This window comes from Lagenorhynchus albirostris, chromosome 4, assembly GCF_949774975.1.
Source record: "Lagenorhynchus albirostris chromosome 4, mLagAlb1.1, whole genome shotgun sequence".
Lineage (NCBI taxonomy): Eukaryota > Metazoa > Chordata > Mammalia > Artiodactyla > Delphinidae > Lagenorhynchus > Lagenorhynchus albirostris.
The window spans coordinates 87,333,498-87,621,855 of NC_083098.1; the positions used below are offsets into that span (position 1 = coordinate 87,333,498).

Below are 288,358 nucleotides of genomic sequence, written 5' to 3' on the forward strand. Positions count from 1 at the left end.
GAAATCTTATTTTTCAGTGACCTCTGTTCCTTTAGTGCCTGAAATATATGTGTAATTCGCATTATAATGCATACGTGGCTTTAATTTGATGCCGATTCTGAAAACTTTCTGTAGCATGTGCTGTGGGCCAGGCACTCTCTACATGCTGGGAACTTCAGAGAGACTTCGGAGAGAAGCAGGCACCTGAAAAGATGACTAAAATCAGCTCAGACTGTGTTGAGAGCTAGAACAGAAGTATGAATTAAGAGTATCACCAAAGCTTTGAGGAGTAAAAATTTCATTCGGATTGGAGGCCTGGGAGATGTTTAAATTAGGAGCTAAATGATGAGCAGGATTTGAGCAGGCTTGACAACAGAGGGAAGGAACATTCCAGATAGGAAATAATATCATCAAAGGCAGGGAGACAGGAAATGGCACCGTGTGAACAAAAAGGGAAAAGGATGGCTCTAGAAGAGGGTTTATAAGTCTGGGAAGTGGCAAGAGAAATAATTATGGAGAGTCAGGAGGAGAAGCTGGAATTTTGTTTTGCAGACAAAAGAGAGAAATTACATATTTTTGAACCAAGCAAATATATAGCCAAATCTATGCTGTAGGAATGCAGATGGTTTAAATGGTAGAGACACAAGAATTAAGTGACTTGAGGGCCCATATTAGAGCAACAATAGTGCAGGCAGGGGAAGGGGATGCTTTGAGAGGGGATTCAAAGTAGAGTAACCAGAACTTGCTAAATCATCAGTTAGAGGAAAAGGAATAGAAAGCACTGAAAATCCATTCATTTATTTATTTGAGAAATATTTATTGGCTGCTGGTATAGAACTGTGCTTGTTCTATATGGAGTATAACTAAAAATTTTGGTTTAGGTGACTGAACAGATGGTAAACCAACTGAGTTGAGGAATTTAGAAAAAAAAACCATTCAGCTTGATTGATAGGTAATTTGACTAATTTTGGATTTGTTGTGTTTGAGATACACAGGACAATTCTTTGGAATATGTTAGAAATTTAGAAGTCAGAATAATATTGGCACATTTGAATGTCATCAGTCAATAGGTAGTGAATGTATCCCTATCTGGAAATAGAAGGGATTGATGGGGAATTTACACCATGTACATTTTAAGTATTGAATGAAACTGATAATGAAATGCTAAATCACTGGACCAATATACATTTATTCCCTTCTATTCTACAGATGTGGGAAAATTCTTTCTCAGGTCAGGGGGAAAAAAAACCCAAACATTTTTCCTCAGCCTCACTGACATTTGCTATCCTCAAGTCTAAACTTGTTCTCTGTCTGGCTTCCCCAAAATATGTAATATTTGCAAAGTGAGACCTACCACAGGTCACGCTGTGTTTACTCATTAAAACAAGCATCTGCATGTTCCTGCATCTTGTTTTCAATTAATTGATGTCACTAACCATGGAAAGAACTGACATTTGCAATCAAGATTTGTGACACCCAGAAAAGTGTAACCCACAGAAGCTAACTACAAAAAAATTCATCCCGATGGGTTTAACATTGGATTAGCATCGTCATTGTGGCTACTCGTTATTATGACTACTAATACTTTCTTTTACTTTCTTTACTGAGAATTCTCTGCTTCCACTGACATTAAAGGAATTAGTATGCAGTCTTGAATTCACACAAAACATTATGTGGTTGAAAAGACAGCAGTTCTTCATAGTAAAGCATCAAAGTGAGTAGAAAGAAAATTCCAGTAAGTAGGATAATCACTCATTTACCAGCTGAAGAAATAAAACTTTGCCATAGACTGAACAACCTATTGATGCGAGTCAGGAGGGAAGGACAATAAAGTTTTTAAGTGTAAGGAACTGGGCTACTTTTCATGGAGTTTATGGTGGGGAACAGTGGATAAGTCAGATGTTAGCAACATTATTAGTTCTGTTACCTGATCTTGTTATTTTCTTCGAGTTCCTGTGTAGTGTCCAACACCAGACTTCGGTGCAGTTAGCCCAGATTAATTTTTCTCCGTTTGGTAACTCTATTATTGAATGTCTTTTATCTGTTTAGAGTAAGCTCACACAACTGGATGATGAGTAGACAGAGAATACAAAATAGTTGTTTTGTTTTTGTTTTCCCCAATAACTTATCGCACTGGGAAAATACAAATTAAATATCAGAATTCTCAATATGCATATCAATTTAAAAATGTTTTTACATTTAACTAGACAGTATAAATAAAAGTTTGTAACAGATGAATAAAAAATTAAAATGTTTTTAAAAAGCAGGTGGTCAAAATCAAAGTTAAGACTTTTGGTTAAACAATGTAGATTAAATACATATTCTATTTCTGCTTCCTCCTAAAACACCACTGAAGAAGATAAAACAATATATAAACCACAAAGGACAAAGAAAATGGGTGATAATATGATGGAGAAAAGATGTCAACAAACTTTTAGTAGATCAAAAGCAGATGGACAAGTTGTAAATGACCTAACTGAGTAAAGAGGGTCCCTCTATGGTGGAAAATAGGCTGGTTCTTGCCATGGAATTTCAGGAGGGCCTAGGAATTAGAGACAACCAGTAGCTCTGGAAGTGAGAATGAAGTTGGCGCTGTAAACAAGTTTTGTTCCAATTCAGTTTTGGGAGCAGATAGATACCGAAATCCCTCTCCTCTGCCCCAAATAGCCAGGCAACAGTCTCTTTCCCACCCATTGGAAGCTAGAGATGTTCTCTATGAAAAATCTGCAGCAGAGGCAGGAGGTCTGGGCTGAGCAGAAAACCAGAAGGAAGTGCCACTGTACACATAAGGGTTAAGTGAAATTCTACAATTTTAAAAAGTGAGGTCCCACTCTATTCTTCTGCTCAGCCCCAAGAACAGGGGTAAGCAAGTGTAACCTCTCAGGCAGAAGATTAGAAGTTTGTTCTCTAGAGTAACTGAATACCACAAGAAAAAAAAAAATTCATAGTGAAACTTTTAGGGTCCCTCCCCCTTCTCCCCACCCTCAATAGATTACCCTGCTCTTGTCAGATCATCAATAATGAAGCACCCAATCAGAAGCCCTATCTATGTATGTGAAGCTTCCAAAAAATGCCCCTAATGCTTCATTTTTCAGTATCAAATAATAGTCAAGGGGGTTAGGCATTTGAAATAAGCCTCATATAATGCTGAAGACTAAAGCAAACGTAAATAAAGAACTTGAAAAACATAGAGCCAATACAGGAAAGAGAAGAAAATATCAAATAAGTCTATAATTAGCACTCTTAAAGTCTAGGATATGAGAAGATAATGAGCCCACACAATAAGAAAAGATTTTCCTAAAAAAAGGAGCATTCAGAAAATGAGAAAGACCTCATAGAAAATAAAATATAACAGGAAATTTTTAAGCTTGTGTATGGGTAGAATGAAGCAGTTGAGGAAGTATCCCAGAGTTAAACAAAAAACAAAGAGACAACAGGGGGAAGAAAAAAGGAGGTTAAGAAATTCAATAGTTCAATCTAGGTGGTTCAATTAATATGAGTTCTAGAAAAAGAAAACAGAAAGAAATTATCAAAGAAATAATATAAGAATATTTCCTAAATGAAGGACTTCATATTCCAGACTGAAAAAGATCAAAACTATAGATTAAAAAAAGAAGAAATCATAACTGGTCATATTATCATGAACAGTCAAAACATCAAGGACAAAGATCCTAATAGCCTCCAAAGAAGGAAAAAAGTTCACATTTAAATCAGAAGGCATTGGAATTTTTTTTTTAAACATCTTTATTGGAGTATAATTGCTTTACATTGTTGTGTTAGTTGCTGCTATATAACAAAGTGAATCAACTATACTTATACATATATCCCCATATCCCCTCCCTCTTGTGTCACCCACCCTCCCTATCCCATCCCTCTAGGTGGTCACAAAGCACCAAACTGATCTCCCTGTGCTATGCAGCTGCTTCCCACTAGCTATCTATTTTACATTTGGTGCTGTATATATGTCAGTTCCACTCTCTCACTTCATCTCAGCTTACCCTTCTCCCTCCCCGTGTCCTCAACTCCATTCTCTATGTCTGTGTCTTTATTCCTGTCCTGCCCCTAGGTTCATCAGAAACTTTTTTTTTTTTTTTAGATTCCATATATATGTGTTACCATACGGTATTTGTTTTTCTCTTTCTGACTTACGTCACTCTGTATGACAGACTCTAGGTCTATCCAGCTCGCTACAAATAATGCATTTTTTTTCTTTTTATGGCTGAGTAATATACCATTGTATATATGTGCCACACCTTCTTTATCCATTCATCTGTCAGTGGAAACTTAGGTTGCTTCCAAGTCCTGACTATTGAAAATAGTGCTGCAATGAACCTTGTGGTACATGACTCTTTTTGAATTATGGTTTTCTCATAGTTTACGCCCAGTAATGGGATTGCTGGGTCATATGGTAGCTGTATTTTTAGCTTTTTAAGGAACCTCCATACTGTTCTCCATAGTGGCTGTATCAATGTACATTCCCACCAACAGTGCAAGAGGGTTCCCTTTTCTCCACACCCTCTCCAGCATTTATTGTTTGTAGATTTTATTATTATTATTTTGCAGTATGCGGGCCTCTCACTGTTGTGGCCTCTCCTGTTGCGGAGCACAGGCTCCGGACGCGCAGGCTCAGCGGCCATGGCTCACGGGCCCAGCCGCTCCGCGGCATGCGGGATCCTCCCGGACCGGGGCACGAACCCGCGTCCCCTGCATCGGCAGGCAGACTCTCAACCACTGCGCCACCAGGGAAGCCCTGCAACCCTTCTCTATTGAGTCACTGTTGTGTTTATGAAAACTATGACTCTTTATACAGTCATGGGCCTATGACATGAAACCAGTGAAGTAAATTTTCGTGTGAAATGAAAACTAGACAGTTGTCTTTTCTGCCAAAATTTTCAGAGACAGATTTTCAAATGAGGGTGTGCCAGATGCATTGCTACTGTGTACTGCATGGTATCCCAGCATTGAGAATGTGTTTCTCTACCTTCCTCATGGCTTGACCTCTACCAGGGTGTGATTAGAAATTTGAAGCATAGTTCTGGCAAAGAGAAAGAAGAAATATAGGTGAAAGAAGAAAAATATTTTTTTAAAAAAAAAAAAGGAGAAAGAAAAAAGTAAAAGGGTCTGATAATGTTTTGACACTACATGTACCTTTAAGTTCACCTCCAGTTTCCCTCCTTTCCTCTGGACAGTCACAAGGAAATCCACCAAAGGAATAGGACTGTGCTATTCTAGACCTCACCTCCACAGAATGTCCTTCTACCCACATTCTGATATCTCTTAGAGACCTTATTCCCGGACATATCATACCAAGACTCATCTCTTTGAAAGTTGAATTATGATCAGAAGTCTTATTCCTCACGCTGCAAAAATAAATCTGCAAGAAAAAAAATTCTTCAGCATGAACTGTACCCTGAGCATGATGGACGCTCTTTTATAAAGTGGGGAAAGGATGCTGAGTGGTGCCCAATTTGCTGCTTTTCAGAAGTAACTGAACTCTTCTAACTAAATATGGATGAGCTGAGACCACCTCAGGATCTCCCCCCACCAGTGTCCATCATTACTCAGAGAAAGATATTGTACACATTGAATCCTCATGTGTCTTTGTTGCTCAGAAGTAAAATTCATTACAAATGGAAAGTATCGAGTTCCTTAGAACCACAACTTTCTCTCCTCTTAGACCATTGTTATCTTGACACATTTGATCTTACGCTATCAGCTGCTGTGTTAAATTATTTGTATCCACTACAGATATTAACCAGGTCTGATATCTGAAAACTGTTATCAACCTTTCTTTTTTGCTTCACTTCCCCTCCTCATTGCTCTCATCAGCAGGTTCAGGGCACCCTAGCATCTCAGTGAGTGGCAGATGGTGGGAGGAACAACCATAGCTGGCCCTAGGCAAGCATTTCTATTATGAAATAATCACTGGCATCTCCTTTCAGGCCCTGCTTCCCACCCACCCCTCCCTTTAAGCATATCTTCCATGTTGTTTTTCATTTGCTGCCTTGAATCGTCTGCCAAAAATCACTTGGATAAACCCATTTATGCTAGAGTCTTGGCAGGTGTGTATTTCCTCACCAGGACTACTTGAATTTTTAAAGAATGAATCTGTGATGGTAAAGTGGAAGCTTCTATGGAATGCCTTTCCAGGTACCTCTCAGCCTATGCATTAGGTCTACACAGTGAAGTGCTATCATCGGGAACAGTTTTATCTGTTTTTCTGAGCTGTCAGAAATGCATCATTTTGCTTTTTATTGGTTCATTTCTTAATTTATAACTAGCTTTAAAATGTTAAGGATACTTCATTTGATTTAAAAAAAAATGAGAACAAAAATGAATTCATTTCTATTCCCAAGAAGGGCTCAGTCTTTGTTAGGGCACAGACGATCCAGGATTGTGTCACCTTTTAAAGATGCTGTTACAGTTGCTGGTAGACCCAGATAATGGCCCCAATGTAATTAATCCCAGGCTCCCATACTGAATTAAATCTGCTTTGGGTTATTTAGGTCACATACTGCATAAATGCCCTCTCTGTGTCATTTCTCTGTAAAGAGTGAGTGTGTTTCAGTTTTCTCTATAATATACATTTATTTTTGGAGCTCATTAAACAGGTTAGGAAATTTAAATAGGTCTAACCAGTAGAAAGAAGCTAAAGCTGATGTTAGAAATACTCTCTGTGGTATTATCTAACACAAGATGAGGGTCGTTTTTTAACTCTTGGCTGCTACATATGAAGACACTAAAAGTGCTGTTTGAAAAGCAGGTCTTAAAATCAGGTCTATACTTTTTAATATATTTAGATATTGCTTCAGAATATTAGTTTTGGTTTAAAAGCAAAACTCGTAATAGGTAGTGAATGCTATATACCATTTTGTCCAGGTGGAGATGGGGGTAAGAAAACTCTAATTTATATAATATAGTCCAATTTGTCCTCCCCAGCACCTCTCTCAAACTCCCTTTTGCTGCAAATACATGGTTGTGATCTCTCCTTAGTCTTAAATTGGTTTGCACTTTTCGAAAGTCTAAGTTTGCTCCTAGAAAATAAACCAGGTGCTTGGGGGTTAATGATTTAATTGTGTTTCAGTAAAGATGCTATATGAATTCATTTGATTATACAGAATGATGCAGTAAATCAGTGCCTCTGTATGGGAAGTGGCTTCCTTGTGTTTTGAAGAAGTTAATCCCTCAGTGCCTTATTCATGTCCTAAGAGGGACTGGTGGTACTAGGAGAAATATGCCAGAATGATCAAGACCAGAGGACTTCTTTTATTTCATTGTACAAGAGAAGTAATGTATTCATCCATTGAAGAACTGAGTCCTCTGTATGGGTGCTTTTAAAAACCACAATTTCATCTGTTAAAACTTCAAAATGTTAATGATAGCTTAAAATAGTAAAAATGGAGCAATTTCTAAAGAATTGAAAATTACTAATCCAGTAACTGGAAGTACAGGGGCCCTCAGAGTTTAGCTTGTTGAGATAAGCTGGAAGATTTTAAATATGCATTTTCTACATATTCAAAATATTCTCATTAAGAAATTCTAGTTTTGTTTTTTTTTAAAGTACTAGACTCCTAAATATTTTATTGTACTTCACTTACTCTCATTTCAGCAACAAGCTGTAATCTTAAAACCTGGAAAACAACCTTATTCTTAAGAACCCAGAAAGTGGAGCGCTTCAAGGAGAGATAGCAGGGGACATGCTAGGAATTAAAAAAAAAAGATAGAAACTATCTTTAATATACTTTTTTGAGAGGAAGAGGTGATCCATGGTAGGGCTATTTTTGAGTATACAGGGGATTTTTGCAGAAGTTGAAAACTTTATCCTTGTCCAAAGGAAGAAACAGTAGTGTATTTGCATGACCTTGAAGACTGATGTTTTGAGTCATTACTTATTCCAGCAGCTGTGGCAATGCCCTTTTGTATGATACAAAATAAAGAAGCAGAATATACTAGGGAAAGTGAATTCTTGAGAAAGTTTGCTATGTGGATACAGCTTCAGCTTCCCTATAATGTTAACTATTTCAGTGTGGTAGTGGTGATACCCTCACTACAATTTGGCTGTGAAATTTGGGCCAATAATAGATATTGTGGCCCATTTGGGGACAACCTTAATCAACATCACTTGTGAACCATGACTAGCACAGGCAGCAAGACAAGATCAGTGATAATCTACTGGATAGAAACCAGGTATTTATGACCAAATCTCTGTTGAATAAATATAAGGACAATTGACCTGTACATCTACATATTACAGAGAAAGGAACACTGATGTGAGACATTTGCCCACCCATCAATTAATATTATGGGTTTATGATATGCTAAGCATTGTCCTAATCCTCTGGGTGGCTTAAAAGACAGCTCTTCTTCCTGTGGATCTTAAAAATCTAGGAGGAGTGACTAAACATTGCATTTGATAAGGATCAAAGGAAACCACAAATTTAAAGAGCAAACTAGCCATGTATTAAACAGGATTTTAAAAGAGTGTGTGCTATGGATTAGACAAGGAAAGCAAAGGGAAGACACAGCAAATAGCACAGGCAGGCAAGTGGAATGGTGGATGTTAAATATAAATAACTTGAGACATCCTCAGATGCAACGTCAAAACTGTTGCAAAGTCCCCAACTTGTAGAAAGAACAGTGGAACCACAGGTGAACCAAGAGTGCAGAAGTCAGGAGAACTTCCTGGTAAAACCATCCCCAGGGATGCAGCTGCAGCAACAGGGAGGTTGTTGTTTCACTCACCATCTAGTGAGACCAAGCACATCCTGTTTCCGTGGGGATAAGAAATGTGAAGCAGCCGTCTTGAACTTAAAAAAAAAAATCCTCTAAGTTATATATCAACTTATTTTTAGCAATGACGTTTTTCTGCTCAATTCTTGAAACTTTCAGGCTGGTGGATAATTGAATTTGGTTGGCCCAGAGAAAATTTTGTGGATGTGAGTTTGAATGAAAACTTAAGCATTCTGACCTACAACATGCAAGGCACTGAAAGAAATAGTTTTTCTCACACGGGCTTCTTCTCTTAGGGATCCTGGGATTTCTACTACTCTATGTTAATGGCCAACATGACAGTTTTCCCCTGTTTACTCTCAAATGATTTTCTTGGACACAGAAATGGTATACAATATCAGGTAATTACTTCTAGCCCCTTTCAGCTGAATTTTCAGATGCAAAGCCTTTGGAGCTCTCATAAATCTTCAGAGAAACGCTGCTTTTGTGCTGTGACTGATTGTGTCTGCTATGTAAAATATTGTTTCCTTTTGAGGTTTTGAGAGGTATGTTCTTTGGAGAGCCTCAATATCAAGATTAAGTAGAGCTTATAGCACTTTGTAAGCTCACACCCAAGGGATTTCTGAGAGTTCATTTTTAGTATTTTAGAAGAAAACAACAGCAACCACCCTGACTGTGTACTAGACCAGAAATATCACTGACATCTAAATATACATATATAATAACACACACGTTCTAAAATGTGTTCCATGCATTGTGGATAAATAAAATCCATCCATTTTTGTGAGTGCTAATTACTTCAATTCTAAACCTTAAATTGAGCAAGATAACTTACAAAGATATTCATTCATTTAACAAATGTTTACTAAGCATCTATTGTGTGTCGGGTCTTCTTTTTAGGCACTGGGAGACACAAGTCCCATCCCTCATGTAGCTGATGTTAAAGTGTGTGACTTGTATCCTGTTCATGTAGCTTAGATTACTAGGAGAGGCTAGCTGGCAAACTTTTTAAGATAAACTTAAATAAATAATTTCTAATACTATATAATCTGCCTTTATTATGTATTTTTGTTTGGAGTTTATCTTCATGCTACAGGTAAAAGACCAGTTCCCCACCTGTTGCAGCATGTAAAGACTATCTGATATTTCACAATAAAGTTAATACCAAATTCTTTCAGATCTGATAGCTTTGGTTATCTTGACTGCTAGAATAAAATAATTGCTAACAGTTATGCTTGAAACAAAACAGATTCCTCTAGTTCCAAATAATAACTAAGAGTATTCTCCATTGTTGATAGTATCTGTTTTATATAATGTATTAAAAAAGTGTTTTTTAAACTGGTTATAGTTTCACAAAACTACTATAATGACTAAGACATTTGTAGGTCTTTTTAGCATCATTTTTTTTCCCCCATAATGAATTAGCTCTTTTTGACTGGTGAAGGATTCATTTTCATGATGTCAGACCACAGGATGGAATTTTGAGTTCTGGAAACTTTAAAAGGCTCATTATGTGATATATAACATTCAAATCTAATTTGAGAGAAAATGCTTGACTAGGGTCCATTTCCTGAGCGTGTTTTTGTAAATAGATGCACATATGGAATATATACGGTATTTAAAATTTTATAGCCTATGTATTTCCCTCCCCACCAAAATCCAAATATTTTAGGGTACTTAAAATAAACTCATGAATATATGATCATTACAAATAAAACCAGAAAAATTAGAAATCATTCAAGGAAAAAAAGAAAATAAATTACTATCAAAGAGATAAGATCATTCCTAAGCATTGAACTTAACTTTGAGCTTCCTGGCCACCAAGGCCATGGCAGGATGAAGTCTACTGTTCTCATTTTTAGATGAAAGAAGGTAAAAAATACTTCTAATACTGAATCCTAGATGATTTTAGCATATAGATATTTATGTAAAGAGGAATAAAATAATGAACAAGTTCTCCAAAAGAGGCTTTGAAAAGTATCAAAATTTCTTCATGGTTCTTGTATCAAATTTAGTGGAAGTATTGGAACATTATATTATGGGAAAAGAATTGACTTTAGGACAATTAAGTACTTACTTAGATATGCATATTACTGATAACCTCTGTTGAAGCAGGAATACAGGTTAAAGCAGTTGAAGAAATGAGGATTAGCTTATCTCTGTTAAATTAAAGGAGGCCAATAGATTGAGGGACCTCTAATGCCATGGCGGCTACATAAGCCAACCCAAATCTAAGCCTGTAAATGCATCAAGTTTATGAAATCAAAAATCTAAGGACAACCAATCACAAATAGCCAACTAAGTTTTAAACTATAGCCAATCGAATAATTTCCTTTCTTTGCTTCTGCACTTTCTTTACATAGGTCTTTCCCTGGCTCTTGTTTATGCAGTGCTCCTAACCACTTGTGATTTGACACCCCCTGACTTGAGTCAACTTTTGCCCACATAAACTCTTAAAATTTTTAATATGCCTCAGTTTATCTTTTAACATCCCCTACAGTTTTATTCAAATATTATATCAGCTGTGCTTTGGACTAGAATAGATGCCTGTCCATTCAACGCTACATTGTAAACAGCAGGAGCAAATGTCTCACTACCTACTTGGATTCCTGGGACCTGGGAAAGGCTGATACCCTTCACAGGATACTCTCCAAGCAATAGCTTCATTCCAGCCAAAAGCCCAGTGAATGTGAACAAGAAGGTAGGGAGATATGAAATGGGAGTGGCTTCTCTGGGTCTTCATCCGTGTGGTCTCAGGAAAAGAGAATTTTCCCCTTCTAATTAGAGGACTCCCCATCACAGCCTGGCTTCTGTGAGGAAGGGCATGGTATATGAACTACATAAACTCTGTGTAAAAAAAAAACAAAACAACTTTTATCTTGAAACTCTGTAAACAAGGAAGTCTAGAATTAATACACAGGCAGCTTTTTTTTTTTGGTGGTGTAATAAAATTATGAAGGTCAGCTTTTCTAAATTAATCATCTGTTTATTAATTTTTCCTTTTTTTCACTTTTTGGTGCTAGATCTTATTTTCTTAGGGTACTGACCTTTTTCTTTTGCACTCATGTTACTCCATGTCCTCCAAGAAGCAAATACCAGTACCAGATTAAACATGCTAGAAATGTATTCAGGGGAACTTCCAATGAGACAAAAGGGGAGGGAGCTGGGAGAGGCTTGGTCTGACCTTGGGTGAAGAAGAAAGGAAGGAAGGAAGGAAGGATGGGAGCGAGGGAGGGAGGGAGAGAAGAGAGGAGTATTGATTCTAGATGGGCCTTGCAGTTCTAAAGAAAGTTCATCATCATCATCTGGTAGGTCTTGAGCCAAAGTCTCTACTGCGAAAGGAATTTCTGGTCTCCCAGGAGCAGACCTGCCTTAGTATTGCTGCCACACCCAGTCACTGGCTAGAGGCCAGTGGGAAGGCATGGCCCTAAGAGAATTCAGCAAAGCTTAGCATCTGGGTCTATTAGTTAGTTATACTCTAAGTAGTCAGAGATCCAAGGGACTTTGGAGATCTCATGGCCACCAAAACGATGTACATATAATGGCCTTAATTTACCTTGAGCAGAGTTAATCATCCTACTTTCTATATTTGTTTATCTATTTAATATATAATAATAACAGTCACTTTTTGAATGTTCATCATGTGGCAGATACTATTAGAATCTTTACATGCATTATGTTATTTCACCGTCACAAACACCCTGTTATTATTCCCATTTTACAAAAGATTGCCTAATGAGTTTCTTGCATGGACCAGCTGTGATGGATTATTACATCATCTTCATTAAACTGAGAACGATGTTTCTCAGAATCCCCTCACCTATCTGATCCCCCTTCCTATAGAGTTAGCCAAAAGAATAACCTGCAAGAGGTTTGAAACTTGGAAGTGATGCAGCAGACATTACTTTGAAAGTTATTCTGCAGCCAGATGAGATGATGGACAGATGAAGCTGTGATCAGTGGGTTCCAACGTGTCTTAGTTCTCTGCTCTGCCAGCTGTTCTCCTTGCAGCTTACTGGCCCTGAAGATCAACAGTGACCTCATGTATACCCCAAAACACTTGGCTGTGGACCCACAGAGTTGGTTGTCCTCCACAGAAAGAACAACTCTCCATAAAGCTCCCCATGGAATCCCCTTTTATGGTTCTAATTTAGGAATGGGATGTACTTGGCTTCTCAGACTGACTGCTTGCTAACTCCTCTGATCTTCTAAACCCTCCCTTCCAGACTTTTACTTCCCCAGCCCCTCCCACAATTGTAAAGTCTATTTCTCATAATAAATTCCTTTTCCCAGAACACATAGCGACTCTCCTCCCCTGCCTAAACAATGACTGGTAGAGTAATGGTGCAATAAACATCTATTGAAAGAATGGGCAAGTTAGGCCTAGCCTAGGGATTGAGGTCTACACAGACAGCCTTCAGAGTCCAATGTCCTGTGTTTTGGATTAAAGCAAGCATGCTCCATCTGTTTCAAATATGCAAGAAGAAAATTTGACCAGAAGTTATTGAGATTAAAGTAACTCACTTATAGTTTTCCAAGTGTTTTAACAGTATCTGCCACATGGTGAATATTCAAAAAGTTATTATTATTATTATATTTTAAGTAGATAAACATCCTACAGTGTGTGATATGTGGGGCAAAAATTTTGTCCAAAAAATTAAATAAATATGGACACCTACAAATGTACCTCGTTGGGATCGCAGATTTTTGTGTCCTAAAAAGCAGAGGATAACACTTTAGTCAAGAAAATTTAACAGCAGGCATTATCTACCAGTTAAGCCCCTAATATTAAATAATTTCTAATGTGTCTAAAATTCCCTGCAAAATACATCTTCAAGATACTGAATGGTGCTAATTTAATATTACTTTCTCAATATATAAAATTGAATGTTGAAAAATATCTTCCAAAAATTATGGCTTTGTCATAATTTATAACTTTTTTCTGAGAGTAATTTTATGAGACACTTTATCTCTTTTATGCTTTTCAGCTTTAATTTTGAACAACAGAGAATCAAATATGGAAAAAATATGTCACCAATGGTGCTGTCACACTAACCTGGGGAAAAAAATATAGGTCCATAATTATAGTCGTACACAGTTCTTTTCTGTGCTTGCTCTGTTTGTCCATTTTGGTTTTGCCACAAATGTATCCTTCCATATGCTTCTGTATGGTAGTTGTGCCAGCTGATGTTCTATTTGGTTCAGGGGATGGGGGGTGGGGCAGGAAGAGCAGAGAGGACCTCCCTCCTCTTTCTTGCTTTTTCTCTCAGCACTGTCTGTCCGCAGTAATCTACCCGCAAAGTGACTCTCTATTCCCACCCTTTTGGCACTTCCAAAATAAGTTTCATCACATGCCTTAGAGAAACCAGCACCAAACAAGGGGGACTCCCGATCAGAGGTCTGAGCCTCCACTCTGTGAGGCCCCACCTCTAAGCTGCTACTCTGGTAACTTCTATCTTTTCCCTTCTGTTCCCAGAGCCCTTGGGGTAGTAGTTGCTTATCCTTATTAACTCTAGGTTCACCCCAGTGTTCCCTCTTTGCTCTGAAGGCCCCCAAAGCCTATGTCATCATTCCCTGCATTAAATCTTCCTTGTTGAAACTCTTGATGTGAACTCTGTTTTACTCATTGGACTCTGTTACCATCACTATTACATGACTTCTAGCAAGTAAAGGGGGGCTTATATTTTCTTCCTTGCCTTTTTCTTCCCCTCAAGTATTTATGAGTGTTTCTAAAGTATGTTGTAAATGTCCTCAAGAAACATCCTATCAGCCACTCTGGGGCATCTGCAGTGTTTTTCTTCTTCCCAGTTCCATATGATGTCTACTGCTAAGGACTTGAAAGCTATGAAACTTCGGTCCTGCTGATAGGCATTGAAGGTGAGGTTCTCCCTGCAGATCCAAATATGGCAAGCCATTCTACTCATTCTGCCCCTCAATCTACTGTGCCCACCCCTTGCTCCAAAAATATCCATCATAATATAACCTCCACTCTCTAGGGCTGCTTTCTTTGATGTACATTACAAGTTACTTTTGTGTTGGGCTCTCAGTATCTTTTAGACATTTAGGGAATAGCTTCCACTTTTACAGTCCATTTCATGGGGCTGAGCTGCAAGGTAATCTGTGTCACTGATAGAGGGAATTGCTTAGAATTACCCACGTCCCCGCAGAGGCAAAGAGGCCCCACCCCCATGCCTGCCCAACTTCAATCAGAGTATCATCTGTTTTATCTGTTTTATTTTCCTTTCCTCTGAAGATTTCATTTGTACAAAGGAGTCTTCTGCTACAAAAAACTTTTCAAAACTGCTAGCATAGAACCTCCTGGTATGTCCAGACTTACCTAAATCCAATGGTGAAAATACCTAAGTTTTAATCTAGGACCACCGCTACAAATGTAAAAAATATTTGCGTGGCCTGTGATTCTTAGGATTCAACATAAAAATTTCTCCCAAATTTTAGAACATGTAAAAAGAATGAATTTCTCCCTTATTTGTTGAAAAATATTGCTGTGTGTACATGACCTTCAAGAAAACTCAAGGCCTACATTCCTTGAAATTGTATTCGTGGATGCAAAGAACTTACTAGAAAAACTGTAGTAGTTACACTTACTGCTTTGTAGGCACTAAGTACAAGAACTTCCATCAATGAAAAAGATCATAAATCAGAACCCCTGGATTTCACTAAACAAGAGAAAATTAAGAAATGTGTTGAGCTTCAGAGATTTCTAATAAAACATTATACTTTGTATTAATATGCATTAGTTCCAAGGAGTAAATGAAAATTGCATATGAAAGAGATTTGAAAGTTAAAAAGTACTAACAAAAGTAAGGTATACCTATCAATAAAAGTGAATACCTGGGAAAATATTTGAAAAGGTAAAAAACAAAAGAAAGGTTAATGAAAATACAAAATTTAAAAGAAATCAGAACTCTATATAGGAGGAAGCCATATGAAAAGAGGATTTTTTAAGACTGGTTTATTTCTGTCAAAGTGATAAATTCACTATATGCTAGTGTTTATTAGTTAAAACAAGCAAAATGTGGGAAAATATTAGTCTTTAAAAACTGAGCCATTTACTTGCGATAGTTGCAGTAATTTCTCTGTGGTTCCGTAGATTTCTCAGATTTTTTTTCCAAAGGAAAATGGTTCTTAATAAGCATTTCTTTAGAATTTTTGGATGTGTTGTATCCTGATGTAGTTTGGAATGGATTGCTCTAATGTAGATTTTTCTCTCACATGGTGTCCAAGTTAATCTCAAAGGTAGCTTGATGGTTTTCACATATATATTCAGTTAGGCTAAATATTCTTTATTTCTTATGATATGACTTTTAATTGGTAAATAACACTTTACTCATACTCATATTTAGTTTTCTTATTTATGACCCATTTAATCCAGTAGGAATAAATGAGACTATTATTAGCCTTAGTGACTATTCCTTGACCCTTGTAGAAAGACATGTATTATTTGGGGATTTTCTGCATGAGTTCAATGTTGACCCTTTATGCTTTATCACAATCTATATCTTAACAGCACCATAGAGACATGATGAGTATTTTTGATCTCTTGATTGATAGGACAATAATTTCAATGACTTTATAATACTTTTGAAGAAGTTGGACATATCTTCCATCATGATAACAGAAAGATCAACTCTCTCCCATCCTTGTGAACAAAGAAGTTTTATTTGACTCAGACTCCACACCATTCCAGTCAACTGGCCCTGTTATTCAATTACTAGCAGAAAAGATTGCCTAATATTAACTATCCTAAAGCCAAAACAAAATTTTTGAAGGATCTCTAATTAACTATCTGTAGCTAATGACTCTGTGGCAAAAAGTGCTAGTTTTCCCCAAAATAGGCATTCTCCCCTATTCTTTTAATAATAGCAACTGGAATTTTAGGTGATCACATGGATGCCCAGAATAAAGATTTCATTTCTCATCCTCCCTTGGAGCTAAGTATAAATATTTAATTAAGCTCTAGTCCAGAGGATATGAGTAAAGTAATGGGCAACTTCTAGGTCTGGCCTATAAAACAGTACATTGTACATTTTCTTCTTCTTCCCTTCCCACTAGCTGGGATGTGGATCTGATGGTGAGTGCTACAGCAGCCATGTTCAGCCGTGAGATATATGCCACATGTTAATAAAGACGGAAAGTGCTTTATCCAGTTCTGAACTACTTTTATGTGAACTAAGAGAGGAATAAGCTTCAATCTCATTTAGGTAACTGTTATTTTGGCCTTTGTTACCATATTCAAACAATTATCCTAACTCACAAAACCCCAAGTACATAAAAATCTTATACTAGGCTATTGAATAGAGTGTCCAGTTCTAGCTCAACTACCTATTACCAATATGAATTTGAGCAAATGACTGAAAGTCTCTTATCCTCAGGTTCCCTTCACTTCTATAAAATGTAGGTTGCTATGAGGATTAATATAGTTAATCCATGTAAGCCTTCAAAAATATTAGCTAGTATATTAGAGCAGTACGTCAACCCATTAAGTTATATATATGTATTTTTGGCAAATAACTATTTCAAGAGTTTCTTTGGAAGTTACATCACTAGTTAAACTAAATTAGTTATATGTCATAAGGGCATGCCAGTGAGATCTTTCAAAGTTCGTATGGGTATTTGTTACCATCCACAAGTTTCCTAGGTTAAATTTTTCTATGGTATAGTACTTAGTGATCTTTATTACTTTTTGGTTGTCAGTTGGATAGGATTCTAGAATTGATTTTTAAGTAAAAACCCTAACTTTATCCATAGAGACATCTTATTTCATTTCCATTAAAAGGTAGGTAGACCTTATATTGAAGCCTGTGTCCTGGAGGCTCTATAATTTTCATTCAAGTTTGTCAACCCTCTTTCCAGCTTGAATTCTATGGACCTGGAACAGATGTCTAGAATGTATGCATGCTAGTGACATTTTAAAGATTATTTCTTTAAACCATGCCCACCAAAAAATTCTCAATAGTTTTGCTACAAGAAGTAATAGTCAGTAATCTTTGAGCATACCTATCAGATACAGGGCTCTCGGTGTTCCCTAATTACACTGGATTAGCTTTTCTAAAAGTTCTGAATGTGGGTCCAAAAGCTAAAGGTGTTACACAAAAGGATGTTTTCCTGATCAAATAAATTTAGGAAATGCTAAGTTAAACATGGTTAAGCAGGTTTCTTTTCTGCAGGAGTCCCGTGAAGACTTTAATATGATAACGTGTGTCATAAGTCTCTAGAAGAGAGCATCGATTGAAGCATTTTCCAAACTTACTTGGTAAAGTAGCTCTTGTTTTCATAAAGCATTATATAGACCTTGTATGAAACCCTAGTCTGGAAATGTTAATTCTGTGATTGACTTAAGCAGGGCCTTGGAGAGCTAAATGGGTTCTCTGTTGGCATAACCATCCCATCAGATTAAATCATTAGTCAAATGCTTTCTTGCCCCTATACCTTCCTCCTTTAACCGCTTTAGACACTATGCATTAAAATAATGACTATTTCTAGGGCCTGTCCTCAGGCCCGACTTAAGCTTTCTCTTTCTCTGCTGAATCTTGCCACTGAGGTCCCTCTAGGCCTAATAGCCAAGAACCTTAATTTTTTTCAGGGCTTATCCACTTGCTCTGAATTCATCATGTTACTAATGTGGCTTGTGGAGGACCTGCCTGGTAATTTTATTGACTGAACCCATTTTTTTTTTTTTTTTTTTTTTTTTTTTAGCGGTACGCAGGCCTCTCACTGTTGTGGCCTCTCCCGTTGCGGAGCACAGGCTCCGGACACGTAGGCTCAGCGGCCATGGCTCACGGGCCCAGCCGCTCCGCGGCATGTGGGATCTTCCCAGACCAGGGCACGAACCCGTGTCCCCTGCATTGGCAGGCGGACTCTCAACCACTGCACCACCAGGGAAGCCCTGAACCCATTTTTTTCCTCACAAGTTATCATGAGTATTCAGATTCTCTTCAATGTTCAAAGTTGCCACAAGGAACCTGAAAACTAGGATTTGAAATGCATGCATCCTAGATATTATAACTAAATAAACTACAAATTTCATTAACAGAAGAAATTTGAATCAGGACATTGATGGCTGTATTATTGATACAATATGCAAGAAGATGTGTGAGGGAGTGGGTGGACTACTTTGAAGACTTGGGTTGTTATTGTTTTGTATTGTTTCATGGGATGATTACAGTCTTGTGCAGGCCTGTACCCAAGACACACCTCGCTCAGTGAAAGATTTCCATCAATAACGCAGAGATGAAAGCTGCTGTTAAGGTCTGTTATCTGCGCAAACCTTTGTCTAAAGATGCATGAATCCATTTTAATAGTCTAGTTCCAGTCACTACTTAATAATCTAGGCCCAAGGGGAGGTGGCCCGATGTAGTAATTACAGTGAGCTAGGCCTATACATCTGACAGTGATACTAAGCTTGCACTTCAGCTGTAACTTTTTCAAAGTGTGTGACTTTGAGTAAGTTACTTAAACTCTTAAACCCCTAAGTACCTCATCTATAAAATGAGGCTAATAGTGGAATCTGATTCATAGAGTTGGTGTGAGGATTGAGAGGGTTTTTATACTGAGCTTGCCTGTGGGTTCATAAATATGACTCCAATATTAATACATATAGGTAATATTTAATAAATATGACCACCCACACATGCTCACATGCATGCACTCCTGCAAAAATGCAAGACCCCAGCCTTGTTGATGTAGTAGCATGTTCCTTTTGTCATTGTTCTACCAAATGATATAATTGGCCATAGGCTCTTATCCACTATTCTCGTCATGTTAATTGTAGTACATAATGTAGTTTCAGTTTCAGCTTTGAAGAAGGTAGAACAACAGTCCACACATCTGCAGTAAATGTCAGCTATCTATGAACCTTGCTGAAGGCTGTGGAATGTCTGAGAGAAGTTTGAGGTGGATACTCAGTCCCCAAAAGGGACTGAGGAGAGGGTGTCAAAAGCCGTTGGCTGAGAGGAAGAACTTCCAACATCTCAGGAGCAGCAGGTGGAGTCCAGACTCCAGCAGTGGTTGAGGGGCAAGGAGTGAAGTGGGGACAGAGTTGGCAAGAGCTAGGAGAGAGAGAGAGAGAGCCAGAAAATTACAGCTGCACCTATCATTTAAGAGATAACCTTTCCTCTCCATCTCCTTTTCCCATTGATGTGAACCTTGAGGGGTCTGATGCAGCAGCTAGTGAAGTAAGGGAAAAAAGTCTACCCTTCCGATCCTATCCACCACCCCAAGGAAGGCTTCCAAACCTGAAGCAAACTTGTGGGAAAGGGAGTGTTGACCGAGGACAGTACTTTTTTTTTTTTTTTTTCTTGCAGTACGCGGGCCTCTCACTGTTGTGGAGCACAGGCTCCGGACGCGCAGGCTCAGCGGCCATGGCTCACGGGCCCAGCCGCTCCGCGGCATGTGGGATCTTCCCGGACCGGGGCACGAACCCGTGTCCCCTACATTGGCAGGCGGACTCTCAACCACTGCGCCACCAGGGAAGCCCGACAGTACGTTTTATATTGAATGAATAATACTGGAATTAGTCTGTTATGTTAGATGAGACTGGACTCTTTTATTACATACACTAGACTGTTCTTGTCATAGACACAGTTAATAAAATCTAAGCATTTTCATATTTCATTCAGGGGCAGTAGAAGAGTAAGTCCAAAAGCACAGTTTGAAAGGGACAATGGAAGAAAGACTAAAGTTTTTGTATTTAGTGTTCCCTGTTGAATTCAGCTGGTTCGATAAAATATTTACCTATCTGAGGATTGTATAAATGTTTTGTTTTTTTAATTTAAAAGTGCACTCTGCACTTATGAAGCTAATCTAATGAATTAACTTGGTGTCTTTTCTTTTTATATTACTTTAGTAAAAAATTGTCCCTACCCAGGGCAAAAAATTGTCCCTACCCAAGGCAAGTGTCTGCATCCAGTGCTATTTTATTTTCTTGTTTTTCTGAAGATGAATAAAAAACCAAGAAACCTTCCTTTTATAGTGTCCTAGTAACTGTAATGAAAAAGCCAAGCATTCGTAGCTGAATGAATGCATGAGCAGTAGTTCCTTTACAAGTGAAAGAAAGCAAAGTTTATTCAAGCATGACTGCCACAGTCTCCTTTATATGCTTGCAAAATGTACTGGGTAGACACAATGTATTCTGATTGCTAAACCAGGCTGAAGTTGCAGTGGTGTGCGTATGAGTGTTTCCACAGGAAAAAATATAAAACCATTACACAGGATGCTACAGAAACCATGTGGAGTGAAGGAAATGCAAACCTGAGAGTTGTGTCTTTGAAGGTCTGTGCACCTGCTGTGGCGCATAAGTGAGATGGTATGTCATATTTCACACATAGAAAATGATCAAATGGCAGATAGATATCTTTTCTAAAAATGTGTTTTAAAGAAACTGAGAACACTACCTTTTCAGACAGATAAACAGGATATATGGATCTTTGTTTTCTAAAGTAAGAACAACAGACGTGGATGGCACGGAAGTTTTAGTAAGCAATGTACAAACTGCACATGAGGTCAATGGCGAAAGAACTTTTAACTCATGAGTCCATGTCTGGCACTGTTAGAGACAGAGAGAGTAAAGTGGTTAGCAGCTTCGTTCTCAAATCTACCAAAACTTTTTTTATGAAGGGCTGGGACATTTTTAACTTCTGTTCCCCTTTAGCCAATCTATTTTTAATTACCTGGTTTGTGGGAAATTATTAAATTTGTTTATATAACACAAAAGAGGCACCTCATAGTTAAAAACTTAATTTTTCCCTAACATTGGGATTCTACTGTAGAAACAAGAAGGATGAATCGACTTGATTGTCCATTTTATTGTCCCTAAACACAGAGATATCAAATAACAAGTATCAAATAATTTTTGTAAATCCCTCAGAAAGCTGTGACTCAGTCATATCTATTATTTGTAAGTTGCAGTCTACAAATAGACATATACCCTTGAAATATCTACAGATTAGACTGTGTACTTCTTTTGGATAGGTGGAATAGAAGAGTGATTAAAAGGATGGTCCCTGTTAGAAGTCTGTTTTACTGAAAAGACTCTTTTTTCACTTTGGCTTTTCTTACGAAGCATTGTTTTCACCTCTTCAGGAGACTTGGCTCTTCACGTCATCCCTCTACCATGGTTCTGAACAAGGCAGTTCTCTAAACATGGGGAGGCTGCATTAGGAAAAAAAAAAAAAGCATGGTCCCTGGAATCATGCGAATGTGCTAGCTATCATATAATACATTTGCAACTTAAGCTCTCTGCATCTCAGTTTATACAGCTGATGTAAGAGCATAATAATAATATATTCCATCAAGGGGTTATTTTGAAGATTACGTAAGATAAGGAAATGATTACATTCTCTCCTGCTTCAATCCCTTTGATGACTTCCAATCAACCTTCTGATAAAATCCCCCAATCTAGACGTGGCCTATACCGTTGTACATAATGTACCTGCCTGTTCCTTCAACTTCATCTTGTCCTTTCTTCACTGTCTAGTTGAAAGACCCTCTTTCAGTTCCTCAAAAATTCCTGATTTTGGCTAACTCTGAGGTTTTACAAATGTTCTTCTTTGCCTAGAACACACCTCTGTCCTCCCACTCACACGCACAGCACACAAGCTCACTCCCACTCAGCCTGTACTTCTCAGTTTAAACATCACTTGTAAAGAAGAATCTTCTGATTTACCATACAAAACCATTCCTTCTCCTTATTATTCTCTTGCATAGAATCTCATTCGTTCCTAAAACAACAAATGTTGGGGTACTTTGTTTGAAATGAATGGAAAGATAGACAGAAATCAGGCAGAGAAGGAATCAAACATTACTCTTCTTAGCTTTTGACAACATGCCAGGCTCTGGAAGCTATGGATACATTCAAACCTCCCACAGGTTTTACAGCTTGGAAGAGCAACACAGAATTCTGGCTCCCTGTGAGAAAGAGGGAATGAAAGAGCAGGGCTCATGTGGCCATTTCCCCCTTCCAAAAACACCAAATAAATAAGTCACTACACGATCGCAGGGCAGGGTGTGTATGTGGGCGGAGGTAGGGAACTAAGAGGGTTAGAAACTCACTACACAAGAAGGAAAGCCTGGTAATAGGGGAAAAGCAGTGCCTGCCTTCTCAGTTAAAATGTATTAATTTGAACCATAGGCAATGACCGTTTCTGAAGTTAAATACAGACAAATATCAGCAAATTCATATGGTTTAAAGAAAATCATACACGTATAGATTGTATACACATGTAAATATATAAATACAGTATATAAATTCATAGATATACTAGTAAGATATGTAATATATATACCTATGTATATGTATACTACACATGTAGTGTACTGTACTATAAGTTATATATATATGTATACATACATTATACTATATATATTTGTATGATCTTTGGGTAATATCTGCCTCTGTTATCATACTGTAACCTCCAAAAAGATAGTGAAGTAGGTCTACTTTATCTCTGCATCTCTGTGACTCATCACACCTTATAATAAATACAAAAATTTGTTGAATGAATAATAGTTGCAAAGTGTTTAACATGTTATTTGACTTATTTTAAGAACTCAGTAGATGCTAGCTATTCTGATGATCACACCGGTTACTGCTTCTGCTGATAAAACATTATTGATGTGTGGGTTATTGACTTTTGATCTGGGCTCTGTATTTCTAAGACTTCCACTTCAGAAATCCATAAGTTTGCCTCCGAGGGTCGCTCATATAGCTGGTCTTTCACTGGTCAGGATTTCAGGCAATATCCCATAGTCGCATCTTCTACAGCGCCTAAGTTTTAAGCAAGCAGAACTAGGGTGAGGAGAGACTATAATAAATTAGAGAGTGTATTCGTGTCCAAAAACGGCAGTCAGTTTTCCAATCTGTTCACACTTGCTTTGTGGGAATGTGAATTCAGTGTTATCAGACATTCTGATTTTTCAAAAGAAGCTGAAAATCCATATTTTAATGTAAAATCTTCTAAATCTGAGAAACTAATTAAAAATTGCTAAACTCTATGTAGTCAGAAAGATACTCAGACTTCATGCTGCCCGTGGGCAGCTAGTTTGTGACCTCTGTTTTTATGGTAGTTGTCCTTGTGGTGAGGTTTTATCAATCCTTTTCTTGTTCTTCATTTACCTTTTACATGAATATTAGTCCGTGCTTTTCAAATTGGTCTTGTAACAGTTTAATTTCATTATTTTATAAGGGATCTATTTCTAGCTGTTGCTTGTGTACTTCTACCTCTCTACTTTGCTTCTCTGAATCCCTCCCCACTTCTTTTTTCCTTGATGTCAGAAGAACTCTCAAGGTTTATTATCTTATTTATATTATTTATTTATTTTAAGGGCAGCATTTTTAGCCAAAGGAAAAAAATGAAACGATATAGTATTTTCAAGCTATAGCAGAAAGAAATGGAATTTTGTGATGTATTTAGTAACTCAATTTTAGAAATACTTGAGAAAGATTGACACAACAAAGTGAAAGCAATGATGTTACACTCAGCTGATGTATTTCATGTGCAAATCCACTGAGTGATAGTTAGGATTTCTGGACATCTCTTTTTTTTTTTTTTTTTTTGCAGTACGCGGGCCTCTCACTGTTGCGGCCTCTCCCGTTGCAGAGCACAGGCTCCGGACACGCAGACTCAGCGACCATAGCTCACGGACCCAGCCACTCCGCGGCATGTGGGATCTTCCCGGACCGGGGCACAAACCCGTGTCCCCTGCATCGGCAGGCGGACTCTCAACCACCACGCCACCAGGGAAGCCCTGAACTTCTCTTAACACTGATTTTTCCTTAAGAAGCTTTTTTCCGTATAAAAATAAAATTAGATTTTTATGTTAGCAGAGGTAGAAACTACTGGGTGTTCACAACTCTGAAATGCAATCTACTTTTGGATACATGATTATTTTCTATACTATGAGAAAAAAAATTCACTATTAAACTATGATATAACACTATTCGTTTAGAATTTTTATTATGTATACATATGAAAATGCTCTGAGAATAATTTAGACATAGATTTTTATCAAATCTTACACAGCCCTGTTTCTTTGACTTTCTGCAAAGAAATCTAGTATAATCTTTTTGAAGACATTTCAAATGACAGACTCAACATGTGTAGCACTGTCAGTGCGAGTAACTTCAATGAAGTGTCGACAACATAAACATCTATGACCAAGTTCATGAACATGTAGGCAATGACAACTATGCTATGACTGCTGCCTGGTCAACAGCAGTTCATTTTAAGATGAATTTCCATTTCAGAAGTAGTAAAGTGTTAAAATATGTGTATCTGTATCAATGAAATACTCTAATCCCTAGAGCCTAAATGAGTTCCTGAAATATTAGTTTCATAGGAAAATTTGTGTTCACTTTTTTCTTGATAGTATTAGTGGTTTCTGAAAAACTTATATTTTAAAATAAATCATTTCTACAATACCATCAACTTTTAGTCAATAATTGAATTGATTGAATATTTTACACTGCTCTTTTGTCTACCTTACAATAAGCTATTCCCTTGTGGTGAGAAAGAGTTAAGAAAAAACTTTCAAAGCAACTCTTAAAACTTGCAACAAAGTACTGAAAAGAGTCAACCTAATGAATATATAGCATTTCAGTTTAATAAAGCAAACATTTATCTAAGGCCTTATGGTAAGTACTTCAGAGAATTCAAATATAAGATTCCAGGTATCCATAATGCAAGGCAGACTGACAAGAATACTATATTAGAGGTAATAGTACTTCAGTTACACAAATATTTAGTAATAAGAAAAATGTCTCAATATCCATAATGCAAAGCCCACTGACAAAGTGCTCCAATAGCAGTAAAAAGAAAGGGTAATGGGAAAATCCAAGAGAGAGTGTTGTATGTGCCTGAATATACTGTACATCATTTTCCCCCCAAAATTAGGCATCAGAAAAAAGGTCCTTATGGTCAAAACTTTAAAAGTCTTCTCTGAGGCAACATAGCAGAATGCTTAAGGCATAGGCTTTGAATCTACATTAGCTGAGTTCAAATCCTTTCTTCCTTATTTACTACTTGTGAGTTCTTAGATGGAATAATCTTTCTGTGTCTTGGTTTCCTCACTGGCTAAAAAAAGAGATAATGATAGTATCTACCTGTTAGCCCTGTTGAGAGAATTGAGTTCATAAAGTTTAACAGTGCCCGGAACATAGAACCTGTGTATCATAGGATCTCTACCTGCCTGTAATTATTGTACATCAATCTGAACTGCAAACTACAGAACCGTGGGAGTGGGGAGTGTAGCCTAAAACATCATCAATCAATCCTAGTTTAGGATACATACAGAAGCCATCTGATGAAATTGGTTAAAAGGAGGTGAAGATATTTAAAACTGATTAAGCAATTATTTATGGGGTATGACCTCACAATTTTAAGTGTACCATGTTACTGCAAGCATCCTTTTAAAAACCAGTAAAAAAATTGGTGAATCGTTACTGTACATATTTGGGATGAATGAGAAAAAAAACAACTTCTTAATATAAAGCAAGCAGGAACTTGTGGTTTGTAATAAAATTCCTAATGACAGAATCATAAAAGGTTTCAGCAAATTAGGTACCTTCAAAAATTTAGACAAGTGAAAATAATATACTCTGAAAACAAAACAAAACACCTGTGATTCAAAGTGAGGCTCCAATGATGAAGTCATTGATGTCAAAGTTGTAAGTTAAAATTTGAATAAAATTATTTTATAAAATATGCATGGAAAAGGCAGTATTTACACATTGATATATAATTTTACTTTTATGAATAGTTTATCTAAAATGATGAATTAAATATTATAAGTAGACATATGCCTATTTTATCTACATTCCTAAAATTTTATGTTTGGCAAAAGTAATATTGTATTTTCCTTTATAGAAAAATAGAGGGATTACTTTAAATTCTGTTCTGTAATAATTCTGGGTGTCAGAGATTTGGAAAGGCTTGAGAGGGAGGTGGGATTTGAACCTAGTTTTGAAGAATAATTGGACAAAAGAGAATAGAATTAGATGTATTGAGAGACTACTATTTTCTAGGTGCCTTAGATATGTAATCACATTAAATTCTCACAGGTATTATTATTCCCAGTTTACAGATGGGGAACTTGAGGCTCAGATAAGTTGAATTTTCTCAAAATGTCACAACCTACTGATCAGGCTTCGTTTTGAGCACAGACCTTTGCAATTCCAGCACTGTGTGCTTTCCCTAATAGGCAATTCAGTGCAGAGGATGGTTCCTGGAGAAGACTGGGTTGGAATTTTCTCTGTTTTATGGAATATTTGGAGTAAATCATGCAACATCTTTTTCCTAAGTTTCTCCTGGTGGGGATAATAACTCTGTCTTTTCAAGGAGCTGCTGAGATTATTAAATGAGCTTTTACAAGTAAATTGCTGGGAATAGCAACTGGCACATAAATGCTCTATGGGTGTTCACCTTGATGATGTAAGGAGAAAGGGAAGGAGAAAAAAGACGGAGAGGGGGAGGAGAGGATGGTTTTCACTCTCCCAAATTGCCTCTTTCAGAAGCAGAGTGCATTCTAAGTAGGAGAGATATCTGGGCAGAGCAAAGACATAATTTGACAAGGACAGAGGTATCCGTGCTCTCTCACTAAAAATGGAGGAAATAAGGGTTGGAGTGGGTCATTTTGGAATAAATCCAGAAATAAAAATATATGTTCCAAATACATATTTGGAATAAATAAATAGGTGGAAATTAACTGGGACTATATACTCCAGTGGCCTTGGCAGTAAACAGATTTCCACACATCAATTCTTATAAAGATATTTTTCCTGCCTCCTTTTCTCCCTGAATGCCTCACTCTGAGGGCTGCTAAATAAATAATGTATAGCCTATGAATACAGCCTAGATGTGTTCAATTTATCCACTATTTACTACTTAATCTCTTTAAGTCTCAATTAAGCCTATGTTTATAAAACTGGAAAAAGAATTCCAACTCATGGAGTTGTTGTACAACATATACAACATATATCTTAGGTGTTTGGCTAGAACCTGGTATGATTAGTGCCTCAGACGTCTTTTATTTTCCTTCATATATTAAAGTTCTTAAGATCAGCATACTTCTTATAACCAATGTATAGTTTCAATGAGGGAGCATTGTTTTTCTTTCACTTCCCAGAGCTATTATTAAATCATTGGTGTGCCTTACAGTGCTTAACTTTATTTCCCTTCAGAGAAGACTGTAAATCTAGGGGTCGTATTGGATTTGCTAACCACTGTATTTTCAAACTATTAAAAAGTAAATGTTCAATAGAATTTTCAAACAATAAATGACAGAATAATAATCAAGGAACTAAGATATTGCTGCAAAGAGGCACAAATTCTCAGTTATTTTATAAAATCTACCAAGAGAAGTAACTTGAGGACTCAGTATTCAAGTAACGATGCTTGACGTTCTGAGACATACCATAACTGATGTAAGAATTTTCGTTTATTTATAACCCACCTTGTTCAGAAAAGGATTTAAGATGGCTTACAAAGATAAAAATAAATGACAAGTATGTAAGAACTCTGAGGGAGAGGAAAAAAATAAAAAAAACCACAACGAGTATGGACTTAACATAAAGTCAAGAAAGAGCCACAAAAATAAAATTCTACAGGAATTTAAAAAAAAAGACAATTCTCAAGGTTTGGAAAATGTCAAGAAAACTTTCCCGGTGGAACTAGGGCTTGCTATAAAGTATGTAGTTTAAAAGAAACTGGAGATTTGGTGTCTCTGGAGCATGCTTGCCACAGCTGTCTCAGAGTCTCCCCAGGGGCAGGAGGGTGCTTTTTGATGGGCAGGTGTTTTGGTGAAGATGAGGCCTCCCTAGGGCCTGGGCTCCTGGGAAGCCTCCCACACTTCAGACTTCACCAGTTATTTCATTTTCATAATAAGCTCAGAGCTTTCCCTAATTGCTTTACTTCCATCAACAGGTCTAGGGGAAAGATAAGGACATTTCATCTTTTAAGGGAGACAGTTTCAGGCACAGCCTGTAAAAAGATGTTAACTAAAAAATAAGGAGCTGGCCCTTGAACTCACCAGCAGACAAGTGGATTTTATGGACACTTAGGTATTCTGGGGCGCACAAGGGTTTTTCTTTTTGGATTCCTGTATTTTCTTGCTGTCTTATTTTTACTTCCAAGGGCAGAGTGTCAAGGTCCAAGTCCAAGGGGAAATGTCTTTCCCGGATCTAACAATCTCAGGTGCCAGAAGGACTAGGGCAGGGTTATCCCTTCCCTCGGAGGTGGGGGCGGGGGGGGGAGCGTGGAGACAAGAAAAGGGAATTTAAAAAATCAATGAGGAGGCTGTGTTAGTTCAGATCTAAATGGAAAATCACCTCCACCGCTTAAAGCTGTGTCTGCTTGGGCAAGTTGTTCTGCCCCGCAGACTCCTCAATTAGAAAACGGGAATATTAATCCCCTCCTCACAGAGACGTGAAGGAGGATCCGATATAATGCATTCAGCCTAATCAGCACGGGCCTTGGTAAATAGATTCCCGGGCCCATCGAATGTAACTTTACGCAGAAGCAGCCTGGGAAAATTAGCGCCCTAGATGAGTCTTAAATTTGGGAAACGCTGAGGCAACCTGGAAAGTACTTAGTAGAGTAATACGAATAACCTGTGGTGGTGAGGTTCCGCCCACTTGACAACCCACCCATCAGTGCGTACCGACCAACCAACTGGCCGGCTGTCCGGAGCCAGGGTAGGGTCACGGGCATCTCCGTCCCAGGAGGGTCATGACCTCGCCGCTTTGGGCTTCGGGACGCGTCCTCGCAGCTTGTCCAACCCCGCCGGGAGCCTCGGGGCCGAGGTGCGCCAGGTGGCGAGGGTGCCAGGCGCGGCCAAGTCGCGGAGGACTGAGTCAGCCACCCAACTATGCTGTGGAACCCGGGAGGCCGGCTCGGCTGCCCGGATCGCTGAGCCCCGCTGCCCCCACGCCAGGCGCCTCTCCCCGCCCCCGCTGGCCGGGAGGAAGCGGCCGAGGCGCGGCGCCGAAGCACCTGGGCAGGGCGCGGGCGGCGGGCGCGGCGCTTCCGGAGCTGCGCGCAGGTCCGCGCTCCCCGCCTCCAGGTGCGGCGGTCGCGGCGTGCCGGCCGGAGTGACAGCGCCGCCCGCGCGGCCGCCTCCTGGAAGCAGACGCCGTGCGGGCAGCTGGCGGGGACAGGGAAGGAGGAGGCCCCACGCCTGGGGCAGACGGGTGAGGACCTATCGAACCGGCCGGGAGAGACGCCGGCGCTTCGTCGCGCCTCCCAGGTCCGCTGCCCGCGCCCAGGGCGAGTCCCGAGGGCCGCAGTGAGCTGGTCGGCGGGGCCGCGAGCGGCGCGGGAGGACCGTCTCGGGCTGAGCCGGGGCTTTCCGGCACCTTTCCGGGTAAATTTCCAGAGCGCCAAGTGTTCGGCTCCGGTTTCTGCCCCTTGGATTTCGCTCCCGCATGTGGGCGTCTAAAAGGAAACCAGAAGTGGGTAAGTGACACAAAAACTCCGCTTACTAATGGGAGTTGACTCGGGAGGGTGACAATCCGGTTAGACAACTAGACCCCTTCCTCGAAAAGGAGCTGCCCTTTCTTGAGTTTCAGGTACCAGGTTATTTTCTCGGTAGAGATAATGAGTTTGCTCGGATCTCCGTGCTCCCCCGCACCCTGCTTGTTCTACATTTTGAGACGGCAGGCCTGTTAATTAACTTTAATTACAATAATTTGTCCTCCACTTGCCTGAACCCAACCTTATACTCGAGAGCTGTCGACAGTGAGTTTACCAGATTGATCTCGTTTACTTTTGGAGACAGAGTCTCCTGGGAGAATGGTTGCCTATCTCATTAAGTAAAGTAAATTCATCCTCGCTTGTTTTCTTAAACGTTTCCTTCACCTCCTTGCGGCGATCTGGAGCAATTTTGATTTGGGGGAAGGCTTTGTGAAATTATATTGTGAACTATAATCTTTGATAATTACAGGCAAGTTAGAAGCTAGTTTGTGTGGAATAGTGACATTTTAGGCTGTCGCAGGTTTGTATGGTGACAGCAACTTTTTTTTTTTTTTTTTTTTGCAAGCTTGTCCTTGAAGTAGGCTGCTCAGTGGAATATACCCTTTTGGTTAAAAAAAAAAGAAGCGTACTGAAAAGTAAGCTATTTTTAAAAGTACATTTAATCGGATGTCACTGTGATTACCAATAACAATATCGTACTTATAAGCTCAGTATTGATTTCCCCCCGCACTTAAGCACTCTACACCCAGACGAGTTTATGGAACATTGCCCATAAATAATTGGAAGATGAAGTTATGGCTGTTTTAAAAAGGAAGCTAACTTTTTTAAGGGGGGAAAAAAAAGAAAAATATTTTTGAACTCTTAGTTGTGACTTTTATGCCCATACAAGAGAAATATTGAGGGGAAAATCCTAATGACATTCCACTGTTCAACTATGTTTAAAAAAGAAAGAAAAAAGTAAAATGGGTCATGGAACTAGGCTAGAGGCTAAAGTGGAAATATCTCCCTGGTTCCTTTTCAAACAGATATTTAACACATACGCACTTAAGGTGGGCCTTAACACCAAGAGTGTTTTACATAGACTTGATTTGTCAGTACTAAAAGATTTATTTAAATTAAAATGTACCTAGAGGGGAAGTCAAATGACTTGTTAAAACTTATTTATCTGGTCATGTGTGTGTTTGTATTTTTTCCTTCCTCTGTAAGCCTGTCAGATTTTATATGGATTGCCCCTGAAAGGAGAAACGGATGGTACATTTAAACACACACACACACACACACACACACACACACATATATATATACATATATGAATTTTTCCTATGTCTCTTGTGTATTAAATTTTTTTTGAATGAAAGATTCTTTGAATTCTATAGTGCTTCACAGTTTTCAGAAGATTCGCACACATGATTTCATATAATCCCATAACAGCCCTTTTTTTCCCCCACCTACTCCTGTATTACCCCTTCCCCTGTTCCTCTCCCCACTGGTAACCACTAGTTTGTTCTCTATATTATCTGTGAATCTGCTTCTAAAAACAAATTCTTAATCATCTAGCATCACTACAACTTTCTAGCAGTGTTTGGCTCATAGATATTCAGTGAGTACTTTTCAATTCAACTACTTACTGTGATCAAGTATAGGAGTAAGATTATAATGAATTGCAGTTTTCTTGGAAACTCTTACATTAGCACCATAAGACTATGAAGTTTTAAAAACTCGCTTAGGACTCTGGGTTGTAAACTTCATGATATTTGAGAAGTTATTTCTTTTTGCTTTGTTTCTTTCTATCCCACCTCCTTGCAACTTTGAGAAAGTTTGGTGCAAGATGCTATAAAAATGCTACTTATAAATGACAACCATTGCTTTTAACAAGTGGTTATTTTAATGTTTTCTTTTAACAAGTGTTTTGGTTTTTTTCCCCCTTGTTTGTTGGCTCATTCATTGAATCCAGTTTTTGGACTTTCTAAACTGAGGGATTTGGGGAATTTTCTGTAAAATATTAGTTAGGTAAAGAACATCTTATTAATGTTGGGAATAGTTCTTATCTTTGACCAAAGGTGATTGATGAGAGACTAGAGGCTATGAGATGTCTTCTCAATCTTTTCTGTGAAGTCCTGGCCCACTGTAGTTTATCATTTTAGGTTTTTTAAAGTATTGGCCAGATTAAATACATATTTTTTTTTAACATCTTTATTGGAGTATAATTGCTTTACAATGGTATGTTAGTTTCAGCTTCACAACAAAATGAATCAGTTATACACATACATATATTCCCATATCTCTTCCCGCCTGCGTCTCCCTCCCTCCCACCCTATCCCACCCTCCAGGCGGTCACAAAGCACTGAGCTGATCTCCCTGTGCTATGCGGCTGCTTCCCACTAGCTAACTACCTTACTTTTGGTAGTGTATATATGTCCATGCCTCTTTATCGCTTTGTCACCGTTTACCCTTCCCCCTCCCCATAGCCTCAAGTCCATTCTCTAGTAAGTCTGTGTCTTTATTCCTGTTTCACCCCTAGGTTTTTCATGACATTTTTTTTTTTAAATTCCATATATATGTGTTAGCATACGGTATTTGTCTCTCTCTTTCTGACTTACTTCGCTCTGTATGACAGACTCTAGGTCTATCCACCTCATTACAAATAGCTCAATTTCGTCTCTTTTTATGGCTGAGTAATATTCCATTGTATATATGTGCCACATCTTCTTTATCCATTCATCCGATGATGGACATTTAGGTTGTTTCCAGCTCTGGGCTATTGTAAATAGAGCTGCAATGAACATTTTGGTACATGACTCTTTTTGAATTATGGTTTTCTCAGGGTATATGCTCAGTAGTGGGATTGCTGGGTCATATGGTAGTTCTATTTGTAGCTTTTTAAGGAACCTCCATACTGTTCTCCACAGTGGCTGTATCAATTTACATTCCCACCAACAGTGTAAGAGGGTTCCCTTTTCTCCACACCCTCTCCAGCATTTATTGTTTCTAGATTTTTTGATGATGGCCATTCTGACTGGTGTGAGATGATATCTCATTGTAGTTTTGATTTGCATTTCTCTAATGATTAGTGATGTTGAGCATTCTTTCATGTGTTTGTTGGCACTCTGTATATCTTCTTTGGAGAAATGTCTATTTAGGTCTTCTGCCCATTTTTGGATTGGGTTGTTTGTTTTTTTGTTATTAAGCTGCATGAGCTGCTTATAAATTTTGGAGATTAATCCTTTGTCAGTTGCTTCATTTGCAAATATTTTCTCCCATTCTGAGGGTTGTCTTTTGGTCTTCTTTATGGTTTCCTTTGCTGCGCAAAAGCTTTTAAGTTTCATTAGGTCCCATTTGTTTACTTTTGTTTTTATTTCCATTTCTGTAGGAGGTGGGTCAAAAAGGACCTTGCTGTGATTTATGTCATAGAGTGTTCTGCCTATGTTTTCCTCTAAGAGTTTGATAGTTTCTGGCCTTACATTTAGGTCTTTAATCCATTTTGAGCTTATTTTTGTGTATGGTGTTAGGGAGTGATCTAATCTCATACTTTTACATGTAGCTGTCCAGTTTTCCCAGCACCACTTATTGAATAGGCTGTCCTTTCTCCACTGTACATTTCTGCCTCCTTTGTCAAAGATAAGGTGACCATATGTGCGTGGGTTTATCTCTGGGATTTCTATCCTGTTCCATTGATCTATCTTTCTGTTTTTGTGCCAGTACTATACCGTCTTGATAACTGTAGCTTTGTAGTATAGTCTGAAGTCTGGGAGCCTGATTCCTCCAGTTCCTTCTTTCGTTCTCAAGATTGCTTTGGCTATTCTGGGTCTTTTGTGTTTCCATACAAATTGCAAAATTTTTTGTTCTAGTTCTGTGAAAAATGCCAGTGGTAGTTTGATAGGGATTGCATTGAATCTATAGATTGCTTTGGGTAGTAGAGTCATTTTCAAAATGTTGATTCTTCCAATCCAAGAACATGGTATATCTCTCCATCTATTTGTATCATCTTTAATTTCTTTCATCAGTGTCTTATAATTTTCTGCATACAGATCTTTTGTCTCCTTAGGTAGGTTTATTCCTAGATATTTTATTCTTTTTGTTGCAATGGTAAATGGGAGTGTTTTCTTGATTTCACTTTCAGATTTTTCATCATTAGTATATAGGAATGCCAGAGATTTCTGTGCATTAATTTTGTATCCTGCCACTTTACCAAATTCATTGATTAGCTCTAGTAGTTTTCTGGTAGCATCTTTAGGGTTCTCTATGTATAGGATCATGTCATCTGCAAACAGTGACAGCTTTACTTCTTCTTTTCCGATTTGGATTTCTTTTATTTCCTTTTCTTCTCTGATTGCTGTGGCTAAAACTTCCAAAACTATGTTGAATAAGAGTGGTGAGAGTGGACATCCTTGTCTTGTTCTTGATCTTAGTGGAAATGCTTTCAGTTTTTCACCATTGAGGATGATGTTTGCTGTGGGCTTGTCATATATGGCCTTTATTATGTTGAGGAAAGTTCCCTTTATGCCTACTTTCTGCAGGGTTTTTATCATAAATGGGTGTTGAATTTTGTCAAAAGCTTTCTCTGCATCTATTGAGATGATCATATGGTTTTTCTCCTTCAGTTTGTTAATATGGTTTATCACATTGATAGATTTGCGTATATTGAAGAATCCTTGCATTCCTGGAATAAACCCCACTTGATCATGGTGTATGGTGTATGGTGTATTATAGCTAAACCTTTTGCTCACTATTTCCTTAATTGAAATAGTGGTCAATGGTATTCTCTTTGCATGATCCTTTCTAATTAGAAATTTGACCTGTGAAATTTTTACAGTTTTGACTCAGAACAAACTTACCTCCTTACCCATGTTATAGAGGGAACAAAGGAGCTCGGACATGGATTGGAGTAATCATTTTGAGCAGCTTCAGGGGTAAAAACTACTAGTGAAGAGGTGGGGAGAATTATTTTTCTGTGTTATACTACTTCTGTACCTGGTGGATGAGTAGGTGAGGGAATACTCAGGAAGGAACAAAGAAGATAAAAGTAGGATGCAAAAAAAGTAGGATGCAAAAAAAAGGACTTTTGGTTACATTACATAGCTTTAGGTAGAGGAGAGAATGGTTTAATCAGTTTGGAGTTGGAAAGATGATCAGGGAAAGGTAGAAGAGAAGTGTGGTCTCCATGCTGATTATCAGGTGATGGGCTCCTGGGGGTGGTTGTGGTGAAAGTAGTTGCCAAGACACTTGCACAGTATCTTGATGAAGTTCACAATATTTAAGCCCATCCATGGCCACTTCCAGCTTCCTTTTCTGCCATCACCTTTCATTACCTGTTGAACCCTAGGTCCTTCCCAGCTATTCTCATCTCCTTGATTGCCTGAAGACAGCTCCCTCACAGCCCCCTTTGTGTCATTCCTTCTACTTGAGATACTGCTGTCTTCACCTGCTACGTTTCTTCCCATACATCGTGAAATTCCCCTCCATAGCTCCTTCACTGATCACTCCATCCTCAGAGTTCTGAATTGCTGCATATTTCACTTATATTCATGGAGTTGATTTGAGATTTTTGGAGTTCCTTGGCATTCTTGAAAGATGGTGGTGCTACTTCTGTATGTAATTAAACATAAAACAATACTTAAAATATAAACCATGTGTAAGTCAAGGTCACAAAACTTGAGTTTGCTCATCATTATTCTTTAAGTGCTTTTATTCAGTACATTCGAGTCTTTCAATTTTGGTGTTCCTCCTTTACTGGCACTTACTGACTAGTAAAGAACTGATCATATGCATGCCATTTTCCCTTGCTTACAGCCATGTCTAATCTATCCCTTTAGATTTTAAACTCTTGGAGAGAATACATTGCATTTTCACTTTCTTTATAGGACTTAGCACTGTTCTCAAATGAGATAATAGGTATTATCTTGAACTGCAAATATTTCCCCCTGTTATCTTTGAGAGAGTAGTTAGTGTTCCTTAAATATTTATTGAATGAATAAATGTAAATAAATGAGTCAATAAGGTGAGAGACATTTGCTGAGATACCCTCTACCTAAGAAAAAGAGACTTTGATAATTACAGAACCAATAGGAATAAGCCCTCAAATTTAGTTGGAAAAGAGGTCAGGGTACTATTTATAAATGCTAAGAGAGGAAACCATGCACAGTAGGCTATTTTGAAACATCTGGTTGTTAGTCAAAAAAATGTGACTCAAATTCAGAGAAATAGTGGAGTGTACATTTGTACTAAAATTATAAAATTGATATATATAAAAGTGCATATATCATAAGTATACATTTTATAATCTTTTTATTGAAGTATAATATCATGCTAGTTTTTATCTCAGCCAATTAAATGTTAAAGCTGTGCTCAGTGTAGCATGAAATAGAACAGAATCCTGAAGAATATGTATGTACCATGCTCATATCAAGAATTCTAAAGGGTCCGATTTTCCTTTCAGCTGTCAGGAAACAGATGTGGCTAAACTGTAGAGGGGGTAGGAGGGGGCTGGCACCAGGCAGAGGCAGCTGCCCAGGTTTTAGGGTCACTCAGGTAGGAGTCCTCTACAGTGGTGCCGGTTTTGGCTTATTATGACTTTTCATTATCCCCACTCCTGCTCTTGTAGGAACTCAGGAAGATTCTTGACCAAGAATTAATGGGCCCACATTAAAGGTCTCTGAATTAGAATTGAAAGTAAGTCTCAAGCATTAGGCTATTAAAATCTGGAAGGACAGTTTGAAAGAGAAAAGACTTACTGAAGCTGAGAAGATTTTCAAGCCACGTAACTAGTAGGATGTTACTGAAAACACCTAAACCCAGGTACTACTTATGCTAGTAATAACTTCTCAGAATAAGGAAAGGAATGATCACTACTGGCCTTCACCGGATGTGGAAATGGATATTAAGTTCTAGATTTTGAAAGAGTTGTCTTTCAGATTGCCCAGAAAAAAGTAATCCGAAAGTGACTTAGTCTTTTCTCCCTGATCCAAAGTGCAGAATGATTCTGCCTGGAGCCTAGCTATTTTCAGCTCAAACCTCAGTTATTCTTCATCTAGCAGCCAATAATTACATGCTTATTGCTTGCCAGGCACTAAGACTTTTATGCATATTTACTCATTTCATCCTCAAAACAGTCCTGTGGGGTAGGCATTATTGCTTACAGATCACTGCTTCCAGATGACAACAGTGACAACAGTGCGACTCAGAAAAATAAAGGAACTCTCCAAAGTTTATGCAGGCGTCACATGGCAGAGCTGGGATCACTGGTCATCACTGTGCTTGTCCCAAGTCAAAAGTCTTCAGGTAAAATCATCATTCTCGCTACTATAACCACATCTATATTTTACTAAATTAATAAAACTATGTTTACTGCTGTGTGAAGTGCTTTGTAGGTTTATTAGGAGAATAATTTACAGTGCTAATTGAAAGGAATGCAGTTTTATTAGGCCGGCAGAAGAATGCCAGTCACACCATGTATGACCAAGTGCAATATTGTATACAGTGGATGAATTAATGATCAGCCAACATTTTTTGCACACTTACAATTCATGTCAGGTACTGTTCTATATACGTTATATATTTTGCTTTAATTCTAACAGAAATCCTATCAGACATGTCGTCTTCATTTTATAGACAAGGAAACTGAGCTTCAGGGAAGTTAAATAACTCCAGGGACACAGTAAACAACTGGGAAAGACAGGGTTGGAATTGCAGGCAGCCTGACTCTCACTCTTTGTGCTTTGTGTACTATGGCCTGAATATTGCAAAGAATTAACTGTAAGTGACTTGTAGGCTTCCATATTTACCCACTTACATGGACACATATACTCACAGCTGCAAAGGTATATACAACTTGAGTTTGCAAGGCATGGTATCTTTCAGCAGCATTTCCCTAGTGACTCTAAGTCCTTATGCATAACTAGACAGTCCAATGAGAGGGAAAATATGACCTCCTTGATACTCCTCTACTGTTAAATCAATTGCATAGCTTTTAGGAGGCATCACCGTTAACAGCACAGATTGTGGAGTCCGACTCTTAGAATTCTGGAATCTATCTGCTGTTTATCTTCTGTGTGGCTTTGGGCATGGGTCTTTCAAGGCAGCTGTGAGGATTGAATGAGATCCTATACAGATGGTTTGTAAACACTCCACAAATATTGACTATTACTATTAACAATGTAAGTCTGAGGGAGAATGAAAGCGATGGATGTGTTTCGATGAATGGGAAAGAGAATGCGTAAGGTAGAGAACATGGGGCAGTGAAGGTCAGAGCCTGTGGGTGACCACAGTTCAGAGAGAAGGCCAGGTTGAGGGAACTGGGTTTCCTGTAAGGGGTTAAATGGGGGTAGTGTTGCCACAGGCTAAGGTAGGTGACTGATGGTAGGGGAGAGGCATACTAAATGACCAAGTTTACAGCTTCTGAGGTGAAAGTACTCAGACTAGAACAATAGGATTCTTGACCTCTGACCTTTTGTAATCTGCTCCGTACTGTAGGATGGAGTAATACAACAAGTGTGCTTTCTCAAAACCACTTCCTCTTCTGCATGGTTGTAGGCAACAAGGTGGAACGATTTGTCTTTATGCATATGTGGAGTTAACATCTTGGTGTTAAACAGTGAGTTTGCTTGATATGCAAATACAGCGATCCCTATTTCTCGTGACTATATTCTGTACAGAAACAAAGGTGGAATTCTGTAAGACCTGTAGCCAGAACTAACTACTTCAGTGTATTATTTATATGCAGCGCCCTAAGTTTTTAAGAGATTAGCTATTTCTCCACGTTAGTAACATGAAGTCAGGGACACTTCTTTTAATCATCTATAGTGTTAGGTATCCTTTAGGGATAGCTGATTAGCTGTAAAGATTTGGACAAGTAAAAATTGTACCTGAGGTTTCTACCTTGGGTATCGTTGTAGGATGTCCTAAGTCATCTTTCTTATCTACTGGTGCCACTCAGTCCTTATGACCAGCAAAAGAAATTTCTTACACATTTCTTGATTTCTCCCTAGGAGATAGTTCCACTCAATTGGGGACCACCGTTCTGGAATACAATAAACTTCCCTTGTTTTTAGAATGTGTAAGACTTGTATTGATGACACTGAAAAGTTTTGCTACTCATGTGGCAGCCTAATTTCTTTTATTTGGTACACATCTTCTAAGGTTCCTTTCAGTCCTGGGATTCTATGATTGTTAAGCCATTATTTTGACATATTTGCAGGCTTCTAAATACTGTAAGGTTATGTTTATGATTTTAAAATGGTGTGCCATTTAAAAAAAATGGATTAAACTTATGAGTGAATTCAGTTGTACTATGCTACTTTTTACCTCCCATAAGATATTAAAATCAGGCAAAGGTGATTCCAAAAGTTGTCAGTACTGAATACTTAATGACTTTATGGTTTACTGGAGTGACCCAGGGTTTTCAGTTATTTTCTTTCCTAGTTCAACTAGGGAGTATGACAAAGTTATACTGGTAATGGGTGGGGGGATGGGTGGTGGGGAGTGGTTTACTGTGGCGGTTTTTCATACTTGAGGCATTTGGAGGGGGAGGGCTATCCCAACCCATACATTTTTTTTTTATTGAAGTATAATGGATTTACAATATTAGTTTCAGTTGTACAATATAGTGATTCAATATTTTATAGCTTATACTCCATTTAAAGTTATTGCAATCTACTGGCTATGCTGTTCAATATATCCTTGTTGCTTATTTTATACATATATATTTGTTTGTATTTCTTAATCTCTAACCCCTGTCTTGCCCCTCCTCACTTCTCTCTCCTCACCTCTAGTTTGTTCTCTATATCTGTGAATCTGTTTCCGTTTTGTTACATTCATTTTTTAGATTCCAAATGTAAGTGATAACATAGAGTATTTGTCTTTCCCTGTCTTATTTCACTAAGCATAATATCTCTAGGTCCATCCACATTGTGGCAAATAACAGAATTTCATTCTTTTTTATGGTCAAACAACATTCCATTGTATTCTGTGTGTATACGTATCACATCTTCTTTGTTCATCATCTGTTGATGGACACTTAGGTTGCTTCCTTATCTTGGCTATTATAAATAATGCTGCTGTGAACATTGGGGTGCATGTATCTTTTCAAATTAGTGTTTTAGTTTTTTTCTGATATATACCCAGGAGTGGAATTGCTGGATCATATGCTAGTTCTAGTTTTAGTTTTTTGAGAAACCTCCATTCTATTTTCCACAGTGACTGCACCAATTTACATTCCCACCAAAAGTGTATGAGAGTTCCCTTTTCTCCACATCCTCACCAACATTTATTATTTGGGTTCTTTTTGATGATAGTCATTCTGATAGGTGTGAAGTGATAGCTCATTGCGGTTTTGATTTTCATTTCTCTGATGATTAGCAATGTTGAGCATCTTTTCATGTTCCTGTTGGCCATCTGCATGTCTTCTTTGGTAAAATGTCTATTCAGGTCTTCTTGCCACTTTTTAACTGAGTTGTTTGTTTTTTTAATATTAAGTTTGATACTGAATATGTGAGCTGTGACCTTATTGGTCATATCATTTGCAAATATTTTCTCCCATTCAGTAGGTTGTGTTTTTGTTTTGTGGATGGTTTCCTTTGATGTGCAATAGCTTAAGTTGGATGTAGTCCCTTTTGTTTGTTTTTGCTTTTGCTTCATTTGCCTTGAAACAGATCCAAAAAAAATATTGCTACGATTTATGTCAAAGAGTATTCTGCCTGTGTTCTTTTCAAGAGTTACATGGTTTCTGGTCTTACATTTAGTTCTTTAATCTATTTTGAGTTTATTTTTGTATATGGTGTGAAAAAATGTTGTAATTTCATTGATTTACATGAGACTGTCCAGTTTTCCCAGCACCACTTATTGAAGAAGAGACTGTCTTTCCTCCATTGTAAATTTTTGCCTCCTTTGTCATAGATTAATTGGCCATAAGTGTGTTGGTTTATTTCTGGGCTCTCTATTCTATTCCATTGGCCTATGTCCGTTTTTGTGTCAGTCTCATGCTGTTTTGGTTACTGTAACTTTGTAGTATAGTCTGAAGTCAAAAAGTGTGATACCTCCAGCTTTGTTCATTTCTCTGAAGATTGCTTTGGGAATTTGAGTTTGCTTTTGTGGTTCCATGTGAACTTTAGGATTATTTGTTCTAGTCCTGTGAAAGATGACATGGGTATTTTGATAGGGGTTGCATTAAATCTGTATATTGCTTTGGGTAGTATGGCCACTTTAACAATATTAATTCTTCCAATCCATGTGCACAGGATTTTTTGATATCATCTTCATTTTCCTGCATCAGTGTTTTATAGTTCTCAGAGTATAGGTCTTTCACCTTCTTGGTTAAGTTTATTCTTAGGTATTTTTTTCTTTTTGATGAATTTTTAAAAGTCCCATAGGTGGTTTGGAATGCTTCCAGTTGTCCTACTGCCAACCTTCTCCTCTCCCCAATTTTTGATTTGAAGATCTCTTGTAGTGGTTAGATGGATTGGAGAAATCTGTATTTGAGTCCTGTTTCTGCTCCTTAGAAGCCTGGTGACCTAAATAGACAAAACTTTAAAACTTTGTTTACTTTCCACTTGTTATCTTAAATCATCTCAAAGGTGGGAAGGGGTCATTCAGAAAACATTTATTGAGCACCTTTTATGTGCCTGACAGTGTTCAAACTTAAGGCCTAGAGCAGTGAACAATAGACAAATCCCTACCCTCTTGTAAAAGTCCACAGATGTCAGGTAGTGACAAATGCCATGAAGACAGAGAAAGCAAGGGTAAGGAATACTGAGGCACGAGGCATGCTTGTATGCATAGGGGCATTAGGGAGGGCCTCTCTGAAGAGGACACATTTCAGCAGAGACCTACTCAAGTGATGGAGTGAGCCATGAACCATGGGTATATGTTGGGAAAGTAGATTTGAAAGAGATGGAAGGGTGAGAGGTAGGGTCATGAAGTGGGAATAGGACTGAACCCAGCTTAGTGGTGATTGAGTGATGGGGGTCAGGGGGCAGTCGGGAAGCCAGGGAAGATGAAGTTGGGAAGTTGCAGAGAGTGACTTTCGTTATAAAGTGAATCATTCTGGCTGCTGTACTGAGAACATGCTGCTTGTGGGGGCAGGGGGCTAGGACAGAATCTGGGATATCAGTCAGGAGGCTGTTGCAGTGGTCTAAGATAGACAGGATAGTGGCTTGGGCTAGGATGTGAGTAGGAGAGGTGGTGAGAAGCAGTTGTACCTTTAAGGTAGAGCTCAAGAAGATAATAAGATTATGGTTATTAAGTGATACTGAAAGCCAGGCATATAGCAGGTGCTCCTAAACGTTACTTCCCTTTTACTTATACTTTCTCTTGGAAATGGGTCAGTATAGCACAGGCAAATGTACATTCACATCTGTAATGCTAACTGTACGTTCTCTAAACATGTACAGCATATACATCATATACTATGTATAAACAAATAATTTGACTGGCATTTACTGGGCAGCCTATATGGGCTGGTCATCATCTTGGCAGATTTATTCGTTTATTATGGGATAATAAAAATAATTATAATGACAAATGCTGGTTTAACATTTGTTGTGTGCCATTGGTGTTCTTGATGCTCTACAAAAGCTTTATGAAATAGGAACTATTATCACTCCTACTTTCCTGATGAGGAAACTGAGGCACAGAGAGGTTAAATGCTGGGATTTGACCAAGATTGTCCAGCTCCAAAATCCTGGCTTTTGCACTGCACTACCCCACTTCTATAGGTTACTATGGAATGAATAGAATGTGATTAAATGCTAAGAAGTAAATGTGGTAGGAACACAGAGAAGAGAGTATTTCTTGTTCACTAGAGACTTGTGAAGGAAATAGCATTTGAGTTAGACTTCAAAGAATGGGAAAGGTTTCAACTGTGGGAAGATAATGGCTTAGTGATGAAAATAATTATAATGAGGGAAGTGAATATGTACAAAACACTCACCGGGGACTAAGCACCATTTTAACACTTAAGGTGGATTATCTCATTTAATCTTCACCAGCACTGAGGTACCTTTGAGCATTTCCATTTTATGGGTAAGGAAACAGACACATACACACGTGCCTATGAAAGTGGAGGAGGGTGGGAATTGAGTATGACTCAGACTCCTGGGCTGTTTGGAAGGGCGTCCATCCTAAGGCGGGAGAGTGATGGGCTTAGGCTCAGGTATGAGGAATTGAAAACTGAACCAAATTTTTGTTGTGCATCCCAGTCATCTTTGGAATGTGTTATAAATATAGATTCTTGGGCGTGTTATCATCAGTTGTTGCTGTACAGCAGATCCACTGGCCGGTACCTGGAGAGCCACAAACTTAAGAGCATGGCATGTGTGCCCAGTGCCCAAGTGGAGGTCAAAACATGGAGGGCTTTGATTTCATGTTAAGGAGTTTGCACCTGGTAGACTTTTATGGTTAGGTGTGCCCATCTATTTGCATCTGGTGAAGTGCCTGGGGGTTTGAAGCCTCTGAAGTGGACCCTTGGGTGGTCAGACTGTTGAAGAGTCAGATGACTGGAGGATGCAGCCGACACAAAAGTGCAGAGAGGATTTTAAGGCCTGTGGCAGGGAGCTTCTCTGGGTCACGAAGGGGAATCCGGTTCATGAGCCCTATTCAGCATGTCCACTGATAGCAGAGAGAGGTGGTTTTGCTTAGAACATTTGGTATATCCATCCCTGAGTCAGCCACTCAGGAAGTTTATGTGTAAGAGACAAAAAGGACTTGTGTATGAAAACACGAAGGCTCCCCACATGTGCACACCCCCCCCAAAAAAATTCACAAAATGGGCTTCCGAACCACTGCTACCATCCTTCCCGGCCAGTCTCCCATCTCTTAAACGTGTCCCAAGCACTTTGCAAATTTCTAGAAACCTAGTTAGAGATGTATATGGAGAAGGGAGTGATTCATTCTATTTCAAGGGGTTGATAGGAAGCCTTCAGAGAGGAAGTAATACCTGCCTACTCAGAATTTTAAATAGTGCCGAGGATTTTGCAAAATGTGTAGGTTTGCAAGCAGTTGCAGCATACGCAAAAGGTATGGGGCCATCTAACAGTTTGCTGCCTGGGGGAAATGATAATTAACAATAATGTGCTAAAGTCAGTGATGTGGCACAGGTTAAACTTGAGCCTGAAGTTGGTACATGGGAACACCCACCTTGCAGGAAATGTATATGAGGTACGGTGTCTGGAGCATCCTTGCCGTTTACATCAATAGTAGCTGCTGCTGTTTTTATTGTTAGACTGAGACCAGACTGTCGTACGGCACCCCAAGGAGCTTAGACTGTCTTGTTCAGATGTGGAGTGACAGGCCAAATGTGGATTTTCAGTAGTTCAGTGGTACGTGGAGACCAGGCTGAGGGGTTTGTTGGGATGGTTGCAGTGATTCAGGCAGGAGATGTAACGAGGGTCTGAACTGTGTTGAGGAGGGTTGGAGGAGTGTATCAGTTCACGTTTTTTTTTCACAGTTCTGGAGGCTGGGGAGTCCAAGATCAAAGTTTCAGCCGATTTGGCTATAACTATTTCCCTTTTGTGATGGGCAAACAAAATTAGCTAATGCGTTTTTTTTAAACAAAATAACTTTGTGAACAAGAATAATATATCTGAGAATTAGGCTCGTATGTGGTGTTGAGGTTTAACTTTCTACTTTTTTTCCTGACATTTTGTCATTTTGAGTGTGACAGAGGGATACCTGTTTGACAAAGGCATTTCCTGCCTTTCATCTCTTGTTTGTACTTTTATTTCTCTGTTTCTGCAGTGCTGCCTGAATACGATATATGTTTTCCCTTTTTTCATATACTTACTTGTCAATGTTGGCTGATGTTTTTGAACAGTTAAAGCAAGAGCTTATGGGCATGTAACACATAGAGGCTCTGAGTTATGTCTTTTGAAGAGCTACTTTGAGATGTGATTTCCAGAAATACTGCATCCGTGCTTGCTCAGATAAATATACCTTGTTTGGCTGTGTCTCATTTTATTACTTCAGTGTATGGTTGTTATGCATATTCTGTATTTTTTTCTTTTTCCTGATGCATAATATACAGAAATTTTTGCATACCATACATTTTTACAAACTGAATGCAGCCATGTAAACAGCACCTGATAAATCAACTTTTTAAAAAATTAATGTTGTTTATGAGAAAAATGAACCTATGTGTATATGCTGTATATAAAGGAAAATGTGACCTTCAAACTTTTTCCTTTTACTTTCATACTAACTTCCTGTTATCTACTGTACAGTTGCTCAGCTAGTCTTATCCTATATAACAATATTTACATACAATGCTGCTGCAATTTTGAAGTGAAAATTATTAACCTGAGAAGTATGTTCTAACTGTGCTTTTGGAGAGAGTCTTTGAAGAAGGTGTACTAAAGGGGGAGTTGTTCATATCTAGTTAGGTACTATTAAGAAAAATTATCTAAAATTTGGAAATCAAAAGAATGTACAGCATGTTCCTTCCATGCCTTGTTGGGGGTATTGTTTAACAGGCTCACCTCAGGGATATTTAATTCTAATTCTTGTGCTCCACTTTCCATTTACTATTTGTTTAGAGCTCCGGACTGAGAAGTTACCTGTTAGCTTATAGATTTTTGTCTAGTAGAAAGATATCTCCAAAGGTTATGGTTTTATTGTCCTGTAGGGCACTAACCAGTTTTTTATCTAACCTACCCATTTTATTCTAGCACTGAGGGAAAAAAAAAAAAAAAAGCCTTTTCTGATGGACTGTGTAAATCTGTTCCACAAATGCTCTTGGAACTAGCCCTACCACCTTACTGGTTCCCTCATTAATTAGTGAATGAATTTTTTTGGATACATGTTCATTTTATATTTGAGAATCATTTTTTTTACCTTTTTGAAAATCGTTATTCGATACCACCATAGCATTTCTGTCCTGTCCCTTCACACTCTACCTAGGAATTGACTTTCTAGGGCATACAAAGTAATGCACAAAGATTCCAAACTCTCAGCGATCACAAGTAATGATCCTCATTTCTATTGTTTTTCTTCAGAGAACGTTTATAATGTGAAACTAGTTTTAATACCAAAAATGTCCTGATATATTGCTTTTCTTTTTTTCTAGGCTTAAGTACATAAAGCATTCACTGTGCAGAAAATAACATTTTGAGATAAGTGATAGAGGAAAATCCAATACAGAAGTGCACCCTCTTGTGTGCGTATTGCATTGTACTACTTCTATCATATTGCCTAGTAATGAAGCCACCATTATGTCCTCAGTCAGTGAAGTGAATGTTGATATCAAAGATTTCCTAATGAGCATTAATTTGGAGCAGTACCTCTTACGCTTCCGCGAATTTGGTTTTAATAATGTAAAGGACTGTGCAGAAATAAATGACAGCGTGCTCCTCAAAGTTGGAATATCACCTACAGGACACCGGAGGAGGATACTTAAACAGTTACAGATAATCCTGTCAAAAATGCAAGATATCTCAATATATGCAAATGTCCAAAAAACAAAGAAGAATCATGAGACTTCAGAGGATCACCACGCTCCATCTTCTGCTCAGAATACCTGCCTAGAACTTTCAGATTCACACAGTGTTCAGACACCCAGCCCAACGCAGTTGGAGACTGTTACAAAAAGTCTTGATCAAAATGAAGTTAGTGTGGAAAATAGCCAGTCTTTTAAATCAGATGATAAACAGACTCTTCCTACATACAACTTTCCCATTCCGGAAGAAGAACCACACCTGAATTCAGATTCTTTTCAAGATTCTTTATTGGGTAGTGAAATTACTGACGTAGAATCTTTGACTGCACAAAAGACTATCGACTGTACAACCGAAGAAGAACAAACAAAAAAAGTTGATTTGATCTCAGAAAATGTGAGCAAGCTTCCTAGTGCAGACCCTGAATTCCTTTCTTCCCCTGACTGTTCAGTATCAGAAGCAAATTCTGGAAATGGAACTAATGGTTTATTAGAAAGCTCACCACCATCCCCATTCTTTCAATTTCAAGGACAAATGGTTGTAAATGATTTGTATGTTCCGTCATCGCCAGTCCTAACACCTATGAGAAGTCGTAGCAAGTTGGTTTCAAGACCATCTCGATCTTTTCTGCTAAGACATCGGCCTGTACCAGAGATTCCAGGGTCAGCAAAAGGAATTTCAGGGAGGTAAGAATTTTTATGATGAGTTGTGTGTATTCAATTTGGGGGAATTTAGTTATTTTTTAACAATTTTATTTTCAGTGTTCATTTCTAAATTTGACCCATTCAACCAACCTTTTCCTTCTTCTGAAATTTTTTGTCATACCATCTCTCTTGTACACCACTGCCCAGAGTCGGTTTCCAACTGAAAACTTCCTGGGACTCTTCAGCTTTCTCCTATTTAATTGGGGGACTTCATTTCCCCTAATTCTGCCTGGACATTCTTTCCTGTACCTTCCTCCATGCCTGGTATTATATTCTTCCATGAGTGCACTTTATATTTGAATTGCTGACTCTATCTCCCCACTAGGTTATGCGTTTTTTGGCAGGGGCCATGTTCCTAATGACTGTATCTCTACTACCTGACATGATTGGCACGAATTAATCATTCACCACGCATCTAGCGAGCACTTGCTTGGTACTGGTCACGGCACTAGATGCGGAGGAGGTAGAGAGAAAAAAAGGGGCTTGAGTGTAGTGTAGAAGACATGTAAAAAGTAGTAGCAGTACAATATGAGACCACTTCAGCTGGAGACCAAGAACGCTGAAGAGGGGGCCTACCGGCCTGTTGGGTCATTGGTACCCTGAGGTAACTGTGGAGTCTAAGAGGAGCTGACTTATAGCAGGGAGAGCTTTCAACCATTTCTCAAAGTTACACCTAAGATGTGGTTTTCTTCAGGGTTGTGGTGGGATTTTTTTTTTTTTTTAATTCACTAAAAGCTAACACTTGTCTCTGTTGGGAGTCATGAGGTTGTTTAAGTTCAATCCTTACCGCTGTGGCACTAAGTGCAATTACAGATTCCTGTAAACAGGCTCTAGGCTGGCATTTCTGCAAGGTTCTCATTCCCCCTTTGTCTCCCTGTGTATCCAGTCTGTCCCTGGTGCTGGATCTTGGTTGTATTTACAAGAGAAAAATATGGAAATTTAGTACATGCAAGAGAAAACGGCAATTTACAAGACCATGTTAAGTACCTCCCATTAGAGTGTAAACTTTTTGAGGGCAGAGGCCCTAATTAATTTGTCTTTATCATGGCATCCCTGGTGCCAATGGCAATATTGAGTATTTACTGGGAAATCAATTGGCAGTATCATTTATTAAACACCTAGAAGCTGGTTTGGCTTATAATTTTCCATGGGTTATCTAATTCTCACATTGGCCCTCTGAAATAGGTATTATTCCTCCATTTTCTTATGAGGTAACTGAGCCTTAGGTTAATTTTTCTAGGATCACATGGGTAGTGAACTGGGATTTCACTCCAGTACATCTGACTCTATAACACACTTTCTTAACCACTCATTTAGTAAATATTCTTAAAAGTGTTGATTGCATATATAAGAAATGGAGTATTTCTTAGGAAAGTAGAAGATCACCAGTTTTTGTATGACACCATAGCTTTAGCATATTTTGCTAATTTTAAACAATTAAAAGAAAGTAAATGAGAAGGGTCTGCTATGTCTTTGCGGGAACAGAATCCTTTTGCGAGCCATAAGGATAACTTCAGATAAGAAACATTTGGCTCAAGTTTTAAATAAGTTGTGCTATTTTTCATAAATTTTTGAGAATCTTTTGATGTTCATTTACTTCTAAGTGTAAGCTTTGCACCATGTGAAAGACTTGTTATTCACATTGTGACTGAGTCTTTGAAAATGAGAATTAAAATAATGTTGAAATTAGTAGTAAAGAGCTTAGCGGGAGCCTCATCATAGCACTGCCAGAGAACCCATTGTCACCTCTCTTTTCTTCTTTGATTATGGCAGTAGATGGTAACTAGGTATTTCTGGTGATCAAATTATAAAATGAGAAAGTAAATTAAATTATTTTCAGACTTCACTGTTTTTCTTTGTGGTCCTTGCCTGAACTGCAAACAGTAATTGCGAACTAATTACAGTGTTATGACTTTTATAAAATGAAACCGTGGCTTATATAATCTGAGATCCTCTCTAATCAAATAACATCTAAACGATATTTAGTACATTTCTTGCTGTACCATATAAATATATTTCTTTGTGGTCAGTGATTTGGACATAATTTCTTTACTCCTTAAAGATTTCATATAAGTGTTGACAGGAACATGATGCTGGATGTGTATTCCTGATGTGTGAGGTGCTTTGTTTCTATCTCCCTGGACATGTACCCTCACCCCACCACCCCCTGCCAATTTATCTGATGCAATTAACTTGCCAGTCAAATGGGTTATGTTTGTCCTTGCCTTGGGCTTCTTCCCTGAACTCCTGTCTGCTCCTTTTGGGAAGGCTGGGCTGGGTGGGGCTATGCTGGACACTGGACCTCAGGATCTCTTTTTTTAAGTCCTATCTTTTGAGGCCCAGGTCAGATCTAGGCTTGAAGAGCCAGCTTCTTCCTTATCAGCTCATCTGGAGGTCTCCCACAGAGGTCTCCAAGCAGAAAGCAAGTCTCACCAGCTGCCCTTCCCTGGGAGTCATAGGTGTGTCTTGTGATCCTTCCAGGAGGATCCTCCTTAGTGCTCAAAGCAGGAAGGAACAAGTATCTTTAGCAACTGAAGAGATAACCTGTCTTATCTTCCTCCCCAGTTTAATGATTTTCATTCATCTTTCATGTAACTGTTTTATCCTTGGCACAGTCAAAGCCCTGTCTTTTAGGTGTCATGCCTTTGAATGTTTGGGGGGAAGGAAAAATAAGGAAACAGCGGTAAAGGGGAGGAGTGTGGTATGCAAGGCTGCACTGTGACTGGAGTATCTGTTATAACTTGTTATAAGACTGAGGTGCTATAGTGACTGTTTGAGGGCTTTTCAAAAATTTGAATTCTAAACCTGAAGTCTCCAGCCTCCTGTGAACTTTTTATTAAAAGTAAAAATCTTAGATATTTTTCTCTAGATGTATTAATACATAGATATTAAAAATGGGTGCAACTATTTTAGACTTTAATGTTGAAATACATATGAACCAAAAACGTACAGAAAAATGGTAAGCAATTGTTTGCTACATTGAATTAGAAAAATACAGAAACTCATCCTATCCTTTCCATGTTCAAGGAAAACTTTACATTTCATGTTATAGCAGAAAAATGCTTAGCATTCTAAAATTCAGACATTTTCCTTTAAAATGACTTTTTATAAAATGGGTTGATTATTTCAATATTTGCAAATTTTGACTTGAATATCTAAATAATGAATCAAAATTAATAGTTAACTGTTTGATTTATTGTTAGAGGATAAAGGTATCTGTGTGATCCTTTTTACAAGTGAAAAGACATTAACATTTGTACCCTTTATTCATAATTTGAAAAGCCCTTCTTTGTTTGAAAAAATATATTTTGAACTGAAGCTTCTGCTAGGTGATGAAAAAGTTTCACAATAATGATGTAGACTTTTGTGCTGTAATCCTTCTGTAATTATTTATTCTTATCCTAAGGACATTTTTTGTAACTTTGTAGATTGAGAATTATCTGTGCATTATACATTTCATATTCGTAGTCTGTGCTGTAATTAATGCACTCTTGTGTTTTCCGAATTCAGATTTGTGTGTTTTAGTTAGACATTATGTAACCTCAAGGCAGTTTCAACTGCTGCCTAATGATTGTGGTGTTTTTCTTTTGAATTCAATCCTACAGTGACCTGTAGTTTGTCTGTTATGAATTGTAAGAATTGCATTTTTTTTAAAACAAACATTCTGTGTAATGATAAGCACGGCTGCCTTGCTTAAGTAATAGGTAAGTGTAGAGCATAAAGAGAGATCTTTAACGTTAATTAAACTTTATGCCTCTGCTATTCTTGGCAATTTTAGTGATAAAAAATATGTGAACACATAACATCTGTAGGCATGTTGAAGATTCACTTTGATAATCAGAGTTATTTTTTTGCAACTTGGTGTTTCCTTTAATATTATTTTTGAGATTTGTTCACATCCATGCACGTATTTTAGCAATAATTGCTGTATAGTATTTTATTAAATGATGGAAAACACAGTTTATTCCCCTACTAGGTCATTGACTATTTTTTTTCACTGTTACAAATGAAGAGTTCTCATACTTTTAAGGACTTTAAGAAACTTTTGTGCATGTTCAGTGTACCAGGAAGACCAAACGTTCTTTTCACTAATAAAAAATATAACAGTTGGCTCATTCTACCTGAGTGTTTACATTGTGTAGGGCACACACCTTATGCTCTTTAAAAACATCATCTCATTAATCCTCATAATATTCATAGGCAGCAGACTCTTTTTTTATTCCCCTTCAATAAATGAGGAAAAATAGGCTCAGGGCTGTTGGGTAACTTGACCAAGATCACCAAAGCATAATAACAAAAAATGATAATAGCTACTGCTTTTCTAAATGGGTTTTAAATTTTTGCTAATCAACCATGCTTTATATTTCAAATTTAAAAGCAATCGCAGTTTTTAGGATAACTGATGGGGAAATAATAGGGCAGAAAGAGGGAGAAAGGAAAGAACGTGGGCTTTTGCACTCAAGACGGAATTGACCTCGAATGTTGGTTTTGTCTCCTATTAGCTGTGCGCCTTGGGCTGGGAGAACTTCCTTTCCTTATTGGTAGGATTAGGACACTAGGTCCTACCTCAGTGGGCTATCAGGAGGATGAAATATGAGATGTAGATATATAAACCCCTAACAAAATGCTTTGGGCATAATAGATATTAGAATATAAAATAGCTTGTGATAATTTATTCATAGATAAATGAGAATATAAATTGCTAATCACCAGTTTTCAAAACAGCTTGTTTCCTGTATTGACCTAATTTTCATCTACAGTAGATCAAATGAGCTTGGTTGATAGATTTGGTAATTGCTTGCAGGTGGATATTGAATAGAGCTATCAATAAAAATCATCGCAAACTTTTTTCTTTACATTTATCAGACTAAAAGTAAAACCAACAAAATATGCTTTAAAAATACCACTAATGGATGTACTTAAAATAATTCAAAAATCTTTTTTTTTTAATTTACATTTTTTTTTTTAGTAATTTAATGTTGAGTTTTTTATTAAGCATGGTGACTTAGAAAAGGGCTTATGGAGCTAGACTGCCTGAGTTTGAATCCCAGGTTAGTTACTTATGAGCTGTGTGACTGTGGAAAAGTAAGTTAACTGCTTTGTGTGACAATCTTCTTCTTAAAAAAATGCAGATAAATGATAGTTCTTACTTCTTCGGGTGTTTGTGACTACACACACACACACATTATGAGTGTGTGTGTATTTATAAAATTTTGAGACCTGTGTCTGACATATAGTAAATGCTTAATAAGAATTAGCAATATATATTATTAGCACAAGTTACCAAAGATGTAGAAAATTTGAGTGCTGCTCTACTTAGCGGTTCAGATTATTAATATGTATTTGTGTCAGTGACATACAAATTTGAGGAAATGATTATAGCCATATAACAGTGTCAAGAATCTGGAGATAATGCACAAATAAAGGGTGACTTATTTTGCAACCCTTTGGTAAACTTGTGTGCCCTCCCCAGCCAAAGACAACTTCTATCCTGACTTTAAATAATGATGATTACTCTCATTTTAAAAAAGTTTTACATCTTAAGTATGTCCCAAACAATATACTGTCATTATTTTTTTTAGCATCTTTATTGGAGTATAATTGCTTTACAATGGTATGTTAATTTCTGCTTTATAACAAAGTGAATCAGCTATACATATACATATGTTCCCATATCTCTTCCCTCTTGCATCTCCCTCCCTCCCACCCTCCCTATCACACCCCTCTAGGTGCTCGCAAAGCACCGAGCTGATCTCGGTATTGGTTTTTCTCCTTCTGACTTACCTCACTCTGTATGACAGACTCTAGATCCATCCACCTCACTACAAATAACTCAATTTCGTTTCTTTTTATGGCTGAGTAATATTCCATTGTATATATGTGCCACATCTTCTTTATCCATTCATCTGTCAATGGACACTTAGGTTGCTTCCATGTTTTGGCTATTGTAAATAGAGCTGCAATGAAGATTGTGGTACATGACTCTTTTAAATTATGGTTTTCTCAGGGTATATGCCCAGTAATGGGATTGCTGAGTCATATGGTAGTTCTGTTTGTAGTTTTTTAAGGAACCTCCATACTGTTCTCCATAGTGGCCATATCAATTTACATTCCCACGGACAGTGCAAGAGGTTTCCCTTTTCTCCACACCCTCTTCAGCATTTACTGTTTGTAGATTTTTTGATGATGGCCATTCTGACCGATGTGAGATGATATCTCATTGTAGTTTTGATTTGCATTTCTCTAATGATTAATGATGTTGAGCATGCTTTCATGTGTTTCTTGGCAATCTGTATATCTTCTTTGGAGAAATGTCTATTTAGGTCTTCTGCCTATTTTTGGATTGGGTTGTTTGTTTTTTTGTTATTGAGCTGCATGAGCTGCTTGTAAATTCTGGAGATTAATCCTTTGTCAGTTGCTTCATTTGCAAATATCTTCTCCCATTCTGAGGGTTGTCTTTTGGTCTTGTTTATGGTTTCCTTTGCTGTGCAAAAGCTTTTCAGTTTCATTAGGTCCCATTTGTTTATTTTTGTTTTTATTTCGATTTCTCTAGGAGGTGGGTCAAAAAGATCTTGCTGTGATTTATGTCATAGGGTGTTCTGCCTATGTTTTCCTCTAAGAGTTTGATAGTGTCTAGCCTTACATTTAGGTCTTTAATCCATTCTGAGTTTATTTTTCTGTATGGTGTTAGGGACTGTTCTAATTTCATTCTTTTACATGTAACTGTCCAGTTTTCCCAGCACCACTTATTGAAGAGGCTGTCCTTTCTCCACTGTACATTTCTGCCTCCTTTATCAAAGATAAGTTGATCATACGTGCGTGGGTTTATCTCTGGGCTTTCTATCCTGTTCCATTGATCTATATTTCTGTTTTTGTGCCAGTACTATACTGTCTTGATTACTGTAGTTTTGTAGTATAGTCTGAGGTCAGGTAGCTTGATTCCTCCAGCTCCGTTTCTCTTTCTGAAGACTGCTTTGACTGTTCGGGGTCTTTTGTGTTTCCATACAAACTGTGAATTTTTTTTGTTCTAGTTCTGTGAAAAATGCCAGTGGTAGTTTGATAGGGATTGCATTGAATCTGTAGATTGCTTTGGGTAGTAGAGTCATTTTCAAAATGTTGATTCTTCCAATCTAAGAACATGGTCTATCTCTCCATCTATTTGTATCATTTTTAAATACTTTCATCAGTGTCTTATAATTTTCTGCATACAGGTCTTTTGTCTCCTTAGGTAGGTTCATTCCTAGATATTTTATTCTTTTTGTTGCAATGGCAAATGGGAGTGTTTTCTTAATTTCACTTTCAGATTTTTCATCATTAGTTTATAGGAATGCAAGAGATTTCTGTGCTTAATTTTGTATCCTGCTGCTTTACCAAATTCATTGATTAGCTCTAGTAGTTTTTTGGTAACATCTTTAGAATTCTCTATGTATAGTATCATGTCATCTGCAAATAGAGACAGCTTTACTTCTTCTTTGCCAATTTGGATTCCTTTTATTTCTTTTTCTTCTCTGATTGCTGCAGCTAAAACTTCCAAAACTGTGTTGAGTAATAGTGGTGAGAATGGGCAACCTTGTCTTTTTCCTGATCTTAGTGGAATTGGTTTCAGTTTTTCACCATTGAGGGCGATGTTGGCTCTGCGTTTGTCATATATGGCCTTTATTATGTTGAGGTAAGTTCCCTCTATGCCTACTTTCTGGAGGGTTTTTATCATAGATGGGTGTTGAATTTGTCGAAAGCTTTCTCTGCAACAATTGAAATGATCATGTGGGTTTTCTCCTTCAATTTGTTAATATGGTGTATCACATTGATTGATTTGAGTATATTGAAGAATCCTTGCGTTCCTGGGATAAATGCCAGTTGATCATAGTGTATGATCCTTTTAATGTGCTGTTGGATTCTGTTCGTTAGTATTTTGTTTAGGATTTTTGCATCTATGTTCATCAGTGATATTGGCCTGTAGTTTTCTTTTTTTGTGACATCTTTGTCTGGTTTTGGTATCAGGGTGATGGTGGCCTCGTAGAATGAGTTTGGGAGTGTTCCTCCCTCTGCTGTCTTTTGGAAGAATTTGAGAAGGATAGGTGTTAACTCTTCTCTAAATGTTTGATAGAATTCACCTCTGAAGCCATCTGGTCTTGGGCTTTTGTTTATTGGAAGTTTTTTTTTTTTCTTTTGGCAGTACATGGGCCTCTCACTGTTGTGGCCTCTCCCATTGCAGAGCACAGGCTCCGAACGTGCAGGCTCAGTGGCCATGGCTCACAGGCCCAGCCGCTCCGCGGCATGTGGGATCCTCCCAGACCAGGTCACGAACCTGTGTCCCCTGCATTGGCAGGAGGACTCTCAACCACTGCGCCACCAGGGAAGCCCTATTGGAAGATTTTTAATCACAGTTTCAATTTCAGTGCTTGTGATTGGTCTGTTCATATTTTCTATTTCTTCCTGGTTCAGTCTCGGAAGGTTTTGCATTTCTAAGATTTGTCCATTTCTTTAAGTTTGTCCACTTTATTGGCATATAGTAGCTTGTAGTAATCTCTCATGATCCTTTGTATTTCTGCAGTATCAGTTGTTACTTCTCCTTTTTCATTTCTAATTCTGTTGATTGGAGTCTTCCTTTTTTTCTTGATGAGTCTGGCTAATGGTTTATCAGTTTTATTTATCTTCTCAAAGAACCATCTTTTAGTTTTATTGATCTTTGCTATTGTTTCCTTCATTTCTTTTCCTTTTATTTCTGATCTGATCTTTATGATTACTTTCCTTCTGCTAACTTTGGGGTTTTTTTGTTCTTCTTTCTCTAATTGTGTTAGTTGTAAGTTTGGGCTGTTTATTTGAGATGTTTCTTGTTTCTTAAGGTAGGATTGTATTGCTATAAACTTCCCTCTTAGAACTGCTTTTGCTGCATCCCTTATGTTTTGGGTCGTCGTGTTTTCATCCTCATTTGTTTCTAGGTATTTTTTGATTTTCTCTTTGGTTTCTTCAGTGATCTCTTGGTTATTAAGTAGTGTATTGTTTAGCCTCCATGTGTTTGTATTTTATACAGATTTTTTCCATAATTGATATCTAGTCTCATAACGTTGTGGTTGGAAAAGATACTTGAAACAATTTCAATTTTCTTAAATTTACCAAGGCTTGATTTGTGACCCAAGATATGATCTATCCTGGAGAATGTTCCATGAGCATTTGAGAAGAATATGTATTCTGTTGTTTTTGGATGGAATGTCTTGTAAATAGCAATTAAGTCCATCTTGTTTAATGTATCATTTAAAGCTTGTGCTTCCTTATTTATTTTCATTTTGGATGATCTGTCCATTGGTGAAAGTGGGGTGTTAAAGTCCCCTACTATGATAGTGTTACTGTCGATTTCCTCTTTTATAGCTGTTAGCAGTTGCCTTATGTATTGAGGTGCTCCTCCGTTGGGTGCAAATATATTTATAATTGTTATATCTTCTTCTTGGATTGATCCCTTGATCATTATAGTGGCCTTCTTTGTCTCTTGTAAAAGTCTTTGTTTTATAGTCTGTTTTGTCTGATGTGAGAAGTGCTACTCCAGCTTTGTTTCCATTTTCATGGAATATCTTTTTCCATACCCTCACTTTCAGTCTGTATGTGTCCCTGGGTCTGAAGTGGGTTTCTTGTTGACAGCATATATATGGGTCTTGTTTTTGTCTCCATTCAACCAGTCTATGTCTTTTGGTTGGAGCATTTAATCCATTTACATTTAAGGTAATTATCGATATGTATGTTCCTATTACCATTTCCGTAATTGTTTTGGGTTTGTTATTTTAGGTCTTTTCCTTCTCTTGTGTTTCCTCCCTAGAGAAGTTCCTTTAGCATTTGTTGTAAAGCTAGTTGGTGGTGCTGAATTGTCTTAGCTTTGCTGGCTGTAAAGGTTTTAATTTCTCCATCAAATCTGAATGAGATCCTTGCTGGGTAGAGTAATCTTGGTTGTAGATTTTTCCCTTTCATCACGTTAAATATATCCTGCCACTCCCTTCTGTCTTGCAAAGTTTTTGCTGAAAGATCAGCTGTTAACCTTATGGGAATTCCCTTATGTGTTATTTGTTGGTTTTACCTTGCTGCTTTTAATATTTTTTCTTTGTATTTAATTTTTGATAGTTTGATCAATATGTGTCTTGGTGTACTTCTCATTGAATTTATCCTGTATGGGAGTCTCTGTGCTTCCTGGACTTGACTATTTCCTTTCCCATATTAGGGAAGTTTTCAACTATAATCTCTTCAAATATTTCTCAGTCCCTTTCTTTTTCTCTTCTTCTTCTGGGACCTCTATATTTTGAATGTTGGTGCATTTAATGTTGTCTCAGAAGTCTCTGAGACTGTCTTCAATTCTTTTCATTCTATTTTCTTTATTCTGCTCTACAGTACTTATTTCCACTATTTTATTTTCCAGGTCACTTATCCGTTCTTCTGCCTCAGTTAATCTGCTACTGATCCTTTGTAGAGAATTTTTAATTTCATTTATTGTGTTGTTCATCATTGTTTGTTTGCTCTTTAGTTCTTCTAGGTCAGTGTTAAACATTTCTTGTATTTTCTCCATTCTGTTTCCAAGATTGTGGATCATCTTTTCTATCATTATTCCGAATTCTTTTTCAGGTAGACTGCCTATTCCCTCTTCATTTGTTAGGTCTGGTGGGTTTTTACCTTGCTTCTTCATGTGCTGTGTGTTTCTGTGTCTTCTCATTGTGCTTAACTTACTGTATTTGAGGTCTCCTTTTCGCAGGCTGCCGGTTCGTAGTTCCCATTGCTTTTGGTGTCTGCCCCAAGTGGCTAAGGCTGGTTCAGTGGTTTGTGTAGGCTTCCTGCTGGAGGGGACTAGTGCCTGTGTTCTGATGGATGAGGCTGGATCTTTTCTTTCTGTTGGGTAGGTCCACATCTGGTAGTGTGTTTTGGGGTGTCTGTGACCTTATGATTTTTGGCAGCCTCTCTGCTAATGGGTGGGGTTTTGTTCCTGTCTTGCTAGTTGTTTGGCATAGGATGTCCAGCACTGTACCTTGCTGGTCATTGAGTGGAGCTGGGTCGTGGCGTTGAGATGGAGTTCTCTGGGAGATTTTTGCCATTTGATATTACATGGAACTGGGAGGTCTCTGGTGGACCAATGTCCTGAAATTGGCTCTCCCACCTCAGAGGCATAGCCCTGATGCCTGGCCGAAGCACCAACAGCCTGTTATCCACATGGCTCAGCACAATAGGGGGGAAAAAAGAAAGAAAGAAAGAAAGGAAAAGATAAAATGAAATGAAATGAAATTTAATGAAATAAAATAATGGTATTAAAATAAAAAATAATTATTAAAAAAATTTTAAAGTAATAAAGTAAGAAAGAAGGAAAGAATAGAGCAACCAAACCTAAAAACAAATCCACCAATGATAAGAAGCAGTAAAATCTATACTAAAAAAAAGAAAAAAAACGGACAGAAAGAACCCTAGGACAACTAATAAAAGCAAAGCTATACAGACAAAATCACATACAGAAGCATACACACTCAGAAAAAGATAAAAAGGGGAAAAAAAATATATTGTTGCTCCCAAAGTTCCACCTCCTTGATTTGGGATGATTCGTTGTCTATCTAGGTATTCCACAGATGCAGGGTACATCAAGTTGATTGTGGAGATTTACTCTGCTGCTTCTGAGGCTGCTGGGAGAGATTTCCCTTTCCCTTCTTTGTTCTCACAGCTCCTGGGGTTCAGCTTTGGATTTGGCCCTGCCTCTGCATGTAGGTCACCTGAGGCCATCTGTTCTTCACTCAGACAGGACGGGGTTAAAGGAGTAGCTATTCAGGGGCTCTGGCTCACTCAGGCCGTGGGGAGGCAGGGGTACGGAATGCTGGGCAAGCCTGTGGCGGCAGAGGCCAGTGTGACGTTGCAGCAGCCTGAGGCACACCGTGTGTTCTCCCGGGGAAGTTGTCCCTGGATCACGGGACCCTGGCAGTGGCAGGCTGCACAGCTCCCAGGAGGGGAGATGTGGAGAGTGACCTGTGCTTGCACACAGGCTTCTTGGTGGCTGCAACAGCAGCCTTAGCGTCTCATGCCCGTCTCTGGGGTCCGCGCTGATAGCCACGGCTCGCGCCCATCTCTGGAGCTCCTTTAAGCAGCACTCTTAATCCCCTCTCCCTGCGCACCCCTAAACAAAGTGGCAAGAAAAAGTGTCTTGCCTCCTCGGCAGCTTCAGACCTTTTCCCGGACTCCCTCCCGGCTAGCTGTGGCACACTAGCCCTCTTTAGGCTCTGTTCATGCAGCCAACTCCAGTCCTCATCCAACCGAAGCCCAAGCCTCAGCTCCCCGCCCCCGCCCGCCCCGGAGGGTGAGCAGAGAAGCTTCTCGTGCTGGTGAGTGCTGGTCAGCGCCAATCCTCTGTGCGGGAATCTCCCCGCTTTGCCCTCCACACCCCTGTTGCTGCGCTCTCCTCCGTGGCTCTGAAGCTCCCCCCTCCGCCACTCGCAGTCTCCACCCACGAAGGGTCTTCCTAGTGTGTGGAAACCTTTCCTCCTTCACAGCTCCCTCCCACTGGTGCAGGTCCCATCCCTATTCTTTTGTCTCTGTTTTTTCTTTTTTCTTTTGCCCTACCCAGGTACGTGGAGTTTCTTGCCTTTTGGGAGGTTTTAGGTCTTCTGCTGGCGTTCAGGAGATGCTCTGTAGGGGTTGTTCCACGTGTAGATGTATTTCTGATGTATCTGTGGGGAGGAAGGTGATCTCCACGTCTTACTCTTCCGCCATCTTGAATCCCTTTCTCTATGCTGTAGTTTTGACTGTCTTATGGTTTTAAAAATGCAGCCATATAGTAAATCTTTTAGTTAAGTTCATTTTGCTTAACTTTGAGACTTAATCTATGTTGGTACCTATGTTTGTAGACTGTTCATTTTCACTGCTGTATAATATTTCCCCATATGGATATATCATGATATCCATTCTACTGTTATAGTTCACATTCTCCACATCATCTAGTATTTTACATGTAAATGATATATGTGTACACACATGTGTAAACCAGCTTTATTTATATCAAACTTACATGTAAGAAAAAAGACTGATATTAAATAGACAGGTTGATGAGTTTTGACAAATATATACACCCATGTGACCACAATCAAGATATAGAACATTTCTATCATCCCTCAAAAATCGCCTTTGCACATTGGCAGTAAATTATCCTATCACCTACATTGGGGAACCACTGATCTCACTGAATTACTTTTGCCTATTCTAGAATTTCATATAAATTGAATCATACAGCAAGTAACATTTTGTGTCCGATATCTTTTATTCAACCTGATGTTTATGAGATGCATCCATGTGGCTGCATGTCAGTTTGTTGTTTTGTCTGTTGAATGTTATTCTTTTGTGTGATTCTCCCACAGCTTCTTTAACTTTTTTATGTTTACATACATTTGGGTGGTTTTTCTTTTCATCTACATGTATGTCTGTTGAATATATACTTAGGAGTAGCGTTGCTGTCATAGTATATGCTTATCTTGCACTTTGGTGGGTAATGCAAAGTGGTTCTCATCATTGAGTAGTTATGCTCACTTATGTTAACACTAGCAGTGTTAACTAGTGCATTTCTTTTGTCTCATAGCCTCAACAGAATTTCGTTATTTAAAAAATTTTAGCCATACAGGTGGGCGGGTAGTTATATTTCATTGTGATTTTAATTTGTATTTTCTGATGACTAATGAAATCGAGCACCTTTTAACGCATTTATTGGTCACTGACCATGTTTCTATCATCTTTTATGTGGTGCCTTTTGGAGTCATTTGCCCATTTTGAGGGAGGGGGGTTGTTGTTTTGAATTGCATTTTCTGTGTTTTATAATGATTTTTAAGAGTTATTGATTCACCATGAGTATGAGCCCTTTGTCGAATATATATTTTCCTCTTCTACATACTGCTTTTTTATTCTTTGATGGTGACTTTTAATGAATGAAAGTTCTTTAATTTAGTCAGATTTACCATTACTTTCCTTTAGAGTTAGAATTTTTCATATGTTAAGACACAGAAGATATTCTGTTTTATATTCTTCTAGCTTTATTGTTTGGCCTATCATGTTGGGATTTATAATCCACCTTTTTTTTTTTTTTTTTTGCGGTACGCGGGCCTCTCACTGTTGTGGCCTCTCCGGTTGCAGAGCACAGGCTCTGGACGCGCAGGCTTAGCAGCCATGGCTCACGGGCCTAGCCGCTCGCGGCATGTGGGATCTTCCCGGACCGGGGCACGAACCCGTGTCCCCTGCATCGGCAGGCGGACTCTCAACCACTGCGCCACCAGGGAAGCCCCTATAGTCCACCTTTAATTGATTTCTAGGTATAGTTTGAGGTAGGAGTACTTTTTTTTTAATACCAAGTGGATATCCAAGTCATCTTCTTATTAAAGACATGCTTTGCTCATTGCTCAAGATTGACATCTTTGTTTTAACTTAAATGAATATTGGGTGCCTTTATGCCCATTCTACTTCACTAATCTATATATCTGTCCTTTTATCAGTAATGTAGTTTCTTCATTACCATAGTTTTAAAAATAAATCCTGATACCTAGCAGAGCAAGTCTTCTCACTTTCTTCTTCAGGTGTCTTAGTTATTCTTGGTCTTTTGCTTTTTCTTATAAATTTAAAGATCAACTTCTTAAATTCCACCTAGATACCCTCCCCTGTAACTCTTTTGATTGGGATTACATTGATTCTACAAATGAACATAGGCAGTGTTGACATCTTTGCAGTATTCAGTCTTCCATATATTCCTCCATTGAATTAGATTTTCTTTAATTTTCTCAGGACTGAGTTCTTACAAATCTTTTGTTAGATTTAATCCAGGGTTTTTATATTTTTCTGATACTTTTGTATATGGTATCACTTTTAATATTTCATTTTGTTCGCTGATATTTGGGAATATAGTTTATATTTTATGTATCAACCCTATGAAGAGTAGGTTTGCTAAATTCATTTTTAAACAACTCTTTGAGGTATAATATTTGCATAATAAACTGTACCAATTCAAAGCATATAATTTGATGAGTTTTGAAAGATGTGTAAACCTATTAAATTATCACCACAATTAAGAAGTGGCAGTTCCATCAACCCTAAGCATTTCTTAGTGTCCTTCTACAGTCCATCCATCTTCCACGCTCCCTTATAGAATCATATAGGATATACGACTTTGTGCCAGGCTTCTTTTGCTGAGCATGATGATTTTGAGAGTTATTCATATTATTATGTTTAGTATTAATTTGTATCCTTTTATTAGTTCCCACCCCCAAGCTTGGTAGTAATCCCTTAGGTCCTTATACCACTATTTGTTTATCATTCATCTGTTGATGTACATTTAGTTTGCTTTAAGTTGTTGATTATTGAGGGTAAAACTGCTATGAAGAAAGACCAGAAAACTTTATTTCCCTGGAAATATGTTTTCAATTCTTTTGAGTTTCTAGGATTGGATAGCTGGGAACTTAAATTAACTTTATCAGAAAATGTCAAGCAGTATTCCAAAATGGATGTACCCTTTTGCGTTCCTGCTGGCAGTATTTAAACCTTTTATTTATTCAACATGCTGTCTAACACTTGGTATTTACAGCCTTAAGTTTATCCATTCTAATGAGTCCGTATTTATTATCACATCTGTGTATCCTCTTATAAAGTGTCTATTTAAATTTTTGTCCATTTTTAAATTGAATCATTCCTATTAATAGATTGTAAGTATTCTTTTTATATTTTAGAAACAAGTCATTTATCAGAAATATGTGACAGCATAAAGGTCCAACTTTTTTTTGGGGGGGTGTTGTATCTTATTTAAGAAATCTTTGCATACTTAAAGGTTGCAAAATTTTTCTTCTGTTGGTTTCCAGAAGGTTTAGAGTTTTAGTAGTAACATTTAGGCCTAAACTGCATTTCAAGTTAATTTTTGTATATGGTATGAAGTAATGGTTGATATTCATTTCTTTTTTTAAATTGAGCTATCCAGTTATTCCAGCAACACTTGTTGAAAAGACTATCCTTTCCCCATTGAATTGCCATGACATATTTTTTCAAAAATCACTGGACCATAGATGTGTGGGAGTATATGTGGACTTCTGTTTAATTCCATTGATTTATATGTCTGCCCTTTCACCAATACCACACAAATTTGATTGCTGTAGTTTTAGACTAAATATTGAAATCATGTACTATAAATCTTCCAATTTTGTCTTTCTTTTAAATGTTCTGACCATTCTAAATTGTTCTTATTTGCATGTAAATTTTAGCATCACCTTGTTAATTTCTATAAAAAAGATCACTGGAATTTTGTTTGGGATTATGTTGACGCTGTATATCAATATGTGGAGAATTCACATCTTAACGATATTGAGTCTTCCAATCCATGAACATGATATATCTACTTATTTAGGTCTTTAATTTTTCTCAGCAATGTTTTAGAGTTTTCAGTGTGCAGATCCTGCCCATATTTTGATAAATTTACCCCTTAGTATTTCATGTTTCTTTATGCTCTTGTAAAAGTTATATTTTCAAACTATTTTTCCAATTGTTAATTGCTAGTATTTAGAAATACTATTGATTTTTAAAAATATTTCCCCCTATCCTGGTACCTTGCTAGACTGACTGACTTAGCAGTTTGAGAAGCTTTTAGGTAGATTTTTAAGGATTTCCTGTTGATTAGATACAGACTTCTGCTTATAAGAGGCCTTCCTTTCCAATTTGAATGTTTTTTTATTTCTTTCGCTTGTTGCACTGACTGCAACATATGAACTAATGTGTATATAACTAGTGAGCGCCCACCTCCTTGCCTTATTTCCAGTCTTAGGGAAAATGATTCAGTCTTTAATCTTTGATTATGATGTTGGTTTTTCATAAATGCCCTTTATTAGGTTGAGGAAGTTTTTTTCTATTCCTAGTTTGCTGAGAGTTTTTGTCATGAATGGATTTTGAATTTTGTCAATTGGTTTTTCTGAATCTATTGCTGTGAGAATGTGATTTTTCTCCTTTATTTTCTTAATTTGGTGAATTATATTAATTTTTCCATGTTAAACCAACTTTGCTTTCTTGTGGTAAATCTCACCTGGTCATAATATATTATCCTTTTTATGTATTGTTGGATTTGATTTGCTAATATTTTGTTAACGATTTTTGCATGTTAAATTTATAAGGAATATTTGTCTAATATTTATCTGTTGTTTTGTTTTTGACTGGTTGTGTATTAGTAATACTGGCCTTACTGAATGAACTAGGAAGTAGTCCTTCCTTCCCAATTTTCTGAAAAGGTTTACATAGAATTGGTATTATTCCTTCCTTAAATGTTTGGTGGAGCTCACCATTGCAGTATTTGGGCCTGGAGCTTTTTGTGGGTAGGTGATTAATTACTGAATTCAATTTTTCTAATAGATACAGGGATATTAAGATTTTCTATTCTTGTGTCCTATTTGATCATTTGTATCTCAAGGAATTTTTCCATTTCATGTAAATTGTTGAATTTATTGGCATAAAGTTTTTCTTAATAGTCTGTAATTATCCCTTTAATGTTTGTAGGATTTGTAGTGATGTCCTCTCTTTCATTCCCGATATTGGTAATTTGTCTCTTCTGTCCCTCATTCTTATTTTCCTTCCCTGAGGGTTATAAATTTTATTGATCTTTTCAAAGAACCAGCTTTTGGTTACCATTATTTTTAAATTTTGTTTATATTCTATTTCATTGGTTTCTGTTCTTTTATATAGATATAAATAAATAGATAACTACAACTACATATATATATAGTCTTTCCTATAGTTACTTGGGCATATTTATATTTAAGAGAAGTTAAGGCCACTGTCCTTATCCTTATATTTAAATGGAAAAATAGAACTCTTTCATATGGTAGTAGGTATTCATTACCTTCTGTTTCCACAGTGTTTTCCTCTGGCATTGCTGTTACGTTGTATTCTAATTAATTACCTGTAGTATTTCTCTCTCAAGGTTGTGAGATCTTTGAGAAAAGGTCTTATGTCTTTTCAAATTATGCTCTTAGAGCCAGACAGATTTTTTATTCAATATTGTAAAGCTAAAGACAAAAGAAATCATAAATACTTGGGCAAATATGTTCATTTTACTTTTGTGAATTATAAATGTAAGAAGCAAACACTTGTAAAATCCAATAAAATCTCTTCCTTTAAGGCTATTTAAAAAAACACATTTATGGAATTTGGCCATTGTATTTGTTCATTAAAATCAAACTTATTTTTGAATATTGGTTTTTCTAACAAAAAGAATATATGTGCCTACAATTAATCCTTTACTCAAGATGGTAACATCTATTTTTACGTATTTTATCTATTTTTCCCTTTGCCTTAAGCTATTTCCGTGAGAGAAGAAATGTTCCCACCTCAACTGGAAAATCTATGACACAACAAAGTGAGTCTCAGCTTTTAAAGTCTGTAAATTAGTTAGTAGTCATTTGATACTCTTACAAGTGTTAAAATCATGATCAAGAAAGCAGCCCACCTGTGGAATAGGGAATAGTGGGAATAACTGTCTGCCAGGGTTCATAGTACTCCAGACACTTTTAAAGGTGAGTGAATGAAAGACAGTAATATATACGCAGACTCCTGGAAATTTGCACATGCTAATGTAAAAAGATTTTTTTACCCAGGCTTCATTTATCATTAACCACAGTCGAAAGCATTTAACTAAATTATGTGGTTTCTGACAGTCTGAACTACAGGGCGTAGATTTATGGAAAGTAATTTTGCCATGGTAACAGGAAAGGGCTGACATTGCTCTGGTCAACTGCTCATTGACAGAGGCTTTTCTTTCTTTTTGAAAATTCTGCGTGTACAAGTTCAGGAACATTCTTCTCAATGCTGTTAGCAAACACTTGACTACTGAACCTTTAAAAAAATTTGCCACAGCAGAAAATGCAAGTGTTGAGAATTCTTTCTTGTGGATCAATGTAATTCAGGGATTGTGGAAATTCTCTTGAAAGAATTTACTTACAGTTGCATTAATAGTTATGGTATTAGAGGGATTATATTAAGTGGATTCTGGCATTTTGAATGCTATAACATCTAGCTGTTATGTTAGTGAACTTTTAATGATCATTTGTTTAAAATTATAATAGAATTAAGATTAATTTTCTGCCATTAAAACTAATCTCTTATTTAGGAATTAACATTATAAACACACCATGACAATTTCCATTGTATGGGGAAATGTGCTTACTTATATTAACATGGATCCTATAGGTTAGCAAGGACAAATGTGACACATCACACTTTGAGAAACAGTGAGTAATGTGTTTTGGTTGTGAAGTGAGGGGTGTATACATTGAGAAAATCATGCTTAGAGTTGATTTGAGGGTAAGAATTATGAGCAGAATTTTGGACTCTCAGAGAATAAAGCTTAAGTTGTGATATTGCTATAAAATAATTAAACACATGCTTTTTTAAAACAATATTTCACATTATTCACATCTTTCTATTCTCATCCTATAATTCCCCCAAAAGATACGAATGAGGAGAATTCATCTTCCATTTTCCCTTATGGAGAGACCTTTCTCTTCCAGAGACTAGAAAATTCCAAGGTTAGTCCCGTACATTTTAATTTTTTTCCATATTCAATTCTTTGCTTTTCTGCCTATATATGCCTCTTCATTTTCCTTTAAGCTGTTTGAAGAATGTGTTATATTGAAGAAAGAAATTTCCATTCAGCGAAATTCTGCTCAGTAAAATCATGGCAGATTTATATCTTTAAAAATATATCACAGAAATACATTTCAATTTGATTTTAGGAATACAGATCAGTGGGTTTTCAAAATTTACCACAAGTTACTTAAAAAAAAAAAAGAATAAGACAAACCCCTGTAAAAAGGAAAGGCAAACTGACAGAAGCTACTAGATTTTACTTTGCCTTATACCCAAATATAGACAGACTTCTAACTATTTACAAATCTTAATTATTCAGTTTATCACTTAGTCTTTCCTCTCCACTACTTGTTCTCTTTTGGTATTTTATTTCTTGGTCATGATGAAAGAGAAGTTGGAAGACAAAAAGTAAGTGGGAAAGTAAAAGTAAATAAATTTTATTCTTAGCATCTTCTGTTCTTCTTAGTTGAAATGATGAGTTATTAATGATTTAAATAAAATATTGAAAAAGGGATCAAAAGGCTACCATTTAATATAGTCACCCTAATTAAATTGTTTTTATTGAAAATTGATCTAAACAATTGACGTTTGTTTAATAAAACTAAACCCAGATACTGTGAATCTTTGTAGAATATTGCTCCCCTAAAAAAATGTGTATTTTTTTTTTATAGAAGAGATCCATAAAGAATGAATTTTGGACCCAGGAAGATACACTCAAAGGGGAAACAACTACTGAAAGAAACTCATTTTTTGTCAAATCAAGGTATGAGGACATGATTGATGATGATTAATTCTTTTGAATAAAATGTTATATAATATACAATGTTGAATTCTTGCTCATATTATATTTCTAAGAAAATAGTTTACATTGGTAAGTTCAAATCCTTTCTTTTGACAACAGCACTCATTTCAGTAATTGAATTTAGAGCCTGTAAATCGATTCTATAGTCTGTAGCACATTATTTTTGTCTTTTCCTAATTGAAACCATTCTCCCTTTCCCAAAGTGGCAAATATGTGGTGACCATGTTTGCACTTTAAAGATAGGAAGTTACCTTACTATGAAGAAGAAAGGGGCAGTGCCAAAAATGTCGCTATGTGAGGTGCATAATTTTTACAAATGTAAAGTATCCTTTTATTAGAAGTTCAGCATTGACAAGCAGCTTGAAAATTATCCAGTTATTTGGATCACACATGAGATTGAATAGCGTTTGTAAGGTACCAACTTAAATTTTATTTTTCTCTCAGCTTTATTAGCACTTGATGTAGTGCATCATTACCTAACATTTGTCTATGTTAACCTTTATTCTCCAGGGCTAACACTGTTGAGAGTTTCCTTAAGATGAGACTAAATAATTGAGAATCTTCAGTAGGCATTTGATATGAACTTACTACAGTGCAGAATGTGGAAGGGGCCAAGTTAAGTCCTTTAAGGTGGCAATGATTTTTAGAATACCACGTCCAGAAGGATGTAATTTGACTCCTACGCATATTTGTTTCATTGATTAGCAAAAACTTCTTTGTAATGAGTTTTATTATGCATAAATGGCTGAGCCAATCTGTTTTGTCATTCCTTAAATCTATACGAATATACTTAGCAACTATGTGTTCCAGTAAATATTATATGTTATACAGCTTTTACCTTCTGAATGTACCCTGGCCCTTTCTTGTTTTCTAGTTAGCAATGTGGTGCAGGTTTTTTCTCATTAGTGATGCAAAATAATACTAAAGTTCTCACCAGTCAGATGTATTCTTTGTTTTATTACATTATGATGGAACATAGGGTCCTTGAAGTCAATTAGTGGAGAGTTAGAGAGGGGGCAACATGTGGAAATAAGATCTCTAGTACCTCTCTCCACGAGATAGTGGTTCATGATCTGGCCCATTAAGTGACTGGCCACTTACTGGTGCTGGTGAAGACGTTTAAATTGTGATGCAGAGAATATGGCAGTCTCCATCCTCACCACTCACACCCAACCCCCCAAATAAACAGGTCAGATTAAATGATACATAAGAAAAAATACACTACTTCTAGTAGTATTCAAATATGTGTTAGTATAATGAGAGATTTCTATTTTTCAGGAAGTTTTAAAAATTATCAGATGCGTTAATTGAACTCCACCATTTTTCCTGGCCTTAAATTTCTGTGATTGGTTGTTTATAAATAGAAAAAGTAACCAATGGCTTAAGTCACATAGAGCTGTGGGAAATATTAAAACCATTCTTTTTTCATTTAGCATATATGATAACAGGATGGAGAACGTAAGTGAAAACAAAGTAGAAGATATTTGGATACCTCGAGAGGACAAAAACAATCTTCCTATAGACTCTGCTTCGGAATCAGAATATTCAACAGTAGAAGAATGCTTTCACAGTTTAAGAAGAAAACATTCAAAGCCATATAAATCTAGGACTCAAAAAGCAGTGAATTTTGTCCCTGTTAATAGGCACAGTTATCCACTAAGCTCAACAAGTGGAAAGGCTGATTCATCAATCATTTCCTCAAATGTAATATCTCCCTATGCCTGTTTTTATGGATCATCTGCAAGAAAGGTTAAATCAGGATGGCTTGACAAACTCTGTCCCCAAGGGTATGTATTTATTCTTTTTTGTTTTTTTTCCCCTAAGTGGCATATTTTTAAAAATTCAAGCGTATCCATTTCTAAACCTGCTAGGTTGCTGTTGCTCCTCCCCACCCCCCATGCATACAGAGACAGTTTGTAGGGACTTTCAATACACTTTTGCAAATGCTCTTCTTTAGATATAATGTGGGGCATGGGCCATGTGCTGTGTGGAATTCCAGGTTAAGGTTCTGCATAGCAAATTAAAACTGGAAGTCTGATTTCACATCTAGATCCTTAATGTTAGTTTCTAACTTTGCACCAAAATGCACTATCCTGTATCTCAATTTGTAGCAAAGAAAAACAACAGCGATTGAGTTTGTATTACTCAGCCCACGCTGTTTGGCTTTCGCTCTTCGCTCCCATTATAACAGCGTTCTGTTTGGGAATACAAGGCTTATTGTAGTTAGGGGAAAGTATGTCACTGTTACATTTTAGGCTTCACTGCTATTGATATATTGTTTTGAGTTTTGAATGTTACACAAAAGGTCAGAGTCCCTTGAATATTATACTTTAAAAGCAGTTTTATCATTTCAGTTGTTGACAAAGAAACTTCTGTCCTTAAGCATTTTGCAGTACTGAGAAATCTTTGGGGAGGGATTATGTTTAATTAGAATTATTTTCTGACATCCTGAATTTTGAATGTCCTTTTGAAATATTTACTGGAAATGTTCCTCATGAATTATTAAATTATTTAGGGATTAAATCTCTTCTGTTTAAGTAGTTGTTGTGGTGAGTCCCTATGTTGTGCTGGTTTTCTCTACTCTTCCCCGAAAAGGTGTATCATTTCTAGAAAGCCTGTTTTCTCCTAAAATAAATTTTATTAGCAAAAAAATTGCTAGAAGAAGCATCAGTTGACTAGTGGGAGAAGGAATGATATTTCTTAAGGAATCGGAAAAAAAAAAGCTGAACCCTTTTGTGGTTAGTAATTACATGATTAATACTTTATAGGATTGCATCCCTTTAGCAAATTAGATGTTGACTAAACTGAAGCAGAGAACTTCTTAGCATCACATATTTTGTCTCACTCCTTTCTGGTTGCATTAGGATGACAAAGTAGTTAACTGTGTCTGCTTTTCATCAGTCATCGGTATTATTGGTAAATGCATAGTCAAATTGCACCGGTATGAGTCATTACTCAAATATACACACTGGTGGAATGAAACATTGAGCGGGAATAGTCTCAGGTCTTTCATTTCTGTAGAATTTAAATGATTAGGGAGATCCCAGTGCTCTCTCAAAGTATCACTGGAAGATTTAGCAGATTCTGCATACAGAGCCCCTAGCAGCTGTGGTTTCCTGAATGATCTCTGGTGGGTGGTACCTCGATCTTGATGGAGTTAGGTTAGTATGTTTATGTTGCAGGCACAGAGAAAGATTCACCATTACTGGCCACCTCTGGGATAGTTAGAACATTTTCTCTCTCTTTTTATCAGAACTCTGACTTTCCATCCTTTCTATTCTGAACCTGCCTAAGGTTAGAGGCTGTAATTTTTTGAGATTTTTATTTTTCCATTTTAGAGAAAATAATTGAGTTTTCTGACTTCAGAGTCTTTTTCCAGGTTACCAGGATGCAGCTAGGAAAGTAAACAAAGGAGCTTGTTATATCACCAAGAAATTAAAAAGCTCTTCTCCATGATTATATTGCTATGACTTAAAAGAAATATGTGTAACTGGCCAAGAAGCATGTATTTATTAGACCACAAGTGGAATCTCCATTTTTCCTTTTTCTAGTTAGACTCTGTAGGCTATGGTGAGGGTGTTTAAGATGCTCATTAATTAGACAAAATGATGCCTACCCATTCCTTATGCAGAGGTTACTGAGCTTTGTTTAACTCATGGTCGCATGTCTCTTTGGTGCAGGTAGCACTGATTTTGATGGCATTCTGAATTCCACAGAGAAAGTATTAGTACACATTTTCTGTAAAGGGTCAGATAATAAATACTTTAATCTTTACAGCCATATGGTGTCTGTGGGAGCTCAGCAACTCTGCAGTTGTAGCATGAAAGCAGCCACAGAGAATGTGTAAACTGATGAATGAGGCTGTGTTTCCATAAAACTTTATTTATAAACACATTTCATGGGCCAGGTTTGGCTTGTGGGCCATAGTAGCATAAAACAGATTTGAGGGTTAGCTGAAATCTTATACCAGCTTCCTCCATCTCCTTTGGGCCCCACATCGAAAATTATAACCTGATAGATTACGGAACAAGGAAACTACTTTATTATTCTATCAAATCTAGACATAATAAGAAGCAGGATCTCTCTTCGGGTACCTTTCTGCCCTGAATGCTCATACCCAGAGAGCAGCATGACTTGTACCTTACTTCCCTCAAGTTTTTGCTCCAAAGTCTCCTTTGCACGAATCCCTGAACACCAAAGTTAATATTATCACTGCCCCTCCCTCACCACCCCATTACTCCCTTAATTATTTTTCTCATAGCTTATACACTTGATGATTTATTTGTTGCATATATGCTCCGTGGGGACAGTCATCTATATTGGTTTTTGTTTACTGTGGTATCCTCAGCAACTAGAAGATTGCCTAGCAAGTGGTAGATATTCTTAGTGTTTGTTGTTGAATGAATTAGTAAAAACAAACTAGTATTAGGCATAGTTTTTTCTTTCAATCTTTCTAAAACAGCTATTTTTTAATTTATAGGGATCTTGTAGTAAAAACTAAACTCCAGACACTGTATTGGTTGGAAATCTGCTGGTGCTGGTGTACATTAACAGAGCAGTGAACTCTCAGTGCATTTATTTAAATTCTGTTTCCCCCTATAGACATATAGGAAACCCTTTTGACTTTTTAACGTGCTGTTTTCTGTATGTGAGGACATGTGTTGTCAAAACACAGTTTACAAACAAATAGTGGGAATTCCCTGCTCTGTCCAGTATTTAGGACTCTGTGCTCTCACTGCTGTGGGCTCGGGTTCAATCCCTGTTCAGGGAACTAAGATCCCACAAGATACGCCACAAAAAAAAAAAAAAAAAAAAAAAAAAGCCATACTTGGTTATCCTTCTCCAAATAGTGTTGGAAACTGTCCTCAGTCATGAGTGACATTAAACAAAGTAATAAAATTCATAATCTGGATTTATTTCATGTGACTGAGTGTCTGTTTGCTTTGAAATGGAAATGCCAGTTCTGAATCAATGCACAGTATGTGAAAACTGCCCAATATTTGTAAGAAAATAATTGGATAACACCATGCAACTAGAGAAATATGGAAACATTTCCAGCTGAGCTTAAAGTATGAACATTTATTTAACTATTAGAATGATCTAATTATAATATAGCCTTATACTGTTGGTTTAAAAAATTGTATGGAAAAAACTTGATAAAATGTTGAACTTGGGTTTGTTGTTAGTGTTTCAAACAGGTGAGGCAGATGAGAAACTTAACAAATGGTCTTGCGTTAAAAAAACCTCACTGGGTTTTGAAGATAAAAAAACAAGTCTCTTTCCTTCCCCTTTCCTATCTGCAACTAATATGCTCAAGCTTTTCAGCAAGTCTGAGTAGATGCAAATATGGAAGACTGGATAGAATTTATTCCAGAATTTCCTGAATGTGCAACTCAGAGGAAGAATCCTGTGAGTTTCTGTAAATCAAAGAGAACATGGTTGAATGTGCCACACCCCTTCTAGGAGAACCAGGTATTGAAATATCCAAGAATATCTGCAACTAGGAAACGCTTTTGACTTTTTAACCTGCTGTTTTCTAAAGATGTTTGTGTGTTTGGTATCACACACTGAGCATAGTTATAAAAACCGCAATATATCTTGAGGAATTCATATTTTTATTTGACAAGATGTTTTAGAACATTTTTTCTTACTCAGCTAAATTCCTCTTTTAAAAAATTAATGTTTTTAACCATAGGGAAGCATTGTGTGGTAATGTCAGTCCGGGACAGCAGGAGCTGAACACGCAAGGTTAACTCAGAAATTTGTGTATATAATATGCTCAAGAATTTCTGGACGAATACAAGGATAAGCAAGATGTGTTCCTGGCCTTTTTTGTATCTTCCACTTTGGGCAGAAAAAAATACAAATAAAAATAAATTTGAAAGATAACGTATAATAATTGGTACAGAAAGGTCCACAAAATACAGAATCATGAGGTTACAGAGGGGTTGAGAAAACGTTTCTTCAGAGATCTTCTAAGGAGGAGAAATAGCAGCTCGACTGACCTTTGGAAAATGGATACCGTTTCAACTGGCGTTTTTAGATGAAATACTTTTCAGGCTAGAGGGAGTGAAAAGGCACTGATGTCAGTGATATCTGGATGTCCTGAAGTCTATGAGATAAATAGAGGGGTTAGCTGAGGTTATTTTATGGAAGACACAAGTTAGGCTCTAGGACCAGGAGGGAGAAACTGCCAGAGAATTACATGTCCAGGTTGAACACAGAACTAGGGAAAATGAAAAAGCCAGTGATCAAATACCAAAACAGGGGTCAAATTCCAAACAGTGATTGAGAGATCACTTAGAAGCCACCCATGACTTGGAGGGAGATCAGAACTTATACTGTTGGTTCCTTTGTCAGTGGCTGACTTTCCAGCCTGTGCCCAGAATCTCCAAGGCTGCTTTAGTGGAGCAGTTTTCCACCTGCTCCATAAGTGTGTGAGGGCCTCAAGCCTCCTGGGAGTGCTGTCCTGCGGCCAGCCTTTCAGTGAAAAGCAGTTGTAGTGGCAAGTTGACAAGTCTCTCTATCTGACCAGGGTTTTCTATACCAATCAGTGTGTTGAACTTAAAGTTGAATCTTAAATCTCTAATAAAAAGTATCTTTTTATACTAGTGAACTAGTTGGCCTTTTCTCTCAAATCACACATAACTTGTGAAGACCATGCCAAGCAAATAAAAGGCTTCCATATTTTATTTGTAATTTGAGGAAAAAATTCTTAGTTTTAGTGTTTATTAAAATAACATGGCTAATTTCAGTCAGTCTAGCTGCAGAGAAGTGAATGAGGGTGTTGGAATCAGGCAGAAATTAGAATTGTCAAGCTATCGCTCATTTGCTGTGTGACTCAATGTCTCAGAACTGCTGTTTCCCACACATAAAAGTGTAAGGTCAAGGCTTCCTCTGTGGGATCAGTTGGAAAAGTAGGTTAACATTGGGTCTGACTACAGAGCCCCTTAAGCAGGGCTCAGTAAACCTCAGCTTGCTTTCTTTTCAGAAGAGCATCATTTCATTTCAGGTGACCTTTGATAATGTTACCAAAAGTAAGTTCTAGTCAGTTCTTACCTTGGTAACTATAAGGTAAAGAAATCATATGTTCACATTAAACCTTCAAAATTAAGTTTTTTAGTGGTTATAAAAGCACATGGTTTAAAGCATCTGAAAGTTCTGTATGGCTTATTAAGAAAAAATAGCTGGAGAGAGGGGAAGTTGGATAAAGACAGTCAAAAGGTCCAAACTTCCAGTTTATAAGATAAATAAGTACTTGTAATATATAACATGATAGATATAATGAACACTGCTGTATGTTCTATATGAAAGAGTAAAACCTAAGCGTTCCCATCACAAGGAGATTTTTTTAATATTTAATGTTGCATTTGTATGAGATGATGGATGTTCACTAAACTTACTGTGATAATCATTTCATGATGTATGTAAGTCAGATCATTATGCTGTGCACCTTAAACTTATATGGTGTGGTATGTCAATTATATCTCAATAAAACTGGAGGAAAAAAAGCAGTTTTCCTCTTCTCCCACTTTATCACAAGAGGCAGCCACTTTCTACTTTCTTCAGTAGTTTCTTTTGGTACTTACTTTATCTTTTTTTTTTTTTTAAATACATCTTTATTGGAGTATAATGGCTTCACAGTGCTGTGTTAGTTTCTGTTGTACACCAAAGTGAATCAGCCATATGCATACACATGTCCCCATATCCCCTCCCTCTTGAGCCTCCTTCCCATCCTCTCTATCCCACCCCTCTAGGTCATCACAAAGCACCAAGCTGATCTCCCTGTCCTATGCTGCTCCTTCCCACCAGCCAACTATTTTACATTTGGTAGTGTATATATGTTGATGCTACTTTCACTTTGCCCCAGCTTCCCCCTCCCACCTGTGTCCTCAAATCCATTCTCTATGTCTGCGTCTTTATTCCTACCCAGCCACTAGGTTCATCAGTACCATTTTTTTTTATTTTAGATTCCATATATATGCGTTAGCATACAGTATTTGTTTTTCTCTTTCTGACTTCACTGTGTGACAGACTGTAGGTCCATCCACCTCACTACAAATAACTCAATTTTGTTTCTTTTTATGGCTGAGTAATATTTCATTGTATATATGTGCCACATCTTCTTTATCCATTCATCTGTCGATGGGCATTTAAGTTGCTTCCATGTCCTGGCTATTGTAAATAGTGCTGCAGTGAACATTGTGGTACATGACTCTTTTTGAATTATGGTTTTCTCAGGGTATATGCCCAGTAGTGGGATTGCTGGGTCGAATGGTAATTCTATTTTTAGTTTTTTAAGGAACCTCCATACTGTCCTCCGTAGCGGTTGTATCAATTTACATTCCTACCAAGAGTGCAAGAGGGCTCCCTTTCCTCCGCACCCTCTTCAGCATTTGTTGTTTACAGATTTTCTGATGATGCCCATTCTAACTGGTGTGGGGTGATACGTCATTGTAGTTTTGATTTGCATTTCTCTAATAATTAGTGATGTTGAGCATCTTTTCATGTGCTTCTTGGCCATCTGTATGTCTTCCTTGGTAAAATGTCTATTTAGGACTTCTGCCCATTTTTTAATTGGGTTGTTTGTTTTTTTGATATTGAGCTCCATGAGCTGTTTGTATGTTTTGGAGATTAATCCTTTGTCTGTTGTTTCATTTGCAAATATTTTCTCCCATTCTGAGGGTTACTTTGTTTATCTTAATAATTTTTTCATACTGTTTCTTTCTGACTCTTCAGTGTTAGTAATTAGCTGTTGAGGCACTACCATGGAATATAATATTTATTCATTTTCACCCACTGTCCCCCCTGCATAGACACAGTTCCCATCTAATCATTCTTTTAAAGTAGCCATATAAAATGTCTATGTTATATCTGTATTTAGTTTTATACTCTTAATATCTATGTAAATGCTGCTCATATTTGAGCTTTGCAACATATTATGATTAATTTTTCTTTCATTTGCAACCTTTAGTTTTCCTTGGAGTTAATAATTATTGATTCTTTTTGGTTTACTTAGTTTTTTATGTACTTAAAATTCATTTCTCCACAGATTCTTCCTCAGGACTATGAATTTGTGAAGTAATCAAAATACATACACATATCAATTTCACCATCTTACAGCCCCCTAAGAAAGCTTATTTAGCTTGTATTTTCTAAGCCACTTTTGTTTTTTGTTGTCCTATATTTAATGTAGAAAGCACTTTCTTTCTTTTGACTGTTCATCTTATAATGTACTGTTATTGTTCCATGGACTTAATATATTCTCTTATCTTTCTATGGATATTAATAAGTGTTTTGAAGCTTTCTTTTCCTGTAGTGTCTGTTTCTTTCAATATTTTGGAGGAGGGTTTCTTCCCCATCTTTTAGCTTAGAGATGTTTTCCTCAAATGTTTTGTTAATCTTGGGCTTTTAATTTTTTTAAGTAAAAAAAAAATTATTGCCAAAAAATGCTAACCATCATCTGAGCCTTTGGCAAGTCATAACCTTTTTGCTAGTGGAGAGTCTTGCCTCAGTGTTGATGGCTCCTTGCTGATCAGGGTGGTAGTTGCTGAATGCTGGGGCTGTTGTGGCTGTTTCTTAGAAGAAAACAACAGTGAAGTTTGCCGTATCTATTGCCTCTTCCTTTCATGAATGATTCTCTGTTTGGGCTGTTCATTTAAAATGAGATCCTACAAAGCTGATTGGATCAGGCCCTGATGGGTCTTTCTATCTCTTGTAAGATCATCTTGCTAAACTTTCCTAATGTGTTTCCTTGGAGACTCCTCATGCCAGTATCTTTCAAATGAATCTCCTTATTGAGGGTGGTAAGAGTGGTTAACAGCTTTTTGGGAGCTCAGTAGGGGAATGTGGATGTTTAGGATAAATATTTATGATATAGGCATGATTCTACTGTTTTTAATGCTGTCCCCTACCTTTAGCCTTGTCTGAGTCTCCCAGTCCAGAGACCCCTGTTTGATCTTCTCCAGTGAATAAAACCCTATTATCCTGTTGAGAAAGAGGAGGGGCAGTTTTCCAGCTGAGAAGTAAGGGAGGGATTCTGGGATGGAGTGGTGAGGGGTGCAAGTTTATCTCTTTAATTGCCTTTCAACAACTCTTCTATTCTCAGCACCCCCTCTCCTTCATAGTCACTTCCAGAGTTACTTGTGCCTGTATCTCCTGAGACCTTCTGAAATTTTGTGAGTAAATTGGTTTTCCTCTCAGTTTGATCTCTTGCAGGCTTAGCAATCAGTTCTCTGAAACCTCCTGAGTTAGTTCCTATCCCTTCTTAGGCTTTCCTGATTTCTTGATACTGATGCTATCATTTACTTTTCCGGTCAGTGTTGGCTTGTAGTTATTTATTTTTATTTGTTTTTTAATCCTTTGAGGTTTTAGGAGGAGTAGAGATAAATGCAAACTTTTCACTGGTCGTCTTAACTAGAAGCTGGTTTCATGTTGGATTTTTTGCTTTTTTAACAGAGTATGACTCCATAAAATAAAGAGATCTGAGTCTTTTAACGTGGTTCTTCATATACCATATCATGTAAGCACAAAGCTCTTTGTGAATATTGTAAAAGTTGGAAGTCACACATTAAAATTTGTGCTTTATCATTGGCTTCTAAAACTCCTTTTAGCACTTGAGATTTTATCTTAAAATTTGTTTTTTCTCATTTAAAGCAGAAATGGAAGCTGGGATTTCAGAAAATTTTTGTTTTGTTTTTGTTTTTTGGCCCCAGCTCATTTTGGTTCATATAATCTTGGAAACAATCATTTTGTTTTACTTAAAAGTAAGGAAATACAGTCTAGAAAAAAGGGCTGATATTTTCTAGAAATATTATAATTCCTTGGATGTGCGTCTATAAAATACTTCATAACTAATACTGCAGCATTTACTATTTTTTTAATTTAATTAATTTTTTATACAGTAGGTTCTTATTATTTATCTATTTTATACATATAATATACATATAATATGCGTTTTTCTCTTTCTGACTTACTTCACTCTGTATGACAGTCTCTAGGTCCATCCACGTCTCTACAAATGACCCAATTTTGTTCTTTTTTATGGCTGAGTAATACTCCATTGTATATATTTACCACATTTTCTTTATCCATCTGTCTGTTGATGGACATTTAGGTTGCTTCCATGTCCTGGCTATTGTAAATAGTGCTGCAGTGAACATTGTGGTACATGACTCTTTTTGAATTATGGTTTTCTGTAAGTATATGCCCAGTAGCGGGATTGCTGGGTCATATAATACTGCAGCATTTAAAAGCCTCATACTTAAGAGTAATGAGATAAAATAACTAAATAGAAATGAGTAATTAGATAAACAAAAATCTATACGTTTGGAAATTGTAGTAGTTCTAAAAAATATTGAGTCTAGTTAGGGTTAGAGTAGAAAATAAGATAAAGTATGCATATCATTCTTCAGGATTATGTAAACAAGGCAGGTGAATCTGGAACAGCATGTCTATGATATCTTTTTTCTTAGATATTGTTTAGAATAATTGAGAAGTATTTTTTGATGATTAAAATACCATGATTAATAAAAGCCATAAATCTGACTTAGTTACTTTGAGGTTCATTTCGGTTATGTGATATTTAAAGATGACAGTTTGGTAGCCTCTGCCACTTTAAATTAATATCATTGGTTAGCATGCTTATCCAATTTTTTAGTTTTTTTAAAGCTAAAAGATGTAATCTTTAAAAAAAAAACAACCTTCTGGCACTTAGGATTGAAATTAAACAGGAGTGCCTTCATGTATATACTTCATAAATAGAGATGTAATTGTTTGTATATACACTGTTGTTAAAAAAGAATTTTTAAGACACACAGTTTTTGAGACAACAAAAACTGACACCAGGTGGCAAGGCTGTATTTATGATAGCAGTGGAAACTTCACACAACCTGCCCTACTAGAACTCAAGGGAAGTGCTTATAGAAATCCATTCAACAACACCACACATGCCTTATGAATTATTCTAAAAAGGCTTCTCAAAGAAATGTTTTCCTTTAGAAGCCTAAAAACAAAATAGGATAAAACCTAGGCTAATATTTTTCACGTCTACTTTACTTTTTTTCCCGAAGGAATTCTGAAGCACTTTGCAGAATTGAACTCACATATTAAATGGGTAGAGGTCAAATGTTATTGCTACCTAAAGGGATATTGAGGGTGCTTTGCCATAAAATGTCCCAGAGTCTGTTTTGTGTAGTTGTTAAGAGCATAGACTTTGGGACCAGACTGCCTGGATTTGACTTACAGAAATGATCTTTATCAGTTGTGTGACTTGGGCAAATTATTTAACCTGCCAGCTCCTCTGTGGCTTCATCTGTGAAATGGGAATAATAATATTACTTGCCTCATATGATTGTTTGGAGGACTGAATGAATTAATGTTTGTATATGGCTTGCAACAGTGCCTAGAACAAAGCACTATATAAGTGTTGTTTTTATTATCAAGATTAATAAATTCTGTATTGACAGGCTTTAAAATCTCTTCTTTGTATAATAATCCATTAGTTCTAATTTGTGTCATGTGATAGTAGGAACACAGACTAGAGTGACACTCTATTTTATACTTTGTCTTTTTTTTTAACATTTACTAAATAAATTGTTAATCAAAATTTAAGGGAAAGACATAACTTATGTCAGAGAAAGCGTTTAAAGTACTTTAGAAACCTCTAATTGTGTGTAATAGATTAATTTTACATAATTACACTGGATTTAGTTGCCTGGTATCAAGTAGATTTTTATAAATACATGAGAAAAATATTTAACTCTGGTAAGGAAAGATAATTCTTAAAAATTTACTGTTCACCGATTTTTTTAATTCGAAATTTTACTGAAGTTTAGAAATAGTGCTTCTTAAGCTTTCCCTTTTATGTATCAATAGTTGAAATTTTGATTAATTTATTGAGTTTAACAATTTAAACTCAAGTTTCCATTTGCTAGAAAGAGGAATTGTGAGAAAGGATCTAAGTATAAGTTCTTATCTTTAATTAGCCAGTTATTAGAATTCAGTATTGAAGTTCACATGCAGAAAATAATTGAATGTTGACATATTTAATGAGAAAAATAGATTAAACATGTTTATATAAATTTAGTTTTAGAAACATTTAATTTACTAATTAGAATTTTTAAATAGGAAGGTACAAAATGCACATGTTAAAGAATACATTTTAAAATATTTAACTATAAAATGTATTTTAAAATTACATGGAAACTAATGATGAATTACAAAGCTTTTGTCATATAAAAATTCTGATCTTTGTACTTGAAAAAAGCAAAAAATGAAATTAAGGGTGAAGTGGTTTTGTTAGTAGTATTTTGTTTTCTCTATACGTAACATGAAAATTTGAGGAAGCATCTTGCAATGAGAAATATACGTATTTGTTAGTTTATTCACTAGATATTCAGCATATTTTATATGCTAGAAACTGTGGTAGTTGCCGGTTTTACATTGATTAAAAAAACAAATGGTTTCTGCACTTAAGGATCTCAATATCTAGTATGGGAGGTGGAGGACACAAATCAAATATATAATTGCAAATTCTGCTAAGTGTCATTAAGTAAAGAAATGGAGCAAGAGACCAAAGGAATCTGAAGGATCTGTGTGTTACTCAATGGTGGCCACTTGGGGGAATGACTTTTGAGCTGAGATCTCAAGGATCTCAAGGATCCAAGCCAGGTCAGGAACAGGCAGGGAGCATTCCAATGAGGAAAATGGCATATGGGAAGGCCACGAGGCAAGAAAGCATCTAGACAGAGGAGGCAGTATGGCTGGAGGACAGTATCCACAGAATAGTTACCCACAGATTTGATGGCTGACTGGATGAATGAATGGTAGCGAAAGTAATGTTTTAACAGCAGGATAGCAAAATGGCTCTCTCCAACTACAGAACATTTGATTTTTCAGCGTCCACACTCTCATTCCATTTCAACGTGGGCTGGGATTTGTCTTATTTACCTGTCCTTCCATAGATTATTAAACAGATTTAACCTTTCAAAATATTCGGTTAAAATGGCTGAACACATCTAATAGTCACCTGGTAGCCGAGAAAATTAAAAAATAGTTGGGGGAATATCTTAGGCGTTGAGTCTCTCAGAGGCTGACATTTTGGTTGGCTTTCTTTAGAAAGCCAAGCATCCAGTGTGTGGTTTGTAGTCAGTGCCTGAGAAGAGAAATGTAGCTTGTCACCTGGTAGCATCTCTGACTGATCTCTGAGCTGTCTGCCCTCCCTGCTCTCCTTCTCATTTTCCTGTGGACATGAATGTTAAGTTCCTGGATGATGCCTCAGACCTCAAACTGTCTATCCAGATGGTGATGGAATTCTAAGAAAACTTTGAGTCCAAGTGGCCGCAACTAAACCATCTTAAGTAAGACATGTTAAAGTAGGTTCTAGGGACTTCCCAGGTGGTACAGTGGTTAGAATCCGCCTGCCAATGCAAGGGACACGAGTTCCCAGCCCTGGTCCAGGAAGATTCCGCATGCCGCGGAGCAACTAAGCCCGTGCGCCACAACTACTGAGCCTGCGAGCCCCAACTACTGAAGCCCGTGCGCCTAGAGCCCTTGCTCTGCAACAAGAGAAGCCACTGCAATGAGAAGCCCGCATACCACAACAAGGAGCAGCCCCCGCTCGCCACAACTAGAGAAAGCCCACAATGAAGACCAAACACAGCCAAAAAAAAAAAAAAAAAAAAAAAAAATGTAGGTTCTAAACTTTTTTTCACTTCCAGCTTTGGCACATTTTGAAACTTTTAATCTAACTCTGAGGTTTCGGAAGTTTTCTCGCCTTCTGGCAGGCTTTCTTTTAAAATATGCTGGTTATTTGAGTGGTGGTCATTTGAGGTTTTATCTGTCTGTCATCTGGCTGTTTTTTGCTAAGGGGATATGTGCTTAATCGTGTCACTCTTTCATTGAACAGATCCTTTTTTAGTGCCATATGTGTCTCTGTGTTAGTTGCTGATCATAGAGTAGAGAGTGAAACATCCTTGGTGTGGGAGACATCAAGCAACTAAACGAACATGTAATTAGAGATTGTGTTAAGTGCTATGAGGAAAAGGAGAGGGTGCTTTGAGAGGACAGCTTTGTGAGTTGCTTTGGATTGGCTCATCAGGGAAGGAGTGTCTGTATAGGTGGTTTAGGTGGAACTCTGAAAGGTAAGGAGTAGTTAGCAAAGGAGTTAGAGGGCTAATGGAAGGTCCTAAGGCCGTTATCTCCCACAGACGTAGATTATTTTTATTCTAAAATGGAAGATTATATGTACTACTGAGTTCTAGCTTACTACTATTCACCATGTAAGGTGGGCCTAAAACAAAATCTTGATTTATAGAATTACTGTTGAGATTGTGTGGGAAGATGTCTGCTCACCTGCCTTTAAGTGTGACAGAGATCAGTATGAAATGAGTGCTAAGTGATTTCATTCAATGTATAATGACTGTGTGTTTGCTTAGTATTTCTTTACCTTGTAACTCAATGCTGGCAACTTGAAGAACCTTTGAGTCAGTGAAGGAAATGAAAACCGACACTGTTGGATGTTGCAAGGTTAAGAGAACACATGACAGGCCAAGGGAAGTTAAAAAGAAGCAGAAGGGGGCTTCCCTGGTGGCACAGTGGTTGAGAGTCCGTCTGCCGATGCAGGGGACACGGGTTCGTGCCCCGGTCCAGGAAGATCCCACATGCCGTGGAGCGGCTGGGGTCGTGTGCCATGGCCGCTGAGCCTGCACGTCCGGAGCCTGTGCTCCGCAACGGGAGAGGCCACAACAGTGAGAGGCCCGCGTACAGCAAAAAAAAAACAAAAAAAAAGCAGAAGGAAGAGGGAGTAAGATGGAAAGAGGGCTGGGTCGTTAGTTGTAGTTATATAATTGTAAGGTCTTATGTTCTTATTACTTCATGATTGATTCAGTTCTTATATGTGAAAGTGTTGTCCATACCAGTGAATTTTGAAGCTTTTCTCAGTTTGATCAGATTTGCTCTAATTTTATCTTAAGCAGAATAATTTGACTAATGATCAATGTGGGCAGCTCACTGTATTTCACTAGAGTAATAGGTGTGTGTGGCCCAGGAAAGAGCCCAGAAGACAAGTTCTCCACTCTTTCTGAGGTGCTTTTTCTACCTTTAAGTCTTCTAAAAACCACAGAGAGCTATACCATTTCCTCATCTTAAACATGTTAGAGAACTGCAAAAGGAAAAGGTAGACGTGGTTATCTACCTATTTGTTTAGAGATGACTCGTTTTTTAAACAGGAAGTTAGTTTTCAAATATTATCTGTGATAAAGGCTAAAAGTATCTAGATTGTATCAGTTCACACTGAGAGTCGCATAGAGAATAAGACATTCAAAACCTTTAGGATTGTCTGACTTCGGGGAAGGGGACTGAAACAAAAAACAAAAACAAGCCCAACTAGAAATGGGTCTTCACTTTTCCCTTATATAGTCAGAAAATCTTTTTCTCCTTTTATGCCTAAATAGGGAACATATGATGACATTATTTTGCTTTGTTTCTCGTGTCAGTAACCATTTTAAACTGCATTTGCCTTTCATATGATTCTTTTTCTCAAAATGTTAATGTTTCAATGAATTTTGGATGATTGCAAATGATTCTCCATGTTTAGTCAGGGCCTTTACAGCTTATTTGATCAGAATTAAATAATATATCTATGTAAATCCAATTGACAAAGCTTTGTTATTTTAGCAAAATATTATGCATGCCCCAAAGCAAAAATTAAAAAAAATAAGATAAAATGTTATAAGCTTAATGAAGGATAAAAATTTATGTTATCTTCATTGAGGAATTATCTCCTTTAAGGGATATAGGTGCCATGATAGTATTTCTGACCACACTTTGTTTTCTACTCAACCTTACCGATGTGGATGATGACACTGCAAGTTACATTTTAAAAAATGATGACAGGGCTTCCCTGGTGGCGCAGTGGTTGAGAGTCCGCCTGCTGATGCAGGGGACGTGGGTTCGTGCCCCGGTCCGGGAGGATCCCACATGCCGCGGAGTGGCTGGGCCCGTGAGCCATGGCCGCTGGGCCTGCACGTCCGGAGCCTGTGCTCTGTAGCGGGAGAGGCCACAGCAGTGAGAGGCCCGCGTACCGCAAAAAAAAAAAAAAAAAAAATGATGACACTGTTAGCAGTATCCTTTTTTAAAAGCACCTAGGGCAATTGATTAGAAGGTGTCATTGTACATATTTCCTTTCCTTTGTACCATTGCCAAAACTGTACATTGTCATAGCCTACTGTTCTCTACACTGCTTACTATCAAATTGGGATGTACTCAACACAGTTCTATATTACAACTGTATTTAAAATCCAAGTGCATGGTTCTTAAATGTAAAATGACAATTTCATACGTTTTACAGAAAACGCATGTTTCAGAAGAGATGGGTGAAATTTGATGGCCTTAGCATTTCTTATTACAATAACGATAAGGTAAGTACGTTTTACAGTTTTCAAAGATTGTCCTATGCATGCTGAGTGTACGTCAATAAACTAAGCACGTGCTTTGGTCTTTAAGAATAGGAGTTGGATTATCAACATGAAAAGAATTTGCATAGGATAAAACACTTAACTCTTTCCATAGTTTAACTTTTCCCAGACATATAAAATTGGGATTTTTTAAAACTTAAGTATCTAACAATTATTTATGGAATATCTCCTACGAACTACGGGATTTGCTATACGTGATATGCAGATACATAAGAAATTGCCTTTATCCTAGAGGGTGCTCAAAAATGTTTACAAAATGACACCACAAGTAGAAAATGGCAAAGCAAGGAGAGGTTATTTTGTCCTCTGGAAGGGGTGTGGAAGAATCAAGGAACGCTTCTTGCATGAGATTTCTAATGGCCATGAATTTTGAAGAAAGAAGAATGTTTGTACGTAGAGAAACTAGAAAGAACAGGACTTGATAGCAGAGAGAACAATGAGATGCCCAGATTCTCTGATTGGAAAATAGAGTATGTTCGGGAGCCTAGTGAGAGATGAAGCTGAGAAGGTTGTGTTTGGAGTTAGAGCACACCGAATATCTTGATGTGCAAGTGGTTACAATATATTCTTTAGGCAGTTGAGTCTTAACAACATGATACTATTTTGATCATGTCCTTCTCCTTAGGGATGAGAATGTCTTTATTCTTAGGAGATGTAGGCTTAAATATTTAGGGGTGAAGTGTCATTATATATGCAAATGTCTTTCAAATGTTACCTATCTATATATACCCTCTCTATATGTATATTTATATATATATGTGTGTATATATATATATGCACACATGCATAGCTAGGTAAAACAAAAAATAGCAATGTTAACAACTGTCCACTTGAGGTTATGAGTGTTTCTTGTACTAATCTTTCCAATTCTATGTGTTTGAAAATTTCCTTAATTAAAAAGTTGCAACTAATAAATAGACCGTATTTTTTGTTAGTTAAAATCATATAATTTTACAATCTTAACTATATACATTCTTTTAATATATTGATTTAACACTTAACCACATCCTCTTATTTATAGTTTATAATCTAATATTATCTTCTCATTATTTAGTGATTTTTTCACTGCCTAATATTGGTGTTATTGGTGGCTCAAATAGAGATTTAGATTCCCTTTCATGTATTGATTGTTCAATGCTACAAGAAAGAAGAGCATATGCTTTTAGACAGAAAGTAATACACGCTGCATGCTACAACACTAAGAATAACAGAAAGTTTAGAGAAGTATTCACTGTTTTCTCTTTGCAGTGATCCCGCTAAAGCATCAGATAGGTTTAAACACACCTCTTTGACATTTGCGAGATATGAGATGAACATTTTTAAAAGCTAGTTTTCTGCCTTAGCTATTGTTTCTAGTGTGCTTGTTCATTTGAATCTTGAGACAATTTCTGTAACCAAGGGTGGGTAAAATGTAGTCTCTGTATCTGATGCAATCTGACCTCTGGTTTTCTTTAGCACCTGTGCCCTTCTCTGGTTTGCTTGAAATGAGGAAGAAAACTATTCTATGCCATCAGGCTCTGTTGTTGTTGATATCATTATCATTCAGGAGAGAGAATTTCTAGTGTCTCTGTCCAACCAGACTCACTCTCTTTGTCCTTTGAAAGCTCATCTCAACTGTAGTGAGGAGCTGAGCACCCATCCACCCTGATGCAATAAAAACGATGCAGCCTTGGTTTTAAATTGAGATAAAAAGTTTGTTAAGATGAATTATTACAAATTCTTTACCTTGACATTAAAATTTTTAAAAAAATTCAAATTGTTGTTTCCTATGGCATTTCGTTCCTTTAGTACTCAGATGAGTGGTTTCATGTTGGCCAAAAAACCCCAAAACACTAGGATGGGTGTTTCCTAAAAGGAGACGTGGTTTCTGTTGTGACCCTTCTGGCAAAAGGGATGGATTGGTGGACTGGGAAGAGGGGATTTCAAGGCCAGTGAACAGAGAGCATAAGTATGGCCATAGCTTCTATCTCAGCTGGGTGTGCAGTTTTTGTGGTCCTGTGCACCAAGGAGTTGTGTCTTCCAGTGTTTAAATGTGCACTTGAGAAGCCTGTGGTTGGGCTTTCAGGAGGTAGTTTGCAGAGTTGCCTGTTCCCCTAGTTTTCTTCTGCTTTCCTCAGTGCTGCTCAATCATGTCTCAGCAAGGCCTTTTCATTGTATTACTGAAAATGGCATCATCCCAACAGCCTTGATATCTGGTCACCTGCCAAGAGATCTCACTCACCCCTGTTCTCACTCAGCTGGGGGCAGAATTGCCCTGTGGTCATTTCATTGCCTGAAAGTGGTAGATAAATGGCAAACTTGACCTAGATATCTGTTTATTATAGGCTCAAGGGATGCTTTAGAATTGCTTTCCTTAAGGAAAATTTCACACGCTGAAAAATGCAGTCATTTTGAGCCTAGTGTCATTTAGTTAGTTTTTTTTTTCTTTTCCTGTTTTGTCTTCATTGTGTGTTAGAATGGAAATGTAAAATCAACTCTACAGTGTTAAAAATTTTGAGATTTATCTTAGAATCTCAGAAAAGCTTATAGGTGAGCCATTAGAGAAATTACAACTTCCTGAGGTTAAAGTAGCGTAGTATTTCGCTTCTTAAGTACATTTTTATCACTTCTGGGGAATTTATTTTTCTATTACTCTTCCATAAGTACTAACGTTAAACAGCATCATTATTGTAGGCATGTTGGTGAGTTGTTATGTTTTTAAGGAATTTTTTTTTTATCTCTTTGAAGAGATCTAGAAGGAAAATCTCCTTTTTAAAATTCCTGTGTCTTTCTCTACAATGCTGCTTCATTTTTTCCTCTACTGAAAAATGGTAACGTTTTATTCAACATATAGTTAATTATCTCACTAGAGATGTATTTTTGTAAGCTCCTCTAATTCTTAGGCAAACTACAGTTTGACAGTGGATCACCTGGGGGATAAAGTGTAAATAAATGTTTCTGGATATTCTGGATTTTTCACCGTCTGGACTCAGCCACTACAAACTTACAGCCAGAGGGACTGTATCACTGTCCCCAAAGGTGCTGTGCCCCTTTGAATCTCTCAGGTTGCCTGACAATGGGGAGACATTCTCTCCCTCCTGTCAATTCCTAGAGCACTTCCTGGTCTAATATTGCCATTATAACCCACTTGCATTTATTGGGTTTTCTTTGTTAAGCCAATCATGTCACGTGTTTCTTTGCAGTGACCTTTATCAACAGTGTCTTGGTACAACTGTGGAGAACTTGTGTGTCTTTTCCTGTATTTTCACCTCCGTGGTTTTGCTCTTCCCTCTGACTCTCATTAGCCATTACCATCCATGAAAATCCTGTGCAAACTTTAAGACCCATCCTGTTCTCCTCCTCCATGAATGTTTCCTTTATTCTCTCCAACTATGACATTTGAACAATAATATGCAGGAAAAGTGAGAGGGAAAACAAGCTGAAAGTAGGGAGGCAAATCAGGAGAGTGCGCAGTAAATCAGGCATTAATTTATCAGGGTGTAGGCTGTATAGGCCAGTGGAGGTGTTTAAAAAAATGAATTTCGAAAAATACTAAAAATGAGCTGTCGGAGTTTGTATAATTGTGATTGATTGGACATAGGATTCGTTCATTCAGAAAATAAGCAATACTGATTATGTGAAAGGTAATGGAGAAAATAGATGTAAGATGCACAGTCAGTTTGGAAAGACTGTACTGATCAGATGATCCCACAGTAAATATAAAGAATTATCATTTAAATTAGAATTAGTAATTGCTATAGAGGAAAGTACAGGTTACTGTTAAATTAGGGTTATCTGGCTGGGTGAGGATGAGGGGCCTGAGAGAAGAGACTGGTTAGAGGGCTTTCTTCAGAGCATATATTCATGCTGAAATAGGAAAGATGTAGAGGCAGTAAGTATGTGAAAATGAGTATGAAAAATGGTTCCTTGCAGAACAGAGTAGGTAGAGTCACTGGACTGAGCAGAACCACAATGTATTCATGGAACTTCAGTAAAGCTAATGTGACTAGAAAGAATCAGGAACTGGTAGGGAGCAAGTTGACCATGTAGATGCCAGAAGAGTCCCAGGTTATGTGGGTACAAAAGAGAAGTACAAGTCAAAGGCTACTCTATTGAAGACTGACCAGAAGAATGATATTTTTATGGACAGATATAGAGGAAGGGTATGTTTCCAGGAGGTAATTCAGTTTAAAAGTTTGAGGTGCTTATGGGACAGTTATACGTCCCATTGATGATTCAAAATACGGGAGTGCAGTTGATGAAAATGGACAAGGAAGGGAGGAAGGGACAGATTTTAGAATTCTCCACATAAATTTGGTAGCTGAAATAGTAAGAAGGTATTTTTTTTTTCCTTAGGGACAGAAGATAAAACCAAAAACACGGAAAATAAGGAGGAGAAAAAGTTATTTTGTTAGTACTTATTCTTTGACCTCCCTCCCCTTTTTCCAGGAAGTTGCCCCCTCATCTTCCTAAGTCACAGTTCAAGTATCTTACTTGATTTTGGCTGCTTGAGAGGATAAAGGAAAGCCTTCCTGGTGTTGTTATTGAAGATGGCATTAAAGAATGGATAGGATTTTGAGGGATACATAAAGGCAGGAATGGGAGTTAGAGTAGAAGAAACTGTCAAATAACTAAGAGGGAATACCATGAGAGTATAGTGTATCTCTTCAACTGGCAGAGGAGAAACTTCCCAGTAGACGGCCATGTTGCTCGCAGTAACTGTCTTTTACCATCTGCTATTGTATGGCTGGAGTTTGCCGCTGGGAGGAATGTGAACTTGACCCTTGTGATCTGCATGGAGTGGTTTAGTGCATTCTTCTCCTAACCAGTTGTTTCAGATACTTGGGACCCGGGTCAAAAGTGATGGTTCCATGGATGATGGAAAGGAATTGTAGAAGAAACCCCATGAAGTCGTGTCTAAACTCTTTTGACACTAAGACCTTTCATGATGTGGCCTTGATTTATGTTTTCAGCCTCATCTCTTTTGACTCGACACTGCAGCTCCTCTTACTTCTCTACTTTACACCTCTGTTATTCAGTCTTTCTGGCCAGGATACCCCCTGCCCCCTCACTTATCTATTTGGTTAACTTAAGGTTTCTTAAAGTCAGGTTCAAATGTCACTATTTCTGTGAAAATACCTCTGACCTTCTGTAAGCAGAATTGAGAACTCTCATCTTCGTACTCTTACTTCCCATGTCTTGTACTCTTTTTAAACTTTTTTCTCATTTGGTTAGTTGGTTTTTCATTTTGAGGCCACTTGAACATATAAATACTGTTGGAATTTTCTTTCCAACACAGGGCCCAGTAAATGTTACACTCTTAGTAAATAGTTGAAATTATGGGGGCGATGATTATGCCAATTGTTTTAGGAGGGTCCAGGAAAATGCAGACGGAGAAAATTGTCAAGAGTCTTAAGAATGACTTTCTTGAGCAAAATTGTAATAGGTATATGCCAGTTGCAAAGAGCCGAATCCGTGTTTTTTCACTCTTCAGTCACTGGAGAATAAAAAGTGATGCAGTGGAGATTAAGATCTTCATTACCAGAGCATTGAGTAATATGGATTAATTGATACAATCCAACAGTCTGGTTTCTTAGATAATATTCTTGTTCACAATATGTAGCAGTAGTTTTGAATTGGTGTAGTTACAGTACCTGTGATGGCCAGCAGATGCCTGCAAACACCATAAAATCATTTTGACCAGATTGTTTCAAAGAACATACCGCTGTTTTTGTAACTATGTATTGCTGGTCTGCTATGTTGTTTGTATGTGAGTCATTGTCTCTTAATTGCAGATGAAGAGAAAAGTGAAAAGACATCTCACTTGGAAGGGGCACTTAATATTTTCCTTTCTGGGGACTTAAGTGTATATAAGGATATATGCTATTTATATGTGATTTTAAAATTTTAGATTGAAATTATGAAAGAGAAGCACTTGTAAATATCTTGCCATTCTATTTTTGATAAAGGGAATTTTATTTTAATATTTCTTCTTTATGGATCTTTTTCTCTAACCAATACAGGAGAAGTATTCAAAAGGAATAATTCCCCTTTCTGCTATATCTACGGTACGAGTTCAAGGAGACAACAAATTTGAAGTTGTTACAACACAAAGAACTTTTGTTTTTAGAGTAGAAAAAGAAGGTAAGATTCTTTCTTTATCCCTATAAAAAGAGAGACATTAATTTCTGACCAATCATAAGATTTAATAAATCAGTTAAGCTAGAAATGTCAGACGATCTTTAAATATGTTACTTTTAAATGATTTACATTTTATATTAATTTTTTGAATGCCATTATATTAAAACATAAACACATTGACAAGTCATTGTTGTTTGTTCACTGTTCTTTCATGCAACAAATATTTAGTGCGAATCTACTAAGTGCCAAGCCCTCTTCTAAATTTGGGGTATATAGCAGTGAAGAAAAGTAGATAAAAATCTCTGCTTTTATGGAGCTCACTTTTAGTTGTTGATAATGCAAAATAGTTATTCAATGTGGAAAAATAATTTTTCTAACAATTAAAACATTGGTTTTATGAAGTTTATGTATGGCCTATTTTTACGATCAAACAGGCATGACAATCATTTTAAGATAGATTTTGGAGTATCTTTTATATTTCTTGAGTTTTTTTCACCTGTATCATCTGCTGTGGGTCACTTGATGGTGAAAATTGATCTAAAGATGGCACATGGTTTGTGGATGGAGTCTAAACCTGTAAATCTTCTCTGACTGTTTTTTCTGGGGTTGGGGAGATGGGGAAGGGAGAGACAGGCAAATTAAAATTCTCTGTTGTAACTTCGATTGACTCTCAATGTATCAGTACTACTTTTAAATAATGTAAATAAGGCCATCTTCATTAACTAAAGAATTAGAATTTTCACTTAAAGCATCTTTTATTTTAGTAGAGATGATAACTTGATTTTAAAAAGTACTTCTTGGTACTTAATTATTTGAATAATAGTGGTATGGAAAAATTACTGAATATGTGATATTTGCTAAACGCTTCATTTTCCCAATAGTCTCATGAGGTTTGTAGGTAGTACAGTTATTATCCTATTTTACACGTGTAAGTATTTACCTTTTATAAACTACAACAGTATTAGAAATTATGGGGCAATTTTTTTTTTTAATTGCTGGATTCCTAGAACATATGCCAATGCTTGGCACATGGAAAGCACTCAATAAATACTGTATGTCACTGAAAAGTTTCCATTATTACTTGGGATAGTCAGTAAATGGATAAGTCCCAACTGCTGCTCACACTGCAGCAAATTTTTTCAAACTGTGAGTCACTCATTGTCAATTTGTGAGATCAGCGTAGTGGTTTCTGATGGTTCCCCCAAAGTCCCACAAAACAAAAACCAAACAAATATAAAATACAGCAGAATAAGGAATATCAAAGTGCACTGCCTACAGTAAGTGTAAGTCTCATAGTGTGAAACGTACCTATGTATATACTGCCCAGGTGTAACGTCAGCAGTGTTTCTCACTTGACTTGCTATTTAAAAACAAATGTCAAGAACTGTAGCCTAGAGCTGGGGTTGGTAAACTGGCCTGTAACCTGAATCTGGCCCACTGCTTGTTTTCATAAGTACAATCTTATTAGACCCCAGCCACTCTCATTCATTTATGTTGCCTTATGGCTGCTTCTGTGCCTTAGTGGCAGTGCTGAGTAGTTGCTGCAGACTGTATGGCCAGGAAAGCCTGGGATATTTGCTCTCTGACCCTTTATAGAAAAGTTTGCCAGCCCCTGTCCTAGAGTATTTGATATTGACATATGTATTATGACTCAAATGCCTGAAATTCAGAAAATTATCCACAGTTGTGATACTCGATATGAGACTCTTTTTTGAAATCACAGTTTCTCTTTTTCTGTATTTTCTTAAAACACATGGCATTGCTCCTCTCGACTGGCTATCAGAATGGTCAGTCCTTATGCTCTGGTCTCCACTGCCCGAGCTGACTGCCTGTTTTTTGAGGTGCTTATCCTCTTCCCGTTGGCTTCTCATAGGGAAATTCACATATGCCACAGAGTCTGCATTTTAGGCTAGACATAATAAAGCTTCGACTTGTGTGAAAATCTGTTTAGCCATATTTACTTGTGGCGGTTACAAATTAAACAGACACATTTTATTTAAAGAAAATGTATCAACCCACACATGTTTAAAAGTTACATGTTTACAATGGACCAGTAAGTCCCTCCCCGGTATATAGTTCATCTTTATGATGTAAACTTAGTATATGGAGGGGGTGGAATCAAGATAGCAGTGTGGGAAGACATGGAGTTAGCATCTCCCCACAACTAGGGCGCCTGCCAGCCGCTGGTAGGGGACCCTGATGCCCAAGGAGATGGGAGGAACCGCCAAGTGAACTGGTAGGATGTGGGGTGAGTGAGGGGGGAGGAGAAGTGGAGGCCAGACAGGATCGGCACCCCTGAGGCTGGGGAGAGCAGGAGAGGCAGGCAGGAGGGGCCTTCCGGGAGGAGCGAGAGAGGAGCCAAGGGCGATCGCCTGGTCCACTCGATCCCGGGGAGACCCACTTCAGACCTAGGGACACATACACACTAAAAGTGAAGGGATGGGAAAAGATATTCAATGCAAATGGAAATCAAAAGAAAGCTGGAGTAGCAATACTTGTGTCCTATAAAATAGACTTTAAAATAAAGACTGTTAGAAGGGATAAGGAAGGACACTACATAATGATCAAAGGATCAATCCAAGAAGAAGATATAACAATTATAAATGTTTGTGCACCCAACATAGGAGCACCTCAATACATAAGGCAAATGCTAACAACCATGAAAGGAGAAATCGACAGTAACACAATAATAGTAGGGGACTTTAACACGCCACTTATACCAATGGACAGATCATCAAAACAGAAAATAAATAAGGAAACACAAGCTTTAAATGATACAATACACCACATAGATTTAATTGATATTTATAGAAAATTCCACCCAAAAGCAGCAGAATACACTTTCTTCTCAAGTGCACATGGAACAGTCTCCAGGATAGATCACATCTTGTGTCACAAATAAAGCCTTGGAAAATTTAAGATAATTGAAATTGTATCAAGCATCTTTTCTGACCACGCTATGAGACTGGAGATCAATTACAGGAAAAAAACTAAAAAACATAAATATGTGGAGGCTAAACAGTGCACTACTAAATAATGAAGAGATCACTGAAGAAATCAAAGAAGAAGTTAAAAAATACATAGGGGGCTTCCCTGGTGGCGCAGTGGTTGAGAGTCTGCCTGCCGATGCAGGGGACATGGGTTCGTGCCCCGGTCCGGGAAGATCCCACATTCCGCGGAGCGGCTGGGTCTGTGAGCCATGGCCACTGAACCTGTGCATCCAGAGCCTGTGCTCCGCAGCGGGAGAGGTCACAACAGTGAGAGGCCCACATACCGCAAAAAAACAAACAAAAAAGAACATAGGAACAAATGACAATGAAAATACAACAACCCAAAACCTATGGTATGCAGCAAAAGCAGTTCTAAGAGGGAAGTTTATAGCAATTCAATCTCACCTGAAGAAAGAAGAAAAATCTCAAATAAACAATCTAACCCTTAAAACAGCTAGAGAAAAAAGAACAAAGAAAACCCAAAGTCAGTAGAAGGAAAGAAATCATGAAGATCAGAGCAGAAATAAATGAAATAGAAATGAAGAAAACAAGAGCAAAGATCAATAAAACTAAAAGCTGGTTCTTTGAGAAGATAAATGAAATTAATAAACCCTTGCACAGACTCATCAAGAAAAAATAGGAGAGGACACAAATCAATAAAATTAGAAATGAAAAAGGAGAAATCACAACTGACACTGCAGAAATACAAAGGATTATAAGAGAATACTGCAAACAACTACATGGCAATAAAATGGACAACCGTGAAGAAACGGACAAATTCTTAGAAAGGTACAATTTTCCAAGACCGAACCAGAAAGAATTAGAAAATATAAACAGACCTATCACAATGAAAGTGAAACCGTAATTAAAAATCTTCCAACAAACAAAAGTCCAGGACCAGAGGGCTTCACAGGCGAATTCTATGAAACATTTAGAGAACAACTAACACCAGTCCTTCTCAAACTCTTCCAAAAAATTGCAGAGGGAGAAACAATCCCAAATTCATTCTACGAAGCCACCATCACCCTGATACAAAACCAGAAAAAGGTCTCACAAAAAAAGAAAATTATAGACCAATATCACTGATGAACATAGATGCAAAAATTCTGAACAAAATACTAGCAAACAGAATCCAACAGTACATTAAAAGGATCATACACCATGATCAAGTGGGATTTATCCCAGGGATGCAAGCATTCTTCAATATATGCAAATCAAACATTGTGATACACCACATTAACAAATTAAGGAGTAAATACCATATGATCATCCCAATAGATGCAGAAAAAGCTTCTGACAAAATTCAATACCCATTTATGATGGATGAAAACTCTTCAGAAAGGGGGCATAGAGGGAACCTACCTCCACATAATAAAGACCATATATGACAAACCCATAGCAAGCAACATACACAGTGGTGAAAAACTGAAAACATTTCCACTAAGGTCAGGAAAAGGACAAGGATGTCCACTCTCGCCACTGTTATTCAACATAGTTTTGGAAGTCCTAGCCACGACAATCAGAGAAGAAAAAGAAATAAAAGGAATACAAATTGGAAAAGAAAACTATCACTGTTTGCAGATGACATGATACTATGCATAGAAAATCCTAAAGATGCCACCAGAAAACTACTCTAACTAATCAATGAATTTGGTAAGGTTGCAGGATATAAAATTAATGCACAGAAATCTCTGTCATTCCTCTACACCAACAATGAAAAATCAGAAAGAGAAATCAAGGACACACTCCTGTTTACCACTACAACAAAAAGAAAAAAATACCTAGGAATAAACCTCCCTAAGGAGACAAAAGTCTTGTACTCAGAAAATTATAAAATACTGATGAAAGAAATCAAAGATGACATAAACAGATGAAGAAATATACCATGTTCTTGGATTGGAAGAATCAATATTGTGAAATGACTATACTACCCAAAGCGATCTACAGATTCAATACAATCCCTGTCAAACTACCAATGGCATTCTTCACAGAATTAGAACAAAAAATTTTGCAATTCATATGGAAACACAAAAGACCCCGAATAACCAAAGCAATCCTGAAAAAGAAAAATGGAGTTGGAGGAATCAGGCTCCCCAACTTCAAACTGCACCTCAAAGCTACAGTAATCCAGACAGTATGGTACTGGCACAAAAACAGAAATATAGATCAATGGTACAGGATAGACTGCCCAGAGATAAATCCACGCACATATTGTCACCAAATTTACAACAAAGGAGGATAGAACATACAGTGGAGAAAAGACAGCCTCTTCAATAAATGGTGCTGGGAAAACTGGACAGCTACATGTAAAAGAATGAAATTAGAACACTACCTAACACCATACACAAAAATAAACTCCAAGTGTATTAAAGACCTAAATATAAGACCAGACACTATAAAAGTCTTAGAGGAAAACATAGGAAAAACACTCTTTGACATAAACCACAGCAAGATCTTTTTTTACCCACCTCCTAGAGAAATGGAAATAAAAACAAAAATAAACAAATGGGACCTAATTAAACTTAAAAGCTTTTGCACAGCAAAGAAACCATAAACAAGACAAAAAGGCACCCCTCAGAATTCGAGAAACTATTTGCAAACAAATCAACAGACAAAGGATTAATCTCCAAAATATACAAATAGCTCATGGAGCTCAATAGCAAAAGAACAAACAATCCAGTTAAAAAATGGGCAGAAGACCTAAAGACATTTCACCAAGGAAGACATACAGATGGCCAAGAGGCACATGAAAAGATGCTCAACATCACTAATTATTCGAGAAATGCAAATCAAAACTACAATGAGGTATCACCTCATGATGGTGAGAATGGCCATCATCAGAAAATCTAGAAACAATAAATACTAGAAAGGGTGTGTTGGAAAGGAAACCCCCCTGCACTGTTGGTGGAAATGTAAATTGATGCAACCACCATGGAAAACAGTATGGAGTTTCCTTAAAAAACTAAAAATAGAACTACCATATGACCCAGTAATCCCACTACTAGGCATATGCCCTGAGAAAACCATAATTCAAAAAGAGACACATACCACAGTGTTCATTGCAGCACTATTTACAATAGCCAGGATGTGGAAGCAACCTAAGTGTCCACTGACAGATGAATGGATAAGGAAGATGTGGCACATATATACAATGGAATATTACTCAGCCATAAAAAGAAATGAAATTGAGTTATTTGTAGTGAGGTGGAAGTACCTACAGTCTGTCATACAGAGTGAAGTAAGTCAGAAAGAGAACAACAAATACCATATGCTAACACATATATATGGAATCTATGAAAAAAAATGGTACTGATGAACCTAGTTGCAGGGAAGGAATAAAGAGGTAGACATAGAGAATGGACTTGATGACATGGGGTGGGAGGGTGAAGCTGGGGCGAAGTGAGAGTAGCATCAACATATATACACTACTGAATGTAAAATAGTTGGCTGGTGGGAAGCAGAAGCATAGCGCAGGAAGGTCGGGTCAGTGCTTTGTGGTGACCTAGAGGGGTGGGATAGGGAGGATAAGAGGGAGGCTCAAGTGGGAGGAGATACGGGGACATATGTATGCATATGGCTGATTCACTTTGGTGTACAACAGAAACTAACACAGTATTGTGAAGCAATTATACTCCAATAAAGATCTATTAAACAAAAAAAAACTTTATGAACCTTAGTATGAATTATTGTTTGTTAAATAAGTATTAGGTGTTTAATTTTTGAAACCATGAAAATACTGCTTCAGTGAAAACTGAGACTGTCAACATAGAATTAATGAATATGCTGTTTTCATTGAAAGTCATTTTTACATAGTAACAACTCACATTTTTAAAGATAAGTGTATAAGGGTGTGTGTGTGTGTATGTATGTGTATATGTGTATATATGTAAATGGCACGTGTCTATATATTTGGTATGGAACCTTCAACAAGATACTATATGTATTTTATTAAGGTTTTTTTTATTCCTCCTTCTATGTATACAAATGGTTGATTATTTTTTATTTGGTGGACACTGAGAAATCAACCATAGTGGCTTATGAAAAACTTGACTTAATGAACTTTAAGCCTAATTAAACTTTGCTTCAATCTAATCAAGAAGCAAAATCAAAGTTTAGAGCAGAAGGGGGCAGTAGTTTGACATCGTAACAGAGATGAATTCTTCATTTTTGGTGAAAAGTATCTGAGTGACCTAAATACACAGCTCCCTTTGTCTCCCTTAAAACCAGTGTCAAGATTTCAAAAATGCTGCATTGCCCACTGGTGTTGCTAAGAGAGGATTACAATTTGGCATCTTTTCCCCACAAATTTTCTAAGGCTTCAACTCCCCTGGATTTCCTTGTGAAAATATTGTCATTTTCTTACTTGAAAGTTAATTTTATTGAAATAATAACATCTTTAAAATTCTCTTCCTCAACTAGAAAATTTAATCTGATTCCTTTTGTCCCCAAGCAGAATTGCTAGAATTGCTCAGAGGGTTGTAACAGCTAATCCTTCAGTTAGTCTGTATGCCCTTGGCACCTGTAGTCACACAGGTGTTGTGTTACTTTAAAAAACAGGTGATATCACATTTTCAGTGGGCAGTTCTCATAGTTAGAAGGCTTACGAATTCTGAGTGGTCCAAAAATAAACTCGAAATGGCTTAAAGACTTAAACATAAGGCATGACACCATAAAACTCCTAGAAGAGAACATAAGCAAAACATTCTCTGACATAAATTGTACCAATGTTTTCTTAGGTCAGTCTCCCAAGGCAATAGAAATAAAAACAAAAATAAGCAAATGGCACCTAATCAAACCTGCAAGCATGGCAAAGGAAACCATAAAACAAACAAAGAAACAAACCAAACCAAACCAAAAAAAACCCCTACAGAACGGGAGAAAATATTTGCAAATGATGCGACCAACAAAGGCTTAATCTCCAAAATACACAAACAGCCGATACAACTCAACAACAAAAAACAAACAACCCGTTCAAAAAATGGGCAGAAGACCTTAATAGACATTTTTCCAAAGAAGACATACAGATGGCCAGTAGGCACATGAAAAGATGTTCAACGTCACTAATTATTAGAGAAATGCAAGTCAAAACTATAATGAGGTACACCTCACATTGGTCAGAATGGCCATCATTAAAAAGTCTATAGATAACAAGTGCTGGAGAGGGTGTGGAGAAAAGGGCACCCTTCTACACTGTTGGTGGGAATGTAAGTTGGTGTAGACAGTATGTAAAACAGTATGGAGGTTCCTCAGAAAAGTAAAAATAGAATTACCACATGATCCAACAATCCCACTCCTGGGCATATACCTGGACAAAACTATAACTCAAAAAGATACATGCACCCCAATGTTCATAGCAGCACTATTCACAATGGCCAAAACATGGAAACAACCTAAATGTCTATCAACCAATGAATGCATAAAAAGATGTGGTACAGATATACAATGGAATACTACTCAGCCATAAAAAAGAACAAAATAATGCCATTTGCAGCAACATGAATGCAACTAGAGATTATCATACTAAGTGAAGTAAGTCAGAAAGAGAAAGACAAATACCATATATCACTTATATGTGGAATTTAAAGTATGGCACAAGTGAACCTATCTACAAAACAGAAGAGTAGCTCCCGCTCACCCCAACTAGAGAAAGCCCGCGCACAGCAAGGAAGACCCAACGCAGCCGAAGATAAATAAATAAAATAAATAAACTTATTTTTAAAAAAAAAGGAGCAAGGCATGGAACATTTGCTATCTGGAGGAAGAGCCAGGGGAGTTGAAAGTTCTCTGTTGTGTACTTTGATTGCCTATCATAATTTAATAGGCCACAAACTTTGGCGTCATCATCGAATCTTTTTTCCTACCTCGGTCCCATCCAGACCATCAGCAAATCTTACCAGTTTGATTTTGGAAATATGTTGGGGTTCTGACCAATTGTCAGCACCTCCACCACCGTCACTCTCCTACAAGCCACCATGTCTATCTTGATGATTGTCACAACCTCCCTTGATTGACTGCAGGCATATTTTCAGTATGGTTGTCAGAGTGATCCTTCAACAAGAAAGTCAGGTCCTGTCAGTTTATTTCAGATGCTCTGTCATGTTTCCAGCTCACTGAGAGTAAAGTACTGTGATTTCCAGAGTCCATGCATGATCTGACCCTGGTCTCTCTGTCCTTGTTTCCTTCTGTGCTCTACCTCATTCACTGCCTTGCAGCTACAGGGGTCTCTTGTCCCGCGAGCATGCCAAATCTGCTGTTGCCTTGGCCTTGGCACTTTCTGCTTTCTGTATCCTGGAAGGCTCTTCCTCCAGTCCTCCTCCTAACTTGCTCCATCACTTCCACTTCCTTTAGGCTTTTGCTTAGCCACCACCTTCTTTCTGAGCCTTTTTCTATTACCCTATATAAAATAGCACTTTCTGTACCCCTCATCCTGTGCTTTATTTTATCCCATTGCACTTGTCGCCGTGTAATATATGTCTACATTTTATTGCCTTCCTCCTTTCACAAGAGTGTAAGTTTCTGGAGAGTAAGGCTGGTATTCAGGATAGGGCTTAGAGCATAGTAGGCACTCAGTAGACATTTGTATGAATGAATCATCAATTTCAAGAACAACACTGGTGTGTAATAATTCCTTCTCTAATATTGATCATGGGTTACACTGAGGAATCTTTAGTTAGATTATATTATATCAAAAGTTAAGAGTACATCCAAACTTTGTTAGATTCTTTTATTAATGTTTTACATGGCACTTGTGTAGCAACCCCTCATATAATCAGTTCTTTTTTACTAATGAATATGCCTAGTGCTAAACCAGTAGTCCAGAGGATGTTAAGTCTCTCCTGTTCATTTTTTTAACCTCTTTTTTTTTTGATTTGTACACTCTGAGTTGGCATTCCTGAAAACCTTAAGAAATAATTTGAGGTTTGAGGGGATTGCTAACTCCTTTTTTTCTTTTTCCAACCTGGAATACTCTACTCTGAGCAAAGATATATCAACATCAGAGTATATTCTCAGAGGGAGTAGTGCTTAGCACAGTGCTAAGATCAAAATAGATGCTCAATAAACACTTGTTATTGGAAAGAATAAAAGTATCTTGGTGTGAAGAGCAGGCAAAAGCCAGCTTAGTATCCAGCTTTGCCTTTGCCCAAGGGGAAATCATTATTTGTTTTGGAATATTGTGACTTGTCAGAGCATGTTCCCCATGTTCAAGTATGCACACTTTGCAAAGCCAAATACCAATGACACTTGTAATCTCTTTCATTGTGTTTGAATTGTCTGTATCACTGTTTATCTCCATTGGTATGGGTAATTAAATATAAACTGAATGTTACTATTCAATTCTGTTCTTCTTCATGACTGTGTACTTCCTATTAGTAAATGAGGCCCTCAGGAGCTAGAGAATTCTTCTAGGCTATAAGGGCACCATTTGTTGAGATACAGCCATAATATACTTAAGTCCAACAGTTAATGCAATAGCCAGTTTCAAATTATTTCCTGACAAAGAAACCACAATCACTTTGGCCCCATTCATTAAATTATGACCTACATTTCAAAGTCAGTGATTTATATGGATTAACATAAACAAACAGAAAACATTATATACCATTTACTTGGCAGGAATATCTTGTGTGGACTTAATGATCACAAGTAATCACCAAGTAGAGTGGAAGGTCTTTTGCTGTTACTGAAAATGTAATAAATTATTACAGTGCAGTCTGTGTAGATGTAAAATGTAGAGTAGCTACTGTGTATTGACATAGGCTTAGTTACCTGAATATTTTCATGTCTTTTACTTTATAATAAAGCTGGGGAAACTTGGTATATAGGAACAAACACTGTTATTGAGGATTACGTAATACCTGCAATAAAATATTGTTGAATGAGTTTTTAATAAATACTTTGGCCTTGGTCATTAAAGACACAACTAGCTGGTTTTAGTAGTTTTGAAGGTGAGAAAGAATGAAGATACTTTAAAAATTAAGACTTGTATTGTAAAATAACTCTGGATCCATGCTGGAATGTAAGCAAGTCTAATATGGAGACTTATTTCAATCCACAATGACATCACCTCTAACCAGACCTGTCTTAGAAGGATCTGAGATACTAGGCAATTTCCCAAGCTTGGGTCCTACTTACTCTTTCCTTCTCAAAAAAGTTTCCTACCTGGAATTTAGCCTGTTTTGTTTTTTTCCTTTTTACCTTAATAATCACTTTTCCATTTGTTTTTTGCTGGCCCATTTTCTAGCCTCCTAGAATCAGTTATACCTCAGGTGTATACCATTTCTTCTCCTTTTACAGTAAACATTTATCCACTGTCATGAGTCTTCCCTTGTATAGGTTACCTTCATTCACATATTGCTATCAGTCTGCCTGGATGCTCATGCCAGGGAGCTAAAAACCTCAGGTGGTTCTGTTAATACAACCTTCTACCTTCTTTGGTTGACTCATGATACCCAGCTACCTTTTATTCTGAGTAATTAATTCAGTTTTTGGTGAACACGTGTCAAACATATTCAAAACCACAGCTATTTTTTACTCTCCTTAATATCTTGACTCTCCGTATGTTTCCCTTTTCATTGTATACTTTAAGACTCTATTGCCTTATTCCTGACCTCCAAGCTTCCAGTTTGGTCTGTCATCTTAATCATGTCCCTTTCTTGCCAAGAATTTTGAAATGGTTTTCTTTTGCCTCCATAATAAAGACCAAATTCCTCTCCTAGGCACTGTAGGATCTCCAGCCCTATTTCCCATTATTTCTTTGTGAGTTCAGAATTATAAATATGCTCATTCATAAATTAGTCCCTGAGCAGATGTTTGTTGTTTCTGCCTTTGGTCTTGTGCTTAGAATTCTGTTTTGCACATCCTCCTCCCAAAACTCCAGTTTTGTCTTTTAAATTGCTCCACATCCTCAAGAGCTCGCACAAATATCCTTTTTTTTTTTCTCATAGTGCCGAGGACAGTTGTCTGAGAATTAAAACATTTGATTCTCCTAATTTTAATACTCACGTGCTATATGACCTTCAGCAAATCACTTACCTCCATTGAATTGACTCATACATTATTTGATACCTCTTGCATGACATTTGTAGTATTCTGTGTTCCATTATGTGTTCATATCAAACTTGACTTATAGCTTTGATTGCTCTTTGGGGACTGGATTGAATTCCTATGCCTGTAACACAATGTGTTGTACATAGTTGAAGATCACTTTGTGGAAAGAGTGAGAGAACTAAGTTTTAATTCAACAGATGAAGATGCTATTGTTAGTGAATGGAATGGGTGAGTGAATATCAAGGCAGGCACACTCTTGAGTAGATTCCAAGTGCCTGTTAGAAAGTAAGCTTTTCTGGATATTTTAGTAACTGCATTGCTGGGTACAATCTGTTACCTGTTCAGTAGCCATATTACTTTCTTATATTAAAAGAATCAATCCAATCTCATGAATAATCTAACAGAATGCTACTTAGACGTTAACATGGATACACATCATCTGGAGGTCTTCTTAAATTGAAGATTCTGATTCATCAAGTCTGGAGGGGGGTCTAGGATCTTGCATTTCTATTTAGCTGCCAGTTGAAGCCAGTGATATTGGTTACAGGACATCTGAGTACAGTCGGCCCTCCATATCCTTGATTTCCACATCTGAGGACATTTTTGATCCCTGGTTGGTGGAACCCTCATTGATGAACCTGAGGATGCAGAGGGCTGACTGACTGTAAGGGGCTTCAGCATCTACAGAGTTTGGTACCCGCTGTGGGTCCTGGGACCAATCTCCTGTGGATACCAAGGAATGACTAATAAGTGTTATTTATTTTCCCTAACAAAATTGGGCCATTTGCCCTGCCAACAGTAGCATTTAGATTGTGGTTCTGGGAAAGAATCTGTAAATGATCTGTTCCAGAGAAAGTCAATCTCTTTCCACATTTGTATGTGTTTATAACTTACTAAACATATGTATTTTCTCCTGTCTATTTTCAGAGGAGAGAAATGACTGGATCAGCATCCTGTTAAATGCACTGAAGTTACAGGCCCTTTCCTCACAGTCTCAAGGAGCTGTTGCACCTGAGAAATGTGGATATCTTGAACTGAGAGGCTATAAAGCTAAAATTTTTACTGTGTTAAGTGGAAACAGTGTGTGGCTTTGCAAAAATGAACAGGTGAGCTATGTTACAGTGATTGCAAATTGTGGTTCCTTACATTACAAACGTGACAAAGCTACATTAACAACAGTACTTTGTTTGTTAGACTTATTCATGTTTTACTGATAGAGTTTTGCTTTTGCCTTCTGTACTCCACTAAATATAACGAAGAGTTGCTCTGTTGAATTTTCTCAGTTCCACCAGAATCAGGAAGGTAATCTACATCAAATTTGAGACTGGACATCACCCTTTGAAGGAACTGAGGAAATAGAATCATGAAAATTAATTTTTGAAAAGTATTCTTAGCTGAAGTAACATTACAAAACTACGTGAGAGAATAATTAAGAACCAATTAACCATTACAGCCGTTGTTGAATAGACCTTGTTCTGCGCCTGTTGTTATTTCTTTTGTTTTGTGACAGAAAATTATAGAGTAGGCACAGGTAGCATATTTTCTTCAGTTTACAGGATTTGGGTTTTTTTTTTTGGTTTTGTTTTTGTCGGTTTTTTTGGAGTAGATACGTTGCTTGCCGAGGAGATAATTGACAAGAGACAAGTGATTGATATACACACATTCACACGCATGCATACACACACATATCACATATATAAATAAGATAGATTGTTGGGATATTAAATTTGTTAACATCAAAGGACTCAGTAGAGAATTTAAATGTTTTGAGGAGACTGATGTTAGTTTTAACAAATTCTGTTAATTTCGTTTGATTCTGTAGACTTCTTTTTCTCTAACATACCTGGTTTTTAATATGTATAAGAAAATTATTTTCTTACCCCTTTTTAGGAATGAATTTTTAATCTTTCAGCCTAGAATGTATTAGATACTTAGTCATTATTTGTGGAATTAAGCAGTGTGTTTTGGATATCCAATCTAACATGAACTTATTTTGTGATAAATTATCATGGGTTACGATAAAGTGAAATATCAATGCTGACATTTTTCATAACAGAAGATAGAGATAGCAACTCAAAACAAACAGTAGTTTCAAAAAAATTAACTATAGATCTTTATCCAAGGCATCCTCTGAACTTCAGTGTGGATTTATTAATTACATTTTTAAGGATAAGATTTCATAGCCAATTAACTGTGGAAGGCATCATTGAGCACTGTTGGCATATTAATAACATGGAGAGTTAGCATGTTCCTCAAGAAGGGTGGTGATGTACAGCTTAATAATGTGTATGAATTGAATATGAACATTTTCAGTCTGTGAAGATGCTTAAAACTTAAAAAAAAATTGGAATAAGGTTAAAAATGCAAAATTTGCATGCATCAGAATGGAAGTTACTCTGCCAAATTAATTGAGGTATTCATTTTTTACTTGCACAGACCTGGTGGACTTCCAATTACTAGTTTCATTATTGACGTTAGCTAGATTATCTGGGTTTATGTTATCCTCTAAAAGTATATATTTTTAAAGTTTTGTTAATACTTTCTGGTTAGCAAAAAATTATAAGAAACTCTTGCTTTAATAATAATTGAGCTTGAAGAGCATAATAATGACCACCATATGTTGGGTACCAGGTACTGTGCTAATTAATTTATAAACATTCCCTTTTAATCTTCCCCACAAATGTAGGAGGAAGATATTCTTATCCATGTTTTATAGATGAGGAGAATGACAATTAAGTAACTTGTTTAAGGATTACAGTTCATCATGCAGAGTTTAATTTAAAACAAGAACTTTATAACTCTAAGCCTAGCTTCTTAGCCACTGTATCAAAGTGTCTTTTTAAAGTGTATGTTGAAAAGAAAATTTCTGGCTTGTGACCTTTTAGAAATAGACTAAGAATTCTTTCCTTGAATAACTTAGCTGCCTAGGAGGTTCAGAGTGTGCATTCAGTAAACATTGTATACCATGTCAGACACTCTAAAAATGATGTGTTTACTGAGGAGAACACGTCTTACCTTCCAGGAGGAAAAGTCAGACAAGTCAGCATTTATGGTGGATGGTGAGCTCAGTACTTTATTAGACTTGTGCAGAAGTTACAGAGAAGGGCAAAAAGGGCATCTAGTGAAGTCTGGGAATTAGAAACACTTCCATATACAACTAATCAATATTATCTCCTTAAAAATTAAAGCATTTATGCTGGACCCCTCCTCATCTTTTGAGAAGTAAACCTATTTTTGATGAATGTATATTTCAAGTCTGTTTTCAATGCTTTAACATGCCCATATGTGCGCCTTTAAAAAGTGCACACCATTGTTTGTATATGCGGTCTTAAAAAAAAATTGCATCGTATTATATAGAGCCAGGTCAAGTCTTACAGAATTAATTAGTTGGCTCGAGACCAGATGGATAAATTAAGGAAGGCCCTTCATGTTTAGGCCCTGACATACCATTCCAGTTTCATCTATTTTTACATCCTGGTATATGTCTTTCTCTCCAGAGGAAAGTTGCTCGTGGGTTTTCTTACGTGGTTGAGCAGACTGTGGAAAGAACTTGGGTGACAGGCTAAATAAGGAGTCCTTCTGAATGCAGAGGGCTTTAATCTAGTGTTTTAGGAAAAGCACTAAAAGATAATAAAATAGTTAGATGTCCCTTCTAAAAGCTTTATACACACAACACTGAAGTAATCTTATGTTTTTTTTAAATGATAGAAAAAAAACTAATCATAAAAATGTAAGAGATGTTAGATTTGAATCTCTGTATCTTAATTTGTATTACATCTAATTTAAGTCCAAGAATCAAAGCTTAGTTTAAAAAAAATTAAAATAGTGATTTTTATCACCCACATAACTTACAGTATAAATAAAATAAAAAATAAAACTGACCTACATCCCCCTCACATATGAACTATTTTCATTTTTCTTCTATTTATACATAGTTTTACTAGTTTACTTTGGAACTTTCTCCAGAGGAAGTAAACAAACAGTGGATAGAGGTGGAAGGGTAGCTGCTACAGAATGTGTTGAAGAGTTATTAAAATGGAAGATTGGAAGCTTATTTAGAGCAAAGAAGATTGGACTGGGCTATAGCCGTTCTGGGTTTTCATTCTTGCTCTGCTACTGATTGGCTCAGATAATTAAGCTAATCTCTTCCAGTTTGAATGGCATCATGTGAAGAAGAGAGTTGGATTACTATCTCTAAGGCCATTATTTAAGTTGCATGTTAAAATTCCAGATATCTGGGCTCATTCCAGACCCATTGACTTATTTCTGGGGACAGGGGTTTGAATCTGTAATCCTATAAAGCATCCCAGTTGACTCAGTGACTGCTGATGCAAAAACCACACACAGTAAATCACTGCTTTACGGGTTTTTCTTCTTGAAAAATGATAAGCATCCAGCCAAAGAAACGAGATATTTCTGGAGATGGAAAATGTGTAAAGATCTCCTGTGACAGCACTGAGTGCTGCTTTTAGTTCATCATCCCTAATCTTGGGGTTGCTATACCTCTTTTGGAGGTTAACTTTCACTTGGAAGTATGTCTTTTTCCTGATCAAACACTTTGAAATGTGCAAATGTTTAAGTGGAAATTTAAGAAAATCATTTTTTAGTGGTAATAAGTTTTTAAATAGTTTTGAAGAACTACTACTAATAACTTGTGTATGGTTCTAAACTATAGCTACCGTTTTGGGGTTTTTTCCTACAATCTCAATTTTTATATAAAATTTAAATTTTTCAGCTTATAAATTATATGATAACTGCTTAATTCCTTTTTCTGCATACAAACTTTTGTTACCAGAGTGTGATCTATTGGAAAAATTAAAACTCCATTTGCAAAATCAGCATATAGGAAAGTATTTGAAAAACAATTTGAAAATGTTATTTCCCATAAGTTCCTTTAACTCTGTGTGTATGTCTGGAAATTTACTCTAACTTTGTGGATTATCGTTTATCTTTTCTAGTGCTTTTCCTTTACTTCCAATAGGTGTCCTTAATATTCCATGTCAAGGCATCCGTACAGATATATTTGCAGTACTACTTTCATTTTTTTCTGGATCTATCCCTTCTACTGAATGAAGAACTTACATTTTCTAAGTTAAAATAGCTATTAGAATAGACTATCATAATTATGGTCTTATTTTTGAAATTCTTTTTTTTAAGAAAAGTGGCATGATAACAGAAAGGAAGATGCCAATCTGCACGTTCTCAACAGTACACTGCCGGGTCTAAACTCTATGCAATTAACATGGACTTCTCACTTTCTCAGTTGCTCAGTTCAAAGATTTACTTTTTTAAAATCTCTTTCTTTCCCTTTCATTTATTAGCAGATTGTTGAAACTAACTTGAAGTAGCTTCTGAGTAGGAGAAATGCCTTAGGGAATGTTAGGGTTTTTTGTTTTTTTGTTTTTCCAGATGGGCTATAAGAGGCAGAAAAGAACTATGAAGAGATATGTAGAAACATTTGTTAGAGAGGAAGATGGCAAAGTAAAAATAGATACTAAAATTCTTTACCTAATTACTCAGTTGAAAAACACTGTGGTGCTATTATATAAATTAAATGTTATCCCTTTAAATGCTTACACCATCTCTCAGCCCACACCCCATGTGTTTAATTTTTGCATAGTTTCTTCTATTCCTTGTTTCTGCTTATGTTTATATGCCTGCAATATATTATAATTATGATATTTTTTCCACATTGTTACTTCAACTTTGTATAAAATGAGTTGTGTAATAGAGTTTGATTACAGTTCACTGTGTTTATTTATTCATCTGTTTTACAAAAGTTTATTGGGTACCTCTTCATTCCTGGGTGCTGCTCCAAGCACTAGGGCCTCACTGGTAACCCACAAGGTCCCTGCTCTTTAGGATCTTACCTTCTGATGGGGGTAACACATCGTGATAAATAAATGAGATTTCTGAGATCCTTCTGTTGGTAGCCTTTTCTTTCTTTTAGATTTGCTTTTTGGACAAGAATTCCTATGACCCTTTTCTAAAGAATTGTTTATATTTAAAATGCTGTTAGGTACCTGAATAGGTACCTAACAGAGAATAGGTACCAGTTTCATTTTAACTTTAAAAGTGTTATTATTTTTATATTCCCAAATTAAGGCTGTGACAGTTTACTTTATTCATTCACTGTTGTGCCCTTAGGAGTTCCGGGCAAGTAGCTGACACTCAGTGAACATTTGTAGAATGAAATGGTTGAATTAATAGTCATTTACAGCTGTCTTCATGACTAGAGAGTTTATATTTGAAAAAAAATTTTCTTTTAATATTATTTTCTTCTTTATGTATTCTCTTTTCATTGTTTCCTATTTATTTACTGGAATTATATTGTCACTCCTGACAATTTCTTTAAGCTCTTCATATAATATAGATATTTATCTTCGTGTCATGTTTTCTGCAACTGTTTTTCTACGCTGTTGCTTATTTTTCACTTTTCAGTTAATTTTTATTTACTTATTTATTTATTTTTGGCTGTGTTGGGTCTTCGTTGCTGTGTGCGGGCTTCTCATTGCGGTGGCTTCTCTTGTTGCAGAGCATGGGTTCTAGGTGCGCAGGCTTCAGTAGTTGTGGCGTGTGGGCTCAGTAGTTGTGGCTTGCTGGCTCTAGAGCTCAGGCTCAGTAGTTGTGGCGCACGGGCTTACTTGCTCTGCGGCATGTGGGATCTTCCCAGGCCAGGGCTCGAACCCGTGTCCCTTACATTGGCAGGCAGATTCTTAACCACTGCACCACCAGGGAAGCCTTTTCAGTTAAGTTTTGTTACATAGAAATTTTGTTTATAGAGATAAATTGTGTGTTTTTTTCAGTTCAAAGCTAATAGACTTTCTGTATTCTGAAAAATAATTATCTTATACATTTATGTATCTTGAAATGATGTAGGTGTAGTATATAAGCCAGTATTTTTAAAATTTTAGATAGGTAACGAAATATGAACATACGCTCAGGTATATATATGTAGTGTTATATATATGGTACTGCTACTTGAACGGAATTTCTGCTAATAGATATGAGGTGAATTTAAGATAACTGACTTTGGTTTCCATTTGTTATGTTGTCCTGAAAGCCAGTCTCCCATCTTTTCCTGATGAGTTTTTGAATATCATGTTAATATTAGGGAATTCATTACAACCAGATGTCTTGCTTGGTGGGTTTGTGTATCCATTTAATGATAATTGTGGCATTGAGGTTTTAACTACATTCACTTGATTAAACATTCTCAAGTCGGGGTATAGCAAGAGACTCATTCCCCCAACATAACGTTCCCTCGTGTCTGGCATGGGAATGAAACTCTAACAGAATTTAAATAGACCTCATAGGGCTCTGGCTTGTGTGGTGCAGAAAGAAGCAGCAGGATGGAGGTGGTGGCCTGCTGTTTCTCTGGTTCTGTATCTGGCCAAACTCTGCATCTGGTGTTTCCCTGGAAATCTGGTGCCAATGTCATACAATGCCACATCTGTTTTCCACAAATGTCTAAGCACCGAGTTCTTACATTCCTGGCCTGGAAACCTGGCATCTGGTGTTTCCAAAAATAAGTTTGAGATTTCAGCGAATTTGGGGTTAACAAACCCTTCTTTAATTTTGCTGTTTAGGAATCAAACGGTTGTTTTGCTCTTTCACTTTGTAGTTTTAAAAGGTAGTTTGAGCCAGGTTCTGTTGCTACGCATTTGTACAAATAACCCATTTCAGTGTCGTGGTAAATATTTGCCATTAATTCTAATCTGAATGTTGAATATGGAATCATTGGTGTGAATACTTTCAGTCACTGTAAATAAAATGGATATATTCTCATTGAAGACAAATTCTGTATTTAGAACCCTCAAATCAGGGGACTGTCTGGATGTATCAGACCCCCAACGTGTATTTCTTTATTCAGTTTTTATAGCAATGCTATATAAGGTAGATAGTACTATCTTTTCATAAATGAGGAAATGGAGGTCTAGGTGAATTAAAGACCTTGCCAGTAGTCATACAGCCAGTAAATGGATCAGCAAAGATTCTCCCCCGGTTCTGACTCTTGGTGCCCACATCATCATCATCACCTTTGCAACATCAGACCTGCTCTGCCAAGTGTGGCCATTCATGCTCTTTGAGATCCTACATTGTATGACAGCAAATTAACTGTAAAATACAGTTTACTCCAGAATCTGTTTTTAGCTTTACGTTTTCTGTAACAATATATTTCTACCTATTGAATTTCTACGCTATTGTTTTTTTTCAATGCAGTTTATAGGGCTTTAAAGGTTGAAGTTTGGCATGTTCCCGACTCGTGCTTATTTTTCAAAATGAGAATAGTACTCACAATCAGATTGTAGTTAATGGGTAATTTAATTTTCTTGAAAGTTTAACACTCACATTCCATGCCATTTTACAAAATTTATACATGCCTGCTAGTTATTCTTAAGCATGCATTTTCTTGTAATTAACTTTTTAATAGGTAATATGTTCGGTTGCCTTCAAATTCAAGAGGTATAAAATAACAATAGTAATAACAATTAGTTAACTGGGAGTATGTATCTGCTCTGCCTTCTTCGCAGAATTGTTAAGAAAATCAAATAAGAGTTCATAGCTGTTTGTAAGCTTCAGAGCACTACACTAACAGATATTAAATCAGTTATGGAGTGTATATGCTTAATGAAGACCAATGCTTTTAAAGCTTTGGACATTAGCAGAAGGGTTGGAATACAGGACAAATAGGTTCTTGACAATCCAGTGTGTCACTGTGTTCTGACCAGCCTATTTTTAACCACTAGCCTTAATAATTTCAAATGGTTTTTGTATAATCTGACTGCATGCTTTTTTTTTGCTCTGCAGAAGGCAGAGAGAAATGTTTGTATCCTGATATTTAAGTGCTGTAGACTCATACTGTCTAGATTCTACAGCTGGTTCTGCTGTCTAATTCAGTGTTTCTCAGTATTGGCTAGGTATGAGAATCATATGGTCGTAGTTTTGTTTTGCTTTTTTTTTTTTAACTGAAAATCCTTAGGCAAGCCCTCTGATTCATGGGATCAGGAAGCTCAGGGTGGGAGGAAGAGATCAACACAGGTAATTTTGATGAGCATCTAGGAGCGAGATATGTTCTAAACACGTTCTAAAGACTGTGTGAAAAGATGGCTTAATGTCACCACAAATATTTTTAGTAAGAAATGCAGTTGTTTCCTATTTAATAGCTTTCAAGAGCACTGACATTTATTTTGTTACTCTGCTGTACATTTTACAGTCCATTTGTGCCGGTGAGTTCAGGGGATACTCTAATTACTCAAAACCATATGGCCATGGCAAGCAGCTGATAAATGGGTTACAGTTTCTTTCCAGGCTACAAAATCATCTTTGCCTTGCTTGGGAGAAATCTGGGGCCTTGAGCCAACCCTCACTTGTTTTATTTTTAACAGAAGTCGCAGCTTTATATGTAGATACTTCACGACTTGCTTGTCGAGATGAGGTACCATCTCTTCAGGCTGGAGCCTTGATAAGGCTCATCAGTTTCCATCCAAGGTTGTCAGTCTTACCATCTGCTAGTCTGATGGTCTGAGTCTGTATCTCCGCCCTGAGTAACACGCGGTACCTGCAGGCCAGGCCCCCATCAGAGAATAATAAGCGGGAGTAGTCTGATAGCCAGGTCTTGTCAAAAGCTGCATCACAGAGAATTGTTTGAAGAAGAAGCAGCCTGACTGTTTTATTCTAGAGGTACCCCCATATCAAGCTGAGCCATCAGAAAGCTGTTTCTAAAATATCTTACCTGGCTACCTCTACTTTATTTTCTGATTTATAAAAGAGAGTTTGAATTTCTAATCACATGCCCTGGGAGTTTCTCCAATAGTTACATTATCCAGCAGGAGCATTGGTATAGATAACTGAGAATCTGTTTTCTTTAATTTGATAATTATAAGTTTAACTCGATACCAATATGCTAAAACTTATTAAAATGGGACAGGTTGGAAAAGTTTGATTCTCCTCCTCCATATAGTACTGTTTTTTGTTAGGTGGGCTTATGATACAAAGTGGAAGTATATCACCTTCCAAGTATTTCACAACACCTAGCATGTCTCTGCATCTTTTATATTCCTGACTCAATTTCTGGCTTGTTTCTCCCAACAAAATTAACCATTGTTCTTTCATCAGAAAAAATCATACTCAATTTACAAATGGGTCATTTCTTCATTCTAGCTAAAAACTTGAACATTTTTAAAAATATGAAGTGAAACTTTTCTGCAGTTTGTGAATGGAAACCCTCTACGAATGGGGGAAATTTGTTATAATGTTGTTTTATTCCACTTATTTTATCAACCAGGAATGTATTAGTATCAGATGACAAAAACCTGAAGGATAGTTTAAATAGACAGGGATTTGTTTTAACAAATCTCTTGCTAATGCCATCAGAGAACAAGATTCTTCCTATTTATTTTCTCCTCACTCTGGCATCCTTACAGTACAAGAATTTGTCCTCAGGCTTTTCATCTCAAGGATGCTTATTACATTCTAAAATGGGTTTGTGCTTCTAGATGTTGTTTCCCGAGAAGATGGAAAGGCAAGGAATGAAAGTCTTTTCTTTGAAGATGTGTCTCTCCGCCCCCCTTCTCTTGCCCCCCAGGCCAGGAATTATTTATATTTTATTGACCATAAGTATGACATATGTTCACTCCTAGCTGCAAGGGAGATAGGAAAATAGTACTTTTGCTTTTAGCTTGTACAACAGGAGAGACAAAGAGAAGACCTGTGAATTGTTTCTTTCACAGTCTCTGCCAGAAGTGTCCTTCCTGAAAGTGGACCAATATTTTTTGCAGTCGTCTTTAGTATGGCTACTTTTTCCTAGTCATAATTTAATTTAGGAATTCAGAACACATTTAATCTGAACCTGTTCACATAGATAATTCATTTTTCGAGGTACAGATTAATTATATTTTTAAGGTGTGAGATGGTTTGATAAATCAAATTCCAGAACGCTTATGGCTAGATAATATATTGCAAACTTTAATGCTTTTAGAAGGCAGACTTTGTAGCCTTTTGAACAGTTTCTAATTTTGGTAGATCAAGCTGAACATAGTGGCTGTAGGTGCTGAACCAATGGCAGCTTTCATACGAAAATAGCATTAGAGGAGCTTTTAAAGAATCTAATTGAAGGAAGAAGAAAGTAATAAAATATTGGAAATGAGATAAAATTGTAATATAAGTAGTGCTTTTGGTTGAGACCAAATGAGGAAAATAATGTGACAGAGCAGAGGTAACGACATACAGCAGAACAAAGAGTGAGCAGTCAGACGGCTTGGGTTTCAGTCCCTTTCTACCATGTACAGCCAGCCGCACTTTCCGCCTCACTTTACCTTTTTGAGCCTCGGTTTTCCCTTCTTTTCATCTAAATAGTAATTATACCAGCCTCACAGTGTCATCTGGCTCCCCCAACTGGAAAACGGCTGGGCACATGGTAAGGGTTAGTTCACTGTTAGTTCCCTTTTTTAAATGGCTAAAGGTGAAAAAGTGCCTAACTGTTAACAGGCATATGTAGTTCAAGATCTATGTCCTAGTCAACTTATGTTTCATGTGAAAAGACCCTTGCTTTATTAATAGCCTGTCAAGCTTCAAATGCTATCGTGTTACCATGTATTGAAAGTGACTACCTTTTATAAAACCACTCTCAATCCATTTTTAATGAAATAATTCCATCTTTATATGTTGTAGTAAAATTTGATGAGATTTATTAAATTTTAGAGAATATAAATGTACTTTCAAAAATCCATATTTTTGTTTATAATTTTTTTGTTTTTCTCCAAACTAGGATTTTAAGAGTGGACTTGGTATTACCATAATTCCTATGAATGTAGCAAATGTAAAACAAGTGGACCGAACTGTGAAACAGTCTTTTGAAATAATCACTCCCTATAGGAGTTTTAGGTAAGTTATATTTAAACGTTTTTTGTTTGTACTACTACAGGAAATCTTGAGTGACCCCCTTGTACGTTGCCAGTGGTGATTTTACTTCTTATAGGATACTTAATAAAATTATGTTCTTACTTTTTCATATTGTATAATTTATTAGCCAGTATATAAAAATGTGCCAATAGGCACATGAAAAGATGCTCAATATCACTGATTATTAGAGGTACACAAATCAAAACTACAGTGAGGTATCACCTCACACAGTCAGAATGGTCATCATTAAAAAGTCTACAAATAATAAATGCTGGAGAGGGTGTGGAGAAAACGGAACCCTCCTGCACTGTTGTGGGAATATAAATTGGGGCAGCCACTATGGAAAAGAGCATGGAGGTTCCTTAAAAAACTAAAAATAGAGTTACCACATGATCCTACAATCTCACTCCTGGGCATATATCTGGAGAAAACTCTAATTTGAAAAGATACATGCACCCCAGTGTTCACTGCAGCACTATTTACAATAGCCAAGACATGGAAGCAACCTAAATGTCCATGGAGAGATGAATGGGTAAAGAAGATGTGGTATATATATATAATGGAATATTACTCAGCCATAAAAATAATGAAATCTTGCCATTTGCAGCAACACAGATGGACCTAGAGATTATCATACTAAGTGAAGACAAAGACAAATATCATATGATATTGCTTATATGTGGAATCTTAAAAAAAATGATACAAATTAACTTATTTACAAAACAGAAACAGACTCACAGACATAGAAAACAGACTTATGGTTACCAAGGGGGATGGTGGGAAGGTAAATTAGGAATTTGGGATTAACATATACACACTACTATATATAGAATGGATAAACAACAAGTACCTACTGTATAGCACAGGAAACTATATTCAAGTACCTACTGTATAGCACAGGAAACTATAGTTAATATTTTGTAATAACTTATAATGGAAAAGAATATGAAAAAATATATGTATATATATAAAACTGAACCACTCTGCTGTACACCTGAAACAGAGAAAAAGTTTATGTTTTTACTTTTTCATATCGTGTAATTTATTATCCAGTGTATAATAACACCTTGAAAAAGTGATTTGAATAATCATACAACCTGAAAGATACTAATTTCATGAGATTTGTGTAGTTTCTTTTCATAATACCTCTTTTTCTTAGAAGGCTTGGTGATTTTTGATCCAGAAATATGTGAAAAATTACTTTATTTTGAAGGTATATAAAATAAAAAGAGATATTACATTGTCTTTAAGCTGTATTGTTATTTTGCCCTCTTTTAGCCTAACCAAATACAGTCTGTCCTTTAAGAGCAATCCCTAATTACAACTGCTCCATGATTTCGTAAAAGTAACCTCAGCTCAAAATGTTGCTGAATTTAATGGATCTCATAGCACGTATGATCAAATACCTTAGCATTCTGATACATGTCTTGTATTATGGCACTCTGGTAATTGCTTTATTATGACAATGAAACAGAAAACTTAATGTGTGTTCTCAATATGTGTTAATAATCTGTAATGACTCTCTGGGTGCACCACTCTCCCAGCACCTCAATGTGTTCATCACCCTGAAAGCTCTTCGAACCCTGTTGTTTGGGGGATTTTTTTTTTTTTTTTCCCTCGGCATGTGGGATCTTCCTGGACCGGGGCACGGACCCGTGTCCCCTGCATCGGCAGGCGGACTCTCAACCACAGCGCCACCAGGGAAGCCCCGTGTTTGGGGGATTTTATGGAGGTTTCATTTCATAGGTAAGATTGATGAAATCCTGGGCCATTGGTGATTAACTCCACCAGCCTCTCTCTCCTTCCCAGAGGTCACGGGGTAGGGCTGGTTGAAAGTTCCAAGTCTGTAGTCACATCTTGGTCTTCTGCTGACCAGATCCCATCCTGAAGCTGTCTAGCCTTCAGCCACAAGCTATCTCATTAGCGTATAAAGGACTTTTATCATTCAGGGTATTCCAAGGGTTTGGGGAACTATATACCAGGAACCAGGGACTAAGACCAAATGTCTATTTTCCATTGTACCATATGGGCTCTGACCAATCTCTATAGAGAAGCAGAAACCACTAAGGAATTTATCAATATTATAGTGATGATGGGACCATGAAGTGATTCAAAAAATATAATCCATGTAGGCCACTCAATTTCTTTATAGATTACATAGAAAATGTTAATCCTCTGTTGTTTTCATTGTCTCTCAAAGCATTTTCATCTTCAGAACAGAAAATTTCAGTATTAAGCATCATTTTGTGGGTCACTGACTGAGCTTGGAGCACTTGTATGTAGCATCATTTTGTGGGTCACTGACTGAGCTTGGAGCACTTGTATGTAGCATCATTTTGTGGGTCACTGACTGAGCTTGGAGCACTTGTATGTAGCATCATTTTGTGGGTCACTGACTGAGCTTGGAGCACTTGTATGTAGCATCATTTTGTGGGTCACTGACTGAGCTTGGAGCACTTGTATGTAGCATCATTTTGTGGGTCACTGACTGAGCTTGGAGCACTTGTATGTAGCATCATTTTGTGGGTCACTGACTGAGCTTGGAGCACTTGTATGTAGCATCATTTTGTGGGTCACTGACTGAGCTTGGAGCACTTGTATGTAGCACATTTTGTGGCACATTATAAGTACGCAGTAAATATTTCTTGAAAGAGTGAACTGATGTTTTAATGTTTTATTCCTTCACTCAGGCACCCAATAAACACTAAGAATTACATGGCTAAAAATGAGTTAGAATTCTGTTAGAATAGTAATCACTTAAAACTTTTTTGATTTCTCAGTTTCTTAAAGCCATCTGGACATTCTTCTATTTTAAAAACAAGAATCTATTTTTAAGACAAAAAATCGAAATTTCTCGTGGGTGTTTTTGATAACTTAGTTTCAGACTATGGCATATTTTCTTGGCAAAATAAGCCAATGGTCCTGAAACTCTGCCAGTCTCTTACTGATTATTATGTAACCACTGCTTAGGAAGCATGACTTCTCTTTTAAGCTTTTGACCTAACAAGGTGATTTTTATATTCTGGTCACAAAAGTGTGTATGTTAATTTTGGTTCAAGATAGGTAAACAAAGTCATAAGCAATGTGGAAAGTTAAAGGAAAAAAATAGATTTCTCAATGAGATGATTTTTAACAGAAAAGACTCCAACCGCCTGGAAGGCATATTTTTCAGCAGGTGTTTAATTTATGAGTGAAATGAATATGCAAACTGAACATACTGCTTAATTGGCTTTTACAAGGGAGATCGATAATGCAGAAACGTTCATTGTTTCAGCTTTACAGCCGAGTCTGAAAAAGAGAAACAAGAGTGGATTGAAGCTGTGCAGCAATCGATAGCAGAAACTCTCTCTGATTATGAAGTAGCTGAGAAGATTTGGTTCAATGAGTCCAACAGGAGCTGTGCAGATTGTAAAGCCCCAAATCCTGACTGGGCATCCATCAATCTCTGTGTTGTCATCTGTAAGAAGTGTGCAGGTAATTAGAGATAAGTTATGCTCATCACTGTTTGGTGACAGATTGGCACTGAATGCTCTTTAGTGTCGTATATACTGTGTCCCACCTAATGGCTATGAAAAATAAAGACAGAGAAAATTTATTACATTTAAATCAAATTTAGAAATATCATTCTAAACTTCTCTTATGCATGACTTAAATATAAAAATTGATTTTTAAGCATGTAATCATTTTTTTGTGCCTGCTGGCCCATGTATGGATTTTAAAAAGACAATGCTGAAATTTTTAGGTTTTGGATGAATGTGTTTCAGAATGCACCCTGAACACGCTTGCACTTCGTATGATTTGTCCCTTTTTCCTCAGTCATATTTTGTAAGATCTATTTTTCACATCAGTCTGCTCTGTGCTCTAATCTTGGTTCACCAGATCTGAATTTTTATATAGAAGCGTTTTCCAGGTGTATTGAAGTTTATGAAAGTAACCAGTACTGTGACTAATTTTCTTCTTGTGATCTTATACCTTACAAACTATTTGACAGCTCCTTGTATTTGGGAGGTAAGACAGCTGTCCAAGTGAGTAGAGGGAATGGACCCTAGCTTAGGTATGCGACCGTGGAGGTCTTGGAAAAAGTTAGCTACAACCTAAACTTTCCTTCAGCTTTTCAGCTCTACCAGGTACTGTGCTGTTCCTGGGAATTGAAATGCTCTGTAAGACAAGACATGACATTTCCTGCACAAATATATAAATAGTAATTGCAATAGAGTGTGATAAGGGCAGGAATAGTGTTGAGCACAGGTTTCACTGAGAGAATGCAGAGGAAGAGCACCTCAGAGCAAAGACAGGACAGCTGCTTCAAGCCCTTCAGACTTTTCTAGAGCTCTGTGCTACCACATTTCTCATCACACTGAGCTGATCACCTACATCAATAAAAAGCATCAGTTAATCCTCCTTGACTTCGTATTTTTTCCTAACCTCTTCTCCTCTCCAGTCTCACTGGAAGAGATAGCGTTTGTGTTGTTTAAGGCTGCTCTGTCTACATATGTTCCCTTCCTTTCCTCTCTTCTCAGGATCCTCACCCTGTCACTTATTCACTCTCTGTGTAAGTACAGTTGGTCCTCCATATTCACGGTTCTACATCAAACAACTGTGGATCAAAAATATTTGAAAAACAAAAATTTACAGGAAGTTCAAAAAAGCAAAATTTGAATTTGCATGTACCAGCAACTATTACATAACATTTTATCGTATTAGGTATTACAAGTAATCTAGGGGGGCTTTCCTGGTGGCGCAGTGGTTGAGAGTCTGCCTGCTGATGCAGGGGACACGGGTTCGTGCCCCGGTCCGGGAGGATCCCACATGCTGCGGAGCAGCTGGGCCCGTGAGCCATGGCCGCTGAGCCTGCGTGTCCGGAGCCTGTGCTCCACAACGGGAGAGGCCACAACAGTGAGAGGCCCGCATACCGCAAAAAAAAAAAAAGAAAAAAGAAAAAAAAAAGTAATCTAGACATGAATTAAAGTATACAAGGATGTGTGTGGGTTATATGCAGATACTATGGCCATTTTATACAAGGGACTTGAGCATCCTCGGATTTTGGTATCTGTGGGTGGTCCTAGTGCCAATCCGAGATACCGAGGGACAACTGTATTGAACTATGGTTTATTTGGTTCAGCATATAAACTTGCATAATTCTGTTAACACCAGCTTTCTGAAAACTTACTATTCTCTTACGTATCATTCTCTGTTCCTTTTTCCTTTCATAGACAAGACACTTTCAAGCGTAGTGGTCCGCACAGGTTTTCTTCATTTCTTTAACTTCCTAGTGTATCATCAGCATCCTGTACTCAGTCTTCGTTTCTCTTGCCTCCAGTAAAAATATTTTCACCACATTTACCAGTGTATTTTACCTCTCAGTTTCTGTGTGGTCAGTTCCTGTCTTCTCTGCCTTCTCTGCAGTATTTGACACTCTTGACCAATCTGTCGCTCAGTGACTTTCCATCCTCCCACAACTTCCGACACACCATTTTCTGTTAGTGTGCTCTTACTACTCTGGTCATCCTTTTCCAGGTTACTTTTCCTTTGCCTGCTCCTAAAATATGTGTGTTCCCTTGGATTATATCCTAAGCTTTCTTTCACTCTGATGTTCCTGAGTGAGGTTGTCATTTGAATTCAATACTCATTTTTAAGCAGGGGATTCTCACTCTGTTGGAAACTCTACTCTTATAGCTCCTGCTAGATTCTCAACTTGGATTTGCCCAAGATACCTCAAAATTAACATGATAAAATGGAGCTCTCATTGCTGCCCAGCTCATTACATTAAACTGTATATTCTCCTATATTCCAAATCTTGGTCAGAAGCAATACTATCTACCATACACTGAAGCCTAAACCTTGAGAGACCCTCTTGACCCTTCCTCTTTCCTTAAAGCCCACCAGGTCCCATCAGTTTTATCTTCTGAATATCTCTAAATCTGTTCTCCACATTATTTCTTTTCCTGCTGCCTCAAGTCAGATTCTTTCCTAGGCTACTCCAGCATCCCTTCTTCCTGCATGCTTTTGAGCTTGACTCCTTTTGGTGTTGCCTTTCTGTAGTCTTCGTAAGTGCAAACCTATGCAGGTTCTTGCCATGGTAATTCTAGGGCTTTGTGCTCTGAGTAGTTTCCTTCTCAAAGAATGGAGGAAAGGAACCTATGTAATGTAAAGAAAGTAATGAGAGGAATGAGCTTTCTCATGCACATTAGGCAAAAGGTCCTTAAGATCAAGGATGATGTCTTATATACCTTTTTTCTATCTCAGCTTAGGAAGAGTCTGACATATGCCTGAATGCCCAGTAATGGCTGAATGATGATTTATACAGCAGAATTAAATTGATTATGATAGAATGCTGGGCATTCTCTTCCAGGCATGATAGTAGAATAAAGAATCGACTTTAGATTTTTAAGTAGGCATTTATTACAGTTGTAGCTAGTTTTTTTTAAGAGTAAAGGGATGATATCTGTATTTGCTCACATAGGTATAATTTACACAGACCCATTATAAAATGTTTTCAGTGACCTACAATTTCTAGTTAATTACCAAACAATGAAAAAAATATATATATATGTATATACACATACATACACGCACACATACATGCATATGCATGCACACATATACACACATGTACATGTATACACATTTTTTAAAAGTGTAATTTTATACCAGTACAGGGTGGTGATGGTGATTTCTGTTATCTTCAGTGTGGTTGGTTATGATTCCTGTATGATTACTACCACTACTGTAGGGTGGAAAGTAGGTATTGGCTTGTTTTAAGTTCAAAAGATATATTAATCCTCACATACCTATACATGTACATATACACTTTTCTTTTTAAAGGTAAAAAGTTTACATACAAATTCAAATAGAAATCAATTGTTTTTTGACTTCAGGGCAACATAGATCTTTAGGACCAAAAGATTCCAAGGTTAGAAGTCTGAAAATGGATGCCAGCATTTGGAGCAATGAACTCATTGAGGTGAGTCCGACTTGACTGTGGTGGTGGTCAGCAGAGGTCCAGGAGGAGTTGTGCAGTGGGGTGGGGTGGTTACTTTAAGAGCTCTCTGATCAAGTTCTCACCACATTATAAAAATGGCTTATAGCCTGTTTGATAGTAGTAACTTTCTACTTTAACTTTCCGAATGCTTCCTAAATGAGAGAGTTATTTTAAAAATAAAAAATACAAGGAGCTTTAATAGTAAAAACTACTTGGGGCTTCCCTGGTGGCGCAGTGGTTGAGAGTCCGCCTGCCGATGCAGGGGACACAGGTTCGTGCCCCGGTGTGGGAAGATCCCACATGCCGTGGAGCGGCTGGGCCCGTGAGCCATGGCCACTGAGCCTGCGCGTCCGGAGCCTGTGCTCCGCAACGGGAGAGGCCACAAAAGTGAGAGGCCCGCGTACTGCAAAAAAAAAAAAAAAAAAAAAAAATAGTAATAACTACTCTTAAAGGCTTGACAGCTTTTTTTAAAGCCAGAATTGACTTTCTTTCTTTTTAACCCAGCATGGATAAAATATCAGAAAAGTGAATGAAAACATTTGGCAAAATCGACTATTCTTTATCTTGGCCATGCTCTGTCAGTAACTGAGATCATGTCTAACTTGCTGTCTCCTGTATCCATTCTCTGCTCAGGTGTCTGTACCACTCACTGTCAACCACATTAGCCCACCTACTCAGCCATTTTAAATGAATCTGTCTCAATGTGAGCTACCTTCAAAAAGTAATATATATACTACCAAACGTAAAATAGATAGCTAGTGGGAAGCAGCCGCATAGCACAGGGAGATCAGCTCAGTACTTTGTGACCACCTAGAGGGGTGGGATAGGGAGGGTGGGAGGGAGACGCAAGAGGGAGGAGATATGGGGATATATGTATATGTATAGCTGATTCACTTTGTTATACAGCAGAAACTAACACACCATTGAAAAGCAATTATACTCCAATAAAGATGTTAAAAAAAAAAAGTAATAATGCTTTTGCTGCAATTTGTGTTGCTTGCAGTTTCTTTTCTAGCTATTCTGTTACCACTATTACGAGCAGTTAGACTATTTAAAATAGAAATAGTATCTGCTTTCACACTCCATCTTCTGGAAAAAGTTGGGTCTTGTATTTTGCATATTTTGTACCAAGCTATGCTTTAATGTCATGTGAGTCAGTTTTCTGCAGATTCAAACACATTTTGTGAATTGATATGTTTTATTTTTTTTTTTGATAATTCAGCTTTTTATTGTCATTGGAAACAAAAGAGCTAATGACTTTTGGGCTGGTAGTCTTCAAAAAGATGAAGAATTACACATGGACTCTCCAGTAGAAAAGAGAAAAAACTTTATCACTCAGAAATACAAAGAAGGAAGATTCAGAAAAACCCTTTGGGCATCTCTTACCAAGGAAGAATTAAATAAGGTAACCAATGAAATGTAACAGAAAACATGGATATTAAGGTCTTTTTAAATATATGCCAAGGGTTTTGAAAAAAAGTTAAAAAAAATTTTTTGCTATTGCATAATATTATTGTTTAATTTTATTTCCTTTTGTGAGATTGTGCCATTGTTTTTTTTTTCCTTCATTTCACTTGAGGATTCGTTATCAATAGCGAATAAACTTCTGTCCCTAACTGAAGTTTCTATCTGACGTAGTTTCTATCTGACGTAGGCCATTAAAACATTTCTATCTACGTCTATCTGACGTAGTTTCTATCTGACGTAGGCCATTAAAACACACCATTTAAAACTTCGACAATTTTCCCCATTTTAGGGACAGGATACTGAACATAACTTCAGCCAGTACATTGTTGACTTGCTATCACCAAAATTAACTTCATTTACTCAATTAATTTATTTTTAAAAGCAGTAGTTTGTTTAGTGCCATTGATTTGAAGTGTCGTTTGCCTTTGGTTGAGTTATTCCAGGTCTTCTTGTGACCATTTTATGTTGCCCTTTTGGCAAAGAATTTGTTAAGCATCCTGCCCGCCTCTCCTTTATTGATTTTTGTGTTTGTTGCTTGTGCTTTTGGTGTCATATCCAAAAAATCATTGCCAATACTGATGTCAAAGAGCTTACCACTTATGTTTTCTTCTAGAAGTTTTATGGTATCAGGTCTTATGTTTAAGTCTTTAATACATTTCAAATTAATTTTTGTGAGTGGTGTAAGGTAGGGGTCCAATTTCATTTTTTTTTTTTTTGCACGTAGTTACTTAGTTTCCCAGCATCATTTGTTGAAGAGACTATCCTTTCTCCATTGAGTGTTTGTGGTGAATAGATATTTATTGCACACTCACTCATTGCTGAATTCATTTTTAGGTTCCGGGGGTACAGTTGTAGTAAACAGTAGATGTGATTCTTTTATTCATGAGAGTGATCTGCACGCAGGGGAGATTGACCATAAACAGCTGCATGCCAATAAATATACCACAGCAAATGCAGCACACTGTAAAGGAAAAGAATAGGGTAATGAGAGAGAGAATGAGAGGAAATACGCGGGATTAGATTGTGAGAGCAGTCAGAGGCTATATCCCAGTGGAGGGATGTTAGCTCTTTCACTTTCCAGTATCCTCGTTTCGCAGGTGCAGAAAAACTAAGACCCGGAGATGAGAAGGAATTGCCCCAAATCACCTAGCAAATTAGTACAGTCAGGTACAAGAATTTAGGCTTCTTGATTCTGATGTGAAGGAAATTGTAGAGGTTAGCTAGACCATGGTAGAAAAGATAAGTACTTTTTTAGTAGTAGACCCTCTAGGCTGGAGCTGTGAAATGTGTCCTGGGACTTCTTGGTTGTACGCTCTTCTCTGAGCTGCCCCTTGGGATAATCAGCAAGTGATTGTCCTGAAGTTGCATTACAGAGAGCAAATTAACCAGTCATCTGTCCAGGTGCACCATGTCAGGAAGGAGGAATATGGTGAACCCAAGGCTAAGAAGTCAGACGGAATCAGGGTGCCAAATCAGAGTTCAGAAGCAAATGGAAAGCCAGTAAAGTGTGGAAGCAAGAAGAGGGGATGGGAAAAGTTGTGAAGGCAGCTTATTATTTCAAAGGAAAAAACATCATGTTCCAGGAGTTTTACTGTTTGTACAATGATGATGTATATCATGTCAATCATGTCTTATTGTGTCTTGCTTGCTGTTCCTCCTCCCTACCTATACTCCCTTCCAAAAGGAAAGATCCTGAATTTGTACACATCTTTCAAATTCCCAAAGCATAACGGTAATTTAAAGATTCCTCACATCCCGATTGCTCTGGAAAATACAGACATACAGACATATATGCATACAACATTCATATGACATAACAAAACATTTAGTGGATCCTTCCTTACTACGTTTGAAGTATTGTGAATTTTCTGAGCATCAGCCATTGTCATAGTATGTAAACATACAAAATATCTTCCATGGCAAATATGACGGATTTGAAGATTTGGAACATCACAACATTTGAATTCAACAAAACAATGAATTGAGATTTGGACATCTTCGGTTGAAATTTAAATTCATGTAGAGCAGGCCTTTTTTTGTCTGTTGGTTAATTCAGGGCATAATGATTATTAGATTTATTTGTTAAAAAGGAATACAGGGGGCTTCCCTGGTGGCGCAGTGGTTAAGAATCCGCCTGCCAGTGCAGGGGACACGGGTTCGAGCCCTGCACCTGGAAGATCCCACATGCCACAGAGCAGCTTGAGCCCGCGTGCCGCAACTAATGAAGCCCACGCGCCTAGAGGCCGTGTTCCGCAACAAGAGAAGCCACCGCACTGAGAAGCCCGAGCACCACAATGAAGAGTAGCCCCCGCTCGCCGCAACTAAAGAAAGCTCGCATGCAACAACGAAGACCCAATGCAGCCAAAATAAATAAATAAATAAATAAATAAATAAATAAATAAAAATTTAAAAAAAAAAGAATACAGACTTCCTCTCATAAATGAATTGGCAGACTTTCACACATTTTAATAGCTAGAATCATACTTTCTTCACTTAAAAATTGTATTTTCTTTTATTGACCAGGCTCTGTGTGCTGCTGTGGTGAAACCAGATGTTCTGGAAACAATGGCTTTGCTGTTCAGTGGAGCAGATGTCATGTGTGCAACAGGTGACCCTGAGCATAGCACCCCTTATCTGCTGGCCAAGAAGGCGGGGCAGAGTCTGCAAATGGAATTTCTCTACCATAACAAATTCTCAGGTTAGTCCCTATCCCTTCACTAGCCTGATCTCTCCTTATATATCCCCAAGAGAACTAAAGCACGAATCTGTTTGTTTCTCAAATCAGAAAAACCATCAGAATGAAAAGAAAATGTAATTACCAAAAAGGTGGATGATGCTTATCAAGACCCATGTTTTATTTCATTTAAAGGGAAAGTTTAGGAAATAAATCTTTTATGTGTCTTTAATTTTATAAATGGGAGATTAAAATAATTCATCCCACATAATCATTTTCACCAAAATTAAATCTGATTTTCATGCATGATTAATAAATACAACTGAAGTGCTTACTTGCAAATTTTATGCCAAGTAAAATAAATATCTCTGTATATTTATTCTGCAGTATATTTGAAGTAGTTTTTCTTCTACCTCAAAACTCACCTACATATTTATAAGCAAAGGGAAAATTGTTTACATTTCAGATTTCAGATGTGTTATTTCTGTAACTTTTCTAGATTTCCCTCAACATGACATACATGCTGAAGGTGGATTAAGTCAAGAGTCCTCCCAGTCGACGTTCCTCTGTGACTTTTTGTATCAGGCTCCTGCTGCAGCTTCTAAACTCTCTTCAGAAAAAAAACTCCTTGAAGGTATCTTTTCTTGCTCCTTTTAGATTTGTTATCTGGTAAAACTTTATTTCATTATCAAAACAATTAGGTTTAAATTTTGATTGTTTTTTTCCCTTAATATGTTAGATTTGATCTTGTGGTAGAGAAATATTTTTTTTGTAGGTTTTATAAATGCTTCCAGGCACAGATATTATTTCATGCACTGCAGCAAAGATTTACCACTGGTTTGGAATGCTGAGTGAATTCTCAGCAAAATTCAGTGACATCTACCTCAGGGCCAACCAATTCTGTTTTCAGGATTTAAGGGTTATTCCAAAGAAATGTGAAACTTAGCCCCTTCCATTCGGGACAGAAACCCTAACTGGGGAGATAATATAGATAAATGTCAACATGTAGGAAGAACTGACAAGTTTTCAGTACATATTCTGTCAGTATTCTATCAGGATGTTCTATCAGTAGTTCAGTGTGTTCTGATGATAAGTGTGTGTGTGTGTCTGTGTAAGTAAAATAAAGCTCAAGCATGGTTTCCAAAAAATGATGTGAATTAATTTGATTTAACAACCCATTCTAGGTTTGTGGCATTAATCTTAGCAGAATCATAGTAGGTTTGTGGCATTAATCTTAGCAGAATCATCATTTATCCACCTATCCATTCAGCTCCTTGAATCAGGCATGTGCTGGGCATTCGGCATACGAAAATGAGTAAGACAGAGGCCTCATGCTCTTGCTATATACATTTGAACTAATTTTAGAAATGTAGGCATGAAACTATAATGATCTCTGTCTCACTGGAGCAAAGAGAATTTAAGAGAGATTAAGCTGTACAGGCCAGTTGATGATGGATATTCAGAGGCTTGGGAGCCTGGTTAGTAATTCCCTAGGTGGTAAAATCCAGCTATATTACTCGATCAAAGGAACAATAGGATGAAAAACTCACTGTAGAATGTTAATCTTGATCCTCATGCACTTGAAGTGATTATTTCAGTTAAAGACTTTATTTCCAAAAAAAAATTGTAACCCTAAGCAGAATTGTACTGAGATTAAGTATACTTTATTAGATTTTCCTGTAAACAGTACCTCTCCTTTAGTGAGCATGTACTATGTGTAAGGCATCGCTTTTTTATGTTCATTGTAATCCTCATAAAAGCTCTGCAAGATAGTTGATATTATGCTGATTTCACATGAACAGTGGAGGAACTTGACACGAAGCCGAGTTTTACATCTGATTTGTGTTATAATTGTTATTGTAAAACTTTGGCTTTGGTGAGTGTGATGGCTGGGTGACACTAGATGGCAGAGCATTTTTATTCTTTGAGCTTAGGTTTTTTTTGGTTCTTTCAGCAAGTGGTTTTTATTGTCTTCCTTTACTCAATCTAACCAATAATAAATAACGAATTTTACAGAGATTTTCTCATCTTCCATTGCTCCTTGTCTATATTTAACCCTTAAGTAGTCGAAAGTTGAGTGATCAGGAGGGAAAAAGTATCAGAACAATCTGTGAATTGGCGATAGTCATTATTAAAATAATTGAATAACAAGGCAATTAATGTACTTGTTAATAAGTGTACAAGCTTTCTAGAATGTTTCTTCTAAATTGTAGGATATCTTAGATCCACCCTTCAAACCACTTACACAAAGATGAAATAGGGAATTTGAGATATAAGCTTTTCTTCCTAAAGCTTCTCAATATATCATAAGTACTATGCAGGCTAAAAATAAGCTTTTATTTGTTTTTCGGCAATTCTGGTTGTAATATTTATAGACTTACCAGTTTGTTTTAATATTTCATTGAAATAGATTGTTTTTCTTAATCACTTGAGGACTGAATTGATGTTTTAAACCTGTAACTAAATCATTCTTTCCTTTTTATCTTTTATAAGTTAACTATGGATTTTTGTTGTTAAAATTTACTTCAAAAAACAGAAGCCAGTGCATTCTCCATATATGTAATTTAATTGGGGGTATTTTCTCATTTTGGAGCATTCGGTTTTAAGTAATGGGAAACTGAACTTTTGTACTTTGACCATGAAGCACGCAGAAATGATTTCATTGGAAAATAATCTAATGACAGGGTATTCTTTGATGGTCTTCATTTCTTCCATCCAATGTGTCTCTCATTTAAGATTCAGGATAGACCATGAATCAGTTGGCTACCCTCCATCTTCACTAACATGGTCCTAGCTCCAGCCACCATCCTGTCCTGCCTGGGCTGTAATACGCCCACCCCCATCCCATGCCCCAACCCCGCTTACTTGCCGATATCTGCCCTAGCTTCCCTCCAAACCATTCCCCAAAAAAGTCTTAGTGATTGTTGAAAATGTAAATCAGATCATGTATTTCCATCATTCAAATACATTTAATGGCTTCCCATGACAGAGTATAACTCTCTTCCTTATTAAGACCTTAAAGACCTTCTCGTACCTTCCCTCTTTCATCTCACATCCTTCCTTCCTATTCTGCATGCCTGGCCACACTCGTTTCCTGTCTGTTCCCGCAACATGCCATGTTCTTTTCTGCCTCCTCTGGACCTTTGTGATTGCCGTTCACTCTGCAAGGAGCGCACTTCCCCCAGCCTGACTGCTTCTCATCTCTCGGGGGATCAGTCCAGTGCTACCTGGTTGGAGAGACCTCTTTGGCAGCCCACTAAAGAGTGCACCCACTGTCAGCTCTTCTCTTTCACAGTGTGCTGCTTATTTCTATCATAGCACTCCTCGCATGAAAATGATCCTTCCTTCTTTGATTTGTTTCTCTCCCCCTCTGGAGTGAAAGCTCATTGAGGCGTCAGCATTTTCTGGTTTACTCAGGATTATCAAATCTCTGGTGCCTAAAACAGTGTCCACACATAGTAGTCATGTGATAAATATTTGTTGAATAAATAGGCATTTCTCTAATCACATTACTACCAGTGTAAAAGCACAGCTGACTTAATATAATTTTTATTGAAGTATAGTTTCTGTACAACATTGTATATGTTACAGGTGTACCATGTAGTGATTCACAGTTTTTAAAGGTTATATTCCATTTATAGTTATTAGTTAATATTCTGAACAAAACACTTAAAAATGAAGAAGAAAAAGCCGAACTACCAAGAAGCATAGAGTTCTGGTGGGTTTTTTTGTTTTTCTTTTCTGTCAAGATTCTGCAGTGGTGGTACTCCTGTTGAGCACCAGCTTTATGGGAAAACTGAATTATTTGGAAAGATTTAGAGATTAAAGGTGGTTGTCACCTTTGCCTCTGAAAGCATCTGGACTGCATAACTCCATCAGGGCTTGTCAGGATGGCCATAGAATAGACTGATTAAAAACAAACAAAAAAGTCAGGGAATAGAATGCATGCAAGTCCTTCAGAGAGTTACAGAGGCTTCAAATTGTCAGTTCAGGTTTTCAGAATTTGAAGTTCTTCTAGACTCTGGTTATGAAGACTGATCTGTATTTTTCTTTTTCTTCCCAATTTAGTGTTCATGAAAGGAAAGATTGATAGCTCTTGTTAAACCGAAGTGTAGAGCTGAATAATAGCATCCTGGTTTTGTTTTCTGTTTTCTCCCCTCAACTGTATTATTTTCCCTTGGTATCTTACCTTGATTTGTTGACACAGCATTTGATTTTTAAAAAGAAAGTGGTTGATACGGTTTACTAGAAATTCTCTATTAACTGTTCATATTTTCTTGTATAGATTAGCATTGAGGAATTTTGAAGGTCTTTTGTTCTATAAATACCTAACTCATATAGTTTAAAAATGTTTCTCCAAGGCTGTAATACATTTATTTTAAATCAAAAGGATTCCTAGTGTGTATTCCTGTCTTCTGTGAACACTGAATGCCATCAGTTGAGGAAATTCTTCATCAGGAAACAACGTCATGGTTTCAAAAAATAATAGTTTCGTCTTAACTATCATACATTTATTGTGCACATATCTATTTGAAGGTATGACCTCTGCTGTACCCTGATGCATTTTAAAAATGGACATACATGCTTCAAGCATGTAACAGACACAGAGAGGCAGTTTGTGAAGTAGATAGAAGGGTAGCTTCCCTAGTTGACTGCCTGGGTGTTACCCCCAGCTCTGATGTACTTGTGTGATGTTGGGAAGGTCAATCAACCAGCTTGTGCCTGTGGGCGGGGTATAAGGAAAGGGGTATGCAGTAATACAGCTGACCTAACTGGGTTGTTCTGAGGATTCAGTGAGTTAATGTGCGTAAGATGTGTAGAACAGTGCGTGCCACACGCATATGATGATAAGGGGAGGAGGAAGAGTAGCAGAGAGGCGATCCATGTACACAGCTGCTTCTGGTTTCCAGTGAGCCTTTGCATTTAGGTATATCCTACAGGTGGTAGCTGACAGCCAAGCTGCCCAGCTCTGTTATAGTATCTACATCACTTTGTAGGAGTATTTCAGTAGGTCACCTCTGGAGTTCTTTAGTTGTGTGTGAGTAAATTCCAGTAGTGTTTTTCTTCCCTGATCTAAATGTCAAGGTTGAATAGAAACAGAGAACAACCCCTCCAGCCAGTACAACCACCATACACACAACCTTGTGTCTAGTAAATACCTTGTGTCCTCAGAGTTGCCCATTCTGTGCACCATCTGGTGGACATCTTCTGGTAACTGATTAAAAAGTAAGACTTCTGTAGCAGAGAGGGTGTCCTGTCTGAATTAGCCCAGTCAGACGAATGCCATCCAACATAATTTTGTTGAAGCTTTTGGTTGCTTCCCAGATGAATAGAAATGTCAGGATTTACTATCACAGCTTTCTTATTGTAAATCCTCAAAGGTAATATCTGTGCCCACTTGGTTTGACCTCTGACCTGTTTTCACTTATAAAAATGAAGCTCATCAAGGGTTATGGTGATGATGCTACAGGATTAAATCTCCTCAAGCCCGTATTTCTAACTTACAGTGAGCCTGTACTCACCTTTTAAAAGAGATCTGTCATTTGTTTCCCACTAGAATTAACATAATTAGATTCCGCATTTACATTTATTTTATGCATCATGCATTTGGCACTTTTTGTTTAAGACCTTCCAATGGCTCCCACTTGTCTGCAGGTACAAACTCCTGAACACCTGTCATGTAAGACTCCTGGGGCCTGGCCTCTGCCATGAGCCTTCAGTCTCGTTTCCTAGGTCCTAACTTCACGTGTAATCTCTTTCTTTGGCCAGGTAGGTTTTTGGCAGTTTCCCCTTTCTATGACTTTCCTCCCACAGTTCTTTCTCAGAATTATGGAATGATTGTAGCTCAGAAAGCATTTTTTGCTGCTTTAGAAACATCCTTTTCAGTCATAAATGACTATTTCAGAAGCTGTATTTTTGTTTGAAGTTATTTTCTTACCACTCCAGTTTGAGGGTAGCTTCCCTCCGAGAATGGGTCTAACCTTTGTAGGGTCCACCTCAGGATGATGGTGAGAGAGACAGAACTCTCACTAAAGTAGAGGCAGTTACCTCCTTATTCTGAAGACCAACTGCTATTTTCTGCCCTTGTGTTATTGGATCTCTTTCTATATTTAATGTTGGTAATCATTCCTTTCATAAATGCTTACCGCTTTCCTGTTTTATACACCGTCTCTTCTCATTTACTTCATTGCTTTCATGGACCCTTCTATATCCATTGTTCCCTAAGTTCCCTAAGATTTTATCCTTGGTTACTGTGTATTTTCAACCACTAGCTGTATGCTAAAGACTTTCTGGTCATTGAGGCCTTTCCTTGCCCTGAAGATGCAAATTCATAGGGTGATATGCCTAATAGGTATTCCTACTTGGATTTCCAGGGGATAGCTCTCATTTAGTATATATCAAAGGAAACTCAGATTACATGCACTAAAACTGTTTCTATTTTATTTTCTTGTAGAAAAAAGTAAACATTTCTGCCCACCTTGTAATCAAAGCTAAAAATGATACAACTATTAATAAATTCTCCCTTACTCCCTTCATCCCATCAATACATGTTGTATCCCTTTAAAACACACAGGTGCATGTATGCATTTCTCTCTCCCTTTCCCCCCTCTGTCTCCTGTTTCTCTCTATTGTCCCCCATCCTTTCCCATCATTCCGTCTCCCCCCGCCACCCATTATCCTTAGTACCACTGTCCTGCTTTGGGTGATCTTCATCTTTCACTTAGACTTCTTTTGACAGTGTCCTAACTGGTTTCCTGCCTCCAGCCTCACCTTCTCACATCCATTTTCCACAGAAATGAAGTGTGTAAAATTTAAATATGGAATTTTCTTCTGTTGAAACCATTTCAGTGGCTCACCATCAACTGTAAAATCAAAGCTCAACAAACTTTTCTGAAAAGGGCCAGATAGTAAATATCTCAAGCTTTGCAGGCCAGATGGTCTCTGCCACAAGTCATCTCTGCCCTTGTAGCAGGAAAGCAGCCCCAGAAAATCCATAAATGAATAGGTGTGGCTCTTTTTCAATAAAACTTTATTTACAAAAACAGATGTTGATCTGGATTTTGCCTGCAGGCCATAGTGTGCTGAATTCTTAACAAGATGAATTTCAAATCCCCTAAACAGGGCATTAAGGGCATTGTAGGGTCTGACCCCTTCTTTCTTTGCTCACCTACTTCACATCATCCACAGTCTTACTCTTTAATCCTACATTTTTCCCTCCTAATACTCTGTACAGACATTAGTCTTTGCCATTTCAGAGTTGTTTTGCAGCGGTCTCTTTATGGATCTGCTTGTTTCTCTGGTCATCAGTGTCATAGTTGTTTTTGTCTTGTATGTCCCTGGCTACTAGATTGTAAATTTTTTTGAGAGCAGGGAGTGTGACAACTTTTTATCCCATGCAGCAATATCATGCTCTTTACACAAAATAGAAAATTAATACATTTATTTATTTGAATCCAGTCATTATTTAAAACCACATATTTTAAAATTTGATTTATGGTATAGCTCAATTTATTTTGTGTTTTGTTTTCAATTCCTAGAGACAAATAAAAAGTGGTGTGTTCTGGAAGGAGGCTTCTTGAGTTACTATGAAAATGATAAGTCTACCACGCCTAATGGCACCATTAATATCAATGAAGTTATATGCCTGGCTGTACACAAAGAAGACTTCTGTTTAAATACTGGGTAGGTCTATCATTAAATGGTTAGGAGTCGAAAGTATTTTCTGGTATGTATCATACCAGGTAATAAGGATTTTATTATCATTTCACTTCAGTTGCTTCTTTTAGAGGAGTTTAATGGTTTCTTGAAGCCTACTCATTTTTCAGCTTCTGAAAGTTCCTTAGGGAATTCACTAAAAAGTGGAAAAATTTAAATATTATATTAGGTAATATGAAAGGCTGACGTGTTTGGATCTAATTTTAAGTAAGTTTGTGTCATTCCATTCTTGAACATGTGGTCCCATAATTTTTATGACTTATTCATTATTTAAAATAGTGGACTAATGACAAAATTTATGCTTTCATTAAATGTATCATGGTTAAAAGAGATGACAAAAAATTCAGTGGTTTGTTCATAATAAAATAAACTATTAAGCATATTTAATAGCATATTGAAATACTAAATTCCTTAAAGATCTACTTTGGCATTTTTATGGTCTCAAAAAAGTTTTAATTCAAAGAGGAAGCATTTTTTATTTAATATGTTTGACTTACAAAATAGTTTAATAGGATTCTGTGAGGACTTTTGGAAATTGACCCTCTAAGATCTTTGGTGTGAAAGTTTCTTATCACATTTTGTCATGTAATTAATAAAAAAGTATGAATACTGAAATCTGCAAAAAACAGTTTTATAGGATCATAGTATTTTAATAAAAAGTTTATGTGAGAAAAGGAAGAGATTTGTAAAGCTATGTTATTTATATAAAATTGCATGAAACATATTACTGTTATCACATAATGACCAATATATACTAGTTGAAATGACTGTTGTTTTCTAGTAAATCTGATTTGATTCTTTTATGTGAACAAAACTGGTTATTAGTTGATTTGTTTTTTGTTTTAATCTTAATAGTGCTTTTACTCTAAATGAATGATCAGTTTAACATGGCTTACCATGGAATATTAAGTGCATCCTATTTATTAAGTTGCTTAAATAGTTTTACATTAGCATATAATCATATTCAAAAATAAAACATTCTTGATGGAATGTTACTGATACAAGTAGATATGCAGGAGAAAGCATCTATAATGAGATGTGGTTAAAAAAATAATTCTTAATTGCCTTCAATAGCATATTACAGAATTTTAAATCAGTAATGTAGCCACTGAAAAATCACACAGATTTGTATTTTAGGAAGAGAGCTGACTGAAGTGATAAAGAAGAGGTTGGAGGGAGAGAGACTGTAATTACTGAAAGTTTAGCTAGAGGAAGAAATAATGAAAAAGGAAAACAGTGGGTTGAGAGACTCTTAAGATTGAACTGATAACATTAAATGTCTGACTGAATGGATGAAGAGCTGATGTCAAGGGGAAGAATAAATTAGACTCCAAAGTTTTGATCTTGTTGCTGAGGTAGATGGTGATGCCTCTAAATTGGAATATGAAGGAGATACAGTAGGTTGGGTGTGAGAAAGAGGAAGAAGGAAGATGAGTTTGGTATAAGGTGTTTTGAGTAATGGCAGAATAAATACTTAGCATGTTCCAAGAAATACTTGGAGCTGTGGATGAGGAACAGAAGGAAAAATTCAGGGCTTGGGATGTTACCCTAATTTTATCTATGGTAAGGAGATGAAATTTTGGCATAAGACAAGATGATGGAAGGAAAATTTGTGAAGTAAGACAAGAAGAGAACTAATTAGAGAACTGTTTGGACAATGTTTGCGTTGAATAGGGGGTCAGAATAAATCAAGAAGGAGTGGTCTGAGAGGGAAGAGGAGACAGAAGACAGCCTTTGTCACATCAGGGCATCAACAAAGTCATGCTGTAGAGTGATTAGTCAGAATAATATTCCTTTTGTCTGATCCAGTGTGTTCCATTTAACTCATTTGAATAAAATATAAACCATCAACAGAAAAATATGGTAGGTAGGGGGTAGATAGATTTCACACCATTATTCCGTTTTCAAAAAGAATTTAATTAAAAACTGGACCTTTGTGTTATTTTTCTCATAAAAGCCAAACATAACCAGTGGTATCTTTTTATTCTTGTGTGCTGTAGGCCCATCTTTACCTTCGAGATCTATTTACCCTCAGAACGTGCATTTTTATTTGGAGCTGAAACATCTCAAGCTCAAAGAAAATGGACAGAAGCAATAGCCAAGGTATTTAAATATTGTTTTATTACCTAAATCCAGAGAAGATTCTTAACCTTCAGAGGTCCATGAAAATTTTATACAGGATTCTAGGAAGAATGTCCATACTTCATTAGGTTTTCATATGTTGTAGTCAAAAGAGGTTAAGAACTACCTTCCTAGAGCCTTAAGCAGAGACAAAATTAATGTAGGATCTTGGACAAGTCATTCTTCAAATTAAGGCTGTGCTTTGATTATGGAGATCTTTTCAATGTTGTAAAGTCATTTTTATGTATGTCTTTTTATAGGTAGATATCTTATTCATGGTATACACAAAGGGGAAAAGAACAGATTCAGTAAAAGATACAAATGAAGACAAACATTGAAGGTTGACATTTTGAAAAATGCCACAAATCAACAAAGAGAATGTCTTCCTATTTCAAATCTATATATAAGAAAAATGGCTTAAGATGCTGCCATTTGAAATTGCATTATAGCTCTTCAGTTTTAAGACTGATAGCAGGTTTAAATAATTGTTTTGCAATCTGGACTCCTTCTAAATCTTAAAAATAGAAAAACAAATTTTTCCACTTCCCTCGTATCTGTAGCTATGTAAGGGATTTCCTATTTCCACTGTCTTTATTACTTTTTTTGTATTTGTTTTAACAGCATTTTGTTCCCTTTGTTGCTGAAAACTTAACAGAAGCTGACTATGATTTGATTGGTCAACTCTACTACAAAGACTGCCATGCCCTGGATCAGTGGAGAAAAGGCTGGTTTGCTATGGACAAATCTAGTTTGCGTTTTTGCCTTCAAATGCAAGAAGGTCAGGAGGATAGAATGCACTTAAGAAGACTGCAAGAACTAAGTAAGTGGTTTTTTTTTTTCTCTCTCTCACTTTGTATTCTTCACACAATTCTTTATTGTACATGGAAGTAGTAGATTTCACATAAAATTATGATGGCTCACTCCCAAACATCATATGACTGACTCAGTAGTCTTTAAGGGTATTTTGTGTAACGTTTTTTTTTTTTCACATCTTTATTAGAGTATAATTGCTTTACAATGGTGTGTTAGTTTCTGCTTTATAACAAAGTGAATCAGTTATACATATACATATGTTCCCATATCTCTTTTTTTAAAAAATATGTTCATGCTTTTCTTCTTTCCCTTCAGCAATTAGCACAGTACTTCAAAATGGGGAAAAATTGGATGTCTTGCTCTTGGTAGAAAAAGGGAGGTAAGTGCATTTTTGCTTTTTACTCTTTATCTCTACAGCTCTAGGGAGTTGAGTATACTGGTTATCCTCTTGGAGGAGAACCTATTATTTTGTAGCCTGTTGGGAATTTTCTGAATTGTACGTGTGTGTGTGTGTGTGTGTGTGTGTGTGTGTGTGTGTGTGTATGTGTGTGTATGTTCTCTTTAGTAGAAAGAGTACACCAATGAAGCTTGCATATTTTTATACTCATTAGGAGAAACTCAGTGTGATCAGTTATTAGAGTTTTCTACAGACCTTGATCCCTTTTCAACATTCACATATAAGTATTTGGAAGCACTTTGCCAGTTGTAAATATGTTTTCAGTGTAGTTATATGATGGCTATAAATAATACCCTGAATCATGCATAGCTAAAACCTGATTTCTCGAATTTATTCAGTTTTTCAATAAATATTAAGCTTCTACTGTATATCAGGAACTGTTATAGGTATTGGGGATACAGTGATGAGTAAAACAGATATGGTCTCTGCCCTTATGAAGCACCTACACTAGTGAGGGAAACACAATAGAAGCAGACCCAAAAAAATGGCATAGTATTGTGTCCCTTAATTTTAAATGCTTGAAAAAAAATAAGGTGAAGAGAGTGCACCTGATGGAGCAGTATTCTGTTCTCAATAGGGTGGTAAGAGAAGGTATCTTTGATCAGAGATTTGTATAAAGTGAAGAAACAAACCATACAGCAGTCTGAATAGAATGTACCAGGCACAAAGTCAAGGGTATTTTGAAGACCCCAAGGCTGTATTGTGCTTGGAATGTTCAGGGTCTTCAAGGAAGCTGCTGTGGCTGGGGAAATTTGAATGAGTGACAGTGGGAGAAATGATTGCGGAAATATCCCTGGGCCAGAACATGTAGGGCCTTACAGGCCATGATATGTAAAAATGATTTGAATTTTATTCTAAGCATGATGGGAAGCTGCTTGATTTGAGAGCCAGGAAGTGGAATCATCTGACTTATGTTTTCAAATGGCTACTGTGATTCAGATGAATAGCTTTTGGAGGACAGGAGTGAAACTGAGCCTCCAGGTAGGATGACGCTGCAGAGGCCAGGCAAAACGTGACTTCCTAATGACATAGTGTTGAGTGGAGGATCTACCGTGAGGGTGGAGGTGAGCAGGTCTGTTGATGGATTCAATGACTCTGAGAGTCAAGGATGACCCCAAAGTTTTTGGCCTGAGCATTTACATAAATGATGAATGGGGCTGTGTTTTTGAGATAAAAAGTACATGGAGAGTAGAGGTAGGACACTAGCAAGTTTAGGGTAGTAGATCAAGAATTTTGTTTTGGAAATAATAATTTTGTGATGTCTGTTTGAAAGCAAAGTGGAGCTGGTGACTGGGCATTTGGATATACAAGCCTGGAATTAAGTGGAGAGGTTGCAGCTGGAGATCAAGATTCGCGTCATCAGCATTTTGACTTATTTATTTAGCCAAGGAACTGGACAGATTCACCTAGAGAAGGACTGTAGACAGAAAAGAGACAAGGATGTAGCCCCAGGGCCTCCAGTTGTAGAGGAGGAATGATCTAGCGAAAGAGCCTGAGAAGGAGCAGCTAGAGTCATATCACAACAATTAGGAAGAACAAATTGTTTTCTCTTGATGTTTCATTATTTGCTTTCAAATCCCTTAATTACATTAATTCAGAATGTTTAGTTCCACAAGAGTACAGGATCATTTGTAAAAATATATGTAATGACAATATAAAAATATAGCTAAATCAGCCTTCCCTCTGGTGAATTTCCATGCTGGTGACAAGGATAATGACTTTGAGTAGTTATCTGAACCTGTCTTTTCTTGAACTTCATAGGAGAATATCAACAGCTTTAGACAGCAAACATATTGCTGATTAGATACTTATGTCAGAGTGTGTTTTTTAACTTACAAACATAATTAGGATTTTATGTTTTTACTTATTTATTTCTGGACTTACAATGGTCAATGATGCTCTTTAGATGCTGATTTTCAGTACCAGATGATAGTTATACTGTTCTCTCAGAATCCTGTTACGTACATGTTCAGAAATGATAATGAGACAGTGGATAGTATTATGGCATTAAAGTACTAGCACAAATGTACTTTTTATAGTCATCTATTAAGGTTTATGGAATGCCTGCCGCCTGTTATCTACACGGCAGGAAAAAATGGTCAGCAATACACATTGCATGTCTGAGTTCACAGAGCTTATGTTCTTAAACAAATAAGCAAGCAGGAACTTGCTAGTGGAATTTATTGTATTTATTATATGTATACATAATTTTTTCTAAATCAGGTTACTATAGCCAAGGTATTTTTCTATCATTTTTAGTCTATAAGGGATTTGACCAGTTGTACCTAGATTTTAATTAAAATGTACCAAATGTGGGTTAGTGATATTCAATTTTAATTTTTCTTTAGTGCTTACTGCATGCAGCGCACTCCCTCATGAATGCTAGATAAGGAAGCCAGAAGACTAAATGTTTTGTTACTTTGTAACATCTTGACCTTTCCCCTGGGCAACAGGAATCAGGAGGTGAATTCAGATACACTCTGAATTCATGGAATAGTTAAAAACTAATAGAATATCAAAATAATGGTCAAAGCTGTGTAATTTTGTTTCTGATAATAATTTAACGTTTTTAATCTACATGTGTTATCAACTAGTTATGCTGAAAGCATTTTTATGAAAGGAACAGAGAATGTGTCAGGAGGAGAGTAGGAGAAATACAGGGACAAATATAAAACTAAGGTATTTTCCTTGGATCTCTTTGAATAGCTGCCATACAAAAGCACCATTTGAAAACAACTGTGTTTATCACATGCTTATATCTTGGTTTCATTTGCTTTCCCTGTTTTCTTCAAATCAATAATATTCAGATAACAATAATACAATGACACCAATGTATAGAACTTACCATATACTAGCCACTATTTTAAGCACTTAGCCTTCCAATGCCTATATGGTATTGAGGACAGTAATCCATTTTGACATCAAGGTAAGGTCATTTTTTTACCTTAACAACCTAAATATTTCTTCTTTTTAAAACAAGTGTTAAGTATTAATTTACCAATACTTTTGTGTAGATCACTCTCAAGAATTGTCATCAAATGTACTAGAAGCCTGGATAAATAATATAAGTCACTAGAAATTAAAATTTCAACAACTTATTAGAAAATAAAATTTTTATTAGAAAACTTAAAACGTTATTTTATTAGAAAAATGTATCCATACAATGCTTCCATAATTAAAGATGAAGCAGAAAGAAGAGAGGTTAGAAGTGTGAATAAAGAATCAACCTGGGAGATGGTTAATGCACTAGGTTGTAATCTTTGATGTAACAAAGAGCCTGCAGGTGTCCAGAGCACCTTGTGTGGTGCTGAACAGGGACCCATATGTCTATATATTTATACACAGACATTCACACGTGTGTGTACATATATGTGGATATGTATATACATATGTAAATAAAGGGACTTGAGATAGGGAAAAATGGAAAAAGAGCAGGTCTGGGAGAGAGCTGGGGAGATAATGAGTTTGATTTTCGACATGTTGAACGTGAAATGCTTATAAATAGCTAAGGGGAAGTTGCTCGGAGGGAGTTATATTTATGGATCTGACAGTCCTGATTGGTTAATGGGGTGGGGATATAGATTTTGGAGTTACCCACATATAGAAGAAAGAAAGTGAAATCACCTAGGGAGAGTCTACAGAGTGAGAAGGGAGGAAGTAACGTGTGAGAGCCTTGGTGAATACAGGTCAGTTGGAGGTGGGGATGGTTGTCAGAGAGGAATAGCTATCGTGGGGTGTAAAGCTAGTTTACCCAGAGACTGAAGCAGGAGACCAAGAGAGAATGTGGCACCAAGCCCGGGAGGAGGGTGTTTCAAGAAGGAAGGAGTAGTCAGAAGTGTCAGGTGCTATCTGATGAGGACAGATACTCCATTGGTAAGTGATGGGGAGTCCATCTGGGGACTCTGTGGAGAACAGAAGTGATAAAACAGAAACTGGATTAGAGTCAGGCTGGGAACGGGATCAGATTAGATAACCAGTTGGTCTAGGATGTCTGGAGGTTAATAGGATTAATGAAGTAAAAGGGATTTGATGCAGGAAGGGAATGTATGTGCAATTTTGTTTTAGATGGCTTGAACTTGTGCCATCTAAAACATTTTGATGGAGCAGAGATTAAAAAAAAAAAAAAGGAGAAGAGTGAATGTATTAGAGAGAGGACAACAGGACAGGTCCCTCAGTTCTAACAGGAAGAAAAGAGGAATTGATGGATGGTTTTGGATGTTGGTAGCTTTCTAGATTTGGTGGTGGGATGTTGAGAGAGAGAGACCAATCTGTTGGTTTTCAACCAGTCTGCTGGTTTTCAGTTGTTTTGTGAGGTAGGAAATAAGGATGACTCCTGAGCTTTTGGCCTGGGGTGACTTTATGAATAGTTTTATCACTTACCAAAATAGGGAATATGTACTGTACTTCTCTCCCAGTACTCAGACAAAGCCAGTTAATTATAGATGTAATGGTTTAAGATCTGTTTTAATATCATATAAAAATAAGAGAATTTCATTGCATTGCCCTATTTTTCATCTGTCTTTTGATCTGTTAGCCCCTTGGGAAATACTGACTGTAAAGTACAGTCGATTGCAGTAGACTTGTCAATGACAGACAAAATTGTGGCTTTAAGACATAAAACAACTTCTAATTATTCACGTTGGTGGCATATAAAGATAGTGAGAATAATTGCAAGAAAGAGAAACCAACTAGCTATAAGTTTTAACCTTTATTTTTTTGCTAGTAACAGCTTGAACCAGAGCTGCAAATCATAAATAAACTTAATGAATTAATTTCACATATTTTCTCTGCCCTTGTCTACCTTTGATTAAAATTTTAAAATATATTAATGTTTCTTAAAGGCAAGAGAATGAACCCCATGAACTAGTTCATAACTTGATAACCATCCAGTGAATATAGTCACTAGATATATATTTTAATCTTCATGGTAATTTTCTCTATATACATAGCATGAGTGTTTTTAGACAGAAAAATATTGCAATAATATTTTCCACACACAGAGCATTTTTGCTCTGAAAAGCTCTAAGCAGAAGGTGCTCCAGATGGTGTCGCTTTAATGTGTATTCTTTGTATACTTTAAAAATTATTATTTTGGAAAATAAAGCTTTCTTGATTACACTTAAGGCTTTCTGCCATGATATTTGATGCTGTTATTGGGACTTAGATTCTGTGCTTTTCTTGGTGTAGAAAGAAAAAAAAAAGAAAGAAAGAAATCATGTTTTTGAATACCCATTGTTAGTCAGTGAATGTCCTGGACCCTGCTGAGGTCAGAAGGCACTTTTCTGGACAGTAGGTTATATATCCACTGTGACTGAAGTATTCAGTAGATTACAGCATCCTTTTCATAAAATTTAAAAACTATTTCTGCACTTGGCCCACATTCTCTGTGTATCTCTTTCTGATAAATAAGTTACTGTGTGCACCATCTCACATTCTGTAGCTTCGTGCTCATTTGTCAAAGACACCTATTATTAAGCTTTTATAGAAAGGCTGTTAGTTGTAATAAACACAGTATGAATAACTCAACTGTGTTCATCAGAAACAGAACAGCGTAGCTTTTTGTTGTTGTTGTTTGTTTGTTTTAATTTTTTAAAGATTGTTTAGTTGACCTATAGTAAAGCATGAAGCACTTGATGGCTCCCAAGCCTGATGACATCCAGTTTTAACTGCAAATTCCAGACATAAAGAAGTCGACACTGGGGAATAAACATTTTATCGATATGCTTCACAATTATGGGACAGAATACTTTTCTCAATTTGGGTGATTAATACCCTAAGTTGAAGATTCTTATTTCATATCAACTTATTGCATGTGATTTTTTTTCCCTCCTTGAATTGTGTTTTATAGCAGCTGATATGTTAGCAATACCCTCCAGGGTGAATTATCTTAAAGTGGTTTCTAAATTGTGCATTTAATTGCAAATTAAACAGTAGCTGATTGCCCACAATATCAGCTTGACTGCTTTTGTAACTTTCTGATGATTTAATTTGCAGAGATGGTTTAATCTGAATGTTGCCAAAGCAAACCACTCTTCTCTCACCACCCCCACAGGTTTTGCAGAAAGAAAGGGACTATTCAAACTTACATTATAAGGTGATTTTTTTTGTTTGTTAAAGAGAATCACGATAAAGGGAATGTGTGCCTATTTAATAAAAGGTGGATTTTAAAGTATATATTATTTTCTTCAAAAATGTATTTCATTCAGTTCAAGACACCTCCCATATACTAGGATGTAAGCTTATGAACAAATAAATGCAATATGGTGTGAAAAAATACAAAAGAATGAGAAGATCCCTTCTAGATAAATGGGATCAAGATAATCAGTTTTTTTATTTTTTAAGAAAAAGTATATTTAAGTGGCTCTGGAATCCTAGGTAGGATTAGAGTAGGAGAAAAATGAGGGGTTGAGACACTAAGATCTTCAAAGAGGTGGAAACGATAGTTTCAGAGAAATAGGATGGGCTAGGGTACAACTTCAGTCCAGCTCAGCCTTAACCTTCAGTTCTTAAGGAGGAAGCATGAGAGAGTGGGCCTGGAGAGATAGGTCGATACCATATTAGTATTATCAATTAAATGTAATTAATAACTTGCCTTGTTCTGGAAAGGATTGCATGCTCCTTACAAGGGTAAAGATGGCTTTTTTTTTTTTTTTAAGCAGACTTGAAACAGGGCTGTTTCTCACATTCCTATAGGTGATTGCCTAATACTATATAGAGATGAAATTGAAAGCTTGGAGGCTTTGTCTTTCTCAAGGAATAGTGTGCCTTGACACTTTTTACTAAACTGTTGGCTTCGGAGGAAACAAGCTACTTAAGCTAATATTTCATTCTTCATTATTCTTGTGATACAGTCTGTGCATCTGCAGATTGTCTTGATAATTGTTTGCCTCTTTCTGGCTAAAATTCCATCACTGTGCAGCAGTTTCTTATCTGAAGGTATGGGGAAAAAAATACTGTTTCTCTATAAACTAAGATGAGGGTGATTTATGGATGCAATGACTGAATAAAATGTTCTGGACTCCCATCTCTGTCCATGAAGAAATAACTGGTATGGAACATGCCCTCTCACTTTAAACAACTAGAAAACTGGACAAAACATATGAGATGAACTATTTTCAGACTTTAGGACAAGAGGTATCCCAGGATTGTGATCATGGAGAGAAGGGAAACAAGTGACATAAGGGTTAAGATCACCTTGGCTTCTTATCAGTCCCTGGCACAGGGAATGGGGAAACCCAAGCAGAAGGTGGTGGTTTTGCTATATTGAAGAGGTTTTGCTGTATTGATTTTCCCCTGTAGAGATAGGGGAATCTGTGGTAGCTAAACATTGCAGGATAGAGTACAGAGCAGAGGGGGAGATGTGCAGAGCAAGAGCTTCAGAAATCTTCAAAGGAGTTCCCTTCCATCTTCAGCTCAATACGAACCTGCATATTTGCAGGTCGAAACTCCAGGTAGAAATACTCCCAGGGTGTGCTATGAGTTGAACAATTCCCAGAGTTTAGACACTGCTGGAGTGGGTTCAAATTTTATCTAGCCAAGTTAGACAGACTTCATTAACACAGAGCATTTGTAAAGACTCCAGAAAGTTAATTCCAGAGTATTAAGGCTAAACCAGCCTTCAGGTAAAGGCTGCTCCATTTTTACCTTACTAAGCTTAAAAACAGACCTCTTCACAAGTCATTTAGTTACCTGGGGTCAAATAGGCAAAAGATCCCAAAACAAACATCAACACCCTTTAAAGGAAGAAACAATCCTGGCACTGAATGATGTCTAGCATACAGTAAAATTTACTAGCAAAGTGAAAAAGCTGCAAATCAGTTGATAAGAACAGACCCAGAAATGAGAAAGATAATGGAATTAGCAAAGAATATAGACAGTAATTTTAAAATATTATAAATATTGTAAAAGATAACACCCTTTGACATAAATTACAGCAAGATCTTTTATGATCCACCTCCTACAGTAATGAAAATAAAAACAAAAATAAGCAAGTTGGACCTAATTAAACTTAAAATCTTTTGCATAACAAAGGAAACCATAAAAAAGACAACTCACAGAATGGGAGAAAGTATTTGCAAATGAACCAATGGACAAAGGATTAATCTCCCAAATGTACAAACAGCTCATGCAACTCAATATCAAAAAAACAAACAACCCAATCAAAAAATGGGCGGAAGACCTAACTAGACATTTCAGCAAAGAAGATATACAGATGGCCAAGAGGCACATGAAAAGATGCTCAACAGCACCAATTATTAGAGAAATGCGAATCAAAACTACAATGAGGTATCACCTCACAGTGGTCAGAATGGCCATCATCAGAAAATATACAAACAATAAATGCTGGAGAGAGTTCAGAGAAAAGGGAAACCTCTTGCACTGTTGGTGGGAATGTAAATTGATACAGCCACTATGGAGAACAGTATGGAGGTTCCTTAAAAAACTAAAAACAAAACTACCATATGACCCAGCAATCCCATTACTGGGCATGTACCCTGAGAAAACCATAATTCAAAAAGACACATGTACCCCAATATTCATTGCAGCACTATTTACAATAATCAGGACATGGAAACAACCTAAATGTCCATCGACAGATGAATGAATAAAGAAGATGTGGTACATATATATAATGGAATATTACTCAGCCATAAAAAGAAATTGGGTCATTTGTAGAGATGTGGATGGACCTAGAGTCTGTCATACAGAGTGAAGTAAATCAGAAAGGGAAAAACAAATATTGTATATTAACGCATATATGTGGAATCTAGAAAAATGGTACAGATGAACCTATTTGCAGGGCAGGAATAGACACAGAGAGAATGGACGTGTGGACACAGTGGGGGAAAGGGAGGGTGGGATGAATTGGGAGATTAGGTTTGACATAAATACACTACCATGTGTAAAATAGATAGCTAGTGGGAACCTGCTGTATAGCATAGGGAGCTCAGCTCGGTGCTCTGTGAAGACCTAGATGGGTGGGATTGTGGGGGGAGGGAGGTCTAAGAGGGAGGGGATATGTGTATACTTATAGCTGATTCAGTTCACTGTACTGCAGAAACTAACACAACATTGTAAAGCAATTATACTCCAGTAAAAAATAAATAAATAAAAAGACAATTATTTACCCAGAGAAAAAAAGATGTAAAGGAAAACATAAACATAGAAAAATGGATCTAAAGAAGGAACCAGATGGAACTTCTAAAGCTGAAGAATACACTATCTGAAAAGAAAATCTCACTAGATCAGCTAAATGCAAGAACAGACTCTACATTAAAAAAAAACTCGAACTTGAAGGCATGACAATAGAAATTATCGAAACTTAAGCACAGAGGGAGAAGACTGAATAAAATTAGCAGAGCCTTAGTGACCTGTGAGACAATATCATTCTTATGTAAGTATAATTAGAATCCCAAAATAAGAGAAGGATGGAGTAAATATATATGTATATATTTGAAGAAATATGGCCAGACTTTTTTCAAATTTGATAAAAACTGTAAGCCCACAGATGTACTCAGATCAACATACCTCATGCATGATAAAGGCAAACCACATTAAAACATATCATAATCAATTTCCTGAAAACCAGTGTGAAGACCAAAAAAAATTTAAAAGTACCAGAGGAAAAAAGACACATTAAAAATAGGGGACAAAGATGAGTATGTCTTGTCAGAAGCAGTGCAAGCCAGGAGATACTATAATGATATCCTTTAATGTGTTGGGGGCAGGGAGGAAACAAAATAACCAAACCAGCAGCTATTAGCCTAAAATACTCTATCCAGCAAAAAGATCTTCCAGAAATGAAAGTAAAATAAGTATTTTTTGGTCAAACATGCTGACTTATACTACAAGACTCAGTTTTTGATTTCTGTATAAATGCCTAGGATATTATCTTCTTTAGTCATGTTTTTGGAATGTGTTGTTTTTGTTTTTTAGTTGTGTTTAAAATATTCTTTATAAAGGTGAATTTATTTTTCATACAGCCGTATTTATAGATCCTATCATTTGTTATGGTTCTTGTCGGTAGACCAAGCTCAAATATGATAGTCTCTACTTTGTGGTTATTATATTACAGTTTTGAGAAAGTTGTTTTTATTAGTCTTGGGACTTGGTTTCTAGGTCTTATTGAACTGTCTTAAGTCATTATTGGATATAGGGATTTTTTTTTTATGTGGCTTTGAAGTACCATTTAAAATTTAGGCTTGGGGAATGGACAGGAAAATTTATTTTTCTATAATTAGAGTTCTTTAAAAGAATTTCCAGATTTTCAAGGTATAAGTTCCTATTTCTTTGGAATCGTTATCCAGAAATGTAAAACTGTTGTTCGATAACACTTGAAATCACAAAGTTGGCCAGCATTTGTGTTAAAAATATCTTTTGATGCTTTAGTCGATGTGCACAGAGTTTAGATAACATCAGAGAGGAAAGCTGTTGAACTGATGCTATTAAATGTCAGACATCTACTGCACACGATGATGTATTTTAGGATTCAGCCTTTGACAAGTGGACTCAGGACTTAACTTGTCATTACTCATTCTACCCTTCACTAGCTCACAAGCAGACAGCTAAACTTGTCATCACAGGATTTCTTCAGGTTAGAAAGAATATTTGAAGTTGGAAACATTTACAGTTAACGGCAGAATTATACTGCTATCATAGGAGGGCCATTGCCTTTTGGATTTCTTTTACTGCTTGCTCAAATACTCATTGTCGTTTGTTTATAAGCACACCTTTTCAAAGATTTTTGTCTCATATTCAGAGCTTAATTATCAGATAAAAAAACCAAGACTCAAAAAGAGTTAAAATTTTCTCTTTACCTAAACTCCTTAATTTAGCAAGAGGTAATTTTGATTAAGTCTACATAATGTAGGGGCTTGATATTCCTCAAGGAAGTTACCCAGGTTATATAGTTTCATTTAGACAAATATGCCCAGCAGTAGAATGTTTTTGAGCTAAAGATGATGTAAGGCTAAGGTATGTCAGGAGTATTAGAGCAAGTACCAGAATTCTTCAAAAAGAAAATTACAAGACCCGGAAGTCAAGGCTGTTGTGGTGGTATGGAAAATAAAAACAATAGATAGAGATGCCAGGAGAAAAGAGATGAAGATTACGGGCACCAGTGTCACTGAAGAAGAAGTTACAGCAAGTTCAGAAGATGTTAGAAGTGAGTGGAGTGGGGTGCCAGTAGCTTTATCTTCTTAGAGGAGCATTTCAAGAAAAGAAACCGAAGGACAGAAAGGAGTACTTTTGTTTTCTTTTTAAATTAGGGCTAGTGAATTATCAGGAATGTGAAACATTACCCACCCCCCCCAAAAAAAAAGAAAGAAACCAAAACAATCCAGAGTTCAAGCAGCTCATTCCTTTCTCTTTGGGTTGAATCCAAAGTAGCTGTCTCATACTCTGAAATTAAAATTAAATAGTTTTATACTTAAATACATCAACGATTACTTTGTGTTTCAAGTCAAATTTTATATCTAGTGTTAGAACATTAAAACTTATTTATCCACTAAATACCTCGTCCTATGCTAAAGGCTATTGATGCTGAAATGCTTTCTTTGTTTGCTTATACAAAGTTTGGGGTGTAGCGGCTAAAACATTCACACAGATAGAGCAGGCAATATGATGGTGGGTAGAGTGAATGTTCAGGATTAAGAAGGGTCGCCTGGTACACAATAAGCATTGGATGGAGAGAGATGGGGATGGAGTGTCAGCGAGGGTTACCTGGAATACACCGATGGGGGAGGAGCTGGAGTAACCAGCCAAAGAGCCGGAAGTATTTATTATGAAGACAGGAACATGTTAATTCTTCCTTCCTTCCTTCCTTCCTTCCTTCCTTCCTTCCTTCCTTCTTTCCTTCTTTCCTTCTTTCCTTCCTCCCTCCCTCCCTCCCTCCCTCCCTCCCTCTCTCCCCTCCCTTTCCTCCCTTTCTTCCCTTCCTTCCCTTCCTCTCTCCCTCCCTTCCTTCCTTCCTTCCTTCCTTCCTGGAATGGCAGAATTGGAGGGGAAAATACGGGCCAGATCATGAGGGCCTTTTAATCTTGAAAACTCCAGAGCTGCTGTGGAAGGACAGTGATTAGGAAGTGATGTCATTAGCTTCATATTTTAGAAAGATCATTCTGGCAGTCTTGGGGAGCAGGGACTGGAGAGGTGGAGAATTGGGAAATGAATTTTGTTTGGAGGGGTTTTAGTGATTTCAAGGAGCAGTACAAAGACCTGAAAGAAAGTGATGTTCAAATAAAGAGGAGGCAGAGCATATATGTCAGCGAACTGGAATGAACAGAATTTTGTGACTGAATTCATGTGGCAGTGATGGGGTGGGAGTGGGGGTGGACCAATATACAGTTAATGAATCCTAAATTTCTGGTGGGATAAGTGGAGAAAGTAGTACTGGTTTGGTATGAGGAGGGATAAAGATTTGAGATGCTTGTGGCACCTTAAGGTGAAGATGTCCAAAAATCAACATTAATTAGTATTATATTTTATTATTTACTAATATTACATTTATTATTATTCTAATTTTGCCAGTGATGAAACTGAGAACCAAAGAAGATTGATAACTTGTCCAAAGTCATAAAGGGAGTGCAGAGCTAAAACCTGAGTTTGGGAATTGACTGGATTTCCCACTCTCTTAGCTGCTTTATGCTCTTGCTTTTCAATCACATAGAGATCTGATTTGTGAGACAGTTATTGCCTGGAGATAGGGATTTGGGAGTTACCAGCTTATATATGGGGAATGAAACCACTGGCCTGAATGACATGTCCCTGGAGAGTCCTTGGAGTTCATGTGAGTGCACTGAGGTTACAACTTCATTTTCAGAAACAGGAGGTGAGCTTGGGAAAGAAATTGAGGCACCAGAAAGATAGAAGGAAAAGCCAGGAAGAATTGTGCTACAAAAGCCGAATTGGGTGGTATTTTTTTTCCTCTCTTTTTTTTTAAAGGAATGAAGTCATCAAACAGTTCTAAAATCTTGAAAAATATACCCCAAATATCCATGAGAAGTCACAGGTGATGCTTGATACAAGGGTTTCTGTTCAGTTATTCAGAAACAGAATGAAAGGGGAAATGAAAGGAGGCAAGGAGGCAAGACCACAAGTTCAGGGAACTTCCTGGACTCTATAGAGAGAGAGACGTGACTGTACATGCAAAGAGGGATTGAGTGAGTGGAAGCTGGTGGTAGAGGGGTTTTCTTCCTCTTTTTAAAAATATATTTATTTATTATTATTTATTTATCTTTGGCTGTGTTGGGTCTTAGTTGCGGCACGTGGGATCTTTCATTGCGGCGCGTGGGCTCTCTAGTTGTGGTGTGCGGGCTCAGTAGTTGCGGTGCGCAGGCTTAGTTGCCCCGCGGCACGTGGGGTCCTAGTTCCCTGACCAGGGATCAAAGCAGCTTCCCCCATGTTGCAAGACGGATTTTTAACCACTGGACCACCAGGGATGTCCCCAGAGGGGTTTTCTTCTGATGGATGAGACAAGATCCCATTTATATGGATCTAAGGATAATCTGTGTAGAAGTTAAGAATTTTTAAAAAGGCAAAATTATAATTTGAAATATTTTTGAAACCTTACAGAACATTATACATCCATGGGCATACCAAGTTGGATTTCACAGTCTGGCATACTGCAATTGCAAAAGCAGCAGGTACAGATGGGAATGCATTACAAGATCAGCAGCTCAGCAAAAATGACGTTCCCATTATTGTGAACAGCTGTATAGCATTTGTTACACAGTATGGTAAGTATCACAAAGTTTTTATTCAACCCGCAGAACTCATAGTAGCATATTTACAGTTTTTAAGTGGTACCTCCATTGGACTGAATTAGAGCCCTTTGTAAGTACATCAGTGAAAAAGAAAAGTGTTGTCACTCTTCAGCCTAAATGCCATTCTTTCTCACAATAAAAGCTCATTTAAATTATATCATGTGCCTTTACCATTTCCTTCTTCCTTTACATGCATAAAAATTTTAAATGACATAGTAGAAGAATCTATATTATAAAATGTATATTAAAAATTGATTAAGATTATACTTTTCAGAGGTTATAACTTTACAGTAAATCTAGGGGAACGCAGAGGCACCTTCGTGTGTTTTTAGAAGTGGTAAACTATGGGACAATGTGTAAAAGAATTTACTTTTTGTTGGCCTGCATACAAAGTGTATGTGTATTTATTCCACTCAACGTGCTATTGGTCACATGTTTATATTAAGAATCATGGTCATTAACTGTGATAGTTTGACTTAATTGTAACAAATATTTTTATGAATAGTTTGCAGGTTAAAACCAACTTGGTTTATACCCACATGTGCAGCTTCATTTTAATTTTATATGCTATGGTAGTATTTTAGCTATGCCTAAAATTAACTAAAGTATGCCTTTATTATTCATGTTTATTTTCAAATTATTGTTCATTCTTAAAATTCCTTCTGTTACATATTTCCTTAATACTGTAAAAGGTAGAGTAAATAAATTGCTTAACTATATTTTTAATATAAAAATATATTTTTTCTTTTAACCTGTCGACAAGTGTCATTGATTTAGATTGTACATGCAAAAAAGAGTAAAACGATTATCTGGTGTTTTGGAAGCTATTGATATATTAACCTTTCATTGTTCTCCTAATATTAAAAGTATCTTTGGGGTTTTTAATTTGAAAAGAAAATGTTATCATTGAAAGAGCTGTAGTAAAACATTGTGTTATGAGGTTTTTTTTACTTATTTATCAAGTGTCTGTTGTGTGCTAGCTGCTGAGTTTGATACTGGAAATTGAACAGTGGGAGTAAAGAGTGAAACACAGAGCCATAAATCATGCCTTCCAGTCTGAGAACTAAATAAGCTGATGTGAAACAAAATGTCAAAAATAACAAAGGCTACGAGGAAAATAATTTTAGGAAATTAAGTTTACAATATGTGTATATTAATATATTTTCTCCTAGGGAGAGTGCCATTTTAAGTATTTTAGTTATTTCATATGTAATCCAAGTACAATTATCATTAATATTCAGATTTATTGTGTTTTAATTATATATCTATTGTAAATATGTATGTAATCACATTATGTGGGATTACTCTATGAAGTTCCTTCCCTTGATAGTATGTTTATATTTTTCTTATCAACTGTCATCATCTGTTTATTTGAAAATGGGGGAAGAAGAAGGTTATCATCTTCATTTATTAGTAATTCAGTATTAGTGCATTTACATTTTGTAGGTGTAAATGAATTGCACACATATTCTGTTTTAGCAAGAGCATAACCTCATTGGAAATTTTCAAATCATCTTAATTTCATAATGGCATAAAGTGCTTCATAAGCTGACAAATGATTAAAATAACTTGACTAGCTTCAGCGTATCCAACTTAATGTTTCTCTGGGGAAATCAGAAGTTTCTTTGTGGTGTTTATTTGAATTTAAAATCATTAAGCATTAGATTGTTTTCAACTAAATTTCATACATTATAACTACTTTGTAGCTCTAGCATAAGGTACATTAACTTGCATATTAAAGTAATAAAGCCAATAAAAGTCTTCATGTATTTTTAGCTTTTTTTTTTTTTTAATGAGCAGAACATGGAGACCCAATATTACCAGCATGTATACAAGGGAAGATTTGATATGAACTTAGAAAATGCCCAATAATTATAGGATGCAAGTGGTTGGCTCAGAGCCTTTATGGTCATAATTATTTTGAATTTCCTAATCTTTGGGTTAAAATCTAAGGCTAATTTTTTGTGCTCATGGTGTCAGGATCCGAATCTGACCAAGTTCACAGAATAATTCTTAGAGTTTTAATTTTTTTAATGAGTTACAGTAGTTCGTTCTTGGGGGAATATATTTAATTTATGTAAACAAAATTACCTTCAAATTCACATTCAGTTACCTTGTGTACCAGCTATTAGAGATTCACTCAACCAGCAACATAATCTCTCAGAAACTTGGCTTTTTTTTTTTTTTTTTTTTGTAGAATTTGCTTATTATTCTGTTGTGGTCATTTACTAAGTACCTACTGAGTTCTTCTAGGAACTGTGTAGCTGCTGTGTACAGAAAATAAGACATGATCTTTGCCTTCTAGGAGTTTACAGATTGTGGATCAAAGGCAAACAAGTGGGCAATTACATCTCAAGTGTACAAAATTCTATGGCAGAGAGGTTCAGGGGTTGGTACAGGTGTCCATGGTTTAAGGGTGAATTTCAGCCAGTGTAGAGGTGGTCATGGATGGCTTCATGGGTGAGGCATGGAACCTACCACAGGCCTTAAGAGAAGATGGGAACTAGTTAAGAGAAAGAGGGAATAGGAATTCCCGGAAGAGGAAACAGTGTATGCCTAGGTGCAGAGTCATGAAGGAGGTTGTCTGTTCAGGGAACTGGGGGCTAGTTAAGTGTGGCCAGAACTCAGTGTGAGAAGAGTGGACAAATACAAGAGGCAGGAGTGTTAGGAAAATTCATGTAGGGTCTTATGTATCATAATAAAATCCTCAAACTTGCCCTCAAAGCAGTGGGAGGGCTGTATCCATATTTTTAAGCATGTTGGTAACACTAGCCAACCTGTGTCTCAGACCATGCTGTTGTCATTTTCGAGGCTGACTGGAGGGCTGCACAGGAATAGGACAGGGAGTTGTGATAACATAGTGAGGAACTGGGTGCACAAAATAATAATAGCACAAGGGATGGAAAAAGGGGACACTTTTGAGAGAGAAGTCATGATGAAAAATATATGTGACATTTTTGTTTGGTGTGGTAAGTGAGAAAGAAAAGTTCTGACTTGTAAAGGACTGGGGAGGAAGCAATGCCAAATTCTGAGGTATAGGAACAAGATAAATAAAGAACATGCTGGGATTGGGAGGTGAAGTAGTGAATGGGGCAGGAGAATTAATTTGTTCACATGTATAAGTATAGTGTGTGTTGCGTGTATTATTTATATAGTATATATATATTAAAGTGCATATGTGCATTTGAAATTTTAGGAATTAAAACCCGAGTGGAAATGTACATGTAGTAGTTGAAGTGATGAAGATGGATGGGTTCATCCACAGAATTTTGTAGGGGAGCAGAGAAGAGAGTTGAGGATGGATTGCTGGGATTATCAGTAAATACTAGATAGCAGAATAAACAGAAGACTAGAAGAGTAGTCATAGAGGAAGGGGCAAAAAAGATGAGATCATAACATCATGAAAACCTTGAGATTAACAGAATTTTAACAGAGATTCATTGGATTGTCAGACACTGCAGGGATTCTTATCACATAAAAACTGAAAAGCATCTAGAAAATAGATATTCTTGATGAAGATGGTCCTGATACAGTGGGAATTGGGCACAGAAGCAAGATTATGTGGTTGAAGGATTAACAGGGATGTGAGATGAGAGAAAATAAATATAGGAAACTCAGATTAGTTTTGGAAGGAAGAGAGACAAGAGACCTGGGGGGGAGGAGCAAAAAAGGATTTAAAAAATTTATTTTGTTTGTATATTATCATCACTCCTCTTCCTCCAGTTAATCACTGCTACTCCTCTTATTTTATATGGGAAACTTGATGAATCTGTAACTGTGAAAAGGACATGACCCAACTCTTCATGTAGAAGAAGGTGAAGGTGGGAACAGACAGAATTAATATACAAATATGAGTGCAGAGACTTGAGGAAATTTATAGCAGAGAGCCTCACTTTTGTCAGTGAAACTGGAGGCAAATTTGTATTCTGGGAGACTAAGCGCAGGGTACTTGTGGTAAAAGAACATTTGAAAAAGATGCTATGAAGGACTAAGGGAAAGGCTGGCCAGAGACTTACTAAAAGCTGAGGATGAAATAGTTGTTCATCAGGTTTACATTTTAAATATTAAAGTTGCAGGGGGAGGGGCTCTTTTTTTCTCACGCATGTTTATATCAGCTCTTGGATAATGATTTTGTCTTGTGCATCGTTCCAACACAAAAATTTGTTCTATTTTTAAGATATCAAACTGGATTTTGACCTGAGACTTTTTTCATATAACAATTTTCTTTTTTTTTAACAAAGGTTTAGGGTGCAAATATATCTATCAAAAGAATGGTGATCCTTTACATGTAAGTGAACTCCTGGAGAGTTTCAAAAAGGATGCAAGAAGCTTTAAATTGATGGCTGGAAAACATCAGCTTGAAGATGTGACGGGCGTATTGAAGAGATTTCTCTCTGACATTGACGACGCACTTCTTACTAAGGAGCTCTATCCATATTGGATCTCTGCCTTAGGTAACACATATAATATAGAACAGAATAAAGGCTTTGCCTTCTCATTTGATAATAGATTTTTAAAATCTCCTTTGATAATCTGAATATTTAATTGAAAGGAACAATATACATAATGGTTCAGAACAGAAATTTTGCAATCAATAGTTGTTTATATCTGCCTCAAAAGAAATTTATGGTGATAATTGCTAAACAGTGTTTTATGGTAATACTTAGTTTTCAGTAGATTTCTTAGTGCTTACTTTGCCTTAACTTTGGAAGTGTTATAGTCAGGTCCATGTAGGCTGTTAATTTTCTCATTAAGATTAAAATGAAAGTTTTAATATAAGATTGGTTTTACACGGTTTTGCCATATGGCTGTTTGGCTTTCCTTTTTCATTTATTCTACCTCTTTAGAGTTACATAACAATTTTTTTTTTTACTCTTTATTTTTTCTAGATTCTGTCTAATGAAGCAAAAAAGCTTTGCTGCACTGTAAGAGAACTTATTTAAGAAATGACCCTAGAAAAGTTAATGGGTCAGATTGATTTTAGTAAAACCTATATTTACATCAATTAATTCAAAATAACTCTTTTTATAGAAAGATTATGATAAATATTTTTAAATATAAACATTGCCTTTAATCCCAGATTTCTAATAGAGCTATTTTCATTTTTCACATTATTTTATAATCTTTGTCCCCATGCCTATGATTTACATATAATCTTTATTTTATTAATAAACCAAAAATATTTCCCATATATCTACAATGCTTTCAAAATGACAATTTTGAATCTTCATTTTTTCCAGTTTTTAAAATGTATCATTGAATTATACCATAAGTTACTAATATATTTCTCTCTTGTACATTTAATCTGTTTCGAGAAATTTTTTTATAAAATGACCTTTGAGTTTAACTATATGATGTCCCTCTGTTAAGAAATAGTTTTTTTCATTGAAAGCTTTTGTTTAATCTAAAACATAACTATGTCATTTGAAGGGATTAATTTTGAAATGTCATAAAACATCCACAGTTTGAAAAATTATTCCAGGAATGTCCCTTATTTGTGTCAGCAAGAAGAGAGTAGTATTGCTATTAAAATAAAGCTTTTCACAATTTAACTGCCTAACTCAGAAGTCTTATAGTTACTTCCCGATACTTCTAAAATCAATAGTTTTAACTCTAATCACAAGAAAAGTTGATTGTATAATTTTCTGGAATATAAAATATGGAATTAGATGATATATCTTTTAAGCCAAATTACCCTGCCATCATTTTTTGTTTTAAGATTTTATTGTAATTTATAACCATGAAGTTATTTATAGTATCTCTATTTTATAAAGAATTACAATTTGTCTTCATTATAAAATCATTTATCAAAAATCTGTGACAAATATGCTTTTGCTGAAGTTGTCAAATTTCATGATAGAGATGTCTTCATTGTTGTCAATCTACCAGCAGGAGGTAGTTGGGAAGTATTAGCATGTGTCAGAGAGGAGTGTGTTCACCTTTCATTTGGATGTGAATCCTTGAACATTTACTTGGAGGCTTCTACTATTGGGTCAAATAGTGTTAAAAGTTCTTTGCTTTTAGATCCAATGTAGCTCACCCTGACCTGTCAGAAAAGTGCCCTTTGTTGGATATGACAAGAATAAACTAGAACTCTCTGGGTGAACTCACAGAAGAGCTCTCTTGGGTCCTGTGAGCCCAAGGCGAAGAATGCCCTACAGTGGCATAGCACCTATTTATATGATATATGACCTCTTCTTCTAAGAACACTATTAAACTGTCTGAAGTCTGTGGCTAGTTGAATAGATCATTGTGTTTCCTATATGACCTAAAATCTATCTTCAGTTTTCCTTTCCAATTACTTAAGCTTTATTTTGAAAATATCATCTATTTTATTCTTATAAGATTTGTGGAAATATGCTGTAATAGCATGACTTGTTATAAGCGTAGTAGTATTAATTGCATTTTGTTGAATAAATACAATTACCTCTACAGTTAGAAACTGGATGACACAAGGGAAAATGTTTGGATTATAACAGGGATGACAGAAAGTTCTTAATTCACTTCTAGTATCATCTTTGAATGTCATTTGGGTGTCATCCCCTCTTGCTTTTAGAGAGTCATCTACCAGCACAGTTAAGTCAATATGACCATGTTTACTTTTATAGATCTCATGTGCAGGCAAAGTCAGTACAAAAGAGCTATCAGTTGCAGTTTTGAATAGGAGCATACTTCAGAAATGTGTCACAGAGTCTCTTACCTCCCCAGGGATCGGAATGCCCTTTACAAGTGACTGTGTACTTTCAAAGAATCATAAAGTGCTGCTGGCTTTCTGTTAATAGAATGTGTAGGGCTAAGCAGAAAATGAAAAAGTCTTGTTTCCAAAGGTAGTTGGGAATTGAGAGGGGATATGTAAGTGCAATCCCCCTGAGTTACAGAGTCAGCACAAGTTATTTATTTGAAGAGAGGTCTCCTATTTCCCCTGTGAGGGAGTAGGTTAGACCAGACCACCACTGCACATCTTCTAGACTCCAGAACTTTGGAGGTTCCTGTGTAGTTGCTCTAAGTATTTGACTTCTTGGGGTTAGGAGGGTGGAGGAGAGTAATTCCTTCTCATCCTTCTCTCCATGACTAAGGCAGAGGGTCCCTCCTCCTCTCAGTCTATATCATCGTTTCCAGGGCCTACACATGACTTCTTCCACTGTCCCCTTACCTTCTCCAAAGAGTTGAAGGTTCCAGGGCTGGTGAAAGCTCCCTTACATGGATCTGTGGGGTAAGGTACAGTTCATAGTTCTGGGATGGTTCATAGTTTGGGGAAGATTTTTATGATTCCACAAGGGAAAAAAGTCAGAAATGTCATTTTCAAATAACAAATAGTGAAATCTTTCCATAGCTACAGTTAAAATACTTTTGGCTTATCTTTTCAATTTGTATTCTAATTTGTTATTAATTGAAAAGATTCCTCTTAGTTGACATTCAGTAGTCTGTAAAGTTGAAGATAAAATACAACCCTGGGTTTTGAAAGTGCTTCATTTTTAATTACAAAGTATAAGAACTATGACGTATAGCCCTGGAATGTTTTTGTAAATACTTTTCCAGAATTATAGAAGTTTGAATGTTTTCCTATTGAAACTTGATTGTGTCAGTGAAATAACAATTGTGAATATTGTTTTAAAATATTGATAAAAGGCAAATTGGTAATACAGATGATTAGTCAGGCCTCAAGTTTTACGTGTGTGTGTTTAACCTCTAGATACCCAAGATGACAAGGAAAGAATTAAAAAATATGGAGCATTTATACGTACTCTTCCTGGGGTCAACAGAGCAACATTGGCAGCTATAATTGAACACCTTTATAGGTGGGTGGATTCATGAACTTTTCTAGACATTTCAAATGTGGCACTCAATAAGACATTATTTCTTAAATTTAAAGTACTGTGGTTAACTTTCTATTTGTGACTATGAATCTTTCGCCATATCTTAAGAATAGTTTCAAAATGGAATTCCCATGACCTATCACTTTAGTGTCTCTTAGTGGAATTAAGACATGTTTCAAATAAATAGCACTGGAGAATTTCTTAAATGGATTAGAAATAATCATGCACAGCAAATCAGATACATCCAGTACATAAGCAAGAATTTTAAAACATTTAAGAGGGATGTCAGAGAAGGAAGTACAGGGACCAGAATTCTATAGCAGGAATCTGTGAGTACAGTATTTTCTCGTGGTGGACTCTTAATAAACCTTTATTTCTTTATTATGAGTTTGTATCTAACTTGACTCCAATATTTTGGTGTCAGACAGTTGATCAGATGAGGGAAATTTTAAAAATCAAAAACATTTTCTATGTTGGGGCATGTAGTCCCCTGCATTTGGGAGGATAAGAGGAATAAAATGGTAGCTTGAGAAATGACATCTGAAGGATGACAATGTTTGGGAATAATATTTTAAGTCAACAAACTTAAGGTGTGTTTGTTTGTTTTGCTATGAACAAGTTTTGTCGTTACAAAAAGTTAAATCAGTGTAAATATTGCTTAAGAAACATATTGTTTGCAGCTTCCTTCGTGGATGCAATATTCCCTTGAATAAATTTCTATGAACCTGAATTCTACTAAAAGTACCTTATTTGGAATTTAGATTCCTAAATCCTCCACAATTGGTCTTTTCTCTTTATCTTTCTTTTCCAGCCACCACTTCTGATACTTGTAAACCCCATTCCTACTGTAAATCTGATTTTCTTATTGCATCATATAAATGTAGTCTATATATTTATAGTGCTATCTCTATGCCTATGAGACATTGGGACAAATAATTTTTTCTTCAGAAGTTATAATATGTCACCAGGCTGCTACAGTTATCATATTAATATTTTAAACATTGTTACACATAATTCTTAAACTTTATTTCAGGTGAATTCCTTCCAATCCTTTTCTTCAGTTGACATATATTTTAGCTCCTACTATGTATAGTACAATGTCCATTAAGGTTCCGTGTAACAAAAATAGTTGATAATAATACATGAATGACAAAAATAGTCTTAAGTCTGCAGTTTCTAAATAGCACCAAGGAGCCCTGGGACATCACAGTGGGAACTCACAGGGATGCTGCAGGGTATTTTATATTTTTTTAGGAAAACACAGCGCCCTCAGGACAGATTTTAATATGAAGAATTTTGGCATAAGACATGGAATTATAGAGGAGGGATTAAGTGGTTCATTGTGTGTTGAGGTCCAAGTGATGTTTTAGATTTAAATGGATAAACGAACTGGGCATGAAAGAAACATAAGCACGAGACATGATTGAAGGATATTTTCTAGGAAATAGGTGTATCAGGAGATGAGATGGTTTGTAGCTAGCTGGCAGGAGGCTGCGAAAGACACTGTTGGTCATGCAGAAACATTTGGATTTCATTCCTTTAAGTGATAAGAAGTGGCTGATCCAATCTGTTTTAGGATAATAAACCATGTCCTGCGGTTGATTGGGAAGAGGTTAGAATAGAGGCAGAGAAACTATTTAAGAAACCATTTCCTTGGGCTTCTGATGAGAAGGGCTGAGTGGGAAGAGAGTGAGCTGGCTGAATATGGGACACTTGGGGATGCTAGTGTGGGAGCAGTGAAATAAAAGAAGAAAAGGAAAATACATAGTGTACATGCTTTATGCCAGAAATTAAGGCAGCTATAGAAACTGGAGAGGTGACAAGTGCTGGAGGAGAAGGTTATTGCAGAAGGAGGTCTCAGGAGAGATGGGAATGTTTGATAGTGTTGTCAAAAGTTTGAGAGGTCAGTTTGAATAAGGTCAGGTTGACTTAGCATTCACTTCCATCCCTGCCCTAGATAACAGACCATTTCCTCCATGACTAACTTTGACTTAATTCCATTGACCAGGTATTTATTACGCACTACTGTGTGATTAACACAAACTCTCTGACTGTGAGATGCTTAGATTCTAGTAGCACAGGCAGACATGCAGATAAATTTTCCAGATGTTTACAGTCCAGTGTGATAAAAAAAAAAAAGTACGGAAGTGGTTTTGAGAGGGATGCCCACATTATGACATCTTCCTCTATTAACTTGCAATGCCTTTTGCATCTTATAAATTATATATGATGATCAAGCTTGCTCTGTCTCTGCTATGCAATTTGGCATGTCCTTGTGAGTTTCTTACACTACCATATATATTCCTGTCGTGTTTCCTTATTTTTCTTGTACCTACTAGAATCTTTGCTCTTTATAGTCAGGTGTACCTACCTTAGTCTTGCTTTATTCCTTTGATAGACTTGGTCTCCCTTTTTTAGTATGTATTTTAGAAATTTACAAATGTAATTAGACAGGCAACTGAGCAGCTGCTATGTCTATAGTCAGTGACAGAGAGCATTAACAGATACTTCCATGGGCATCAGTTAGAGTTCTCGAGCATTTTTATCAGGGTAAATTTCCTTTTATTGGGGGTAATGGCTGTATTTTGTTTTTAATCACTTTGAACTTACATTCGTGAGTACTTTAAATGCTCTTTGTAAAACTCAAGTGTTGTAGCCTACTGGTTGGGATAATTGACTCCTCTGTTCATGTCTGTTCATTGTAAAAAGCCATTTAGTTCTATCCAAGAAAAATGTAATTGTATTTTTTAATTAAGTGATTGCTTTTTGAGAGAAAATATCCTGTTTTGAATAACCATCCAAACACATGCTGCCAGACATTTTCTCACCCGATATGTACTTTGGGAAATTCAGCCTAGCCCTAAACCTTGAATTTGGAACTCTCTCCTATATGCCTCCTGATTTGCCATTCTTGCCTTATTTCCTGCTTACCTACTGCCCCTTTCTCCTCTTTTATTATGCTCCTACCCCACAAGTCATTTGACACCATTCTGCAAGCACACCTTTATGCCTTAGCTGCAGGTTGTCCCATTAGTGGAATTGTCTGGATATGGTGGGTGAGGAGTTCCTCTTCTAAAGCAATGATCAAGTACTGCTTTGTAACTTGTAGTAATATCTTTAACAGTAGTCTTTTCTTATGTTCTTAATTACACTGAGCTACTTGGAAGAAAGAACTGTGTATTTTTCTTTAAATCACCACTGTATCTTTTACATCAGAGACTTTCAATATATGTGTATTAAAAAAAAGAGAGAAAAAAATAAATGAGTATGAAGACTTATAAGTTCTATGAAATTTTCAAATAGAAATACATTGTAATAAGCTCTGCTTTTTTCTCACAGGGTTCAGAAATGCTCAGAAATCAATCACATGAACGCCCACAATTTGGCCTTGGTTTTTTCCTCCTGTTTGTTTCAAACTAAGGGACAAACTAGTGAAGAAGTGAATGTAATTGAGGACTTAATTAATAATTATGTTGAAATATTTGAGGTAAATATTTTATATCCTACCATTGTAAGAATAGTTTTGATGTTACTGTTTGCAAACAAAAATGTGTATTTTGGGATGCTTTTATTCAGGTCTTTATGAATATTTAAAGAAAATAACGGAGAGTTATATGATCCTTAATTTTTTAGATATAACTAGCTTTTTAAGCTATAGCCATTCATTTAAATCTGGCTGCTTCTAAAGCTTTTTTACCATCTGGTGTCTTGGACAGAATATTTCTATTTATAGTGTTTCTATGTTTTTTTTCCTCAGTATATGTATGCATTAAGTATGTCTACTTAGAGGTATGAAATTTGTGAATTTCACAAATTCGGTAATATACATCAGGCTGATAAGTTTTGCAGTTGAAAGCATTTTAGTGTTTTCTTTTAATTGCGCATGAACTGGAAAAAAAGAAAATTCTGAATTAACAGTCTGTGGTTTTTATTAAGTCATCTCTGTTCTAATTATTTGACTTTTCAATTTGCTATATTATGAAGTTCAGATTTTCATGTTTTATCAGAAAACTGTTAGAATAGGGATGATTTCTTAATTCAAAGGAGTAAAAATAGACTAAATAAGCCTAGGATTTGAATATGGGGGGAATATAAAGGATCTGGGTCAAAGGTCCAGCTCCATTGCTTAACTGCTTCTGCCATCTCAGGGTTGCCATTTAGCCTTTTGGGGCATTCTATTAAACAGTCTTGTACAAGACCCCTTGTTTTCCAGGGCTATGTATATACCGATGAAATCAAATAGCTTAATGTAATAGGTCACCTTTTGTAGAGTTCATACATTCTTACAATAACTGATAAAAAGATTACTTAGCAAAGGGAAAGAAACTATTTTAATAAAATAAAATAACACAGTTTGTATCTTAATTTATATAGGAATGGACCAGAATTGTTGGATCCTCTTTGCTCTTTGATCTCCTTTTCACTTCTTCCTATACGTGTCTACTGTTTTTGATCAATAGCAACTTCTTTGCAATAGTTCTAATGCTGAGAAATGAAAGACGTAGAAAAAAAAATGTGTGGCTTTGCATGCTCTGTTTATTTTCTATTTTTGTACTGTTAAATAAAAATGTTTACATAGTTTTGTTAAATCCAACTTTAACCAAATGGTGAAAATTTCATAAGCACTTGATCAACATTTCTGTTTGAGAAATGAGTCTTGTCTGTCAACCTACATAAACTCTATCAAACACATCATCAGCCCCTTTGCTAATTAAATTGCCTCAGCAAAGGGGATTCCATTGATGGAATCTGCAGCCTGAAATGATATCATCATAAGATGTTCTGAACTTTATGAGGCTGTATCTAGTTGGCTTTATTTCTGCCCTAGCTTTGTGGGCCCACGCTGCTAAAGATGGCCATTCTCATTTATTTTTAATGTGTTGGTCTTTAAATTCCTGAAGAAAGTTATGTGAGGATAAGTACCATCACTCCTTGTATTTTATTAGAATGTCCCAAATTATATTTTAAACAGGTTAAAGAAGACCAAGTCAAACAAATGGACATAGAAAATAGCTTTATTACCAAGTGGAAAGACACTCAAGTGAGTAGTAATAGTTAGATCTCTGATAAAAAAAAAATTTTTTTAAACAACAAAAAACAAAAATATTTTCATTGTAAGTAAATATTTGTTGTGTTTATTTTCAAATTCCTATTTGAAGCGAAGTAAAAGTAATGGGGAAAAAGAACCTAGATAAAATAGTCATGAAATTCTGTAGCATTGCATATATGCAAAATGCCAAAGTATGCAAATATAAATTTTTTAAAACATAGATGGAAAAATCAGTTTTAATCTTATCAAAATGTCCTTTTTAAAATCAGTTTTCATTTATAAAAGCACTATTGAAAATATTAGTGGATTTCAAAAGAAGCATTTAAAGTCAAAAGAAATACTAGAATAAATTGAAAGTTCAGACTCCCTAATGATTCTTTCCATTATCCTTTTGAAAGAAGTTATTTCTTATATGCTTTTGCTTTGCATGCTCTTGGATGATTGCACTAGTGGGAATGTTTCTATTGTGCTCTTTGTAACATACGTTATTTATGTCTTAAGTTGACTTTTCTAGATCTTTTCTTGCTTTCCTTGGTTGCATCATACCAGATTTGTGTGTTCAGGTTGCACTATACTTTTCTAGAGTACCTTTCCTTGTTTGATGAATATTCACTGGACTTTCTTAAAGTTGGTCTTCTAATAACTAGGATTTGTAGTGGATTCAGGGTACCAATGCAAATAATAGAAGTGGGTCAAGTATCAATAAATTCTCCATATAGATACACTCATAGGATGAGGCCAATGCTTCCTTCTTAGTCAAACCCTAAGTTCACCTCATTCCTGAAATACACACAACTAATTAGAGAAGTTGTTGGAGTTATCATTCCATATGAGGGATGTGAGGAAAGGCTTTCATCCTAGTGCCTAGCTCCCCGAGTACTAATACTATGACATTAATTCTCTTAGACAGTATGTCCTCCATTTTGACCCAAAGTAATTAATGCAGCCTCCAGACAAGTTAGCAGTAACACTAAAAAATGTGGCTCCTTATCAGTTAGTTCTCTTGGATTCTTGCTTTTCAGGGAGAGTTTCAGTTATGAAATAAAGGATTGTGTGAGCCCATGGGATATTCTTTGGCAGCACTATCTATATTGTTATTGGATAAAGTATGAGTACCATTCTGCAAGTTTATCATTTATATTCATACTACAATAAAGAAATGAGCCTTGAATGCTTTCTGATTAAGTAGAAGTCAGTAAAACAAGAAAAGAATTGTCTATAAAATAGAGTAATTGGGAAAGAAATGTAGAACAGTTTGGAAAAAATCTGTTGTTTTGCTGGAGTTTTTCTCTAGTCCATTCAAAACTCCTCTGAAGTAGTTTCCTGACAGTCTCTAAGTCTTATCCCTGTTTGAATTTCTTAGCTATTCTTGTTTTTGGCTGCATGCTATGAGTTCTTTGTATTTGGTTTTTTAATTTTTAAAATGTGTCCTTCCTGGAGAGTTGTTTATGCAAACACAGGGAAAAGTAAAAATGTCAACTGTATATTTTCTTCCCTAGAATTTTTATGTAGCACCAAAAGTGAGGAAGAAAAATTGGAAATAAGCTTTTCTAAGCCTGTAGTGTCAGAATAACTAAGAGCAGTTCTTCAAAGTACAATTTTTAATGTTTTTTCCACTAAATTTACTCATCAGGTTGATTCTGAGGCAGATTTAACTGTGAAAAGATCATTCCTCCATTATGACCTTTTTTTAAAAATGAGTGATGGATATTATTTCCAAGTGTTTATATAACTTAAGGGAATTTCTGAAAAAATTTACTAAATTTACTCATCAGGTTGATTCTGAGGCAGATTTAACTGTGGAAAGATCATTCCTCCATTATGACCTTTTTTTAAAAATGAGTGATGGATATTATTTCCAAGTGTTTATATAACTTAAGAGAATTTCTGAAAAAAGCGACTCAAAATATTTTTCAAGATTCGTTTCGTTCTTTGTTAATCTTCTCCACATGTGCTGTCAGTCTACATAGTGATATCTTATGCTTTTTATTTTCTGGCTTGTGTATTCTTCACGTAGTGTGTCTTCTTGGTTATAACAGTGACCCAAATAACCTAGCACTTGATGCTTGGCTAAAGGTAATTAAAATAAAAACTTTATTATCTCCTTATTCTATCACTTCACTTTTAATTTTATTTGCTAAATATACTTTTTCTATTTGTAATTTTAACACAGCTCTGACCTAATTTATCTTCAAATTTCAATTTTTGGACTTATCATCTCTTTATGTCCACTGTAGCCAGATTCATTATCTCAATAAGAATGTTAAGGGTATGTGAGGTCACTAAACTTTTGAGTAAGAGAGAAAAAACTGCATTGCGATTGAGTTTGCTAACTATGTCATTTGTGTAGATTGCTTGTCCTTAATCAACCACATCCAGAAAATGGGTATCATTATGCAACTTAACAGGGGGAATGATCTCATTTCATTATTATAAAATCATTAGAAATATGACTGGGGTTTTCTAACCATCTTAAGTGTCATGTGTGTGTTCTTGCAAGATACTTACATTTGCTCTCTTCACATCTGCCCTTTTCTAGGTTTCCCAGGCCGGAGATTTGTTAATTGAAGTATATGTAGAAAGGAAGGAACCTGACTGCAGTATTATAATTCGGGTGAGCCCTAAAGATGGATGTAAAGAGTACTGTTGGAAGTCATAAGTGTTAGCATTAGTTTGCATGTCTTGAATTTTCTATTGTTTCTTCTGTCTTATTTTACATGTCCAATTCAAGTCATGACAAGTTTGACTCTTCATGCCAATATCCTCTGGGAATTCCATGTTTTAATGAGTTGGAAAGAGACCATCCTATATTCTTTAGGTTATGGTTAGGACGTACTGTAGGTTCTGGAAAACCACCTGAGCTCAATCACCTGCTCCTCTCCTTTCTTCCTTGTCAGCATTAGGCAACGTATATACTCCATCTGAGTCTCAATCTTCTGATCTGTAAAATGAGGGAAAATTACAGTATTTACATCATAGCACTAATGTGAGGACTCAATAAGATCCTGCCTATGAAACACTTAGCAAATTGCTTGGTACATAAGTGTTTAATAAATAACTACTACTAGTAGTACTATTATTATTAATCCCCCACCCTTGTATCCTAGACATTAGCTTCCAGTCTTTCAATGTACCTGAATATTCAATAACTCTCTTCTTCCTTGAGACCATTAGTTAGCCATTTGTTCTGAATTAAAAATATCCCTCTCGTGTTACCATATTCTGTACTTAGTCTGCCTGAGCGAGAGTGAGACTACTTTCTCTGTAGGCAGAATAGACATGATGCCATCTAACAGCAGAAATTCAGCTTTAGCTTTTTATCACTTTTAAAGTCCAAGATTAAACAGGGTCTTAACATTAGATATTTCTGGACTTCACTTAGGTCAAAGATATTGTAATTATTATTTTATATTTTTTAATGATTACACATAATGGCTCTTTGGCACTGATTACTCGCCTAGTTGTGCAGTTGAACTACATGAGCTGCCTTGCCCCTCCTTGTCCCCATCTATTTGTTATGCTGAACATGTGATGTTCATCACAGGGGACATGAGGAAATAGTAGAGATTAATCAGCCCAAGTCCATCACTAATGCTGGAAGAGGTAGTCAAAGCACATGACTTAACTCCACTTACACATAAACTCTCTAGTAGCTCGTTTTAATCTTATCTGACTAATAAAGCCATAACAAAAGTTATTACAGTTGAGCAAAGTGCTTATTTTAAGTATATTCACATAAAGGACTGTCCAGTTTCACCTACAACAACTCTAAATTCTCTTGAAAAACATAACAAAAACTATACAAAAATAATCATTAACATGCGTTTAATGTTTAAAACTTTGCACAACTCTTACATTTATTTCAGCTGATCATTACCTCAACCCAAGGAGGTAGTTGAAGCAGGTGATGGCTCACATTTATATGAGTAGAAACTGGGAATTAATAGCATTCAGGCCCGGATGCAAACCTTAATCATCATATTCCAAACCTGATGACCATTATACTGATGTGTATATTGCTTAGAGTAATGATTTCCAAAATGTGCTTCGTGGAGTTCTAGGCGTTCTTAAGAGGGGCCTTGGGTGTCACCTGGGACAAGGAAATGAGTCCCAGTCTTACATTCCTAAGTCAACCTGAGGAACTCCCTGCTGACTATTTCACTAGTTTGGTTTCTCAGTTTCATTATTTATTTTAAGAAAGGGCTACACTTCTTAAAAAAGTGTAAAGCCATTCCGATGAATGGTGTCACTGAAGTGACTCATCTACTGATGTTTCAGCTGCTTAAAGTGCTCTACTTTTCCCATGCTAATGTTTTTTTTCTTTTAAGATTGTATTACATTAGGCTTTTCTAAATAGCAAATAATGGACTTCACTGTATCGTTAATATATTCCAAAGAAAGCACTAAATTCCATGAACTCCAAAAGATAGACTATATGAATTACCTGTAAGAGAAATGTTTTATGTTATTTATATATGTGAAGTGTGCTTAAGATTAGTAATGGACAGGAGAAAGGGAAGTGAGCACATTTTCTAAGAAATTTTTGAATAGGTACATAGTTTTACTGAAAACGTGTATAATTAAGTTGCAGCTGCAATATTCTAAAGCTTAAATCATCTTCTATTTGTTTAACATTATAACTAAATTCTAATTGGAGAAAGCCAACTTGCTTTTGGCCAACATACCTGTAAGACTGACTGGCAAAACCAAAACCAGGAAGAAACAAATCAAAAATCCCCAAAGTCCCTGAAGAAGATGGCGTGCTTATGCAGTGGCCTGAGGCGTTGGGACTCTTGTAGAGCTGACCCCCAGGCTGACACTGCAGACTCTGCCCTGTGCCCTGAAAGCCTGGCTCGAGCATACTTCGGTGTCCCACCATCTGTCACTTGGCATGGTGGGGCACACCACAGACCACTAAAACCCTGGGGCTTTTTGGCATGGCAGACAGCAGTCAACTGTGTATAATTTAGGGCCCAAGCTGAATAAACCAAACTCCTTGGAACTCCTAATTATAGAACTGAGTGAAAAGTTTTACCCCTAGAAGACCATTTGATCCAATGTCTGTGGAAGGTCTTAGTATGAGTAGGTATATTCTTCCCTTTTTGAGTGATGTAATTGTTCACTAAGTGAGAAAAAAACATTCTCTCTGATTATGCCTATATGGTGATTTCTTTTTTACACATGCATTAAAATGTATTACATTATATGGAGAAGATCTGAATAGGCTTTCCCCATGTGCTTAGAGAAGCTAGGTAAACATACTAAGAGGAAATTTGGAGTATCATTAGGTGGTAGATGGGGGAGTATTACTGCCCTAGCAAAGGCCACTTCTGTGTCTGACATATATTCTGAAGAAATTTTGCTTCTCTTTTAGATATCTCCCGTGATGGAAGCAGAAGAATTAACTAATGACATATTAGCAATAAAAAATATAATTCCTACAAAAGATGATATCTGGGCCACATTTGAAGTCATAGAAAATGAAGAGCTTGGTAAGTGGTTCTCATGCTAGGGATTCTTAAATTGCTTAAAGTATGAAGAAATACTATTTTTGTGACAAGTCATTACTAACATTTTTTGTTTTTCTAAAGCTTAACATCTCGTTATGACTTCCCTTCTACCTCAGTGCATGTGTTGATATATGTTAGTGCCACTTGAGGTTGCCCTCCTATGATTTTACTCATCAAAGTAATTAGATTATTTTATTGACCATAAACATATAGTATAAAGCATTAGGCATGTATGTTGTTGCCTCAGGAAATAGGCCTTATTTATAAGAACAAGCAATTTGATTTGTAACAGTATTCTGAATGTCACCACCACTATCCACCGTATTCTACCTTATTCCTGTATGCTACTTATTTAACAAGAACAAAAGTACTGATTTAAAAAGTTATTTATTATTTTTAAAAATAATATTGTTTTAAGCCTAGCAGAAGCTTATTTTTCATTTTTTCTTTTTCATCTTTAGTGGAGTGAATCAGGTATTTTGTCATCTTTTATCTCAGATGCAGAAGGATAAAGAGAGCTTTTAAAACACCTTGACTGCCCCAAGAGTAATAAGCCTAACATTATAATGACACCATTTGGTTTTAAAGACCTCTAGGAAAAAAAAATGAGATGCAGAACGTCTTTGTACCTTGACCATCTGTCTAGCTGATACCTGCTAAGGTCTTGGGACCCTTTCAAGTATAGATGTCAAACTGCCAAAAAGTAAAATCTTGCCACCCACAAGCTCAAGACAAAAATTAAAAATGAATGTTAAAATACCTCATCATGTATTATTAGGAGTCTTGTAATCAGTGTTAGAATGAAATGAGATTATCAAATACTTTGTCTTTCATTATTCCATCTTGATGTTTTTATCCCTTTTTTTCTTTTTATTGTGCACAATTCTTTAAAAATATAATTTGTATTAAAACACTACTTTCCAATATTCATTGCCAAGATTCAGTGACACTGGTCCTTTGGTGTCAGTTCACACTGTCTAGCCCATAGTCGGGCTCAGTCAGCCCCACTCACAGAAGGTGCTTTGTCAAATGACTCCTGTGACCCCTAACTGCCAAGTCCAGTGGATTTGCTTCCGGCTTTACTTTGCTTGTCCTTACCGTGGCATTTATTGCTAATGACCGTTCCCTTTTTTCTTGGAAAGTGTTCACTCTATTTTCATCACTGCCTGGATTCTCCTCCTGGTGCTCAAATCGTTTTATCTCATTTGTCAGTTCTTCTTCCTCTGTCTGTTCCCTAAGCAGGGGGTTTCTGCTGCTCTGATCTTTTACCATCTTTTCTCATTTTACATTTCTTTATAGACAGTCACTTCTACCCTTTGTGCTTGACTAACGTGCAAGCAGGTGTTTCCCAAGTGTGCCTTTATACTTCCCCCTCTGGCCCACCTGTTTACCTCCTTTAAAACCCAGACTAAGTGTTCCATTGCACTTTGTCTTTATCTTTTTTTATAATGCCTATCATGTGGATTTATTTTTGTCTTTCTTGATGAGAACTCTTTAGAAGGAAGGAGGGCCTCTCTTTTTTCTATCTTTAGTACAGTCTCTGTCCCTGGCACAGTGCCTAGTACTAGCTGCCATACAATTAAAATCTTTTGCATAAGTGAAGCACACTTTTGTATTACTATATGGTTCAATGGTGGTAAAGTCTTGATTTTTGTTTAATTTTAAGGGGAGGGGCTAGGTTACCAGCTTCATCATACCTGTGAGTAAAAGATAATTGTCAGCATTACTGCCAGAATTATCTTTCTAAATCACAAATAGGATCATATTGTTTTATTTTTTTCTTTTAATTTTCATCATTTTTGTTGTTGTTATTGTTTTAAACATCTTTATTGGAGTATAATTGCTTTATAATGGTGTGTTAGTTTCTGCTTTACAACAAAGTGAATCAGCTATACGTATACATATATCCCCATATCTCCTCCCTTTTATGTCTCCCTCCCTCCCACCCTCCCTATCCCACCCCTCTAGGTGGTCACAAAGCACCGAGCTGATCTCCCTGTGCTACACGGCTGCTTCCCACTAGCTATCTATTTTATATTTGGTAGTATATATTAGTCCATGCCACTCTCTCATATTGTTTTAAAACCATTTTAAAACTCTTTCATTACTGGAGAAAAGACAGTCTTATCAATAAGTTGTACTGGGAAAACTGGACAGCTACATGTGAAAGAATGAAATTAGAACATTTTCTCACACCGTATACAAAAATAAACTTAAAATGGACTAAAGTCTTAAATATAAGACCTGAATCCATAAAACTCCTAGAAGAGAACATAGACAGAAGACTCTTTTGATATAAATTGTAGCAATATTTTTTGAATCCGTCTCCCAAGGCAAAAGAAACAAAAAGAAAAATAAATAAATGGGATCTAATTAAACTTAAAAGCTGTGCACAGCAAAGGAAACCATCAACAAAACAAAAAGACAACCTACAGAATATGAAAAAATATTTGCAAATAATATATCTGTTAAGAGGTTAATATCCAAAATATATAAAGAGCCCATACGAGTCAGTAGCAAAAACCCCCCAAATGACCCAATTAATAAATGGGCAGAGGATCTGAATAGACATTTTTTCCAAAGAAGACATGTAGGTGGCCAACAGGTACATGAAAATATACTCAACATCACTAATCATCAGGGAAATGCAAATCAAAACCACAATGAGATATCACCTCACACCTCTCAAAATGGCTATCATCAAAATGTCTATAAATAACAAATGTTTGCAAGGATGTGGAAAAAAGAGAACCCTAGTACACTGTTGGTGGGAATGTAAATTGGTGCAGCCACTATGGAAAACAGTATGGAGGTTCCTCAAAAAACTAAAAATAGAGCTACTATATGATCCAGCAATTCCACTCCTGGGTATATAGCCAGAAAAGAGGAAAACTGTAATTTGAAAAGATACATGCACCCCAAAGTTCATAGCAGCATTACTTACAATTGCCAAGATATGGAAGCAACCTAAGTGTCCATCAACAGATGAATGGATAAAGATGTGATATGTATATACAGTGTATGTACAGTGAAATACTAGTCAACCGTAAAAAAGAATGAAATTCTGCCAATTGCAACAGTGGGATGGACCTAGCGAGTGTTATGCTCGTGAAATAAGTCAGAAAAATACAAGTACTCTGTTATATCCACATATAGTCACTTATATGTGGAATTTAAGAAGTAAAGCAAACGAATATATATAACAAAAGAGAAACAGACTCGCAGGCATAGAGAACAAATTAGTGGTTACCAGAGGGAGGGAGAGGGAAGTGGCAGAGGCAAGATAGGAGTAGGGGACTAAGAGATACAAACTACTGTGTATAAAATAAATAAGCAACAAGGATATATTATACAGTACAAGGAAATGTAGCCATTATTTTGTAATAACTTTAAATGGAGTATAACCTATAAAAATATTGAATCACTGTGTTGTACACCTGAAACTAATATAATATTATAAATCAACTATACTTCAATATATAAATACATACCCTTTCATTATTTCTTCATTATCCATATTATCCATCCTTCAAGATCCAGCTCAAATGCCCCTTCCTCCAAGATGGTAATTAGATGAATATAGTTCTCACTGATCTTTTGTGATTATTTGCTTAAAGATCTATAATACTGCATACTAATCTGACTTGTAGAACACTGGCTCTGCCTTATGTTCTTTAGGATTCACCATATATTTTAGATCTTTATATCTCTTGGTACCTCTAGCATAGTGTATGATGTGGAACATATTTTCAACATCTTGTTAACTTAGGTGGAACAGGATAGGGGTACATTCTGAACCTGAGTGACTGGGATTGTTGCTGCTTGGATAGATGTATCCAAATATGGAAGGCACAAAAAAAGTGATTTCTGCTTATAGATTAGGAACCACTAGGAGATATCAAAGCCCTGGTGAGATCTTAGACAGCTGATGGTCTCCTGCATGCTTCTGTTGCTGGTTTTTTTGGGGGGTTTTTTGTTTTTTTTTTTTTTAAGGAGAGCCACAGCAAAATTGAATCGTGGATTTGGGGGTAAGCATCCTCTCGCTACCACCCTTGTTCTCTCAGGGGTTGAGTCAAAGCATATCCCTGTGTCACAGCTCTGGAGGTCTGTGCCTTTGGGCATTGGTCTTTTGGACTGAGAGGAGTAAGCAGAATGGGTGAGGATAGGAAGAATTATGTAGAGCTAGAAGAGAGATTGCAATATATCTGGAAACAGTCTTTTTAAATTTCACCTGGGAAAATGAAGGGAGGCTTACCCTGAAAATGACTAATTATCAACTTGCATGTGCCCGTTAGTACATCACAAATGGTAAGATTGGAGTCGGTTTTTGTTGTTGTTGTTGGTGGTGGTGGTGGTGGTTCCTTCTCACTAATTAAAAAAAAGTTATCTTGATGAAGATATAAAAAGACTAGGAGACTTCAAGCTGTTTTGACTTGTGAATGTTCAAATATGTAATCAAAGGAACACCCCATGTACATCAAGAAAGAATACATCTGATGGAGTTAGGAATTCAAATTTGGCATGGTTTTAATGTCTGGTCAACCATTCAAGTCGAAATTGCCGGAAGGGAAAACTAAGATTATTTTCACTGCTTTTAGAGGAATAAAGCTAAGAAAGCAACAAAGGGGCCTGTGATTATGTTGGCTTACTGGAGCAGATGGGACCTGTGTGCTCCACCTGAAATTCTGAAATGTTAAGAGCTTTATTTCTAGTAACATGCAGGGAAGATAAAGTGAAGTGTAAAAAGAAGATAAAAGTGAAGGCATTGGTAGTCACAAGATTGTAGTTGATAGGAAGAATGTCAGCAGGGAATTGGTGCTTTTCCTAATGTAAATGTATAAATCCTCCAAGTAACTGAAGCAACCAAAAATAAATAGATAGATAGATAGATAAATAAATAAATGGATAGATAAGTGAACCAGAAGTGCTGGATTTTATTTTAGGTACCTGTAAATTTTAAAGCAATAGTCCTCTACCCTGTCTTTTCTGGTGCCCCCTTTGTATAATAGATATTTTGTTTGGTCCCTTTACTCTCCTGAGATACTCTATTATACCCATTAAAAAAATGTTATAACCTAATTATAGAAATAAGTAAAAAGAAAATATGTGTTATAATACATAAATGCTCAGACATTCCTATATAGTCGAAGATAATGAAAATATATTCTTAAATTTATAAATGGAAATATCATGGATGTGACAGCTACAAATGCAGGCTGATACAAGCATGTCAGTTTGTGACTCATGTATCATTAGCAGAATTGCCATCGTTGGTGAAATGGCATCTTAGTCTGTTCAGCCTGCTATAACAGAACTCCACAACAGAAATTTACTTCTCACAGTTCTGGAGGCTGGGAAGTCCAAGATCAAGGCACCAGCAGACTTGGTGTTTGGTGACGGCCTGCTTCCTGGATCACAGATGTCCATGTTTTCACTGAGTCCTCACATGATAGAAGGGAGCTCGTGGGATCTCTTTTATAAGAGCACTAAACCCATTCAGGAGGGCATTGCCTTCATGATTTAATCACCTTGCAAAGGGCCCACCTCATAATACCATCACATTGGGGATTAGTTTCAACATATGAACTGGGGAGGGGGCAAACATTCAGACCATAGCAAATGGTAAACAACTCTTAGAAAAGTTCTGACAGACAAAGCACAATCTTTTTTTTTTTTTTTGCTCATACAGTAGTTACAGTCATGGGGAAAAAAAATACCACATTAAAACCATATAAAATATTTTGAGAATTTATATGTAAAGCTGAGTTAGATTCTAAGCTGTTAGTTTATAAGTAGGTTTTCCTTTTAAATGAATGCCTGTGGGACATTTGAAATTTGTACTAGATGGAGAACAAGTCTTCTCTGTTTCATTCTTTGAAAGATGTCAGGCAATCATCAGGACAAGCTGAAACCCACCTTAGGAGAGGGTATCTCTTTCACCATACTTATAAAGTACACTGTTATTTTAATGCTTCACCTTAAAAATGAACCTGTACCCTGCCAATGTAGTCCCATACCCCTTAGGTTCTTCATATGCTGAAAAAAATTAACTGCCCACGGGGCCTCATTTAAGTGGGCTTCCTCACTGAGAGGTTCAAGTTTGTGAAGCAGTTACTTTCTACACAGCAATATCATAACAAAATGTTTTCTTCCTTCTCTTCATAGCTACTATGAAATGGAAGATCAGTTCAGTTTTAATCAGAGTCTTTCTAGCTCTTCTCTTGATTGACACAAGTGCTGTCACCCTCTGAGTATGTGGATAGGAAAGAGAAAGACTTGCATGGCTCTAGGCTTGGCACTAAAAATAATTATTAAGGAAGTCATAATTGTCTCTGGAAATCCTGTGTCATTACTGCCAGAAGTTTAAGGACAACACCTGTTATTTCAGGTGGAAATGAATAGTTCTCTATCTAACAAGGTAGGCCGGGTTTAATTCTGTGGACAAGATTTTAAACTATTGAGCACATGATTTACCTAGCAGAAGAACCACGTCCAGACCTGTTGTTAAATAACTACACTGAATTTTCAGCAATTTTAATGCTATAGATAGTGTGCAAATTAGTTATTTCTAATAATGCCCTAATGCCAGCTGACTTACATAGCATAAAATCTATAATGACAGATGGTTGTAAATGTAACTATTAATAAAAACTTGTTTATTTGTAGGAATTTATATTCCAACAACGTTTGATGACTCAGTCCATTTTTCCTGCCTCTTACCTCTTTCTTTTAGAATTGTATCATTTGACAGTCTAACGATTTAAAATATTTATCTTTTCAACCCATTTTTCAGCTCTGTTTTTTACAGCTTTTTTAAAAAATTATTTATTTATTTATTTATTTATGGCTGTGTTGGGTCTTCGTTTCTGTGCGAAGGCTTTCTCTAGTTGTGGCAAGCGGGGGCCACTCTTCATCACGGTGCGCGGGCCTCTCACTATCGCGGCCTCTCTTGTTGCGGAGCACAGGCTCCAGTGGCGCAGGCTCAGTAATTGTGGCTCACGGGCCCAGTTGCTCCGCGGCATGTAGGATCTTCCCAGACCAGGTCTCGAACCTGTGTCCCCTGCATTGGCAGGCAGATTCTCAACCACTGCGCCACGAGGGAAGCTCTCAGCTCTGTTTTTAAGCAGGAACTTGGATCTTCAGGATTTTCATTCTCCTGAAGTATTTCATACTATGAGACTGATGTGAAAAATATACTTGGCTAATTTTTTGCACATCTATATTTATCTCTATGTCTGCTGTGATATATTTCAGTATAACTAAGAGCACTTCAGAACTATCACTATTGTATCTACTTGTAATGGTGACCCTCTTTAATATAAATGTTCTGATATTTGGAAGTCTCATTACAAATTTAATCTTGTAATAAAGGAGAGTACACTTTTATTTCAATCCAGATAGTTCTGCAGTTAAGAGTATCATTCCCACTGCCAATCCAACTGCAATATCATCAGTTTCTTTACATATAGGATGTTGAAACTATCTTATTTCCTTACCATCTTCTCACTAAGGATAGGAAAGTAAAGGAGAAAGTGTGAACTGAATTGTTTTTCACTTTGCTTATATTACCTTATTTAGTCCTCAGAAATATCTTGGTGAGTTGATACTTTTTCCCCAAAATTACATGTGTGAAAATCATCATGGGGAGGTTTACATATTTGTCCAAAATAAAACTGAGTGTAGTAGTTATGATTTGGGGCTGTAAAGTCAGATACATTTGAGAGTCAAATCTTTGTTCCTTACCAGCTATTTGGCTTTAGGCAAGTAGTTGAACTTCTCTGGGAGACCAGTATTAAGGAGAATGTGATATATTTGGTCTTTTTTATTTGTGATTTTATTACCAATTAAAATAGCATGGGTCATATACAAGTGTGATGCTACTGACATACGCTTTGTTGTTTGTCATTAGCATTAATTATTACTTTAACCAAAAACGAAAAGCCAAGTACTATTCGTTTCACATGTAGGAGAGTATGAAAGAGATGAACTCACTTATAAAGGCTATGGTATGAGGAAAGTTACATCAACATCTTCATGTTAGAGCTTATGTTCTTGCTATTTCAATTATGCTATTTTCAGTATACTGTGAAAAAGCTTGAATTTCTTTTTTTCTCAGCATATGCTACTGTCATAACATTTTATTAACTGATTGGCATATTTTGATCAGCAAAACAATTTCCTATGAAACTTTGTAATTTTAAAAGCCTGTGATTTTTTTGTTAATTCTATGCTAAGAACTTGTGATGTATTTTAAAAGATGCTTACATAAAACATATATATGAATGAGCATTTATCAAGGAGAAATCTTTTTTCTGAATTTTTGAATTTTATTATTTTATGCAGCAGCTTCTTATTAGTCCTCTATTTTATACACATCAGTGTATACATGTCAATCCCAATCTCCCAATGCATCACACCACCATCGCCACCCCACTGCTGCTTTCCCCGCTTGGTGTCCATACGTTTGTTCTCTACATCTGTGTCTCAATTTCTGCCCTGCAAACCAGTTCATCTGTACCATTTTTCTAGGTTCCACATATATGCGTTAATATACGATATTTGTTTTTCTCTTTCTGACTGACTTCACTCTGTATGATAGCCTCTAGATCCATCCATGTCTCAAAAAATGACCCAATTTCGTTCCTTTTTATGGCTGAGTAATATTCCATTATATATATGTACCACATCTTCTTTATCCATTCATCTGTCAAGGGGCACTTAGGTTGCTTCCATGACCTGGCTATTGTAAATAGTGCTGCAGTGAACATTGGGGTGCATGTGTCTTTTTGAATTATGGTTTTCTCTGTGTACATGCCGAGTAGTGTGATTGCTGGATCATATGGTAATTCTATTTTTAGTTTTTTTAAGGAACCTCCATACTGTTCTCCATAGTGGCTGTATCAATGTACATTCCCACCAACAGTGCAAGAGGGTTCCCTTTACTCCACACCCTCTCCAGCATTTGTTGTTTGTACATTTTCTGATGATGGCCATTCTGACCAGTGTGAGGTGATACCTCATTGTAGTTTTGATTTGCATTTCTCTAATGATTAGTGATGTTGAGCAGCTTTTCATGTGCTTCTTGGCCATCTGTATGTCTTCTTTGGAGAAATGTCTATTTAGGTCTTCTGCCCATTTTGGGATTGGGTTGTTTGTTTTCTTAATATTGAGCTGCATGAGCTGTTTACATATTTTGGAGATTAATCCTTTGTCCATTGATTCGTTTGCAAATATTTTCTCCCATTCTGAGGGTTGTCTTTTCGTCTTGTTTATGGTTTCCTTTGCTGTGCAAAACCTTTGAAGTTTCATTAGGTTCCATTTGTTTATTTTTGGTTTTATTTCCATTACTCTAGGAGGTGGATCAAAAAAGATCTTGCTGTGATTTATGTCAAAGAGGGTTCTTCCTATGTTTTCCTCTATGAGTTTTATAGTGTCCGGTCATACATTTAGATCTCTAGTCCATTTTGATTCTATTTTTGTGTATGGTGTTAGGGAGTGTTCTAGTTTCATTCTTTTACATGTAGCTGTCCAGTTTTCCCAGCACCACTTATTGAACAGGTGTCTTTTCTCCACTGAATATTCTTGCCTCCTTTATTGAAGATAAGGTGAACATATGTGCGTGGGTTTATCTCTGGGCTTTCTATCCTGTTCCATTGATCTATATTTCTGTTTTTGTGCCAGTACCATACTTTCTTGATTACTGTAGCTTTGTAGTATAGTCTGAACTCAGGGAGTCTGATTCTTCCAGCTCTGCTTTTTACCTCAAAACTGCTTTGGCTATTCGGGGTCTCTTGTGTCTCCATACAAATGTTAAGATTTTTTGTTCTAGTTCTGTAAAAAGGGCAGGCCACTGGTAATTTGGTAGGGATTGCATTGAATCTGTAGATTGCTTTGGGTAGTATAGTCATTTTCACAATATTGATTCTTCCAATACAAGAACATGGTATATCTCTCCATCTGTTGTGTCATCTTTAATTTCTTTCATCAGTGTCTTATAGTTTTCTGCACACAGGTCTTGTGTCTCCCTAGGTAGGTTTATTCCTAGGTATTTTATTCTTTTTGCTGCAGTGGTAAATAGGAGTGTTTCCTTAATTACTCTTTCAGATTTTTCATTATTAGTGTATAGGAATGCAAGAGGTTTCTGTGCATTAATTTTGTATCCTGCTACTTTACCAAATTCATTGATTAGCTCTAGTAGTTTTCTGGTAGCATCTTTAGGATTCTCTGTGTATAGTATCATGTCATCTGCAAACAGTGACAGTTTTACTTCTTCTTTTCCAATTTGTATTCCTTTTATTTCTTTTTCTTCTCTGATTACTGTGGCTAGGACTTCCAAAACTATTTTGAATAGTAGTGGTGAGAGTGGACATCCTTGTCTTGTTCCTAATCTTAGAGGAAATACTTTCAGTTTTTCATCATTGAGAATGTTGTTTGCTGTGGGTTTGTCGTATATGGCCTTTATTATGTTGAAGGAGGTTCCCTCTATGCCCCCTTTCTGGAGAGTTTTTATTATAAATCAATGTTGAATTTTGTCAAAAGCTTCTTCTGCATCTATTGAGATGATCATATGGTTTTTCTTCTTCAATTTGTTAATATGGTGTATCACATTGATTGATTTGTGTATCTTGTAGAACCCTTGCATCCCTGTGATAAATCCCACTTGATCATGGTGTATGATCCTTTTAACATGTTGTTGGATTCTGTTTGCTAGTATTTTGTTGAGGATTTTTGCACCTATATTCATCAGTGATATTGGTCTGTAATTTTTTTTTTTTGTACTATCTTTGTGTGGTTTTGGTATCAGGGTGATGGTGGCCTCATAGAATGAGTTTGGGAGTGTTCCTTCCTCCACAATTTTATGGAACTTTAAGAAGGATGGGTATTAGCCCTTCTCTAAATGTTTGATAGAATTCACCTGTGAAGCCATTGGGTCCTGGACTTTTGTTTGTTGGAAGATTTTTAATCACAGTTTCAATTTCATTACTTGTGATTGATCTGTTCATATTTTCTATTTCTTCCTGGTTCAGTCTTGGAAGGTTATACCTTTCTAAGAATTTGTCCATTTCTTCCAGGTTGTCCATTTTATTGCCATAGAGTTGCTTGTAATAGTCTCTTAGGAGGATTTGTATTTCTGCGGTGTCTGTTGTAACTTCTCCTTTTTCAATTCTAATTTTGTTGAGTCCTCTTCCTCTTTTTCTTGATGAGTGTGGCTCATGGTTTATCAATTTTGTTTATCTTCTCAAAGAACAAGCTTTTAGTTTTATTGATCTTTGCTATTCTTTTCTTTGTTTCTTTTTCATTTATTTCTGCTCTGATCTTTAGGATTTCTTTCCTTCTATTAACTGTGGGTTTTGTTTGTTCTTCTTTCTCTAGTTCCTTTAGGTGTAAGGTTAGATTGTTTATTTGAGATTTTTCTTGTTTCTTGAGGTAGGCTTGCATAGCTATAAACTCCCCTCCTAGTACTGCTTTTGCTGCATCCCATACGTTTTGGATCATTGTGTTTTCATTGTCATGTTGTCTCTATTTTTTGATTTCCTCTTTGATTTCTTCAGTGATCTCTTGGTTATTTAGTAATGTATTGTTTACCCTCCGTGTGTTTGTGTTTTTTATGTTTTTTTCCTTGTAATTCATTTCTAATCTCATAGTGTTGTGGTCAGAAAAGATGCTTGATATGATTTCAGTTTTCCTAAATTTACTGAGGCTTGATTTGTGATCCAAGTGATCTATCCTGGAGAATGTTCTCTGTGCACTTGAGAAGAAAGTGTGATCTGCTGTTTTACCTGGAATGTCCTATAAATATCTATTAAATCTATGTGGTCTGTTGTGTCGCTTAAAGCTTGTGTTTCCTTATTAATTTTCTGTGTGAATGATCTGTCCATTGGTGTAAGTAAGGTGTTAAAGTCTCCCACTATTATTGTGTTACTGTTGATTTCCTCTTTTACAGCTGTTAGCAGTTGCCTTATGTATTGAGGTGCTCCTATGTTGGGTGCATATATATTTATAATTGTTATATCTTCTTGGATTGATCCCATGATAATTATGTACTGTCCTTCCTTGTCTCTTGTAACATTCTTTATTTTAAAGTCTATTTTGTCTGATATGAGAATTGCTACTCCAGCTTTCTTTTTATTTCCATTTGCATGGAATATCTTTTTCCATCCCCTTACTTTCAGTCTGTATGTGTCCCTAGGTCTGAAGAGGGTCTCTTGTAGACAGCATATAGATGGGTCTTGTTCTTGTATCCATTCAGCAAGCCTGTGTCTTTTGGTTGGAGCATTTAATCCATTCACGTTTAAGTTAATTATCGATATGTGTGTTCCTATTACCATTTTCTTAATTGTTTTGGGTTTCTTTGTGTAGGTCCTTTTCTTCTCTTGTGTTCCCCACTTAGAGAAGTTCCTTTACCATTTGTTGTAGAGCTGGTTTGGTGGTGCTGAATTCTCTTAGCTTTTGCTTCTCTGTATAGCTTTTGATTTCTCCATCGAATATGAATGAGATCTTTGCTGCGTAAAGTAATCTTGGTTGTAGGTTCTTCCCTTTCATCACTTTAAGTATATCATGCCACTCCCTTTTGGCTTGCAGAGTTTCTGCTGAGAAATCAGCTGTTAACCTTATGGGAGTTCCCTTGTATATTATTTGTCATTTTTTCCCTTGCTGCTTTCAATAATTTTTCTTTGTCTTTAATTTTTGCCAGTTTGATTACTATGTATCTTGGCGTGTTTCTCCTTGGGTTTCTCCTGCCTTGGACTCTCAGCACTTCCTGGACTTGGGTGGCTATTTCCTTTCCCATGTTAGGGAAGTTTTTGACTATAATCTCTTCAAATATTTCTCAGGTCCTTTCTCTCTCCCTTCTCTTTCTGGGACCCCTATAATGCGAATGTTTTTGTGTTTAATGTTATCCCAGAGGTCTCTTAGGCTGTCTTCATTTCTTTTCATTCTTTTTCCTTTATTCTGTTCTGCAGCAGTGAATTCCACCATTCTGTCTTCCACGTCACTTATCCGTTCTTCTGCCTCAGTTATTCTGCTATTGAATCCTTTTAGTGTAGTTTTCATTTCAGTTATTGTATTGTTCATCTCTGTTTGTTCTTTAATTCTTCTAGGTGTTTGTTAAACATTTCTTGCATCATCTCTATCTTTGCCTCCATTCTTTTTCTGAGGTCCTGGATCATCTTCACTATCATTATTCTGAATTCTTTTTCTGGAAAGTTGCCTATCTCCACTTCATTTAGCTGTTTTTCTGGGGTTTTATCTTATTCCTTCACCTGGTACATAGCCTTCTGCCTTTTCATCTTGTCTTTCTGTGAATGTGGTTTTTTTCCACAGGCTGCAGGATTGTAGCTCTTCTTGCTTCTGCTGTCTGCCCTCTGGTGGATGAGGCTCTCTAAGAGGCTTGTGCAAGTATCCTGATGGGAGGGACTGGTGGTGCGTAGAACTGGGTGTTGCTCTGGTGGGCAGAGCTCAGTAAAACTTTAATCATCTTGCCTGCTGATGGGTGGGGCTGAGTCCCCTCCCTGTTCATTGTTTGGCCTGAGGCAACCCAACACTGAAGCCTACCTGGGCTCTTTGGTGGAGCTAATGGCAGACTCTGGGAGGGCTCACACTGTTGAGTACTTCCCAGAACTTCTGCTGCCTGTGTCCTTGTCCTCATGGTGAGACAGAGCCACCCCCTGCCTCTGCAGGAGACCCTCCAACACTAGCTGGTAGGTCTGGTTCAGTCTCCCCTGGGGTCACTGCTCCTTCCCCTGGGTCCCAATGCACACACTACTTTGTGTGTGCCCTCCAAGAGTGCAGTCTCTGTTTCCCCCAGTCCTGTCGAATTCCTGCAATCAAATGCTGCTAGCCCTTAAGTCTGATTCTCTAGGCATTCCTCCTCCCGCTGCTGGACCCCCAGGTTGGGAAGCCTGATGTGGGGCTCAGAACCTTCATTCCAGTGGGTGGACCTCTGTGGTATAAGTGTTCTCCAGTTTGTGAGTCACCTACCCAGCAGTTATGGGATTTGATTTTATTGTGATTGTGCTCCTTCTACCGTCTCATTGTGGCTTTTCCTTTGTCTTTGGATGCGGGGTATCTTTTTTGGTGAGTTCCAGTGTCTTCCTGTCAATGACTGTTCAGCAGTTCGTTGTGATTCTGGTGTTCTCGCAAGAGGGAGTGAGATCACGTCCTTCTACCAAGGAGAAATCTTTAAGATGTCATCAACTTCTTGCTTGTTGGCCTATTATATGAACAGTTAATGTATAATATTGCTACATAATGTTTCTGATTGATATTTCCACTAATAGTTAAACATAGATTACTCAGTACTGTTTGATAATGATTATCTTATATTCTCTGTTGAAGTTATTTTTTATAATTTCATGTAAGTTGACTGTATCAGCTATAAGTTATTCACTAATATTGATCACAAATTATGCTAGTTTTGTTGGGAGAAACAAAGGGTTTATTTATGTTATTACTTAGTACTGGACAAGACTAATTTTACTAGCCCTTTTATAATTATTATTTGCATATTCAAATACACAGCTTTCCATAAGCAAACCAGAATGTTGTTTAAATTAAAAAGTAGAGTAATTCACTAATTTGTTGTACAAAAAGGTAGCTATATTTGTGAAATTATATTTAAAGGGTAGTACCTCTGAATTTTTTTAAAATTGTTGCATAACAAACAAATGTCCCTGCAAAGATTTATTTATACAGTAAATTTTATTACGTGCTTAATGCTGTTCTAGGTCTTAGGGTTTCCTGTATGTAGTCCTAGCACTATCTTGTGTACCATAAGATACAGTCATGCTTATTGTCTTGTACAGAGCTTTCTAAAAGGACATTTTAAATTTTATAATTAAAAAAAAGTTAAGATTTTTTTTGTAATTTGATTTGTTTCTGTTTGCAGAGCGCCCTCTTCACTACACAGAAAATGTGTTGGAACAGGTGCTTCGGTGGAGTTCATTAGCTGAACCTGGATCTGCTTATCTTGTGGTGAAGAGATTCTTGACCATTGACACAGTTAAACACTATAATGGTAGGTGCTGTTATTTCGCATTGCAACTATGATTGAAAATTCGAGTGGTTAAAGGATAATTATTATGGCACAAGTGTTTTCTGAAAATGTAAAAATGAGTAGCTAAATGAAAAATCTACTGCCATTATTGTTAGAAAGAATAATATATAGACCAAGTGCCAGGGTCATATTTTCCTGGTGGGTCAGACTGTGGTAATAGTTGGTTAATTTGACCGTATCAAATTAAAGATTTAGCAGGAATGATTCATCTTTTTAAGGTTTTGGGTTTAGTTATTTGCCATGCTTAAGTGTTTTCCTAATTTTTAGATAGATGGTGAATCATCTTGAATTATATTTACATTTGAAAGTTCTCCAAGCATTCAAGAATCGCAAGCTCTGAGATTGTGTGCTTGTTGTAATTCTCACCTATTTTGCAGTAATATTGGAAAACAAATACAAAATAAATACTTCCAATAAGGATATTTGCCATCCAACTGGGAGAAGACATGTATACATGTAAGGTTAAATAAGAAGTTAGTTAGCACGGGGGATCCATGTAAGACAGTCTCTGAACTTGTTTGAGGTATCAGAAAACTTTCATTTTGAAACTTAGATTCTTCTGTTATGTTTACATCATCTGACAGATTAGAAAAAGATTTCTTGCCACACTGTCTATAAACCAACCCCGAAAGCAGAGGATTTAAGTTTTATAAGATAAAATTTACCACAACTTTTATAATTCATATTGATAATAACCATTACTATTTATTAATCAGGTATTATAAAATGAACTTTCTGCATACCAAAACTCATTTATACTTTTTAAAAAATTTCTCCAGGAGTTATATTATCATTTGAATTTTACAATTGAGAAAAGGGAAGCTCAGAGAAATTAAGTAACTTGCCTCCAGATCACACATTTATTAAGTACTAGATTTGAGAACAGATTGGTTTTACTTCTAATTATTAAGAAAAAAGAAAAAAGATGGGGAAGTGGGTACAGTTCTTAAATGCGGTAAAGCTACTTGGTATGATTGCAGACTCTAGCTAGTAGCCATAAGTCAGCAAGTTCTTAATTGTACCAGGCTAATCTGATATGTTTCTGATTTCATGATAATCTGGCTACTATAACAGACTACAATAGACTAGATGGGTCATAAACAACAGAAGTTTATTTCTCACAGTGTGGAGCCTAGAAGTCTGACATCAGGGTGCCAGCCTGGCCAAGTACTGGTGAGAGGCCTCTTCCAGGTTGCAGACTGGGGACTTCTTGTATCCTCCCGGGGCAGAGAGCAGAGAGGGGAAGGGCACTCTCTGTGACTCTTAACAAGGGCACTAAGCCCATTCCTGAGGATTCCACCCTCATGACCTCATCTAATCCTAATTACCTCATAAAGGCCCCACCTCCTAAAACCTGATACCATGTAGGTAGGTTTCAACATATGAATTGGGGAAACATAAACATTCAGACCATAACTCTGCCCTTCATATCTTACAATTACACAAAAGTATTTTTACAAAATGCAAGCTGTTTAACAGCTTCTATGTCATTCTGGTCTTACTAGCATCTAAATAAACACAACATTCAGTCCATAACTCTGCCCTTCATATCTTACAATTACACAAAAGTATTTTTACAAAATGCAAGCTGTTTAACAGCTTCTATGTCATTCTGGTCTTACTAGCATCTAAATAAACACAACATGTGTTCTTTTTGCTATAGAAATTTAGCCTTTTAGACAACTTTATCTTGTTTAACTTCTTTCTTACTCCTACATATGATTTTGGCCACATCCTCTGTATACTGCTCAACGATTGCAATAGAAATTCTCTCTCATCATATGACTGCTACAAGCATCCCTGTCATAGAGCAGTGATTGTCAGGTGGGGGAGATTTTTGTCCCCCAGGGGGCATTTGGCAATGTCTGGAGATATTTCTGATGGTCACACTGGGTAGGGTGGTGCTTCTGGTATTTAGTGGTTAGAGACCAGAGATGCTGCTAAACATCCTACAATACACAGGAAGGCTCTTTACAACAAAGCATAATCTGGCTCAACATGTCAATGGTGTCATGTTGAGAATCTCTGATTTAGATAACCTTTGAAATCTGGCCTAACTCTTAAATTCTGTTATTCTTTCATTTTAACATTGAGATAAAGGAAACGTATTGAGTTTATGAACAAACTCCTGCCTGCATTATGAAATACATTATAGGTTCTCATGGCTTCTTTTCTTTTAGAAAATAAGTCATCTTTTCAGGTAAATTTTAATTTATTTTTGGTGAGAATTTTCCTTTTTCTAATATCCCTCAAAAATGTCTCTTAATTCTCCATGTTGCAAAAACTTAGCTCTTGTTTGAATGCTAGTGGACTGGCTATGTGAATAAAACCAGACAAGAATAAGATCTTAAAAGGCTATAATATAAAGGAAGGTTTTGTGCAGGTGGCCTGAGGGATAACCCAAAGCAAGGATACCATTAAGTGCTGTATTAGTGATGTTAGATTGAGTGGGTTTACTCACATCTGAGTAAAATCTTTGTTGTTTAAGGGCAACAAGAAATGGTCGAGTGACAAACTATAAATTGCTCTACCCACAAACTAGGTAGGAAGATTGGGCATTTAACTGGGCATTAAAATGATGCCTCACCTATTGTACACGGCCTCTTTTGGGGGTTATGAGTGTGTCCTGTTTTGAAAGCATCAGGCTTCTGTAAGGTCTAGACAAAGCACCTTGCATAAAAACTGGGGAACCCAAGCGGTGGAAAGCAGGCTTACATGACAGTTTCTGAGATTTGGATGAAATATTCTCTAAAGTGTCAGTAAACTCTTATGCTACTCTCATATCTCCTGCATTCCTCTGACAGGGTGGGAGCTATGAAACTTATCACTACCCCTGCACTCTACCCTCCTCAGCTGGCCAAGCCAATATGCAACTTGTTATTATGATATCAATAGTTCTTTCTACCAGGAAATTATGTCCCTCTGAATGAAAAAAAAAAAAAGTCAGGTTTTAGAGTAACCCTCAGGAAATACATTAATTAGACCATTTCATATTAGTAGTTATGTACTTTTGGTCAGAAACAGGAGTACCTATGAAGTAAATATTTAACTTTCTTTTTTAGTTTTCTAGCCAATAAAATTTTTATAAATGTTTTTAATTAGAGCTTGATTTATATTCAGATTGTCAAAAGTAAAATCTTTTTCATTATGGTTGGTTCTGCATCTGTGTGCATTTAGGATTGTCATTTTAAAGAAGGTTTGGCCTATTGTTTGTTTTTAAATCAACTTCTAAAGTCATGATTTTTTCTTATAGTCATGTCTTACAGTGACCTGGGGATTCTAAGTACTTCTTATGGGGTACCCTGTGTGATAGATTTTAGGTTGGTTAGGTATTCAGTCTACTTTGTCTTTGTCTTGGCAAATGTCTCCTAAATCAATCACAGTGACCACCTACTCCAGAGTTATTGCTCCATTCATTACATGCACTACTACTTAAAATTGGGATCTAAAAGGAAAATAGTGAAAGTAAATCAAATGTGATTTCTGTGTCAATTTGTTAGCAGAAAAACTGGAATCACCTCAGAAACACATGGCTCTTCACAGCAGAGAGGAAACAATGTTAAGGATTTCTTTTCCTTTCTTAAGATTTTCTTATTCTAACCTGGGGGCCAAGTGGAAATTAGCACAGTTTGAAACAAGGCTGGTTGGTTACAACCATACTTTTCTCTCAGTAATGAATAGCTATTGTGTTAATATTTTCTTAAAACATAAAGTAGCACCGACACATCTGTCACACCTATCTCATCATACCTGACACCTTTTGCCACAAACCTTAGTGTCTACCTATCCCTATCTCTTCCTGTGTCTCCTTTATCTACACACACACACACACACACACACACACACACACACACACACACACACACACGACTTGCATTTCATTAATTGCATGATGGTATTTCTGATTTTATGCAACAAATTATAGGCATATACTTTTGTTTGATACCACCTTCTTAATGAAAAATTTTATCAAATAATAAGTTTAGGGGTTTGGGGTTGTTTAGGGGTTTTAATTTTCTCAATTTGTTCATTTTATCTCAATAGTTTAAAATATAGATATCACAAGAAGGAATAGACTTTAGAGTCAAACAACACTTAATTTCTGCTCATTCATTTAAGGTAATGAGGAAGCATACTTTACTTTTATACAAGTATGTAAGAGTAAATGAATTTTCTGTTGCCTCTACTTAAAAATCAATTCTGTGTTTTGCAAAAGCAGCATTGTATTTCTGAGAAGCATTTTGGGCTATTGTCCTTATTGTAATGAGGAGGTAACTAACTTGAAAAGAAAAATAATAGTCTGAATTTCTTTTCTACCCCATGGATTATGGCTGAGACATTGAGATAGGGAGAATGAAACTTCATTCAAATTGCCATTTAGACTTTGTCAGAGCTAATCATATTAGACCACCTTATATTATCATTACCTCATATTAAGTTTCAACATCTCTATCACAAGTTAGCCATAAATTTATAGCTTCTATAAGGTTCCAGAATAATTTTTTGTTGCAGAAGGCTTATTTTAAGCACTAAAATTCTTTAATATTACCCCAATAGAATGTGATACAACAGAATCAAGTTTTAATGATCTCAATGGGGAAGAACTACTTTTAAGATAGAAGATGTAACTCATGAAAATGAGTGTGGGTTTCTAAATTTAGATTGCCACATATGACAGATGCTTTGGAATTAAATTTACATTAGAATAGAATAGTTCAAAATGCAACTGCTTCCAGCAAATTCAGACCTGGAAAGCTGAGCCATCCCCTATCAACTGACTTAAGAAAATAAAGGAAAATTCCAGCAAAAATAGTATGAGTTCATAAATCATAGTCTAGCTGAAATAATTTATATTCCACTCCCATCATATCTTTTTAAATCCAAAGATGTGTAAAAGTTGAAAGTAAGATCCAGTCCACTTCAAGTGGAAGTATTTTCTTGGAAATTGATGATAGAATAGAAAAGTAGTGTTCTACTTTCTACAGTTTGCTGCATTGTCAGTAAAATGGCGTGGAATCTCTGGCACTTTTCTAGTCAATCCTCCAGTAGTAAGTACATTTACAATTTTACTGCTTAAGGATAATCTAATTACAAAAGGATGTTATCAGGCTGCTAGTTCTATTAAGCATTACTTCTTCAAGTAACAAAGGAAAATATACTACTCAGTTGTAGAACTAAATTTTATTAAATACATTTTGAGCGAATGTCATGCAGTGAGTGAACTATATCAAATTCTGCTTCCTCCAAATTATAAAGAATATATGTGTTCTATATAATCAATATCAAACAAAGGAAAATATGGATAATTTTTAATTTGGAATTTAATTTAATTTAATTTGGAAGAACTTTCTAGATTTCAGGCTGCAAATATTGCCAAATATCACTTGGTTGTGGCACATTCTCTCATGAAAACTGCTTGTCTCCTTCAGCACTTAGAGTACATGCGCAGGGGTGGAACTTGGTTTCTCAGATAATGTACAGGCCTGAGAAAATAGTCTTTGCCAGCAAAAGAGGAAGGGAGACACATAGAGACCATGGAAAATAGACCCATTTGTTTTATATTCCCTTTTCATTGCTCAGATCATATATAAGAGATAAATTGTTCATAGTTACTATGCATTTACTGGGCGCCAGATGCTGAGCTGATGGCTTTGCATACACCATGTCATTTAATCTTCCTAGCAGTCTTAAGGGTTTTTTTACTAGTACTCTCTAAGCCTTTTATAAATGGAGAAACTTGGACATGGAGACATTACGTAACTCCCTCAAGGTGACCGGCTGGTAAGTGGAGAAGCAGATTTTAGTTTTTAAAACTCTTGTAAATTCAGTCTATAAATCACCAGGCCTTTGGAAGGGTAATTTTTTCCATACTGTTTACTACAGACTCTGCAGTACAGAAAAAAATGATGTCTGTCCTCCATTAGATAAATAACCAATTACATTCTGCTTGCTATGTGCTAAGCACTCTTCTAAATACTTTACATACCAGATCTACTGGGTGATCACTGTATAAATCCCCATTTAGCAGGTGAGGAAACTGAGATTTAGAGGTTACTACCTGGGATCCAGTGGAGGATGTGGTTGTCATTCAAGCCCAGGTAGTCTAGCTCCAGAGCAAACTGTTAGTCACTGTGCTATGTTAGTTCTCACATAGGTTGGGGAGGAAAATTTAAAGCCCACAATTTTTTAAAAAGCAAACATGAAATTATTATTTTTTCAAGATCAGATGGGATTGGGTGCATTCAGGGTGGTATACCCATAGACTGAAATTATTATTTTTAAGAGCAAAATTATGAGACAAACATGACTTTTCATGTATTCAATGCCTAACTTTTATCTTAGAGTTTTAAAGACATGAATAACAAGTATGGACTGGAGTAGTTAGAAAAAATCTTCAAGGATGAGTTGGGTCAAGAAGTGGGGGTAGAATTTGTATAGAACCAAGGAGAATGGAATTTCCCTTAGGTTCACTCAGATGATCAACTTCAGTCATGCCACAGAGACACAGATTGGTTTTCCAGTGTATTATTATCAACTGACTTATAAATAAATATTATATTTTAACTTAATAGCTTATGAAGATGAGTAGGAGGAGTCTATTTAGTCCTTGAAAAGTCAGGGAAAGAAGTTTAGGCTTTTAATGTTACATAAGTAAGACTTCAAATAGTAAAAAAAAAAATAGAGTTTTGGAAAGGGTATTAACATGATAAAACAGTATTTGCATAGCACAAATCTGGAATTATATGGAGCCATTAGAAAAGCAGGACGTGGAATTATAGAATCCTGGCGTCTAGGTATTAGGTAGAAAAGGCAGGGGTTAGGGAGATGATATTGGAAAAGAAGTGGAATTGAACCCCAGAGAGAACAATGGCTGAACTGCTAGATGACTGGGCATGAAGGATAAAGGGGGAATATGTATTCTAGAAATACCATTCCTAGTTTATGTTCCCCCACCTACTTCTCTCTCTTTGTGTCTCTCCCTATCTCTGTCTGTCTCTGTCTCTCCTTCCCAAGACCCTCCAAGCTCCTCCACAGATCAGTTATTTTATTGGGATTAGGGGCCACTAGTTAGGAATTACTATTTTTGTCTAAGAACTTGAGGTTTTTCAAATGATTTGGAAAACTGTTTTTTTTCTTTGGGTGGGGAGATCAGTTTCATAGTCTCAGTAATATGATGTCTGTTCTGTTTAAGTAAATAAATTGACCATTCTGCGTGGTTTCATACATGTACTTTTTAAGGGCTTTTCTAATTAATAACAAAATTACAGCACAATATAACTAAGAATACCAATCTGTTATCTTGCCCAGTGTTAACTCTAAAGAACCTTCACTGAACTCAACTGAGCCTTCCTTCCTTGTCTGAGCAAACACCTGGAGGGGGAAAGGAGTTTATGATTCTCTAATGATAACAGTGTCTCTAGATCTTAAACTTTCTCCCCAGGATGAGGTAGAGGGAGTGAAAATACAAGTGTGAAGTACTCCACAGTTGAGGGACCTGGCAGTACTGGAAAAGCTTGGAAAAGTGAATTATTGGAAGCCATTTAATTCATATCCTTCGTTGTGTTACACACCGAGTCATGCACAATGTCCCCAAAGTACATAACTTCATCTTGGCCCTTAAGCGATGGGTGTTTTTTCTACTTATTTTAACATTGTGTGAGCTTTTAGAAATTCTTCTAAGTTCTCAGTATTTATCATGGAACTTAGTGTTTCAAGGTTCTTTTTGGTCTTTCCTTCTCCTTAACATATATTCCTCTCAAAGCCTCCTCCCGAGTCCCTTAATAATGTGTACAACAAGATTTAGCTAAGATAATTACATACGATTTTTAAAAATAAATTTTAATAAAAATGCAACCAAAGGTGTCAACAATATTTTTTTTTCCTAAGCCTGTTTTCTATTTGACCTATGAGTGGTTTACTTTAACACTGGACATACGATTATTTCTTATTGATAAAATTAGAAAGCTTTATTAAGTTGAACAAAAATCTTAAAAAAGTATAATCAGAAGGTGTGAATGGAATTGGTTTGGCTTGAGCAATATATAATATCTTTATCTCACAACTTGATTATAATTTAATGCTCTTAAAATACTTTACCTATTTCTAAATCAATAGTATTATAAATGCCTTTCTCCACTTTTCTGTTCTAAATCAGCTGAATCACTAAGCCCACCCAATGTTTTCTAAATTGCTTACCGTATTTCTCCTATCAGGATATATAAGCACTGTTTGTTAGTCCATGTTCACTCTGTCTCTTACACTGCACTGCAAGTCCAGAAATCATCTCTTTTGAGGTTATTGTATTACTGGACTCTTAATACTTCATGAAGAATGAATTGATGTCATATGAATTTTGCTGAATACTACTTTTATATTTTTTCCTTGATCTTCCTATTGCATTAAAATACATCTTCTTTCAAGTTTTTTAATTGGATAAGTGTTATTTTTAATTAAATAGAAGTTATTTAGCTATAAAATATTACTTAAAATATTTTTCTATGGAATTAAATATTAACAGATTATACCAGAAGACAAATGTTGGCAGTGTATTTTTCAGAAATTATTTTAAGGTCACAGACCACCTAAAAAGAACCTATTTTAGTATAACATCGCAATTAAAAGAATGTTATCTGTGACCAGTATGCAGATCATGAAAACTATTGGGGCTTGTCTGTTACTTTTGTTTGCAGTTAGGATCAGTGATGTGATTAATCATGGGGATTTTTGCTTCTAGGTTGTCATCCCATGCTCATATTTGAGTTATAAGGCACTATTTCAATTTTTTCTAACTTTCGTCTTCTTATACTAACTATAATTGTGAACGTCTGTGTAGTATTTGCTGTATAAGTAAAGGTTTTCCCCAAACCAAGGGATGCTAGGTTTTAGATTGAGTTTTTCTTTCTAAAATCAAGTTATTTGTAAATTTTAGAAACTCTGCATGAATATTTAAAAATTGTGTCACCTTAATACCAGGAAATTGCTAAAAGCCCTCATCCTGATATAATGTCTCATGCTTCATCTTTTATGGACATGATCTAATATGAGGATAACAATCTGCAGGATAAGTGTTATTACTCCTGTTTTACAGGAAAAGCAGGAGTTGACCCCAGAATGACCATGTCGTGGCTACTTGGCTTCAGGTTTCTTTTCTTTCCACTGTTCCTCAGTTCTCAAGTAGGCAGTTTAATACTGTTGGGATTTCAAGAAGAAAGCTGTAGACTAGAGATACAGTGATAAATTTATTCGTGATAAATCTACACAACTTCAACATTTTTTTTTTTTTTTTTACCAAAAACGTGATTTTTAATAGAACTGTTGAAATGATTTCTAAGTGTGGGACACTGGCAGTATTGCACGAGCATTGTTAGCAGTTTTGCCTTCTTTACCCTTACCTGTTTCATAGGAATAGGAATTTCTCTAATGTCTCAAGAATTCCTGGATTCCTGAGACAGGATTCCAGAAGAGATTTCTCTTTTACCTGTGTATTTTGCATTATTTATATGAGTGCTATTCAGAGAAATAAAATGCAAGCTGAGTATGTAATTTTAAATTGCCTAATAGCCACATTTTAAAATATATATATAAACATATATATAAAGAAATAGGTGAAATTAATTTTACTTGTATCTTCTATTTAAACTCACATATCCAAAATATTATTATTTCAACATGTAATCAGTGTTATAAAATTGTGATATGTTTACATTTTTTTTGGTACTAATCTTCAAAATATGGTATATATTTTATACTCATAGCACATCACAGTTTAGACTAGCCATGGTTCAGATGCTCATTAGCCAGTAGCTAATTGGACAGCATGGGCAGGCCTATGTATTATAAATAGATATAAATAGATCTGGTTACTGGATCTATGACTTATCCAATACTCCCCTGACAGACGGTGTTCCCAGAAATTAACTAGAGGCTTCTTAATGGTAGGAAACAAGTTATTACTTTATATCATCAAAACTGAAAATACAAAAATGTTTTATATTCTATTCCAAATAAATGAAAATGTACCCAACTTACAAAAGTAAATGTTGTACTTTACAGAGAGGAAGGCCCTGGAAAGTATCAAAGAGGGAGTCTTGAAAATCAAAGAAGAACCATCTAAAATACTCTCTGGAAATAAGTTTCAAGACCGGTATTTTGTTTTACGAGATGGGTATCTCTTTCTTTACAAGGATATGAAGGTATTTAATATATGTAGTATTTGAAAATGTATATACTTTTGTGTGAGTGTTAACATTCTTATTTCATGCCTCTCAGCCCTCTCTCTTGGAAGTCAAGGCCTCTAGTAAATAAAATGTACAGTAAGCTGATGATTACTTTCAGCCTCTGGGACATTAATGCAACTAGTAACACAGTAAAGAACTCCCTATACGGTCTTTCTGAGCACCTCATATTTTTTAGGGCAGAGATTGACTTAAGTTCTAAAGAAAAGTCTAATATGTGTTACATAAACTAGCATATAAATCAGCATCTCAGTCAATAAAATTAAGAGAATGTGTCATGCCTTAAGGCAAAAGTGGCTTGAGTTTAGCAAATGGAAATTAATAAAATGTAGAATAAAAAGGCAAAACCCAAATGCTAAATCTGATTAAAAATTAAATCTGATTAATATATTTCCTATACTCTTGAATGAATTAACTCGTAATATTGTATTTATTAATTGAATCTTACTGATGTATCCCAATATGTTTGAATTCCCTAACAGCTTTTATTAATGAATTGAGGAATGGAGAGAGGACTTAGAGATGAAAAAGAGGGAGTAGGTATAAGAATATTGAACTTAGCATCAGAAAACCTCAAAACCGCCAAGTTGGTTGTGTGAATAAGAATCTTAAACTGTCATCCTCCATTTCTAGATCTGTAATATGATGATGATAGTATGAGTCCTGCATGCCAGATTGTTGTAATGCTTAAATAAGAATATATATAAAAGTTCCTTTTCAAACTGTGAAACATATATATATATATATATATGTATATTAGCATGCTCATCAAAACAGCCCACTAAGAATATGAATAGGGAAGTTCCAGCCTGAGAAAAATCTATTCATAGTACATATATCTGAAAAGGGACTCATTTGCACAATATAAAGAACTCCTCCAAATCAACAATAAAAAGACAACCCAATAAAAATTGGGGCAAAGTATTGGACAGACATTACAGGAAGGAAGACATAGGAATGGCCAATAAGTGGTTGAACCAAAAGTGCTCAGCATCATTAGTTATCAGGGAAAATGCAAATTAAAACCACAAGCTATACCATTAGTACAACTAAAATCATAAGAGTGACAACATCTAATGTTGACAAGGACGTTGATTAACTAAAACCCTCATCAATAACTGGTGGAAGGGTAAAATCACACAATTACTATTAGAACTTTTTTGGCAGTTTTTAAAATTAAGTTATTCATACATCTACCCCATGATTCAGCAACTCTATTCCCAGGTATTATATCCACTAAAGCACTTGTTCAAGAATATTCATAAGCAGCTTTATTTATAAAAGCTAAAACCTGTAAACATTCTAAATGCCCATCAATAAGAGAATGATATATTCAGACAATGGAATAATATTCAGCAATAAAAATGAATGAATGCAACCACATGGGTGAATGTTCAAATCCTTTCTGAGCAAAAAAGTTTGACCCCAAATAGTACCATATGAGTCTGTCTATAAAAGGTCTAAGAAGAGGCAAAATCATTTATGGTGATGGGAGTCAGAAAGTGTTTGCCTGTGGTGTGGAGAAGGTTTGCTACTGAAGCAAGGACATAGGGTCAGTAGGGTACTTTCTAGGATAACAGAAATAAATGTTCTCTATCCAGTTTTGGGTGGTGGTTACATGGGTATATACAGTAACATTTCTACTTCCTTGAGATTCAAGAAATATCCAAGCAATTCTTTTAAATGTGGAATGACAGCAGGACCTAAAGCTACTTTTTTCCATTGAATTCTAATATTCGCTTAAGTAAGCATTGCTTGCATATTTCAAGCATGTGATGCTTCACTATGTTGTGTTTTGGAGATCTATAAAGAAGGACCAGACTAGTAACATCTATTATTTAATACTGTATTGTTATGAAGGAAGAATTATTAAACAGCTTTCCAAAGTTCTATAGCCCCATTTAGTTGTGGCTTCTACTGAGCTCTCCACACACTGACCACTGTCCTGTATGTTCCTCCAGCAGGGAAGCCTCCAGGTGGGCATAAATAAATTTTAGTAGCATTCTACTTAGTGTATCCATTTCATGTTCATGTTCTTCAAGAACAGTGGAATGTCCAGGCAGGGAGCTAACAAAACAGCACTGAATTCCGCAGCCCTTAATCCCTCTCTTCAGAGGGCTGTGTTATATACTGGAAGTCACACTTTGTTACTCCATCTGATAAACCTAGCAGGGAATCTGTGTGGGTATCAAACGATTGTTACCGTTTATTATCATTTGATATCATTCTTCACTTTTTTCAGTGCAGGAAGAGTGGAGTTTGCAGAAATAAGGCATTTAAGAATTTGGGATTATGTGAGCCAAACACATCAGATTTTAAGGTTCATGAACTGGAGGTTTATGTTCATGAAAGGAAATGCTAAACTTCACAGCTGCTTATTCTAGCCATCTAGAACTCAATCTGATTGAATTTTGTTTGGTTTTCTTCAATGCGTCACCCACCTTGACCTTCATTAGACTCATTTCCTTCATCCTTGTCCTTCCATTTACATGTTGGTTAATTGTCACTTGTGTAGTTGGATATCTGCTTAGGGTATTTTAAAATCATCATGGACTTTTTAGTCCCATTAAGGAACCTACGCTTCCATTGTGTAGCAACAGAAGGTTGCTAGAAACAACTAGTAGCAATAGAAGTGCAGTCAATAATGGCCCCAACTAACATTCAACCCGTAATCCATAAAAAGCAGAGTTCTATATATTTCGCTTTGATTATCACACTTTATCTTTACAATAATCCTATGAAACTAGTGCTATAGTTATTCCCCCTTGACAGATGAAGAAATGTAGTATACCAAGATATTACATAACTTGCCCAAGATCACTTAGCCTATAAGCGATAGAGTCAGAATTCATTCCCAGATGTCTATTTCCAAAGGCTTTATGCAGAGGCTTTTTTGTTTCTTACTATAGAAACAATAATTTGTATTATTTTGGCTTGGTGTTATTGCTGATGGAATTTTATTTAAAGAGGATAAGTGGTTTTCATTTTAATAGTACCAAATATTTTCAAATATGACACTTTACACAATTCAGGTTTTTTATAATGTTTTTCCCCAAGCTGATGTAAATTTTAAAACCTGCCACAAGGAAGCCTGTTCATGGAGAAATTATTTTTTTCAAGATGAAATGATTTTGTAATTGAGCTAAAGAATTTCATCCCTTAACAGAATGTTTTTAAGAATTTGTATCTTTTTGAAAGTATCATCCTGCTTAATCTAAAATAATTCATACAAACTGGTAGACAGTAATAGTATCGAGAGCTTGCCTGAAAGACAGTGTTCTTTTTTTGACATTTGAATTTTTTCCCCACGTTTATTGAAGTATAATTGACAAAAATTGTATTTATTTGTTATACAACATGATGCTTTTGATATACCTATACATTGTGCCATGATTACCACAATCTAAGCTAACTAACATATTCATTACCTCACATAGTTTTGTGTGTGTGTGCACTTGTGGTGAGAACATTTAAGATCTACCCTCTTAGCAAGTTTCAAGTATACAATACAGTACTGTTAACTGTAGTCACCATGCTGTACTTTAGATTTCCAGGACCTATTCATTTTACATAACTGAAACTTAGTACCCTTTGATCAACACCTTCCCATTTCCCCCACTCCCATCCCCTGGAAACCACCATTCTACTCTGCTTCTATGTGAGTTTGACTTTTTTAGATTCTGCGTATAAGTGAGATCATATAGTGTTTGTCAGAAAGATAGTGTTCTTTAAAGACAATGAAGACATTTTATTTTTGTCACAGTGACCTCAGGTTACGGAATTATAGTCTAAGTGTTTGAAAGTTGTATTTATGCATGTCAGAATCAATTAATGCAACTGATATTTTAATTTGCATTAAGGCAAGCAGATGAGAGACTTGTGGTTTTCCTTTAAACTCAAACTACTGTTATTTTCAACACATGGTGTTATTTTGCTGGTTATTTCTTCATGTTGCTGGTCTTTCCCTTTTAATATTGATGGTCAAGTCACTGGCAGTGTTTGCTTTTCAAATGATTTTACAGTAAATAATCAATAGTAAAAAACTCCTAGCTTATTTGAATAAAGACTTGGCTCTGGTTTGACAGTTGCCCTTAATATATGTGTGCTTGTACATATTTAGAAAATGATTTACTGAGAAGGGAGTAGGAATTACAAATTGAAAAGTGTATTTAAAGAGACTATGTGTTAATTAGAGATAATTTATGAATGCTCATTAACAACAAATTAGGGTAATACACAGAGGAAGATATATTTTGTTTTGAGAGTTTTCCCTGCACAGAAAATGTTAATTAAAATGTTTTCAGACTTGATTTACATAAAAGGTGAGAAGTTTCAACGAATATTATCATTACACTATTAATGGTGTGAAAACAGCAAATGGGGAGGGAGTGGTCGTTAAAAGTTGCATGCACTAATAAGCAAACTCTTCTTAGTAACAAGAATAATTTTTTTAAGCACACTAATTTAATTGGCTCAGTTAAAAATTTTACTTTGAAATATACTGCCTGTAGCAACATACTATACACTTCATAACAGCTCAACTGTTTGAAGAAATACTCCAGAAAGTACACATACCTAAAGAGTTGTAATAAACCAACAGTAAGGTTATAATGCCAAAAGAGATTTCTTTTAATAGAACTTCGCATTAGGATCCTTACAGTTCCTATTTATGCTTATTCAGTTTAAAGATTGAAACTGAAAAGGGTTTCTTCCCACCTTGGCTGAACTCATCTTAAATTATGGCATCTGTGTTCTCTTTGGACAGGATAAAATACAAAGTCATGAGCTGGCATGTCCAGAGTGGCTTGGGAATCAGTTGTATTACTTCAGGCTCTCTATCTATTGCCAACAGTATTTCAAAATATAGGCAGTCCTGGGCTTATCAATGCCGTGTATAAATAAGACTACTTAGATCAGGCACAGTGCTTCTCATTCTTAAATGTGCAGGTCCCCTCTACCTGTACTACTGGAATTGCAGCCTCTCACCTGACCGTGCTGCTGCCTCCATTGGGACTAGCAGTCTAAGCTTTGAGGAGGGACATTAACCACAGATGTAATTCGATTGAACCTCTGACAAAGGTATCCAGGAGTCTGTGCTACTATATACACTCCTACGTTCTCCTCTCCTTGACTCTTTCCTATATGGAAAACTTACTGAATTACAAAGCTACCTCACTGTTCCATATCAGACTTCAAGTGTTATTCCTTAACATTCAGTAAAGTAGCAAGCTAAAAAATCAATACCCCCAAACCAAACACATAAACTACCAGAAAATGACCTTAAGAAGAAGAGGCTTACATGAAGAAGACTACAGAACTGCACTGATAGAAATGAAAGAAAATTAATGTAAAGTCTACTAATATTGATCTATGGACTTCCCTGGTGGTGCAGTGGTTAAGAATCCGCCTGCCAATGCAGGGGACACGGGTTCGAGCCCTGGTCCGGGAAGATCCCACATGCCGCAGAGCAACTAAGCCTGTGCGCCACAACTACTGAGCCTGCACGCTAGAGCCCTCGAGCCACAACTACTGAGCCAGTGTGCCACAACTACTGAAGCCTGCCTGCCTAGAGCCTGTGCTCTGCAACAAGAGAAGCCAAGGCAGTGAGAAGCCTGTGCACAGCAACGAGGAGTAGCCCCCACTCACCGCAACTAGAGAAAGCCCACGCCCAGCAACGAAAACCCAAAGCAGCCAAAAAATAAATTTATATATAAAAACACAAAAAAACACAAAGTCTACTAATATTGATCTATAGGTTTAATGTAATTCTTTTCAAAATCGCAAAGGGAATTATTTTTAGAACTTGGAAAAAATGATTTGATAACTCACCTCAAAGGGTAAACAGAGAAGAGTATTTGCAAACATTTTGGGGGACATAAAAAGTAAAATAATTGTCAAGTATTTCCCATCCAACTATTTATTCATACAGTAAAACTAAAATAGGTTAGATAATATCCTGGCATAAAAATGAACAGAGATAGCATTGGTAACATAAAGTGAGGTAAAAGATGTAACTGTTTATCATAATTTATTTTTGATAATTATGCCATCATAAATGCATGTCTAAAGAAAGATTTGTTTAATAAGGACTGGGATAATTGTTAACCAAAGTTTTTCAACTTAAATTCTCATCTATACTGTGGACTAACATTCAGTCCATAACAATATTTATGACCTTTACTTATTCACACTGTATGAAATGTCATGCATTTTTGTAGAGAAATATGAATATATTTGAATATAGGGTGCTGCCCCAGACAACACTGGTGGTATCATGGAGTTACAAAATATATTGCACATGTATTTTTTAAGTATGAAAAATTGAAAAATTATCAATTCTCATATACATCTGATCCCAAGTGTTTTGAATAAGGAATTATTGTGTGTGTTTGTATATATACACACATATGTAATCATATATATGTATCCAGATTTATTTAAATTTATAACATTTTAATCAAAACAATCTTCATTTACTAAAAATTTGGTATTACATTCATGAAACATTGGAGAAACTAATAATTCTAAACTCGATTCTTAATACTTAAGGAAAATAGAAGGATACTGATAAAATCTGTTTAATTACAAATTTACCTTGTTTTCCTTTACAGAGTAGTAAACCTGACAAAATATTTTCTCTCAGTTCAATGAAGTTTTATCTTGGAGTAAAAAAGAAGATGAAGCCTCCAACAAGGTAAAGCTTGGAAGGGAAGAGCTGTTGAAAAAGTTACAGAAAGTATGTCTGTTCAAGGACTTAGGGATCAGTGGCCTTAGTCTAACTTGTTATAAGTTAAGCTTTAGAAAGATTCCTTAAGTTGCCACAGACATGTGGCAGGGGACCTATGGCAGATCAAGGGAACCTGTGTGGGTGGATAAGGAGGGATGATGATGTTCCCGCTCAAGTCAAGCTACTGGGTGATTGCATCTCCTCTGTGTAGCACAAGAAATCCCCAGAAGGCCCTGTCTACTGGCAAGCACATGGGTTTCTCCACATCCCATTCCTTGCTCAGTCACAGCCTAGCGATGTAAGGAATGTTCCAAACAAGTCTACCCAAAGGAAGACAAATGCTGCCCTCCAGCCTCCATGGCTTTTACATCATCTTGGTCCTGGCTTTATAATTTGCCCCCTTCGTTTTGCTGAGTTTGGTAATAAACCCACAGCACACAGATGGTTGAGAGGAAGTGGACCCTTCTTAAATATTATGTTTCTCATTAGCACTTGAATCAACCCAACATTCGAGTTATACCACACTTTCTCATCACGGATTACTTTGATTAGCTAATTAATGTTTGCACTAATACTTTTAATATCATGAAATGCCATTTTAATGAACTGCATATGATTCAGATTCTGTCACTGAAAATGGCCTCACTTTTGCCTCTGTGCTTAATTTCTAAGCCCAGCACTTATATCTGTGTTGTGACTGGCACATTCTTTAAAATTTCTCACAGTATCAATAAGTAAATATATATATATTATCTTATTTTGGCCATTTTCCTAGACATCTGTCCTTACTCAGCCCCGAATATCCTGTGAGAGATTTCCCCCACTGCCGCATAACATCATGAGACCCTTTCCCCCTGTGTCCTTCAGTGTATTTAAATTTGTAGCCAAATACCTCAACATCTATCATTTACCTCTAGATAAATCATACCCAATGAATCATCACCTGTGGGTATCAATTCTGTTATGCATTCCCACCATTAAATATTACCTCCTTAACATCTAATCCTGTGTATTATCTTGTAAAATGAATCATTTTTAATATGTATGCATGTGTTTTTTTCCCATGCGATGCAGTTGGGGATTGACGGCATATTCTGAAAAACATCTCTGGTAAGTTAACAGCCAGCAAGTTTTGGATTTGATATATTGATGATACAGGATTAGTATTTGGCAGATAGATCTAGAGACAGGAAATGTTTCTTCTAAGTGAAGTTAAAATCTTTTCTAAATACTTTGAGCCTAAGAAGAGGAAAGTAGATTTGCTTCAGGGTTTAGGTCTATTTCAGTCTCATGTATCCTATTTGCCACTGCCTCTAAAGAGAAGCTACACATGATTTCTTCCTACTCACTATGTAAATGAGGAATCTCTGGTTTTATGGGATAAGCAGGCAAAACTCAGTTTTAAATAAAGGATAATAAGTCACCAAAACTCAGAGTAAAAAATAAAAAATCTTAGTTTCAAACCTGTTCTTTCCATAGAGGTATTTTTTTTTCTAATCCATTTTGAGTTTATTTTTGTGTATGGTGTTAGGGACTGTTCTAACTTCATTCTTTTACATGTAGCTGTCCAGTTTTCCCAGCACCACTTTTGAAGAGACTGTCTTTTCTCCATTGTATATCCTTGCTTCCTTTGTCATAGATTAGTTGACCATAGGTGCGTGGGTTTACCTCTGGGCTTTCTATCTTGTTCCATTGATCTATGTTTCTGTTTTTGTGCCAGTACCATATTGTCTTGATTACTGTAGCTTTGTAGTATTGTCTGAAGTCAGGGAGTCTGATTCCTCCAGCTCTGCTTTTTTCCCTCAAGACTGCTTTGACTATTCTGGGTCTTTTGTGTCTCCATACAAATTTTAAGATTTTTTGTTCTAATTCCGTAAAAAATGCCAGTGGTAATTTGATAGGGATTGCATTGAATCTGTAGATTGTGTTGGGTAGTATAGTCATTTTCACAGTATTCATTCTTCCAATACAAGAACATGGTATATCTCTCCATCTGTTGGTATCATCTTTAATTCTTTCATCAGTGTCATAATTTTGTGTATACAGGTCTTTTGTCTCTCTAGCTAGATTTATTCCTTGGTATTTTATTCTTTTTGCTGCAATGGTAAATAGGAGTGTTTCCTTAATTTCTCTTTCAGATTTTTCATCATTAGTGTATAGAAATGCAAGGGATTGCTTAATTTTTTAATTTTGTATCCTGCTACTTTACCAAATTCATTGATTAGCTCTAGTAGTTTTCTGGTGGCATCTTTAGGATTCTCTATGTATAGTATCATGTCATCTGCAAACAGTGACAGCTTTACTACTTCTTCTCCAATTTGTATTCCTTTTATTTCTTTTTCTTCTCTGAGTGCCGAGGCTAGGACTTCCAAAACTATTTTGAATAAGAGCGGTGAGAGTGGACATTCTTGTCTTGTTCCTGATCTTAGAGGAAATGCTTTCATTTTTTCACCATTGAGAATGATGTTTGCTGTGGGTTTGTCATATATAGCGTTTATTATGTTGAGGTAGGTTCCCTCTATGCCCCCTTTCTGGAGAGTTTTTATCATAAATGGGTGGTGAACTTTGTCAAAGCTTTTTCTGCATCTATTGAGATGGTCATATGGTTTTTATTCTTCAGTTTGTTAATATGGTGTATCATGTTGATTGATTTGCATATATTGAAGAATCCTTGCGTCCCTGGGAGAAATCCTACTTGATCATGGTATATGATCCTTTTAATGTGTTGTTGGATTCTGTTAGTATTTTGTTGAGGATTTTTGCACCTATATTCATCAGTAATATTGGCCTATAATTTTCTCTTTTTGTAGTATCTTTGTCTGGTTTTGGTATCAGGGTGATGCTGGCCTCATAGAATGAGTTTGGGAGTGTTCCTTCCTCTGCAACTTTTTGGAAGAGTTTGAGAAGGATGGGTGTTAGCTCTTCTCTAAATGTTTGATAGAATTCACCTGTGAAGCCATCTGGTCCTGGACTTTTGTTTATTGGAAGATTTTTAATCACAGTTTCAATTTCATTACTTGTGATTGGTCTGTTCATATTTTCTGTTTCTTCCTGGTTCAGTCTTGGAAGCTTACACCTTTCTAAGAATTTGTCCATTTCTTCCAGGTTGTCCATTTTATTGGCATAGAGTTGCTTGTAGTAGTCTCTTGTGATGATTTGTATTTCTGCAGTGTCTGTTGTAACTTCTCCTTTTTCATTTCTAATTTTATTGATTTGAGTCCTCTCCCTCTTTTTCTTGATGAGTCTGGCTAATGGCTTATCAATTTTGTTTATCTTCTCCAAGAACCAGCTTTTAGTTGTATTGATCCTTGCTATTCTTTTCTTTGTTTCTATTTCAGTTATTTCTGCTCTGATATTTATGATTGTTTTCCTTCTATTAACTGTGGATTTTGTTTCTTCTTTTTTCTCTAGTTCCTTTAGGTGTAAGGTTAGATTATTTATTTGAGATTTTTCTCATTTCTTGAGGTAGGCTTGTATAGCTATAAACTTCCCTCTTAGAACTGCTTTTACTGCATCCCATATGTTTTGGGTTGTCGTGTTTTCATTATCATTTGTCTCTAGCTATTTTTTGATTTCCTTTTTGATTTCTTCAGCGATCTCTTGGTTATTTAGTAACCTAGTGTTCCGCCTCCATGTGTTTCTGTTTATGTTTTTTCCCCTGTAATTCATTTCTAATCTCATAGCATTGTGGTCAGAAAAGATGCTTGATATGATTTCAATTTCCGTAAATTTACTGAGGCTTGATTTGTGACCCAAGATGTGATCTATCCTGGAGAATGTTCCCTGCGCACTTGAGATGAAAGTGTAATCTGCTGCTTTTGGGTGGAATGTCCTATAAATGTCAATTAAAGATATCTGGTTTCTTGTGTCATTTAAAGCTTCTCTTTCCTTATTTATTTTCATTTTGGATGGTCTGTCCATTGGTGTAAAGTGAGGTGTTAAAGTCCCCCAAAATTATTCTGTTACTGTCGATTTCCTCTTTTACAGCCGTTAGCAGTTGCCTTATGTATTGAGGTGCTCCTATGTTGGGTGCATACATATTTATAATTGTTATATCTTCTTCTTGGATTGATCCCTTCATCATTATGTATTGTCCTTCCTTGTCATTTGTAACATTCTTTATTTTAATATCTATTTTATCTGATATGAGTATTGCTACTTCAGCTTTCTTTTTATTTCCATTTGCATGGAATATCTTTTTCCATCCCCTCACTTTCAGTCTGTATGTGTCCCTAGATCTGAAGTGGGACTCTTGTAGACAGCATATAGATGGGTCTTGTTCTTGTATCCATTCAGCAAGCCTGTGTCTTTTAGTGGGAGCATTTAATCCATTCACGTTTAAGGTAATTATCGATATGTATGTTCCTATGACCGTTTTCTCAATTGTTTAGGGTGTGTTTTTGTAGGTCCTTTTCTTCTCTTGTGGTTCCCACTTAGAGAAGTTCCTGTGCCATTTGTTGTAGAGCTTTTGGTTTCTCCATCGAATCTGAGTGAGATCCTTGCCAGGTAGAGTAAACTTGGTTGTAGGTTCTTCCCTCTCATCACTTTAAGTATATCATGCCACTCCCTTGTGGCTTTGTAGAGTTTCTGCTGAGAAATCAGCTGTTAACCTTATGGAAGTTCCCTTGTATGTTATTTTTCGTTTTTCCCTTGCTGCTTTCAATAATTTTTCTTTATCTTTAATTTTTGCCAATTTGATTACTATGTGTCTCAGCATGTTTCTCCTTGGGTTTATCCTGCATGGGACTCGCTGTGCTTCCTGGACTTCGGTGGCTATTCCCTTTCCCATGTTAGGGAAGGTTTTCACTGTAATCTCTTCAAATATTTTCTCGGGATCTTTCTCTCTCTCTTCTCCTTCTGGGACCCCTATAATGCAAATGTTGTCCCAGAGGTCTCTTAGGCTGTCTTCATTTCTTTTCATTCTTCTTTCTTTATTCTATTCTGCAGCAGTGAATTCCACCATTCTGTCTTCCACGTCACTTATCCATTCTTCTGCCTCAGTTATTCTGCTATTGATTCCTTCTAGTGTAGTTTTCATTTCAGTTATTGTATTGTTCATCTCTATTTGTTTGTTCTTTAATTATTCTATGTCTTTGTTAAACATTACTTGCATGTTCTCAATCTTTGCCTCCATTTTTTTTCCGAGGTCCTGGGTCATCTTCACTATCATTATTCTGAATTCTTTTTCTGGAAGGTTGCCTATCTCCACTTCATTTAGTCGTTTTTCTGGGGTTTTATCTTGTTTCTTCATCTGGTACATAGCCCTCTGCCTTTTCATCTTGTCTATCTTTCTGTGGATGTGGTTTTTGTTCCCCAGGCTACAGGACTGTAGTTCTTCTTGCTTCTGCTGTCTGCCCTCTGGTGGATGAGGCTATCTAAGAGGCTTGTGCAGGTTTCCTGATGGGAGGGACTGGTGGTGGGTAGAGCTGGGTGTTGCTCTGGTGGTCAGAGCTCAGTAAAACTTTAATCCACTTGACTGCTGATGGGTGAGGCTGGGTTCCCTCCCTATTGGTTGTTTGGCCTGAGGCAATGCAACACTGGAGCCTATCTGGGCTCTATGGTGTGGCTAATGGCCGACTCTGGGAGGGCTCATGCCAAGGACTGCTTCCCAGAACTTCTGCTGCCTGTGTCCTTGTCCCCATGGTGAGCCACAGCCACCCCCCGCCTCTGTAGGAGACCCTCCAACACTAGCTGGTAGGTCTGGTTCAGTCTCGCCTGGGGTTACTGCTCCTTCCCCTGGGTCCCAATGTGCACAGTGCTTTGTGTGTGCCCTCCAAAAGTGCAGTCTCTGTTTCCCCCAATCCTGTCGAATTCCTGCAATCAAATCCCACTAGCCTTCAAAGTCTGATTCTCTAGGAATTCCTCCTCCCATTGCCAGACCCCAAAGTTAGGAAGGCTGACGTGGGGCTCAGAACCTTAACTCCAGTGGGTGGACTTCTGTGGTATAAGTGTTCTCCAGTCTCTGAGTCACGCACCTAGCAGTTATGGGATTTGATTTTGCAGTGACTGTGCCCCTCATACCATCTCATTGTGGCTTCTCCTTTATCTTTGGATGTGGGGTATCTTTTTTGGTGAGTTCCAGTGTCTTCTTGTCTATGATTGTCCAGCAGCTAGTTGTGATTCTGGTGTTCTCACAAGAGGGCGTGAGAGGACTTCCTTCTACTCTACTATCTTGGTTCAGGCTCCCTCCCTTTTTTTCTTGATGAGTCTGGCTAATGATTTATCAATTTTGTTTATTGTCTCAAAGAACCAGCTTTTAGTTTTATTGATCTTTGCTATCGTTTTCATAATTTCTTTTTCATTTATTTCTGATCTGATCTTTTTGATTTCTTTTCTTCTGCTAACGTTGGCGTTTTTTGTTCTTCTTTCTCTAATTGCTTTATGTGTAAGGTTAGGTTGTTAATCTGAGATGTTTCTTGTTTCTTAAGGTAGGATTGTATTGCTATAAACTTCCCTCTTAGAACAGCTTTTGCTGCATCCCATAGTTTTTGGGCCAACCTGTTTTCATTGTCATTTGTTTCTAGGTATTTTTTGATTTCCCCTTTGATTTCTTCAGTGATCTCTTGGTTATTAAGTAGTGTGTTGTTTAGCCTCCATGTGTTTGTATTTTTTACAGATTTTTTTCCTGTAATTGATATCTAGTCTCATAGCTGTTGTGGTCGGAAAAGATACTTGATATGATTTCAGTATTCTTAAATTTACCATGGCTTGATTTGTGACCCAAGATATGATCTATCCTGGAGAATGTTCCATGAGCACTTGAGAAGAATGTATTCTGTTGTTTTTGGATGGATTGTCCTATAAATATCAATTAAGTCCATCTTGTTTAATGTATCACTTAAAGCTTGTGTTCCCTTATTTACTTTCATTTTGGATGATCTGTCCATTGGTAAAAGTGGGGTGTTAAAGTCCCCTACTATGATTGTGTTAATGTTGATTTCCCCTTTTATGGCTGTTAGTATTGGCCTTATGTATTGGGGTGCTCCTGTATTGGGTTCATAAATATTTTCAATTGTTATATCTTCTTCTTGGATTTATCCCTTAATCATTATGTAGTGTCCTTCTTTGTCTCTTGTAATACTCTTTGTTTTCAAGGCTATTTTGTAGATATGAGAATTGCTACTCCAACTTTCTTCTGATTTACATTTGCATGAAATATCTTTTTCCATCCCCTCACTTTCAGTATGTATGTGTTCCTAAGTCTGAAGTGAGTCTCTTGTAGACAGCATATATATGGGTCTTGTTTTTGTATCCATTCAGCCAGTCTGTGTCTTTTGGTTTGAGCATTTAATCCATCTACATTAAGGTAATTATCGACATGTATGTTCCTATTCCCATTTTCTTAATTGTTTTGGGTTTGTTATTGTAGGTCTTTTCCTTCTCTTTTGTTTCCTGCCTAGAGAAGTTCCTTTAGCATTTGTTGTAAAGCTGGTTTGGTGGTCCTGAGTTCTCTTAGCTTTTGCTTGTCTGTAAAGGTTTTAATTTCTCCATCAAATCTGAATGAGGGCTTCCCTGGTTGCGCAGTGGTTGGGAGTCCGCCTGCCGATGCAGGGGACACGGGTTCATGCCCCGGTCCGGGAAGATCCCACATGCCGTGGAGCGGCTGCGCCCATGAGCCATGGCCGCTGAGCCTGCATGTCCGGAGCCTGTGCTCTGCAACAGGAGAGGCCACAACAGTGAGAGGCCCGCGTACCACAACAACAACAACAAAATCTGAATGAGATACTTGCTGGGTAGAGTAATCTTGGTTGTAGGTTTTTCTCCTTCATCACTTTAAATATGTCCTTCTACTCCCTCTGGCTTGCAGAGTTTCTGCTGAAAGATCAGCTGTTAACCTTATGGGGATTCCCTTGTGTGTTATTTGTTGTTATTCCCTTGCTGCCTTCGATACTTTTTCTTTGTATTTAATTTTTTGATAGTTTGATTAATATGTGTCTTAGCATATTTCTCCTTGGACTTATCCTATATGGGTCTCTCTGCGCTTCCTGGACTTGATTACCTATTTCCTTTCCCATATTAGGGAAGTTTTCAACTATAATCTCTTCAAATATTTTCTCAGTCCCTTTCTTTTTCTCTTCTTCTTCTGGGACCCCTATAATTCAAATGTTGGTGCGTTTAATATTGTCCCAGAGGTCTCTGAGAACGTCTTCAATCTTTTCATTATTTTTTCTTTATTCTGCTCTGTAGTAATTTCCACTATTTTATGTTCCAGGTCACTTATCCGTTTTTCTGCCTGAGTTATTCTGCTAATGATGCCTTCTAGAGAATTTTTAATTTAATGTATTGTGTTCTTCATCACTGTTTGTTTGCTCTTTCATTCTTCTAGGTCCTTGTTAAACATTTCTTGTATTTTCTCCATTCTATTTCCAAGATTTTGGATCATCTTTACTATCATTATTCTGAATTCTTTTTCAGGTAGACTGCCTATTTCCTCTTCATTTGTTAGGTCTGGTGGGTTTTTACCTTGCTCCTTCATCTGCTGTGTGTTTCTCTGTCTTCTCATTTTGCTTAACTTACTGTGTTTGGGGTCTCCTTTTCTCAGGCTGCAGGTTCGTAGTTCCTGTTGTTTTTGGTGTCTGTCCCCGGTGGCTAAGGTTGGTTCAGTGGGTTGTGTAGGCTTCCAGGTGCAGGGGACTAGTGCCTGTGTTCTGGTGGATGAGGCTGGATCTTGTCTTTCTGGTGGGCAGGTCCACATCTGGTGGTGTGTTTTGGGGTTTCTGTGGCCTTATTATGATTTTAGGCATCCTCTCTGCTAATGGGTAGGGTTGTGTTCCTGTCTTGCAAGTTGTTTGGCATAGGCTGTCCAGCACTGTAACTTGCTGGTCGTTGAGTGGAGCTGGGTCTTGGCGTTGAGATGGAGATCTCTGGGAGATTTTCGCCCTTTGATATTATGTGGAGCTAGGAGGTCTCTTGTGGACCAGTGTCCTGAACTTGGCTCTCCCACCTCAGAGGCACAGCCCTTATGTCTGGCTGGAGCACCAAGAGCCTGTCATCCGCACGGCTCAGAATAAAAGGGAGAAAAAAAAGAAACAAAGAAGATAAAATAAAATAAAGTAAAATAAAATAAATTATTAAATAATAATTTTAAAAAAATTTTAAGTAATAAAAAGAAAGAAAGAAGACAGCAACAAACCAAAAACGATATCCACCAATGATAACAAGTGCTGAAAACTAAAAAACAAAAAAAATGGACAGACAGCACCCTAGGACAAATGGTAAAAGCAAAGCTATAGAGACAAAATCACACACAGAAGTATACAAATATACACTCACAAAAAGAGAAACAGGGAAAAAAATATATATGTCGTTGCTCCTGAAGTCAACATCCTCAGTTTGGGATGATTCTTTGTCTATTCAGGTATTCCACAGATGCAGGGTACATCAAGTTGACTGTGGAGATTTAATCCTCTGCTCCTGAGGCTGCTGGGAGAGATTTCCCTTTCTCTTCTTTGTTTGCACAGCTCCTGGGGTTCAGCTTTGGATTTGGCCTCGCCTCTGCATGTAGGTCACTGAGGGCGTCTGTTCTTCGCTCAGGACGGGATTAAAGGAGCAGCTTATTTGGGGGCTCTGGCTCACTCAGGCCTGGGGGAGTGAGGGGTACGGATTTCGGGGCAAGCCTGCAGTGGCAGAGACTGTTGTGATGTTGCACCAGCCTGAGGTGCACTGTGTGTCCTCCCGGGGAAGTTGTCCCTGTATCACGGGACCCTGGCAGTGGCAGGCTGCACAGGATTCCGGGAGGGGAGGTGTGGATAGTGACCTGTGCTTGCACACAGGCTCCTTGGTGGCTTCAGCAGCATCCTTAGTGTCTCATGCTCATCTCTGGGGTCCACGCTGGTATCCACAGCTTGCGCCCGTCTCTGGAGCTCCTTTAAGCCACACTCTTTATCCCTTCTCCTCGCGCACCAGGAAACAAAGAGGCAAGAAAAAGTCTCTTGCCTCTTAGGCAGTTCCAGACTTTTTCCCGGACTCGCTCCCAGCTAGCTGTGGCGCACTAGCCCCCTTCAGGCTGTGTTCACGCAGCCAACCCCATTCCTCTCCCTGGGATCCGATGGAAGCCCGAGCCTCAGCTCCCAGCAGCCACCTGTCCCGGCAGGTGAGCAGACAAGCCTCTTGGGCTGGTGAGTGCTGGTCGGCACCGATCCTCCATGCAGGAATCTCTCCACTTTGCCCTCCGCACCCGTTACTGTGCTCTCTTCCGTGGCTCCGAAACTTGCCCGCTCCGCCACCCACAGTCTCCACCCGCGAAGGGGCTTCTAGTGTGTGGAAATCTTTCCTCCTTCACAGCTCCCTCCCACTGGTGCAGGTTCTGTCCCTATTCTTTTGTCTGTCTCTGTTTTTTCTTTTTTCTTTTGCCCTACCCAGGTATGTGGGGAGTTTGCCTTTTAGGACATCTGAGGTCTTCTGCCAGAGTTCAGTAGGTGTTCTGTAGGAGTTGTTCCTTATGTAGATGTATTTCTGATGTATTTGTGGGGAGGAAGGTGGTCTCCATGTCTTACTCTTCCACCATCTTGAAGCTCCCTTTCTTTTTATGTTTGTGTTCAACTTTACTTTCTCTTTTTCTCACTGTCTTATAATTTATTTGTTTATATTCCTGGCTCCCCTAATAGATGATGTGAACCTAGAGGGCAACATCTCTGTTTTGTGTAGGTTTTCAATAAAAGGTTACTGAATCAGTGTTATTGGACATGCAGTGGTTTTTCATTTAGTTCATTTTTCATGAGCCTTGTGGGTATAATGTTTATAATCATAATGAAGGTGGCTGATTAAGCCTTTTTCAAAAATCTGCTCTTATGTGCACAAACTTTTTCTTCTTAGGCTCAGAGTTTCTGGGGAAAAAGATGTTATACAGTCACATACCTAAGAAAGCAAATGACATTGACCTTTCTGCCTTTCCAAAAATACCACCAATCATTTTTCAGCAGTTACCAAAGCCTTTGGCTATATTTTGGTTAAACTAGCATATTTATACTGTTTTGATACTGTACACTTAACAGAAGCCTGAAGCAACTTGTATTGAAATATTCCCATTTTGATGACACTAATGTCATTAAGAGGAGAAACCCCAAGAGGTTTCTGATCACTTACTCGCCAAATAAATACACTGGAGAATTCCACTGTCTTTTTCAATATTATATTTTATAAACATTGTTTTGCAGGCACCTGTGTTGTGATAGTTCACAAACTCAGATGGAGTGGATGGCCAACATCTTTATCGCCCAGGTATTGTATCTGTTTCAACTAGCCAGTAAAGTGTAACAACTGTGTATAGCAAATGTTAATAGGGTAGTAGTTTTCAAAGAATTTTTAATGAGTTTTATGTGTATACTTTTATTTTCTCATTCATGTTTTTTTAAATATATGAGAACCCAGATTTACCCATTACTCTTTGAAAGAGAGAGAGTCTACTCTTTGTTGCGTCTTTTTTTTTTTCAGTCCCACATTAATCTTTGTTTAGAAAATGTGCTCTTTTCCTTCTTGTTCTCCCCACAGCTTCCTGCTTTTTCCAGAAACAAGGACAGGAACGTACATTTCTTTAAATACATATTGTGTGCTAGATACTTCAAAAGAGTTAACTCATGTATTCCTTGCAACAAATTGCATGGCACTGCTTATAGATGAGGGAACAAAGGTTACCAAAGGCTCCATGATTTGCTTAGGACCATACATTTAGTTAGTGGTTTAACACAGAGGCCCCAGAGGCCAACGTCTATACTCAATTCCCCAATTAGTCTCCTCCCTATTGGAGCACTCACTCTTTCAGTGACGGGTTAAATAGACCCATTAATAGGACTGGTTTCTTCCCCAACCTTGTCTGGCCGAATTCCCAGCAACGCTTCCCCACAAGAGCATTGAAATTCACTGGTAACAATTAAGTTGCCACTGTTTATTACTGAGGATGTGCTTCCCTGTTTCTCTTACAGTGAGAAGTTAATTCACCCCCAAATCTTGTCCTTATTTGTTTTGAAAACCATTTTCTCTGTTCATGTAACTTATTAACCTTCCCAGTGGTTAATAAACACTGCTTTTCTCAGCCCGATTCTACTATTACTACCTGGGAATGCATTTTCAGAAAAAGACCAGTGGCTAACATTTTAGAGACTTTGCTTCTTTTTTGTGACTGTTTAAAAATCCAGATATTCAAGTCCTACTGTAAAAAGAGTAGGCTTGAAGTATTAGTAAGATTGGAACTATAGAGTCTAAAACTGTTACAGTGTCTGGTTATGGCACAACTAAATTGTTTTCATTTTTATAACTGAAGTCAGTAGACTCTATAGTTGAAAATTAAGGTGTAAATAGCCAGGAAGCAGAGGTTGCTCTTACCACCAAGTTATTTCTTCCTGACTCACCTGTCCCTCATTGTGTTGGCCCCAGAGACTCAGCCCAATTACATTTCTTAAGTTCATTCCACTTCTTAGGATTAAGGTAAACACTAAGGTCCTTTTGGATTTGAGGATTTAATGGTTCACCGCCATAGGGAAAGAGACAGGAAAATAGCAAACATTAATATATACGTTAATACATACATACACACACACACACACACACACACACACACACACACACACACACACACACACACACACACACAAAATCCAACAGTGAGTGCCCCTTACAATGCGTTCTTTCTGGTGCCCTGAATACTTTTCTAATATCCATCCCCATCCTTACCCCTGCCTCAAAAGTCTTCGGCTTACATGTCACATTCTCAGAGAAACCTTCCCTGACCTTCAGACCAATTAGACCTTCAGGCTGTAGGAACCCTTAGCATTCTTTACTTCAACACTGTCATACTAATTAAAAAGCATTTGTGTCTTTAGGTTTATGTCTGTCTTTCCTACTAAAATGTAAACTCCATGAGAGGAAGGACCTTGTCAGTCTTATTAGAACTAATTATATATCTTCATCACAGAACCCAATACGTCTTACAAAGTACATGCTCAATTAGTATTTCTAAAATAGTATAGAGGATAATCTGATAAAATTTCAAATAGATATTAGTGTGATAAAACAATAAATAAAATAAGCTAGGGAAAGGAAAGCCAGTGTGACTGATATAAGGAGGACATTAATTGAGAAAGATTCTCAGGGAATACCTTTCTGAGTATCTGAAAGGTGTGCTGAGACCTGTCTGAAATGAGGGAGCCAGGTATGCAGGACAGGCAGAGCATTCCAGGGCAGGGTTAGGGGTCAGCAAGGTCCTGACATGTTGTAATCTTGACTTATTCCATGACTATCATGAAGGCCTATCTGAGACAGGATGTAAGAGATAAGGAAGGCAGGGGACAGATGATGTAGTCCCAGTTTAGGAGTTTCAGTGGGAAACAAGGGAAAGATATAATCAGCTTATATTACTGGAAAATAATAATTTTGGTTCCTTTGTTGAACTGCACTGTAGAAGGTCAAAGATGGAAGCAGGAAGAACAGCTCTGTGGAAGAAGATGGCAGCTCAGACTAGGGTGGTAACAGTGGGTCTGGTAAGACATATTCAGATCCAGGAGTATTTGAAGGTAGAGGCAGTAAAGCTTACAGATTGATCAGCTATAGCAGTTTGAGGAGTAGAAATCAAGGAAGAGTCCAAGTTGTTTGTTTGGCCTTGGGCAGCTGATGAATGTAGGTGACATTATCAGAGATGCAGAAGAAAATTGAGAGTTCTGTTTTGGCCACATGAAATTTGAGATGCCTGCTAGACATACAAGGGGATATGATGAGTAGCAGTTTAGGTGTATAGATCAAAAACTCAGGCAAAAGGTTGGGGCCGAAATGTAAATTTTGTGGAAGTCAGCATTTGGATTGCATTGAAAGGCCATTGGAGGATAGGGTGAGATGAGAGAGAGACCGTATGAATGAGAGAGAATTAGAACACAAAATTGGAGAGGGGAGGCTATAGGGAAAGACAGAGAAAGAGAAGACAGACAGACAAATAAGCCCTAGGACATTACAAACGTTAAAGGTCAAACAGAAGTGAAAAATTGAGCAAAAGAAATAAGAAGCTTGGAGGAAGGAGGAAAACCAGGTGATACATGTAGAGAATTCTATCAAGGAATTAGAGGATAGAATATTAAACCAGCAGAGGCCCTGAGCCAACAGGAAGCAATGTGAGCAAGTGCATGTGTTCTGCATTGTGAAAAAAAATCATTGTACAACAGAGTGTGGGGCACACTTTTTCTCATATTATTGACTATATATTCTGGCCCACTGAGTGATTATAGATATGATTGGGGCAGAGTTATTTATAATCAGAGTAAATACTTATCGGAAGAGAAGGGAGCCTTGTTTATATGGCTATAGATGCAGAGAGACTGGTACATTTCATGGTGGGAAAATGAAATTATTGGATGATTACTAATAATTTTTCAATTAAATCAGTGACGTCACCACATGTGAGTCAGGGGTGGATATTAGAAGTGTAGGGGCAGAATAAAAGATGAGATAATACCTTCAGAGAGTGAGGGAGCCAGTTGTACTATACTAGAATATGAAGGGAAGGCTAAGTGCTCACTTGAAATTTAAGGGTAAATTTAAAGTGAGATGCATCTCCAGATTGATTTTCTATTTTTTATTTCCCCTCCATCAATTTGGAGGCACCCATGGAGTAAGTATAATTGGGTTTAACTAGGCTTGGGGCTTTGCCAGGCAAGTGTGATCAAAGGAGAAGCAGCACAGGACTTGATCTTATTTATAAGGAGGTGAGTATACTGATTGACCATGAAATCTAAGCCAGACTGTGAAGGAAGTGGGAAAAAATGTGAAAAGTAGAATGGTGGTGGAGAATGGACTGAAGATCTCAAGGAGTCTAAAGAATATTTAGGGTTAATGAAACTAAACTAGGTTACCTGGAAAGATGTCAAGGTCAGAAAGTGAGAGGCAGAACCATGTTTACTGCAGGATTATTCACCATAGGCAAGGTATGGAAACAACCTTAAGTGTCTATCGATGGATGAATGGATAAAGATGATGTGTGTAGTGTGTGTGTATATACACACACATACATATATACAAACATGTATACAATGGAATATTGTTCAGCCCTAAAAAAGGAAATCTGTCATTTGGGACAACATGGATGAACCTGGAGGGCATTTTGCTAAGTGAATTAAGCCAGACAAAGACAATTACTGCATGGTATTCCATATAAAAATCAAACTCATAGAAACAGAATGGAACAGTTGGTTGCCAGGGGCTGTGGGGGAAATAGTGAGAGGCTAGTAAAAGGGTACATACTTTCAGATATAAGATGAATAAGGTCTGAGGATCTAATAGATGACATGGTGACTATAGTTCATAATACTGTATTATATAATTTAAATTTGCTAAGAGAGTAGAACTTAAATGTTCTTACCAAAAGAAACCCAGAAAGGTTAAATATGTGAGATGATAGATATGCTGATTAACTCGATGGGGGGAATCCTTTCACAATGTATGCATGTATCAAATCATCACGTTGTACACTTTAAATATCTTACAGTTTTGTCAATTATACCTCAGTAAAGATGTGGGGGAAAAATTTGAAAAAGTGGGATGCAGAAATGAAGATTTGGGGATGTGATCACTGGTTATAATAATGAGAGTATGATCCTCAGCTATATGCTCCATGCAGTATGACTTTTGAAGTCACTTATACATAACTATAAAGGTTATCAGAACATATTACTTAGATCTAAAGATTTCTGTTATTGGGAAAAATACCTCTTGGATCAATCCAGTGAGAACTAATTAGCTGGTATTCACAGCATTGTATATCATGTCAGAAAAAAAAATGTGTTTGAAAACTACATTTGCTCTTAGATTCCTCAAAATACCGTTTAACACATATATTATACATCAGTGAGTAAAAATGTAGGCATAATTCATAGGATTACCTAATTCCTTCCCAGCGAGTATTCTCCCAGCTTTACATGTTGGGAACATCCCAATTATGTAATATCAAAGTTTTTTTTACCAAATTTAAGACCAGGACATAAAAATAATAATATGAAGCTTGTAACTTTCTCTCTGATTGAAATATTGTATAATTTACCATTGTAGATTTGCTGAACCAAAGTAAGCACTTCACTGAAATCCAAGGGTAGATCTGATGCCTATGCACTAAATCTAGTAATAATAGGACCTGCACTGTAGGATCATTGAGGATTAAATGAGATAATATCTGTATATTGATAAGCACAAAGTCAAGCAGTCTGCCCCTCAGTATAACTTAGCTGCTATTTTATAGTGAGTATATAGTCAACATTTGTTGAAATTAGTTCTTTGCTATAAAACATGATGTTAAACTACTAATTGCAACATAAGAATAAGAATCTGTTCATTCTTTAGAGGAAAAAAATGAGTAGGCATTTAGCTACATAGTTTACCAAATGGTTTTCATTTCATCATAACATCTGTAAACGTCTCATTGTGTGTAGTTGGTATTCTGTATTTCTTTCACAGGTTGTTGTCTGAAAATCAATTTGTTTTTCCCAACTTCTGAAAAGTTAATCTACCCTGAAGAATAGAAAAATTCTTTAAAGATTTTTCTTTTATATGCATATCTTAAGGATTTATCATCCAAGAGCTTATATTTTTAAACTATGGATATTTCTCTCCTTTGCAAAATTACCTTTTCTCCAGTCATATCTATAATTGCTCAGTGCCCAGAATATGTAGTCAATAGTTTGAGAACAAATGTGTGCCACTCTCTGTTGTACAATGATTTTCAGTATAAATGTCTGTGTACAAGGTAATGTTTCTTTGGAATTCAATTAGATGAAAATAACATTTTTCGAAAGGTCAGAAAATAAAGATAATTTTTCCAGTAGCCATGCCTTAGGTTGACTTGGGGTATATATAATGTCAAATTATTTTGACACTAAAGTTATCTTTGGTGGTAAGGGAAAATGAATGTACAATTGCTTTGATTACAGGGCCTAAAAATGTAGACACGTATATTAATTTTCTTCCACAAAGAGATTTGCCGGTTTCCTTAAATATTTTTCCCCTTTTGGTTGGATAAGTAGTACAGAAGACATGTATTTGACGTTTAGAAATTGAACTGAGACCTCAAAGCTCAGTTCACTTAAGAGTTTTACATCCTCACGCGGTACCACCATCAGAGTGAACATCATAATTACAAACAGCCTTCTCGTGGAAAGCAGATCATCTGACTTGGATATATGAGAAAGGAGCCAAGTGACTATATAATTTGGTGTACCACATAATAAAATCACACACCCACAGCAAGAAATTTTGTTTCCACAGCATGAAAGTGATATATGGCCACCAGCTGGAAAGGAACGAAAACGTTCTATAACCAAAACTCCCAAAATTGGAGGTTTGCCTCTAATTCCCATCCAGCATGAGAAAAATGCAACCCAAGCCTGGAGAGATATTGAGGTAAGGTTAGGATTTTATTTGTTTTTATATTAATCATAGCATTTGTTTTCTTATGTCTTAATGTGATTAAATGCATTAATTACTTCATTGGTTTCAAAGCACAGTAATAAGCACTTTGAAAAGCACAGTAAAAATAACATCCATCAAGAAAACTTTATGAATAACCCTATGCCACTCTCTGAAGTTTTATATTTTATTAACTTCTCTTAAATGATCAATTTTAATAATGTCATTGACCACTCAATTAAATATGTACAATACCACTTTTTGTTTTTATTCCTAAAGTGGCCAAGAATGTTAAATATGTATATAGAAGTTCTGGTGATAAAAATCACAGTCTCAAATTAGCCTTACAAGTTCACTTCTAACCTCCTTAGAATGAGCCCATGGCAGAATGTCTGGAGCCATGGTAGTTAGACTTTCCAGTAACACAATCAAATTTCAGAGGCTGGGAACCGATGGGGTGTCTCAGTTAATATAAGGAACTGCAAGATGACCCCTGAGCATCAATAAAGAAGATTTGGCATCTTTCATGAAAACTGTGTGCTTTCCTTCTCACCTTGAAGGGCAGGGTGACCATAAGTAGCATCAGTCTTGATTCAGGAAAAAGACATAGGCTGTTTGCACTCAAAACTCATTAGACAATTTGCAACTAATGTGCATTTCAAGGCCTTAAATGAGTCCCTCAAAGCAAAAAGAAAAGCATGTAAAAGATACTGTTATTTCTTCTTGGAGCCTAGGTTTGGCCATTAAGCTGTGTGAGTTCCTTGCTTTCCAAACAGGAATAACTTTTTTTTTTTTTTAATTTTACTGGAGTATAGTTGATTTACAACGTTGTGTTAGTTTCAGGTGTAACAGGAATAACTTTTGAAAGACAAAAGCCATTTTAATTTAGTGATCAGATTTTTTTTAAATGTTTTTCCATGACTGTCTTTCCTTGAACATTTATCTCACTATAATATGCTTCTTCTCCAGAAGATAAAAGCTTTGAAATAACGGTTTATTCCCTTTGTTGCCTGTTCAGTCCTTATGCGCTGCTGTGATCAAAAGGAGGAATAAGACAGTAAGAACTCAGGAGCTTGTCCCTCCTGCCATTCTGCGCTTACAGGTTTTTGTTCCTAATAAACTGCTTTGCAGAACTATGGATTCCTCAGCTAATCTGGAATCTTAAAATTTTAAGAGTCATGTTTCCCAAGAACCCAGATTAGGGAACACAGAAACATAGGGAGTAGATATGTCCTACTGTGACTCCAGCTTCTCCTGACAGTGCCTCAGGATTGATTATGGAGCAAAGCAAAAAAATTAATTATTAGGATCAAGATACATTAACCAGTATCCAGTACAGAACTGAGGTGATGATTGAATATATAATAATTTCTTACTTAATCCCAAATCCAGAATTTCAGAGACAATTATTTTTTAGCATACTTGAGACCAGAAAACTGTACAAAAACTGTAACAAAATCGTTAAAGGCTTAAAAAGCAATTTTGTGAAATACTAATTGCTAGAAAATTTGTTAGTAAACTAACCAAGCTTTTTTGTAAATTTAGTAAATGTGGTAATTCAACAAATTTTAAAATTTAATTCTTAAAAAGAAGACAAAATTAGAATTGCAAGTTTTCATATGAACCAATAAAATATTTGTTATTGAATTAGATTTATGTAAATACGAAAAAATATTAATAAAATGACAAAGTATTACTAAGAGTAGATTCATAAGAAAAAAAATATAGTAATATCGGGCTTCCGTGGTGGCGCAGTTGGTTGAGAGTCCCCCTGCCAATTCAGGGGACATGGGTTTGTGCCCTGGTCCAGGAGGATCCCACATGCCACAGAGCGGCTGGGCCCGTGAGCCATGGCCACTGAGCCTGCGTGTCAGGAGCCTGTGCTCCGCAACGGGAGAGGCCACAACAGTGAGAGGCCCACGTACCACAAAAAAAAAATATATATATATAGTCATATCAACAGATATATTCAAGAAGCGTTGCTTTTCAAACAAATTGTTGACAGATTGGTGAATCTGGTGACTTCCCATTCCATGAGCTGTCTTGCTTTCATGAGGTTCAGTAGAAACTTGTATGAGAATACCTCCTCCAGGCAGGGAAGGCTTCCTGGAGGAAGTGACTTCCAAAATTTATTGAGTAAATTAGTAGTGAACTAGTGAATAAGCCAGAGGAAGTAAGTTGCTGACAAAGGAAATCATACATGAAGAGGCAAATAGTGCATAAGAATGTACAAGCTAGATGCTACCTACGGCCCTCCTACTTCCTCTTAGGTACCTACTTCATCGTGTTCATTGTGCTCAGCTTTTATCCGTAAGCTCCTAGGGATAATAAAAGCCCTTACTTCATAGGGGGGGTGTTCTCTCTGCTGGGAGACACACTCTATTTCAGATCCTCATTTCCATTTAAACAAACAGTTTTCTCTAAATGCCCTCTGACACAAACTGGCATCGTCTGGACCAGCCTACCTTTTACTCTCCCAATTTCATACCTTATCAGTCTTTCTTTTTAAATTATTAAGGATAGTGCAGCACATAAATGATGCCCTTCTTTCCACAGTACTGATGCCTTGGCTTTCTTTCCCCACAACATGCAAAGGCACTCCACACACCATATTGTTCATGCAAAGCACTCACTACCATCTCTTGATTTCTACCAGTTCACTTCATCATGCCTCCCCGCCTTTGTATAAGGTTATGTCATTTAGGCTAATATCATAGTTTTACTTGAAATTTCAGCATTACATGTATGAATATTTGGCCTCTAAATTCTGCATCTAAGAGCGTCCCAAAGTCTTTCTGCGGATAACTGGAAAGTAATGAGAACTGTATAATATATAAACCACTCTATATTGATCCTTGATTTTCTGTAATAGATGTCACGTGAAACTTTTTAGTAAGATTCATATTTATAAACTCCCAGTCACATTCCTATGCTAAATAGCCATAATTTTTACTAATCTCTCATTTTTTTGGTACTGTGATAAAATACACATAAATTTTCCATTTTAACCATTTTAAGTGCATAGTACATTAATTACATTCACATGGTTGTGCAACTATTACTACTATCTCTCTTAAACATATTCTAATTAAACTTTGGAATTCAACTAGATACTAAATAACTAAATATTTCTTCCTATCAGTTTTAGAGAAGAAATACTTATCTGAGATGTATAATCATGAGCTTATCAGAAAATTCTAAATTGCAAAATTATTTATAATTTATGTGGATTAAAATGTTTTTATTCAGCTTGAATTTGACTTACAAAATTTCATGTCCTGATCTGCTGAAATTTAGGAAAATAGAACAGAATATTAAACATCTGAATTTTTTTAAGCTTTCTTCACTTCCTATTCAGAAAATATTTATTGACCACTTCCTGTGTGCTGGCACTGTGATAGGTTTGCACGTCAATGAACAAATCAAACAAAAGAATCCTTGCATTGCATTAACTTCCTAGCAGGGCATTCAGATAATCACAAGAGATATAAGTAGCTTGTCTAGTATATATATTAGAAAGTGATGAGCACTATAGAGAAAAAGAGGTGAGGTGTTGCCCTTTAAACATTATATTAGACATCCTTAGTTACAGCACTGTTTATGCTACTCAGTTTTATTTTTTTTTCAAAATAGTATTTTAAAAAATTTTTATTTTATATTGGAGTATAGTTGATTAACAATGTTGTGTTAGTTTCAGGTGTACAGCAAAGTGATTCAGCTATACATATACATGTATCTATTCTTTTCCAAATTCTTTTCCCATTAGGTTATTACAGAATATTGAGCAGAGTTCCCTGTTCTATCCAGGAGGACCTTGTTGGTTATCTGTTTTAAAGATAGCAGTGCTTTGGGAAGTATGGTCATTCTGACAATGTGGATTCTTACAATGCAAGAATATGGTATATCTCTCCATCTGTTTGTGTCATCTTCGATTTCTTTCATCAGTGTCTTATAGTTTTCAGAGTACAAGTCTTCTGCATCCTTAGGTAGGTTTATTCCTAGGTATTTTATTCTTTTTGATGAGATGGTAAATGAGATTGTTTCTTTACTTTCTCTTTCTGATCTTTCATAGTTAGTGTGTAGAAATGCAACAGATTTCTGTGTAATAATTTTGTATCCTGCAACTTTACTGAATTCATTGATGAGCTCTAGTAGTTTTCTGGTAGCATCTTTAGGATTTTCTATGCATAGTATCACATCATCTGCAAACAGTGACAGTTTTACTTCTTCTTTTCCAATTTGCATTCCTTTTTTTTCTTTCTATTCTCTGTTTGCCATGGCTAGGACTTCCAAAGCTATGCTGAATAAAAGTGGCACAATTGAAAATCCTTCTCTTGTCCCTGACCTTAGAGGAAATGCTTTTAGCTTTTCACTGTTGGATATAATGTTAGCTTTGGGTTTGTCATATATGGTCTTTATTATGTTGAGGTATGTTCCCTCTATGCACACTTTCTGGGGAGTTATTATCATAAATGGATGTTGAATTTTGTCAAAAGCTTATTCTGCATGTATTGAGGTGATCATATGGTTTTTCTTCTTCAATTTGTTAATATGGTGTATCACACTGATTGATTTGCAGATACTGAAGAATCCTTGCATCCCTGGGATGAATCCCACTTGATCATGATCCTTTTAATGTATTGTTGGATTCAGATTGCTAGTATTTGATTGAGGATTTTTGCATCTACGTTCATCAGTGCTATATTGGCCTGTAATTTTCACTTTTTGTAGTATCTTTGTCAGGTTTTGGTACCAGGGTGATGATGGCCTCATAGAATGAGTTTGGGAGTGTTCCTTCCTCTGCAGCTTTTTGGAACACTTTCAGAAGGATAGGTGTTAGCTCTTCTCTAAATGTTTGATAGAATTCACCTGTGAAGCCATCTGGTCCTGGACTTTTGTTTGTTGGGACTTTTTTAATCACAGTTTCAATATCAGTACTCCTAATTGATCTGTTCATATTTTCTATTTCTTCCTGGTTCAGTCTTAGGAGATTGTACCTTTCTAAGAATTTGTCCATTTCTTCCAGGTTTTCCACTTTATTAGCGTATAGTTGTTTGTAGTAGTTTCTTATGATCCTCTGTATTTCTGTGGTGTCTCTGTAACTTCTCTTTTTTCATTTCTGATTTTATTGATTTGAGCCCTCTCCCTTTTTTCCTTGATGAGTGTGGCTAAAGGTTTATCAATTTTATTTTTTCAAAGAACCAGCTTTTTAGTTTCATTGATATTCTGTTGTTTTCTTCATTTCTATTTCATTTATTTCTGCTCTGATCTTTATGATTTCTTTCCTTCTACTAACTTTGGGTTTTTCTTCTTCTTTCTGTAGTTGCTTTAAGTGTAAGGTTAGGTTGTTTATTTGTAATTTTTCTTGTTTCCTGAGGTAAGATTACATTGCTGTAAACTTCCCTCTTAGAACTGCTTTTGCTGCATCCATAGGTCTTGGATCAGTGTGCTTTCATTTTCATTTGTCTCTGGGTATCTTCTGATTTCCTCTTTGATTTCTTCAGTGATCCATTGGTTGTTTAATAGCATATTTTTTAGCCTTCACATGTTTGTGTTTTACGGGTTTTTTTCTTATAGTTGATTTCTAATCTCATATTGTTGTGGTCGGAAAAGATGCTTGATGATTTCAATTTTCTTAAATTTACTGAGGCTCACTTTATGGCCCAGCACATGGCCTGGAGAATGTTCCATGTGCACGTGAGAAGAATATGTATTCTGCTGCTTTGGGATGGAATGCTCTATAAATCTCAATTAAGTCCATCTGGTCTAATGTGTCATTTAAAGTGTGTTTCCTTACTGATTTTTTGTCTGGATGATCTGTCGGTTGATGAAAATGGGGTGTTAAAATCCCTATTATTGGTTACTGTCGATTTCTCCTTATATGGCCGTTAGTATTTGCCCTATATATTGAGGCACCTATATTGGGTTCTTATATATTTACAATTGTTGTATCTTCTTCTTGAATTGATCCTTTGATCATTATGTGGTGTCCTTCTTTGTCTCTTTATTCTAAAGCCTATTTGTCTGATATGAGTATTGCTACTCCAGCTTTCTTTTGATTTCCATTTGCATGGAACGCCTTTTTGCATCCCCTCACTTTCAGTCTGTATGTGTCCCTAGATCTGAAGTGCATCTCCTGTAGACAGAATATATATAGGGGTTTTTTGTTTGTTTGTTTTTTGCAGTACGCGGGCCTCTCACTGTTGTGGCCTCTCCCGTTGCGGAGCACAGGCTCCAGACACGCAGGCTCAGTGGCCATGGTTCACGGGCCCAGCCACTCTGCGGCATGTGGGATCCTCCCGGACCGGGGCACGAACCCGTGTCCCCTGCATCGGCAGGCAGACTTTCAACCACTGTGCCACCAGGGAAGCCCTAGGGGTTTTGTTTTTGTATCCATTCAGCCAGTCTGTTTTTGGTGGGAGCATTCATTCCATTTAGATTTAAGGTAATTATCAATATATATGTTCTTATTGCTATTTTGTTAATTGTTTTGGATTTGTTTTTGCAGCTCTTTTTTCTTCCCTTCCTCTTTTGTTCTCTTGTGAATTGATGACTAACTTTAGTGTTGTGTTTGGATTCCTTTTTCTTTGAGTGTATCTATTGTAGATTTTCAGTTTGCAGTTACCGTGAGGTTTTGATATAGCAGTCTATATACAAACAAGATTGTTTTAAGTTGCTGGTCTTTTCATTTCAAACGCATTTCCAATATCCTGCATTTGTGCTCTCCTCATCTCACAGTTGCTGGTTTTGGTAATCATATCTGTGTGCAGATGATTTCCTACCTTTACTGTATGTTTGCCTTTGCTAGAAAGCTTTTCCATTTGTAATTTTCTTGTTTCTAGTTGTGGCCCTTTCTTTTCTGCTTTGAGAAGTTCCATTAGCATTTGTTGCAAAGCTGGTCTGGTGGTGCTGAATTCTATTAGCTTTTGCTTGTCTGTAAAGCTTTTGATTTCTCTCTCAAATGTGAATGAGCGCCTTGCTGGATAGAGTAGTCTTGGTTGTAGGTTCTTCCCTTTCATCACTTTAAATATATTGTGCCACTCCCTTCTGGCTTGTAAAGTTTCTGCTGAGAAATCAGCTGTTAGCCTTAGGGGAGTTCCCTTGTATGTTATTTGTCTCTTTTCCCTTGTTGCTTTTAATGTTCTTTCTTTGTCTTTAATTTTTGTCAATTTGATTACTATGTGTCTCGGCATGTTCATTTTGGGGTTATCCTGCCTGGGACTCTCTGTACTTCCTGGACTTGGGTGACTGTTTCCTTTCCCATGGTAGGGAGGTTTTCAGCTATTATCTCTTCAATTATTTTCTCAAATCCTTTGTCTCTCTCTTCTCCTTCCAGGACTCCTGTAATGTGAATGTTGGGGCATTTAATGTTGTCCCAAAGGTCTCTTAGACTGTTTTCACTTCTTTTCATTCTTTTTTCTTTATTCTGTTTTGCGGCATTGATTTCCACCATTCTGTCTTGCAGCTCACTTATCCGTTTTTCTGCCTCAGCTATTCAGCTATTGATTCCTTCTACTGTATTTTTCATTTCAGTTATTGTGTTGTTCATCTCTTTTGTTCTTTAGTTCTTCTAGGTCTTTGTTAAACTTTTCTTGTAACTTCTCAATCTGTGCCTCCATTCTTTTCCTGAGATCTTGGATCATCTTGCAGTATCATTACTCTGAATTCTTTTTCTGGTAGATTGCCTATCTCTGCTTCACTTAGTTGTTCTTCTGGGGTTTCATCTTGTTCCTTCATCTGGGAAATACTCCTCTGCCATCTCATTTCCACAGGCTGCAGGATTGTAGTTCTTGCTTCTGCTGTCTGCCCTCTGGTAGATGAGGCTAAGGGACTTGTGCAGGCTTCCTGGTGGGAGGGACTGGTTCCTGCCCAATGGTGGGTGAAGCTAAGTCTTGTCCTTCTGGTGGGCAGGGCCATGCTCAGGAAGACTTTAAGCAGTCTGTCTGCTGATGGGTGGTGCTGTATTGGTTGTTTGGCCTGAGGCGTCCCACCACTGGAGCCTATAGGCCGTTGGGTGGGGCTAGGTCTTGGGGAGGAAATGACAGCCTCCAGGAAAGCTCACACCAATGAGTACTCCCGAGAACTACTGCTGCCAGTGTCTTTGTCCCCCACAGTGAGCCACAGCCTCCCCCCTGCCTCTGCAGAAGACCCTCCAATACTGGCAGGTAGGTCTGGCCCAGTCTTTTATGAGTTCATTCCTTTTTTTCCCCTGGGTCCTGGTGTGCATGAGACCTTGTGTGTACCCTCCAAGAGTGGAGTTTCTGTTTTCCCCCAGTCCTGTGGAATTCCTGTGATCAAACTCTGCTGGCCTTCAAAGCCAGATTCTCTGGGGGCTCCTCCTCCTGTTGCCAGACCCCCAGGCTGGGAAGCCTCATGTGAGGCTCAGGACTTCCACTCCTATGGGATAACTTCTGTGGAATAATTATTTTCCAGTTTTGTGGGTCACCCACCTGGCAGATATGGGATTTGATTTTATCACAATTGTGCCCCTCCTGCCATCTCATGTGGCTTCTTCTTTGTCTTTGGATGGAGGGTATCTTTTTTGGTAGGTTCTGGCTTTTTTTTTTTTGGTTCATGGTTGTTCAGCAGTTAGTTGTGATTTTGGGTGTTTTCCTAAGAAGGGGTGAGCTCACGTCCTACTACTCTGCCATCTGCAAAATAGTCCCATTCTTAATATTATATACTACCCCTTTTATTTCATCTTCTGTCTCTCAAACATTTGTAATATAATAAAAAAATTTTCTTTGGATTTCTTCTTTCTGTGCTTTTCAATTTTTACTAGGGAAATATTGAAGAAATTCCTTCAATTCTTGTTTGTGAAAAGAAAAATGACTATGCCTTCCTGCCCTGACCCAATTTTTTGGGTAGCCTTTTGCTGTGGCTCCATATCCACTAGATGCTTGCTTCTCTGTTGTTCATTCTTTTATCTTACATTTGATGAGGTTGTAGTCACCTTTGAGAATCTCATGAGAGTTCTGGATGCCAGTACTTGCCCAGTCACAAGACACCCTGGATGCTAGTTAGGAAAGTGCACCTCTGTCCCAATGCAAGTTGTGTCTCGATGGATTTCTGGTACCTGTAGGCACTTAAAGTTCACTGAATGAATGTGTACTTTAATCCACTGATACAAAAGTGGGTTTTAATCCACAACTATATATACCTTTCAGTATTTTCATAAGTATATCTATGGGTATATATTTCTGTGGGATTCTAATAGGGTATTATGTGGGGAAAAGATTTCACTAGTCAAATATTTGGGGAAGAGAAAATAGAAAAAGAAGTCAGATTTTTCTGCTGTAATATTTCTTAGCTTCTTTAATATGCTAATATGTATTGTGACTCTCAAAGAGGGATCTGTAGTACAGAGCATTTCCTGGACTCATGGCCACAGAGACTCCCTTTTTCCTCTGCCCTTTGGGTATAACACTGTAGGAATTACAGATGCATGAATATGTGACACATATAAGCGGCACTGAATTGGAAGAGGCAAGTTTGAAATGAGAGTTAATTTGAATAACTAACTTGAAAGACATCTTTGAAGTGGTATGCTAAATGCTTGTTAAAATGAATTTCCATGATCTCCATTTCAGTTGATTTTGTAGCTCTAAGATCAGTCTATAAATTCAGACATGCTGCTTGTACCAAAGTCATGTTAGAACCTAAATCATAGAAATAAATTCTAATACAAGAAGCATCAACGTTTATGTGCAGAGTATTCTTTAAAAAAAGTGTTCCAGATCTCGCTTCCCTGTGAAATGTTTTGTTTTATTTTTAGAGTGCAAAAGCAGAACTCGAAAGGCTACGGCTCAGTGCAAAGCGTGACCAAGAGCCTGGGGATGGCACCTTAAGGGAGAGAGCCTCCATCGTGGCCCAGTGCCTGGAGCACAAGGATGAGAAACTTCGAAATCGAACCAGAAAACATTGGAGTTTCAACTGTCTGGAGGACACAGAGGCTGAGGTCCTTCAAGGGCAACAGAAAGGCCAGAAAGGCCTGAAGACATTGAGGAAGACTGAGGACAGGAATGGCAAAGCTACTTTGGACTCTAATAATAAGTTACCACCAAAGGTCATCGAAGAGCTTAGTGTGGTTCTACAGCGGGCAAGAACCCTTCCAAAAGAGTCACAGCCTGAGTAGATGGTGTAAAAATAAATAAAATGACTTGTCTTGCAAATTATTTTTTTAAATACTGTGTACAATGTATGTGTGCAAACCAGAAACCAAAATATATTTCATGGTTGGTGAGATTTGTCTAGCTATCCTTAACCATTTAAAGAGCATTTTAAACTATGTATGTATATATAAGTGTAAATTCACTGTGTTTTGTTCTGAACAAAGCCTGTACAGTTCAGCTATATTAACCTTGTGTAGGAAGGCATTGGGTTACTTTGAGTGGCCACCTTTTGAAGTACAGTTGACCCTTGAACAACATGGGCAAGGGTTGGTGTGTTAATCCATGCATAATTTGTAGTCAAACCCCTCCCCTGTATACAGAATTCCTCTGCATTTGTGGACTGAACTAATTGTGGATCATGTAGTGCCGTAGGATTCACTATCAAAAGATGTCCATGGGGCTTCCCTGGTGGCGCAGTGGTTGAGAGTCCGCCTGCCGATGCAGGGGACACGGGTTCGTGCCCCGGTCTGGGAGGATTCCACATGCCGCGGAGCGGCTGGGCCCGTGAGCCATGGCCGCTGAGCCTGCGCGTCCGGAGCCTGTGCTCCGCAACGGGAGAGGCCACAACAGTGAGAGGCCCGCGTACCGCAAAAAAAAAAAAAAAAAAGATGTCCATGTATAAGTGGACCCATGGCGGTTCAAACCCACATTGTTCAAGGGTCAACTGTAGTTGTCTAAGTGGTGTAAATTTATGAACAGAAATTGCAAACTGTACTGTATTGTATAGAATGCTCTGTATAAATGAAGCCTATGAAATTATATGTAACACATTTTGCACTTTGAGAAACCTTGTATATAAAGTTACCATATGTTTTTAGGTTTACACAGGGCCAACCTTAGGGGGAAAAAAGGAAGTAAGTTGAAAAGGGGGAGGATTTATTTTAGTGGCTGCCTATCAAACAACACTTTAAAAGAGGCAAAGAGGGGGCTTCCCTGGTGGCGCAGTGGTTGAGAATCTGCCTACTGATGCATGGGATACGGGTTCGAGCCCTGGTCTGTGAAAATCCCACATGCCATAGAGCAACTGGGCCTGTGAGCCACAACTACTGAGCCTGTGCATCTGGAGCCTGTGCTCCGCAACAAGAGAGGCCACAATAGTGAGAGGTCCGCACACCGTCATGAAGAGTGGCCCCCACTTGCCGCAACTGGAGAAAGCCCTCACACAGAAACGAAGACCCAACACAGCCAAAAGTAAATAAATAAACAAACCAATGAACCGACACTTAAAAAAAAAAAGAGAGGCAGAGTTAAAAATGTCCTAAAAGTCAAGGAGGTCAGGTTGAGATTCATTCTAGTTCACTGTTGACCAGACCTTGTTCATGAGAAACTGCTTGTTAAGAAAAAAAGCCTAGTGACTAAGTATTTCCCAAGATTAGTATTCAGCCACTAAACACGAATAATGGCACTGGCCACTCTTCCTTACAGTGTCAGTGAATCAGCTGCAGTGCAAATCCATTCACTACACTTCAGTTCTTTGCAGGTGGCTGCTGAGAGGAAACTTATACTGCATTGAAGAGATTGTGTGCACAGGACCTGGCATGGATGACACTTGCACTGTTGCTGTGTACAAGCAATTTTTGGTTTTTTTTTTTATTTAGAGTCCTTACTATCATTTTGGAATGAGCAACATTCATCATCACAGGGTTTTATTGTTGGTTTATTGTTTTTCTTTGTATGTTCATTTCTTATTAGGTAAGACTGAGTCAGAATTTACTGGAAGTGTACAACATATGGCCACCTGGAGGTAGGAGTTAGATTAACAATTGATACTATACTTCTGGGGGCTACCAGTTCACTTTTAACCTTGTCTTTTTTTTTTTTTTTAATAAAGCAGCAGTCTCCTCCCTGTGCCTGATGAATAATGACAAAGCCCTCTATTTTTGTTTCCACATAAAGAGTACCTACTGAGTTGGTTATTTTCCTCACAGACAATACTATCTAGTTATAGGTGACATTAGGGGTAGCACTTTTTGTCAGTTTCTTTAGAATTTTATTAGGTCGGGTGAGTTTTGATCAAAATTATTTTGATCAAAATTATTTTAGGTAGCCAAGCTTCATTCCTAGCTTTATTCCACTTGCACTCAGTGCAAGTGGCACCCATGCGAGGTCCTCTGTACACAGTCTCTTCAATGCAGTGTAAGTTTCCATTTCCTTTTCCCCGTTTTTCAGGTGTCTTATCAGAATTTGTATACAGAGGCCCATACTTCAGTCAGTCCAATCATAGTGCAGTATAACACTGTTTGATGCTATGAATTTCTTCATTGAAAAATACTGATCACTTACATATGGTGGTGATAAAATAGTTTACCATGGGGGTGTGATATTTATTCTTTAAATCCACATAGATTGGAATTTTTTTAAAGAGAGAAACTGCTGGTCAGTTTATAGGTGGCACTGCTGGGGAGCCTTCCTTTAAAAAGCAAGAAATCATGGTATTTAGGAAAAAATCTAAAATAAACTATTATTTCTGATAAATGATATTTATGTTTTATGAAATAAGGAGACATGAAAATTATGTTGGACAATGGGAAAGTATCTTTTTTTTTACCTGCCTTATTTGAATACTTTTGAAACTTGAGCTTAAAATCTAATAACTTCTGTTTCCCTTCCCTTCCTGTACAATTGTCTCCATTTTTCAAGTGTAAGATAAGGACTAATGATGACCTCTCATATATTTTGGGTAAAAATTAAAATTGTTTTACAAGTCCACTTGAGTGCAACTGATTTTCAAAATAACCACTTTCAACTTTTCAAAACAGAGAAATAAATCAAATAGATTGCCTTTCCTTTTTGCCTTTTTTAAAAAATCTGAATTTAATATATACTTCAAACTAGCTGTCATTTTTTCAAACATGGCAGTATGAATATTGTTCTTTTTTAAATGATGAATATATGCAGACATGACACAAACAGATTGATGGTACTCTCATTTCTAGAGCCCTAACTAAAGTTAATAAAACTAAGCAAAAGTAATTGAAGCAAAAATATGATGTGCACATAACTATATTAGCTGCTAATTTGCATTTACATTTGATAATTTTTAATCCTAAAACAAACTATATTGTAAAAGGAAATACTTTTGAAAATGCACCAAATTTATTTGGATAGATGGCAGTATCCAGATATTTGCACGTTTTCTTAAACTTTTGATAATCACTCTGGGGAGAAGAAAATGTAAACTTTCACTATCTCATCAAAATTTGCACCAAGACTTTAATATTATCAACAATGTGGATATCCTATTATGTGTACAATCATCACATTTATTTCTAATCATTTGGAAATAGACATCACAGAAATGAATCTTGTAGATAGCTAAAATGTATCTGCTTTACATTTTATAGTTATTATATTTAACAATTTTTTGTTAAATGTTTTAAATTATTTTGTATATCCTTATCTTCTCTGCCATGGCTACCATATGTTGAATGTAACATTTTTAAAAATTGAGATACCTGTACAGATTTAAGACTTTTTGTGAATTATTAAAGTTCAGAATCTAAATGTCCTCATCCAAGAAGTGGGAATAACACTGATCTTGTAGTATGACTCATATACAGTTGGCCCTTGAACAACACAAGTTTGAACTGTGCCAGTTCACTTATACATGGATTTTTTTCAACAGTAAATACTACAGTACTACATGATCTGTGGTTGGTTGATTCCACAGATAGGGAGAACCAACTCTAAGTTACATAAGGATTTTCAACTGGGCAGAGGTCAGCGCCCTTAACCCCCAGATTGTTCAAGGGCAAGAACTGCACAGGTCCACTTATCTGTGGATTTTTTTCAATGAGTATGAAGTTGGCCCTCAGTATCCACACATTCTGCATTCACAGATTCAGGCAACTGTGACTGAAAACTTAATATGCTATTCATGGTTGGCTGAACCTACAGATATGAAACTCATGAGTATGAAGAGCTGACTATGGGACTTGAGCATCCTCAGATTTTGGTATCAGTAGCAGGTCCTGGAACCAATCTCCTGCAGATACTGAGAGATGACTGTATACATATATATTTTTTTTTTTTTTGCGTTACGCGGGCCTCTCGCTGTTGTGGCCTCTCCCGTTGCGGAGCACAGGCTCCGGACGCGCAGGCTCAGTGGCCATGGCTCACGGGCCCGGCCGCTCCACGGCATGTAGGATCCTCCCGGACCGGGGCACGAACCCGTGTCCCCTGCATCGGCAGGCGGACTCTCAACCACTGCGCCACAGGGAAGCCCTGTATACATATTTTTATATGTGTGTGTATATCACATACCTGACCCACAGTAGAGGTGTAGTAAATGTTATTTATTAATTTATTAGTTTTTCTAGCTCTCATTTGGTCTAAGTTGCTACTTCTTACTACTGTTTTTCAAATCGCTTATTTTTTTCTCATCCCTTTAAAAATATGTTATACACTAACAGAACAGATTACCACAGGTGGTAGGATGAATTGTGTTTCCCCAAAACCCATATGCTAAAGCCCTAACCCCTAGTACCCCCAAATTTGAAGTATTTGGAAATAGAGCCTTTAAAGAGGTGATTAAGTCAAAATGAGGTTGCTGGGGTGGGTTCTCATAAATCTGACTGGTGTCCTTATAAGAAGAGGAAATTTGGACACACAACACACAGGGGCAAAACCATGTGAGGACACAGCAAGAAGGCAGCCATCTGCAAGCCAAGGAGAAAGGCCTCAGATGAAATCAAACCTGCCAACATCTTGATCTCAGTCTTCTAGCCTCCAAAACAAATTGAGAGAAAATAAATTCCTATTGTTTCTGCCACCCAGTCTGGAATTTTGTTAATGTAGCCCTAGTACACTTTTATATTAATCTGTTAATATAGGTGTCAGATGAGCAGAATGCCCCCTGGTTTTTTCAAGCACTAGTTCTTGCACTGTTGTTATCCCACATCTCAGAATAACTTTGTAATACTACATCAGAGTTACACCTATCATAATGATTAATGGAAGATAAGAGAGCATTTTGAGATGTAACTACTTAGAAGTCAGCTAGCTAAATAACTTTAATACTGAAATAATACAGCACAAACGATTCAAAATTGTTGCCCACAAAATTACATTTTGGGGCTGCTTGTAAGATCCAAGTTCTATGACATGAAGAACCACTATTCCAGAAGAGTGAAGATGCTGATTGTTCACAAAACTGGATTGATAGAAAATATTGTTAATCCTTTCAAAGAACAACAGAGAGGTCTTCAGTTAAATAACTGAGCATTCACTAAACTAGGGAAGACAAAAAGTCATTTCAATCAACCCAGATAAGCTAAACCATGATCCTGAGATCAGATCAACACTAATATTGCTCAGAAAAAAGTGACATATCTCATTGGAGGGAATCTCATCTTTCCCTCCAGCTAATGCTTCATTTGACTTCTGTTTGCAGCAAATCTCGTGGTAAAATTTGTCTCACTTCCTGCCTTCTACTTTTTCCCTCCCATTCTTTCTTTAAACCCTCTTCATTCAACATTTTGTTTCCCATTATTCTACCATAACTACTATTCTCAAAGTCAGAACAACCTCATTGCCAATCTAAATGGTCAGTTTTCAATCATCATACTTGACCCATCACTATCTGTAGCAATTTTGTACAGTTTTTCTCCCCTCCTTTGTGCAATACATTCTAGGATTGGTCTCCAGGACACCATTATCTTGTAGTTTTCCTCCTTCACTAGTCACTCTTCTCTGATCCTCTACTGGATACTCATCCAATCTCATAGCTTTAAATACAGTACATCTTCCAGCTATCCCATCTGTTTACAGTCTGGACCTACTCACTGGGTTCAAGACTAATTTACATCTCCACTTGAGTGTCCAACTGTCATCTCAAATATACCATATCTAAAGCATCATTAAATGTCTCCTTACCAGACAGACTTCCTCTGAACATCTCATATAAAATGACATCATCACCTTCTATCCCCTTTATCTTATTTTTCTTTTTACATCACAGGACTCATCACCTGACAATTTACATATTATTAGTATACGTGTTAATGGTCTAATTAGTTACACCAGAATGTAACTCAGCCAGTGCAGAATCTTAGGTTCACCACTATATTCCCAGTATATAGAACAGTGCCTATAACATAGCCTATAGTCACTACTGAAGGATATGTTGAATAAATGAAGTCATGGTATAATAAAGTAGCTTGAAGGACAATGATCCCAACAAGAGACAGGAACTGCTCTAGGCTAGTCAGCCTGCCACAATACAAAGATCCATACAACCCTCATGGGGGGAACCCTAGAGCATATAGCTCTGGCAAAGAGAGAGAACTGCACTGCTGGCATGCATAGGACTTCTTTAAAATGTCACTCTCCAAGGTCAGGAAACGTACCAGATACATAAAAACAAAAAAAAAACCAAGTTAGGCAAAATGAAATGATAGAGGAACATATTCCAAAGGAAGGAACAAGATAAAACTCCAGAAGGACTAAGTGAAGTGCATATAGACAATGTACCTGAGAAAGAGTTCAGGGTAGTGATTGTAAAGATGATAAAACAACAAGGGAGGGGGACCTTGAAGATGGCGGAAGAGTAAGACGCGGAGATCACCTTCCTCCCCACAGATACACCAGAAATACATCTACACGTGGAACAACTCCTACAGAACACCTACTGAAGGCTGGCAGAAGACCTCAGACCTCCCAAAAGGCAAGAAACTCCCCACGTACCTGGGTAGGGCAAAAGAAAAAACAGAGACAAAAGAATAGGGACGGCACCTGCACCAGTGGGAGGGAGCGGTGAAGGAGGAAAAGTTTCCACACACTAGGAAGCCCCTTCGTGGGCAGAGACTGTGGGAGGCGGAGGGGGGAGCTTCGGAGCCGCGGAGGAGTGCACAGCAACGGGTGCAGAGGGCAAAGCGGGGAGATTCCCGCACAGAGGATCGGTGCCGACCGGCACTCACCAGCCTGAGAGGTTTGTCTGCTCACCCGCTGGGGCGGGCGGGGCTGCGACCTGAGGCTCGGGTTTCGGTCGGAGCGCAGGGAGAGAACTGGGGTTGGCGGCTTGAACATAGCCTGAAGGGGTTAGTGCACCACGGCTAGCCGGGAGGGAGTCCGGGGAAAAGTCTGCACCTGCCGAAGAGGCAAGAGACTTTTTCTTCCCTCTTTGTTTCCTGGTGCGTGAGGAGAGGGGTTTAAGAGCGCTGCTTAAAGGAGCTCCAGAGCCGGGCGCGAGCCGTGGCTAAACGCGGACCCCAGAGATGGGCGCGAGCCGCGGCTAAAAGCGCGGACCCCAGGGACGGGCGGGAGATGCTAAGGCTGCTGCTGCCGCCACCAAGGGGCCTGTGTGCGAGCACAGGTCACTATCCACACCCCTCTTCCGGGGAGCCTGTGCAGCCCGCCACGGGAAGCCTGGATCGCCAGGTTCCCGGGATCCAGGGACAACTTCCCCGGGAGAACGCACGGCGGGCCTCAGGCTGGTGCAACGTCACGCCGGCCTCTGCCGCCACAGACCTGCCCCGCATGCAGTGCCCCTCACTTCCCCTGGCCTGAGTGCGCCAGAGCCCCCGAATCAGCGGCTCCCTTAACCCCGTCCTGTTTGAGCGAAGAACAGACGCGCTCCAGGGACCTACACGCAGAGGCAGGGCCAAATCCAAAGCTGAGGCCCTGTGAGCTGTGAGAACAAAGAAGTGAAAGGGAAATCTCTCTCAGCAGCCTCAGAAACAGCGGATTAAAGCTCCACAATCAACTTGATGTACCTGCATCTGTGGAATACATGAATAGACAACGAATCATCCCAAATTGAGGAGGTGGGCTTCGAGAGCAAGATTTATAATTTTTTCCCCTTCTCCTCTTTTTGTGAATGTGTATGCTTCTGTGTGAGATCTTGTCTGTATAGCTTTGCTTCCACCATTTGTCCTAGGGTTCTATCCGTCCATGGGTTTTTTTTTTTAATTTTTCTTAATCATTAATTTAAAAAACTTTATTATACTTTACCTTTGTTCTTTCTTTCTTTCTATCTTTCTTTCTTTCTTTCCTTCCTTCCTTCCCTCCTTTAGACAATGAATCATCCCAAATTGAGGAGGTGGTCTCTGAGAGCAAGATTTATGATTTTTTCCCCTTTACCACTTTTTGTGAGGGTGTATGTGTAAGCTTCTGTGTAAGATTTTGTCTGTATAGCTTTGCTTCCGACATTTGTCCTAAGATTCTATCCGTCCCTTGTTTTTCTTTTTTCTAAATAATTTTTAATTCAATAACTTTATTACACTTTATTTTATTTTACTGTATCTTCTTTCTTTCTGTCGTTTTTCATTCCTTCCCTCCTTCCTTCCTTCCTCCCTCCCTCCCTCCTTTCTTTCCTTCTTTGCTTCTTTCTTTCTTCCTTCCTACCTTCCTTCCTTCCTTCCTTCCCTCCTTTCTTTCTTTCTTCATACTTCTACTAATTATCGCTACTTTTTCTCCCTTTTATTCTGAGCCGTGTGGATGAAAGGCTCTTGGTGCTCCAGCCAGGAGTCAGGGCTCTGCCTCTGAGGTGGGAGAGCCAACTTCAGGACACTGATCAACAAGAGACCTCCCAGCTCCACATAATACCAAATGGTGAAAATCTCCCAGAGACCTCCATCTTAACACCAGCACCCAGCTTCACTCAATGACCAGCAAGCTACAGTGCTGGACAACCTATGCCAAACAACTAGCAAAAGAGGAACACAACCCCACCCATTAGCAGAGAGGCTGCCTAAAATCATAAGTCAACAGACACCCCAAAACACACCACCAGACGTGAACCTGCCCACTAGAGAGACAAGATCCAGCCTCATCCACCACAACACAGGCACTAGTCCCCTCCACCAGGAAGCCTACACAACCCACAGAACCAACCTTAGCCACTGGAGACAGACACCAAAAACAACGGGAACTACGAGCCTGCAGCCTGCAAAAAGGAGACCCCAAACACAGTAAGATAAGCAAAATGAGAAGACAGAAGAACACACAGCAGATAAAGGAGCAAGATAAAAATGCACCAGACCTAAAAAGTGAAGAGGAAATAGGCAGTCTACCTGAAAAAGAATTCAGAATATTGATAGTAAAGATGATCCAAAATCTTGGAAATAGAATGGACAAAATGCAAGAAACAGTTAACAAGGACCTAGAAGAAATAAAGATGAAACAAGCAATGATGAACAACACAATAAATGAAATTAAAAGTACTCTAGATGGGATCAATAGCAGAATAACTGAGGCAGAATAACGGATAAGTGACCTGGAAAATAAAATAGTGGAAATAACTACTGCAGAGCAGAATAAAGAAAAAAGAATGAAAACAACCGAGGACAGTCTCAGAGACCTCTGGGACAACATTAAACGCACCAACATTCGAATTATAGGGGTTCCAGAAGAAGAAGAGAAAAAGAAAGGGACTGAGAAAATATTTGAAGAGATTATAGTTGAAAACTTCCCTAATATGGGAAAGGAAATAGTTAATAAGTCCAGGAAGCACAGAGATTCCCATACAGGATAAATCCAAGGAGAAATAGGCCAAGACACATATTAATCAAACTGTCAAAAATTAAACACAAAGCATATTAAAAGCAGCAAGGTGGCTTCCCTGGTGGCCCAGTGGTTGGGAGTCCACCTGCCGATGCAGGGGACGCGGGTTCGTGCCCCGGTCCGGGAGGATCCCACATGCCGCGGAGCAGCTGTGCCCGTGGGCCATGGCCACTGAGCCTGTGCGTCCGGAGCCTGTGCTCCGCAGCGGGAGAGGCCACAGCAGTGAGAGGCCCGCGTACTGCCAAAAAAAAAAAAAAAAAAAAACAGCAAGGGAAAAAAAACAAATAACACACAAGGGAATCCCCATAAGGTTAACAGCTGATCTCTCAGGAGAAACCCTGCAAGCCAGAAGGCAGTGGCAGGACATACTGAAAGTGATGAAGGAGAAAAACCTGCAGCCAAGACTACTCTACCCAGCAAGGATCTCATTCAGATTTGATGGAGAAATTAAAACCTTTACAGACAAGCAAAAGCTGAGAGAGTTCAGCACCACCAAACCAGCTTTACAACAAATGCTAAAGGAACTTCTCTAGACAAGAAACACAAGAGAAGGAAAAGACCTATAATAACGAACCAAAAACAATTTAGAAAATGGGAATAGGAACATACATATCGATAATTACCTTAAATGTAAATGGACTAAATGCTCCCACCAAAAGACACAGATTGGCTGAATGGACACAAAAACAAGACCCTTATATATGCTGTCTACAAGAGACCCACTTCAGACCTAGAGACACATACAGACTGAAAGTAAGGGGATGGAAAAAGATATTCCATGCAAATGGAAACCAAAAGAAAGCTGGGGTAGCAATTCTCATATCAGACAAAACAGACTCTAAAATACAGTCTATTAGAAGAGACAATGAAGGACACTACATAATGATCAAGGGATCGATCCAAGAAGAAGATATAACAATTGTAAATATTTATTCACCCAACATAGAAGCACCTCAATACATAAAGCAAATACTAACAGCCATAAAAGGGGAAATCGACAGTAACACATTCATAGTAGGGAACTTTAACACCCCACTTTCACCCATGGACAGATCATCCAAAATGAAAATAAATAAGGAAGCACAAGCTTTAAATGATACATTAAACAAGATGGACTTAATTGATATTTATAGGACACTCCATCCAAAAACAACAGAATACACATTTTTCTCAAGTGCTCATGGAACATTCTCCAGGATAGATCATATCTTGGGTCACAAATCAAGCCTTGGTAAATTTAAGAAAATTGAAACTGTATCAAGTATCTTTTCTGACCACAACGCCATGAGACTAGATATCAATTACAGGAAAAGATCTGTAAAAAATACAAACACATGGAGGCTAAACAATACACTACTTAATAATTAAGTGATCAGTGAAGAAATCAAAGAAGAAATTAAAAAATACCTAGAAACAAATAATAATGGAGACACAATGACCCAAAACCTATGGGATACAGCAAAAGCAGTTCTAAGGGGGAAGTTTATAGCAATACGAGCTCACCTTAAGGAGCAGGAAACATCTTGAATAAACAACCTAACCTTGAACCTCAAGCAATTAGAGAAAGAAGAACAAAGAAAGCCCAAAGCTAGCAGAAGGAAAGAAATCATAAAAATCAGATCAGATATAAATGAAAAAGAAATGAAGGAAACAATAGCAAAGATCAATAAAACTAAAAGCTGGTTCCTTGAGAAGATAAACAAAATAGATAAACCACTAGCCAGACTCATCAAGAAAAAAAGGGAGAAGACTCAAATCAATAGAATTAGAAATGAAAAAGGAGAAGTAACAACTGACACTGCAGAAATAAAAAAGATCATGAGAGATTACTACAAGCAACTCTATGCCAATAAAATGGACAATCTGGAAGAAATGGACAAATTCTTAGAAATGCACAACCTGCCAAAGACGGAATCAGGAAGAAATAGAAAATATGAACAGACCAATCACAAGCACTGAAATTGAAACTGTGATTTAAAAACTCCCAACAAACAAAAGCCCAGGACCAGATGGCTTCACAGGCGAATTCTATCAAACATTTAGAGAAGAGCTAACACCTATCCTTCTCAAACTCTTCCAAAATATAACAGAGGGAGGAACACTCCCAAATTCCTTCTACGAGGCCACCATCACCTTGATACCAAAACCAGACAAGGATGTCACAAAGAAAGAAAACTACAGGCCAATATCACTGATGAACATAGATGCAAAAATCCTCAACAAAATACTAGCAAACAGAATCCAACAGCACATTAAAAGGATCATACACCATGATCAAGTGGGGTTTATTCCAGGAATGCAAGGATTCTTCAATATACGCAAATCTATCAATGTGATAAACCATATTAACAAATTGAAGGAGAAAAACCATATGGTCGTCTCAATAGATGCAGAGAAAGCTTTTGACAAAATTCAACACCCATTTATGATAAAAACCCTGCAGAAAGTAGGCTTAGAGGGAACTTTCGTCAACATAATACAGGCCATATATGACAAGCCCACAGCCAACATCATCCTCAATGGTGAAAAACTGAAAGCATTTCCACTAAGATCAGGAACAAGACAAGGTTGCCCACTCTCACCACTCTTATTCAACATAGTTTTGGAAGTTTTAGCCACAGCAATCAGAGAAGAAAAGGAAATAAAAGGAATCCAAATCGGAAAAGAAGAAGTAAAGCTGTCACTGTTTGCAGATGACATGATACTATACATAGAGAATCCTAACGATGCTACCAGAAAACTACTGGAGCTAATCAATAAATTTGTTAAAGTAGCAGGATACAAAATGAATGCACAGAAATCTCTGGCATTCCTATAGACTAATGATGAAAAATCTGGAAGTGAAATCAAGAAAACACTCCCATTTACCATTGCAACAAAAAGAATAAAATACCTAGGAATAAACCTACCTAAGGAGACAAAAGACCTCTATGCAGAAAATTATAAGACACTGATGCAAGAAATTAAAGATGATACAAATAGATGGAGAGATATACCATGTTCTTGGATTGGAAGAATCAACATTGTGAAAATGACTCTATACCCAAAGCTATTTACAGATTCAATGCAATCCCTATCAAACTACCACTGGCATTTTACACAGAGTTAGAACAAAAAATTTCACAATTTGTATGGAAACACAGAAGACCCCGAACAGCCAAAGCAATCTTGAGAACGAAAAACGGAGCTGGAGGAATCAGGCTCCCTGACTTCAGACTACACTACAAAGCTACAGTAATCAAGACAGTATGGTACTGGAACAAAAACAGAAAGATAGATCAAAGGAACAGGATAGAAAGCCCAGAGATATACCCACGCACATATGGACACCTTATCTTTGATAAAGGTGGCAGGAATGTACAGTGGAGAAATGACAGCCTCTTCAATAAGTGGTGCTGGGAAAACTGGACAGATACATATAAAAGTATGAGATTAGCTCACTCCCTAACACCATACACAAAAATAAGCTCAAAATGGATTAAAGACCTAAATGTAAGGCCAGAAACTATCAAACTCTTAGAGGAAAACATAGGCAGAACACTCTATGACATAAATCACAGCAAGATCCTTTTTGACCCACCTTCCAGAGAAATGGAAATAAAAACAAAAACAAACAAATGGGACCTAATGAAACTGAAAAGCTTTTGCACAGCAAAGGAAACCATAAACAAGACGAAAAGACAACCCTCAGAATGGGAGAAAATATTTGCAAATGAAGCAACTGACAAAGGATTAATCTCCAAAATTTACAAGCAGCTCATGCAGCTCAATAACAAAAAACCAAACAACCCAATCCAAAAATGGGCAGAAGACCTAAATAGCCATTTCTCCAAAGAAGATATACAGACTGCCAACAAACACATGAAAGAATGCTCAACATCATTAATCATTAGAGAAATGCAAATCAAAACTACAATGAGATATCATCTCACACCAGTCAGAATGGCCATCATCAAAAAATCTAGAAACAATAAATGCTGGAGAGGGTGTGGAGAAAAGGGAACACTCTTGCACTGCTGGTGGGAATGTGAATTGGTACAGCCACTATGGAGAACAGTATGGAGGTTCCTTAAAAAACTACAAATAGAACTACCATATGACCCAGCAATCCCACTACCGGGCATATACCCTGAGAAAACCATAATTCAAAAAGAGTCACGTACCAAAATATTCATTGCAGCTCTATTTACGATAGCCCGGAGATGGAAACAACCTAAGTGCCCATCATTGGACTAATGGATAAAGAAGATGTGGCACATATATACTATGGAATATTACTCAGACATAAAAAGAAATGAAATTGAGCTATTTGTAATGAGGTGGATAGACCTAGAGTCTGTCACACAGAGTGAAGTAAGTCAGAAAGAAAAAGACAAATACCATGTGCTAACACATATATATGGAATTTAAGGGAAAAAATATTATGAAGAACCTAGGGGTAAGACAGGAATAAAGACACAGACCTACTGGAGAATGGACTTGAGGATATGGGGAGGGGGAAGGGTGAGCTGTGACAGGGCGAGAGAGAGGCATGGACATATATACACTACCAAACGTAAGGTAGATAGCTAGTGGGAAGCAGCCGCATGGCACAGGGATATTGGCTCGGTGCTTTGTGACCGCCTGGTGGGGTGGGATAGGGAGGGTGGGAGGGAGGGAGACGCAAGAGGGAAGAGATATGGGAACATATGTATATGTATAACTGATTCACTTTGTTATAAAGCAAAAAACTGACATACCATTGTAAAGCATTTATACCCCAATAAAGATGTTAAAAAAAAAAAAAGAACAACGGAGAAGAACGTATGCACAGAGCAAGAAGTTAGAAGTTTTTAACAGAGTTAGAAAATATAAAGAATAACCAAACAGGAATAAAATAACTAAAATAAAAAATACACTAGAAGGAAACAATGATGGACTAAGTAATCCAGAGGAATGGATCAGCAAGCCGGAAGACAGAGTCATGGAAATCACTGATGCTGAACTAAAAAAGGAAAAAAAGAATGAAAAGAAATGAAAACTGTATAGGAGACCACTGGGAAAATATCAGGTCCACTAATATTTTCATTATAGGGGTCCCAGAAGGAGAAGAGACAGATAAAGGGGCTAAGAACATAATTGGAGATAGAATAGCTAAAAACATCCCTAACCTGGGAAAGGAAGCAGACACCCAAGTTCAGGAGGCACAGAGAGTCTCACACAGAATTAACCCAAAGAAGACAGATCAAAACGCATTGTAACTAAAATGGCAAAAATTAAGGATAAAGACAGAATATTTAAAGCAGCAAGGTAAAAGCAACAAATAAAGTACAGGGTAACTCCCTTAAGGCTATCAGCTGACTTTTCAGCAGAAACTCTGTAGGCCAGAAGGGAATGGCACAATATATTCAAAGTGAGAAAGGGAAAATCCTACAACCAAGAATACTCCACCCAGAAAGGCTCTTATTCAGATTTGATGGAGAGATCAAAAGCTTCACAGAGAAGCAAAAGCTACAAGAGTTCAATACCACCAAACAAGTTTACAAGAAACGTTAAAGGAACTTCACTAAGTAAAACAGAAAAAGGCACAACAAGAAACACGACAATCACAAAAACTAAAAGCTTATCAGTAAAGGCAAACTTATAGTAAAGGTAGAAAATCATCCATGCACAAAGGTAGTAGGAAGGGTAAAAGACAAAAGTAGTAAAATCATTTATATCCACAATAAGCAGATAAGGGATACACAAAACAGTTAGACATAAAATATATCAAAAAGAGTAATCATGAGGGAAGAGAGTACAAATGCAGTGTTTTAAAAATGCATTTGAAATTAAGAGATCAGCAACTTAAAACAATCATGTGTATATATAGATTGCTAAATCTCATGGTAACCACAAACCAAAAATCTATAATAGATACACACAAAAAGAAATCCAAACATAACACCAAAGATAGTCATCAAACCTCAAGAGAATAGAATAAAAGAAGAAAGGAACAAAGAGCACCTACAAAAAAACAACCTGAAAATAGTTAACAAAATGGCAATAAAAATACACATATCAGTATTTTAAAGGTATTTTAAATGTAAATGGACTAAAACCTCCAATCAAAAGACACAGAGTGGCTGAATGGATAAAACCGAGACCTGTATATATATATATGCTGCCTACAAGAAATTCCCTTCAGATCTAAAGACACACACTGACTGAAAGTGAGGGAATAGAAAAAGCTATTCCATGAATATGGAAACCAAAAGAAAGCTGGGGTAGCAATACTTACATTAGACTTTAAAATAAAGACTGTTATAAGAGACAAAGAAAGTCATTACATAATAATAAAGGATCAATCCAAGAAGAAGATATAACAATTGTCAATATATATGCACTCAACATGGAGCACATAAATACATAAAGCAAATATTAACAGACATAAAGGTAGAAATCAACAGTAACACAATAATACTAGAGGTCTTTAACACCCACTTACATCAATGGACAGATCATCCAGACAGAAAATCAATAAGGAAACACTGGCATTATATGACACATTATACAAGATGCATTTTATACACACACACACACACACACACACACACACACACACACACACAGAACATTCCATCCAAAAGCAGCAAAGGTACACAATCTTTTCAAGTGCACATAGGACATTTCCATGTTAGATCACATGCTAGGCCACAAAACAAGTCTCAGTAAGTTTAAGAATACTGAAATAATATCAAACATCTTTTTCAATCATAACACTGTGAGAGCAGAAATCAACTACAAGAAAAAAAACTGCAAAACACACAAACACAGGGAGGCTAAACAATGTGGTACTAAACAACCAATGGATCACTGGATATAATCAAAAAGGAAATCAAAACGTACCTGGAGACAAATGAAAATGAAAACACAATGATCCAAAATATAAGGGATGCAGCAAAAACAGTTTTAAGAGGGAAGTTTATAGCAATACAAGCTTACCTCAGGAAATAAGAAAAATCTCAAATAAACACCCTAAACTTATACCTAAAGGAGCTAGAAAAAGAAGAACAAACAAAACTCAAAGTTAGAAGAAGGAAAGGAATCATAAAGATGAGAGCAAACTTAAATGAAATTTACAAAAGAAAAACAAAATTAAAAAAAGAAAAGCTCAATGAAATTAAGAGCTGGTTCTTTGAAAAGATAAACAAAATTGATAAACCTTTACCCAGACTTTAAAAAAAAAAAGAAAGAAAAAAGAGAGAGGGCCCAAATCAATATACTCAGAAATGAAAAAGGAGAAGTTACAACCAACACAGAAATACAAAGTATCAGAAAAATCTCCTAAGAGCAATTATATACCAATAAAATTGACAACCTAGAAGAAATGGACAAATTCCTAGACATGTACAATCTCCCAATACTGAACAAGGAAGAAATAGAAAATATGCATAGACCAATTACCAGTAATGAAAATGAAACAGTAATAAAATATATATAAATCAATAACCAAAAAAAAAAACTCCCAACAAACAAAAGTCCAGGATCAGATGGCTTCACAGGTGAATTCTAATAAATAATTAGAGAAGAGTTAACAACTATTCTTCTCAAACTGTTCCAAAAAAATTACAGAGGAAGGAACACTTCCAAACACATTCTGTGAAGTTGGCATCACCCTAATACCCAGGCCACACAAAGACACTACAGAAAAAAAAATTATAGGCCAAAATCACTGATGAATACAGATGTAGAAATCCTCAAGAAAACAGTAGCAAACTGAATTCAGTAATACATCAAAAGGATCATACACCATGATCAAGTGGAATTTATCCTAGGGATGCAAGACTTTTTCAGTATCCACAAATCAATCAGTGTGATACACCACATTAACAAATTAAGTATTAAAAACCATGTGATCATCTCAATACATGCAGAAAAAGCTTTTGACAAAATTCAACAACCTTTTACGATAAAAACTCTCCAGAGAGTGGGCACAGCAGAAACATGCCTTAACATAATAAAAGCCACATATGACAAGCCCACAGCTAACATTATACTCAATGGTGAAAAGCTGAAAGCATTTCCTCTAAGATTAGGAAAAAGACAAGATGCCTACTCACGCCGCTATTATTCAACATAGAATCAGAAATCCTAGTGACAGCAATCAGATAAGAAAAAGAAATAAAAGGAATCCAAATTGGAAAGGAAGAATAAAACTGACAGTATTTGCAGATGACATTATACTATAAATAGAAAATCCTAAGAATGCCACAAAAAAACCACTAGACCTAAACAATAAATTAGGTAAAGTGGCAGAATAGAACATTAATACACAAATGTGTTGCATTTCTATACAGTAACAATGAACTATCAGAAAGAGAAATTAAGGTAACAATCCCAATTACAATTGCATCAAAAAGAATAAAATACCTAGGAATAACTACTAAAGGAGGTAAAAGACCTGTAGTCAGAAATCTATATAACACTGATGAAAGAAATTGAATATAACAGAAACAGATGGAAAGATATACTATGTTCATGGATTGGAAGAATTATCATTTTTAAAATGACCATACTACCCAAGGCAATCTACAGATTCAATGTAATCCCTATCAAAATACCAATTACATTTTTCACAGAACTACAACAAATAATTTTAAAATTTGTATGGAAACACAGAAGACCCCAAATAGCCAAAATGATCTTGAAAAATAAGAACAGAACTGGAGGAATCATGCTCCCTGACTTCAGACTACACTACAAAGCTAGCGTAATCAAACTGTATGGTACTGGCACAAAACCAAACACATAGGTCAATGGAACAGAAAAGAGAGCCCAGAAATACACCCACACATTTACAGTCAATTAATCTACAACAAAGAAAGCAAGAATATAAAATGTAGAAAAGGCAGTCTCTTCAATAACTAGTGCTGGGAATACTGGACAGCTACATGTAAAAGAATAAAATTTGAATGTTCTCTAATATCATATAGAAAACCTAAATATAAGACAGGACATCATAAAACTTCTGGAGAAAAACATAGGTGGAACAGTCTTTGATGTAAATCATAGCAATAATTTTTTGGATCTGTCTCCTAAAGCAAAGGAAATAAAAGCAAAAATAAACAAATGGGACCTAATTAAACTTTTTAAAATTGAAGTATAGTTGATTTACAATGTTGTGTTAGTTTCAGGTGTACAGCAAAGAAATTCAATTATATATATATAGATAGATAGGTAAATAAATATATATATATAACTATTTTTTTCAGATTATTTTTCCATTATAGGCTATTTCAAGATATTGAGTATAGCACCCTGTGCTATATAGTAGGCCCTTGTTTGTTATATATTTCATATATAGTAGTGTGTATATGTTAATCCCAACAGGACCTTTTGCACAGCAAAGGAAATCATTGACAAAACAAAAGGAAAACCTACTGATTAGGAGAAAACATTTGCAAATGATATGACCAGTAAGGAATTAATATCCAAAATATATAAACAGATCATACACTCAACATCAAAAAGCCCCCTACATAAACTAATTTTAAAATGGGCAGAAAATATAAATAGATATTTTTCCAAAGAAGATATGCAGATTACCAACAGGCACATGGAAAGATCCTCAACATAGTTAATCATCAGAGCAATACAAATTAAAACCATGAAATACCATCTCACACCAAAAAGAACACAAATAATTAATGTTGGTGAGGATATGAGAAAATGGAATTCTAGTGGGAATGGTGGGAATGTAAATTGGTGGGAATGTAAATTGGTGCAGCCACTGTGGAATATATTATGAAAGTTTCCACAAAAAGAAAAACTAAAAAATAGAACTACCATATGACCCAGGAATTCCATTCCTCAGTATATGTCCAAAAAATGGAAACACTAATTAGAAAAGATAGGAATTGAGTATCTAGATGGTGGAGTAGTAGTACATGAAGTTCACCTTCTCCCACAAGTACTTCAAAAATACATCTACATGTGGAACAATTCTCACAGAATGCCTACTGAATGTGGGCAGAAAACCTCAGACAGCTGAAAGGGCAAGAAAATCCCCATGAAACCAGGTAGGACCAAAAAAAAAAAAGTGAGAAAGTAATTGGGATGGACCTGCATCCCTGGGAGAGAGCTGTGAAAGAGGAAAGTTTCCTGCACCCTGGAAGTCCCCTCACCAGCAAGGAGATCAGCTGGGACAAAGGAGGAGCTTCAGAGCCTCAGAAGAGAATGCACAAACAAGTTTGCAGCAGCTGGATCTGAGAGAGACCTGCACAGATGGTCAGTGCCACTGCCTTGCATTCCCCAGCCTGAGACGTGCATCCACCAGTATGGGGGTGGGGGGGGTGGCTGGGTTCTGAGGCTGTGGCTTTGGAGATCAGATCCAGGGAGAGGACTGGGGTGGGCTGCATGAAAGCAGCCTGAATGTGCTGGGATCTTGTGTGACTGCAACTGAGGGTGTACGTGGAGGAAGCCCAGGTGCCTTAGAAACCAGGTGCCATTTGTTTTGGGGGGTGTAGAGGAGGGCAGGATCTGCCATTGCAGTCTTTTTCCCTGTGTGAGCTCTCAAGTGGCAGGACACCAACTACACGAGCTCCAGGAGCAATCACAAGCCACCGCCACTGCTGCTGTCAGCACCTGCTACAGAAGTGGATGCAAGCCACCACCACCACCACCCTCCTGGATTCTGGGAGCAGTCGTGAGCTGCTGCCACCCTTTCAGACTCCAGGAGAGGTTGCAAGCCACCCTGGTGGATTCCAGGAGCAGTTGCAAGCTGCTGCTGTGGCCCTCCCAAAATCCAGGAGCAGTCATGAGGCACCTCCACTCCCATCACGTGCTCTTGGCGGGGGGGCACACATGAGCTGCCATCACCACCAAGAACCCCAGGACCGGGCACCAGCCACCCCATCTTCACACCCCCTATCAAGGGGATAACAGCCAGCACACACTGAGGAAATAGGCAATAGGCATCCACACTATAAACAGCCCTTGCACCAAAAATATTAAACCCACACAAGCTACACAGGGAGGCTCCCACATATAAATAGCCCTCAAAGACCACAGTAGATAATTCTTTCTCCTAAACTCACAAAGTAAGAGAAATATAAGTACAGTGAAGAAGCAGAGGAACCACTCCCAGTTAAAGGACCAAGAGAATTCCCCTGAAAGAATAAACAATGAAACAGACCTCTTCAGTCTTATAGACACCGATTTCAAAAAGGAGATAATGAAAATACTGAAGGAATTAAGAAAGGTGATTGAAAGAAATGCAGAGTACTATAAAAAGGAACTAGAAACTATAAAGAGGAACCAAGAAAAATTAGAAAACTCATTTGCCAAGATGAAAGCCAAGCTAAAGGCAATGAATGGCAGAATGAATAATGTGGAAGAATGAATAAGTGACCTGGAAGATACAATAGTGGAAATCACCCAATCAGGACAGCATACAGAAAGCCAAATAAAAAAATAAAAATAAAGGCAATATAAGATACCTATGGGATAATGTAAAGCATGTCAATCTATGCATAATAGGGATTCCAAAAGGGGAAGAAAGAGAAAAAGGGATCAAAAATGTATATGAAGAAATTATGGCTGAAAACGTCCCCAAAAGATATCCAGGTACATGAAGTACAGAGGGTCCCAAACAAGTTAATGAGATGATTCTGAAGGCAGCAAGAGAAAAACAAAGCATCAACTACAAGGGAACTGACGTAATACTCTCAGCTGATTTCTCTACAGAAATGTTGCAGGCCAGAGGCAGTGTCAAGATGTATTCAAAGTCCTGAAGGGGAAAAGTCTGCAACCTATGATACTCTACCCAGCAAGATTATCATTTAGAATAGAGGAAAGAGAAAGTATTTCTCTGAAAAGCAAAAACTAAATGAATACAACAATACTAAACCTATCCTAAAAGAGATATTCAAAAGTATTCTCTAAATAGAAGTAAGAATCTATAGGAAAGAGAAAATCACAACTGGAAAGCAAATCACCTAAATAAACCAGTACACAGACTTAAAAGAATCAAAACATTTTTGTGAAACGGATGATAACTACAATGAACAGCAAAAGGATGAACAGGAAGATGTAGAAGAGGACATCAAAATCAGAAAATGTGGGTGAGGAGAGTAAAAAAATGTAGATATTTTCATTTCTTAGAATGTGTTTGAGCCTATATGACTACCAGTCTAAGGGATATAGGTATAGGAAGGGAATAACATATTTGAAAAACAGGGTAACCACAAATCAGAAACATACAGTAGATTCAGAAAAACGAAAAAGAAGAGAACATAAGTATAATATAACTGAAAAACATCAAAGCACAAAAGGAAAACCAAAAAGAAAAAGTATGGGACAAAGGAAAAATGTAAAAATCAATGAGAAAACAAGGTTTAAAATGTCAACAGGGCTTCCCTGGTGGCACAGTGGTTGAGAGTCTGCCTGCTGATGCAGGGGACACAGGTTCGTAACCCGGTCCGGGAAGATCCCACATGCCGCAGAGTGGCTGGGCCCGTGAGCCATGGCTGCTGAGCCTGTGCGTCCGGAGCCTGTGTTCCGCAATGGAAGAGGCCACAACAGTGGCCCGCGTACCAAAATAAATAAATAAATAAATAAATAAATAAATAAATAAATAAAATGTCAACAAATACATATCAACCAATAATTACCTTAATGTCAATAGACTAAGTGCTCCAATCAAAAGACACAGAGTGGTAGATTGGATTTAAAAAATAGGGCAAAGGACACACAGATTGAAAGTGAGGGCATGGAAAAATTATCTAAGGCAAATGGAAATGACAAGAAAGCACGTTCACAGTACTCAGACAAAATAGACTTTAAAACAAAGTCCATAAAGAAAGACAAAGAAGGACAGTATATAATAATAAAAGGATAACACAAGAAGAGTATTTTACACTAGTCAACATATATGTACCTAATATAGGAGCACCCAAATACATAAATACTAACAGACATAAAGGGAGAAATTGACAGTAGTACAATAATAGTAGGAGACTTTAACATCCCACTCACATCAATGGACAGATCTTTGAGACAGAAAATCAATAAGGCAACAGAGGTCCTAAATGATAAAACAGTTAGACTTAATTGATATTTTCAGGATATTACATCCAAACAGAATATGCATTCTTTTCAAGTGCACATGGAACGTTCTCTAGGATGGACCACATACTAGGGCACAAAACAAGCCTCCCAAATTTAAGAGTATAGAAATTACCTCAGGCATCTTTTCTGACCACAATGGCATGAGACTAGAAATCAACCACAGAAAAAGAAATGAGAAAAAAAATGATTACATGGGGACTAAACAATATGCTACTAAAACACCAATGCGTCAACAACAAAGTCAGAGGAAATTAAAAAATACCTTGAGACAAATGACAATGAAAACACAACCATACAAAGTATATGAAATGCAGCAAAAGCAGTTCTTTGAGGGAAGTTCATAGTGATACACGCCTTCTTCAAAAAACAAGAAAAATGTCAAACAACCTAACTTACCACTTAAAAGAATTAGAAAAAGGAGAACAAACAAAACCTAAAGTCAGCAGAAGGAAGGAAATAATAAAGATCAGGGAGGAAACAAATAAAATAGAGATTAAAAAAACAGTAGAAAAAAATCAATAAAACTGAGAGCTGGTTCTTTGAAAGGGTAAACAAGATGGACAAAACTCTGGCCAGGCTCACCAAGAAAAAGAGGGAGTGAAGCCAAATAAACAAAATAAGATATAAAAAAGGAGACATAACAACAAATACCACAAAAATACAAAAAAAAATAAGGGAATACTATGAACAATTATATGCTAACAAATTCAACAACCTAGAAGAAATGGACAACTTTATAGAAACACACAGCCCACAAAATTGAATCAAGAAGAAATAGATAACTTGAACAGACTGATTCAAGAAGTGAATTAGAATCTGTAATTTAAAAACTCCCTACAAACAAAAGTCCAGGACAAGATGGCTTCACAGGTGAATTCTACTAATCATACAAAGAAGAACTTATACTGACACTTCTCAAACTCTTCTAAAAGACTGAAGAGAAGGGAAAACTCCCAAAGACATTCTATGAAGCCACCATCAGTCTGATACCAAAACCAGACAAAGACACTAGCAAAAAAGAAAATTACAGGCCACTATCTTTGATGAATATAGATGCAAAATTTCTCAACAAAATATTAGCAAACTGAATTCAGCAACACATAAAAAAGATCATACACCATGACCAAGTACAATACATCCCAAGTTCATGTCTCATTCAACATATGCAAATCAATTACTGCAATATACCACATTAACCAAAGAAAAGACAAAAACCACTTGATCACCTCAATAGATGCAGAAAAAGCATCTGACAAAATTCAACATCTATTCATGAAAAAACTCTTACCAAAGTGGGTATAGAGGGAGCATATCTTAACATAATAAAAGCTATTTATGACAAACCCAGAGCCAATATAATACTCAATGGTGAAAAGCTGAAAACCTGACCTCTAAAATCTGGAACAAGGATGCCCAATCTTACCTCTTCTATTCAACATAGTGTTGGAGGTCATAGCCACAGCAATCAGACAAGAAAGAGAAATAAAGGTATCCAAGTTGGAAGGGAAGAGGTAAAATTGCAATTATATGCAGAAGACTTGATACTATTTTTAGAAAACCCTTAAGGTTCAACACAAAAACTACTAGAACTGAAAAACTATTTCAGCAAGATAGCAGGACACAAGATTAACATACAGAAATTGGTTGCATTTCTTTACGTTAACAATGAAATATCAGAAAGGGAATGTAAAATAAAATAATAAAAAGTACTTTTTTAAAATCACACCCCCAAAAATAAAATACTTAGGAATAAACCTGACCAAGGAGGTGAAAGACTTATATGCTGAGAACTATAAAACATTAATAAAGAAAACTGAAGATGATTCAAAGAAATAGATAGATATCCCATGCTCTTGGATAGGAAGAGTTAATATTGTTAAAATGGCCACACTATCCAAAGAAATCTACAGATTTAATGCAACCCTTATTAACACATTATAGACCAGGGGATTTTTGCAGAAACTAACACCTGTGGTTGGCGATTTGTTACGTAAGTGAATATTGAAACACCCATGTTTGAATAAATACTAAAAAACGTCTTTTCACTTAATGTATTTATTTGAAACTTTGTACATGTATTACTAAAGCATTCTAATATTTTGTTAGAGTGTGATAGGCAGTATAGCAGGCACCTCTGTGCAGGGGAACAGAACATCTATTACATCTATACTGTGTTTCACTGTTCTTTCCCCTGGAAGAGCAGACTACACTTTCTAACAGCATTTTTTGTTTAGCCCTGTGGGTATTATTTCCTCTAGAATATGTTCTTTTATTTTACCTGATGGTCAACAAGGTGGATCTTTGCAGGGGGCTCTTTTAGAAATGCCACAAGAAGGACCAGGTGTGGGACTACCACTACATTCACCAAAATGATCAGTTACCCACTCTCTAGCTACTGCTAACAAAAATTGCTTGTAAGTCATTTTATTCTGTGCATTAAGGCTACAATACATTTTAAACACATTGAATAAACCACAATTGCTCAAATAGAAACCCTCTTTCTTATACCATTTTCAAGTTTTCTGAAGGATATTGAAGTTTGCCAGATATTGATTGGATCAATCAACTCCTTTCATATATTTATTATACTCTGATGTACAAGTGGGCTTAGTTATCTGATGGCCAGTCCTCCTGTCTTCCTTTCCTGTAGATGCTATGGTGGTGTCATGAATAGCTGTCACCATATGGACTAGCTTCTTATCTTTCCATATAAGAAGAATCACTTCTCCCTTCTGTTAGAATGTCATTTCTCCCGTCTGTAGATTTTTATATTTTTCCTTTAATTAGTTTGATAGACCACAATTCTCTCTAATAGTCCCACAGACTCTGGTTTTATTTTTCAACAATATTTCAAATGTGGACACACTGTTGTAATAATTGTCTTGGTAAATATGGTGCCATGAACCAAGATAAGGTGGTAGGACTGATAGAATTGTTTCTTGCAGTTTCTTTCCTTCACCCATGTAAATCTCAAGGTTGCATATATATCCAGTTTCACTTTTGCTAACCATCCTGACCAAAATTCCACATTTTGTAAGTTTTCCTGGATTATAGGTTTTGAATCTGAGTCGTCCTCTCCACTTTATCATTGCCTCATCAAGTGATAGCTCTTGTTTTTGTATACAAATCAATTTAAATGTTGGTAGAAAATAACCCAAAAGAACTTTGAAATTCTGTCTACAGGAAGTGGAGTTTCTGAGTTATTGTTAAAGTGAAGAAATATCATTTGTTTGAACCTTCTTCTCATCATAACCTTTGGAAAGATAGGGGTTTCAAGTAAGGGATCAGTCCACCAATATTCTTTCCAGTGTGACTTTCTTATCTGTCCCATCAAAGTTATTAATCCAAGAAACATCTTCATGTCAGTATTGGTTATATCAGTCCATTTTAAAGCCTTATCATACTTTTTATATGATTTTTCATTCTGTTGGTGATGATACAAGTTTGTTTGAGAAGTGACAAACTCAAGAAAGTCATTACCAAAAATTAATTCTGTTATTACACTAACACTTTGTGGGTTATTACATTCAATAGTGACACCTGACACATGTGTAAAGTCTTCTCATTTTCGTGAAATGTTGTCTTCAGTCTACTCTTCTGTAGAAACAAAGGAGGAATCTCCAGCTCCATGAGTTTAATCTTCAATTTCTATATCAGAATCAATCACTACCCTTTGTTGTCTTTTTGTTGGCCTCATATTCACATTGTCTGAATCAGAACTATATTCTGAAGAGCTATCATTTTATGAGACACTAGTATATATGTCACTCAGACAATCAGAGAAAGTATCTGCATAAAATTCACCAAAAATTCTTCTTCACTCAAATTTTTGCGATGTGTCAGTTTTGAAAATTTTACGTAATAAACTTGCATTTATAATATATGCAAGCTTGGAACAAAAACCTAGTGGAGCAAAATGTATATGATAATGACGATCATAAGTTGTATAATGAACCCTTGATCAATTTTAAGCTCTAACAACTTCACACAGTGATGTTAATTGTATCACTCTCTAAAAGCGTATTGATATGTCATTGGTCAATAATGTTCAGGTAACAAAAGACGTATTAATATGTCTCTGTTCAATAATGTGTTAAATTACTCATGACATTTTTCACAGAACTAGAAGAAATAACCCTAAAATCTATATGGAACCATAAAAGACACTGAATTTACAAAGCAATCTGGAAGAAAGAACAAAGCAGGAAGCATAACCCTCCCAGACTTCAGACAATTCTACAAAGCTACAGCAATCAAAACAGCATGGTATTGACACAAAACAGCCATACGGATCAATGGAACAGAATAGAGAGTCCAGAAATAAACCCACGCACCTGTGGTCAATAGTGGTCAATAATCTTCAACAAAGGAGGGAAGAATATAAAATAGGAAAATGACCATCTCTTCAAGTGGTGCTGGGAAATTTGGACATTTGCATGTAAATCAATGAAGTTAGAATACACCCTCTCACCATACACAAAAATAAACTCAAGATGGCTTAGAGACTTAAACATGACACCATAAAACTCCTAGAAGAGATCATAGGCAAAACATTCTCTGACATAAGTCACACCGATGTTTTCTTAGGTCAGTCTCCCAAAGCATTAGAAATAAAAACAAAAATAAACAAATGAAACGTAATCAAACTTACAAGATTTTGCACAGCAAAGGAAACCATAAACAAAAAATCAATTGACAGGGTTTACCTGGTGGCGCAGTGGTTGAGAGACTGCCTGCCGATGCAGGGGACATGGGTTCGTGCCCCGACCTGGGAAGATCCCACATGCCGTGGAGCGGCTAGGTCCATGAGCCATGGCCGCTGAGACTGTGCGTCCGGAGCCTGTGCTCTGCAACGGGAGAGGCCACAACAGTGAGAGGCCCGCGTACTGCAAAAAAAAAAAAAGTCAATTGACAGAATGGGACAAAATATTTGCAAATGAAGTGACCGACAAGGGCTTAATTTCCAAAGTACATACAACTTAATAACAAAAAAAGCAAACAACCCAATCAAAAACTGGGCAGAAGACCTAAGTAGACATTTCTCCAAAGAATATAGATAGCCAATATTCACATGAAAATATGCTCAACATTGCTAATTATCAGAGAAATGCAAATCAAAAGTACAACGAGGTACCACCTCACACCAGTGAGAATGGCCATCAATAAAATGTCTACAAATAACAAATGCTGGAGAGGGTGTGGAGAAAAGGGAACCCTCCTACACTGTTGGTGGGAATGTAAGTTGGTACAGACACTATGCAAAACAACATGGGGGTTCCTCAAAAAACAAAAAAATTGAGTTGCCATGTGATCCAGTAATCCCACTCCTGGGCATATATCCAGACAAAACTGTAATTCAAAAAGAACACCCCTATGTTCATAGCAGCACTATTCACAATAGCCAAGACATGGAAACAACCTAAATGTCCATAGACAGATGAATGGATAAAGAAGATGTGGTACATATACACAATGGAATACTACTCAGCCATAAAAAAGAATGAAATAATGCCATTTGTAGCAACGTGTATGCAACTAGAGATTATCATACTAAGTGAAGTAAGTCAGAAAGAGAAAGACAAATACCATATGCTATCACTTATATGTGGAATCTAAAATAGGACACAAATGAACCTATCTACAAAACTGACTCATGGACATAGAGAACAGATTTGTGGTTGCCAGTGGAGAGGGGGATGTGGGAGGGATGGAGTGGGAAGCTGTGGTTAGGAGATGTTAGCTATTATATATAGAATGGATAAACAACAAGGTCCTACTATATAGCAGAGAGAACTCATTCAATACTCTATGATAAACCATAATGAAAAATAATGTATATATTGTATAACTGAATCACTTTGTTGTACAGCAGAAATTAACACAACATTGTAAATCAAGTATACTTCAATTAAAAAAGGAAAAAAAGTAAAGATACATGCACCCCAATGTTCATAGCAGCATCATTTACAATAGTCAAGAAATTCAAGCAACCTAAGTGGCCAATAGATGAATGAATCAAGGTGTACGTGTGTATATGTACATATGTGTGTGTGTGTGTGTGTGTATATACATACACACACACACTCATACACAATGGAATACTACTCAGCCATAAAAAGAATGAAATTTTGGCATTTGCAGCAACATGGATTGACTTGGAGGGTATTATGCTAAGTGAAATAAGTTAGGCAGAGAAATACTGTATGATACCTCTTATATGTGGTATCTAAAAAATAAAACAAACTAGTGAATATAACAAAAAAGAAACAGACTCACAGATATAGAAAACAAACTAGTGATTACCAGTGAGAAGAAGGAAGGAGAGAAGGGGCAAGATAGTAGTAGGGGATCAAGAGATACAAACTACTATGCATAAAATAAATAAGCAACAATTATATGTTGTATAACATGGGCAATATAGCCAATATTTTATAGTAACTATAAATGGAATATAACATTTAAAAATTGTGAATCACTCTTGTACACCTGAAACTTATACAATATTGTACATCAACCATACCTTAATAGAAATGAAAAGATGATAAAATAAATACTACTTCAGATAAATATATATGCTTCCCTAGAGATCTGTACTGAAAGGAATATTAAAGAGAGTTTAGGCAAAAAGAAATTGATCCCAGATAAAGTGCCAAAATGCAGGAAAACTAAAGAACAAAAGAAGGGGGAAAATGCCGGTAAACATAAATCAATATTGACTGTACCAAATAATGATACACTGTCTTGGTTGATATACGTAGAATAAGTAATAACTATACCAAAGGTGTGTTAGGGGCCACATGGACTTAAAGTTCCATGCATATGAGAGAAATGAATGTAATAAATTTTAATAAATTTAGCATGCGTGTCATAATCTCTAGAGTACCTAATAAAAGAATAGTAAAATAATGTATGACTCATGTTTACAGAGAAGAAAAACAGAAAAATAAAATCTATTTAAATTATCCAAAAGAACAAAAAGAAAAATGAGCATAACAGAACAAGCCAAAAACAAACACTAAGGTGGTAGCTATAAGGCCAAATATATCAGTAACTACCTCAAATTTAAAATAACTAAATTTTGATTAAAAGCAAACAGCAACAAAACCTATATGCTGCTTCTAATACACACCTTAAATATAAAGACTGAAAATAAATGTTGAAGAAAAAATATACTCTGCAGACACTAATCCAAAGAAAGCTAGTGCCCTCATACTAATACAAAACAAATTTGACCTTAAAGGAGGAAGCATTACTTCAGATAAAAAGAGACATATCTCATACAGCAGAATATAAATGAATAAAAGCTTTATATCTACCATACATTTGTAATCTTCAAGGTTCACAGTCCAGGATCACATTTCCCTGGAAGGTGCTATTTGGATAGCTAAGAGCTCCATACACCTATTGCATGTAACTGTTACATGACTGAAGGCACTGCAGTAAGTCTACAAATTTTCTCCTCTTGGCACTTGCTCTCACAAGTCTCTTTGGTTCAACTCATAAGCAAGGACAAGAGATTACAATGATAAAGAAAGTATCAATAGTTGTACTGTTAACCTCTCCACTGACAGAAAATGTCTTAGAAACACTTTCCTAACAGTTATACAAGATTTAACTAGGGACCCACCTGAATAAAGACAGAACAATTAAGCAAATTAACTCTCTTCTTTTGAGGAAAAGACTTACCACCTAACAACTATTGAGATCATCCATCATTGCAATAACCAATGACCTCAGTGGTTGACACACACTTCTTCCCAAACACACACTTGCCTTTAGAGGCTAAGCAGTGATTTCCCACTCCAGAGACATGAAAATTTCCATTCCAAAATGGAAAGGACTGGTTGCAACACTCAAAGCTATAAACCATTACCAAAACCATGGACCTTCAGCTCATTTCTGTTGAATCCCTTTTATTTACCAAATCCCAGCAACATAAGGCAACACTATTCAGCAATCCACTTAGACTTCATTCTAAATGTTGGCTCCTTTATCAGGTCTCATAGCTCCTATGGGGGAGTATCCATGGCTCTTGTTCCTGCAAGTGCTGACTACAACACAAGTCAAGCTCTGCAAATGTGCCCTGGCTCCAGTGCAAGCATTTGTACCTTCACACACTTTCTACAAATGGTTACACCAATGAAAATATTTTTATATTTATATCTTTATATTGAAAATGGTACCTATAACCAGTATGCTTGAGTAAATTTGTATTAATCCTAATCTTTCTTAATAATTTTCTGCCCAACTGCTCAATTACCTAATAAAACGACTAAGAATCCTTTAGTGAAATACATTTCTTCCTCAGCAGATGAACCTAGCCTTTGCTTCCAAGGGATTTGTCTGGCTTGTGTTTTCTTATGCATTATTCTAACTATATACCAATTCTTGTCTGTTCATGAAATAGAATGGTGAAATTACACAAGTAAATGAAATAGAATGATTTAATCAGCAATCTTTCAACTATACAGAACTACTCAGTTGAATAAGGAAATTAAACATCTAACTAGTACTGTATTTTAGAACAAGTTAGAAATTACACATTTGACATGCTAGATCAAATTTCTAAAGATGTGATGGTTATTATAAGTCTGATTTTACAAAACATAATGACCTTCTATTTTATTCCATCTCATGAAGAATAGTGCATGCACACAGAGAATGCTATACACTCATTCCAGGTATCTAAGATTTTAAAATCATCTTACAAAATTACCAGAATTGAGACTTCTTTATAGGATGTTAGTGGAATAATAAGACTAATTTAGTGGCAGATGTTGTACTCATGTCTGGAGAGGAAGTCAATCACTTTTTAAATATTTTGAATGTGCTCTTATACAATTAATACAATTTAAATACCAGAAACATTTAAATCACTTATATCAGTTGACTGTTCAAATGACAAAATCAACACCAGGAGTTATTGCATATTTTAAAAGGTATAACCTGTCAATCAGCTAAAGTCATTAAACTTGAATACTAAATTCCTGGCAATATACATTTTAAATTACTACTGCAAAACAAACTCCTGTCCTCATCAGTAATCAACAATCATTATAAAATGTCCTATAAGTAGCCTATAGGCCCTTGGGAGATTTCCTATTTTGCCACAGGACAAAGTGTTTAATAAATATTTCTTGGATGACTGCACAGACAAGAGTAGTAATCAGTCTTAGACTTGGTGAAAATTATTTCCAGATTTTGATAGATGTTTATCTAGCAGTTTGTGGTAATGGTGTAATGATAATTTGGTTAGTGTTATTTGCCTATTCATTTGCTTATTTTCCCTTTTTGTTTGCTCTTTTCCTCCTTTTGTTAATGGTATTTAAATAGAAAATTTCATTTGTTTTATATAAATGTCATTTTATACTGGAAGTCTAGATCTGGTCTCAGTTTTGATTAAAATTCACTTTCCAGCTTGGTTTGTGAAGATATATAGCCTTATAAATTCCTGTTGCACTTCTGAAATAGATTCAATTGCCTTTAGCAATTGAGTATTTAAATTTACCACTTATCAGAAATTCTGTGGCTTTTTCTACTTACCAACTATAATAGAAAAAATTTGGCCCTGAAATAAAGCTGCTAATTTTTCCAGTTTTTAGAATAATAGAGCAATAACTGATTATGAATATAAACCACTGGCATTTGATATACTATTTACTGAGCTACTCCCTTCTGGTCTAGACAAAGAGAATTTGGGAATATGAAAAGATTAGTGTTAAGCCTATTGCAGGTGAGTAATCCAATTGCTGCTCTGATGTTCCTGGGGATTAAAATCCCTTAGTAAATTAGAGCCTGCACATTTCAGGAGTTATAGTGATGCATACTAGCAGTTATAGTGATGTATTGAGCATTTACCATGTACAAAGCATTAGCAAAGTGTACCTAACTTGCATGATTGCTTTAAGAAAACACAAGATAATATATTTAAAACGTGTAGCATTTTGCTAGTCATGTTCCCAAATACTTGGCAAATGCTAGTTCCCTCCTCATTCATTCTGTTTTCATTCACTCTTTTATTTCACTTAACGGTTTATTGTATACCTTCTTTATGGCTGGTATTGAGCTAGTTAGCAATTTCATAATTGGATCTAAATGTGTAAGATAATCAACTAGGTGAAGAACAAGAAATGGGACCACGGTTTATCCACAGTGCTTATAACTTGCCAGCTCTCTGAGATTTAATGGAAGTTGCCTAATGCTTCACTCAGTCTCCAACTAAACCCAGCCACCCTTTAAATAATTTTTACTTTAAATAGTCTTCAAGTTTTATTCAACTATTTGAAAGGTGCATAAGTATTTTATGAGTACAATTTGAAATATTTTTCTTTTAAAGAGAGAGACATTATTGTTAATGTCTTTGAAAAACGGACACCGAGGTAATTGAATGTATGGTAATTCCTTTTTAATTGGTGGATCAGTTTTAGAAATATACAGCGCTGTAGTGGAAAAACGTCATAAATCAAATGGGTTCTGAGTGCCAATTTCCAATGTGTGTGTGTGTTGGGGGGCTTTCCCCCACACCAACAGGCAATTCTCCAACACCAGCTGGGTGTCCTGCAATTCAACTCAATTATGACACTATCTAGCCAAAGAAGATATCATCAGACCCCATATATTGAGGACTCAGTCCCAAAAGACTGCTCCCCACTCCCCACTTCAGTTGCCAGTCGCAAGTTCAGATTATCACCTGTGCGTCTGCGTTATCACCATGGGCTAAAGACTCAAAGTTCAAATGACCCCCTTTCCTGGGTTCCATTAATTTACTAGAGTGCCTCACCAAACTCAGAAATATTTTACTTACTAAATCACTAGTAATCTAGATTACTTATTTACTAGATTAGGTTTATTATAAAATGATATAATCCAGAAAGAGCCATATGGAAGAGATGCCTAGGACAAGGTATGGAAAAAGGGCACAGAGCTTCCATGCTCTCTGGGAGCATTACTCTCCCCAAATCTGCGTATGTTCACCAACCTGGAAGCTCTCCTTTGTGATTTTTACAGAGGCTTCCTTTTTTTTTTTTTTTTTTTGCGGTACGCGGGCCTCTCACTGTTGTGGCCTCTCCCGTTGTGGAGCACAGGCTCCGGACGTGCAGGCTCAGCGGCCATGGCTCATGGGCCCAGCCACTCCGCAGCATGTGGGATCTTCCCGGACCGGGGCACGAACCCGTGTCTCCTGCATCGGCAGGCGGACTCTCAACCACTGTGTCACCAGGGAAGCCCCAGAGTCTTCTTTATACAGGTATGACTGATTAAATCATTGGCTACTGGTGACTGAACTCAATCTCTAGCCCCTCTTTCCTCCCCAGAGGTCAGAAGGATGGGACTGAGACTTCCAACCCTCTAATCACATGGTCATCTCCATGCTTAGGCACTTTCCAAAAGTCACCTTATTTACATAACAAAAAATACCGTTATTTCTTCATCAGAAAAATCTCCAAGGGTTTTAGGAGCTTTGTGCCAGAAATGGGGACAAAGATCAAATATATATTTATTATAAATCATAATATTACAGTAGTTGTGTTGGGTGGGGACAGCAATTGACTGGACTGATAATGAGGTAACTTTCTGGAATGGATGAATCATAATGTTCTGTAGTCTTGATAGAGGTTTGGGCTACACAGGTGTATGCATTTATCAAAACTCAGGGAAGATACACTTAATATATGTGCGTTCCATTTTATGTAAATTTTATATAAAAATGCATGCTAAAGTATTTGAGGAAGTTGTTGTGATGTCTGCAACATTCTTTAAATGGGTAGAAACTAGGATGAATTAATGGATGAATAGAGAGGTGCAGATAGGATAGTTGAGCAAGTATAGTAAAATGTAAAGGGTAGAATCTAGGTGGTAGATTTCAGGGGGTTCAGTGAAACATTTTTTCAACTCTGCTGCATGTTCATGTGTTTTCATAATAAAGTATTAGAAAATGCAGCATAAAAGGCACATAATTTTTCACTCTGTCTAGCATTTTTGATGTTAATAAAAGTATTCGAACTGAATTAAATTGTATTTAATTTCAATTCTGCCTTTTCATATGTACCCACAGTTCATAATAGTGAAAGCTGCTTCCTGCATGTTTTCCTTTTAGCACTCAATTAACATTGATTTGTCCATTGCTGCAGACTATATTAACACTAACGACTTAGAATTAGTGTTTGCTCTTTATGAATAAGTTCAATCACATGCTCCTTTCATTCCTTCCTTTCCAATGTGTTCTAATTAAAAGCTATTAATGTTTGTATTTCCTGGCAATTTTATTTTTACATTCATATTCAAATTACCATATTACTGAAATGTATATATTTCCTAATAAATGTCAGATTTTATCATTTGTTATTTCTATTTAAGAGTTTAATGACTCTACTTGGAAGTTCAACATTTAACTTTTTAAAAAAATTTCATAGTTCATAAATCTAACATGCCCTATTTTTCAGATATGAACTGTTCTAATAGAATGCACTAGGTAATGGTCCAGAAAATGGTTAGGTTCATTGAAGGTGTCCAAAGAGCATATGAAAACTACTACCTGAATTTTATTTAAAGACTTTATTCATATTTAATCTACAGATTGACTAGGACATGCTCACTTGGTCTTCAAGAAAGAGTGATATGCAATGTGGAAGAGTTAGCAGTTATGTTCATTGTCTTATATTGTAGTTCATGCTTGACTGTGTACATGGATTTATAAATATTTACTAATTTTAATTAAGAAAACTCTTAGACAAGGACACTTGGGTTAAAAGATTTTTTTAAAAAGCAGGCAAGAAATGAAGAAAGAAAGGAAAAATGATCTGTGAAATGAAAGTAATACTAATAATGTGAACATAAAAGAAAATGACAAAACCAACTTATCTTCCTGACCACAAAATTGGAGCATTTCAGAGCCTCATTATGCAATAAAGATGATGCCCTAAAGTGATTTGACCAAAAGTCACCTAAAACTGTAGTTATCAAGAAGAAGACTATTAGAAATTATAATCACTACCATTAATGCTGAATTTAGCCCTAAGGGAATTTTCATGTCTTGAGATATTAACTAATGATAGTATAAAGTCTTCATGGGAACAAGACTTTTTAAACATGGAGAAAATGAAGACAAATCTCTGCAATTTTTAAATGGGATTTTAAAAGTCATTTGATACTTAATATTGTACTTTACAAAATTTTACTAACATAAATTATAAATTTTTAGAAGTCTTCTTTGAGTGAAAGACATGAAAACCAAAAAGAATTGCACAAAGACTTGTTCTTCCTGTAGTAGAGGGCTGGAGTAATACATGACAAACAAACATAAATGCATTTAATTGGCAGACAAAAATAAATTGCCAGAAGATCTGAACAAACAAGTACAGAAAGTACAGTATTCAGTTGGATGAAAATACCCATATTTCAATTGTGTCCCAATTTACGGTTTTTTCTAGATTTCACTTCAGTAATGAAATACATAAAGAACTACTTTTTTGTGATCCTCTAAAGAAAAATATAGAGGATAAGCAGGTCTTAAATAATGACTAATAAAATCAATGTTTCTTGAAACACCTGTAAGTGCTCATGGAACAGCATCTGATTAGAATGAAGAGAGGATTCCAGATGAGAGAGTATATCACACGTGAATTCATTCCATCCTTATTCAGAGACAGGGAATATTCCATATTCCATATGTTGTTTTAGGTTCATGTGCTTCAGCTGGAAATGCCCTTATTTTGTGAGGGAATTCCAAAGAACTACTGCAAAATTACCTTCACACTAATTTTATATCAGTTGGCTAAACCTAAAAGAAAAAAAATCCTAACAAACATTACCAGACGTGAGTTTCAGGTGATGTGGTTCTGACTTTCAGACTGGAGCGACATCCCTAGAGTCTGGCTGTGGATACTCTGTGTCAGAACATTTGTGAACACAGTCCTATGTGTTCACAACACAAAGCAGTTGGATGATTACATTGTTGTGGTGAAAGTTGTAAGTGAGAGACTTCTAAAATATAGCAATTCTATCAATCTACAGAACCAAGTGAAAGAGGTTCCTTTCTAGGCATGGAAAACAACTCTCAGGTCATCTCCTTTAAAGCTTTCATAAAATATATACTGAATAAGTCCGTGTTAAATAAAAAAATGAACTAACAACTTACAGTTTCAAATATAACCCCAAAATGCTATTACCTCCTCTCCATTAACTTTGTTTTAATTATGCATAATTAATTCTAAGAAAAGTGTGAAAAGTTTTGAAGACAAACTCTATAATAAGTCAAGATATTTTATTCACATATCTGTCTGCATGCAAATGAAATGTCAAGCATTATATTTCATGTTCATTGGCTAATTGTAGCCTTTTTTTTTTTTACACTGAATAGAGTTTTCCTTTTCCATTCAACTCTCTTTAATGGACATTTCTTGAGCTCCTACTGTATACTAGGCTAGGCATTATGTAGTTTCACACACCCTATCTCATTTTATTTAGAGCTAAATACCAATCTATGAGGCAAAGAAAACTTCAAAAATTTAAAATTTAACCATCAAGCAATGTATTTTGAAATAGCTGAATGCGTGAATTCTGAAGTGGGGACTTACTTAAAACAACTGTAGGAACTCAGTAACAATCAGCTATTAGCTCTCTTCAAGAAAATGGCCTAATAACCAGAAGCAAAGGCAGCCTCTTATTAGATGCCTGTGGCAGTCATTTTCCATAAGGCCTAGAATTCAGATCATGAAGGCAGTTTCTAGAGTAAGGATAGCAGTTTGCCAACTGCTTCAGAGTTCTTCAGAAGGGGTTTACTCCAAAGGACTTACTATATTAAAGAATGATAGAAAGCATTTTTTTTGGAAAAACAAACATTTTAATCATATTAGAAAAGTCAGGAAAAACGGTTTGTTAAGTCTTAATTAAACGTAAGATTAATTTATCACTATTAAAAACACAATATGAAAACAATCAAAATTAAAAAGAAAACCAAGGTGTTTCATAATTGTGATTTCTTGGACATAGTTCCCTCTGGGCATTACCCTCATGTGTCCAGGTGACTATTTTTGCAAAATAGAAGTTAATAGCTAGTATATAGTTTATTATGTTTAAAAAGGGTGAGGCAATGAGATAACTGGTTACAGGTCACAGTTACTAAATATAAAAGATGTACACCAGAGTTAACTTCTAGTTTTAGATCCTAAAGTTAAGCTGGTTATACGAAGTGTGGTCTTACAGTTTGTCCCAGTGGTAGACTCTTTATTTTATGCATTTTTCAGTGTTTCGAGAGTCTGTGAAGTGGCTCACAAGAACTTAGATAAGACAGAGACAGAACTAACCTTCAAGAGTTAATTATGAAATTAAAACATAACGGATCAAAGGAGAGATAAAGAAAGGAATCTTACAGGGACAAAGCACCATTCACGGAACCTGGGTTGAGTAACTGAGCAAGGTCTAGTTAGCTAGCTGGGATTCAGTGATAAGCAAAATAGATCCTCTTAATCCTCAAGAAACTTAGTGCTTAACAAGGAAGATTACATAATACTCACTAAATAAATAGATTTATACACTCTGATAAATGATTTGAAGAAAAGATATAGAAAGCATATAACAGAGGGACCAAATTTTATTAGGGAGTTATTTCCATTTTCCGTAAATGACAATAAAAGAATCACAAGCAATTTGTTAACCTGATGAAAAATTAGGCAAAGAATATTCCAGGTAGAGAATAACAAGTTTGAAATCTCAGAAGTAAGAAACAGTTTGCAGCATTAGGATATGTCCTTCAAATTTTTTTGATTTTACACTTCTACCAGTAAAATATTTGTGAGCATACAGTGCCAACAGCTAGCTAGCTTTATTCCTCTCCTTTCCTCTCCCCCCTCCCTTCCTTCCTTTCTTTCTTTTCTTCCTTTCTTCTTAGTTTCATATATATATTTATTAATGAAACAGATATGTTTCAACAAAAATAGGTACTAATAAAGGATGAGATAAAATATGTTTTGCATGTTTTCTTTTCATATACCAATATAGTAGCTGTCATAACTCAAAGATTAATGCCTCCTGAAAGGGAAATTGTTTCATTAGAGAATCTGAAATATCAATGTGTCTGAAGCCTAGGAAGCCATGATGAGAGTTACAAAAGCTGAGGCAAAGATAGGCAGTGGCTAGATTATGAAGGATCCTGACATACACATTTAAAGCTTTTGAATTTTTTCTCTAGCTTAACTGAACACCAATGAAGGATTTAGAGCACCCCATTTCAGCATATACTACTGAAACTGCTAGGTGGAGAATGGATTGAATAGGGATGGGAGAAAAATAAAGGGAGCATATTATGGTAATCTAGGAAAGAAATGATGCAGAGTTGCATTAGATTATTGCAGTGGCAGTGAAAAAAATTAATATGATTAGAGGTATATTTTAGAGGTAGATTTGTCAAGTCTTAATTGTGGTATGAAGCAATGTATTACAGGGCTGAGGATCAAGATGGTGGAATATTACAACGTGAAGCTCACCTCCTCCCACAAATATGTTAAAAATACAATTACATGTGGAATGATTCTCCAAGAATATCTACTGAACACTGGCAAAAGACCTCAGACTTCTAAAAGGGCAAGAAAATCTTCATATAACTGGGTAGGACAAAAGAAAAAATAAAAAAGGAAGAAAGAGAGGAAAAACTGGGATGTGACCTGTGCCCCTGGGAGGGAGCTATGAAAGAGGAAAAGGTTCCTGCACCATGACAAGCCTCTCAGTGGCAGGGAGAACAGCTGGGACAGGGGGAAGCTTCAGAGCATTGGAGGAGAGTGCAGCAACCAGTTTGCAGCAGCCAGAATGGAGGAAAACCTGCAAGACAATCAGTTCCACCCTCCTGTGCTCCCCAGCCTGAGACATGTGTCCATTAGTGTGGGCAGGGGCTGGATGCTGAAGCTTCAGCTTTGGAGATCAGACCCAAGGAGAGGACTGGGGTTGGCGGCACAGAAACAGCCTGAACAGGCTGGAGTCTGCTGTGACTGCAGCTGAGGGCATATGTGGATGAAGCCTGGCTTGCTTTAGAGGCTAGGAACCATTGTTTTGGAGGTAAGGGGAGGGGTGGGACCTGTCACTGCAGCCTTTTTCCCTGCATGCTCTGAGGGGACAGGACATCACCTACACAAGCTCTGGGCCACCATCACAGACTCCAGGAGTGGTCATGAGCCACTATTACTGCCCTCCTGGGCTGCAGAAGCAGTCGTGAGCCCCTCTCACTAGGCTCCTGGGCTCCAGGGGTGAGTTCAAGCTGCCTGTGCTGCCATCATGGGCTCCAGGGGCACATGTGAGCTGCCAACACCACCAAGAACCCCAGGAGCAGGCACCAGCCACTGAATCTGCACACCCTCTATCAAGGCAATAATGGCCAGTACACTCTGAGGAAAGAGGCAGCAGGGATCCATACAAAAAACAGCCCTTGAACCAAAAATATTGAACTCACACAAGCTACACAGGGATGCTCCCACATATAAATAGACCTCAAAGACCACAGTGGATAACTGTTTCCCCTAAACTCACAGAGTAAGAGAAATATAAGTAAAACAAAGAAGCAGAGGAATCACCCCTAGTTAAAAGACCAAGACAATTCCCCTGAAAGAACAATGAAACAGACCACTTCACTCTAACAGACACTAGTTTCAAAAATGACATAATGAAAATATTGAAGGAAATAAGAAAGGCTATCAACAGAAATGCAGAGTACTGTAAAAAGGAAACAAACTATAAAGAGCCAAGAAAAATTAGAAAACTTATTTGCTGAGACAAAAACTGAGCTAAAGGCAATAAATAGCAGAATGAATAATGGAGAAGAATGAATAGGTGATCTGGAAGATAGAATAATGAAAATCATTCAATCAGAAGACTGAGGAGACTTTAACACCCCATCAATGGACATATCTTCTAGACAGAAAATCAATAAGGCAACAGAGGTCCTAAATGATACAACAGTTAGAGTTAATTGACATTTTCAGGACATTACATCCAAAACAAAGAAAATACACATTCTTTTCAAGTGCACATGGAACATTCTCTAGGATGGACCACATTCTAGGGCACAAAACAAGCACCCCCAAATTTAACAGTATAGAAATTATCTCAGGCTTCTTTTCTGACCACAATGGCATGAAACTAGAAATCAACCACAGAAGAAGAAATGCGAAAAAAATGATCACATGGAGACTAAACAACTTGCTACTAAAAAAACAATTGGTCAACAATGAAATCAAAGAGGAAATTAAAAAAAATACCTTGAGACAAATGACAATGAAAACACAACTATACAAAATCTATGGGATGCAGCAAAAGCAGTTCTTACAGGGAAGTTCACAGCAATACAGGCCTTCAAAAAACAAGAAAAGTCTCAAATAAACAACCTAACCTACCACTTAAAAGAATTAGAGGGCTTCCCTAGTGGCGCAGTGGTTGAGAGTCCACCTGCCAATGCAGGGGACACGGGTTCGTGCCCCAGTCCAGGAAGATCCCACATGCCGCAGAGAGGCTGGGCCTGTGAGCCATGGCCACTGAGCCTGCACGTCCAGAGCCTGTGCTCCGCAACGGGAGAGGCCACAACAGTGAGAGGCCCGCGTACCGCAAAAAAAAAAAAAAAAGAATTAGAAAAAGAAGAACAAATGAAACCTAAAGTCAGCAGAAGGAAGGAAATAATAAAGATCAGGGAGGAAATAAATAAAATAGAAATTAAAAAAACAAGAGAAAAAAATCAATAAGACCAAGAGCTGGTTCTTTGAAAGGGTAAACAAAATTGACAACCCTCTGGCCAGGTTTATCAAGAAGAAAAGAGAGAATTCAAATAAACAAAATAAGTAATGAAAATAAAGACATAACAACCAATACCACAAAAATACAGAACCATAAGGGAACTATGAACAATTATATACCAACAAATTCGACAACCTAAAAGAAATGGACAAGTTTCTGCAAACATAGAGCACACCAAAATTGAATCAAGAAGAAATAGATAATTTGAACAGACCGGTCACTAGGCGTGAAATAGAATCTTTAATTTAAAAAAACCCTCTACAAACAAAAGTCCAGGATCAGATAGCTTCACAGGTGAATTCTACCAAACATACAAAGAAGAACTTATAATGACGCTTCTCAAACTCTTTCAAAAGACTGAAGAGGAGGGAACATGCCCAAAGACATTCTATGAAGTCATCATCACCCTGATATCAAAACCAGAAAAAGACAACATCAAAAAAGAAAATTAAAACCAATATCTTTGATGAATATTAATGCAAAAATTCTCAACAAAATATTAGCAAACTGAATCCAACAACACATAAAAAAAAGATCATACACCACAACCAAGTGGGATTCATCCCAAGTTCACAAGGGTGATTCAAAATATGCAAATCAATCAATGTGATATATCACATCAACAAAATACAAAAACCATATGATCATCTCAATAGATGCAGAAAAAAGTACTTGACAAAATTCAACATCCATTCATGATAAAAACTCTTACCAAATTGGACATAAAGGGAATATATATCAACATAATAAAAGCTATTTATGACAAACCCACAGCCAGTCTAATGTTTCACTGTGATAAACTGAAAACCTTCCTGCTAAAATCTGGAACAAGACAAAGACACTTCCTCTCACCTCTTCTATTCAACATAGTTTTGGAAGTCATAGCCACAGCAGTCAGATAAGAAAAAGAAATAAAAGGAATCCAAATTGGAAGGGAAGATGTAAAATTGTCACTATATGCAGATGACATGATACTATATATAGAAAACCCTAAAGACTCCACACAAAAACTACTAGAACTAATAAACGAATTCAGCAAGGTAGCAGGATTTAAGATTAACATATAGAAATTGGTTGCATTGCTTTAACAATGAACTATCAGAAAGGGAATGTAAAAAGACAATACCTTTTAAAATTACAAGCCCCAAAATAAAATACTTAGGAATAAACCTGACCAAGGAGATGACTTATATGCTAAGAACTATAAATCATTAATAAAGGAAATTGACAAGGATTGAAAGAAATGGAAAGATATCCCATGCTCTTGGATTGGAAGAATTAATATTGTTAAAATGGCCACACTATGCAAAGCAATCTACAGGTTTAATGTTATCCCTATTGAATTACCCATGACATTTTTCACAGACCTAGAAAAATTAATCCTAAAGTTTATATATATCCATGAAAGACCCAGAATTGCCAAAGCAATCCTGTAGAAAAAGAACAAAGCAGGAGGCATAACCCTCCCAGACTTCAGAGCTACAGTAACCAAAACAGTATCGTATTGGCACAAAAACAGACATATGGATCAATGGAACAGAATAGAGAGCTGAGAAATAAACCCACATACCTATGGTCAATTAATCCTCAACAAAGGAATCAAAAATATACAATGGGAAAAAGTCTTTTCCAGAAATGGTGTTGGGAATGGTGGACAGCCACACATCCTCACACCATACACAAAAATAAGCCACTCAAAATGGCTTAAAGACTTAAACATAAGACAGGACACCATAAAACTCCTAAAGAGGTCATAGGTAAAACATTCTCTGACATAATTCGTACCAATGTTTTCTTAGGTCAGTCTCCCAAGGCAATAGAAATTTTAAAAAAAATAAACAAATGGGACCTATTCAAACTTACAAGCTTTTGCACAGAAAACCATAAACAAAACAAAAAGACAACCTACAGAATAGGAGAAAATATTTGCAAACGATGCGACCAACAAGGGCTTAATTTCCAAAATACACAAACAGCTCAAACAACTCAAAAACAACAAAAAACTCAAAAACCCAATAGAAAAATGGGCAGAAGACCTAAATAGATATTCCTCCAAAGAAGACATACAGATGGCCAATAGGCATATGAAAAGATGCTGAACATTACTATTAGTGAAATGCAAATCAAAACTACAATGAAGTACCACCTCATAGAGGTCAGAAGGACCATCATCAAAAAGTCTACAAATAACAAATGCTGGAGAGGGTGCAGAGAAAAGGGAACCCTCCTACACTGTTGGTGGGAATGTAAGTTGGGGCAGACACTATGGAGAACAGTGTGGAAATTCCTTAAAACAACTAAAAGTAGAGTTACCATATTATCCTACAATCTCATTCCTGGGCATATATCTGCAGAAAATCATGGTTCAAAATGATACATGTACCCCAATGTTCATTGCCATGTCTTGGCTATGTTTTACAATAGCCAAGACATGGAAGCAACCTAAACGTCCATCAACAGAGGAATGGATAAAGAAGATGTGGCACATATATACAATGGAATATTACTCAGCCATTTAAAAGAATGAAATAATGCCATTTGCAGCAACATGGGTGGACTTGTAGATTATCATAAGAAGTGACGTAAGTCAGATAGAGAAAGACAAATATCATATGAAAATGCTTTAATGCAGAATGTAAAAAATGAACTTATTTACAAAACAGAAACAGACTCACAGACTTAGAAAACAAACTTATGGTTACCAAAGGGGAAATATGGTGGGGGAGGGATAAATTGGGAGTTTGGGATTGACATATACACACTACCATATTTAAAATAGATAACCAACAAGGACCTACTATATAGCACAGGGAACTCTGCTCAATATTCTGTAACATAAATGGGAAAAGAGTCTGAAAAAGAATAGATACGTGTATAACTGAATCACTTTTTTTGTACACCTGAAACTAACACAACATTGTTAATCAACTATACTACAATATAAAATTTTAAAAAAAGAATGTATATATATGTATAACTGAATAACTTTGCTATACAGCAGAAATAAAACAACATTGTAAATCAACTATACTTCAATTTAGAAAAAGAAAAATATGTATTTTATATATCTAACAAAGAATGTGTGAGTCAATGTAGGGGTTAGTCTATCATGAAAGTAGAGAAAAGGGGGAGGTGAGACCTAGTCCAGGAACCTAACCCCTATTTGGAAATGGATGTTTTCCTAGTGTGGTATTTTTAAATTAGATAAGAGATAAATAGATACAGATATAGATATATGTATTTGGTTAAACTCTGATTAAAGTTTACTTTCACGTATGTTATGTATATCAGATAGACAGCATTATCCAGAAAAATGCACTGTCTTATCCACTTTGCACTGAGTTTTCAGGGACATGTTTAATGTAATATGTATTCCAATGTAGTCTGTACAAAACGGAAGAACATGTTGAAGAAGATTCTGACTGCACACTAGGATTGGTCTCAGGCACTTTGAGCCTTTTGGTCCCATAATTTACCAATTGTTTGGCTTTTGCAAATTTACTTCATGTCTGCTTCCATTTTCTCATCTGAAAATTGAGAATCAAAATACTGATGGGATTACATGAGAAAATTTTCATAAAATGTATCACATGTGTGCTCATTAAACATTAATTGTTATTATTATCTGGGTCTTAAGCTATGTATTTATGAGAGAATTAGCAGTGCCCACTTGAGGAAGATGGAGAGAAACTGGTATCCACAAGAATGAGATGGACTTCAGTTACGCCAACAGGGAGAGAAATAGTCAATAGATATTGAGGAGTAAAGGAGCCAGTCACAGAATTGAGGTACCTGATAGAACAATGGAAATTTCAATAAGGAAGTTAGTATTGGAGAAAGTATAAAACTAAAATTGGTACAAAACAGGATGCTTGTACTGAAGAGACTAGATGACTAGAATGGTTTGTAATTTGGATTATTACCAAAGCTATGAGGATGGAAAATGCATTCATTTTTATATAGTCTAGAATGAGTTTAGGCCTGTCAAGTGTAAGCTATGTCCAGAATAGATTGTGCCTCCTCAGAAGTCTTATATTTTCTTGGATGAGAGACAACTTGTCCCCTAATGAAAGGCTGCTTTGCTTGTCCAGTCACTGGGGAGTTATTCCTGACTGGAGAGTGCTTAAACAGAGTGTGGAGGGGAAGAGCTGAAGACCTGACCTCCACATTGCTGATCTAGGAGGCAGACACCCTGGTGGAAGGAAACATGATCTATAGGTGATGAACACTAGCACATCCCAAGTCAAGTTCTATAGATCCACATCACCTGGAAGGCATGTGATTCCCAGCATGTATCTCTGAAGTCACATAAGACTCTGAAGGTGCTGCCTGCTTGGATAGATTTGCCAGAAGTGGGCTCCTGAATGATCTGCTTCTTGACTATTCATGTGAAAGTGAAAAATTGTTTGTATTCTGTAGGTTTACTTATATGTTAATATAATCAGAACATATTTTGTTCACATATTTCTATCTAAAGAAAGTCATCTTACTGACCTAATGGCATTATGAACTATGTGCCCCACAGTCACTGTTTTTGGATTTTTGCTGAACTTGATGAATTAGTTCTGCTTTGGCCTGGAAAGAAAGCTTAAACTTTTTGGTTTCCTTGTTCTGTATTATTGTGATTAGTGAGGGTTTTTCCTATGCCTGTGGGGAAGGCCTGTGGTTAGGTCTTTTGCTATTGTTGCTTACTTCTTTCACACACCACCTTTGGGGATAATGGCCTATACATTCCCACAAAACTTCAAAAACATTTTTTTTCCTGTGGTCTACATGAGAATGTTTTCTAACATCCACATAGGAATTCTCTCCTTACTGAGGTTTATAAAATAACATATTAGTTAGGAACTCCCTTACTTTTAGGCTGCTAGGATGTGTTTTGGGGCATACACCCAGTTTACAGTGAGGTGATTAATCATTCCCCCCACTCCGCAGGGTGAGGCAACATACAGTAGAACTCAGGTGGAGAATCTCTGCAGTGAGGCATCCTGAGATTTCATTCTAGGTCTGCCACTTACTAACAGTGAAACTGGGGGCAAATTTCTCAACATTTCATATCTCAGTTTCCTCATCTGTAAATTGTTCTGACAACTGTCCCCTCTCCCTTACTTTATAATTTTTCTGTCTCTGCATTTTTATTATCACCAACATTGTTAGAGGAGGCCATCAAGAGGACATGATTGCCAGCTGACCCATGAGCTGGACCTGGGCAATCAGGGGCTCCTCACCCCCTCCTCTGTCCTTGGAATGCTTGTCCTGCCCACCATTCCCACTGTGAGAGCTATTTTCAAGGATGCAGCCTTGAGAGTGCATGTGTTATTGAAACCATCTGGACAGTATACATGACTTAACCCAGTTAAGGTTTCTATATAAACTTCTAGGATTCTGGTGGGTGGGTGCAGAGACCCGCTCATCTTTTGGTGGTACATGATAAGCCTTGCATGGATGTTCCCTTGCTTATTAAACCGGCCACCTACTAATCTGGATTGATCTGCCTCTTTCTTTGGTCTCTCCTTGCCCTCTGTGTACGGGGGTGAGGGGCAGTTTCAGATTTCACTCAGGAAACTCTGGAGGTTGTGAACCAGCAACTCGTGAGCCATCCAGTAGAAAAAAATATATATGGGTCTTGGAAAAGAGGCATCCATGGGGGAAATCCAGATTAGCCAATGACCTCTATGTGGGGAGGGATAGGCTGTATGTGAGATGCTTATGGACCACTGAGTGAATATGGGGATGTCCCCCAAGTGGGGACTTGTCTGATGCACTTGCTTGATGAACTGTGCAGAGTGCACTGTGGCAAAGAAAGGAGACCAAGGGCTGTGTAGTGGATGGGCCTCTACTGTGGGCAGATTGGCTGGACACTGATGCCTAACTAGAGACTACAGCTTGAGTTAGAAAGTTGAAAGAAGGGGTGAGGTTAGAGAAGAATGTGCAAGTGTCCATGACTGTTAGCTTTGGGGCTGGCAGACAAGGTGGGAGAATAGGATAATAAGTTGGAGACCTTGGCATGTCACTTTGCAAAGCTAGGAGGACACAAATTACCACAGATTAAAGCCCAAACACTTTTGGCAAAGCCTGATTGAGACACTAAGAGGTGAAACCCCTAGCAAAGTGAGGACAGAAAGGGGAGGATGTTGTAGTGATTGACAAAGAAAAAGATGAAGCACCATATGCTGTCCAACCACTAATACAGAAGAAAATTTTAAATAGTAATTACCCTAGACTTCTGATAATAAACAAGTATACCCCAAAACTCCTTAGAAAAAGCTTACATTCTTTCTCTGTCCCTTGAAGATAGAAATCTTACATCTTTGAAATCTAAACACCCCAGGAGATACCTAAAACACTGCCCGTGACTGCTTGAGATTATTTTAAAAATGAGAAAGAAAAAAGAGGCTTTTTAAGACATAGACTGCTATAGAAACTTCGTTGCCCAAAATCTAGTCCACAGTCTCCGTAAGATTACTCAAAGGCAAATACAAATCTTAAAATCTTTCCCACAGATACTAGTAAAAATCGTTAGCCATGTGAGCAGGTAACCTTAACTTGTTCTGTCTGCCAGACACAATTTGGATTCAAATGTTATTCATAAACTAGTTAGTTTTGCACTGTTGTACATGATTCGTGATTAATATTTTGGGATGAAAGCCATAGGTTCTCTGCATCTGTATGTTTGTGTGTGTCTATAAATATTATATATATATATGTGGTATTTTTATACCATCAGATGGTATTTTTAAAATAATTTGTAAAAGAGCTCTGTTTAATTGGCTTAAAGAGAAATAAACTTTGATATCAATAGTGTACTTATATTCGGGTGAAAAGATGGAGGAGTAGAGGACGTGGAGCTTACCTTCCCCCACAAACATATCAAAAATACATCTAAATGAGGAAGAGTTCTCATGGAAAACTAACTGGAAACTGGCAAAAGAACTCTTATACAACCAAGACTGCAAGAGATACCCATGTAATCAGGCAGAACAGGAAAAAAAGCATCCGGTCAGGATCTGGGCCCCTGGAAAGGGACTAAGAGGAAAAGGGAAATTGCACCAGTGGAACTTGCCCTGGGGAGTGAGCAGGATGAGACACAGACTGGGCGTCCCAGCCCTAGGGACCTACATGGAGGAGATAAGCCCCCTTAGCTGCTTGGAGAACCATTAGGACAGACAGAATGGCTGGAATAGCAAAGACTCCAGTTGTGAGGAGTGCACAGGTGCTGGTGTGCCACAGTCAGGGCAGAAAGAGGTCTCCCCTAGCGGCTGCCATTTCACTCCCCAAACTGAACAGAGCAAACACCTCAGACCTGCTCTCTCCACCCCACTGCCTGGCACTGGATCTAGGGCAGCCAGGACCTGGGAAGATACTTGATCTAGGGATGCAGAGGCAACCTGGGTTCTGGGAAGTGGTCTAGGTAGTATGGCAGTGGCCACTGTTGACACTTACTCAAATAGCTCCCCCGAAGCAGCCCAGACTTCTGACAGTAGCTCAGCTGTTTGAACTCCCACAACCAACATGCTGCAATCCTCAGTCCTACCTGAGCAATCACTCTAGCCCTACACACACCATGTCAAAATATAGCACTAGATCTGGGATGACCACAACAGAGGAAAAGATGCAACCTTGGGCTGCTTCTGAGTGGAGCTGCAGACACCTACACAAGCAGCACATCAGACCTCTGTAAAGGCACAGGATCCACTTACTTCAACACTCCACTCCTTTGGGGTAAAGGCCCCAGTGTAGGGAGAAGAAATACACACACTTAAAGGGAAGAGTGCCAGCTTGAGCTTGACCTTCAGGGCTTCTGCTCTAGCAACTTGGGAGCAGAACCCATTCCTGACAGGTAGGTAACTGCCACTGAGCAGAAAGGAAGTCCCACCTCACAATACGCACAGGCTCTAGCTATTCCAACACTAGCCACACCCCCTACTAAGGTTAGAGTGGCCAGCACACCCTGAGGAAAGATGTGTCTGGCATCCTTACCATACCTCACACCAAAAAGGTTGGGCACATGCTGTCTACAATAGGAATTCTCCCACATAAAAACACCCCCTTCAAGACCAAAATAGATTACTGTTTTACATAAATTCATAGAGACAGAGAAAGTTAAGTAAGATGAGAGTAGTTCCTCTGCCTTTTCAATTAAAAGAGCAAGAGACAACCCCTGAAAAAAACAAATTAAACAGAGATAATCTGTCTCCCAGGTAATGAATTCAAAGAGTTGGTAACAACAACAACAAAACAAGTGGCTAACTAAATAAGGAAAGAGAATTGATCTATGCATAGCTCATTTTAACAAGGAACTAGAAACAATAAAGATGACCCCCAAAAATAGGTAATTCAATTTCTGAGATAAAAAGCACTCTAGAAGCAAAGAATAGCAGACTAAATGACACAGAAGAATGCATAAGTGACCTGGAAGATAGAATAATGGAAATCACCCAATCAGAACAGCAGAAAGACAAATAAAAAAATGAAAGCAACATATAAGATTTATGGGAAAACATAAAACATCCCAACATAGACATTATAGGGGTTCCAGAAGGAGAAGAGAGAGAGAAGGGGAGCAAAAATGTATTTGAATAAATTATGGATAAAAATTTCCCAAACCTAAAGAAGGAAACATATCCAGGTACAGGACACACAGAGGGTCCCAAACAAGATGAAACCAGACAGACCCACACCAAGACATTATAATTAAAATGGCAAAAGATAAAGAGAGAATTCTAAAGACAGCAAGAGAGAAACAAAGAGTCACATACAAGAGAATACTGATAAGACTATCAGCTTATTTCTCTACAGAAACTTTGCAGGCCAGAAGAGAGTGACACGATATATTCATAGACAAAAAAGAAAAAGAAAAATCTTCAACTTAGGATAATCTACCCAGTAAGATTATTATTTAGAATAGGAGAGATAAAGAACTTGTCAGACAAGCACAAACTAAAAGAATTCAGCAATACTAATCCTACCCTAAAAGAAATGTTGAAGGGTCTCCTCTAAATGGAAAAAAAGGAAGAATCTTTAGAAAAGGGAAAGTTCCAATAAGGAAGGCAAATATACAGTAAGGATTGAAGATCACTTAAGCCAGTACATAGATTAAATAATGAAAAAAACTGTAAAAGTAATTATAACTACAATGAACAGTAAAGGGATAGCATAGAGATATAAAATATGACATCAAAAACATAAAATGTAGGGGAGGGGAGTAGAAAGGAATAAAATTTCAATAAGTATATACCTATCAATAATTACATTCAATATCAATGGACTAAATAACCCAATCAAAAGACATAGGGTAGCTGGTTGAATAAAAAACAAAATCCTTCAATATGCTGCAACTCACTTCAGGGTGAAAGACATACAGAGACTGAAAGTGAGAGGACAGAAAAAGATACTTCATGTAAATGGAAACAAGAAAGTAGCAATACTTTCAGGTGGAGCAATATTCATATTAAACAAAATAGAATTTAAAACAAAGTCTATAATGAAAGACAAAAGAGGACATTATATAATAATAAAGGGATCAATACAAGTAGAGGGCATTATACTCATTAACATATACACACCCAATACAGGGGCATCTAATTATATAAAGCAAATATTAACAGAAATAAATGGAGAAATTGACAATAATACAACAGTAGTAGGAGATTTTAACATCCCACTGACATCAATGGACAGACCATCCAGACAGAAAATCGAAAAGACAACAGAGGTCTTCAATGACACAATAGACTAGTTGGACTTAATTGACATCTACAGAGCATTACACCCCTAAAAAGCAGAATACACATTCTTTTTCAAGTGCACATGAAATGTTCTCCAGGATAGATTACATACCAGGTCAAAAAACAAGCCTCAAGAAATGTAACAGGATAGAAATAACATTAAGCATCTTTTCTAACTGTGAGGTTATGAAACTAGAAATCAACTACAGAAACAAAAATGGGAAAAGAACAAACATGTGAAGAATAAAGAACAATTTACTAAAAAGAAGTTAGTCAACAAAATCAAAGAGGAAATCAGAAAATACCTCCAGACAAATGAAGATGAAAACACAGCTTTCCAAAGTCTAGGGGATTCAGCAAAAGCATTTCTAAGAGTAAAGTTCAGAGCAATGCAGGCCTTACTCAAGAAATAAGAAAAATTTCAGGGCTTCCCTGGTGGCACAGTGGTTGGGAGTCCGCCTGCCGATGCAGGGGACATGGGGTTCGTGCCCTGGTCCGGGAGGATCCCACATGCCGTGGACGGCTGGGCCCGTGAGCCATGGCCACTGAGCCTGCGCGTCCAGAGCCTGTGCTCCGCAACGGGAGAGGACACAGCAGTGAGAGGCTCGCGTACCGCAAAAAAAAAAAAGAAAAAAAAGAAAAAAAATTTCAAATAACACCTAACCTACCACCTAAAAGAATTAGAAAAAGAAGAACAAATAAAGCAGAAATTCAATAGAAGGAAGGAAATAATAAAGATCAGAGAAGAAATAGAGATAAAAATCCCCAACAGATCAATAAGACCAAAAGCTGTTTTTATAAAAGAAAAAAAAGTTGATAAGGGGGAGGGATAAATTAGTAGTTTGGAATTAACATATACATGCTACTATATATAAAATAGATAATCAACAAGGACCTACTGTATAGCACAGAGAACTCTACTCAATAACATGTAATAACCTATATGGGAAAAGAATCTTTAAAAGAATGGATATATGTATATGTACAATGAAATCACTTTTCTGTAACCTGAAACACAATATTGTAAATCAACTACACTCCAATACAAAATAAAAAATTAAATTAAAAAAGTTGATAAACCTTTAGCTAGGCTCACCAAGAAAAAGAGAGAGAAGACCCAAATAAACAAAATAAGAAATGAATGAGGAGAAATAAACATACCACAGAGGTACAGAAAATCACAAAAGAATACTATGAGCAGTCATATGCCAACAAATTGAACAGATTTCTGGCTTATAACATACAGCCTTCCAAGACTGAGTCAAGAAGAATCAGACAATTTGCACATACTGATCACTAGAAGTGAAATTGAATCTGTAATAAAAATACTCCCAGCAAACAAAGTCCAGCTTTGCAGAGGAATTCTACCAAACTAACACCTATCCTTCTCAAATTATTCCAAAATTATTCCAAATTATTCTCAAAAATTCTCAAATTATTCCAAAAAATTGAAGAGAAGGGAACACTCCCAAATTCATTCTACAAAGCCATTTATTACCCTGATACCAAAACCAAAGACACTAAAAAAAAAAAAAAGAAAAATTACAGGCCAAATCTTCAATGAATATAGATGCAAAAATCCTCAACAATGTATTAGCAAACTGAATCTAGCAATGCATAAAAAGAATCATACACCATGATCAAATTGGATTTGTTCCAGAGTCACAAGAATGGTTCAACATATGCAAATCAATCAGTGAAATACAGTGACTTAGTTAATGCAATAACAGCATGTCCTGTGTGTTCCAAACAATCCCCAGGAAAAATGCCAAAGGAGTCTGGGGCCATTCACTGGAGTTCCCAGCTGGTGCGGAATTGAAAAACTTATATTGGCCCCTTCCCTCCAAGTGAGGGCTCTAAATATGCCTTGGTTTGTGTGGACACTGTGTCTGGCCTAACCCAAGTTACTGTGTCACTATGTAAACCAGGCTGCCACCATTAGGAGATTAGAGAAGCTGAGTACAATGTACAGGTATCCTCATCAAATACACAGTGATTAAGGGACACATTTCAAAGGTCATGATATATAAGAATGGGCAACAGAACATGACATTGAATGGAGGTTCTATCTCCCCTATGACCCACAAATGAACAGGGTTGATAGAAAGGAAGAACGGAATATCAAAGCAGCATATTGAATTACTAACAGTTAAAACCAGATTGACTGAGTGAACTAAAGTTCTATCCCAGCCTTTAATACATTTGAACGATTCATCATTAGGGCTTGTTGCCCCATAGTCCAGACTGGGGATCCCTGCTGAGACACACAACATCATAAAGGTATAGAAGTCTCAGGGGAAAGACATTGCCCTGGCTCTCACCATGGATCAATGTGCTATGCTGCTGAGAACACCCAGCCTCGTCAGGCCTGGGAAAGGCATTATCTACTGGAATTTGCAATTGGATGTTCCACCAGGATGGGTGAACAACTTTGCACCCCTGGGTGAGGGGAAACTACTCAATCTCCACTGGGATCCCTTTGTCCTACTGCAAGCTGGACCTGTGGAAATGCACTATATCTGGACTGGAATACTTACCACCAAAAGAAGGTAGAAGGTGGGGGCTCTGACCTGGAATATCCCCAATCCATCTGCTCACTTCTGCCTCTCCTGGCCGACATGAATGTTATGCACAACCAGGTCAAGTTCCTAAAGCTGCTACCCTCCGTCTCCTCAGGCCAGGTGGGCACATTGTGTTTTCCATTGGTTTGATCATTTGGATGCCATCTTTGTTCCCTCCATTGGCTTGGAAGACATTATAGCATGCAGAGAAGTCCTCACTAAATTTGCCCAACAAACCTTACATAATAGTCTGCAAAGCTTTTCTTTACGGAACACTGAAATGTCTAATGAGAAAAGCTGTCCTCCAAAGTAGGATAGCCTTAGACATTATTAATGAACCACAAAAAGGTACTTGTGCCATTTTCCAAACAGAATTTGTGTATTTATACCTGACGAGTCTGCTAATGTGTCATCTTTATTAAATCACATAAGCATACGAGTAAATGCCCTGGGTGATCTGACCCTCAACCTAGGGGATTTAGTAAATCAATGGTTTGGATCATGTGGCTCTTGGTAAAAAGAAAATTCCTTATTTTGGGAATCACTGGCTTAATCTGTGTTTCTCTTACATGTACCTATATTGTTGCTGTGGCCTCTGCCTTCAACATAGTCTGAGAGTCACCTAACGAGCCATGTTCATACTAACAAAACTTCTTACACAGCTCAGGGCACATTGTGGAAGAGAGGGCATGTGTAATATTGTAACAGCTAGTCATGAGGGGAGGGTGTTAGAGGAGGTCAGCAAGAGAACCTATCAGTTGAAATGCAAGCTGGACCCAGACAACCAGAAGCTCCTTACCTCCTCCTCTGTCCTTGGAATTTAAGTTCCACCTCCCATTCCCTCACTAGGTGCTGTTTTCAACAACGTGGCCTTCAGAGAGAGCAACGTGTTACTGAGACCATCTGGACGGTATTCATGACTGAACCCTGTTAGGCTGCTATGTAAACTTTTAGGATTTCAGTGGGCAGGTGCAGAGATCTACTCATCTTGTGACTGTCCAAGACAAGCCTTGTATGTAAGTTCCCTGGCTCATGAAACCTGCCATCTCCCAACTTGGAGTGGTCTGCCTCTTTCTTCAATCTCTCTTTGCCCTCTGTTCGCTGGGCCAGTTTCAGATTTCACCAGGGGAATTCCTGAGGTTGCAAACCAACAAATATACCAACAATCCTATAAGAACTTTCATCTTAACTATAAAAAAGAAAAGCCCCTCTTGATACCCTATACTCCTCCTGCTACTACTTCCCAATAGCAAACTACCTCAAATGACCCTCTTTTACAGTGTCCTGTTTAATCCTATTCTCTCTTGAACTCTCTCTGATCAGGCTTTCCTCCCCATCAGATCCCGCAATCTTCAACAAAACCTGAAACTACTTCTGGACAAGATCATGAATGACCTCCACTTTGCCTAATGAATTGATTAATTCCCATATCTCTGATAACTTCAGTGGTCTTTGACACAGTTGATCACACTCCCTTTCCAAATCCTTCCTCACCTGGTAAAGAGGACACCACATTCTAATGAATGTACACAGGAAACTCAAAGTGTTGGCATGCTTAGCACTCTTACCTCTTCTCTTCAATATTGGTGCTCATTCTTGAGTTCTTTCATTCGGTATCATGGCCTTAAATACCACACATTCACTAATTACTACAAATGTGTATTTCACACAGTTTTCTTCCTCCTTGAATTGCATACCTTTAGGGTCTGGGATTGCATACCTTTAGGGTCTGAGAAATATATGAGACTTACTATAAATTTCTAAAAAGGTTTCTAGCACTTGCAAACCCAAAGTCCTATTATCATTTTGTACTTAGACTTCCGGGAATGATGTTTCTGATATGTGGACTACAATTCCTCTATATTGAAACACAGGGCAATTTTCAGCAGAAAACTCTAGCTAAAGCATAGAAGTGAAATATGGAAAGAAAAATGCAATTCTCCAAGGTTTCCTTTAGATTTTTCGTATTATCAAAGATTACTTTATAAAATCATTGATAATTTTATTGAACACAGAGACCCAAACTTTGAAGATGTGTCAGGGGATCTTTGTCAGCATGGTGAAGCTACTTAATCATGGGTATGACTGCACTTCAAAATCAGGAAGGGACAGTGTCAGCACATGGCACTCCATAAAAATTTTTAAGAGAGAGGAGCTTCAAGATGGTGGAAGAGTAAGACATGGAGATCACCTTCCTCCCCACAAATATATCAGAAATACATATACATGTGGAATAACTCCTACAGAATACCTACTGAACGCTGGCAGAAGACCTCAGACCTCCCAAAAGGCAAGAAACTCCCCACGTACCTGGGTAGGGCGAAAGAAAAAAGAAAGACAAAAGAATAGGGACGGGACCTGCACCAGTGGGAGGGAGCGGTGAAGGAGGAAAGGTTTCCACACACTAGGAAGCCCCTTCTCGGGGGGAGACTGCGGGTGGTGGAGGGGGGAAGCTTTGCAGCCATGGAAGAGAGCGCAGCAACAGGGGTGCGGAGGGCAAAGCGGAGAGATTCCCACACAGAGGATCAGGGCCGACCGGCACTCACAAGCCCGAGAGGCTTCTCTGCTCACCCGCCGGGGCGGGCGGGGGCTGGGAGCTGAGGTTGCGGCTTCTTCGGATCCCAGGGAGAGGACTGGGGTGGGCTGCGGGAACACAGCCTGAAGGGGGCTAGTGCCCCACGGCTAGCTGGGAGGGAATCCGGAAAAAGCTGTGGAACTGCCAAAGAGGTAAGAGACTTTTTCTTGACTCTTTGTTTCCTGGTGCGAGGACAGGGGATTAAGAGCACTGCTTAAAGGAGCTCCAGAGACGGGCACGAGCTACAGCTATCAGCACGGACCGCAGAGACATGCATGAGATGCTAAGGCTGCTGCTGCAGCCACCAAGAAGCCTGTGTGCAAGCACAGGTCACTCTCCACAGCTCCCCTCCCGGGAGCGTGTGCAGCCCGCCACTACCAGGGTCCCGTGATGTAGGGACAACTTACCTGGGAGAACGCATGGTGCACCTCACGCTGGTGCAACGTCATGCCGGCCTCTGCCGCCGCAGGCTCACCCCACATTCCGTACCCCTCCCTCCCCCGGCCTGAGTGAGCCAGAACCCCCTAATCAGCTGCTCCTTTAACCCCGTCCCATCTGAGCAAAGAACAGAGGCCTGCAGACGACCTACACACAGAGGCAGGGCCAAATCCAAAGCTGAACCCCAGGAGCTGTGCGAAGAAAGAAGAGAAAGGGAAATCTCTCCCAGCAGCCTCAGGAGCAGCAGATTAAATCTCCACAATCAACTTGATGTACCCTGAATCTGTGGAATACCTGAATAGACAATGAAACATCACAAATTGAGGAGGTGGACTTTGGGAGCAACGATATATATTTTTTTTCCCTTTTTCTCTTTTTGTGAGTGTGTGTGCATTGCTTCTGTGTGTGAATTTGTCTGTGTAGCTTTGCTTTTACCATTTGTCCTATGGTTCTAGCTGCCTGGTTTTTTTTTTTTTTTGTATATAGTTTTGTATAGTATAGTTTTTGTATAGTTTGGTTTAGTGTTCTCTTCTTTCTTTCTTTTTATTTAATTATTTTAAAAATGTTTTTAATAATTATTTGTTTTTTATTGTAATAACTTTTTAATTTAATTCAATTTAATTTAACTTCTTTCTTTCTTCCTTCCTTCCATCCTTCCTTGCTTCCTTCCTTCCTTCCTCTCTCTCTTTCTATCTTTCCTTATTTCTCTCTTTTATTCTGAGCTGTGTGGATGACAGGCTCTTGGTGCTCCAGCCAGGGGTCAGGGCTGGGCCTCTGAGGTGGGAGAGCCAACATCAGGACACTGGTCCACAAGAGACCTCCCAGCTCCATGTAATATCAAACAGAGAAAATCTCCCAGAGATCTCCATCTCAATACCGGGACCCAGCTCCACTCAACGACCAGCAAGCTACAGTGCTGGACACCCTATGCCAAAAAACTAGCAAGACAGGAACACAACCCCACCCATTAGGAGAGAGGCTGCCTAAAATCATAATAAGGGCACAAACACCCCAAAACTCACCACCAGACGTGGACCTGCACACCAGAAAGACAAGATCCAGCCTCATCCACCAGAACACAGGCACCAGTCCCCTCCACCAGGAAGCCTACACAACCCACTGCTCCAACCTTAGCCACTGGGGACAGACACCAAAAACAGGAACTATGAACCTGCAGCCTGTGAAAAGGAGACCCCAAACACAGTAAGATAAGCAAAATGAGAAGACAGAAAAACACACAGTAGATGAAGGAGCAAGATAAAAACCCACCAGACCTAACAAATAAAGAGGAAACAGGCAGTCTACCTGAAAGAAAATTCAAGATAATGATAGTAAGTATGATCCAAAATCTTGGAAATAGAATGGACAAAATTCAAGAAACAGTTAACAAGGACCTAGAAGAACTAAAGAGGAAACAAGCAACAATGAACAAAACAATAAATGAAATTAAAAATACTCTAGAAGGAATCAATAGCAGAATAACTGAGGCAGAAGAATGTATAAGTGACCTGGAAGATAAAAGTGGAAATAGCTACTGCAGAGCAGAATAAAGAAAAAAGAATGAAAAGAACTGGGGACACTCTCAGAGATCTCTGGGACAACATTAATTGCACCAACATTCGAATTATAGGGGTCCCAGAAGAAGAAGAGAAAAAGGGACTGAGAAAATGTTTGAAGAGATTATACTTGAAAACTTCCCTAATATGGGAAAGGAAATAGTTAATTAAGTCCGGGAAGCACAGAGAGTCCCATAGAGGATAAATCAAAGGAGAAACATGCCAACACACATATTAATCAAACTGTCAAAAATTATCTACAAAGAAAACAACAGCAAGAGAAAAACAACAAATAACACACAAGGGAATCCCCATAAGCTTAACAGCTGATATTTCAGCAGAAACTCTGCAAGCGCGAAGGGGCTGGCATGACATATTTAAAGTGATGAAGGAGAAAAACCTACAACCAAGATTACTCTAACCAGCAAGGATCTCATTCAGATTTGATGGAGAAATTAAAGTATTTACAGACAAGCAAAAGCTGAGAAAGATCAGCACCACCAAACCAGCTTTACAACAAATGCTAAAGGGACTTCTTTAGGAAAGAAGCACAAGAGAAGGAAAAGACCTACAATAACAAACCCAAAACAATTAAGAAAATAGGAATAGGAACATACATATCGATAATTACCTTAAATATAAATGGATTAAATGCTCCCATCAAAAGACACAGAGTGGCTGAATGGATACAAAAACAAGAGCCATATATATGCTATCTACAAGAGACCCACTTCAGACCTAGGGACACATAAAGACTGAAAGTGAGGGGATGGAAAAAGATATTCCATGAAAGTGGAAACGAAAAGAAACATGGAGTAGCAAGTCTCATATCAGAAAAAATAGACTTTAAAATAAAGACTATTACAAGAGACAAAGAAGGACACTACATAATGATCAAGGGATTGATCCAAGAAGATATAACAACTGTTAATATTTATGCACCCAACA

General features: G+C 37.1%; 1 protein-coding gene across 4 annotated transcripts; it reads left to right on the forward strand.

The window, feature by feature from the left end:
* The first annotated feature begins 29,819 nt into the window (after positions 1-29,819).
* ARAP2 (ArfGAP with RhoGAP domain, ankyrin repeat and PH domain 2) lies at positions 29,820-229,204 on the forward strand. 4 transcript variants are annotated; one of them, XM_060148378.1, is made up of 33 exons: positions 29,820-30,176; positions 46,246-47,298; positions 65,631-65,689; positions 66,781-66,857; positions 67,590-67,681; positions 69,154-69,507; positions 85,071-85,140; positions 91,200-91,320; positions 104,283-104,461; positions 115,126-115,241; positions 118,534-118,733; positions 122,138-122,223; positions 123,464-123,646; positions 126,232-126,406; positions 126,882-127,016; positions 133,921-134,065; positions 136,099-136,201; positions 136,841-137,039; positions 137,348-137,411; positions 151,059-151,222; positions 155,491-155,703; positions 158,943-159,048; positions 162,406-162,553; positions 164,039-164,107; positions 166,656-166,730; positions 169,491-169,608; positions 184,514-184,642; positions 194,735-194,874; positions 201,528-201,610; positions 202,718-202,753; positions 212,800-212,863; positions 218,879-219,013; positions 228,795-229,204. In XM_060148378.1, the coding sequence occupies exons 2-33, from the start codon at positions 46,391-46,393 to the stop codon at positions 229,152-229,154; spliced, it is 5,106 nt and encodes a 1,701-aa protein (XP_060004361.1). In that variant the 5' UTR covers positions 29,820-30,176; positions 46,246-46,390; the 3' UTR covers positions 229,155-229,204. The 4 variants fall into 4 exon arrangements, with proteins under 4 accessions (XP_060004361.1, XP_060004363.1, XP_060004360.1 ...); XM_060148377.1 differs by lacking the exon at positions 29,820-30,176 and adding an exon at positions 37,333-37,472; XM_060148380.1 differs by lacking the exon at positions 46,246-47,298 and having other exon boundaries at positions 29,821-30,176.
* The last annotated feature ends 59,154 nt before the right edge of the window (positions 229,205-288,358 follow it).

What these genes read in the sequence shown, in the direction of transcription:
- ARAP2 (XM_060148378.1), top strand. Translation starts at nt 46,391, where the DNA reads ATGTCCTCAGTCAGTGAAGTGAATGTTGATATCAAAGATTTCCTAATG. An exon ending in AGAGACTAGAAAATTCCAAG is followed by an intron (nt 66,858 to 67,589) that starts GTTAGTCCCGTA and finishes TTTTTTTTATAG; the next exon opens with AAGAGATCCATAAAGAATGA. An exon ending in ACTCCCTATAGGAGTTTTAG is followed by an intron (nt 115,242 to 118,533) that starts GTAAGTTATATT and finishes TCATTGTTTCAG; the next exon opens with CTTTACAGCCGAGTCTGAAA.